Raw genomic sequence first — 288,358 nt, 5'->3', positions numbered from 1 at the left:
TTCCGTGCTCTTTCAATTCTCTCGCCGCTGCGTCGGCTGCTTCTGCGGTTTGCGCCAGTTTAATCACGGTTTGTAGGCTCGGCTCTTCTTCGATGAGGAGTTTATTTCTCACCGTGCTGCTTTTCATGCCGAAAACCAAGGCGTCGGTGAGGCGAGCTTCCGGGTCTTTAAACTTGCATTGAGCAAGTACCGTTCGAAGCCGCGTTGTAAACTGGCTGATCGACTCGGTTTCCCTCTGAGCCATCATGTGGAATTGATGCCGAAAAACCATGGCTGGTTTGGTCGGCTTGAAATGGCTCGCCAGTTTTTGTTGTAGGACGTCCCACGCTGTGGCTCTTGCTTGTTCCGGTTCGGTGAGAGTTTGGGCAAGTCTACGGATTTCTGCGCCGCAGTAGTTAAGGAAAATAGCCCGTCTGCGATCGGCTTCGGCGTCCTGCATTCCCGCCGCTTCGAGGAAGATCTCGAAGGTGGCCATGTACTCGTCCCATGTCGATTTCTCGGGATCGAAGAGTTCCGGAGCCTGGCCGATCTGGATTTTGTCCATGTTGCACGCGAAGTTTCTTCCGTCCGTTCGTCGCCAGTGAAGTAGACCCAGAGACAGGGTTTTGAGCAATCGGTACTTTTATTCAGCTCAGAGAACAAGTGACAGCTCAGCAAGGTAAAGTGACAATTCAGCGAGTACCGACTGACTCTGCCTGGAGAAACCGCTCCTTTTATATATTTGCGGTTCCCGCCAAAGCTAGAGCCGGCCGCGTCTGAGCCAATCAGGAGCGACTTCCTGCTTGGGCTCAGACAGCGCTGAAAGAGGAACAAACTATTTACAGAGTTACAAGGTAGCCATTACAGGATACAACAGGAGGTATAAAGAGTCTGGAAGTATAGCTGATAGAGAGGTGTATAAAATGAGACAGAAGGAGGCGAAACAGATAATATATGCTGCTAAAGCCTCAAAAGAGGAAGAAATAGCAAAATCTGTAAAGAAGGGGGATAAAACCTTCTTCAGATATATTAGTGATAGGAAGAAGAAAAACTGCAGCATCACAAAGCTTAGTACCGGGAATAATACATGCATTGATGGGAATAAGGAGATCGCTGACCATTTCAATAGCTACTTCTGTTCAGTTTTCTCAAAAGACACCTTACAAAATAATACTATAGAGGGATATAGCATTGCTTCCAGCTGTACGGATTCAGCTCCAGTGATCTTAGAAGCTGATGTCTTAGAAGAACTTGAAAGATTAAAGATAAATAAGGCAATGGGTCCAGATGGCATCCACCCCAGAGTTCTTAAAGAACTCAGATCTGTCATTGCTACCCCCCTGACTGATTTGTTTAACCAATCCCTGTTAACAGGAGATGTCCCTGAGGATTGGAGAATGGCCAGTGTTGTGCCTATCCACAAGAAGGGCAGTAGAGAAGAAGCTGGTAACTACAGGCCAGTTAGCTTGACATCAGTTGTAGTTAAAATGATGGAGACTCTACTCAAAAAGAGGATAAATCAGCATCTAAAAAACAATAACTTATTGGACCCAAATCAGCATGGCTTTACTGAAGGCAAATCGTGTCAGACTAATCTCATTGAGTTCTTTGACTATGTCACAAAGGTGTTGGATCAAGGTGGTGCCGTGGATATTGCCTATCTGGACTTCAGCAAAGCCTTTGATACGGTTCCACATAAAGAGCTGATAGATAAATTAGTGAAGATTGGACTTAATCCCTGGATAGTTCAGTGGATTTCAAGCTGGCTGAAGCATAGACATCAGAGAGTTATTGTTAATGGCGAGTATTCTGAGCAGAGACAGGTTACAAGCGGTGTGCCACAAGGGTCTGTTCTGGGTCCTATTCTTTTTAATATGTTTGTGAGTGACATAGGGGAAGGTTTGGTAGGGAAGGTTTGCCTATTTGCCGATGACTCTAAAGTGTGCAATAGGGTTGATATTCCTGGATGGGTCTGTAATATGGTAAATGATTTAGCGTTACTAGATAAATGGTCAAAGCAATGGAAACTGCAGTTTAATGTTTCCAAATGTAAAATAATGCACTTGGGGAAAAGGAATCCTCAATCTGAATATTGCATTGGCAGTTCTGTGTTAGCAAAAACTTCAGAAGAGAAGGATTTAGGGGTAGTGATTTCTGACAGTCTCAAAATGGGTGAGCAGTGTGGTCGGGCGGTAGGAAAGGCAAGTAGGATGCTTGGCTGCATAGCTAGAGGTATAACAAGCAGGAAGAGGGAGATTGTGATCCCCTTATATAGAGCGCTGGTGAGACCACATTTGGAGTACTTTGTTCAGTTCTGGAGACCTCACCTACAAAAAGATATTGACAAAATTGAACGGGTCCAAAGACGGGCTACAAGAATGGTGGAAGGTCTTAAGTATAAAACGTATCAGGAAAGACTTAATGAACTCAATCTGTATAGTCTGGAAGACAGAAGGAAAAGGGGGGACATGATCGAAACATTTAAATATGTTAAAGGGTTAAATAGGGTTCAGGAGGGAAGTGTTTTTAATAGGAAAGTGAACACAAGAACAAGGGGACACAATCTGAAGTTAGTTGGGGGAAAGATCAAAGGCAACATGAGAAAATATTATTTTACTGAAAGAGTAGTAGATCCTTGGAACAAACTTCCAGCAGACATGGTTGGTAAATCCACAGTAACCGAATTTAAACATGCCTGGGATAAACATATATCCATTGTAAGATAAAATACAGGAAATAGCATAAGGGCAGACTAGATGGACCATGAGGTCTTTTTCTGCCGTCAGTCTTCTATGTTTCTATGTTTCTAAATAAGTAAGTAAGTAAGTAAGTAAGTAAGTAAGTAAGTAAGTAAGTAAGTAAGTAAGTAAATAAATAAATAAATAAATACTAAAGCATAATTTCCTTGGCTCCAAAGCAAGTGTTGTGTGTGCCTGCCAACGAAACAGTATAAAATGTATATAATGCATTTCCTCTCTCCAACTAATTGGAGTGCTTCTTAGAGCTTATTGGTGGCTGTGGGCAACTAAGAGGAACAGTACCTCTCTCCCCAGAACAAATCATATGAATACATGGCATGTACTGTGGGAAGATTAAGTGGGCTAAATAAGCTTCTTCGTCACAAAAAAAAATTAAACCATCTTAAATATTGCTGCCCCAAAATTTCTCACTGCCAGATAAATGTTTTATTTCAATTTTTTTGATGAAAATGTAGTGATTAAATATTTTCTTTAACTTTGCTTCAGGCAGCAAAATTAAGGCTTGCCTTAAACGTTATTAACAATATTTTATCAACAATTTCAGTATTCACCATAGCATTAGCATTTTTGGTTGATTAAACCCAATTCAAATGATTCTGCATAGAGGCCCATTCATAAAATTAAATATCAGAACAAGCTTTGTTTGGGCTTGACATAGTGGACAAGGAAGGCAAAGAAACATGCAGCTTCATGAAGATTGCATGGAGCAAGAGTAATAATATATCAAATGATCAGAAAAGGGAAAAAGTAACTAAATGACCTGCCGTTCCTCCATATAAAGCTCTTCTTATCCCCTGGCTAAAAAGCAGTCAAGATTAAGTCAATTATATTGAGTCTTTCTAAGAATATTGGGACAATATGAGAATCCACATGCTTGTAAGTCTACATAATTGGTCAAGAAACTACAATTAATACTTGCCTCTCTGGACCTGGGTAGCAAAACTAAGGACGCAACAGTGGGGTAGCGAAAATGGAGCTCCACCCCAGAGCACCCAATTTTCACTGAAAGATTTTGAAAACAAATGCAGGGCATCCTCTTTGGGCAGCCTCTACGTTGCAGTGGACTCAGAGTAAGCACACGGACACAGAAAATGGGATATATGGGTCACATTTATTGATTGGTTATCAGGACCTGCAGAGGTAAAATGAAAGAGGGAGGAAATACCAATCCAAACATTCCTGAGCAACATTGGGTTAAAGCTCCCTGCAGAGCAAGGGAGAGTCCCCTTGAACTTGGCTTAAATTTGACCCTCCCTTGCTCACTGCCATGCCCATGCATGTGGGGAGTCTCACCCACCCAGGTTGTCGTCTCTGGGCATGCGGTGGGTGAGCCCCAGGGGCATCTCTCCTCCATAACTGGGCCGGACGAGCCTTGTAACCATGGTGGGGAACAGCCTGTCACCTTCCAAAAGGTGTCCAAAGGAGATCATACAGTTGCTGAACTACCAATTTTCCGCCCCATACTGCCTCCCTGTGACCAAAGGGATAAAGAAATAAATGCCAAATTGCAGGCCGAATTGACCTAATATTATTATTATTATTATTATTATTATTATTATTATTATTATTATTATTATTATTATTATTATTTATTTATTTATTAGATTTGTATGCCGCCCCTCTCCGTAGACTCGGGGCGGCTCACAGCAATAGTAAAAACAATGTAACAAATCTAATAATTTAAAAAAACACTAAAAACCCCATTATTAAAAGCAAACATACACACAAACATATCATGTATAAACTGTATAGGCTCAGGGGAGATGTCTCAGTTCCCCCATGCCTGACAGCAGAGGTGGGTTTTAAGAAGTTTACGAAAGGCAAGGAGGGTGGGGGCAGTTCTAATCTCCGGGAGGAGCTGCCACAGAGAAGGCTCTTCCCCTGGGTCCCACCAAACGACATTGTTTAGTCAACAGGACCCGGAGAAGGCCAACTCTGTGGGTCCTAACCAGTTGCTGGGATTCGTGCGGCAGAAGGCGGTCCCGGAGATATTCTGGTCCAATGCCATGAAGGGCTTTATAGGTCACAACCAACACTTTGAATTGTCACCGGAAACTGATTGACAACCAATGCAGACTGTGGAGTGTTGGTGTAACATGGGCATACCTGGGGAAGCCCATGATTGCTCTCTCAGCTGCATTCTGCATGATCTGAAGTTTCCGAACACTTTTCAAAGGTAGCCCCATGTAGAGAGCGTTACAGTAGTTGAACCTCGAGGTGATGAGGGCATGAGTGACTGTGAGCAGTGAGTCCCGGTCCAGATAGGGCCGCAACTGGTTCACCAGGCAAACGTCCCCCTTGCCACAGCTGAAAGATGTTTCTCTAATGTGAGCTGGGAACAAGGAGGACGCCCAAGTTGCAGACCCTCTCTGAGGGGGTCAATCATTCCCCCCCTAGGATTATGGACGGACTGATGGAATTGTCCTTGGGAGGCAGAACCCACAGCCACTCCGTCTTATCCGGGTTGAGCTTGAGTCTGTTGACACCCATCCAGACCCCAACAGCCTCCAGGCACCGGCACATCACTTTCACTGCTTCGCTGACTGGACTGATTATAGACTAGAAATGCTGGACACCCTGTAACTGACACCTCCCCATCTACCAGTGTGGAGTAGTCGAAAAAACGGTTGAAAACTAAAAGCGTTACGGCTGCCAAAAATTCCTACTTGGCCCCCGTAGGCGACCACCAGTCACACTGCAAAAAAGGGAGGGCGGGTGGGTGCCTGCAAGCCAGGCCGGCAGCAACAAAGAAGAGGAGGCAAGTGGCGTTTTGCCCCCTTTTATAGAGGGGATGCTGCTCACCTCTCGGAAACTCGTCATGCCCTGCAATGCGCGTGGGGCATGCTAGGAACATGGGGGGGGGTGCACGTCATACATGCATGCCTACCATCATCCCCCCCATCAGGGTACCTGCCGCTGTGCTCCGCTGTGCTCCCAGCACCCCCGCAAATGCCGCCGGCCTTCAGGTGGCCAACAGTCAATTCTTCCTGAAAATGTTTTAAAACCCCAAAGCTTGCGATTCTGTCTACAAACAGAAGTATCTAGAAAAAGTATAAAGAGATAAGATCTGGAATTCTGCCTCCCCCTCTTTTCTGAATGGCTATAGTATTCTCCAGAACAGAGGTCTTCATAGCTGGCTGGAGAATTCTGGGAGTTGAAATTCACACGTCTTAAAGTTGCCAAGTTTGGGGACCCCCTGCTCTAAAAAATAAAGTGAATAATGCTTGAAACCTAATGTTTTGCCAGAAAATTTGATTTTGTTTGGTAGTCTGCAAATAGGAGGGTTAAGACTCTTATGTGGAATGGAGCATTTTGGGATGTTCACTTGGGCTGTGAAAGTAGCAAGGAACACTTTAGATTGTTGCCTTTGAGTAAGTGATTATTTTGTGAGAGGCCATTTTAATCATGAAGGCGCCTTCATCACAATGCTCAAAATGTGTTTTCAAAATTCTAAGTGAGATGTTTTTGTCATTTCACTATTCTATAGCTGCTCACTTCTAGGATGTGGGTGAATTCAATGACCCGCTTGTTTTGAGTCCATTGATATGGGTATTGCTTTGAGATTCGTAGAAATCAAGTAACATGATCATCAAGCCACTCCCACCTGGTCACATGGTTGGCAAGCCACTCCTATCTGGTCACATAAGCCACGCCCACAATGTGGTAGTAAAAATTTTGGCAGCCCTTCACTGGACACAACCAAGCATACCTCCCACATTTGCTCAAAAATACCTTATGTCTTGAGAAGCTGGGAGGTTTTCACTCCAGTCCGATAAGGAAGTGGAACAGGCAAATTCTGATTGGCTCCTTCCCAAAAGGGCTCCCTATTTAAACCCCTGCCAAAAGCAGGCAGGGGCTGATGTTTGCTCACTAAACCAACAAAGAGCTGAAGTCTCACTGCCAGTCTCCTGCCTCTTCAGTCTCTGAACTCAACCCTAACCATTTTTGAAGGATGCATCATTTAACATTGTTCTCATGCCCCCCCCCCCCCCGACTAACCAGGTGTCCTTGTTTTCTATTTATCTGATCCAATGTCGAAAGCATGTTTTCCATCTTCTTCCAACTCAGGCTATGAAGTGCACATGATCGGGTCCCGTCGACTAAACAATGTCGTTTGGCGGGTCCCAAGGGAAGAGCCTTCTCTGTGGCGGCCCCAACCCTCTGGAACCAGCTCCCCCCGGAGATTAGAACTGCCCCCACCCTCCTGGCCTTTCGTAAACTCCTTAAAACCCACCTCTGCCGTCAGGCATGGGGGAACTGAGATAACTTCCCCAGGCCTCTATTGTTTATGTATGGTATGTTGTGTGCATGTTTTTTAAATTATGGGTTTTTAGTTTTAGTTGTGTTGTGGTTAGCTCTGGCCCAGCTCCTGCCCCAAGGACTGTGGATGTGGGGGAGACATCCACATGCTGCAGGCCTGTTTTTCCCCTGGTGGAATCTGATGATGAAGGCTCCTCTGACCAAGAAGACATAAGTGACAGGGAGGAGGAGAGTGGGGCAGACAGCTCAAAAGGAGATCAATTATCTAGAACAAGAGTTAATGATACAGCCATGCATGCGGAGAGTGATGCATAGGCAACAACAACTGAGAGATTATTATCAAAGAAAATGAGGCCACCTGTGGTTGGGTGGGGCTGTGGTAATTAGTGAGGCTCCTATAAAGAGCAGCCTGTGGGTTTGGCAATTGTGGAGGATTATCTGATCGTTGTGTTTCGTGACTGCTTTACTGACTTTGACCTTTTGTGTCCTGATTTTCCCCCGCTTTGAAACTAAACCAGAGTAAAGTGTGTTTCACTTTGTGAAAGAAGGACTGTGAATTACCTCACAGCTGCAAGCTAAGTATCACAGAACTAATAAGGGACTTGTACAAATTACCAGTTTGTTTGGAGAGGAGTGCTCTTTGCTATACCAAAAGAGGACTTGGTTTAAGTGAATTTTCATTATAAAGAACATTGTTTTGAATTTTCAAACGTGTGTGTCTGAAATTTGTACCTGTGAATTTTTGGGAAGAGTCTACCAGAGAGCCTGACAGAACAGATTTGTATTGTACATTGTTTTTTCTATTACTGTTGTGAGCCGCCCCAAGTCTACGGAGAGGGGCGGCATACCAATTTAATAAATACATAAATAAATGATATATGGCACTTTCACAGACATTGTGGTGAGAGTGAGGCATAGGCTGGGATCTGTACAGCTCTCATGGGCTGTTTTTTGCCCCCCTTTCTTTCAGGCACTGGTGACCTTCCACCATGGCCATTCAACTGCAATAGCAAGATAATAAACGACTAGACAAGATCAGGCATCTGCTCACATAATGCCTTTGCAAAGTTCCATTGTGAGCCATTGTGCGTTCCCTCCTTATCTAAACAGATCTATCAGCCTCATATGAGACCACACAAGACCTAATCCTACGTAGCTTCTGCTCTGGAAATCTCACACTACTTACCAGAGCTTACAAAACTTTTTCCAGACCCATCCTCGAATACAGCTCATCTGTTTGGAACCCATATCGCATCTCAGACATTAACACCCTTGAAAATGTCCAAAGATACTTCACCAGAAGAGTCCTTCACTCCTCCACTCAAAACAGAATACCCTATGAGACTAGACGCCTTAAACAAGATCTAATATTGCCCACAAGATCATATGCTGCAACGTCCTGCCTGTCGGTGACTACTTCAGCTTCAACCACAACAACACAAGAGCACACAACAGATTTAAACTTAATATTAACCACTCCAAACTTGACTGTAAAAAATATGACTTCAGTAACCGAGTTGTCGAAGCGTGGAACTCATTACCGGACTCCATAGTGTCATCCCCAAACCCCCAACACTTTACCCTTGGATTATCTATGGTTGACCTATCCAGATTCCTAAGAGGTCAGTAAGGGGTGAGTACAAGTGCACTAGAGTGCCTTCCGTCCCCTGTCCTATTGCTCTCCTATATCTCCTATACCTTTCTTCTATTCCTATATCTCTTCTTCTATTCTTTCATTGATAAGTTCTATTACTATATCTTCTTTTCTATTCTTTCTTAGATATATTTTACTATGAGTATCTCCTCTGTAACCTTCATCATGTATTTTACTATGCGTATATAGATATATATACCCACTAAATCCCTCATTGTGTATTGGACAAAATAAATAAATAAAATAAATAAAATAAAGACAAACGTAACCCTAAATGCTCTGACAGGTAACATTGACTGATGTGGTTGAAACCCACCTGCCAGCGTTTGCCACGAGACCCCTGTCAGTATTGGGTTAAACAGAGCAAGAGTGTGAACAATTGAGAGAACCTGAAAGAACACAAATGAGGGTGCAGAAAAAGAACGCACGACACACACATGAGTGAGCAAGACAAATAAGCAAAAGACGAGCTAATGAGAGAGATGAGTGAGATCAAGAAGGGAAGGACTGAATGAGCATTAGAGCAAAACAGACAAGCAAGAAAGAAGAGAGAGAATGAGTATGAGAAGGAGACAAGAGGGTGTGAAAGTAAGAAAGAACAGTGAGCTTAGATCATCCAAAAGTAGGTAGGAAATTTGTCCAAACTCGTTTTCTCCCTCCGTTCCATTCCCACCCCCTTACCCTCACTTCTGGGGGAGAATGATTGGTGGGTTGTTTTTTCACATGTCAGGAAATCCACCAATCATTGTCCTGTAACAAGGTTAATAGTAAAGCCCAACTCTGGCTGAGGCTAACTAGCAAACTATGCTGGCAAACTTTTTGTGCTGCTCCACAGATTGGAGGAAAGCACATTAAAGCAGATACCTGGATACTCCTAAACAACCAATCAGGGCTTGGTTGCCGGCCAGAAACAAGTTACTCTTCCTGCCAGCACAATTTTCTTTCAAACATTCTTCCCCTTCCTTTCAGAAAAGATCACCATTGTGGGTACTTGGTGTGATCACCATAGAAACAAGCTTCCTCATTGGGCTGACATTACTATAATACCGGGTGGTACCAGATCATCATAGAGCTGGAAGGTGAAATAAAGCCAAGCATCTCTTTCTCTCCACCCCACAGCTGTGTGAGTCCTAGGCTGAAGATGACATAATTAAAGATGAAGCAGGCACATAAACAGAGATAACAAAAAAAAGTCAGCAATTTTGTCTAACAGATCCTTTCAAGGAGGTAGGTAAAAAGGAAACGAATTGATAAGAAAACATAGGGGGGAAATGTCACCTGAACCAAATAAAAGAAACTGGGTCTAAGTACACGGAAACCCTCCCAAACCCATCAACGGATTTGTAAATAAACAAGGCAAGAGTAACTACCAGTCCTAGGAATCAAGCAAGAAAGAACTTTGGGGCATATTAAGGGGTCATGAAGCCCACCGACTCAAGCCAGGGTTGTGCAGCAGCTGGTGCACTCAGGTGCTCCGTCCCGGTAGGAAAATCTGGGATGCATGCATGTACTCCCGACATGCCTCCATACGAGATTTGGCTTCTGTACATGCGCAGCAAGTGGAATCTCATGTGAGGATGCTCGCGTGAGTGAGATTTCGGCGATTTTTGGTGAATTTTTTGCCTCTGCGCATGCACGGAAGCAAAAACATCGGTGAAAATTGCCAAAATCTTGCTCATGCGCATTCTTACACAAGATTTCGCTTGCTGCGCATGTGCAGAAGCCAAATCCCACGCCGATAGGCATGCGTGTGCCTGCGACAACCTCAAGAGGGCGCACCGGAAGGAGGTAAGACAAGCAGCCCGTCAGTGACTCAAGCCATCTTCAGACTTGGTGGCTTCTGTCCATCTAAGCCAGTGATGGCGAACCTTTTTTTACTCAGGGGACAAAAGAGCGTGCTTGTGCACTGTTGCGCATGCGCGAGTGTTCACACCTATAATTCAATGCCTGGGGAGGGCGAAAACAGCTTCCCCCGCCACCCGGAGGCCCTCTGGAGGCTGGAAAGGGCCTGTTTGTCAACTTTTGATGGGGCCAGTAGGCTCGGGTTTCACCCTCCCCAGGCTCCAAAGGCTTCCCTGGAGTTGGCGGAGGGTAAAATCCCCCCCAGGTACTATGGAAGCCCTAAACGCCCTCCCAGAGCCTCTGTGTGAGCCAAAAATCAGCTGGGCGGCACACACATGCACGTTGGAGCTGTGGTAGGGCAACAGCTCATGTGCCAGCAGATAGGGCTCCGCGTGCCACCTGTGGCACCCATGCCATGGGTTTGCCATCACTGATCTAAGCTCTTGCCTAGCTGCCTAGTTGAGGAGGACAAAAGTAAGTGTGGGTGAATGTATCAGTGTGAAAAAAAGTAAATGCACATTGCAACCTGGTAAAATTTTACTGTTACTTTAAATTCACTAAAACTGTGTATTCCAAAGAGCCGGGTTGTGGAGCCTTACAAGATCTAGATACCTCAACAGGCTGTGAGTGTGTGAGTGACATAAGCCGAACTTAGGTGTGCGTGTAACACAGCATAACCCAGATAGTCCTTAGCTCAGGAAAACATCTTATTCACTGCTATGAAACAAGAGTTTTCCATTTGTAAATGGATCAAGTCTATTTTATCCGCTGGGGAAAGCTCAAAGGTGGTTCAGTAATGGAATTGCACCCTTGCGTGGAAGAACCTTAATGGAGAACGTAACAATGGGGGGTTGTGTAACTATAAATGGTATAAAACTTAAGTAAAAATAAATGTTTCACTTTCATACAGCTAGAAGTCAGCATTATTCCCTGAAATGGATGGACAATAAATATTAACAGCAGGCATGGGCCTTCACCTTTATTCACAGTTTGAAGGCTCACTAGTGGCGTTTCTGTCCACTGTGGAGAAGGAATGCTGAACTTAATACATAGCTTCATAGGGTTGAACCAGTGGTGAAATCTAAAAGTTTTTCCTATCAGTTCTGTGGGCGTGGCTTGGTAGGTGTGGCTTGGTGGTCACATGACTGGGTGGACATGGCTAACATGTGAAATGTGGGTGAAACTCACTTAACAATGCTTTGCTTAGCAAACAAAATTTTGGGCTCAATTTTGGTCATACATTTTCTTTCTTTCTTTCTTTCTTTCTTTCTTTCTTTCTTTCTTTCCTTCCATCCTTCCATCCTTCCATCCTTCCTTCCTTCCTTCCTTCCTTCCCGAAGTGACAGGAAGGGGAGGCTGTCTTATGTGGAAATGTGACGCATAGGTACAGGGCTGCTTCACTCCTGTACTAAGGGTGCAGCTACTCTCCTTCCTCCTCCTCCTCTTGTGTGTGTGTGGGACATAGCAAGGCGATGGCTGGAGCGTTAGTACAGGTGTGAAGCCAGCCACTCACTTAAGGAAGGTTTTAACAGGATGCAAAAGGACGTGGCTTCTCACTTGCATTAAAGCTCTGGCGAACCTCTCATGTGTGTGAGGGGACACGGTAAGGCGATGGCAGGAGAGAAGCTGCATCCTTTCGCATCCTGTTAAAACCCTACTCAAGCCGCCTTGTACCTGCCTTCACTTTCTGTCACTTAGGGCTGGAGCTCACATCCTCTGGACTCTGCCGAAGAGCTACGGGGGAAGGAGACAACACGGCAAGGCGATGGTAGGAGAGAACCCGCATCCATTTGTGTCCTGTTAAAACCCTCCTTAATAATAATTAATAAATAATAATAATAATTTATTAGATTTGTATGCCGCCCCTCTCCGAAGACTCGGGGCGGCTCACAACAAGCGATAAAACAATATTGTACAGGCACAAATCTAATATTAAGAAAAAAAAACTAAAAACCCTATCAATTTAAAAAACCAAACAGCACATACATACCAAACATAAATTATAATAAGCCTGGGGGAAAGGTGTCTCAAATCCCCCATGCCTGGCGGTATAGATGGGTCTTAAGTAGTTTACGGAAGACAAGGAGGGTGGGAGCAGTTCTAATCTCCGGGGCGAGTTGATTCCAGAGGGCCGGGGCCGCCACAGAGAAGGCTCTTCCCCTGGGGCCCGCCAGACGACATTGTTTAGTCGACGGGACCCGGAGAAGGCCAACTCTGTGGGACCTTATCGGCCGCTGGGATTCGTGCGGTAGTAGGCGGTTCCGGAGGTATTCTGGTCCAATGCCATGTAGGGCTTTAAAGGTCATGACCAACACTTTGAATTGTGACCGGAAACTGATCGGCAGCCAGTGCAGGCCACGGAGTGTTGTAGAAACGTGGGCGAATCTGGGAAGCCCCACGATGGCTCTCGCGGCTGCGTTCTGCACGATCTGAAGTTTCCGAGTGGACGGATGCCTTGCAAGCGTATGCACTTTCCTTTCAGCCTGGGTGGCAGCACTTGTAGTTACGCAACCAGCCAGATCAGGACATGGTGCGGGCAGAGAGGACGATGCAAAACCCACAAAGTCAGCTGTGGCTGAGCAATTGCCATGCCTCTGCAACAACAGGCACACCAGGGCCACCTTGCCTGCTCCACCTCTGTGTGCTGTGCTTGGAAGGGGTAGCGAAAATGGAGCTCCACCCCAGAGCACCCAATTTGCACTGAAAGATGTTGAAAGAAAATGGCCGGTGTCCTGCATAAGCCACGGCCACAGTGTGGTACTAAAAATTTTGGTAGCCCTTCCTTGCTGTCCACCCACCCACTCGCCAGGCAGACCAGAAGTGGCATGTCTCCCATCACGAGCTGGACGCAGACTTTGAAAGGCAAGCGGGTGTTGGAGATTGCTGGGAAGGCCATGTGCAGGGCAGGGCTGCAGGGAAGAGAATAGGCTGTTAGCTCCCTTCCCCACAGTCCCAACATGCTCGACTGTCTTCCACGTGGTCTTCCACTTGCCTGCCTTCGCAAGATGGCCATGGGGACACCGGAAAGGCCGTGTGGAAGGCAGGCAAGCATGTCAGGGCTGAGGGCTGTGGGGAATGCAGTAGGGAAGGCAGGCTGGGAAAGTGAGGGTGGGCAGGGGCAGCTAGGTTAAGGTGACCAGATGTCCCACTTTCCACAGGACAGTCATGCTTTTTCCTAATCTGTCACGCATCCTGCGCCTTTTCAAAAATGTCCCAATCTCTCTCTCTCTCTCTTCTCTATGGTGACTTCCTGTGTCTCCCAGGTTGTACTTCCTGTGTCTCCCAGTACTTCCTGTGACTTCGCAGGACATTGCCTGTGCATTGCAGAGAGGTGAGGGCGTCCCCCGGAGAGAAAGGGATGGAGGATAAGAGAGAGGAAAAAATAAAGAGACATTTTTTTTAGTGCCACCCCTCTGCCAATGGTGTCCCTCTTCAGCAACTTAAAAGTCTGGTCACTTTAAGCTAGGTAGGCCGCAACTTTGCAGGCTTACCTGGCAAACAGATCAGGGCACAGCATTCCAGGCAAGCAAGCTGCAGAGCAGAGACTGGGCAGGGCAGAGCAGGGCGAGCGACCAGGGATTTGTTTGAGGGCATGGCCAGCCAGTCATCGCTACCGGTTCAGTGAACCAGGCCACGTATCTAAACTGACAGCATTTCACCCCTGAGTTGAAGGGACCTTAGAAGTCTTCTAGTCCAATCTATTGTGCAGAACAAGAATACTTAGATCACTCCAGCCAAGTACCGTGTTTCCCTGAAAATAAGACAGGGGTTTTAAGGGGCGTACATAAGTGCACTGGTGTGCCTTTCGTCCCCTGTCCAATTGTCTTTCCTTTCTGTCACTTATCATATATATTTTCTTTCTTTCATATATCCTCTCCTCGAAGTTCACTTTACCCTTATATATATTACTACATGTCTATTTTTCTTCCTATGTATTTATGTATTGGACGAATGAATAAATAAATAAATAAATAAAAGATTTTTGACACTTCCTCCCCCCCCCAAATGTCCCTGGCCTTATTATTGGGGTTGCTTATTATTTTGGGAATACAGGAAGTACCTCACCTGCCACCTCCAAATTGCGCACCACTGCGAGGCGTATCTCCTACCTGGGACTTTGTCTCCACTCCGTTGCGTTTCTACACATTGTGTCCAGGGAAGAAAGCCCATTGTACCAGTAAAAAAACTTCTCACAAGTTCAGCCAAAGGGGCAGCGGTAGGGCTGAGGGGGTGGTGGGAGGCAAGCGAGTGAGGGAGGTGTTGGCGGTGGGAGGCAGAGCCGAAGGGGCTTGCTCTCGCTCTGGGCTTTCTGCGGTGGGCACTCTTTTTGGCTGTTAGAGACATAGAGAAAGAGAGAGAGAAAAGGTAAGTGAGAGGTGGCTATGCAACTCCCCCCCCCCCCCCGGTCATAGGACTGGCTCGTCTGTTCTAAGCTGCCTCTGGCAGAGTTTTGAAACTCGTTCCCGCCCACAGCGATGCAAAGATAGATGCTCACCTCTTCTTCCTCACACATTTCAAATTTCCGTAGGCAGAGCTCAGAGGAGCCAAGCTAGTCCTGCGGTGTGTGTGCACACCCACCTTTTTTAAAATAAAATTTTAATTGATTTTAAAATATAGAATATAAAATATAGAATATAAAACACACACACAACATACAACAAGTGCTCAGTGATTGGTGCCCACCACCAGACAAACATTCACACCCCTCCACCAAATTGGGAGTACTGTATTTCTTATATATACCATTTTAACTCAAGAGCAATATATCTATTTACATATTATAAAGTGATTCCAATTTATTCCTTGTAGCTTGGTCTGGGATTCTACTAACCATATATCGTCTTGCCTTGTCCCATCGTCCCATCAGTTGTCGCAAATCAATTTCATTAACTGTACACACCCACCTCTCGCTTGCACTCTCTGTCTCTCTCTCTCTCCCAGCCAAAAGAATGGCCATTGCAAAAAATAGCGGCTCCCAGCATTTATTTATTTATTTTATTTATTTATTTATTCGATTTTTATGCCGCCCTTCTCCTTAGACTCAGGGCGGCTTACAACATGTTAGCAATAGCACTTTTTTAACAGAGCTAGGCTATTGCCCCCACAATCCAGGTCCTCATTTTACCCACCTCAGAAGGATGCAAGGCTGAGTCAACCTTGAGCCGGTGATGAGATTTGAACCGCTGACCTTCAGATCTACAAGTCAGCTTCAGTGGCCTGCAGTACAGCACTCTACCTGCTGCGCCACCCCGGCTCATGTCCCACCTTCCCCAGAAAATAGTTGGGGGTGCTTATTTTCAGGGGGAGCTTATTTCAACGCATGTCCCGAAAAGCCCTGTTCGGCTTATTATTGGGATATATCTTATTATAGGGGGGGAAAACTTCTACTGATGGAGCACCCACAACTCCAGGAGGCCGGCTCTCCCATCGCTTAAGAGCTCTCACAATCAGGAAATTCTTTCTTATTTTCAAGTTTTGATCTCTCGAAAGCTTCCATCCATTGGCTCTTGAGCACAATGAAAAATAAATCCACAACCTCTTCCCTGTTGGAGCCCTTCATGTCCCAGAATGACTCTGTGCTTAACTCTATTCTAATCAATGGGCACTCCATGGTGCATCCATGCACACAAATAGTAGATTTACCTCAACACCTTTGCATCTGTGGGCTTTGTTTGCAACAAAAATCTATTACCAAACTACCTTGTTATTTTTGAGATAGTGGTCAGAAAGTGAAAAGAAGGATTTTGACGGGGTGTATTCTCAGAAGCCAAGCTTGGAAATCAAGACAGAACCTTTCCCTGTCCACATAAGGCTGCCAGACATAAACCCGCGATTTTTCAAGCCCACTTTGTATCTCCTATGACAGTGTTTCCCAACCTTGGCAACTTGAAGATATCTGGACTTCAACTTCCAGAATTCCCCAGCCAGCATTCGCTGGCTGGGGATTTCTGGGAGTTGAAGTCCAAATATCTTCAAGTTGCCAAGGTGGGGAAACACTGTCCTATGAAATTGTAATTGGCTTTTAAACATTAAACCTATAAGGAAGTCATTTCACCAGATAATTCTCACAATTACATACAAACAAGTATAGTGTAATCCTTCAGTTTCAGGCATTAGACCAATCTCATCAAGTAATCAATCACTCGATCAATCAGCGCAATGACCTTAAGTTGATCAAAATAATAATGTCAAATGTTATTCTGCACACAAGTAGTCAGTTGTGCTATTTGGGGATACAGTGTTCCCTCGCCACATCGCGGTTTACCTTTCACGGACTCAGTGCATTGCGGGTTTTAATAAAATTTTAATGGAAAAAATATATCGCGGAATTTTGCTATTTCGCGGGTTTTCTGCAGAACTCAATCTGTGGAAAATATATATAAATTTGATGAATTTTTACATGAAAAAAATCCCAAAATATGTAAAAAATATACTAAAAATATTAATTCTAACAATAGAGGAATGTTATAAATTATAAAATATTACAAATTACAGTAAATAGTGCATATTTACTCTGTGGATGAATACAGTACACACCGGAAATGAGAAGCAGCATTGCCTGCCTAAGACACTACTTGCCTACATGAGATTGTAAACAACACACGATTGGTTGACTGATGAAGAAGTGACCAACCAGAGAGTGCTGCTTTGTATCCCAGAGCCTGATTGGCTCAGTACAGTAGTGCATTGTTTACTTTTCGTCTGTGTGCATCTCCATCTCTGAGTCTGCTCCTATACTCAGCCGTTTCACATGGCGCGTCATTTTATTGCATAGGTTTAGGAATTCAAAACATTTTAAAGTAAGTATAAAAGTACAATACATGCACAGAACAGTGTGGGAATGGTTATTAAGGGAATGGGAAAGGTTTATGTAGCATAAAGGTGTGTGGGAGGGTTTCTAAAGCCTTAAAATAGTGTATAAATACTTAAATAAATATAGTGTCCCTACTTCGCGGTTTTTCGTTTATCGCAGGTGGCCCTGGAACATAACACCCGCGATAAATAAGGCAACACTGTATATTTATTTTAAAGAATTATGCGAATAAAAAAACTATGCTAAAGGGAACCATTACGTTATACAGGATTATCATCAGAAGCAATTAACTTGTTACAGGTTTTCCCAATTATAAAGTTCTGCCCAGTTTGATGAATTTCCAGATGCAATCATATGCAGAACTCCCCCTGTATGCCAGGATGTAGGGGGGGGGGAAATCTAGTCCAATTTACTTGTTCTTGATGACAAGTACAAAGAACAAAATCACTACTGCTTTATAATGGGGTGGAATAATTAAATCACCATGAAAGGAAAAAGGGTTGGACTTTTCAAACTTACATGTGGATGGAATTAAAAATAGATTATATTGTGATGGAGTTTAAAATACACACCTCCATTCCTATAACTGGCCATAATTCTTTGCAGTGCTACTCTTTGTTGTGGTTGGCTCTGGCCCAGCTCCTGCCCCAAGGAATGTGGAGGTGGATGCAGGGGAAACATCAACATGTCATAGGCCTGTTTTATTGCCGACAGAGTCAGGTAGTGCAGTTTCCTCAGACGAAGAAGAAGGTGGGGGTGACTTGGAAGCGTGCTGGCTTGGTGGTTGTGGAAGATTATCTGATCGTTGTTCTTCAGGACCGTGCCTTGCTGTTTCCGGACTTTGTTTGTTGATTTTTCACAACTTTGAAACCAAAGCAGAGCAAAGTGTGTGTGTTTCACTTCGTGGAAGAAGGAGGGCTGTGACGTTCCTTCATAGCTGCTAGTTAAGTACTTAAGGACTGATTAAGGGGATTGTACAGACTACCAGGCTGTTTTGGGACGAGTGCTCTTTGCAATACAAAAAGGGTGCTTTGTTTCTTTTGAATTTTTGTGATAAAGAACATTGTTTTTGAACTTTCAGGTATGTGTGTGTCTGAAATTTATACCCTTGAATTTTCGGGAGGCTCATACCATAGAGCCCGGCAGAACACTCTTGAACAAATTAGTGCCCTCAGAAATACTGGACTCTTTCTATCTATTTAACTTTCTATCTTTCTCTGTATGAACTTTCTATCAACTCAACTAGCATCCTAAGGCAACCTGAGTGATGTAATCAGCACATCTGGAGACACTAGATTAAGAGAACTGCCCTGAAACAAACTGTTAAGCAGAAGATCTATAACATCACGCTACCAGGGGTGGGCAGCAGGCAGGATGGGGTTCCACCAGCAGAAATAAAGATGAGTGCGCAGCTCCAGCTGATCGGCGACTGTCACTTCCTGGATTACTGGTCTCAGATCAGCTCTCCTTTTTCCCCCGGCTGCTGCTGCTGTATCTCGGCTCCTTGCTTTTTCCCTCTTTCCTCCTTCCTGGCCTCGGACAAGCTTCCCTCTCCTGCCAGCCTCCCCTCGAGCCTCCTGCGGCCACCTCCTGCCTGAGGTGCAAGCAGAAGGCATGGGTGGAAGCGGCACTGGCAGCCTTTATGCTTCTGGCAGCACTCATTCGCCTAGCTACCCAGTCTGAGGCGGGGGGCCCACTCAGGAAGGAGAGCATGGGAAACGCGAAGCAAGTTGTCACCCCACCGAGCGACACTGATAAGGTTGTAAGTTGAGGATTTAACAGCTCACTTGAATGATGATAATCATTCAAGCCACTCCCACCTGGTCACATGGCCAGCAAGCCACTCCTACCCAGTCACATGACCATTAAGCCACACCCACAAAATAAGCCACACCCACAGTGTAGCAGTAAAAATTTTGGCTGCCCATTACTGCACGCTATCCTTTTTAGCAATGCACTGGCATTATTTTTCAAAGATATCATTTTAGAGCAAATGCACTAGAAAAAGATCAATGCTTTCTTACTATACGGCAAAACTGTTTGGTTTCCCCATTGACTTTGCTTTTGTAAGATCACAAAAGGGGATCACATGATCCAGGGACACTGCAACTGTCATAAATGTGAGTAAGTTATCAAGCATCTAAATGTCAATCATGCGACAATAGGAATGGTGAAACACGTGACAGGTGACCCTGAGGACACAGATAAACCTCCAAGAGCTTCGCGATCCTCTAAAACAAGGTTGTCAAACTTGTGGCCCGCGGGCCAGATGCGTCACATGCTGGCCATCCACACCTGGTTGAGCGCAGGGGGGGAAAGTCATATGTCACATGACGCTGCCGTGATGATGCAAATTTGACACCAAATGACCAGCTATCTGCAAGGAATACATTCCATTCCACACTATTCCAGCATTATTTATTTATTTATTTATTTATTAGATTTGTATGCCGCCCCTCTCCGAAGACTCGGGGCGGTTCACAACAATACAATAAACAGAGTAGAAATCCAATATAAATTAAAAACGACCCTACCTGACCCTACCCGTAGGAGCCCATCACTGATTCCGTGCATTGAATAAGTGCACCTTTGTGTCTACGGTTCCTGTCCTAATGTCTTTTTTATCTTTTCTATCTCTACTTTAAACTTATGTTATGTTAAACATACAATACTATATTTGTATGACAAAATAAATAAATAAATTGATCACTCTGTTGCTGAAGTCGTATTTTCTAGTCGAGTTTCGACATTGAGTTTGAATCTATTTTGTGCGCATGTGCTGTTGCCCTTGAAGTATTCATTTTATTTTTTATTTATTTTATTTATTTGTCAAACATGTTTTTCGACATTTTGCCCTCCAACCCTTCCGATTTAGTTCGCTCAGGGGTGTCTCTTGCAGCCCGCTTTATAATTGTTCCAGCTCGCTTTTTCCCCCTTTCAAAATACTTTTTCTGCCCCTTTGCAAAGAGCGCGCGCTTCCCCGGGCCCGCCTGGCCTCGGGCGGTGACATCACCACACTCGTTAAGGATCCAAAATAGCTCCTCGTGCCATGTTTCTCCTTGGAAACAAAAGACGCGATTGGTCAGCCTGACCGCCAGCCTTTTCCCTACCAACAGAGCTAAGCTCGAGCCGTCGGGCCAATCGCGACGGAGCTTGCGCCGTGGCTGGAAACCAATGAAACGCCTGTCACTAAGGGAGGGAAATACATAGAAGGCAATAAAAGGTCTGTCGGGCGTTCGGCTTGTTTTCATGGCATGGCGGTGCTTTTTTATTTTCCTTTCTGAGCGTCGCGTCTTTCGAAGCGCAGATTAAAGGCTTTTAAAAGAGATCCAGAAAAAAGAGTTTTTTTCTAGGGAGGCGAAGGTGTATTATTTTCGGGTTGTAAAGGGCGGGGAGGGTGGGTGGAGGAAAGTGGGCGGAAGTCAGCACGAGTGGGTTGTAAACAAGAGTTTTTCCTCGCGTGTGTTTTTCCAATGTTTTCCAAAGGGGCCTCGGGCTAAATGGTAGCGCGAAGTCGGGCGGGAACCGTATATTTGCACTGTGCTTTCCTTTTTTTCCTTCCATTTTAGTTTTCTTGGAGGGTTTAAAAAAAAAAAGGACCAAACAAAAACACAAAAACAACCCGGTGCTGACTTGTGCGGTTTGTAAACAAAACAGCTGGGTCTCTTAAAGTCCTACAGGGAATGTTATGCTAAGAAGACAGACAAAGGTAAATAACGTGTTTACATGGAAACGTGCGTTTGTCAAATGTGTGTGTGTGTGTGTGTGTGTGTTTTCTGTGTTTTTGGAAAAACGGAGGGAGAAGGAGTTCAGTCAGTATATACAGTACAAGTATTTCGGGTGGCGTGTTTTTAAGTAGTAGGAGGAAATGTGCACCGTCAAATTATATTAAGCAAAATTGAAATAAGAATTTGCATTACTTGAAAACATGAAGTATGGACAGACAGAAAGACACACACACACACACACACACACTAATGCATTCACTCATACTCAATTCATTTGCATTACTTGAAAACATGAGGTATGGACAGACAGACAGACACACACACACACACACACACACACTAATGCATTCACTCACTCATACTCATAATTCATTTGCATTACTTGAAAACATGAGGTATGGACCAACAAACAGACAGACACACTAAAACATGAGGCATGGACCGACAGACAGACACACTCAGTGCTGTTGTGAGCCTCTCGGAGTCTTTGTGGAGGAGCGGCATACAAATCTAATTAATAATAATAATACTAATACTAATAATAAATAATTCATTCATTCATACTCATAATTCATCCACACACACTAATCCATTCACTCTGAGTCCTCAGAAACGGGCAGCATATAAATCTAATTAGCCTGGATTTTTTGTTGTTATTATTATTAATAATAATAATAACAACAAAAAATCCAGGCTAATATTATTGATGCTAGCACAATACTTTTTTTTGTTTTATCTTGTTATCTTATTCTGCTCTGTGTGGTTAAATAGGTAGAATGTAGCAAGCAAGTAAGTGATATAGCATGTGAATGCAGGGCTCTATTTCATTTAGAATTTCTCTCATCAAGACAATGTTAAAAGGGGGGAGGCAGAATTGTTGGAAAGGATGCGTAATATATGCAACATTATCAAGGGTCTGGGTTAACGCAGATTTAATTCTGCCTACCTGTGTTTCAGACACGTGCAGTTTAATATGGATTAAACTTGTAAACGTGATGTTTGGTACACTGCACGTACCAAACGAAGTGGAGATGTCAGAGCTTTGGTACTTACTGTACAATCCCTAGAATTCTCAGGCAGAGTTGTGCACGGGAGTATTGCTGATAGATGATAAGGGAGATCTTGGATAAAGAGGGATGTGGGAATTGGGGCACTTCAGCTACACCATCTAAATGATTTTCGTGGTGTTTTTTCCCCCTAGACTATGTCCCTTTAATCCTTTTACTTTTTCGGGAAGGGTAAAGATAAAGGCCATAACAACAGCTTTCCATAAGCCTCACCTGTATAAAACAAACATTACTTTAAATAATGTTTTAAAAAACTGACCAATAATAATAATTCATAAATTCTACTTACACACATACTAATGAATTGTTAGGGGAACACCATGGCTAAATTAAAAATTTAGGTTTTTCTTCCATGACACGCTGGTCAGCTTCTTGAAAAAACAGGCCTCCGTGAGCAGAAATACATTCCATAACACACTGAAAGATCTGGGCTTGCCATGCCAGTCATATTTATGCAGTCTCCCTTACTTTGAAATGTGCTGCAAACATCAATTAGTTGGAAAAGTTGTTTGGAATGCTGAGCATTTATAGAGCAACAACTAGTTCTCTGCTTTTCTCTGTGTTCCCAAATGTGACATTTGAGAAAAGCAGAAACAGGACTACACCGAAGGACATATGTTTATTAGGGCATGTTTATGTTAAATGTATATTGAAACAGGTGGTACCAACCTCTAAATGAATAAAAATCTTTTTCATGAAACCTTTTAGCAGATTAATCTAATCTGGTGTTCTAAAAGGCAACTTGGGTCTTGTTCAATAACTTCACAGAATGTTATCTGCATGAACTTTAAGTTTGGGAAATAATAATGACATACAGTACACCAGAAGAGAGAAAACTTACATTGGGATGGAATGTGTGTAATGAAGAATTCATTGGACACAAAATGGGAAGGAGACCACAGGCAGCAGGCAGTCCTAATCTTTAAGCCTCCAATCTTAGAAATGTGTAAGGACAAATTTAAGCAGTACTACTTTGAGTATAGTAGTACTGATTGAGTGTAGTAGTAGTGATTTCTTATCTAGGCACTTTATGATTTCTGAAGTTACCTATTACTCTCAGCATGAGGCATGAAATTCAGTTGGTACCTGCATTTAAAAATATGCAATAATGCCAAAGGTTAGAAATAAATTGAGACTGGTGATAATAGATTATTCACAAGCTTTTTATGCGTTCCTAGTGATTAAAACAAAGAAAAATAAAATAAGCTTTTATATAAATGCATCTTATAGTCTTCTTCAAAAAAAACCACCAATGTACTTTGGCTATACAGTACTATTTTTTCTTTCAGTGGACTTGCAGTTTGTGGAAGTGCTTTTTTAGAAATGTGTGCCTACAGTAAGTAAACCAAATGTATAAACCAATATTAGGTTAGTTCCACTTTATGGAGAACGATTTAATATGAAACTATTCCACATACCCTACATTCATCATGAAAGGTTTAGAAGTATTGAAGGGCTATTTTAATCTTGAACATTTTCTCATATAATTTGGAAGACGAAAGTTATGCATTATCTTCTTCCAGTTTTCTAGTCGATGGAAATTTTAAAAGTAGGAAATTGTGTTTAGCAATGCTGATTGTTTTTTGCACATATACTATATAATAAATCTCTTTGATATGTAGATGTTGAGGCCAAATCACTTTTGGTGTTATTCAGCAATATTTGATTAAACCACTAGGGGACCTGGTGGCACTAAATATTAGCAGGCCGTGGGAAGGTTGGCATTGTTAATTTCTGTTGCTTACAACCTAACTTTATTCTTTTGGACTATGCTTTATACAGAAAGGTTTCTATAATAAAAGTTTTTTGGTAATTTATTCCTGCAATTTTGGGGAAGCATTGTGTTCTCCAAAGGAATTGCTTAGTGAGATTTGGATTTCACTGTGCCGTTTGATCCTCCTGTTCCCTTTAAAAAAAAAAATCCATTTTGAATTTGGATTAAAGTGTGTGGGGAAGGGTGTGCATTATAAATACCAAATTACATTGGATCCTCATATTTCCATGTAATTTCTTTCCGTGAGTTTTCTATAACACTTTTTCTTCCCTAAAGACTGTTCCAACATTTCTACTGCATTTTGAGCACTGGAAGAAATCCTAAATGTGATGAGGCCTTCTCATCACAACATTTTAAAAAATTATCTAACACAACTCTTAACTTTGTTTTGTATTTTTCTATAAAGCTTTCCTGCTCCAAAATAATAGATAGGTTTTGTTTTTTTAAATCACTAAATATACAGCTCATTTCATGACTACCTGGAAGTAAATCCCAATGAGGTTAAGAGAAGAATGTTAGGAAAAGTTGGATTACATGCTGAAAAAATAAGAATGCAATTTAAAGGCAATTTAAACATGGGTAAATGCCAACTAAGTTGATGGAAATCTTAAAGCTTGCCAAAAATAAAATATCCTGGACACTTGAAAAAGTGAGTGGTCCTTGGTGGTCTCTGAGCTTGCTTGTTTTATTGCAGACAATTCATTATTCCAACTAGGTAACCTCATCAGTACTAGTAAGGAGTGCTGCTTGCTGTCAGTTTATATTCTGGTCTCTGGCCTGTCTCTGTGAATGGGGGCAGTCTTAAAGATTCTTTGGTTGGGCTATTTACTGATGGTTCTTTGGCAGTTTCTTGATTGGGGTATTGCTTACTTCATTGTTGGCCTGAAACAGTTGCAGAGAGATGATTCGCAAACTGTAGTGCCACTATAAAAAAGGCCCTGTTCTAAAATTGTGAGGCACACACGTCATCTTCCATTTTGAAATCTCTCTAAAACAGGTACTGAAATAAGGAACAATTTATATGGTAAAGTGATAAGTACAATTTCTTCAGCCTCAATCCAGACTATACTGATGGTAGAGACTGGAATAGAATTAAAGGAGCTGTGCGCTTTGCACACTGGATGTTATGCAACGAGGACAGTTATATAAAGGGAAAAGATGTCAGCTTTTCCCAGGACACAAGGAAGACTTTTCAAATATAGGCCATAAATATAAGAAATTCCACACACCTTCAGCATCCATTTGGTCTCTTACAAGTTTCTTTTATTTCAGATTAACAAAATGCTGCAGGAAGGTTGGCAGTAAAACAGAAGATGTACACCAAGGCACAGATATTATTATTGTGAATCATTCCTACTATACAGGAAATACCCAGGTTAGACCACTGCAGAAGTTTCCCTTCGTTAAAAATGACAATAGACAATTTCAGATGGATTCAGATTTCTACAATAAAATTCTTCGCTTTACAGACATTTTTTAAAACATGCATCTGTCCCCTGTTTTATAGTTCTAAAAGGAGAAAAATGGGGATGGAGAAAATTTTTAACTGACATTTAACTTTATTACATTATTACACTATAAATATTAGACATATATATTCTAGAATATCGGTCAGTGCATGATTATATAATATACACGTTCTTTTTATGAAACTTACAAAAATGTTATGCAATTTGACTTTGCTAACATTGCATGTGTTGAGAAAGAATCTTGTTGCAAAGAGGTAAATTATTTCTTGTACCCTAATAAAATCAGATATAGTTGTATACCAATATCATTCACGTGCATTATCTTTTAAATCCATTCATTAGAAAATCTAATATACATTTGATATATTTAATAAAGTAATTATAAATTTTTACCTTTATCATATACAAAAGCTAGCAATTCCAGTACCATTAAATGAAAAGCAAACATTCTTTACTGATAGAATTGGAGGTCTGACTCATTATCCTCTTCTTCTATTAGAGGTGAAATAATAATTTTAGATATTTTTAGTAGACTTTGTATTGATTCAAAGGTACCAGATCAGCTTTCATTTACATGATACCCCTATAGTAACTATCACTGAATTCTTTGCTAAATTCCCAATAATTGTTTTATAACAATTACATAATTTTCAATAGTTGCTTTAACATATAGAGGGTTTCTGAAATTTTATGTTGTTTGAAATGTGAAGATATAGATGTTATCCTAACAAATTATGAGACTAATCTTGCCTTCCAAGAAAATGCCTTATCGCATATATGTTATGCTAGCAATTACATAATTATGCAGTATATAGAATCAGCTTACATGTTATGGAACAGATTTCATTAGATTAGAATTTCTTTGCATTTGAAAGTAACAGTCTGGTTAATCTAGAAGCTAGCTCTGCGGCAGTTGAAACATTGTCAGTGATGCAATTTGGGTGCCTTCATAGTTTGTAAGAAAGGAAGAGATCCCTTTTTCTCCTTAATTAAAATATGAACAACCCTGACCACAAAATACCTTCTAGCATTTATTTCTTCAATTTCTTCAAAATATTTCAATTTATTTTTAAATCTTGGATATAAAATGATTAATGAATTGGTTTTGTAATTACAGCGTCTCTCTTAATGTTTGTATCATACTTCAGATGGAATATCTAAGGTTGGAAATTATTTATATAAATTTTATGATGAAGCCAAATTGTTCTCATTCTTTTCTAAACCTCATTTCCTATATAATGCAGACACTTCATGTTTGTTTATTTCTGTTACTGTATTTTTAATTTTTACTTTACATATTATGCCCTTTTGGGGAAATTTCTAAAATGTTTCTTATTGTCCTTTCCAAAAATACTTCTCCCTATTGAAGATTCTGATCAGACACCCAGTAAATGGATTGTTCTGTGCTTTGCACAAGTATTGCCACAAAGTGCTGGTGACTAAGTGGGCATATGCTACATTGATATAACAATCATAGTGGATCCCATTCCCCCAGAATGTTTAATCATCTTTTGTAAAGCTGATAATTTACCAGATAAACAAAATATATAATATGAAGTGCAGAAGGCAGATCCAAACCTAAATATTAAAACGGAGAGAGATTGTCTCAGAATGCATCTAAATTATATGGTAGCTGAAAAATTTAGCTAAATTGAATACATGACTCTTGTGAGACTTAAATAAGAGAACTGAGTCAATAGGGATTGAAGGAGAAACTGATTAAAACCGTTTCTGTAACAATGTTCCTGTAGCCTATATTTTTCATCACAGATTTGGTAGTTGTAGTACTTGAAACTGGCTATAATACTGAATGGAATTCTTCATGACCCCAAAACATATAACATTATACTTAAAAATTGCTATAATTTTTCCATAATGTTCAATTAACAAGTTTAATTTATAAACAAGTTATTTTACAGATATTTTCATCATGTTATTTTTAAAATGTTCTCGTAGTGCAGACAGTTTACTGCAGTGCAGTTTTTTTTAAAATCCAGCTACATGTTATTGTTCTCAGATTATTTAGAAATCAATTGATTATCAAAGTATATCACAATCATCCTTAAAGTGGTGTAAAGCTAAAATTATATTTTATTTAACTAATTGTTGATTTTATTTTTGTTAACAGTGGTTATGTGACACTTTGTACAATTTGCTTTTTTGTGTGCCTCTTTTATCTTAATTTAGTTTTTGATTTTATATATGTAAAAACTCAAGATGAAAATAGTTCCTTTAATATACAAAGGCATACTCTATATTGCTGTTGGAATATAACAATAACATTGCTATATTTTGACAGGAATATTTCTGATGCATGGAAATATATCTGTTGCATAAATACAGTTATAGTTATGTAATGCTAACATATAAGTTATTCTTAATAAATATCCAATCTAACTTTTTGAATACTGTTGTCATCTATAACTTACTTACTTGGGGAAAACAAAATCTAAAAGTTCCTAGCACAATTTGGGGTTTATTATTTTCCAATTTCCGGCATGCAAGTGGAAATAATATACTAAATATTTGAATTTCTGTAGTTGATGAAGTAACCCAGCACATTTGATGCTGCTTATATCCAAATAAATTTGAAAATCAGGGCCTATTATAAATCCTCTAATTTGAATATGAAAAAAATGATCTTGTGGTGGGTTATTTGCTAATTTTTAACTTACACCCATAGGTGGCAGTCTGATTTCACTATAGAAAACTTGGACTCTTAGTTCAAAGTGTAAAAAAGGTATGAGGGAAAATTATGCTGATTTTCTATAGGGTGCATGTACCGTATATATTTAGACTGGAGGAGGATAAACAGGTTCTGTGTTTTATGAAATATACAAGAAGTTAAGTGACAGCTTATAATTATCTTCATTAATGAATGAGGATAAAATGCTCCGTCATAAAACTTACTATGGACTTCATTTTCCTTTAAATGTTTAGTAGGAAAGACTGAAATGCTGTGATGAAATTACAAGGTATATATTAAAAAGATAAATTACTAAAAATGAGGACTCCCAATTTTTATAGTGATACTACTTGCTTGCATAACCTAAATTTTTCATCATTTTATGTGATGTCCCAAAAATAAAAATATTGCAAAAGCACTCTTGTGCAAATGTTTTCCTATCTTTTCCTAAATATAACCTATCTATCTATCTATCTATCTATCTATCTATCTATCTATCTATCTATCTATCTATCTATCTATCTATCTATGTGTAAAAATATAAATATACTTGTTTATAAAAATATAAACAATAAAATACAAACATTAAAGAAAAGAGGGAAAGGGATAAAAGGATAACGTTAAAGAATGACCAAAAATACATTCATTAAAGCACTTGTATATTTAAAAAGTGACCTCTGGCTTTCTTCAATACAGAGACAGTAAGATACAACCAGCTCCTCTAAGTTTAAATGATTAACTTAAATATTTTAAAACCTTTAAAATACAAATAAGGTTAATAATAAAAATATTAATACACTTAATTAAAATTTCACCGAATGCATATATAAACTATATATGAATATATGATTTATCAACTCTATATAAATCATAACCATAGACTTATCAATTCACAATATTTCTTTAACCAAATCAGATCTAATTCTCAATCCCAGAGTCAAAAATTCATTTTGCTCCTTTTCTTGTAGGAAATCTAACAATGATTTTCCAATCCTCAAGAAATTTAGCCAAGTTACTATCTTTAATCAAAGGGATCACTTTGATAATCTTAGCCAGTTCCATTAGTTTCAAGATCCATTCTTCCACAGTTGATATTTCATTCATTTGTTCATTCTTTTGTTGGTTTGTTCATTCAGTTTCTATAGCCGTCCATCTCACTCAATGATTCTGGTTGGTTTACAATTCAAAAAAATACAATTGCAATTAAAATACTCAAAATATTTTAAAACAATAAAAGGACGTTCTTTTTTCTATCTTTGTACATATAATATTCTTGCAGCTGATGCCATGCATAAAAACAAAGTCCTTTCTTAATATATATTTTTATTTTTTCACTATTTTTTCACCCATACATATACCATAATATAAAAACATACATAATTATACATTTCTGTCAAAATGCCATAAACAAATATCCTAAATTTACACCTTTTGTACTTTTTTGTTTTTTCTATATTTCATACTACTCCCTTCCCTTTATCTCCCTCTCTTCTTTCCGCCTTCTTTCTCCCTCTCTTCCTCTTTCCTACTTCCCTCCTCCCTCTCTCCCCTTCTTCTTCCTCCCTCTTGTCTTCCCTGAGTACCTCAATCCATTTTATATTTAACAGACCAACAATACTGATGACAAGCAAAATCGAGACCTTGGACTCAGGCTGTTGCTGCTCAATGTCAGGTTGGTTGTAAACAAAGCTCCCCTCATCCAGGATTTACTCCAGGATAAGGAGGCTGACCTGGCATGTGTGACTGAGACCTGGCTGGGCCCACAGGAAGGAATTCCTCTCTCTGAAATGTGGCCAGTCAGGTTTCAGGTGTGGCATCAGCCGCGACCCCAGGGATGGGGGAGAGGAATGGCTATTATAGCCAAGAAGAACATCACCCTATGCAGGCTCGCTGCTCCTGAGATAGTGGGTTGTGAGTTGCTCCTTGTGAAGTTCAACCTAGGGGGTCAGGTGGGCTTGCTGCTCACATACCTGCCTCCCAGCTGCGTGTTAACAGCCCTGCCTATGCTACTCAAGGAGATAGCCGGGCTGGTGGTTGAGTTCCCCAGACTTATTGTCTTGGGGGACTTAAATATACCGTCGCTTGGTGAATCTTCTGGGTTGGGGCAATAGTTCATGGCCATCATGGCAACCATGGACCTGACCCAAGTAATTCAAGGTCGGACTGACGGGGGGAGGCACAATCCTGACTTGGTATTCCTCTCAGAACAGTTGAGTAATGATCTGAATTAAGGAGCTTAGATATCTTGCCTTTGTCATGGTAAGATCATTTTCTGCTATGGCTTGATCTTAAGGCTCCAATACTCCCCTGCAGGGAGGTGGAACCAATTAAGTGGTTCCGCCCCAGGCGTCTGATGGACCCAGAGGGCTTTCAGAGGACGCTTGGAGTTTTGCCGGATTTGCTTGTATACAGTTCGGTAGAGTCCCTTGCCTGGAATACAGCAGTGGCAGGGGCTCTAGACCGGATTTGGCCTTTGCGACCTCTCTGTATTTAATAACTATCATCCTGTCTCTAACCTTTATAGGGAAGGTTGTCCAGAAGGTGGTGTCACTCCAGCTTCAGCAGTCCTTGAATGAAGCCAATTATCTGGGTCCTCAACAGTCAGGATTCAGGCATGGCTACAGCATGGAAACTGCTTTGGTCGCACTACAGATGATCTCTGGTCGACCCGGGATAGGGGTTTATCCTCTATCCTGGTGCTACTTGACCTCTCAGCGGCTTTCGATACCATCGACCATGGTATCCTTCGGCACCAGCCGGAGGGGTTACAAGTGCGAGGCACCTTTTTCCGGTAGTTCGCCTCCTACCTCTCCGGTTGGTCACAGTCGGTGTTAGCAGGGGTTCCCAGGGGTTGGTCTTCTCCCTCTGCTGTTTAATATCTACATGAAACTGAGATCATCCAAGGGCACGGGGTAAGTTACCATTAGTATGCTGATGATACATTTCCACCCTGTGTCCACAGTGAAGGAGTGGAAGTAATGTGCCTGTGTCACATGTTAGGGTTTGGATGGGTGTTAACAGGCTCAGACTCAACCCTGACTAGACAGAGTGGCTGTGGGTTCTGTCTCTCAAGGACACTTCCATCTGTCCGTCCATCATTCTGTTGGGGAACTTTTGATCCCCCTCAGAGAGGGTCTGCAACTTGGCCGTCCTCTTTGACCCATAGCTGACTTTGGAACAGCATCTTTCGGCTTTGGCAAGCAGGGCATTTGCCCAGGTTCGTCTGGTGTACCAGTTGCAGCCCTACCTGGACAGGGAGTCCCTACTCACAGTCGCTCATGCCCTCATCACCTCGAGGTTCGACTACTGCAATGCTCTCTGCAAGGGGCTACCTTTGAAGAGTGTTCGGAAACTGCAGATCGTGCAAAATGCAACTGTGTGAGCGGTCATGAGCCTTTCTGCCTATATCTCTCCAACACTCCACAGGCTGCATTGGCTGCCGATTGGTTTCCGGATGCAATTCAAAGTGTTGGTTATGACCTACAAAGCCCTACATGGCATCGGACCAGATTACTTACGGGACCGCCTCCTGCTGCATGAGCCCCAGGGAACGGTCAGGTCCCACAGAGTCGGCCTTCTCTAGGTCCTGTCAACTAGACAATGTTGTTTGATGGGGACAATGTCTTTTGGAATGGGAATGATTGATTTTTAATGAAATTTGGGTTTTTAGATTAGCTAGTTTTTAAATTTAATTGTATTCAGGACACTTTGTATTGCTTTTTTTAATATATTATAAGCTGTCCTGAGTCCTTGGAGAGGGGCAGCATTTAAATCCAATAAATAAATAAATGCAAACCCCTAACTTCATATCAACATCGGTGCTACACTTAAACTTATATATTTCCCTTATCCCTTATATATACAAAATCTACGAAAACAAAAATCTACGAAAACATATGCATATTCATATACATGTACAGTGAACCCTCGAGTTTCGCGTCCTCGAGCATCGCGAAAGGGCTATTTCGCGAGTTTTCAACCCGGAAGTAAACTCCACCATCTGCGCATGCCTGCCTTTTTTCTATGGCCAGGCATGCGTAGATGGTGGAGTTCCCCAGCTGGGAAGCTGGGCGGCTTCCCTGGGTCTTCCCCCTCTTGCCCCGGTAAGACCCCAGCGGCGGCGCGAGCAACGGCGTGGGCGGGCGGCCCGCGCGGGGACACCCCAGCTCCGCTCCCCAGCTGGGGAGCGGAGCTGGGGTTTCCCCAAGCGCGCGCGCGTTGCTGGGGCCGCTCCGCAGCTGGGGAGCGGAGCTGGGGTTTCCCCAAGCGCGCGCGCGTTGCTGGGGCCGCTCCCCAGCTGGGGAGCGGAGCTGGGGTTTCCCCAAGCGCGCGCGCGTTGCTGGGGCCGCTTCCCAGCTGGGAAGCGGCCCCAGCAACGCGCGCGCGCTTGGGGAAACCCCAGCTCCGCTCCCCAGCTGGGGAGCGGCCCCAGCAACAGCGTGGGCGGGCGGGCGGCACGCGCGCGGGGAAACCCCAGGCGCGAGCAACGGGGTGGGCGGGCGAAGGGCGGGCTGCGGTGGAAGTAAAAACACCATCTGCGCATGCGCAGATGGTGTTTTTACTTCCGCACCGCTACTTCGTGAAAAATCGATCATCGCTTGGGGTCCTGGAACGGAACCCTCGCGATGATCGAGGGACCACTGTACATGTATATGTAGGTCTTGGTATATTCGGGTCTTTTCCCATCTAAGGTTGATAGAATCCTGGCAACGTTTCGACAAGGTCCCACTCATCATCTTCAGGCTGATGCTTTCGGCTTTGTGCTCAAGCAAATCTTTGTTCCTTTTCCAGTCTCTTTAACTTCCACCAAGTCCAATTATAAAGACATCCCCCAATTTGGGCTTTTAAACTTATTTATTTAATTCTCTCTCTGGTGTTTCCAATTGATAGATGGCCGCTAACTCTATTTTAGTCTCTTTTGTCCCGTTTTTTAATTTTAAATTTCATCTTTTGTCATTAAATTGGCCAAACACTGCCCCAGTTATAGCACTTCTTAACCTATCTCCAGCACAAGCACTTAGATCTTATCACCCAGGCAATCCACAATCTCTCCATTTCAATCGTTCTGATTGTGGCCATCCCAGCTAATGGCGACCAGTTGTCATCCATAGCTGCTGGCCAAGAGGATGGTGCTGGCTCTTTAAGAGGTTTGCAAGGCCCCCAAGACCACTGACTGGTCTCCAAATAGCTGGGATTCAAGATTTCCTGTGGAGCATGGGAGACACCCATAGCACTGCGACATTATCATTCCACAATATATACAGAGCTGCCCCTAATTCCCCCTCCCTCCCCGTTGAACTGTTAGCCACACAGTTCTTATATATATATACAGTGATCCCCCGGTTATTGCGTTCCCGACCATTGCGAACAGGCTAATTTGCGATTTTTCAACCCGGAAGTCAAAACACCATCTGCGCATGCGTGCCCTTTTTTTTTTCTATGGGCACGCATGCGTAGATGGCGCCGGGCAGATCAGCTGCTGGGCGGCTTCCCTGGGTCTTCCCCCTCTTGCTGGCGGGAGGGCGAAGCCCCCCCAGCACCCGCTCGCCTGCCGTTCGCCCGGCCATTCGGCGCTCGCCCGCCCTTCGCCCGGCCACTCGCCCGCCGTTTGCCACTCGCCCGCCCTTCGCCCTTCGCCCGGGAAGTTTGCCAGGAGTCAGCGGAGAAGCCACGCGCCTGTTTTAAAACGATCGGAGCCGGCCTGGGGGGGCTTTCCAGCAACCCCCGAGCCCCCAACCTGGGCTTGGGGGTTGCTGGAAAGCCCCCCCAGGCCGGCTCCGATCGTTTTAAAACAGGTGCGCCGCTTCTCCGCTGACTCCTAAAGCGGGGAAGTTCGCCAGGAGTCAGCGGAGAAGCGCGCGCCTGTTTTAAAACGATCGGAGCCGGCCTGGGGGGGCTTTCCAGCAACCCCCGAGCCCAGGTTGGGGGCTCGGGGGTTGCTGGAAAACCCCCCCAGGCCGGCTCCGATCGTTTTAAAACAGGCGCGCCGCTTCTCCGCTGACTCCTGGCGAACTTCCCCACTGTAGGAGTCAGCGGAGAAGCGGCGCACCTGTTTTAAAACGATCGGAGCCGGCCTGGGGGGGCTTTCCCTTTCAGGGCGGGCGAGCGGCGGGCGCGGCAGCAGCGAGGAGTTTGCGTGGGCGGCGGGGAAACCCCAATCTTTGGCTCCTCGCTGCTGCGGCGGAAGTAAAAACACCATCTGCACATGCGCAGATGGTGTTTTTACTTCCGCAGCGCTACTTCGCAAAAACCCGCTCATTGCGGGGGGTCCTGGAACGGAACCCTCGCAATGATCGGGGGATCAATGTATACATACACACACACATACACACACACAGCTTATGGCATCAGCGGTTGTCGAACATTTGTTCTATCATTCAATTAATCTAAAGTCAGATTGATTTGATCTTAATTTTGTGTCTCGGATTGATTTTAGGAACATCTGGTTTATTTACTACCATTTTTTTTCCGTGTATCGACCCAGTCATAGAATTTCTTCCAAATTTCATAGTATTTTGATTCTTCTTTGTTTTTAAGTTTTTGGGTTAATCTGTCCATTTCTGCACAGTCCTATTTTTTTTTTTAACATTTCTCTTTCTGATGGTGTTTCTTCTTTTTTCCAATTTTGCGCTATTGTAATTCTAATTGCAGTAATCAATTCTACCCACTTCTATGTGGTAACAATATCACTAGCACTTAGTTCTTTACAGCACTCTGAGGGGTTTACAAATGGCCCCACATTGTTCCCAGCCATTTGGGTCCTCATCCGGAAGGATGGAAGATTGAGTCAACCTTGAGCCCCGACGGCATCAAACTCCAGGATGTTAACAGAATGCTGCGTTCTAACCACTGCACCATCATGGCTCCATGCATCATGTTATCAGACACATCATGAATCGGACTAGATGTGTTTTGGAGAGATTGGTATATATTCAATAACTTGATTTATTATTATTTTTTCTCTCGCCCACACACATTAAAGCAGAAGAGCAGCATAAATAAGATACGTATTATGCAAGTCTCCTGCTTTACATACCCAGGACATGCAGGATTGAAGGAAGATGCTTGTACATCATCATCATCTGCTCTGATCAGCCTTTTAAGCCACATGACATGCAAACTATTATATTAGTTTGATTAATATACTACATGCTTGGCATTGGGTATCACATAAAATGTACAAATTCCATTGCCAATCAAAAATACCAATATAAGAGGAAATCCTTGACTTACGACCACAACTGAGGTCAACATTTCTGTTGCTAACCAAGGCAGTTGCAACACAGGGAGTCAACATTACGATGTTCACTGTTCCTGCCTGCTTCCTGCCCTTTCGCTTGAGTTTTGCTCCATTTTACAACAAGTTCTTGCCACAATTGTTAAGCAAATCACTGCAGATGCTAAGATAGTAACCTGGTTATTAACTGAATCTGCTTTCCCATTGACCTTGCATGTCAGAAAGTCAGAAAAAATGATCACAAGGCCCAGGGACATTGCAACCGTCATAAATATGAGCCAGTTGACAAGCATCTGAATTTTGATCAGATGACCATGGTGATGCTTCAACTGTCGTAAGTGTGAAAAACAGTCATAAGTCACTTCTTTCAGTGTCATTGTAACTTTGAATGATCACTAAACAAACTGTTGAGGACTATATAGAAAAGGGCAGAAGTGAGCAGAAAGGGCAGAAAGTAAGCAAGAATAGTGAGCATAGTAATGTTGAAATAAAGTTTTTTAAAAAGATACTTACATTGTGTGTTCATAAGACATATGCCAAAAATAAAAATAGGAAGCAGATGACTTGAAAGACAGTATTGGAGAAAAGGCTATTTTAGATTAGAGACATGACAACCTGAGGACAGAGAAAGAGTGAAAAACGTAAGAGGAAGACCGGAAAATATCCAATCAAATACGTAATTTTGTATTTAAAATTAGAGATTACACCCACTTAAATGAAAAGAATTTGAAGATGATTGACAGTGCCAATGAAAAGATTAACAAAAAGAGAGAGAAAATGATAGGAAAGATTACCGCTAGTGGTTGTCATCTTTCCTCATTGTTCTGAAAGCATTTGCTTTTGGCTTCCCTTTATTTTTATTTATTTTTATCTTCTCAAGTATGTATTTGTAATATACATATGTATAACATTGTTTACATACATAAGATGGATACTGATAAGAGGGAACAATTGGACAGGGACGGTAGACACAACACCGTGGCTACCATCCCTGTCCAATTGTTCCCTCTTATCAGTATCCATCTTATGTATGTAAACAATGTTATATATATATATGTATATTACAAATATGCCCGCTCCTTACTGACCTCTTAGGAATCAGGCAAGGTCAATAGTGGACCTTAAGGGTAAAGTTTGGGGGGTTTGGTGACAAGAGTGTTCAGTTCTGGAGACCTAACCTACAAAATGATATTGACAAAATTGAATGGGTCCAAAGACGGGCTACAAGAATGGTGGAAGATCTTAAGCATAAAACGTATCAGGAAAGACTTAATGAACTCAATCTGTATAGTCTGGAGGACAGAAGGAAAAGGGGGGACATGATCGAAACATTTAAATATGTTAAAGGGTTAAATAAGGTCCAGGAGGGAAGTGTTTTTAATAGGAAAGTGAACACAAGAACAAGGAGACACAATCTGAAGTTAGTTGGGGGAAAGATCAAAAGCAACATGAGAAAATATTATTTTACTGAAAGAGTAGTAGATCCTTGGAACAAACTTCCAGCAGACGTGGTAGATAAATCCACAGTAACTGAATTTAAACATGCCTGGGATAAACATATATCCATCCTAAAATAAAATAGAAAAAATAGTATAAGGGCAGACTAGATGGACCATGAGGTCTTTTTCTGCCGTCAGACTTCTGTTTCTATGAGTCAGTGAGTTCCATGCATTAACCACTCTTGCTAATGTTGTATTTTCTACAGTCAGGTTTGGGGTGGTTCACTTTGAGATTGTATCGTTGTGTGCTCGTGTATTGTTATGGTTGAAGCTAAAGTAGTCATTGACAAGTAGGACGTTGTAGCAGATAATTTTATGAGATATGTTTAGGTCGTGTCAAAGGCAATGTAGTTCTAAGCCCAGGATTTCAAATCTGGTTGTGTAAGAGGAGGGCTCTTTTAATGTATTTATGTCCAATATTCAGTGTGGGTTCAAGACAGAGGAGCTGTATTCAAGGATTGGCCTGGCAGAATGTTGGTCTTGCCATCTAGTCTTACTTTGTGAAAAGGTGTATTTCTACTTGAATGTTCCAAGAACATCAGTAAACAAATATTGCAGTTCATGATACCAAAACATTTCCATACATTTTATTAAAGATACCTAGAATTTGATTATAAGTACTGTGCTTTCTTATTTAGAAATTTTCATGAAAATGAAATTTTACAGCCCTTGGGTGAAGGTGTCTATTGCTTTATATGTTAGAAGCGCAGCCAACGAAAGAGAATAATAATAATTTTGAGGAAAATGTAAAAGACATGTATTTGTCTTAGTTTTCCTAGAGATTCTTTTGTAATGAAGTTTTCATCCAGATTTCCTTTTTGATATATAAATAAATACTAAAATTAGACACAGAAGTGAAACCTATTCATTTTCATATAATCAGAAGTGTTAGAATGTAGGATATTTTTTGAAGGCCCAAAAGACATTAGTGAGAAAATAAAATCTTAGAATTATTTAACTGCCCAAAATATATCCCTTTTGTGCTATTACAAGCAATAGAAACTAAGTATTGAGAACTAAGACCCAGAACCAAGTTGTTGTTTAAGTACAACTGAACCATGGATAAATTTGACCTGGTAATATGAGCTTTGCAGTTTTAAAAATGAAAGATAGATAGTTAATTATTTTATTCTTCACCAGCTTAATCCTAAAACTTTTTGTTATAGGAAGAATAACGAAGTCATTTATATACTTGATTTATAAATGACCCATTCTTCAAAAAATGTTATTTGATTCATTTGTAAAGCTCCATAAAAATAGAGATCTTTCTTTTAAATATTTGTGGCAACCATGTTCTATTAAATGCATGTGAATGTTAGTTTATAAATTACATTTATATCATTTATAATCTTGGATATATTAAGATACAGTCAAGGGATCTATACTTAATTTTAATTTAATTTATTTAACTTCTAAGCCGGCCAATTCCTAGTGGACTCTGGGCTGGGTACAGTCATAGATAATATAAAACAATAAAATATATAACATTAAGTAACACAAAAAATATAAACCCGTAAAAAACCCAAACAAACGTTCATTCAATAACATTCGTCTTATACTCAATACTTGCCATTATTTTGTTCATAAATACAATACTAAATACATTTGAAGGAACTTATACATTCAGCTAAGTACAATTAACATAAGCCGAATTGTTCTGTAAGGTAACAGTTGTTCTGTAAGGTAACAATAATGCATGTTACATAAAAATAGATTTTGTAACAGGAAATTCTGAATTAGCATGGGCCCAAATGTACTTTAATATCCTGGTATGACTACTTATTTATAAATTGTTGCAGAATTTTAAGATGTGTACATTTGTAGTTCTGATAGGCAATAGAAAGCTACTTAAACTTTGAAGGACATCAGTTTTGGGTGCTTACCATTTTATTTGCATCTTAAGCTGATGCTGAATATCTTGAAGCTTTTCAAGGTCCCTATTGCTGATATTGATGCAATGTATGAATTCTAAGTATTTTTATGAAAAAGCAAAGGCGACAGTAGGCTTTCTACTAAGATGCCTATGGCTTTATGCTTCTTGATGTAATTTTCCCGTCTTCGGAGAAAAAAATACATACTGTTATACAGTTGACATGTTCTGCAGGATCCAGTTGCACGATACAGAGTATCACAGTTGAAGGCATATTCCTGTCTAGCTAAAAAAAGACCTCATTTCACGTCCCCTGTTACATAATGAAATATAGATGATCGTGAAATAGCACAAATAGAAATCTTGTTTAAATGTAGCCATTTGTTTTACTTTCCAAATTGAAACCTTATTGCAGGGGGCTTTTTTGAAAAAAAAAAATAACAAAACAGATTTCAATTTAAAATAGGTAAAACTGCCTGTGTCTTTCTTATCCTACAAAAGCTATAAATTTCTTAATTTACACTGAGCTGAGTCTTGCTCCTTTGGATCAGAATATTCGGGAAATATCAGACACGGCTCAACAAATTTCCAGATTCACCGGGGTACATTTCTTCTTATTTATCATCTTTTTGATCCACATGTCCTATACAGAATTAATATCTAAATTTTTAGCTGCTGTTCATTGCAACATTGGAAATTGAATATGTGACATGTCCTAATTTTCCTTAAATTTTTCCTTTTTGGTCATGCATTTTTTTAAAAAAAATAATGTTCTTCAGTTACTGATAAATGAGACATTTCATTTTTGCAGTATATCCATACAATCAATATTTTTATAGTTGTGTTGCAACATATTAAATTCAGGTTTATAGTAAAAAAATAACACAACTGTATCTTATCTATATGCATCTATATGTCAATATTTGGTCTCAAAAATTGGTAACAGTTTAAATCCTTACATATTAGGTTTTTTCCTATTACAGTATGTACAATAGTGCCATGCTTTGAAAAACATTCTAAAAAAGTTAGTTGTACCTAATTTTTATGCATACTTTAGCTTAATCGAAACTCATTTTTAAAAAATATTTTAAAGTACAGTTGTTCTTAACATTAAATAAACTATTTTTTTCAAAAACATTTAAAACTATGGTATTTTAATATATTTGCTTGCGAATATTTACGGTAAATCAAAATAATAAGAAACCTGGAAATTGTGATAATAAATTTTAGTGCAGATTGCTATAGATTAAATATAGTTTAGATTAGAGTTGATAAGGAAACATAATTATGGAGGATAAAATATCTATTTGGGCTACATAGTGTTTAACAGTTAAAGCATTTTTAAAGGATAACAGCTTTGTATTTTAACAGGGAAAAATACTTATATATATTCTTTAAAACCATTTTTGTTATGTTATCAATCTCTGCAATAGTAAAAATTTTATTTTACATAAGGAAAATAGATCTTGCAACAATTTATAAATCTTATCTCTTTGAATTGTGTTTAAACAATTTTTTTCTTGAAATTTGCCAAAGCTGATTCATACATCATTGGATAAATATAGAAAAATCGTATTCTTTTCCATTATAAAGGTGAAACAAGGACAAGACCGTAAATATTTGTGCAATACGGGCTGTCAGATTTTTTAGGTTTTTTTTTTAAAAATTAGTCTTTATTTGTTTTTTTAAAAAACAACAAACAAAAACATACAACAAATATTGAAAAAGAAAACTAATCACTGTTACAGATTTTTCTTTAGTTTGACTATTATTTACAATTTTCCGTATTTCTACTAATGTCTTATACATATTCTCTATATTTCCTTGTCTCTATATAATGAATCTCCCATTTATTTTTCTAACTCCTATTTACTTCATGTATATTTATATACATCAAAGAGAAAAAAGAAAAAGAAAGGGCTCCTTTAAAATGCATACATTTTTCTCCTCTCATTTCTACTTTATAACAATATTTTAAACTCTTTATTTTGATCCACCTCCTTATACCATTTATCCCACATCTCATAAAACTCCATTTCCTCATTATCGTGTAGTTCCATCGTTAATTTACTCATTTCCGCACATTCTAATATTTTTCTCACTATCATCGCAATTTTTTAGTTTAAAGGGCTTTTTTTATTTTAAAGGTTTGTTTCCTATTCTAGAACGCTTTAGTTCTATTAATATAATTCTAATATCCATTTGAGTCATAAAAATTCAGACATTTCTCTTTAGAGGTCTGTTGTGCTTTTGAAATGTTGATCTGACAATTTAATTAAAATAAAACTTACAACAAATATATCCAGGATTGGGGAGGGCGGGGGGAAGCTACCAGCCTTTAGCTCCTTTTGCAACTGTACACTTATGCCTCACTTTTCTAGTTTAATTTTCCTTTCTGTTTTGAATAGTAATTACTGACACACACAAAAACCCAAAACAGTAGCAACAGAAATAATGCTAACATTCTTTTACACTTGCTGCTAGATCTGGAAAATCACTCTCAGGTGTTTTAGTTCATTATAAAAAGTCCTCACTTCATTCTTTTTATGTAGACACAGTGAGATTAAAGACATGTTGTCATGATGGGCAAACTTCAAGATATAATATTTTTGGCTATAATCTCTACAATCCTGTTTCAGCTTTGCTCATAATTTTAGATATGTCAGTCATAATTTTGATATCAAATGGATTGCCTTAATTGTATATCACAAACAATGTTTGACTCCTAGCTTCAAGCTAGGGGTAGTGTGTAGTAAGATTGCTCTCCAAAATCATCTTTGTCATATTGAAATAGTGCAAAATGGGTTTTGCATTTCTCATCACCATTGCATCTTTTTTCTTACACCAAAGTATCTTACTTTAAATGGCAGTTCTTTGGGAATCATAGCATTTTTTGAAATACAACAGTTATTGGATGGCTAAATTGATATATTTTTTTTTCTTCCACAGATTTTTTTTAAATTTGAGAATATCTTTGTGAGCTCAATTTTAGGAGTTTGAATTAAGGACAATTATATTCACTTTTAAATGAAGTTCCTATAAGGAATTGTAGTTTGAATATTAAACAAAGTATATAGATTTCTCCCAAAAATATTCCAGGTTGAAACCCCAAACCTCACTTCTAATGTTTCTTCTAATGCTTCCTTTCCAGCTTGCCAAATAATATAAACCTAGTGCTCATCATCCTTTTTAAAAATTTCAACAAGCTTATACTTTTTTAAAAATGAAGAATTAAATTGATGATAGAAAGTGAATAGTTTTAATCTGCCTATGTATACACAAATAAAATTGTTTTAATAGATTGTGGATACTACCTTAGAAGAAATAATCTTCGTAAGAGTGAAGAGCAGATTGAAATAAAATTATTTGATAGTTCTGCTACCCCTATTATTGAATGGCTTCAAGATTTCCAGGGTACTTTGAGAATAATCCTGGATTCCATTTTTCTTTTGGGTTTAGTCTGGAAAAAATGGTGTGCTTTGGTTCCTTGAAATTTATTTTAATGTAAAGCAAATATTATTGGGAATATAACATAAAGACTGCAGTTTTGATTAAATACTGCAACTCATTTGATTAAATTAGTTTATTTAAAACAGTGGTTCTCAACCTTGGGGTCGGGACCATAGTTCCCTCTAAGCTGAGCAGTGAGCAATCGCTCACTTAAAAATCATAATCAACTCAGAGTTTTCCAAACCTGTCCAGAAGCCGAGAGGGAAAGAGTGAGAGGGAAGGAGAGAGAAAGGAAAAGAGAGAAACAGATAGAAAAAAGAGAGGAAGGAAAAGAGAAAGAAAAAGAATAGGAGTAAGGAAGAGAGAAAGAAAATAAAAATCTAGTTTGAAACTAGCTCAACTATTTAAGTGGCATTTTGATATTGATAGAGTTGCCCTATTATGAGCTCACTGTTATGGACACACAGTACAGTATTTTATTTTGAAATTCTCTGAGGCAAAATAGGGTGGGTTTTTTATTTGTTTGTTTGTTTGTTTATTTATTTATTATTTCTGTGCCGCCCAGTCCCGAAGGGACTGCCGCTCAGACACTATACTTTTCCGCCCCCCCCCAAAAAAAAATTAGAGGGAACACTGGTCGGGACACCTTTGGGAGTCGAACGACCATTTCACAGGGGTCGCTTAAGACCATGGGAAAAGACAAATTTCCAATGATGTTAGCAACTAAAGCTTCTATTCTGGCATCTCGGAACATATTTTTACAATCCAACCAATCAGGTGTTTACAGGGGGGGCCCCTCTGACCTCTTGCCAATCAGCTTAAAGATCTGTTGGAAGAATTTGCTCTAAACTTATAGTTGGGGGTCACCACAAGATGAGGAACTGTATTAAGGGGTCGCGGCATTAGAAAGGTTGAGAACCACTGATTTAAAATATTGTTATTCTGAGATACATGAATAATTAGAATTTATAAAATTAACAAGAGAAGGAAAACCACATCATTTTAGAAGAGCGACATTTTCTGTTTCCTTTCTCATAGGTTTCTGCTGTGATCTGTTAGCTGAATGTTTTGTGTCTTCCATATCAGTCTGCTATGCAAATTTATATAGATTTGGTTCCCAAGTGAAATTAGTACCTAGGTTAAGTTTGTAACGAGAATTTAAATAATATTTTTATGAACTGCATGAAAGTGATATGAAATCATAATAAGATCAACTTTTAAAAACATTTTATTAGCAAATATAAAAACGTAGGTGGTTCAGAATTCCCAATTTTACAGTACAAATGTGTGCAATGCACAAAATAACATAGATGTTCTGTAGATTTTTGGTTTTACTGTAGGGTTCCTCTCCTTGCAGTCCTGAATTAAACTGTGTGTTGTAATCTTACTCCAATTTACTTAGAAGAAAGAGTCCCTGAATTCAATTGAAGTTACTTTTGAGTAAATATACTACCGGTATCTATTGAAATCAGTAGTGGTTCTAAAACCCTTTACTGCTGGTTTCTGTGCACCGCCGGCGCTACTGGTTCTGAGAACCAGGCTAAGCTGGGAGAAACCCACCGCTAATGGAAATGCACTTATAGTATAATACATATAACCTATCAACAAATAAAACTGCAGCACTTTTGAATCTATACAAATAATTCAGATATTAAATTGCATTTATTCAGTTTTATAATAGAAAACACCACATCTATATATGCACACACTATTAGCTGAGAGGGCCATCAGGTTCAGAATCATAGTAATTATTGTATAGGATAAACTATTATAAACGAATATTCATTTTTATCATTTGATCGGCTATTTTGAATATCATGCACAATATATACACTTTATTTATGCACTTAATGGAATTTGCTGTTTTCTGTCTCATACTCACCGATGGTGCGGTTTGGTTCAAAAAGCTTTGTTCTATTTAAAGACAGAGTGCAGCAGAAACCAGCCAGTTATGTAAGGCCATAAGAAAAACTAATTTTAATTAAGCTTTCCCCAAGCTTTCTTAATTTAGAAGAGATATTAATTTATGAGGGTTCTGAAGGGCATCAAACTGGAGAAGGTGGAACAAATAATTCAAGCAAATCCACATGATTTTGTCTTTCCTTGCGTTTCTTATCGAGGAATTCAATATCGTAAGTGATAAAAAACTTTGCCTGTTGCCTAGCCTCCCAAACAAGGCACAGGTCACTCTAAAGCAAGGCAGCTATCAGCAAATGCTGATCGTTGTCACAATGTTGGCCTGTGTTTAGCTGGATTCATTTTGTCTTTTTCCCAAATTACTAGAGAAATGCAGCACAGGAGCAATTTATTTATTTATTTATTAAATTTATATGCCGCCCCTCTCCGTAGACTCTGGTTCACGCTCTCAATCATCCACCTATTCCAGGCTGCAACCAAATCCTTATTTATTTATTATTTATTTATTAGATTTGTATGCCGCCCCTCTCCGCAGACTCGGGGTGGCTAACAACAACAAAAAGACAATGTAAACAAATCTAATATTAAAAATAATCTAAAAAACCCCAATTTAAAGAACCAATCATACATACAAACATACCATGTATAAATTCTATAAGCCTAGGGGGAAGGGAAAATTTCAAAAATCCTTGTCTGAAGGGCCCAACAGATTCTCAGGGAAAAACCTAAAGAGCACCATGAAGTCTCTTAGTCACCAAATGTGGCAAATCTAAAGAGCTCTATCTAATTTCATCACCATCAGAACAAGAAAGTAAATCTAAAAGGGGCTAAGCTATATTAATCATCGCAATATCCTGACTTTGGCATTGTGCAGCTTGATGCTTCCAAATAAACCAAGAGAAGAGCACAAGTAGATTAATCACATCAGTGTTGTGGGGTTTTTTTTGTCTTAACAATGCTCTGAGCTGTTTATATAAATTTAAAATGCAAACGTACACACGCAACCGGTACACCACAATTTGTGTATCTTAAAAAAACAAAGATGCAATCTAAGACTAATTTTGGAATTTTTTTTCCTCCCAAAGCTTAAGTTTAAAAAGATGTACAAGAAAACTTTGTTTGCTGCCCTTTTTCTCCCACAACACATCTCTAACGTACTAGTGCATAATCTTTTCTGCAGTTCACAGAATGTATTGTGAAAAACATGAGTGTATGACCAAAGTAACTGTCCAAAGATACTTCACCAGAAGAGCCCTTCACTCCTCCACTCGAAATAGAATACCTTACGAGACTAGACTTTCAATCCTGGGCCTAGAAAGCTTAGAACTAAGACGCCTTAAACAAGATCTAAGTATTGCCCACAAGATCATATGCTGCAACGTCCTGCCTGTCGGCAACTACTTCAGCTTCAAACACAACAACACAAGAGCACACAACAGATTTAAACTTAATATTAACCGCTCCAAACTTGACTGTAAAAAATATGACTTCAGTAACCGAGTTGAAGCGTGGAACTCATTACCGGACTCCATAGTGTCATCCCCAAACCCCCAACACTTTACCCTTAGATTATCTACGGTTGACCTATCCAGATTCCTAAGAGGTCAGTAAGGGGCGAGTACAAGTGCACTAGAGTGCCTTCCATCCCCTGTCCTATTGCTCTCCTATATCTTTCTTCTATTCCTATATCTCTTCTTCTATTCTTTCATTGATATGTTCTATTACTATATCTTCTTTTCTATTCTTTCTTAGATATATTTTACTATGAGTATCTCCTCTATAACCTTCATCATGTATTTTACTATGTGTATATAAATATATACCCACTAAAACCCTTATTGTGTATTGGACAAAAAAAAAAAAGATGTACCGGTAACTGGAATAAAAATCACATTTTTCTGTACCCGCATTTCCCCCCCTAAAGATGATTTCTTCCACATCGTTTATTCATCCTCTGGTCTGCAAATTTTTAAATTTAACTCAATCTTTTATTGAAAATCTATGGTGGAGACCATAGAAAAAGTGTAAGCGGACATGTGATCCCAGTTATTGCTACTGCATAATGTCGGTGGCAAATCGGGAGGCAGTCTGCCGAAAAATATGCAGAATGGCGTTCGTGTTACTGATGGTTAGCCTACTTGAGATCTATAATAAAGGAAACTTAGAAACGGGCAGCAATTTAGAAACTCACTTTGTCATTGAATCAGAGCTGCATGAATAAGAATTGTCTAATCTTTTATGCTCTAGAGCAGTGTTTCCCAAACTTGGCAACTTGAAGATATCTGGACTTCAACTTCCAGAATTCCCCAGCCAAGGTTGGGAAACACTGCTCTAGAGCAGTGATGGTGAACCTTTTCCCCCTTGGGTGCCGAAAGACCGTGGGTGGTCACTATTGTACATACGCGAGTGCCCATACCCATAATTCAATGCCTGGGGAGGACAAAATAGCTTCCCCCAATCCCCCGGAGGCCCTCTGGAGGCCAGAGCACATATCTGCTGGCACATGAGCTGTTGACCAAGCTCGGCTCCCAGTGTGCATGGCCAGCTGATTTTTGGCTTATGCAAAGGCTCTGGGAGGGTATTTTCCTCTTCTGGAGGGCCTCTGGGAGAAGCATGGGATGGCGTTTTCACTCTCCCCAGAATCCAGGGAAAGCCCTAGAATCTGGGGAGGGCGAAAAACGGCGGCCCCGACTCTCTGGAACCAGCTCCCCCCCAGAGATTAGAACTGCTCCTACCCTCCTTGCCTTTCATAAACTCCTCAAAACCCACCTTTGTAGTCAGGCATGGGGGAATTGAGATATCTCCCCCGAGCCTATACAATTTATGTATGGTATGTTTGTATGTATGTCTGCTTAATAATGGGTTTTTAAAAATATTTTAAATTGTACATTATTAGATTTGTTATAAACTGTTTTATTGTGTTGTGAGCCGTCCCGAGTCTACGGAGAGGGGCGGCATACAAATCTAATAAATAATAATAATAATAATACCAGACCCACTGGAAGTCAGGAAACAGGAGCAGGTTGGGGGTGTGGTGCACAGGGGGCTATTGAATTATGGGCTTGGGCATGCATGTGATATTTCGACACCCAAGGGAAAAAAAGGTTCGCCATCATTGTTGTAGTAGAGCAACTTGAGAGAACTTTCCCTAGAGAGCACAGGAGATGCCTTCATGCCCAGGAAACTGTCTTGAGGATCAGAGAAGAGGGGAAACGCAACATTCAGAAATCTCTAATTGTGCAGACGCCTGTCAAGTCTTCCATTTCCTTGGAGACAGATTTAGTTGACAAATGTTTGCACTTTTGCAGCCTTGAAAAAAAGAATAATGACCGCATCTCCGATTTTCTCAGATGAAGCTACACATAAAATATTGAACTGGCAATATTGGAAAGTGGCAAAGTTAGACAGGCTAGAGTGGCCTTCTTTTATTTATTTATTTATTTGTTTGTTTGTTTGTTTGTTTGTTTATTTATTTATTCTTTGTCCAATATACAATACATATGGAATGAAATAGACATTAAGTAGTATATATAGGGATAGTAAGTAAAAAAGAAGAAGAGTGGATGAGAGGGAGAGAATATATAGGATATAAGAGAAAAGGAAAGGTAATTGGACAGGGGACGTTAGGCACATCAGTACACTTATGTACGCCCCTTACTGGCCTCTTAGGAACCTGGAGAGGTCAATCGTGGAGAGCCTAAGGGAGAAATGTTGGGGGTTGGGAGTAGACACTATAGAGTCCGGTAATGAGTTCCACGCCTCGACGACTCGATTGTTAAAGTCATATTTTTTACAGTCAAGTTTGGAGCGGTTAATATTAAGTTTGAATCTGTTGCATGCTCTTGTGTTGTTGAGGTTGAAGGTGAAGTAGTCGTTGACCGGAAGGACATTTTAGCTGCAGTTTGGAAGACACACTCCGCCAGAGGAGCCAGTTTGCAAGGCTAAAAACGGAGCTGAACTGGAAATGCCAAGAAGCCGCGAAGGGTCCCTAGAAGGCATGAGTCTCTTTAAAACCCAAGGCACATTTTAAACTTTCCTTCAGGCAGCTCATAGTTGACTTTTAATTGTTCAACAGACCACCTAAACTGATAATAACTTTGGCACCAATACATGAGGAATAGTCACAAAAGGACAAAACTTGTATCTTTTAAAACCTTCTCTAATATACTGGATGCAGATGGGCTTTTCTTGATCAAAAAGGAGGCATGTCTTGAGGAGGCAGCAGGGTTGCTCTTGCACAAAGGTAGCCATTGTAGACCTAAGCGATAAATAAAGGAATGCTGCTCTCCATTTAAGCCTCTTGTTTTTCCCCTTTCTTACATTTAACGCGTCCCAGAACACTGGTGCCAAAGAGAAGAACCTTGTTTTGTATCGGGCCTCCGTTCTCTCCCCATGTGTACACACACACACACTTGCAGGCAGGCATTCTTTTTTGCCTTAATGCTTTCAGTGTTATAGCACACTGGAAGGTTTGTGAAGCCCTTGGTGCGTTTGAAACACTTTGTGCCTTCGCTGTTTTTCCCCCATAAAGTAAACAATGTTGTTTTGCTACCAAAGAGTAAACAATTTTTTTGGCAGCTTGAGATACAAGGCGGTAGAAGCTCCTCGGTGCTGGGGAAGTGGGTGCACCTGGTCCACGGCCTTGAATAGCTGCTGAGAATTTTCTCACACTCCACCACTGAACCCTCCACTTCATTTAGCAGACCCCTTGACAAGGCTGGCCTCTGTTCCCCAGGCAAAAGGGGCTGATGGGGGAATCTGAAAGAATCGGCCACTTGGATGAGTTCAGGACTGGTGGGAACAAGCAAAAGAATACAGTTTAAATGGCAAAGGGAAAAGCAGCCTTGTGCCAAGCGGCAGCAATCACTTCTGAAGCTCTTCAGAAAATCCATGACTCTTGATAAGGGATCGCTTGGTTTTTAACTGAAGGCATAGGTGCTTCCAAAATGAAACCTATCCCCCCCCCCAAAAAAAAATACTTCTCTAGGTAATACATAACACCCTAATCTTATGGAGGGATCTCAACTGCACTATGTCACAGTAGGCCAAAAGTGTAATTTCTGAATCTAGACAATTGGCAGTAGACAATTTTTAGAAGTGATGCTAATTTCCTTTTTACAGTAGGCAAGCACTGAAAGATGTGGAACAGATTGGGCCTGAAAAAGATGATTAGACAATTTATAAAATATCACCTATACTAAACAGCTAGATCAAATTCTGGGAATTGCAATTTGATGATAATTGCAGCTCTAAGTCAAAGCTGTTTTTGTATTCACTCTTTAAATTGTCAACAAGGGGGCACTCCCTAAGCTCATAGGTAAGAAAGCGAGGACAAATCAAGGGTTGTTGGTTTATGGAATTCACTTCCAGAAGAGGTCGCGACAGCTGTCCGCCTTGATAGCTTCAAGGCAGGGTTAAACAGATTCATGGATGCCAAGTGTATTGGTGGTTATTAAAATGGATGTCCATGTGCCGCCTCTATGTTGGTTGAGACAGGCAGGATTCCCTTGAGTACCATTTGTTGGGGGTCAGGGGAAAGGGAGGGTCTTGCCTTCTCTTTCTGCTCAAGATCCCCATGGACAATTGGTGGGCCACTGTGTGACACAGAATGCTGGACTCGCTGGGCTTTGGCCTGATTCAGCATGGCTCTTCTTATGTTCTTATGTAACAATTACCCACTGTTCTTTTAATATATATATATATATATTTGTAGAAGGTAAACTATATGCTCCAGCAAAACCATTATTTATTTCCTTATGATCATAGTATAGATTGAACAATCGGTGATACAAAGGCAAGATGGAAGCTGCTGAAGTAATAGTTAAAAATAAGCCATAAGGAAGCTCTCCCACACCCTAAAATTATTCTGTGCATTTAATTTTAGAAGGACTTGCTCATGATCAATTTTTTGTACTAGATAATCCAGTCTTACTGGGTTGGTCCCCCCCCCCCCCCCCCCGTTTATGAAACAATTGGAATTCAGAAGATTTCCAACAGCAACATTCACCAGTTCTTTCTTCAACCTGCAGTCCACAATATCATTGTCCCAATCCTCTAAAATAGTATTTAGTCCTCTGGAATCATGTAGCAGGAGTATTGGGGTCAATGGCTAAAGTATAACAGTGAGAAATTGCTGTTTTGCTTTCTTCCTCTAATGCCAAAGGATATACTGTTTAGATCAGTGGTCACCAGCTGGTGGTCCGAGAACTACTTATGGTCCACGAGAAAATTTTGGTGATCCGCAGAAAAATTATTTGCATTTTTATATTGCACTAAATACTATTTACCTTTTTAAAAATCTATATTAGCGGGATTTAAAATTATGAATTTTGTGGTCCCCGAGGTCCGAAAGGTTAGCAACCCCTGGTTTAGATCACGAATTGTTTTGATGGAATAAAGTTGCTGAGGAAGGGCTATAAAACAAGGTATACTGTATTCTAAAAGGAAATTGCTAAGTACATGCTAGGCTAGAAACCAGTAAGATTTACAGCATATCTATTAAGAGTATTAGATATCGGGTAAGCATCAGTAAATGTATGCACCTATAGTACTGTAGAGGCAGCGGAGGAAACTATCAAAAAGTTCTATATACAGTACAATTTTCTATAAAATTATATAAAAATACATAGAAGATACTGTAGATTAATAGAGATTTGAGAAGCAATTTTTTGTTGTTGTCATTAATGCTTATTTTGCTTTGAGGAATATAAACACGGCCTTTACATGCAAACTTTATTGGGTTGACAACAGTGGAACCAAATCAATTGCATAATAGGATACAAAAGATGAGGAAGTACAATCCAGTCAGCCAAACACTTTGGGGGAAGGTTATTGACAAGCCATTAATTATTGGTGTTGAGTATGTAGGTTAAACTTAGAGAATTATGGACAGCAGATGTGCCATTAATGCATGACCTAGAAAATACGCAATCAGAATATAAGATCAATGCTAGAAATAATGTCCCATATGGTTAACATAAGTGAAAAAGCAACTGAAAAGCTATGGGAAAAGATAAGAAATGCTGTACATACTACCAAACCAAACCAACATTTTTTATAAAAAAGAAATATCTTAGTGACTGGCAGAACAAGCCAGCATGACAGTGAGGGAACACAACAACAAAGCTCTGGACAATGACTGACTGACTGTAAACTCCCAATATCCAGCAAGAAAGGCTAAGAGATCTTCAGCAAGAATGTTAACATGCAGAGAAATGTAACAATAGAAAAAGTGAAAGATCTTTTTAAGAAGATCAGAAGAATCATAGGAAAACTTAACATCTATGTAAAAAATATTTTAAAATGTAATTATGGAAGAGATGCAATAGAGGCAAATTATTTTAAAAGGAAATGTAAAGAAACCCATTATGAACAGGATTATAAGATGAAGGAAAGATGAAAGATTTTGGAGCCATCCCTAATAAAAAGTGAGGAATAGAGTAGCTGTCAAATATGGAAGCATCCGGAATAGATGATATGAAAATATTTACATATTTAAACCTGTAGAGTGACATCAATAACTTTTGCAGAGAGCAGGCAACAGAATTTCATTTTTAATGTGTGCCAGTGTGCCCAAAGAAAAAAATTACAATAAAATCTTACAACAAATGTGAACAAAGTTATGTAATAATCTAGGTGGGTTTTCCCCCCCATAATTCCATTTATTTAATTTGGGTCATGCTTATAAGTAGGAATGTTGCTTAAGATTTACTAAGAAGAGTAGAACTATGCAGAAATAACACCCGGGGGGGAAAAATCAGGCTTTAAAAAGCCAGAGGGGCATGAGGTCAGAAATGAAGGCATTACAAAGGTGTGTGTGCGTGTTATCTTTGCTTTATTGAGAGGCTTTTGATACAAACAGCATTTGCAAGGATGGATCAAAGACAAGACAGTAGTTACAACATTACAGTTAAAGCCCCACCGCTATTGTAGGACAATAATGCTGCATGTCTCCAGAATAGTGAGGTTTTAACTTTGTTACTTTGACCATCGCCTTGTCTATTTTGACACACTTCCCCTGCCTGGATGTTGCGGCACTTGAACTGCTCGAATCACCCTAGCATGTAGGTTAAGGTTGGTGACTCTAACAGAACACCTGATTACTCTTCTAAGGAATCTTTCCAGTGAGCAAGAAACCGCCATAAAAATTTAATCTGGACAAAACCAGAATGCTTTAGAATATGAAAGGGAGCGAGACAAAGATGCTTATTGTCTTCGTAATCTGCTAAATCTACACAGTGAATATATGGCATGAGAACTAGTAGAGATGAGAGTTAGTAGGGGCTTCTGGATGAGTAAAGACTGGTTAGATGTCTCTACGAGCATCTGTGCAAGCAGAGACAGCCTGGCAGATAGTTCTGGTTGACAAATTTTTCCAGAGGAAAGAGAAATTAGGGGATCACCAACACAAGCTCTAGAAGAGCTGCGTCTCTCAAGGAGGCTGCAGGACATTAGTTTCTTCTGGTCAAGCGGCTTGGGAGTTAAGGGATTTACAATGTGCCCTAAATTGCCGTGCAGCCTTTATAGTCTTTTGACCTTGCAAAAGCCTTACCTTCTTAATCACTATACAATTTAATTGCTTTACAACATAAGAGAGATATTCCAAATAGCGTTGAAGATCAAAGACTCCGCGAATGCCTTCTTTTTGAAATTTTAAGCAGAGAAAAAAAACCCTGCTATCTTAGAGGATTTGAATTTAAAAAGCAAGATTCTGATATAAGAAAGTTTTACATGGACAAGGGGGACAATGTTTTTTTTAAATAAAAATAAAAACTATTTTTTTCTGTTGAAACTGCCTTTTAAAATAGAAACATTAATTAGACTAACAAATTAGATCTTTATGCAAATATTAATGGTTTATTTTTAAGGGCAGTAATAATGGATTATACAAAGCAAGAAGATAAGAGTAATAGGAACTGGACAGTATGACTGTATATGGATAGGCAATTGGGACTACAGTGTTAAGTGTGGGGAAAACAAAACAGAAAAAAAGAAAGCCTACCTTTTACTTTCTCTGTAGTAATTAACATACTTTTACTTTCTTACCATGGCAACCACAATGAAAACTCAAATTGGGAAAAGGACATGTGGGTTTGTTGGAACAACATACAGATAAGAGCATTTCATCAGATTTATTGCAGAAATTATTTGAACAATTTGTTAAAAAGGTAAAGGAAGAAAGATTTGCATGGATGAAAAAAGATCAGAAAGAAGTTTGAAAAATCTGTAGGGCCACTGGCTATAAATTCCAAACAAATTATTGACAAAGTGGACGTTGGATAGAAGTTATAAAGAGAGTTGGAGAAAGAATTTGGATAGTTTGGCATTTTTGAAACTTAGAGGGAAAAAATGCTTAAGATTTAGAACAATTCTTGAAGAACATGGAAGGAATATCCGATAAAAGACTGGCAAGTCTCTAGTTAGATTTCCTGAATTGTGATTGGGACCTTATACAATAGTCAAGAAATATTATTTTGCAGAATGGAAAGATTATAAAGTTACCTGATGAGTACAAGAAATTATCAACAAAGATCTTTATTGAATAATGATTACAAACTGTTTTGGCTGAAAGATAAAAAATAATTTTACAGGATTTTATTAAGGAAGATCAATGCAGCTTTTTACATAAAAGGCAATTACAAGGTTGATTGTAATTGATAAATGCAGAGAAGGCATTTGACAATTTGAATTGGATTTTGTGTGTGTGTTTAGAATTCTGGAACATATGAACCTTGGAAATAATATTAGGTAGGTAAGGTCAATTTATACTTCTCAAAAAGAGAAATAATTGTTAATAGAAAACTAATACAACAATGCTAGATTCACTGTCAGAACTTTTATTCATTTTGGTTTGTGAGCTATTGATAAGACAATGAATTATGGGAGTTAAAATAAAAAAAACATTTTTGTTGAAGACATTTGCAGATTATTTTTTATAAGATCCACTCAATGGACTGGCGATGGAAAAATTAAGGGGGGTTGGTACATTAGCAGGTTTCAAGATTATTAATCAGAAGACATGTTCACAAAAATATGAAATTAGAAGATCTAATAGAACTGATGGAGAAAATTGGTTTTTAAGATTTGAGAAAAAAGTAAAATACTTGGTTACTACTATGCTGAATATAAATTGTACGTTATTTCAAAATCATAGTGCTAAGACATTGTGTGAAAAAGATATATTAGGATAGAAATTAAAATTGTTACTGTTGGAAAGAATTTCTGTGATAAAAATGAATATTTTGCCTAGAATTTATTTCAGACCATACAAATTTTGGCAACTGATGCACCGTTTAAACAGTGGCAAAGAAAAAAATTCAAGTCAGAATATAAAGTGTTATAAGATGCAAAGGAAAGGAGGCTTGGCTTTCCTGGATTTGAAATAGTATTTCACTGATTGTTGTTTTGTCTCAATGAAAGAATGGATATTGCTGAGAAACAAGAGATTTTTACAGTTAAAAGATCACAGCCTAAAGTTTGGATGAAATGAGTATTTATGCTATGATAAAGTTAAAATTAATGTAGACATTAAAAATAATTTTATTAGACATGTCGTCTAGGTCATATGGAAGAGATATAAAATCAAGTTGTGTCTGAAAATACCTTTATGGATCGCGGTTCAAGAAGCATATAGTATAAAAGAAAGGGTTAATAAAAATAAATGGTTGAAGTATCAGAACTTATTTAAAAACAATCAAAGGGGGGATTTAAAATCAAATCAACTGAACAATTATCTGAAAGACTAAAAATGAATAAAAAGACTTATTGTATGGAGCAAAGTAAGAATTTGAAATACAATTGTGTACCTATGATAAACATTAATTGCTAAGACATACAAACTGGTGTTGAAATTTGAAACGGGAAAAACAAGATGGGGGAAAAAAAAAGGGGGTTAAGAATTTTGATTATAGTATATAGATGGGTCAATGGGAAAATATGGTTAAAAAGGGGTTGAAATTTATACCATATTATAATCTCAAAGAGATTTTTAATAAAATGATATAATGTTGATACATGATATAAGATAATTTTTTTAGAATGTGTAAAAGCGCTTCAAATATATGTTTGAAATGCGAAGAACATGAAGGGACATTTTATCATAGTTTGTTGTGATACAAAAAAGTTTTTGTAAAAATGGATTCAAATGCATACCTTGATACAGAGGATTTTAAAGATAAAGATTCAATTAGAACTAGAACTTTTTCCTTTAGGACTAGTGGATGAACAGATTAAAAAAAGCCATGGAAGATTATTTCAGTGTATGATTATGAAAGCAAGATTACCATATAATATAAAGATAGAAAGATTCGACACTACCCTAGAGAAAAGCTTTGTGGAATTGTCAGATTTTATTGAAATAGATGAATTGACTTCTTTGTTTATATAAAATATATTATCTATATTTGTTGTTGATTGGTAGCCTCTTACTGACAATAAATGAATTTGTGATCTGTGGTTTGATTACATAGGATATAAAAGGAAGAGTAATATCCAGGGGTAAAATGCTCCCGGTTCGGAACGATTCAGGTAGACCGATAACAATGGCTGCTCGTGCTTTGCCATCGTTATCGGTCTCCCCAAATCGTTCTGAACTGGGAGAATTTTAGAGTGAGCAAGCGGCAAGCGGTGGACCGGTACAGGAACGTGCCCATTCTTTGCTGGCGGGCATGTTCCTCTACTTGTCCACCGCTTGCCGCTTGCTCACGCTGCAAACAGATGTCCCGGCACTATGCATGTGGTAGGATGTGAGTCCACACTGGACCCTCTATTTTTCCACAGCCAGTAGGGAAAAATTTCACATTTCACCCCGATAATATGATGTAAATTTAGAGAGAGATTGTTTGTACTTAGAATTGCTGTGAAGAACATTGAACCACTTATTTTAAAAAAATCTTTCCTAGTATTCATTTTTCTTTTTTTGCACTACAGTATTTGCTTTTTCTTTCTTTCTTTCTTTCTTTCTTTTTCTTTTTTCTTTCTTATATTCATTTGCCTAACTTTTTTATCTTTTTATTTCAGTTTTAATAAAATATTATTATTATTATTATTATTATTATTATTATTATTATTTATTGGATTTGTATGCCGCCCCTCTCCGCAGATTCGGGGCGGCTAACAACAATGATAAAAACAGCATGTAACAATCCAATTAATAAAACAAGTAAAAAACCTTACTATAAAAACCAAACATACACACAAACATACCATGCAAACATACACACAAACATACCATAATTAGCAAATGATACAAAAAAGAGATGAGAGCTATTAGAAAAAATGGATATTGATTTAGTAACAGCTTGAGATACATAGACAATTCTACTTTAGTGGCCAATTACAAGGAAGACTGAAAAGAACTAATTATCAAAATAGAAATGTAAAGTCAACATCTGGGATAAGGTTAAATATTAAGAAGACCAAATAATTGTCAATTCGCATACAATATTTAATAAGTTTACAGTTTATGACAAAGAAGTGAAAGTAGTAGACAATTTTATTTTCTTGGGCTCAAAAGCTGAACAGTGCGTGAAAGTCAGAACAGTTGATGCAGTAGTCTTTTCAGCCATGAAAGGATGAAATATTAAAAAGTGAATATGTTTCCTAGATTAATTTATATTCTGAAAATTATTCTAGTTGATATATCTAGAAAATATTTTCAGAAAATACATTCTTTTTTTAGAAAATTTCTATGGGGTATTGAAAATTCTATTACCAATTAATAAGGGAGGATTCTGAATCTGGAGCTATATCATGAAGCTTACTAACCTACTATAAATGAATGCCATATATCATTATACAATGTTTACATCTATAGGCAATCCATTCATAAGTGGCAAGTGTAATCAGGTTTTCAATTCTTTGAGTCAATGGAATCATACATTCATGCTTTTAGTAGTGCGATAGTCACATTTTGGCCATAGAAAGGGCAGGGAAAATCCATTTACATTGTCCAGTTGTCAAATTCCGTACTTCAAGAGAATATTATATTCTGATTTTTATCACACACTGCCAGCAAAATTTTATGAGTAAGGTTTGAATCCTACCTGAATGACTTGACATCCAAGTTAAAGGCAGGTATACTGAACCTTTCTAATGAAATCTACAAAGATATGCCCAGTCTTTACAGTTTCATTGAACATTTTTGTTTTTTCTTCTTTGTGTTTGTGGACTGTGGTTTTCACATATCAAAACCATTCCACCCCCTTTCCATAGGTGAAAATTGATCATTAGTAATGCCTTGGGGGTTAAAACAAATATATGTCAAATTGGCAAAAAGGAAGGTGTATCTTTTCATACACATGTATCTTTTCACACACATGTAGTCCAGAGTTTGCTTGAGGGTTATGTTTTAATTTACAAGCTTTACAGAAAATGGGTTTTTTTAAAAAGGGAGCTATAGGCCAAACTTGGCAACTTTAAGAATTTTGGACTTTAACTCTCAGAATTCCTCCTCTAGTCATGCTAGTTCAGGAATGGGAGTTGAAATCCACAAGTCAAGCCAAGTTTGAAGACCCCTGCTATAGGCTGTATAGGCTCTTAAACTGCCATGTTCCTTAAGAAATCAGTATTCATGCTGTTAGCCAAATTAAAATTGCTTATTTCACAATAAGTCTTTCTTGCAGCTACCTCGGTCATTCTGACAAGAAAAACATCTATACAGATTGTACCATTTTGCGGAAATTTTATGCCATATGGAAGTGTATGCCAGGTTTCCCCAAGTTACATGATCTCACTTTCTAACCAAAATGTAATGAACAACCAACAAAGTACTTTCAAAACAAATGAACCAAAGAGCTGCTGTTTTACTCTATTGGACACCAAAATACTGCTACAAGTTGCGATCTGCTTGATCATTTGAATGAGACGAATACATACTAATTTGTTCAGAATTTACCCAACTTCTTAAGGCTGAATCCTGAAATGGAAAAGGGACTCCATAGAATCCAATCAACTGTGTCTTGCTGAACTTTAGACCAAAAGAAAACCTCATTATTTTATTTTTAAAATTATCAAATACAGCAGGTGTTCTCACACTGTTTTTTCACTAAGGTTTGTTCAGAATACAGGTAGTCAGGATTACAATTGAGGCCAAAATTTCTGTTGCTGAGACATTTGTTAGGTGAGTTTTGCAACATTGTACAACCTTCAACTCCTACCCTCAAAACGTCTCTGCAGAGCATTGCACACCAAGACAACTAGACACAAGAACAGGTTTTTTTCCGAACGCCATCACTCTACTAAATAAATAATTCCCTCAACACTGTCAGACTTTCTACTAAATCTGCACTTCTATTCTACTAGTTTTTCTCATCATTCCTATCATCCATTTCCTCCCATGTTGACTGTATGACTGTAACTTATTGCTTATATCCTAAGATTTTTATTAATATTGCTTCTTCATTGCTTATTTGATCCTTATGACAATCATTAAGTGTCGTACCACATGATTCTTGACAAATATATATTTTATTTTATGTATGCACCAAGACAAATTCCTTGTGTATCCAATCACACTTGGCCAATAAAAATTCTATTCTATTCTATTCTATTCTTTCTTCCCACAATTGTTAAGGTAATCCCTGTAGTTGTTAAGTGAATCTGGCTTCCCCACTGACATTGCTTGGAGAAGATCGCAAAAGGGACCCCGAGACACTGCAACCGTCATAAATATGAGTCGGTTGCCAAGTGTCTGAATTTTGATCATGTGACCATAAGGATGCTGCAAAGGACGCGCCGTTGTAATTTTGAATGGTCACTAAATGAACTGTTGTAAGACAAGGACTACCTGTGTATGGTAGCAAACAGATCTGGTACGATCAAAGAGAAAAAAGTTGGGACCATAATTTCTTTTCATTAATTTAGTAAGATAAGCCAAGTTAAAAATAATAAATTGAAGTATTCATATTCAAATGCCATCTACTCATATGGCTATGGGGCTAACCGTATTGGATTTGTTATATTGTGAGCTGCCCCGAGTCCTTGGAGAGGGGCGGCATACAAATCTAATAAATAAATAAATAAATAAATGATGATGATGATGATGATGATGATGATGATGATAATAATAATAATAAAATAATAATAAAAACCAGAAGTGGGTTCTTCCCAGTTCGCACTGGTTCTATAGAACCGGTAGTAAACCTATGGTGACATCACAGAGAAGGTTCTGTCAGTGCTGGTCCGTGGACACTCTATTTTTGAGATTTTTTTTAAAAAAATTGCTGGTTTTTGTTTGTGCACATGTGCAAAAGCTTAGTTTTCGTGCTGCACATGTGCCACCATCTTGTTTCGGCTTTTGCTTGTTTTTGCTTGTGCGCATGTGTAGAAACTGAGTTTTCAACACTGTGCATGTGAAGTGCACCTGCAGGGTGCAATGTGCGTGCTGGGTGCAATGTGCATGCTGCCACTTGGCGCAGTGCCGGAGTAAGCGAACTGGAGGCGAGGTAAGTTAGAACCCACCCCTGATTAAAACATCTATAAAAGCAATTCTGTGCCAAACTGTAAACACAAGGCCTTGTTACTGTTCTCATCTAAAAGGTCTCTCACTGAATGCTTTATGAAATAAGGATGGCTTTACCTGCTTCTATTGAGATAAAAGGATGTACTCTGAAACCGCCTTCTGCCGCATGAATCCCAGCAACCGGTTAGGTCCCACAGAGTTGGCCTTCTCCGGGTCCCGTCGACTAAACAATGTTGTTTGGCGGGACCCAGGGGAAGAGCCTTCTCTGTGGCGGTCACGACCCTCTGGAATCAGCTCCCCCCGGAGATTAGAACTGCCCCCACCCTCCTTGCCTTTCGTAAACTTCTTAAAACCCACCTCTGCCACCAGGCATGGGGGAACTGAGACATCTCCCCCGGGCCTATACAGTTTATGCATGGTATGTTTGTGTGTATGTTTCTTTTAAATAAGGGGTTTTTAGTGATTTTTAATTATTAGATTTGTTATATATTGTACTGTTACTGTTGTGAGCAGCCCCGAGTCTATGGAGAGGGGCGGCATACAAATCTAATAAATAATAATAATAATAAGTACGTTAACCTAACCTGAAGAGTCTGCCATTGAGAATATTATATACTGGGCTCCTGCCCCCTGATGTCTCTAAGAATGGGCATCCATATTCTATATTCTTGGCTAACGTATGTAGAGAAAGGCAGATTCTGGAGAAGATGGTCCCAAAGATAACAAGGGCCCAGGTCAGCAAGGACATTTTAGACTACAACCTCCTGCTTGAACTGAAGCCTTCTGGCAATTAATGCAGCTTCTCCAAAATAGATATTATTCTGCTGGACTGATCAGTGTTGGCGGGCAAGCAGACAGCTGCGTCCTATGCCAGCTGGTGCTTCCAAGTCATCTTCAAGGACAGACCCATACAAAATAAGTTACAGGCTTCTGTATCAGCTATACAAACATCATAAAATGACAATCAAGAGGAAATACCTTATTTTTCAAAGTATAAGACACACCTTTTTAGCCCCTAAAAGAGGGTGGAAATGTCGGTGCGTCTTATACACCGAATACAGCTATTTTTGCTGTACCCAAAGCTCCTGGGTGTTGAGGAATGGCAAACGTGGCCCCATTTTTCTCCCATTTTTTCACAAAAATTGAGGCATTTTTTGCCTTCCCCAGGCTCCAGGAACTCTCTGCAGATTCCCAGACCCTTTGTCCACCAAAGTTTTGCAAAAACAAAGGTGAACAATTGCCCTTTTAAAAAAAAACACGAGGCTGGTTTTGTCTTCTAATTACCCTATCTAGAGGAGGAATTCTGGGAATTGAAGTCCATTAGTCTTAAAACTGTTAGGTTTGAAGACCCCTGGGTTAGGGATTAGGGATGCAAGGGTCTTCAAATTTGGCAAGTTTAAGACTTGTGGATTTCAACTCCCACTCCTGAGCAATGTCCCCTCTAATTTTTTTCTAGTGTGGGCGGAAAAGTATAGTGTCTGAGCGGCAGTCCCTTCGGGACTGGGCGGCACTCTTTCCCTCTCACTTTTTCCCTCTCGGCTTCTGGGCAGGTTTGAAAAACTCTGAGTTGATGATGATTTTTAAGTGAGCGATTGCTCACTGCTCAGCTTAGAGGGAACTACTGTATGCTCCTGAGCTAGCATGACTGGAGGAGGAATTCTTGGAGTTAAAGTCCACAAGTCTTAAAGCTGTCAAGTTTGAAGTCTATAAAAAGTGTACACGTTGTAAAAAGTATTCTGCTGCACAGATATTTTATTAAATAACATATTACAACACCATTTGGTTCAGAATACTTTTTTCCTTGTTTTCCTCCTTTAAAATCTAGGTGCATCTTATACTCTGAAAAATGCAGTGAATGGAAAGAAAAGGAGGGTTCCTAGTGATGCTATCCTGGCAATTCATAAAAATGTAATAACATTTTAAAATGTAAAGGATGCCCAGGCCGCGCTATAGTTTCTCTTTATATAGAAAAGGGCCCAATGAGATCTAAACCAATTTAGTGAATTCATTCAAAACAAGGTAACAAAGATCTCAAACAATGTGCCTTGAATTTGTCATCATGGGAATCCATGAATGGCTGCATTTTTTTAAAATCAGAATTTGATAAAATTAACAGGCCACTTGCTGTCTTCCACAGATTATTACAGGAGTTTTTGCGTCAGCTTTTTAAAATAAAAAAAGTTTTAGTTTTCTATTGAATTCCATACCATTTGCAGTCATAGCTATTTATTATATCGGAATAAAGAAAGTTTTACATTTCAGACTAATATAAATTTGTTTGGTTTTTAAGCAAACGAATGATCAAAATGAAAATACCTTTCCAGTCATTCTCAGTTTTGTTTAACTGGAATATGATGAGGGGCCTTCATAGGATTTGATGAATGACATAGTAAAACATTAGCTTCCTTTGTTGTTTTTTTGAAGTTGTTTTTTCTCTATTAAGAAAAGCTAACAACATTAGTTTTGGTTCCTCCAGTGTAAGTTCTGCAAGCAGAATTTACTGTATAATGAGCTAATTGCATTCCAAAGTGTGTTTTTTCTTTTTTCCCTTACCACCCAATGCTGCCCTTGTTTGTCTTTTTCGATTGCCTCTCTACATCTGGATATCATAAGTTGTGATTTCTTTAACTGCATGTATGATTGCAAGCTTGTTGCTCCAATTTGCTTGTGCATATGGGCTATTTATAATTGCACTCCTCTCTATTTACATCCTACGTTAGAGATAAGGAAAGGGCTAAATATATGCCTGCCAGCCTTCTTTCTCCCCGAGACTGGCATATGCTCTGTTTTCAGCATTGACTGACAGAATGTTCTGGGATCCCTGAGATATCACCTTTATTGAGTGGGCAAAATCTTCTCCTAGGTCTCATCCAAATCTTCCCTTCAGCATAGTTCTCCAGATTATTTTTTTTGCTTGAATTAACAAGCCTTCCACATTTTAATGGAGACCAGTCCAATTTAGTCCCAGTAACCAATATTGCTTTTTACTGAAACCAGTAAGAAATCTGAGTGAGTGACATAGGGGAAGATTTGGTAGGGAAGGTTTGCCTATTTGCCGATGACTCTAAAGTGTGCAATAGGGTTGATATTCCTGGAGGCGTCTGTAATATGGTAAATGATTTAGTTTTACCAGATAAATGGTCAAAGCAATGGAAACTGCAGTTTAATGTTTCCAAATGTAAAATAATGCACTTGGGGAAAAGGAATCCTCAATCTGAGTATTGTATTGGCAGTTCTGTGTTAGCAAAAACTTCAGAAGAAAAGGATTTAGGGGTAGTGATTTCTGACAGTCTCAAAATGGGTGAACAGTGCAGTCAGGCGGTAGGGAAAGCAAGTAGGATGCTTGGCTGCATAGCTACAGGTATAACAAGCAGGAAGAGGGAGATTATGATCCCGCTATATAGAGTGCTGGTGAGACCACATTTGGAATACTGTGTTCAGTTCTGGAGACCTCACCTACAAAAAGATATTGACAAAATTGAACGGGTCCAAAGACGGGCTACAAGAATGGTGGAAGGTGTTAAGCATAAAACGTATCAGGAAAGACTTAATGAACTCAATCTGTATAGCCTGGAGGACAGAAGGAAAAGGGGGGACATAATCGAAACATTTAAATATGTTAAAGGGTTAAATAAGGTCCAGGAGGGAAGTGTTTTTAATAGGAAAGTGAACACAAGAACAAGGGGACACAATCTGAAGTTAGTTGGGGGAAAGATCAAAAGCAACATGAGAAAATATTATTTCACTGAAAGAGTAGTAGATCCTTGGAACAAACTTCCAGCAGACGTGGTTTCTATCTTTTAATATTGTAATATTGTCTAGATCCATTTTTCCTTGTGCCACCCGTAATGCATGGACACACTGCCCAAGTTCTCTTTCCATTTCCCCCACCCCACCGATTTCTGTCTGTTGTTTTTTTAAGAATCCACCTTTGAGCTCTCTCCTAACTTCCTTACCAGAAAGCGTTCTATTCTCTCTCTCTCTGTTTGTACTTATCTGCAAAGTGTTTCAGTGGATAGAGGAACAGTCAGAAGGAAGCAATAGCTGAATGCAGGCTGTCAAGGTTTAATTTCATGGCCTCTTACTATAGAACAACTCAGATTATTTTTTAAAAAATGATAATTCCTTCCACTTCTATTCAGTGAAATGTGTCCAGATTTACTTTGATACTGGAAGAGAATTTATATACCCTGTTTTGGGCAGAATTAAGTGCAGTCTTAGGACAGGCACTGTATGCCATTGTTGGGCAATTAAACAGGAAAGAACATGATAAATAGATGGAATGGAAGAATATTACAAAAACCTATTCACCTTGTGCGTATTCAAAAACAAATTTAAGTCCATAGAGACATTTTTTGAAGTTGTTTTGTTTAGAAATGAAAATGGGAATATCTCAAACCGATGAATCTACATATGACTGAAAACCATGAACAGCATTTCAAAGGCAATGAGAGTCTTTTCCCCCATATTATGATAAAAGAATTGGATGAAAAACATTAATATAATCCTATTTGCTGGCTTCTATACATTGGCAGTAGCATGATATTACTGGTACTGATTTTTATTGAGGTGATATAGAACCATTTGTAATAAATAAAATTCCTGGACAATTCAGGAATTAGTAGCATCCATATAGTCAACTGGCCACCATAATATTGCATTTTGGTAGCCTTTACAAAGAATTTTAGGCCACTTCTGACAAGATACGCTGAATTTCAGGTAAGCTTAAATATAGTTTTGTAACTGTACTTCAACTTGTTTTCTCCACCTAGTCCATGTGGATATAAAATGTGATTGAAGTTTTATTAAGCTGTATGCACTTACACGAATTATGCCTTATTTAATCAATCATGGTTGGTCAGTCATTGCTTAACATGATCCATAAATTCAGTCAAAGGAGATGGAAAACAGGAGCAGAAGAAAGAATTAAGCATCACGTCAGTGGCTGTGTTATTACTCAATTTTCTGAGTTTGCCGGTTACATGAGCAATAAAGTAACCATGTTGGCTGGATCCACACAACACACTGAGGCACAAGCTAGCTAATTGCATTTTAACCTAATATGTTCTGCAAGCTGAACCATTCACTAGATTAACCTGTATTTCCTTGTCCTGAGAATGATCAACTAAATAATGTTACCATTCTAAATCAGGAAATATCACAAAATGTCAACCAGGTCTAACTTGACAGGAAGAGAGAAAGAACAGGATATGAAATGTCAGTTTGTGTTACACAGGTTGATAAAACAGCCTAATTAACATTGATATTACGATCTTTGAAGACTGAAGGCAGCTGTAATTTAGCTCTTATTCACATTTTATTTGTTCTATTCCTGGGAATTAAGTGGAGAAAGAATTAGTAGAAATAATTTCTTCACACGTTTTAAATAGTAATGTAGATCACAGTGTATGATCTTTTAAACAGAGATAATGTAACTCACACGTGACTTCTAAAAATAAATGTACGTTATATTAATACTTAGGAGAAACTAGAACAGGGGTGTTAAACTCAAGGCCCAGGGTTGGATCCGGCCTGCAGGGTGCTTAGATCTGACCTGTAGGATCGCTCTGGAAACAGTGAAGGACTGGCCCGCAATGCCTCTGCAGGCATCCCTCCTGAGAAACATCTTTGCAGACAAGGTTATAGGCAATGAAGGGCTGCTCGTCTTGGGCCCTACTGGTGTGCTCTCTGAGATTTTGCCTATTTTCGGTGATTTTTTTGCTTCCGCGCATGCCCGGAAGCAACAAAATGCCAAAAATAGACAAAATCTCACGCATGAGAGAATTCTCACGTGTACAAGAATCCTCGTGCAAGAATTTGTTTGCAGCACATGTGCAGAAGCCGAATCTCGAGGGGGCGCGTGGACGTGCAAGCTGTGTGCACATCGCGATTTTCACTACAACACTACTGTGTGGCCCCCTACCAGGTGCAGCCCGCCACTGGTTATAGGAGGCTATCGCAGCTGAAAATGAAGCTCGCTAGGGCTGCGGCCAGCACTCCCAAGCTCTATTTTCATTGGCAGAGGATTGCAGGAGGTCGTCAAAGCTGAAAACTGAGCTCAGGAGCCGTTTTTCGCTCGCAGAGCGCTTGGGCCACCATAAGCACCCCCAACACGAGTGACTCAAGCTGGCAGTGCCCATCCTGCTCCCCCAAGGTCAAACATAATCCTGATGCAGTCCTCAATGAAATCGAGTTTGACACCTCTGAACTAGAAGGTCCTTTTTTTCTAATCTTTTTTTTAATAAATATACCTGAGATCTCTGGAAAACAAAGTATCCAATCTACAGTTTTCATTGTATGCTAATTCCCTACAAGCCCCATTCCTCACAACCTGAAAACAGATGAGCTCTTAATGGAATTAATTTCAAGAATCACTAACTACAGGAATAAAAATTACAGTTTGCGCTATCACTCCACAAGATCATGCTACCAGGTAGCACATTTGATAAGAAACAGAAGGGAAGTGAGTACAATGAAAAGCATGTTCTCTCAATTTGTATTAAACATTTCTGTTGCAACATAAGAAGAGTGCCAAGTTCAGAGATAACTGATACTCAGAAAAGCATGCTAAATGTGCAATAATTGGTAACAGAAATGTAGTTATTAAAGTCTTACAATGAATAATGCTCTTTTTAATTAATATTTCAGAAGGTTCTGGAAGGATTTACCATCGCAGACTGTATTTCCATTAAAAAACAATACCAAGGGGGATTAAATATTGAGAACCAAGAGGATGTAGCCTGACATGGCAAAACTGGCGTATAATGTAATAATTGCTGTAAAATACCTCTGATATTAGCGATCTCGGCAGCTGAGTTCTTAGAGTTTAGCATCAGGATTTCTAATTTTAATATCTTTGGTGGTGCAGTGGTTAGAGTGGAGTACTGCAAACTACTTCTGCTGATCACCGGCTGCCAGCAGTTTGGGAGTTCGAATCTCAGTAGCCTCAAGGTTGACTCAGAGGTGAATCAAATGAGGACTTATTGGGGGCAATATGCTTACTCTCTGTAAACCACTTAGAGAGGGCTGTGAACAGTGAAGGACTACCAAAATTTTTGCTACCACACTGTGGGTGTGGCTTTTGCAGGACACCCTGCATTTTCTTTCAACATCTTTCAGTGCAAATTGGGTGCTCTGGGGTGGAGCTCCATTTTTGCTATCCCACTGCGTCCCCCCCCCCGTCCAGGCAGTAGCCCACCACTGGCTGTAAAGCACTATGAAGCAGTATATAAAATGCTATTGCTAACTATTTCAGCCTCTTCTCTCAGAGATGGTGAAGTTAAAAAAAAATACAATTAACATCAACTGTGTCCAAATCACCATTCATGCCCTCCCATTTAATGAAGAAAAATTAACTATTCCACATAAAAGAATACAGGCTTATTGCATGGCATCCATAATAATAGCTACAATACAACCCATGGGGTTTTTTTGACCAATACTGTGAATAGTCCAAACCACTATTCCTCCAACATCTTATGCTATTATATGTGCTGTTCCCTTGTTTGCAAAGTCTTCACTGCTCAGCAAAGGGATTCCAACATCCTTTTCTTTGCTAAATAGTTGCAAAACTGCAATTCCACATGCATCTGAGAAAGCTTGGGAAAGCCTCCAGGGTACAAAGATTGAGGTCATAATCCTAAATTATAATTTCGTTACCCCAGACTTTTAAAACAAGCTTTGGTGGACTGGTTCAAAACATGACACATGGCCCAAAGTGTGAATAGCATCACTTAATGCTGGACGGAAAGGGAAATTTAATCTACACTGCTTTAAATTGTAAAACATCAGGTCTGGCAAGAGACACATGGGATCCTGTCTAGCAAGGGAATGTCCTCTGATGGGACCTAGGAGGAGAGCTGCAGCACCTGTCCTTTAGAACAGGGCTCTCCAGCCTTGGTAACTTTAAGACTTGTGGACTTCAACTCCCAGAATTCCTCAGCCAGCTTTGGAATTCTGGGAGTTGAAGTCTAGAAGTCTAAAAATTAACAAGGCTGGAGACCCTTGCTTTAGAACAGACCTGGGCAAGATGCGGCCCGAGGGCCAGATGCAGCCTGCCTACTGTCTGTGACCAGCCTGCGGAGGTCGCTCCAACTTTTCTAGATAAGAACCAGGTGTTCAAATTATAATATAATATATATATAATATATAATTATAATGTATAATTTATAATATAATTAACTCAGTTCTACCCAATAATATACAGTATTGGGTAGAACTGAGTTAATTATATTAGTCCAGCCCTCTAAGACCATCCCAATTTCTCATGCGGCCCTATGGCAAAATTAATTGCCCACCCCTGTTTTAGAACATCCTCCACCTCTTTCGCCATAGATGAGAGGGTGCCAGCTCTGCAGGCCTTCTAGAAAGCGCTTAAGATGTGGTTTTGTCCTCATGCCTGGTGGTCTGCTAGAGGTGGAGAGCCTGTTGATTAGATGCTTTTTTTTTAGCAATGTACTGTACTCTCCCACAAATTAGTCATCTTGTTTTAATTATTTTTTCATTATTTTAATGACTTTTATTGTGTTTGTATTTTAAATGATTTTTGAAAAAAATTATTGCATTAATTATTTAATTGAGCCACCCTGCATCATTCAGGTGAGATGGGCAGCAATATAAATGGAATCAAGAATTAAATAAAATAAGTAAATACAGTAGTACCTCTATTTAAGAACTTAATTCATTCTGTGACCAGGTTCTTAAGTAGAAAAGTTTGTAAGAAGAAGCATTTTTTCCCATAGGAATCAATGTAAAAGTAAATAATGCGTGCAAACCCATTAGGAAAGAAATAAAAGCTTAGAATTTGGGTGGGAGGAGGAGGAGGAAGAAGAGGAATAGGACAGTTGCTGCCGAAGGAAGAAGATGAGGGGAGGGGAATCAAAAAAATTCCAAAACTTTAAGGCTTAAAAAAAAAGAGTGACTCTGAGATGGTGAGGAGAAGCACACGCCTCCCATACACCCGGCACAAGTCTGCCTCCCATACACTGCACCAGAGAGAGAAACCCAGGCAGGCGAGAGGGGAGAATCTCCCGCTCCTTTGACTGAAAGGCGGCTGCGGCTGCCACCTGCTTCCTCTTCCTTCCCATGCTGAAGGGCTCCCCTCTTCTCTCGCTTCCTTGCTTTGTAGCCGGCACCTTTCCTTCACTGTGGTGACTCCTTGATTTGGCTAAAGCCGAGTTGATTCGGCTGGGGTGAAGCATCCCCTTTTGCTTTTCTGCTCTCAGACACTCCGGGAGGCAACCTCGTGCCGGGTGTGTGGGAGGCAGCGCGAGGGAGTCACCACAGCAAAGTTTTTTATTTCCTTTCCAAGCATCCAGTGAAAGGAAAATGCTTTGTTCACTCTGGACTGCCAAAGACACCTTCACCGCCACCGAAAGGTTCCTCTGGCAGCCCAGAAAAGCCCGAGATGGCCAAAATTAAAGGGCAAATGGGCCTCCGTGCCGCTCTCAAATTTCCTGGGAAATTTTTCCAGGCTTGGTTCTTAAGTAGAAAATGGTTCTTAAGAAGAGGCAGAAAAATCTTGAACACCCGGTTCTTATCTAGAACAGTTCTTAAGTAGAAGTACCACTGTATGTCGTTTCCATCCACCAAATCGTTTCTTTCATGATGAAGAACTGAGCACGGATCACCTGGTGGTCTATTTATTTCTTTTTTAATGAAATTTGCTTGCCGACCACTCTAGGGGCCGCAAAGACTGCCTGCCTCACACACTGCACCAGTTGAAGCTTCCAAATGCTCTTCAAGGGTAGCCCCATGTAGAGTGCATTGTAGTAGTCCAAGCGTGAGATAATCAAGGCTTCAATGGCTGAGTGCAGGGACTTCTGATCCAGCAAAGGCCACAACTGGCACGTGATCTGAAGGTCGTGCAAAGAATCTCCATCACTTGGGTCGCCAAGGGATATAATAGAGATAATTTCCATCTCTATTTGACGGTTGTTACATTATATTGTCATAAAACTGGAATAACCAAAAGTCATTGTCTTCAAAGCTGTTCATGCTACTTACCATAATATGATTTTCAGGGCGTCTGGAACTTTCTGCCCTTTTTTGATATTTAGATCTCGACATAGGTAATGCAAATCCTTGCTTCTCGTTCATATTTCTATTTCTCTGTGTTTTTGCCTGCTTTTTACCCTGTTTTTTCCCATTTAAAATGTTGACATTTGCTGATGCTTATTAAATAAACGTCAAGCTATATTTTTGCTAGCTGTATTGAATGCCCTATGTAATGATGGTGCCAGTCTAGATATGAGATACACCAGGAATGTACTGGGTACACTAAATGAATAAGTACCGAGTTTTCAGCAAAGTGCTAAAAATACTGATAGTGTAGTAGAGCTTGGCTGAGAAGAACCCTTGTCCGTGAAAATTGTTTGGAGAGTTAAGGAATTTTACTTCTAGCTCCGATGCTTCCTTTAAATACAATAACATCTCAGCTATCTGATAAAACTTACATTGTTTTAGTCTCAAAACAATTCTAACATGCAAGTAATGCAATTTTGTGTCTACTCAAAAGTAGTAAATCCCACTAAATTTAGTTACACCTACTCACCAAGATCTGCTTGAGGCAGGACAATTGGGGTAGACGAGTCTATTGGCTATTCGTGCAACACAGTCCACAGATCCTTCACACACAATTGACATTCCCCCCCTTGATTCTTAAACCATTTAAACACATAGAGTTTGTTTGTTTAAGGCTTTGCTTAATCGGTGACCGACGTGCTGTAGTCCACTCAACAAACCACAATTAAGAAATGGTGATTGAGCTCAATAGATCAACAAGATTGTTACCTTGGACAAGAGATTGATGTCTTCTGATGGAAAAGGAGAATAAATTGGTGAGTTTGTGAAGCCGGAGGGAGAAGAAACCAAGATCATATGCCGTTGTTTTCATGCCGCAATAAAAAGAGCAACGTGCCTAAAACATAAAACTGGTACAAAATCATGAAACAGTAAAGAGAGAAAGAATATAGGATCAAGTGGTGGAAATTGGGAAAAGCAACGTTTTCCTCTTTTAGTGTACCATAAATGAACAGGAATGAACCCATTCGTCACATTACACTATTGAACCAACTACAGAGATATCCTCATGTTCACAACAAGAAAAATGTACAGAAATGGCTAAAACTCCTCTGCTTTGGCCCAAATAAGTCGCGAAGCATGTTGTGGAACTATGTTATAAAAACTAGAACTGCCAAAAACTTAAATTGAAATACAATAATAATAATACTTTATATTCTTTTTATTTCATATGAAAAATTATAAAAGATCTATATACAATATTTTTTTTTAGGGAAGATTTGTATGAATTTAAATAAATTAAACATGAATGAAAGAGGGCGGTTAAGAAAATAAAAATGATTAAAGGAATATGGACAACCTAAAGGAGAAAATGGTAGATACCGATGTTATGAGATACTTCACCAGAAGATAATTTAAAATTATATGATGATTTATAACTTACCCTCTCAAGGGAATTTAAGTACAAATATTATAAATTATGTTATATGTTAATTGTTATTGTCATCATTGATTAGTGTACTTAAATAAGTAATTATATTATAAGAATTATTCTATTTTTGTTTGTTTGTCTGTCTGTTAGTATGTGTTAACTTGGCATTGTTTCAACTTATGATTTACACCATTTATTTTATTTGTGTAAATGTGTATACAGTAATAAAAATTATATATATATATATTAAAAAAAACTAGAACTGCTTGTGTTGTTTCCATGAATGTGTGTCTTGGGGTGGGTTCTAACTTACCACCAGTTCACTTCCATGCCGTGTGGCTGCGTGCGCATTGTGTGGCTGTAGAAGCCAAAAACAAATGGCACCCATGGACTAGCACCAACAGAACAGACTCTGTGATGTCATCACCGGTTTACTAACAGTTCTAAAGAACCTGTTAGGACTGGTAGGAACCCACCTCTGGTGTGTCTACACTGAAATGGCATACAATTCTGTCCTTACTTGCAGTAATTATGACTCCCAAAATCATCTTTCACTCTTCTTGCCCTAGAAAACTTTCCCCTTCAGAAATTGAAATAATTACTTGAACCTGTTCCCCTGTGATTGGCCAACAACGGGACCAATTCTAGGGAAGTCTAAAGTGTTGAGTCCTCACATTTACGACCGTGCTGGCTGCTGGTCAAGTCTAATTAGCTCAGATGCAAGCAGCTGACAAGTAGGAAAATAAAGCCCTGCTATTGGTTCAAAGTTTGGCAGCTCCGCGATAAAAGGAGCTGTCAAGCCACTTGCTCCCTGTTCTGTTCCTTGGTGATAAATAAAAGTTGCTATTGCTGTTACTCCTGAGTCTGCCTCATTTCTGTCAGCTACACTTCCCTACAGAGGTGGGCTACGAGCCAGAACGCTAAATTACGCTCGTTGCCACGGCTCATAGGTTCTTGAGGGACCAGCACAATTTTGCTGCTGCACCTGTGGAGGAACCGCAGGTGCGCCCGTGTTTCGGTGAGGATTTTTTTGCTTCCATGCATGCTGAAACACAGGTGCAGCTGCAGCTCCATATGTGATTTTGTTTCACAGGTGCAGCAGCAAAATCACGCTGGTCCCGCAAGAACGTATGAGCCACGATGGTTAGCGCAATTTAGCGTTCCGGCTCGTAGCCCACGGCTGCTTCCCTACACAAGGGACACTGCTGATGTATTTCATACTGGCCTGTATGGATTTTAGTTTAAATATTCCTTTATAGATACCTAAGAACAATTCAAAAACCACTTGGGCTAGAACATTTTAATCCCTCTCCCTCCGCACCAATCCCCAATACAGTGTATTCTTACTAAGGTAACCTGTAAACTCTACTTTGTTCAATGGGATGTACCAGGGAATAAACCACAGCAGCGCTGCTGTTTCCTTTCATTATTCTACAAGCACAATTTGTATGATTGCACAATAATGTCAGGCATGTCTCCTATGTACCGGTAATCAATTTTAGTGTCTCTTTTTCTGGCTTTCTGCAGCTTCTGTTAACATGAGACAACCTTAATTTTACTGCTAAACTGCAGGAATGTATTTTTATTTGGGGGATTGAATATTATCCATTTCTTTTGAAGCAACAACCGCAGCAACAATGCCTCATTTTAAAATAAATAAGGTCCTTGCATAGATTTTGCTTTCTCTTTATTAAAAACAGAGCTGGAATATAACTGCAGCTGTTAGGTTCAGGATAAATCAATTAATATGTTAATTTTAAATAAGCGTAGTGTGAACAAATTTTTAAGCTATGTTATTTCATCATTATTTTAACATCATATATTAAAATTATAATGTTTTATGATGTATTTGGATTGTTTCAGTATTTCAGTTGGTGATTTAAATGTGTTGCCAGCTATTCTTGGAGAACTTAGTTTTAAAAAGCAGCGTGCCCTTTTAAAATTACATAAAATGGAATAACACTATAAATAATCATATTTCTGATCATGTGTAAAATGTGTTATTATGTAAAATGTCTCATGAAGGAAATACGTGCTTAAGGAATCATTACCATAATTGTTATTACATTTGATTATTTTGCATCTTGTTATATTGCTAAGCCTCCCCAAACCCCCCAAAATATTTATACTATGACATACAATAGGTAATTCCTTATAAACCATAATGTCCTGCATTTTCATTCTTCCTGGAAACAGCAAATGACATTTTTAAGATAGGAATATATGGCCTGCCAGAGACAAAGAGAAGAGCAACATCTAAATGAGAAAATGGCTTGCAAAACGCATTTCCCTGGTTTTCCCATTTAGTGAACTTTTGATAATCATTGCATCAATTAGGCCTAATCAAATATTATTGGCATAAGCACTGCTGTCTCCTAAAGCTATTTCACTTCTGTGCCTCCAATAGTAGGAAACATTATCCTTTAAAATGGCATGAAATTGTAGGCTCTTTCAGCTCAGTAAGAAGGGCAAGGATGAGATAAAAGATAATTACAGCTGCTAAATCCAGAAAATACATTTGAAGTCATCTGGTGTTTATTGGCGGCCAAAGGTACAGGTTAATAAAGTCTCCAGGAACCCTAAGAAATGCAGTTTTATCCTTTTCCCTCCTTCTCTTACACTGCATTTTCTTAGCATTTTCTTTCCATTTGAAGAAAATTATGATTTATGAAATGGATCCATTTGTCAGGGTATTTGAGGAAAATCCTGTACCAGAATTAGAAGATTATTACAGAGAGATAGTGGGGGGGAGGGATCACACTCATTGAATGCGTTACAAAATTCTGGTTTGGCCTCTGCAAATTTTAGATATACAGTCTAGGGTGGGTTTTTTGTTTTTTGTTTTGGCTGATTTTTCACAGATCCAAGCCAGAATACAACTATGCCATCCTTAAGTTGATAGCATTGACTATGATCATCAATCAGTAGAGGGATTCCAAATCTTTTCTTACTAGTTCTATGAGAGCATGTTTTGCACATGTGCAGAGCACTCAAAGACCGCCCTCGGTGTTAGCACTGGTGAACTATTGTTTAGCTCAGCTGAGGCGCGGCAATCCATTTTGCCACATAAATCAACTGAGGTAAAAAAACCAAGAGAATAAAGGAAAGGGAACAGCTGGGGCAGGAGGGCAGGGCCAGCCTGAGATAGATAGATAGATAGATAGATAGATAGATAGATAGATAGATAGATAGATAGATAGATAGATAGATAGATAGATAGATGATAGATAGATGATAGATGATAGATAGATAGATAGATTTATAGATAGATAGACAGATAGATAAATCGATAGATAGATAGATAGATAGATGATAGATAGATAGATGATAGATAGATAGATAGATAGATGATAGATAGATAGATAGATAGATAGATGATAGATAGATAGATAGATGATAGATAGATAGATGATAGATAGATAGATAGACAGACAGACAGACAGACAGACAGACAGATAGATAGATAGATGATAGATGATAAATAGATGATAGATAGATAGGATAGATAGATAGATAGATAGATAGATGATAGATAGATGATAGATAGATAGATAGATAGATAGATTTATAGATAGATAGATAGATAGATAGATAGATAGATAGATAGATAGATAGATAGATAGATACTTTTTTCCACGGGTGCCGAAAGTGCACTTCCATGTGCTATCGCACATATATACATAGCCACACCCTTTTCGTCCTCCGAAGCTTCCCTGAAGCCCCAAAGCAAAATAATTGCCCAACGGACAAGCCAGAAGTTCAGAAAAACACACTTCTGGATTGCCATTGTGCTGTTTTTTGCACTCTGAAGGGTTCAGGGAAGCTTCCTGAAGCCCTGGAGTGGAAAAAACAGCACAATGGGCAAACCGGAAGTACGTTTTCTGAACTTCCGGTTTGCCTGTTTGGGCATTTTTCCCACTTGCCAGGCCTCAAAAGGGCCTATGCACATGCGCAGGGTTGCACATGCATGGGGGGGGGAGGAAGGGCATGGACATGCTAGCACATGAACCAAAAAAGGTTTGCCATCACTATAATAGAAACACTTTATAGAAGAAATTGGCCAAACTAAATATAGAACCCACTCCTGGTAAACACCCTCTATTGCAGCAATTCTCAACCTAGCAAACTTTAAGATAGGTAGACTTCAACTCATCTTGGGCTCAATGTTGTTTAACCTTTATGGCAATGACGTCTCTATTGATGTTCACGTGCCAAAGTGCCTAACAGACATAGACAAATTGCATGGTTCTGATGGCGCATTTACATCTGAGAAGATTGGTGGGGAAATTCAGTGCTTTTTTCACTTCTCATTCTTTGAAAATGAATAAAACTAATTCCAAAGCGATGGTTTTTGGAAAACGGTGAGTCAAATACATCTGGTACTTGAAAGGGAAGCCTGTAGAACAGTGCCTTTTTCATATTTAGGAGTCATTTTTTACAAACACAAGGCCTGGGGCTAACCACTTCAAATGGAATTCAATAAAGACCACAGAAAGATCTAAAATGCTAACTAAATTACCCAAGCACTTGCAGGGGGGGGGGCATTATAAAGGTCCACAAGACAAAAATCATATAATTGCTAATTTATGGTGCACAATTGTGGGACCTATCCAAGGCTTGGCTACTTGAACAAACTCAAACACATTTTAAAAGTTTTGTTCCGGAGATCAACAGGAAGTACACTGAAATAGGCTACCATTCCATTTATTGTCTAACAATAACCTGAGGTTAGTTGGGGGAAAGATCAGAAGCAACATGAGAAAATATTATTTTACTGAAAGAGTAGAAGATGCTTGGAACAACCTTCCAGCAGACATGGTTGGTAAATCCACAGTAACTGAATTTAAACATGCCTGGGATAAACATATATCCATCCTAAAATAAAGTACAGGAAATAGTATAAGGGCAGACTAAATGGACCATGAGGTCTTTCTGTCAATCTTCTCTGTTTCTCTGTTTCTAATAACCAAAATCTTTAACTACTGATGGATGATTCTCCAATAGAACCTGACAAACTCCCCAAAATTAGCTTTGAAGAACAGATGGGGATGCGTCAACACACCACTTGGATGCATCAAAATCTCCAAATCATCTCACAGCTTCTCAAGGCAGCTTGGCTTCTCAATCTACTCTCCGCTGGACATCAGGCCAAGGCAGTATTCAAATAAAGAGTTTTGAACATTAACATCCAAACCCATATTGAGTCACTTGCAAACATCAGAGTGTTGAAATAGTTAACCAAGAATAAAATGTCTTCAAACAGAAGAATACCTGGCAATGTAGGTTACCATAATTTCCCATTAGATAGCCTTTACCAAAGCCAGACTTGAGAAGCTAGATTCTATTTTTAAAAATAGACAATTCCATGAATTGCCATATTATGAGAGAATGTGTGTTTATGGACCACCAGGAACAAAAATAACTGAATTACATGCTCTAGAAAGAAATCTGTCTTTACCAACAGTATTTGACAGAACCATATATTGAGACCATAACAACAAATTGTCTTATTCCCATCATCATAAATATTTTACATCTGATTTTTACTGCCCATCTTTTAGAAGAAACAAATATTAGCATTCTTTGTATGTAGTATCTGGGAGATTTTTTTTTAAAGTAACTAGTGGGATCTACACTTCTGAATCGATTTGTCAGTACTGAATGAATCAGTTTTTCAGTATTAAAAGAAAGAAAAACTAAATGTTCTATTATAAAACTCCAGAGGTTAAGAAAGGAACAGGGCAAAGAATGCATATGGACTATTTTATCTTACACTATGTTATCTCATTCCTTTACCTTTATTTTATTTGATCTTGCCTTGTTTTATTTTATCTTCTTTTACCATATCTTACCTTATTTTATTGTTGCTTATTGTCGTTGACATCCATTGTTTTGATGTGGTCAATTGACTAATAAATGAGGTTTACAACAACTCCTACAATCATTTTTCACCCAAGAAAAGATTACCTGATTCCAGTTCTAAAAGTCTGTGCTTTTTAGGGAATTTGCTTTTATTATTGGCTGGCTCTGGTGCAATGAATAATTTCATTTCTTTCTTTTTTTATTTTATAACTCACTTGCTACTTTAATTTTGTTTATATATTACTTTTATTGAAACTTTTCTACCAGAAGATAAAAGTGACAAACTAATATATAAAATAAGGAACAAAAAAGAAAAAGGAGGACATGAAAGGAAAGAATGCAAGGAAAGTTGAAGAAAACTAGAAAAGAAAGGAAAAAAATATAAAGTAGTGCCTTCATAGCAGTTCTGAATATAAATGCATTTTGTATTTATACTATATTACTCTTCTTTCTATGATCCTATCAAATCCTATCAAAAAACCAAAAATCACAAATTTGTTTTCCCCACTTTTTTAATCTGTATACAAAAAAGTCCATTTTGGCCTTGTTCAAAATAGAATGGTTAATCTGTCAATATAAAGTGACAGGTTATAGATAGTGTTGGGTGAACTGAACTTGCGGAGTTTGGGTCTGTGCCGAACTTTGCAGGCTTCGGCATACCGAACCCGAACCCGGTATTTTCCAGAAGTCCATGTTTAGGTTCGGCATTCGTTCGAACACCTCGGTGGGAGGGAGGGGGAGGCAGGGAGGGCTCTGAGGCTCAAGCCGCCAACTCAGCTTGGGGGGGCAGGAAGGGCAACTCCAGACCTGGAGCCTGACCTCCCCTCCAGCGCTTTGCCTCACACCAGGCTAGAGGGGTCGGGAGGTAGGTTCTCCCGCCCCCCCTCCCACCCACCGCCCACTTGAAGCTGCCAGCCGGGATCTTGAAGCGCTGGGGGGGAAGGTGTCAGGTTCCATCAAATGGGCGATGGCCAGGAGCTGCCGAAATGAGAGAGAACTAGGGGCAGGGATTTTCGGCAGCTCCCAGCCATCGCCCATTTGATGGAACCTGACACCCCCTCCCTCCAGGGCTTCGCCTACCACTGGGACAGAGGGATTGGGGTTCGGCGAACTCCAACACCAAGTTTGTCCGAACCCGCCGAACCCGAACTTCAACAGGTTCACCCAACACTAGTTATAGACAATTTTACAGTCAACAGTAATGCTCACTTTGATTTCTAGTTAAAAGCCAGCAATGGGAACTATGGGAACAGCTCCAGATATTGAATGCAGCCAATAGTGCTAACCACTTATTCAGATAATTTCTTCCGATACCAATAAACAGTAATCCCTGACTTTGATTCAACAGATTTCTGTGATAAGGGAAATGGGTGGCTTTTCCACCACCCTTTCCAGGGATCCCAATCTTCTACTCAGGACACATGCTTCCAAGGTTGAAAAGACATGGAATGGGATAACTTACAGGGCCAACTCACCACAGGATAATTCAGCAATTCAATTTAATTATTTTTTAAAATTCACAAATTATTTTAATTTTTTTGTCTTTCGCATTTTATTTTGTCCCTCCTTTTGCATCTTTTCTTTAACGATTCTATTCCACCATTTCTTCAATATTATGTAACTTTTGCCCTGCAGCGAGTTGGTAGCAAGTTTGCCATGGCAAGTTGACCATGGTGAGTTTGCCATGGCAAATTGACTGAAGAGTTTGCCATGGCAAGTTGACCATGGTGAGTTTGCCATGGCAAATTGACTGAAGAGTTTGCCATGGCAAGTTGGCCACACCAGGATAACTGTGAAGAGTTGTCTATGGCAAATTGTTCTAGACCCAAAACCCCAGATCTGTTAGGTGGGTCTTCCTCTTGTCCATCTTGAGGAGGAAAAAAAAAGATTCAAAGCTGTGGGGGAAAAACCTGAATGGGAGGAACTCAGCTATGGATTTATCATGACTTAATTGGGAGGATGAGATGTAGGTTGGATTGTTGTCCAAAATCAGTCATTAATTTGAGCAAACAAAGGCGAAGCTGATTCTGAAGGCATCTTTCCCTGCTTGTATGCGGAATGAAGATGGGCATGCCATTGTCTGTGATCCAAGCACTTGCCTCTTTTTCCTTCCTGGATTTGTGGGCTAGTTGGAAAGTCGGGGTAAGGTGGCTGGAAAGGATGGCAAAAAGAGTGATTTTGTGAGGTAGCAGGAAGAAACTGATACCATCTGTGGTCAACACGTCTTAGTTGGAAATAAGTACGTCAGAGGCAGATAGCAAACACGCCCAAAGGATGGGATGGGCTGCTTTGTGACAGGCACCACACATACACCCATGCCACCTTTTGCATTAATCTTCTGGAATGTGGTCCTGGTCTGATCACACACCAGCCTCTTTATTCCTCACCAGTATTGCTAGGACCCGATACATGAGCATTATTTACCAGACCTGTCAAAAAGCTGTCGGATATCTTCTTTGTTGTTTTCAATCCCACTGAAGTGATTTCTTAAAGAAATTCCAGATTCATGGCAATGTACAAAGAGCCAGGCCTTTCCATTTCTTCTGCCAACCCTCAAGGATGGACCGAAGAGCATGTCTAGACAGCCATTCATATTATTCCTCAGATGTTTGCCAAACGTTTTGTGTTACTATGTGAGTATTTTCACTGCTATTTCCCTGCCAACTGACCAATGCAAAATTGGGGGGGGGGGAATTGACCCTCACCAAACACTTTTATTCATCTTTTCCCATGTGGTTTTTTCTTTCTATTTTAAATGAAGCACAAAGGAAGGGAACTTGAGCTATGTAGAAGTGAGTATACACCAAATTTGTCCATTAATATGTCCCTTAATATTAAATATGTCCCTTAATATGAAGGATGGAAGCACTGAAGAGCTGAATTTTTTTTACTACCAGACTGTGGGCATGGCTTATTTTGTGGGTGTGGCTTGCCAGACATGTGATTAGGTGGGAGTAGCTTGACGATCATGTGACCAGGGGTGGCTCAAGGACAGTGAAGGGCTACCAAAATTTTTACTACCACACTGTTGGCATGGTTTATGTAGGACGCCCTGCATTTTCGTTCAATATCTTTCAGTACAAATTGGCTGCTCTGGGGTGGAGCTCCATTTTCACTACCCCACTGCGTTCCTCCCTTTCCGGGCAGCAGCCCACCCCTGCTTAAAGGTCATGTGACTGGCTTAAAGGTGACCAACTTGACGACACTCACATCAAGGGTTTGGGTTAGGGTGCCTGGCCTCTCCTTGCCTCAAAGAGATACAATTTCCCTCTGTATTTACTATTACTGAACATCCAAAATATACGATTTAATTCTATGTATATATGCCATGTTTATATATATACATACATATTACACAAAGGCGCACAAAAATATACATTATCTACTGTTCTGTCTGGGTCCCCCCAGACGCCAACACCAACCAAAAAGAGTAGCCAGACACACTGGTAAAAAGCAAAGGCAGTTTATATAATTCAAAGCAAACACAGGTAACAAAAACTGTTCTTACAGACAGGAACACTATGAAGCTTCACAGAGGTTTCACGAAGGCCAGGCAATAAAACAGGATTCTTGCTGGCAAAAACAACGCTGGAGATAATAAAACCCACGCCTCCCCCAAGTCTTCCAGACTTCTAGGCCACAAGCCAAGATCAGAGACGCCGAGAATCGAAGCAAGGTCACAGGACTCCCAGTTGATAACTCTCCACAAGATTGTAAGGGCGGGCCTGCCTTTTCAACCCTGCTGAGGAGAACCACACCCAAACCCAGCTGTTGCCAATTCAGGGATGGAAATACCTTTCTAATTGGCCCCGTCTTTGAGCTGCACGTCGCTGCCTCATGTCTATTATAGCCTGTGCGTCTTCATCCAATGAATCCAGGCTACTAGCTGGGGAGAGCCCCCCCCCGGGGGTCTCAGGCTGCTCTCCCTCCTCCTCTTCCTGATGTTCCTCTCCCCCGTCTGCCTGGTCCTCCCCCTCCTGTTCACTGTTTTCCTCCTCTGGGCATGGATCCGGCAGAGATCCAGCCGGTCCCTGAGGAGCCTCAGGCTGAATCACAACATCTACTATATAAATTGTATGTGTATGTACATACACACACGCATGCAAAGCTCTTCTAAAATTATACACATTCAACCTCATTTACTACGATAGGAAAAACATACCCAGAGTCCAGAAGGGAAAAAAATGGGGGGGGGGGGAATCAAAAATTTTCTACCGGTTCTGCGTACCTGACCCTATCCATAGGAGCCCATCATGGATGGAAGGATGATGGCTAGGTGCCACATTGCCTTGACTATAAGAGGGAGGAAGAAAATCCCAGGAGCTGGATGAAAAGATGTGGAAAGACTTCCCTCTAATTAAAAGGCTGGGCTCTACAACTACCTTTGCAGAACTGTCTTTGCAGCATTCAGTTGGAGCAGGAGCTGAGCCAATAGTTAAATTAATTGGCTCAGTTTCTTAAGCCTTGGTAAGCCTGATGGTACAGTTGGGACAGAAGGACACAGCTCCAAGGAGTCTTTCCTACAAATATAGATCTTGTTCGTGCTTTCTGCGAATTACCTTAAGTCTTGCACAGAACTGGATAGAATGGATGACCACCTTTCCAAACCTTGCGTAGTCCATTTGCAGGCTTCAGTTCAAAAATCAGGTTATTGGGTTCCTCCTGCCTTTCACCACTTTCATTAAATGAAAAGCAAAGAAGTTGCAAACAGCAAGAGGCAGGAAGAAAAAAAAAATCTCATCTAAGTACAAGATAATTGCTTCCATATGCTTACTCACACGTGTATACACGCATGTCTACACACCAGTGGTGTGATTCAATGTTTTTTACTACCGTTTTTTAAACAAGAGGGCATGGCTTGGTGGGTGTGACTTGATGGGCACGGCAGGGGAAGGATACTACAAAATCTCTATTCCCTCCCCACTTCAGGGGAAGGATACTACAAAATCTCCATTCCCTCCCCACTTCAGGGGAAGGATACTACAAAATCTCCATTCCCTCCCCACTCCACGGGAGGGATACTACAAAATCTCTATTCCCTCCCCACTTCAGGGGAAGGATACTACAAAATCTCCATTGTCTCCCCACTCCAGGGGAAGGATATTACAAAATCTCTATTCCCTCCCCACTTCAGGGGAAGGATACTACAAAATCTCCATTGTCTCCCCACTCCAGGGGAAGGATATTACAAAATCTCTATTCCCTCCCCACTTCAGGGGAAGGATACTACAAAATCTCCATTCCCTCCCCACTTCAGGGGAAGGATACTACAAAATCTCCATTGTCTCCCCACTCCAGGGGAAGGATATTACAAAATCTCTATTCCCTCCCCACTTCAGGGGAAGGATACTACAAAATCTCTATTCTCTCCCCACTCCACGGGAAGGATACTACAAAATCTCTATTCCCTCCCCACTCCAGGAGAAGGATATTACAAAATCTCCATTCCCTCCCTACTTCAGGGGAAGGATACTACAAAATCTCTATTCTCTCCCCACTCCATGGGAAGGATACTACAAAATCTCTATTCCCTCCCCACTCCAGGGGAAGGATATTACAAAATCTCCATTCCCTCCCCACTTCAGGGGAAGGATACTACAAAATCTCTATTCTCTCCCCACTCCACGGGAAGGATACTACAAAATCTCTATCCCCTCCCCACTTCAGGGAAAGGATACTACAAAATCTCCATTCTCTCCCCACTCCAGGGGAAGGATATTACAAAATCTCTATTCCCTCCCCACTTCAGGGGAAGGATACTACAAAATCTCCATTCCCTCCCCACTCCAGGGGAAGGATACTACAAAATCTCCATTCCCTCCCCATTCCAGGGGAAAGATACTACAAAATCTCCATTCCCTCCCCACTCCAGGGGAAGGATACTACAAAATCTCCATTCCCTCCCCACTCCAGGGGAAAGATACTACAAAATCTCCATTCCCTCCCCACTCCAGGGGAAGGATACTACAAAAATCTCCATTCCCTCCCCACTCCAGGGGAAGGATACTACAAAATCTCCATTCCCTCCCCACTCCAGGGGAAGGATACTACAAAATCTCCATTCCCTCCCCACTTCAGGGGAAGGATACTACAAAATCTCTATTCTCTCCCCACTCCACGGGAAGGATACTACAAAATCTCTATTCCCTCCCCACTCCAGGAGAAGGATATTACAAAATCTCCATTCCCTCCCACTTCAGGGGAAGGATACTACAAAATCTCTATTCTCTCCCCACTCCACGGGAAGGATACTACAAAATCTCTATTCCCTCCCCACTTCAGGGGAAGGATACTACAAAATCTCCATTCTCTCCCCACTCCAGGGGAAGGATATTACAAAATCTCTATTCCCTCCCCACTTCAGGGGAAGGATACTACAAAATCTCTATTCCCTCCCCACTCCAGGGGAAGGATACTACAAAATCTCCATTCCCTCCCCACTTCAGGGGAAGGATACTACAAAATCTCTATTCTCTCCCCACTCCACGGGAAGGATACTACAAAATCTCTATTCCCTCCCCACTTCAGGGGAAGGATACTACAAAATCTCCATTCCCTCCCCACTTCAGGGGAAGGATACTACAAAATCTCTATTCTCTCCCCACTCCACGGGAAGGATACTACAAAATCTCTATTCCCTCCCCACTTCAGGGGAAGGATACTACAAAATCTCCATTTTCTCCCCACTCCAGGGGAAGGATATTACAAAATCTCAATTCCCTCCCCACTTCAGGGGAAGGATACTACAAAATCTCTATTCCCTCCCCACTCCAGGGGAAGCATACTACAAAATCTCCATTCCCTCCCCACTCCACGGGAAGGATACTACAAAATCTTCATTCCCTCCTCACTCCAGGGAAAGGATACTACAAAATCTTCATTTTCTCCCCACTCCAGGGGAAGGAGACTACAAAATCTCCATTCCCTCCCTACTCCAGGGGAAGGATACTACAAAATCTCCATTCCCTCTCCACTCCAGGGGAAAGATACTACAAAATCTCCATTCCCTCCCCACTCCAGGGGAAGGATACTACAAAATCTCCATTCCCTCCCCACTCCAGGGGAAAGATACTACAAAATCTCCATTCCCTCTCCACTCCAGGGGAAAGATACTACAAAATCTCCATTCCCTCCCCACTCCAGGGGAAGGATACTACAAAATCTCCATTCCCTCCCCACTCCAGGGGAAAGATACTACAAAATCTCCATTCCCTCCCCACTCCAGGGGAAGGATACTACAAAATCTCCATTCCCTCCCCACTCCAGGGGAAAGATACTACAAAATCTCCATTCCCTCCCCACTCCAGGGGAAAGATACTACAAAATCTCCATTCCCTCCCCACTCCAGGGGAAGGATACTACAAAATCTCCATTCCCTCCCCACTCCAGGGGAAAGATACTACAAAATCTCCATTCCCTCCCCACTCCAGGGGAAAGATACTACAAAATCTCCATTCCCTCCCCACTCCAGGGGAAAGATACTACAAAATCTCCATTCCCTCCCCACTCCAGGGGAAAGATACTACAAAATCTCCATTCCCTCCCCACTCCAGGGGAAGGATACTACAAAATCTCCATTCCCTCCCTACTCCAGGGGAAAGATACTACAAAATCTCCATTCCCTCCCCACTCCAGGGGAAAGATACTACAAAATCTCCATTCCCTCCCCACTCCAGGGGAAAGATACTACAAAATCTCCATTCCCTCCCCACTCCAGGGGAAAGATACTACAAAATCTCCATTCCCTCCCCACTCCAGGGGAAAGATACTACAAAATCTCCATTCCCTCCCCACTCCAGGGGAAGGATACTACAAAATCTCCATTCCCTCCCCACTCCAGGGGAAAGATACTACAAAATCTCCATTCCCTCCCCACTCCAGGGGAAAGATACTACAAAATCTCCATTCCCTCCCCACTCCAGGGGAAAGATACTACAAAATCTCCATTCCCTCCCCACTCCAGGGGAAGGATACTACAAAATCTCCATTCCCTCCCCACTCCAGGGGAAAGATACTACAAAATCTCTATTCCCTCCCCACTCCAGGGGAAGGATACTACAAAATCTCCATTCCCTCCCCACTCCAGGGGAAAGATACTACAAAATCTCCATTCCCTCCCCACTCCAGGGGAAGGATACTACAAAATCTCCATTCCCTCCCTACTCCAGGGGAAAGATACTACAAAATCTCCATTCCCTCCCTACTCCAGGGGAAAGATACTACAAAATCTCTATTCCCTCCCCACTCCAGGGGAAAGATACTACAAAATCTCCATTCCCTCCCCACTCCAGGGGAAAGATACTACAAAATCTCCATTCCCTCCCCACTCCAGGGGAAAGATACTACAAAATCTCCATTCCCTCCCCACTCCAGGGGAAGGATACTACAAAATCTCCATTCCCTCCCTACTCCAGGGGAAAGATACTACAAAATCTCCATTCCCTCCCCACTCCAGGGGAAAGATACTACAAAATCTCCATTCCCTCCCCACTCCAGGGGAAAGATACTACAAAATCTCCATTCCCTCCCCACTCCAGGGGAAGGATACTACAAAATCTCCATTCCCTCCCCACTCCAGGGGAAAGATACTACAAAATCTCTATTCCCTCCCCACTTCAGGGGAAGGATACTACAAAATATCTATTCCCTCCCCACTCCAGGGGAAGGATACTACAAAATCTCCATTCCCTCCCCACTTCAGGGGAAGGATACTACAAAATCTCTATTCTCTCCCCACTCCACGGGAAGGATACTACAAAATCTCTATTCCCTCCCCACTTCAGGGGAAGGATACTACAAAATCTCCATTCTCTCCCCACTCCAGGGGAAGGATATTACAAAATCTCTATTCCCTCCCCACTTCAGGGGAAGGATACTATAAAATCTCTATTCCCTCCCCACTCCAGGGGAAGCATACTACAAAATCTCCATTCCCTCCCCACTCCAGGGGAAGGATACTACAAAATCTCCATTCCCTCCCCACTCCAGGGGAAGGATACTACAAAATCTCCATTCCCTCCCCACTCCAGGGGAAGGATACTACAAAATCTCCATTCCCTCTCCACTCCAGGGGAAGGATACTACAAAATCTCCGTTCTCTCCCCACTCCAGGGGAAGGATACTACAAAATCTCCATTCCCTCTCCACTCCAGGGGAAGGATACTACAAAATCTCCGTTCTCTCCCCACTCCAGGGGAAGGATACTACAAAATCTCCATTCCCTCCCCACTCCAGGGGAAGGATACTACAAAATCTCCATTCCCTCTCCACTCCAGGGGAAGGATAGTACAAAATCTCCATTCCCTCTCCACTCCAGGGGAAGGATACTACAAAATCTCCGTTCTCTCCCCACTCCAGGGAAGGTTACTGAAAAGTCTCCATTCCCTCCCCACTCCAGGGGAAGGATACTACAAAATCTCCATTCCCTCCCAACTCCAGGGGAAGGATACTACAAAATCTCAATTCTCTCCCCACTCCCAGGGAAGGTTACTGAAAAGTCTCCCTTCCTCCTGATCAGCTGGGTCTTGGAATGGATGGGGGCGGGGTCCGCCAGAAGGGTATTTACCAGTTCTCCAAACTACTCCAAATTTCTGCTACAGGTTCTCCAAAACTGGTCAGAACCTGCTGAAACCCACCTCTGCTACACGCACTCTTACGTTTATATCAGTAGTGAGTTCCTACTGGAGCGGTAAAGGATGCCGCACTGGTAGCAAACGTTGAGCTGACTGCACAGCTTTGTGTGTCTTGCCTGTGCGCATGTGCGTCCCAACAATGGGAAGAGCCGGGGTGGCGCAGCAGGTAGAGTGCTGTACTGCAGGCCACTGAAGCTGACTGTAGATCTGAAGGTCAGCGGTTCAAATCTCATCACCGGCTCAAGGTTGACTCAGCCTTCCATCCTTCCGAGGTGGCTAAAATGAGGACCCGGATTGTGGGGGCAATATGCTGACTCTTTAAAAAAAAAGTGCTATTGCTAACATGTTGTAAGCCACCCCGAGTCTAAGGAGTAGGGCGGCATAAAAATCGAATAAATAAAATAAAATAAAAATAAACATGTTTTTGCTTCTGCACATGCACAGGAAGCAAAATCGCACCAAGGGGACCTGAGCCCAAGAGAGATTTCCGCAATTTTTTTTTTGCTTCCGTGTATGCGTGGAAGCAAAAAATTTGCCAAACTCTCATACGTACGCCCATCCCCTCACAAGATTTTGTTTCCTGTGCATGCGCTGAAGCAAAACCACGCTGGGACGCACATGCGCACACGCAAGACACATGAAGCTGTGCACAAGCACACCGTTAGCAGTGGTAGGAGCAAGCCACCCCTGATTTATACAATACCCAAATAATTGGAGAAAAAAAACAAGGCAGATAGATCACTTCATGAATAACTAGGCGGAAAAAAACAACCACCACCATTGTAATAGGTTCTTTGTGCAAGAGAAAAACATGTTTATTCAAACAGGTGTGTCACCAAACGAAAACGAAGCACGTAAGCTAAAATTGGACAGGTGACACAGAGCCCTCACTTTTCTTTCATTCTCTCCTTGAACAGCTCGCTGTCATAATCCCAAAGACGCAGAGATAGGGGGCAGCAGGTCATCTCTTTTGTACCGGCTTCTAAGGTCCTGTAAGGACAGGAACAGGGAAGGCTGTGGAAAGAAAAGAGAAAAAAAATCAATTAGTCTCGAGGGTTTGAGGAAGGTATGTCCAGTGATAGATACCTGATGAGATTGCATGATGTGTTTGGGTACGTTGTGTGTCTAGTGATGTTCTTTGACGCCAAACCTTCAGAAGGTAGAAATACTGCAAGATGAAGAGATAATTAAGAAGATATTAGATTATTCAGAAATGGAGAGACTTGCATTGAAAATCCCAAAAAAAAGAAGACGCAGGATATTTACCATTTATCATTTCTGGGTTAGCAAAAGCTTCGGAAGAGAAGGATTTAGGGGTAGTGATTTCTGACAGTTTCAAAATGGGTGAACAGTGGTAGGGAAAGCGAGTGGAATACTTGGCTGCATAGCTAGAAGTATAACAACCAGGAAGAGGGAGATTGTGATCCCCTTATATAGAGCGCTGGTGAGACCACATTTGGAATACTGTGTTCAGTTCTGGAGACCTCACCTACAAAAAGATATTGACAAAATTGAACGGGTCCAAAGACGGGCTACAAAAATAGTGGAAGGTCTTAAGCATAAAACGTATCAGGAAAGACTTAATGAACTCAATCTGTATAGTCTGGAGGACAGAAGGAAAAGGGGGGACGTGATCGAAACATTTAAATATGTCAAAGGGTTAAATAAGGTTCAGGAGGGAAATGTTTTTAATAGGAAAGTGAACCCAAGAACAAGGGGGCACAATCTGAGGTTAGTTGGGGGAAAGATCAGAAGCAACGTGAGAAAATATTGAAAGAGTAGTAGATGCTTGGAACGAACTTCCAGCCGACGTGGTTGGTAAATCCACAGTAACTGAATTTAAAACACGCCTGGGATAAACATATATCCAGTGTAAGATAAAATACAGGAAATAGTATAAGGGCAGACCAGATGGACCATGAGGTCTTTTTCTGTCGTCAATCTTCTATGTTTCTATGTTTCTATCAAACAGGGAACTTATTTACCAGCGGTTGGGGAAAGGAGGTGGAGAGTAAGAAGAGAATTGGTACTGTTAAGCAATCTAAATACCCAGACAACATGACGTTTATTAAGCACTAAGAAATGTAATAAATAGAAAATTAATGACATTGATTTAAAAAGAAGGTCATACTGGCGGGATTGGCCTGGAGAGGAGGAATCCCTGTGGGCCCCGTGCAACGAGTCCTTGTTCGCCCAGAGTCTCCAAACACAAGCGGCGTCTTGGCAAGGCAGCTTTGGAACAGCAGATTTGCTGATGAGGCTCTATTTAAAAGATTACGGTGAAAAGGGAGCGAGAGCAAGGGAGGAGGAGAACAAGAGGAGGGAAAATGAGGTTAAGAGCTTGGAGGATAATGTGAGAAATCTGGAATGAAGAGAAGGAAGACTTTTTTGAGCCCAAGTTTGTCCTAACATCCACTGTGTGAAATAGTCACTAATTGGTGTAAGAATAGCCTTGGTTTATTTTTCTTTCCTTTTCTGTATATATATATATACACTGCTCTGTGTGTGTGTGTGTGTGTGTATATATATATATATAATATATATATATATATATATATATATATATATATATATATTTACTGCTCAAAAAAAATAAAGGGAACACTTAAACAACACAATATAACTCCAAGTAAATCAAACTCCTGTGAAATCAAACTGTCCACTTAGGAAGCAACACTGATTGACAATCAATTTCATTTTGTTGTCAGCACATTCAACTTTGTACAGAACAAAGTATTCAATGGGAATATTTCATTCATTCAGATCTAGGATGTGTTATTTCTATATCCCTAGACATTTTCTATGGATTGCTGGATAATTATGCTTTGTTCACATGGTCCTCTTTCACTGGAAAAGCTCGTTTCCCTTGCCATAGGTATTGAAACAAACCTAGTTGCTTTGCACAAAAATAAGTTTATATGGGCTGGAGCACAAGCACCAGAGCCTAACAACTACTCATCTTTTATACAACCACAACACTTTTACGCTGGATTTTCAGGACTTACTAAACCACCAACTAGACAACCACACTTTTAGGTTAATGTGTTTTCCAACTGCACTCCATATACCTCGTCTTACAAACGCCTTGTCATACAAACTTTTTGAGATACAAACTGGGGTTTAAGATTTTTTTGCCTCTTCTTCCAAACTATTTTCACCTTACAAACCCACCGCCGCCACTGGGATGCCCCGCCTCCAGACTTCCGTTGCCAGCGAAGCACCCGTTTTTGCGCTGCTGGGATTCCCCTGAGGCTCCCCTCCATGGGAAACCCCACCTCTGGACTTCTGTGTTTTTGTGATGCTGCAGGGGAATCCCAGCAGGGGATTCCCAGCAGCGCAAAAACGGGTGCTTTGCTGGCAACAGAAGTCCAGAGGTGGGATTTCCCAGCAAGGGGAGCCTCAGTGAAATTGCAGCATTGCAAAAACACAGAGGTCCAGAGGTGGGGTTTTGAGGACTTCGGTGTTTTTGTGATGCTGCGATTTCACTGATGCTCCCTTTGCTGGGAAACCCCACCTCCAGACTTCCGTTGCCAGCGAAGCGCTCATTTTTGCGATGCTGGGATTCCTCTGCTGGGATTAACCTGCAGCATTGCAAAAACACAGAAGTCCGGAGGTGGAGTTTCCTATGGAGAGAAACCTCAGGAGAATCCCAGCAGCGCAAAAACGGGTGCTTCGGCTGGCAAAAGGGGTGAAGTTTGGGGGCTTGCACGCATTAATCGCTTTTCCATTGATTTCTATGGGAAACATTGTTTCGTCTTACAAACTTTTAACCTTAAGAACCTCGTCCCGGAACCAATTAAGTTTGTAACACAAGGTATCACTGTAGTTTCTCTTCAGTGTGTTGTATAAAAACTGCCACCCCCTCCGATAGAGCTCTTCCAAGCATGGCTCCATTAACATGGGTAAACTCAATGTATCCATAAGTGAACACAAGAAAAAGGGGGCACAATCTTGGGGGAAAGATCAGAAGCAACGTGAGAAAATATTTTACTGAAAGAGTAGTAGATCCTTGGAACGAACTTCCAGCAGATGTGGTGGGTAAATCCACAGTAACTGAATTTAAACATGCCTGGGATAAACATATATCCACCCTAAGATAAAATACAGGAAATAGTATAAAGGCAGGCTAAGGATGGACCATGAGGTCTTTTTCTGCCGTCAGTCTTCTATGTTTCTATGTTTCTAACACAGCCTCCTTCCCTTTCCACTATCAGAATCAGATCAATGTATGAGTATACGGGAGAGGGGTCATAGGCATTTGTAGGAAGAAATTGGTTATACCCATGACATGTCACCCTTGCACAATCATGAAGTCTCATATGACACAACTCAGAGAAACTAGATGAACATATATGATACCATGATATACATATCATCACTTTGATGTCATGATGATGATGTCATCTCATGGATGTGCATGGAAAGGAGCTCTTGGCCAATCTTGCTGGGAATGATGGGAATTCAAGACAACATATGAAGAAGAGAGTAGGTTGAGACATGTACATTAATCACTACTCCGTTTTGATAAAAAGAAATCAAGCACTTACCTGAATGAAGTCAGTGATTCTGATTTTATTATTTAGTTAGCAGAAGCCACACTAGCTTAAAGACTTCTATATTCTTTCTTACTGGCAGGTTATGTTTAAGACTCATACCTGAGATTCAGTGTTGCTTCATTCAGCCTCAAGCATCGTTTGGAGCACTTTCCATTTGATCTTTAGAGTTAAGCTGAGCTCACAAAGCCATAGCACTTACAAACTTATAGAGCTATGGCCATAGTGGCTTGACAGAACTCTCTGAGCAATTTACAAACACAGCCCGTTGCTCCCAACAACCTGGGTCCTCATTTTTGCCAGACCCATCCTCGAATACAGCTCATCTGTTTGGAACCCATATCGCATCTCAGACATTAACACCTTTGAAAATGTCCAAAGATACTTCACCAGAAGAGCCCTTCACTCCTCCACTTGAAACAGAATACCCTATGAGACTAGACTTTCAATCCTGGACCTAGAAAGCCTAGAACTAAGACGCCTTAAACATGATCTAAGTATTGCCCACAAGATCATATGCTGCAACGTCCTGCCTGTCGGCGACTACTTCACCTTCAGCCACAGCAACACAAGAGCACACAACAGATTTAAACTTAATATTAACCACTCCAAACTTGACTGTAAAAAATATGACTTCAGTAACCGAGTTGTCGAAGTGTGGAACTCATTACCGGACTCCATAGTGTCATCCCCAAACCCCCAACACTTTACCCTTAGATTATCTACAGTTGACCTATCCAGATTCCTAAAAGGTCAGTAAGGGGCGAGTACAAGTGCACTAGAGTGCCTTCCGTCCCCTGTCCTATTGCTCTCCTATATCTCCTATATCTTTCTTCTATTCCTATATCTTTTCTTCTATTCTTTTGATATGTTCTATTACTATACCTTCTTTTCTATTATTTCTTAGATATATTTTACTATGAGTATCTCCTCTATAACCTTCATCATGTATTTTACTATGTGTATATAGATATATACCCACTAAAACCCTCATTGTGTATTGGACAAAATAAATAAATAAAAATAAATAAAATTTTACTGACTTCGGAAGGATGGCAGGATCAGTCAACCTTGGACCCCGTCAGGATCGAGCTTCAGGCTGTGGGCAAAGTTTGCTGCAATACTGCATTCTAACCACTGTGCCACCATGGCTCCTTAAGATTAGTTGTATGGTTCTTGTCTACTTTATGGGTTTTTTTCATTGAAAATACTACTGTCCCTTCCATAGAAGCCAAAATCAGGCTCTGGCAAAAAGAGCGGCTGTTCACAAGCCAACTCAGAGAGCTTGAAATCATTGATTTCTGTTTGTAGGCTTCTCTGGATAGACATGTCAGTTTAGTCAGCAAACAAAAATCACCCAGCTTCAAGACAAAATAGCTATTCAATACAGAAAGGGCAAGAAAAGAAACACTAACATAATCACCACAAGTATACAGAGGGTTTGTATCTTCATGTTGAAAAAAGAGCAATCCAACCATTTGCAGAGGTCTTTGTTATCTATGTATGTTGTGCCTTGGATGAGCGTGCAAGCAGAATTGAATTACAAGAGACTTACCAAGCTATGGTTGAGTGTCTGTTGACTTTCTTGTGAATGGGGCAGACCAGGGATGAAACCCAGCAGGTTCTGGAGAACTGGTAGCAGAAAGTTTGAGTAGTTTGGATAACCAGCAAATACCACCTCTGGTTGGCCCCAGGTGGGCTGGGAATGGAGATTTTGTAGTATCCTACCCCTGGAGTGGGCTGGGAATGGGGATTTTGCAGTATTCTTCCCCTGGAGTGGGGAGGGAATGGAGATTTTGCAGTATTCTTCCCCTGGAGTGGGGAGGGAATGGAGATTTTGCAGTATCCTTCCTCTGCCACACCCACCAAGCCACACCCAAAGAAGCAGTAATTAAAAAAATGGATTTTGCCACTGGGGCAGACATTAATGCTGTTGTCAGGGTTCCAAATAGCATTGAGAACTAAATCAGAGTCCAGAGCAAAGTATTCCTCAAAGTTCCAATTTATTAGCAGAGCCATGTTGGCACATCTGGGAGAAACCTGAATCGGAACTCCCAGGGGTTTCTCCACCCAGTTGAAAGTTCAAGCCCTTGTCCCCACACCCCCAACTCCATCATGTTGACCAATCTTCAACTGCCAACTTGGCAGATCCATCATCTCCTTTACTATCTAGAAATAATTTCTTATGGCTGCATACAGACAGCCCTCATGCAATTCCCCGTCCCAAATGCCCACAGTAAGGAATACATATGAAAGTAGTATGAATTGCAGCAGGCCAAAGCTCCAACTAAAATGGCTTTGGCCTGACAGCTGTTATCATACTCCTGAATGTGTCCTACTAAGAGACAGTTCACCAATGACTACCATGTTTCCCACTTATCCGCAAAGGTAAGAGCGTCAATCGCCAAGCCATTTTCTAACCCTTACCAGAAAATAGGCACAAATTATTGTCCAATCTGAAATCAATGAAGCCCAAAGTATGTTAAACATAAAATGGGTGATTACAAAGGAGATGGCAGTATTAGTAATTGTTCTGTCTGGGTGCCCCCAGACTTCAGCACCAACTGAAAAAAGCAGCCAGACACGCTGGTAAAACGCAAAGTCACTTTATATTTTTGAACATAAACACAGAGAAAAAACTGTTCTTACACACTGGGATGCTATGAGGCTTCACAGAAGAGTCACGACGGCCAGACAATACAACAGGCTTCTTGCTGGCACACCCACCACTGTAGAGAATAAGACCCACGCCTCCCACAAGGTTTCAGCCTTCAAGGCCACAAGCCAGAATCAGAGACGCCAAGGATTGCAGCAAGGTCACAGGACTCCCAAAAGATAATTCTCCACAATACAGGAAGGGCGGGCCTGCCTTTTCAGCCTTTCTGGGGAGAACCACACCCAAACCCAGCTGTTGCCTATTAGGGATGGTAATACCTGACTAATTGTCCCCTTCGTTGTGCTGCTCTTCTCTGCCTGAGATCGATGATGGCTTGTGCGTTCTCATCTAAGGACTCCAGGCTACTCGCTGGGGAGAGCTCCACCCCGGGGGTCTCAGGCTGTTCTGCCTCTTCCTCGGCCTGCAATTCCTCCTCCCCGTCTGCCTGGTCCTCCTCCTCCTCCTCCTGTTCCTCGTCCTCCCCCTCTGAGCATGGAGCCGGCAGAATGCCAGCCGTTCCCTGAGGAGCCTCAGACTGAATCACAACAGTAATAAGGAGTGATATGGGTGAATTCAGAGAAATTAAAGAAGCAGCTATAGAAAGTGCCCAAGCGGTAATAATTTTAGGGTTTGAAGGATGCAACAAAATGGACAATACAAAATTGGTACAGGTACATCGTGGAACACATTCAGTTTGAAATTATGGATATGAAGATGAATGTGATTAATGAAAATAAAGTGAAAGAACTGATGTGAAGATGGGACAGGCTTAGAGGTTATATGGTGAGTAGAATTCGAGATCAAGGTATAAAGAATAAACTGGAATCACTCTATAATTTGTAAATATTGTAATGTTCTTGGTTTAAAATAATATTAAAAGGTACACTCTCATTTTGGTGTAGGGGTCTGAATGAATGATGTTGGGAGGTGGGAGCACACATCACTATGCACTGTGTTTTATATAGTGTGTATCGGTTATTAGTAAAAATTAATAAAGTTTATTTTTCTAAAAATGAAGCCCAAAGTCTCTGCCTAAAATATCTTAAGTGTTTCTTGCTGACCATTTTTTTGTGAAAGGATAAGCAATTCTTTATTTCATCAATTCTCACACCATTGCCAATTACCAGGTATTCCTCTGGCTAGCGTCCTTAGTCTGGTCAGCTTCAGCACATTATTTTATCCCCTGGTTAAGGGCTTAATTTTTTTTTATTCTGAGAGAGTAGCAATGAAAGAGCTGGCAAGCCAGTAAAAGTAAAAAAAAATAGTCTGAGCAAGTAGAGCAATGGAAAAAACCCTGCTTGGAAAACATTCTTCTTTGCGGAGAGTAACAGTGAAAGAGCTTACAAGCCGGTAAGAGCTGGGAACATTGTTAGCACCTGGTTAGGGCTAGATAGAAAGAAACTTACTCAGAGCAAGTTAGAGTAATGAAAGAAAACTCTGCAAAGACTTAGGGTTTGAAAAACATACTTCGCAGAGAGAAACAGTGAAAGAGCCTGCAAGGTAAGAGCTGGGAAGATGGTTAGCAGCTAGTTAGGGCTGAAAAAAAATAATTACATTTAGAGTGTAAGATGCACCCTAATTATCAGCCTACTTTAGGGAGGAAAAATGTGCATCTTATACTCTGAAAAATACAGTAAATGTGTAATTGTTTTGCCCACTGTGTCTTAAGCTCTGTGCTCTGGCTTCCTTGATGACATGAAACACTTGAAGATGATGTCTAGATTATGGTGCTCTCTCACATCTGCATGAACTTTGTCAGTTCACAGGGTAGACAGCTGAAGCTACACGTTGTGGAAGAACTTGTCAGGGCGGTTACATTTTCTCTTTACTGGGGTTAATCCATTTTCCTGCTGACGTTGCCTGGGCTTGGTTTGATCAATATAAAACATGCAGAAGTGTGCTGTAGTGTTTCCTGTCTTCACATGCCCATCAAGGTGAGTTATTAATGACAAAATTAATAAGCAAATGGAAGAAGGTCAAACCGAACTATTTTGGAAGGAATTAATCTTGATCCTCTGCAATTAGAATGACCTGGCTACATTTTTTTTCTAAAGTGATGCAGCCAACTCACTCCATGTACATGGAGGTTTTTATGCACGGTGTCGAAGACAAGAAAGTTTTGGATTATTTCCCTGGTTTTGCCTGAAACAATAAACAACAAAATTTTAAGCTTGGACAATTGAGTTAATGAACTGTCTGAGTTAAAATATTTGGGCTGAGATATTTTTTGTCATTGACATCTCTGCGTAACAACCTGATTCACAAACCTAATTATACTGGAATGTCTAGATTTAAATCACATTAGTTCCATTGACGTAAATGGGTGTAAAACTGGCTTCGGTCCAAGCATTGTGGTATAACTAGTTTTTGTATTATAACCGGGATAATCTGAAATCAAAATATACAGGCTTAAATTGCTTGTGGATTTAACTCTGGCCCTTACCCAAAATATACGTAATGAAATCATTTTTCAGAAATTTGCAGGCGGTTCTGAAGATTAAATCAGCCCCGAGACCCACATACTCCGTGTCACGGCCTCCTTCTTCAAACATTACATGGCAATGAGGAAACACAGGGGGCTAATAATGCACAAAAGATTAGCATTGTCACTTGCAGACAGCACAAGTCCTCAAGTGAACTCATGAATCACCAAACCACAAGTTTGTAGTTGACGGAGTTCATCTTCAGAAATCTGAGGGGCCAACTTGCCATGAATGCTGATCTCAAAGGCAGACACATGTGATATTATTGTCTATCACTCACGGACAATTCAAAGGTTAAGTGTGAAACTATGGAGGAAATGTTTATTATTTGGACTTATATGTCGCCCCTCTCCGAAGACTAAATGGTTAAGGAACTTTGGCCCATGTTTGAAAGATGAGCTACACAGAATTATATAAAGGTTTAGGAAGGCTGAATGGAAATTTAATTCCCTTTACAGAGTTGAAACAGAATATTCCTTGAACTGCAAAAAATAAAACAAAACCCCAAAGACACTGGGAGTGAGGCGAAAAATATGATTAAATTACTAACTTCTCAGCTGAAACAATTGCAAATTATGACCAAGTAAAATACACTGCTCAAAAAAATAAAGGGAACGCTTAAACAACAGAATATAACTCCAAGTAAGTCAAACTTCTGTGAAATCAAACTGTCCACTTAGAAAGCAACACTGATTGACAGTCAAGTTCACATGCTGTTGTGCAAATGGAATAGTTGTGCAAATGAAATATTCAATGAGAATATTTCATTCATTCAGATCTAGGATGTGTTATCTGAGTGTTCCCTTTATATTTTTGAGCAGTGCATGTAGCGATTCTGATGCAATAAATGTATATGCTTAACAATGTAACACTAAGTCAAAGGTAACTGGGGAAGAATTAAGACAATATAATCTTGCTGTTCCTAAAATCAGGCATGATCAAGCTCTAGTGTAGATGTATGTTCACGTTTTTGAATTAAAATATAATGTAATATCTATGAAAACAGGAGATGCTCACAGTCTGGATGGTTATGCCACTGAGTATGATGTGACATGTTGAATGTGACATATGTTGAACTGATGGTTATATCACATTATATTGGAAGAGTTTGTGTTGTGACTTTCTTCTTCCAATATTATGAAACTGATTTAATATTCACAACTGCTAGCAAATTTCTGGAAAAAAATATTTTGTTGCATGCAATTTGGATAAGGACCAGATTTAAATTATTTTATTTATTGGATTTGTATGCCGCCCCTCTCCGCAGACTCGATGTTTAATAGGTTGAATATTATATTGGAGGTTTAGAATTGTCATCTTCATAATACTTTTCCAACCTCCTTCGATGATGCTTATATAATTGTGATTTTGAAGACTGGTAATAACCCTGCTGACTATGCAAGCTATCATTCAATTTCTTTATTATATGTACATTGGTGCAACGTAATTGATGGTCCCTGTTATGTAGATTACAGATATTATCCATTCTGCATAATCTCATTCTATAAAAGGTTAAAAGCGTCTGTTATTGTTAGATTACAAAGTGACAATCTACACATACATGTTGAAAAATAGGAATTCAGTAGTGATTTTGGATGCACAAAACCCCTGTGATATAATATATTTGATATAAATATGGATTTCTTCCTTTTTATTAATTGGCGGCACTCTACTCCTTTTGCTATAATAATTATAATTATCTTTCCTTCCCTCAAGATATTTTATGGAACTAGTCAAGGATATCCTGCTATCTTTTATTATTTATTTGATATGGAAAACATTCGTTTACATTTCAAATGTTAGAAAATATTTCAGAAATATAAATCTGGAATTTATAAATATTTAAAAAATATTATTTGTTGAACACAGACTATGTTTTTTGATAATTATGTATTGATATTATACAACAGTTCCATAATTTATTAGGTTGTTATAGTAACTGGGGTAGGCCAAATTATAAACTCAAGCCTGTGGTCTTAAATATTGCTATTAAATTTGTAGTAATTAGAAATTCAGTTGTTGCTTGGATTATTTTAATTATCTGAGAAAAGTAATTCCAGGGCATTTTTCATCATTTTTAATAATAATAATAATAATAATAATTTATTAGATTTGTATGCCGCCCCTCTCCGAAGACTCAGGGCGGCTCACAATAATAATGAAAACAATGTTACAGTGGAACAAATCTAATATTAAAAAGGAAAAAAAACATATAAAACCCCATCATTTAAAACCAAACAACACATACATACCAAACATAAAAAATAATCATAAAATATCTGCTTGATCCCATGACTTTGTCTCGATTAACAATTCTTGTTCAGAGACAGTACAACTGAACAAAGACACTTACAGATGGTCCTCAAAATTGTGTCCTTGCAATTTTTTTAAATTTCAGATTAAAATGGACATAAATAGATGGTTAAAAATCCCATTGAGTTTATAGGGAACCATAAATGTTATAAATATGAATAACTGTAGTATTACAGGGTTGGTATACCAACCATTAGTTAGGTTAGGCCAGGGATAGGCAAAGTTGGCTCTTTTGTGGACTTCAACTCCCAGAATTCCTGAGCCAATCATGCTAGCTCGGAAATTCTGGGAGTTGAAGTCCACATGTCATAGAAAAGCCAACTTTGCCTACCCCTGGGTTAGACTAATACCATTAACTAATTTTATGCAGATTGGTAAAATATTAGGATTTTTCAGGAAGTCTATAGTAGCAAATTATTTGCAGAATTGTTGACTGAATGTTATCCGTCTAAGAGAAACTTTTACATTCAACTTAAAAACTGCAGGTGGGTCTTTTTATTAATTAGAAAAATCAAGTAGAGATACAGTGGTACCTCGTGATATGAACCCCCCGTGATACGAACATTTCGAGATACAAACCTGGGGTTCGAAATTTTTTTGCCTCTTCTTATGAACATTTTTCGACTTACGAACCCACCGCAGATCGCGAAATGGCGCTCCGCTGGGTGCTGCCGCCTGGCTATCACCTTTTTAAACAGCCGGGGGGCTTCTTGGCGTTCTCCCGAACCCAAACCCGAACGTTTGCTGAACTTTTCAGGTTCAGGTTCGGGTTCGGGAGGCCGCCGAGAAGCACCGCCGCCCGCCTGTCACCTTCTGAAACAGCCGGGGGGCTTCTCGGCGTTCTCCCGAACTCCGAACCCATAAGTTCAGCAAAAGTTCGGGTTCGGGTTCCGGAGGCCGCTGAGAAGTGCCCGGCTGTTTCAGAAGGTTACAGCTGGGGGGCGGCGCCCGGCGGAGCACCATTTTTCCAATCAGCGGCGGCGTTTTCGGCCGATCTGGAGGCTGAAACGGAGGTGGGGAATCCCAATAGGGAATTCCATGGGCGGAGCTTTGATGTCACGAAGACGTCCTTCCTGGAGGCTACATTTCGGCCGACCAGGAAGGATGTCTTCGTGACGTCAAACTCCGCCCATGGAATTCCCTATTGGGATTCCCCACCTCCGTTTCAGCCTCCAGATCAGCCGAAAACGCCACTGCAGATTGAAAAAAACGGCACTCCACCAGGCAGCGCCACCCGGCTGTAACATTCTGAAACAGCTGGGCGCTTCTCACCGCCCTCCAGAACCCAAACCCGAACCCGAACTTTTGCCGAACTTCCGGGTTCGGTGTTCAGGAGAACGCTGAGAAGCCCCCCGGCTGTTTCAGAAGGTGACAGGTGGGCGGCGGTGCTTCTCGGTGGCCTCCTGAACCCGAACCTGAAAAGTTCGGCAAAAGTTTGGGTTCAGGTTTGGGAGAACACCGAGAAGCCCCCCAGCTGTTTTAAAAGGTGACAGCCAGGTGGGGGCGCCCAGCAGAGCGTCATTTTGCGATTTCTTTTCCCCTTGCACGCATTAATCGCTTTTACATTGTTTCCTATGGGAAACATTGTTTCGTGTTACGAACTTTTCGCCTTACGAACCTCCTTCCGGAACCAATTAAGTTTGTAAGACGAGGTATTACTGGATTAATACTTTAGTCATCTTATTCTCAATCAAATTTTTTATTCCATCTGAGTTATTGCAGGAGGAACTTGGATTTCATAAAATAGCAAAATAAATATGCAGGATATTTAATTACAGTATTTCTTCCTTTCACAATTTGATAAAATGCAGCAGCCATCTTTGGAACTCCTGAATCATTGTCAACCTTAAAATGTGTTTTGAATTATTCTAAACATTTCAAAACAAACCATAAAGGGTATTGCTAAGGTAAATATTTGTTATTTGCAAGAATTTTGGAATATAGAATGATGCTTTCCCATACAGTGGTACCTCTACCTAAGAACACCTCTACTTATGAACTTTTCTAGATAAGAACAGGGTGTTCAATATTTTTTTTGCCTCTTCTCAAGAACTATTTTCCACTTACAAACGCGAGCTCCCAAAACTGTAACCAGAAAAGGCAGGGAGAGGCCTCTGTGGGGCTTCTCTAGGAATCTCCTGGGAGGAAACAGGGCCGGAAAAGGCAGGAAGAAGCCTCCGTGGGGCCTCTCTAGGAATCTCCTGGGAGGAAACAGGGCCTGAAAAGATAGAGAGAAGCCTCTGTGGGGCCTCTCTAGGAATCTCCTGGGAGGAAACAGGGTCTGAAAAGATGGGAGAAGCCTCTGTGGGGCCTCTCTAGGAATCTCCTGGGAGGAAATGGGCAGAAAAGGCAGGGAGAAGCCTCTGTGGGGACTCTCTAGGAATCTCCTGGGAGGAAATGGGCAGAAAAGGCAGGGAGAAGCCTCCATGGGACCTCTCTAGGAATCTCCTGGGAGGAAACATGGCCAGAAAAGGTGAGGAGAAGCCTCTGTGGGGCCACTCTAGGAATCCCCTGGGAAGAAACAGGCAGAAAAGGCAGGGAGAAGCCTCTGTGGGGCCTCTCTAGGAATCTCCTGGGAGGAAACAGGGCCTCCACCCTCCCTGTGGTTCCCCAATCGCACACGTTATTTGCTTTTACATTGATTTCTATGGGAAAAATTGCTTCTTACAAACTTTTCTACTTAAGAACCGGGTTACGGAATGAATTAAGTTCGTAAGTAGAGGTACCACTGAATTAACAAATCAATGGTGAAAGGTTTTAATATTTCCTTATTGTAGCTGTGCCTTACACTTTTAAGATGGGATTGACTCAATAAAAGAGGATTTCTCATGTTTTCTAGATATCTCACGAAATGTTTGAAAGGCGTGGCTGTCAACTTTATTCTCTGGAAGGGAATACAAATTTTGAATGGGCTGCTCTCACTATTTCCTCATTGTAATGTAATATTCACTTATTTAATACAATGTTTCAAAGATAAACACTGCTAAAAATTGTAAATGTATTTTTGAATTAGACAACCAGCATTAACAATATGTAGAATGAAGGATTTATCCAGCAGGAGGGGCAGAAAGAAAGGTTTATCTGCATTGGAAAGATACTACAACCCAAAATTTATCAATTTGAATGTTTGTTCTTGGCTTATTAATGGGCTTTCTATTGATGACATTGAAAGATGGCACATTATTTTGTGTGTTCAAGATTTAGTGATTGTTAAAAATTGCCCAAATGATTTCCTTTGTGTAATTTGTTGGGTATTTTTGTCTTCCTTCCTTCCTTTCTGCCGGCGTGTTTCAACCACCCGTAATTACAGGGTAATTAGTCCAGGAAGACACACATCACACGATAAAAAGGAAACCCAGAAGTTTTTATAAACAGAAAAACAGAAACAGCTCCCTTTTTTAAATGTCAAAGGGATTTTCTGGTACACACAAGGCACAGATTAAATGCAATCCAATTGCTCACCCAATAACTGGGAAATTGAGTCCAATTCTAAAGTCCAGAGAGTCCACACACAATCCTGAACAGCACCAAAACCACGATCTTGACGAAACAATGAATCAGATAAACTGCCATGAGGCTAAAACACCAGGCTGCACTTTTATCTGTAGCACTAATTACAGCAGCCCCACCCAACCACAGGTGGCCTCATTTTCTCTTGTAATAATCCTTCAGTTATTGTCTCCTATGCATCACTCTACGCATGGGTAGATGTGTCATTAATTCTTGTTCAGAATCCAGGGATGATACAGATGATTGATTTCCTCCTGGGCTGTCTGCCAAACTCCTCTCTTCCCTATCACTCACACTTCCTTGGTCAGAGGAGGCTTCGTCGGCAGATTCCATCGGCAGCAAAACAGGCCTGCGGCATGTGGATGTTTCCCCCACATCCACCTGCACATTCCTTGGGGCAGGAGCTGGGCCAGAGCTAACCACAACACCTTCCTTCCTTCCTTCCTTCCTTCCTTCCTTCCTTCATTCATTCATTCATTCATTCATTCCCTCCAATATAAAAGCAATAAAACAAAATATTTTATATGTATAAATTGAAGAGCAAACTTTATTATTGATACTACTCAAATACATTTGTTAAATGGCAAGTTAGGTCCAATACACTTTTATTACATCAACAGGAAGAATTCTGCATGGATAGAGGTGACTTGTGTGACAGACATGTGCTTATTATGTGATTCAGAAATGTTCTGGTAGGCAAACAAACCCGGGAAGAAATGAAAGTTATTTTTTTTACTATCAAAGATGGTATGCTATTGGGTTCACCATCATAGCAGACAAGAAGACCTTACCCCACTTTGTACATCTTTCCAGGGGATGTTTAAGGAGCAGTATTTGCAATGGCAAGTGCTAACTTGGCTGAATCCACATTGTAGTTGACAGCGGTTATTTCAACTAGAATGGAGAATTTGTGTCACACGATATTACCTTCGATGTCATGTGAGGATTTCCCTTGGTAGAGAAGCAAAACATCCATTGTGGTCTGTGGTATTCCTTATGCAGATTGACTGCTAGTCTGTACAAGGGTCATCTTGAATTAAGCATCGGTTTTTGCCACTGGAACAAGCCACAGAAGCATATGCTTTCAACGAAGCAGAACAATATTTGGATCCTATCAGCTGGCCAAGGATGTCATAATGTGGCAGAATATATTCCTATGTGAGTCTGTGGCTCTGATGTTACCCTGACTGGATTCTGACATTTCTAGTTCAATCATGACGTGTTGAATAACCCACAATTGGGTGATTTCTGCATGAAATCATCAGTTATGATTTACAGATCACAATTGGGTTCAAACAATTCATTGAGCTAAACCGAGCCAACTATATTACCACACAAATGTGTGACTGTTGCAAATAGGAATATTTTAAATCACACGTTTAACTTGTCTGTGCTTCGTTTTATCCGTCTGGAAAAAGCTCGGATACTTGTAGGCTTCATCTTGGTGGCTTCCTGGAGATTTGATTAAATCCTGCTTATTACTACTATAAGATATTTTTCCAGACCAAATTTAATTGCTATAAGGTAAAGGTAAAGGTTCCCCTCACACATACATGCTACTTTGTTCCCGACTCTAGGGGGCAGTGGTCATCTCCGCTTCTAAGCCAAGAGCCAGCACTGTCCGAAGACATCTCTGTGGTCATGTGGCCAGTATGACTAAAGGCACACAGAATGCTGTTACCTTCTGTTGTGGTTAGCTCTGGCCCAGCTCCTGCCCCAAGGACTGTGGATGTGGGGGAGACATCCACATGCCGCATGTGGGGGAGACATCCACATACTCAGGAATATTCCCAGTGGAATCTGCTGATGAAGGCTCTTCTGACCAAGAAGACATGAGTGACAGGGAGGAGGACAGTGTGGCAGACAGCTCAGAAGGAGATCAATTATTTAGCTCCTCCTTGGATTCGGAACAAGAGTTAATGATACAGCCACGCATGCGGAGAGCGATGCATAGGCAGCAACAACTGGGAGATTATTATCAAAGAAAATGAGGCCACCTGTGGTTGGATGGGGCTATAAATAGCGGCCTGGGGGTTTGGCCATTGTGGAGGATTATCTGATCATTGTGTTTCGTGGCTGCCTTGCTGACTTCGACCTTGGTGTGTTGCTTTTTCCCCGCTTTGAAACTAAACCAGAGCAAAGTGTGTTTCACTTTGTGAAAGAAGGACTGTGAATTGCCTCACAGCTGCAAGCTAAGTACCTCAGAACTGATAAGGGACTTATACCAATTACCAGTTTGTTTGGAGACGAGTGCTCTTTGCTATACAAAAAGAGTGCTTAGTTTATTTGCATTTTCGGTATAAAGAACAGTGTTTTGAATTTTCAAATGTGTGTGTGTCTGAAATTTGTATCTGTGAATTTTCGGGAGGATTCTACCAGAGAGCTTGACAGAACACCTTCCCACCAAAATGATCCCTATTTTTCTACTTTCATTTTTGACTTGCTTTCATACTGCTAGGTTGGAAGAAGCTGGGGCAAGTAAGGAGAGCTCACTTCATTATGCACTGCTAGGTATACATTGCCATATCTGTGCTAAAAATTCTTACAGTAACTGGGTTTTGATTTTTTTACTTTCTATATAGCTTGAGATCATCCATTTAAAGCAAATAAGATATTTTGTTCTTTGGAAGCTTTGGAAGATGTTTTCTTCAAAATCATTGAAAGTGGGATCACAGTAATGACAAATGGTAAGGTAGATAATGAGCCAAACTGGAAGATGACATTTTTGCTTTTGGAGGGCACTACTTTTAATATTGGCAGTTCTCTTTCTACTGTTAATCCTACATATGTTGTAATTTTCTCTTTTACTTTTTTCTGTCAGTAATTGTCTTTGGCATACAGTACTCAGGAATATCTTAGTCTGGAACAGTCAATAAGGTTGTACACAATTCCTCGTCAGGGGCTCCGTCACAGGTTGTTTCAATGCTGGCATGTACTGGCATGTACTGACTGTTATTACTTGTTCTAAATTATAATTTCTGTCGTTCATATCAGCTTTTTCCTTTATATTTGCAATTGTTATTATCTGGTTTTTTTCTACGATTGTTGCAGGCTCTTCCATTTCCACAATTTTTCACTATCGTTTGGCTAATCTCACTATTTTTCTGAATGTCTTCCAATTAATTCTGCATCCCTGAATATTTTATTTCTGAGAATGAATTTGAGCCTGGATAAATTCTTTTCCAACGCTCAAACAGTCACTTCAAGCATCCCTGCTTTGTTGGTTCCTATATATTACAGCAGGCGATAATGGTGCAATTTTTAAACACAACATATTTCCGTCTGGTCTGTGGTTGTTGTTCTTCTAGTGATCCTATAAGGCTAGTCTCCAATTGCCCAGCCATAGCTCCTGGATCCCACTGCCCATTTGACTGAATATGCTCAATAACATCTGACATGACCCTTGTTGACCTGGGTGACCAGCAAAACAGTATAGGTTTCTTTTTCTCTTTTCTCATCATATCAAATGGCTACTCTTAGTCTGGCTCTTCTGCTAAGATCTGTCTGTTGTTTGGGTGACCCTTGTGGTAGAATACACTACTACCAAGAGTTCTCAACTTTTTTATTTATTTATTATTAGGGTTGAAAGGGATCTTGCAAGTCATCAAGTCCAACCCCCTGCTCAAGCAGGAAACCCTACAGCACCCCAACCAGATGGTAGTCCAATTTCCTTTTGAATGTGTCAAGTGATGGGGCGTTTACAACCTCCGTTGGTAGGCTGTTCCACTAGATGATCGCTCTCACTGTCAGAAAGTTCTTCCTTATTTCCAGGTTGAATCTCTTCTTGGTCAATTTCCATCCATTGCTTCTGGTTGGCCCTCTGGTGCCCTGAAAAATAGAGTGACCCCCTACTCTCTATGGCAACCCCTCAATTATCTGTGTACTGCTATCATGTCCCCTCTGGCCCCCCTTTTCTCTAGGCTATCCATGCCCAGTTCCAGCAACCTCTCTTCTTTCAGTGTCCTTTTTGTAGTGGGGTGACCAAAATTGAATGCAATACTCTAGGTGTGGTCTGACTAGTGCATTATAGAGTGGTATTAATACTTCAGCAGAGCACCACAACCTTTCCTCTCCCTAGGACAGTGATGGCGTATCTTTGTGGCACTGAGTATCGAAAAGGTCTCAGGAAAACATTGCACATGGCTGTGGTGCACACATGCATTTATCGGGGCCATGCTCTGGAAAAGCCAAACTTCCGGGTTCTGGCATGCATGAGCACCTGACAATCGCCATGCATGCGAAGGACAGCTGATTGACGTGCGCACATGCTCGCCAGAAACCCGGAAGACAAATAGGCAAGGCTGCTCATGCCGAGAGACTGGCTTTGCATACCACTTTGGTCAAGCGGGCCATAGGTTCACCATCATGGCTCTAGAGCTATTGTCACAATCACTATTAATGCACAAGTGCAAATAGCTACCAATCTATAAGTTGAAATTTACAGAAGGTTCAGGCTAGCTGATTTTTTTCCTCTCCCTCCTTGGTTGGACCTGCAGGCAGAGGGAGGAGAGGACAAGGAGGTCCCCCTGCTTATTTGAAAATATATGGACAACACAACACTTCGTGTGTTTCCTGGTTGCATTAGCATTTTCAGAACACTTTATACCTTTATTTAAACCCTTGAGTAACAGCTTTTAAAGTTGAAACAGCAATGTGGAACAATAAAGCTGAAAATTGTAGAGAAAGATGAAGTAAGATTTGGATGGGGTCTCCCACTTCATGTTCTTAAATATTTATGGCACATTATTCAAATATGAACATGTTTGCCTAGCAACACAGGGTACTGCTCCCACCCTCCTCGCCTTTCATAAGAGTCTGAAGACTCATCTATGCCACCAGGGTTGGGGTCATTAGACACTGTATGGTGAGTTTGTGATTGAATGGATATGAGTATATTTAATTGGTTTAGGCTTTTAGATTTTAACTTTAATTAATTGGATTTCATTGTACATTGTTTTTCTATATGTTGTAAGCCGCCCTGAGTCTTCGGAGGGTGGGGGGGCATATAAATCAAATCAAATCAAATCAAATCAAATAAATAAATAAATATTTGAGCTCAGTGACTTTTTCCAACTTTTCATTAACCCTAATTTAGCATTATTATTATTATTTTTTTACAATTCCTTCAGCATATTTGCCTTCAGTTACACAACCTCCCATCCCTGAGGTCTCATCCAAAGCATCTTGAGAGGAGGTTGCTAAAAAAAACCCACAACCCCACATTTTTGTGTTTTGAGCCACCTGGGTGTGGAGTTAAGTCAATGTCAATCATGCCTCAAGGCCAGAAGTTATATGAGGACACAGCTTGGTGGAAGGAGACTACTAAAGCCATTTGGAGCCTGTGACAAACTGACATGTGTGTAAAGTCTTGATGTGGCAAGGCTAAATATTTTACTTACATGATTTCAATCTTTGAACTAAACATTTTGAACTGTATAAACATAGCAAATATCTACTTTCTACCTCCTAGAAAAGAAGCTGAACCATTTTGATACTTGTAAACATGAAAGGAAACATCTTCGGGACTTTTACTCAATGCTCCAATTCCATCAGATGAGATTCAGTACATTTTTCCTAATTTCATTCATCCAAGTCTTCTAAGGAGTTTTGTGATTTTTTTACTTTATTCAAAGGCAATGAGTCTATAAAATGGGAGCGTTTTATAGGTTATCGTGGTACTTCAGCAAACCAAAGTGGGTTTGGAATCCAAGTCTAAATGAGTTCGGCTAAAAAGAAAAAAATAAGCATATAAATGGAAAACAGTAGGTCCTCCTCCTGCTTTCAACATGCAGGAAGTGTAAAATTGGAAGTAGTGAAAAGGTTAGTTCCCAGTATCAGTCAGCGTGTTTATTTTTCACTACACAGCTTAAGCAATCTACAACAACAAATAATGCATTCTTCCCAGGAATTATTATTTCTCTCTCTCTCTCTCTCTCTCTTAAGAGATCTGATTTCCACAAACACAAAGTAAATAAAAGACAAATGAGTCTATATTTTCAGCATAGAGATCCATTATGCTTTATTTACATGCATCACACTTTTTATTTTACAAACTAGATTACTGTTGAGAATGGGAGTACACAAGGCAATTATCTACTAACATCAAGTGGAGTTAAGCTCTGCACCACTATTTTCATTTGCAAAAGGGACAGATTTCCAAATCAAACTGACATCCAATTGTTATGTAGTAAGGTAGTATATTCACCTATGTCAGCATTTGGTTTCAGAAAAGCCTCCGCTAAGTTTATGACAGTGCCAGCTTTCAAATGAAAGTAGCTCATACAAAAAGTAAAAATTGTATATCCCTGTAAAAGATGGCCATGTACTAAGGCAGTGATAGAATATATTCTTCAAAAGTATGTGGCTCAACAGTGAAAGAAATAATCCAGACAAGACAGTTTACAGATACTGTATACATGTTTTGTCCACTCATACAACTTTTTTTTTTCAATTAAAAAAAGTTTCATACATGAAGCCAAAATGTACAATATATCCCGCACCCCTCTTGATAGCAAGTATCTGGTCCCCTTCCTTATCAGCTGGTATTTCTGATGTACATCATGCAAAGAATGTAACGAACGGAGATTGATTGCCAAGAAGTTACGTCGTTTTTCAAAAGCAACCTATTGCATTTTTTTTCTTAAGATAGCTATAATGGGCAGCAGATTGGTTAACTTACAATTTAGGAAAAACAATATTCCTGCAACTATAAAAACAGAGAAGATGCAATCTAAAAAGAGAATGGTATGAGCTAAAGAGAAATTGCTTGTGTATCTGTGCCAAACCCTTATCAATTTTTAACGGGTTCATAATTCAAAAATTAGGGTGATGGGAGTTATTTGATTCTATTTTACAAGGATAGTCCCACTAACAGAATAATGGAATCTAATTTATCCACATAAAAAGGGAACTCCTCAAGAATGTGATAACCTTACGTGTTAACTGATGGATAGTTGGGATGATAGATGGCGGTAATGGAGAACCTATGGCATGTGTGCCGGAAGTGGTGTGCAGAGCCATCTCTCCAGGCAGGTGAACTGTCACCCGTTGCTCTTCCGGATTTCTGTGAACTGGCCAACTGGTCTTCACCCGTGTGGGAATGCCAGAAACCGGAATATGCACAGGAAAATGATCGGGAAGATTCACTAGGAAACCGGAAGATGCACCAGGAAGATGATCTTCTAGGATCCGGTGAGCACGTGTGCTGAAAGCTAACCAGTTGATTAGGACACTTTTTACAATTAGGTTCCATCTTTTGAAAGGCAAACGTCAACCCCTAATCTTGTAGTGCAGTAGTCCCAAAGCTCCACATAAATGATTTGAATTTGCAAACCGTATATCAATGTTGGTGAACCTTTTCAGCACCAAGTGCTGAAATTGGAGCGCACACCTGCGCTCACCGGAATCTGGAAGATCATCTTCCTGGTTCATCTTCTGGTTTCCTAGTGAACCTTCCCTATCATTTTCCCGCACATCTTCTGGTTTCCGGCATTCCCGCATGCCGATATATGCTTTGCAAATTCAAATCATTTTATGTGGAGCTTTGGGACTACTACATTACAAGGTTAGGGGTTGACATTTGCCTTTCAAAAGAGGATGCCTCATTGTCAAAAGGGTCCCAATCAACTGATTAGCTTTCAATGAACATGAAATAATTTGGTTTGATGGCTGAATTTAAAATTTTGGGGTTTGAAAACTCATTGGTTGGCCATTCTGATTTGTACTGTACAAATCAGCACAGTGCAAATCAGTGTTTATTGGCTGATTGGGGAATTCTGGAAGTTGTTGTTCTCCATACATCTAGAAAGTATCAGGTAGGGGAACATAATAATAATAATTATTATTATTATTTATTAGATTTGTATGCCGCCCCGAGTCTACGGAGAGGGGCGGCATACAAATCTAATAAATAATAACAATAATAATTTTCGTTTATTTATTCATTACATTTCTATGCCGCCCTATTCCTCGGACTCAACTCCCCAGTTATTATTATTATTATTATTTATTAGATTTGTATGCCGCCCCTCTCCGTAGACTCGGTTGCTCCTTGAACCTGGACTCCTCCCTTGCTTATCTTCCCTGTGCAAAGTCAAGGAGTGGAGCAGCTTTTACCTCATTGTTTGCAATAGGTTTTTATCCATTAGCGATTTTCAATTTGGTGTGAAAAAGTGACGCAGGTGTAAATGAATAAATGGGGACGTTCTACCTGATCCCACCTTAAAAATTGAATTATTCCCACCATGCTTATACAAAACCTACCCAGGCCTCATGCTCTGGGAAATCCAGAGCATGATACCATGGTCTTTCGAGACTGAAGGATGCCAATGCTTATGAAAACAAGGACCAAATTATGCAGACTTCTTGGGCTTACAAATGTGACGGTAAGCCATGATGTATTCCACACTGAATGTGAAAGTATCTGTCTCCTAAACTGCTGGTCGAGAGGAAGAAATGTTCACAACAGCCCATTCCCATAACACTAAGCCACAATTTAATGCAGGGGCTGCCTGATGACTTTCTTTCTCTAATAAAAGCCTCATAATATCTGACATATTGCCATTTGACCTGTGGGCCATACACAGCCTCGAATCCTTGGTTTAGTGTTATACCTGAACTAGACCAGTATCTGAGGATTTATTGGTTGCTTGCTTATGCCTAGCACCTGACTCCTTTAAGCCAATAGAAACAGCATGCTTATAACCAGGGAAGAAAATTGGGTTAAGCCACTGTATATTTTGTAGCCATCCTACTGGCAAAAGATAATACAGGAAGCTTAAGGCTATAAGCAGCAGTCTATTGGCTAGCAAGTATCCTTGAGAGCAAAAGTTTACCATTGGGTTCCCAGTTGGGGACAGTACCTCAAATGTGGAATTATTTATAATGTGAGAGGCAGAGGCACAAACAATAGTTTTTTAAAAAGTGACATAGAGCAAATGGATGGATTTCCATGCAATTGTTTTACATTAAAGGTTCCTGTGATTGGGGAAATAGTGCAGCATACCGTGTTCCCTAGCTTGATCGTCAACTCTAGGAAAAAAAATAATACTTGCCAATCAGCCTAGTCAAGAGCTTGTTAGTTTCAATGCTGTGACTCTAATTCAGAGGGAGGAGGCTGATTTGGGAAACATTTCTATAACCTCTGAGACACTTGTGGATAAACCTGGATAGAATGAGGCTTACATTTGCCGGTATTGACTCTAATAGCATCTGAATTTCAAATGACTGTGTGTGGTTTTTCCTCCCCCCAAAAAGTGCAGTTTTATTGCCATTGTCATCCACTGGGATCCTAGGATCTGAATTTATCCTGTTGAAGCCAATGTTATCAAAGTGCCTGTAGTACCACTAACTTGGCTTGAATAAGTTTGTAATTTTTGCCTCCCCAGCCCCAGAAGGATTCTTTGTTACCACTATTATTACTTTTAATATGTGCCTGGGATGCCCTGATTGTTCCCCAATCTCTCAGGGAACTATAAAAAATCAGGTCACAGCTGCCTTACATTGCATTAAGCCAAGGATTTATATAGGTCAATATTATTTGCCATTGATGAGCAGCATATTCCCAAAGATGCTTTAGGGCAGAACCTGGAAATGTTACATAAATGCCCGTGCACTATCACTTTGCTCAGGTTCTTTCCCCCCCTCCCCAATTTGCTTTTTATGATTGAAATAAAAGCACAGATGCTAACTGAGCAGATGGAGCTTTTCCTATGGAAATCTATAGCCGAGCACCCGCCAATACAACAGCACCATTAACTGCTTACTACTTCAAACATGCAATCTGATTAATGCATGCTTACTATAATGTCATTGAGGTTGATAGGACTTTAGTCTCAGGACTTTAGTCTCAAAGCCTTACTGGTATTTATGGTGAGTACTAAATTGGATTGAAATCAATGGGATTTAAAACCTGCAATAAGTTATGGCCGAGTTAAAAATATGGTACTTTATTTCATGCCCATTAATCACTGGAGTTGGGGGTGAGGCAAATGATAAAGTAGCTGTGACAATATCACAGAAAGATTGCATCTTATGTACTTGCGTTAGATGTTGAAATGCAAGTACATAATTACGCCATTTTGTGTGATGATGTCACTGCGTACTGGCTGCCATTTTGGTGTCGTTGCATGCTGGTCACCTGATTAAAATTAGAGCTGAGAAATGAAGAATCTATTCCTTTTTCTGCATCAGCTTCCTGATATAATATTGCATTTTCAAGTATCGAAAGGAAACCCAGTCAAAGTAGAGGAAACCATAAACTTTGTACAGTACCGGATATTTTTTTTTTATGCACAGAGTTTTTCTGTTGAGAAGACAAAGACAGAATTTTGCAAATAAATCGTCCATCACCAAATACATTTTTTTTTCCATTTCAAAGAACAAAATAACAACAAGCATCCCAAAATATCATCATTGGCTTAATTCACATAGAACGATGTGCCAGATACTCATATTTAGTAAAGGCGTGTGAGCAACATTCTTAACTAGCTTTGGTAGTAGGTACCTGTAACTGAGTCTCTCAAGATAAGTCAATACTTTTCTTAAGCTCCTGGAACAGATGACATTTTTATAATAAGGTATTCCTTTCAGGGAAGCCCTTTCCAATGTGAACAACAAGCACGCACATTGGTTCTATATAATTAAAAGAAACGTGATTAAAAACTATGCCCTGCCATAGGCAAATATACCACCTTAATTGTTAAAAAAATAGTCTGTATTTATTTGGAAAATGATAAAAATCATTTCACTAGTCTGAGAGTGTATATTCTATGAGCTATTTAGAACCACAACAGCACAGAATTCGTCATTGTTTGAAGTTATGAACTGCACGGTGGATTTCATGTGTTGGATCTAGAGAATAGCGCAACACGAGGAGGAAGCAGCTACAGGACGAAACAAAACTTCCATCACACAAGGAGCTGTTATTTCACCAATATTACTTCAGGAGTTGAAAAAGAAGAGCAATACGGGGCCCACCGATGTATGTGTGAGTGTGTGTGTGTGAATGTGCTTGAATGCTTTCATGTGCACACGCAGAGAAAGGTGGCAGCTGGGAGGAATTGCACCCACTCAGATAAGATGATGCACTTGCTGGTAGAAACTCATGCACTGACACTTTGGGTTAAAATGCTAGTCTGTTCTCTTAACAATCATGCATAATGATCTGTTTTCTGTACATAATAAAATATATTTATATATTTATACGCATTCTGCTTTTATGCCAAAAAAAGGTTCTTCATATATCACTTTGGAGAAATATGTATATGTTTGTCCTAAGCCAAAGTGTCTTCACACCATTAAAAAATAAAAAATAAAATCAAAACGTACCATCAAGGTTTCTCCCCTATTTCTTTCTTCCCTTCTCTGTCCCACCTTCACATGAAAAAAGACCAATAAAAAGTAATTAAACAGGACTTGCACAGCACCATAACTTTCAGTCATTATTACTATATAAATTTACAAAAAGAAATCCCTATAAGCAAAATATATAAAAACTACTTTGTTTTTTCAATGGAATTTATCCAGTTACAATCTACGCTCCTGTGAAAAGCTCTTGGTATGGATTTTCCCTCTCTTGGTCTCCTTCCTAACCACCTTTTCTTTTTTTTCCAGTTTCCACCGTGTATCCCAAGAGGAAAAGAATAAGGAAGAGAAAGATGAATAAATGATTATGAATGAAATAAATCATCCAAGCCTTGGATATTACAGATACATAAAACTCCGTTCTCATGCAATATACTCGTTTTTTTTTCTTTTAGGTTTTGTGTTGTTATTATTAATAAGAGTAATAATTTGAAAGCAAGCCGTTGCCTTCTATGTGGTTATATTTGGCAAGTGGTAAACAATGCACCTCCGATTGGCCAATTGCTAAAGCTAGAGGGACAAACAGAAAAGCAAAAATTTACTGCGGCGTTTGGATTTAGATAAGAGTCACTGGTTCTCCCCACAATGAAATGCCCTTTTCCTCTCACACCAACTGAGCCTCGGTTAGGATGCAACATTAGTGGTGGCTAATTTTGTGAGGTAAAATCCACCCTCTTCTTGGTACCAAAAGAAAAAGAAACACGTACAAGATTAGGAAAATATTTGGTTGGAGAGTTGTAGGGACCGGTTGAGAAGCAATGAGTTAGCTAGCCAATCCCCACATAAAAACACCAAAGCAAATACAGACATTATCTTTCAAACTAACTCTTGAACTCAACTGGTTGGTTGTACTCTTGACGATTGCAGGAGTCCACAACGAGTTCAGTGGCACCTTAAAGAACAAAGTTTCATGATACCCTCCATCTGGAATGCTATCTTGAAGATGGAAACAAAATGCAGAGGGCATTTCTCTCTCTCTCTCTCACACTTCATTTCTCTCTCCCCTTACTGTTGTTCCTTACCATCTGATCTTAGAACCTGATCTATGTCATACGCCCAATTTGCTAAGTCTTTAAAGTGCCACCATACTCGTCACTTGTATTGCTGCAAGAGTTTAACACAGCTGGAAAGTGTATTGGTATTTCAAGTGCTGTTGATATTTCAAGCCTATTGTTGTATATTTAATTTTCATTAGGAATTGGCACATTTAAAAAGGGGCAAGTAAAGGATTACACAGAGAGGAGGGGGAGAAAGCATCCCTCACACCTTCAGAAGGGTGGGAACCCTCAGGAACAAAAGCCAACCTAAAAGCATCCTGCAACCCATCGCCATTTTGGAACGCCATCTGTTGATTGACAAGCACACTACGGTAACGGCTACACAGTTTTCTGAAACAGAATGGTGGCTGAACCAACGTATCCTCAAGTTGGTGGTGGATCACCCTACAGTAAGAAAAATTTGCATACTTCAAAATGAGTTCAGTTCCAGATAAAGCAGTTTCTTTCCTCAAGTTCTGGGGCTCGCTAACAGTCTCTCGTTTCGTTAGGAAAAGAATGCAGGGTTCACAAATGCTGTAAACGATATCCCTGTCTTTGCTGACAGTTGATTTTGGCAAGGATTTTTTTTTCTTTAAGATCCATGTTGGATGAAGGGCCTGGAAGAGGGGGAAAAAATAATATAACATTTAGTTAGTCATTACACACAAACGGTTGAGGAAAACAAATAATCTTAAGCACGCACTTCCAGAAATTTTCAAATCACTTTGGGGAAACCCAGATTTGTGATTTTGCAGGTATCCTTGATACTCTACTAAACAAATAATTCCCTCAACACTGTCAGTCTTTCTACTAAATCTGCACTTCTATTCTACTAGTTTTTCTCATCATTCCTTTCACCCATTTCCTCCCATGTTGACTGTATGACTGTAACTTATTGCTTATATCCTAAGATTTTTATTAATATTGCTTCTTCATTGCTTATTTGACCCCTATGACAATCATTAAGTGTTGTACCACATGATTCTTGACAAATGTATATTTTATTTTATGTACGCTGAGAGCATGTGCACCAAGACAAATTCCTTGTGTGTCCAATCACACTTGGCCAATAAAATTTTTATTCTATTCTATTCTATACTGGTGTAAAAGCAGTGACAATATATCAGCACAACCCTAGACTGATTATTGTGTCCTAGCTCTGGGATTGTTTTTGTTGTTTTTAATTAGGAAATCATGGAAGAGTTCTACTAATAAATACGTAACAATGTTTTGGTTTGAGGGTTCCTAGTAAATGAACAGAGTTATGCAAACCGTAATACGTAATATTCGTTACAAGCTATGCTTCTGGGAGCATAAGCATTTAATAAATAGCCTCAGACATTACACAATTATGCGCAGTTCTATTTTTCACCCTTCAACTGCCTTGGCTACATCTTAAATACAAAGGGAACACCTTCAGGTATGACAACTACTTTCAAATGCATCCTGTAAGAATTCTGACAGGCAAGATTGAAGAATAATAACAAACATTGCACATTGGTGTAGTCAAACTTCATTCTTGCTTTTAAAAACAATTTGTTATAAGACCAAATGTAAGCATCAGGGAGTTGGGTTGGTTAACAAGAATTCTGTTTAGTATATGATTAATATTTGTTGACCCATGTAAATCGGGACGAGGATACATCTGTCAATTCTTGTGTACCTTGACTTATCCTAAAGCTCCCTTCCAACTCTGCTAATCTGTTAAATCTTTTTTTGGTTTTTACCAAAAAAGAGACCCTAAATACAAGAGTCCCTAAATACAATCTCAAAAGTGGGGCTGGTTTACAGGATCATTTCACAAAAGGTGACTTGATCAGAGTTCATATGAACTGGACAGATTCAGATAGATAGATAGATAGATAGATAGATAGATAGATAGATAGATAGATGGATGGATGGATGGATGGATGGATGGATGGATGGATGGATGGACGGACGGACGGACGGACGGACGGACGGACGGACGGACGGACGGACGGACGGACGGACGGACGGACGGACGGACGGACAGACAGACAGACAGACAGACAGACAGATGACAGACAGACAGACATATAGATGAGTTTGTAAAACAAACGTGAGAAATAGCTTGTATTTACAATATACTTGTGGAAGTGGCTATAAACTGTGGCTCCCCATCATGCTTAATTCTATCCTATCCAGTGGAGTAAAACAATATTCTGGCTAGCCTATATTTATGCTGCTTGACCTCAAAAGCTATAAGTGATCATCTAAATTCATTCCACAATGTTCACTTGAAATTAAATGTCTGAGGTTCTGATCTCAATAAAAGTGGCAAAGAAAGAGTCCTTAAAATACTAATGATGTAGATTAGCACCCCATTTAGTTCCTGCAGTCTTTAATTATGATGTATTTGAAATTACAATAGTTAAAAAAGGAAAGATGATCCCCTAATGTACTCCAAAGTGAAAGAAATAGTAAATGTACTGCAAGTAAAACTGAGTTTCATCCCACCAATAGGAATTTATGCTACATAAATTCTTTTATGTGCATAGTGAGATCATAGCGTATGACAGAAAACATAGGAAGAATTAATGAACAACAGTTGTTTTTTTCTCACCATTTTCAGGGATAAAGCAAGTTATATATTAATACATTGTGTTCAATCCACAAATTATTTCTATTGATTTATATGCTAGTGTGTCTGATTTATGGCTCTCACTAAATGGTTGTATTAATAACAATTACTTTAGAGCAGTTCAATTGTTTAGTTTATTCAGTACTATTGTCTAAAGTTTACTGGTTCAGTTGAACGATATAGATTCCATCAGCTGATAGGATATATGAACAATAATTCAGAGGAATTAGAGGATTTATAGTTCCACAGTTTATAAATCTTAGTATGAACATAGATATATGTCAATTTCCTATACAGTATAAGGAATTAGTTTTCCACTAATATTTCATACCCTAAGTCTTTTTCCCAATGAGCCATTTAAAGGGCATGATAATGATTTAAGAATAGTTTAATTTCCTGCTGTAGTATTATAAAATTATAAACTAATTGCTTTCATGCTAACCATGAAACTCTCTGAATGTCTTAGCCATGCTAGTCTCTTTCACTTGCATTAAAAAATTGCAAGGAAAAATTAATTTATAAGGATATGTTGAATAAGAGCAACTGCAAAATACCCTTTGTCTACCATTCATAATATATAGAAAAGTGGACCATTGAAAAGGAGACAGAAGGAAAAATCCTAGTGGCCACAGTTCAAAAATTCCAAGTTAATCTATAAAGGTACTACAGATTTCAACAATGATTGTATGAAGGTGACACTGCTTGGCTCCATTATGTCCTCTAAATCAGTGTTTCCCAACCTTTGCCACTTGAAGATATCTGGACTTCAACTCCCAGAATTCCCCAGCCAGCATTCGCTGGCTGGGGAATTCTGGGAGTTGAAGTCCAAATATCTTCAAGTGGCTAAGGTTGGGAAACACTGCTCTAAATAAGAGAGTTTTTCATTTGACACAAACCATTCAAAATGCACAAATATTAATGAAAACAGGCTACAGAATTGGCCTTTATATATCCAATTTGTTATTCCAGAGAATAATCAGGCACTCCTTTTTTTTGCTATAGGCATTTCTAGCATTGTTTTTCTTCCTCTGTTGTCTGGGGAAGCATACATCTTTATTATGGTTATCATGAAAGCAATTCTTCCTGTCATGAAGGACTCTCATTTGCTAATGTTGTTAAATGAATTTGACAGGTCAGAAAGCCAAGACAAATCATTTAAAAGGAGCCAACGCTGTTGTGATGTGTCATAGGACATACAAAGCCCCCAAGATGCTTAATAATAGACAGCTCAAGAGGAAAAGTGTAATAAAAGATTATCCCATAAATCAAACCCCTTCAGTCCTCCTCAAATTCAATTACTTCTTCAGGAAAATTAGAAAAACATTATTTTAAATGAAGAGTAGACAAAAAATTAAAAAGACTGGAAGATGCCAAATAAAAAAAGAGGAAAGATTATGGACACTAAGCATAAATACTGTGTTATCCTTGCTTAGTAAAGGTCAGTACATATAACGGAGGCTATTTGTAAAATATATATTAGTGTAGGTCTGCAGTAATGATAGTGTATTAATTACAATCTGTATTCAATAGCAAGCAATACAGGGGTGAATTTTCAAATGCTATATTGAGCTCCTAAAACCAAACAAATACAGTACTGACTAAATTCATACATGCTGCTGAGCCACAAGCAAATTACTATATGGCTTGATTTATATGTGAACACAGGCAATTTTGGCAAAGATCATACAGCTGTCAATTCTTTTATTCTTTTTTCAATATCTAAGGGTAAAAAGTTCAAAAGCAAATTAAAAATGAAAGCACGGGTCATGACCATTTTTAACAGATGAGTCAAAAGCTATATAATATTTCTCCAGGAACTCTCAAGGAGACATAAGGTAGAAGGTTTGAGAGCATATATAATAATTAATTTGTGATATATATCAATTCAACTATTCTAAATTATAAAATCAAATGTATTTCAATTCATTCTTAAAGAATTCTCGGTACTTTGTTACTCCATTATATGTTGCAAAAAGGCAACACGTTTTCTGCTTATGCAATTCTTTATAAACACAGTGATCCGGTCATTTCCGCTCAGTGCTTCTACTCGTACAATTGGGAAAAGCATAATGTTTCAATTTCTAGCCTCTTTAAAATAATGTTTTTCTAATCTTCCTGGAGAAGTAATTGAATTTGAGGAGGACTGAAGGGGTTTGATTTATGGGATAATATTTTATTACACTTTTCCTCTTGAGCTGTCTATTATTAAACATCTTGGGGCTTTGTATGTCCTATGACACATCACAACAGTGTTGGCTCCTTTTTAAATGATTTGTCTTGGCTTTCTGACCTGTCAAATTCATCTACTATGGCTGCATCATCCATGAACTTTTGGGTTATCATCAGCCAGGACATTGGACTGTTCCAAATTCCTGATTCAGAAGTAACAACTCTCAGAGAGTTGGATGGCTACTCCTACTCATAGAATGAATTGGTGAGAATGATGTGAGAAAAGCATGCAGCTGTTGGGTCTTTAATAACAAATTGCCACACAAAAGTAGCCAATGCCTTTCAATCAACCTGAACTTAAAATTAAACGATTTGGAGTAAAATTGTTATAGCCACCTCCGGAAGACATTTATGACATGCAAGGATTTAGTCACTGCTCTTCCTACCTCCTCTAGCACATCATAAATTACCATAAATAGAATCCTGCATGGAAGAATGAAGCGCAGGGCATTTGTTCTTTAGTAGCTGAGTTAATTAAAATCATGGCAATCGTTTCCAGGAAAGTCTAGCGTTAGCCCTTGTTTTGCTGAACTTTGCTAGCTTGGAAAAGAGCAGTCTTAAAGGCTTTGATTTTTCCAAGGGGGGGGGGCATTATTCTTGAAAAACCTTAGCAATTCAAAATGGAGAAGGAAAACAACTTTGAAATCCTGCGACAAATATTAACAGAAAAATTCAATCGTATTTTTACAATATGATCCTAAGTCACAGTGATACAAAAGTGGATGCATTATGAACTCCACCCAATGTTGCTCTGCTTGCTCTAAAAATATCAAGCGATGTTCTCATACTATGCTATCCCGTAATTTTGGCAACAGTAGGAACAGGCAGTTTCCAATTATCTTTCTTGAATCTTATGAACATAATGGCCTTCAGAAAAGCACAGAGAAAGCCTCCAATAACTGAAAGGCTATAGTGCATTATGCCCACAAAGTAATTTACCAACTTATCCCTGGGCCCTGATGAGTGGTTTTTTCAGGACCATGTACTATATAATCCCATCCCTGAAGTTCTCATTGCTTCTCTGCAATGAAAAGTGGGGGGAAAGAGAAAGAAATTGGAATTTCTGCAAAGCAGTAAAAGAGACTGATGACTTTATCTTTACACATAAGGACTGTAAGACCAATCAGAGAAGAAAAAATAGCAAATCTGTATATTTCAATGAGAAGGTTTGGGGAAAGCATAAATAATGGCCATCTAATGAAGCCACTCACACTTATAAAATATAATATAAAATATTATATTGGTTCACCCACTTCTGTGTTTTTTTGTAGCACTAATATGTATGCTTTTGAATGAATGCTGCCAGCAAATAATGCTACAATTGATGCTTCAATACGGGCTAATCAACATTATTGTGGTTTTCCTAAGTGGCTTTGAATTACAACCACAATATTTTTGTTTTACTCTTTGCTTTACTGTAAATATACAGATTTAAGACAAATTATAAATATGTATTATATATTAATGTTCATGTATACTGAACATTTTAGTTTTGAAGAATAAATAATGGCTCCATTTGTTTATTCTGCTAAAAATCCTGTTGGGTTGAATGGAACTTATTCATTTGTGGGAGGGAGGGAGGGAGGGAGGGAGGGAGGAAGGAAGCAAGGAAGGAAGGAAGGAAGGAAGGAAGGAAGGAAGGGAAGGCTTGCTAACTCTATGCCAAGAGATGATATACTTTCACTTTTTCTTTTCTGGGACCTCATTCTACTTTCATTGTGTGAAAAATGAAGTGACTAAAGTATTTTTGCCAATAATGGAAGAAACAAGATGGCAGGACTTTTTGCCAATCAAAATACTACTTAAATCTAAGCAGCAGAAATCAATATAATGCTTAGTCTTCTTGAAAAACTACTTGAGCATTCTTTGATAGGAATTTGATAATCCTGGCGGCATTCTCCCTTAGCATTTTTAGCTAAGGATTACAGTATTAAACTGTATACCACAAGGAATTTATAGTCCCTTTAAAAATCATACTATATATGATCAAGTACTACACTACTTACAACATTTCAGTCATTTTTTTGTCAAACCCAATTGGTTCCCAAACCTGTTTATCTTAAAATGCCAGCATGTTTTTATTTGAAATAATAATAACATTTTCAGAGTACCCCTAACATTGGCAAAGGGAATCCCCAAGATTTTATTAAGGACTCTACAAATGCTTTTTCTTTTTTTTCAAAATCACAGAAATCAGTTTCCTCTACCAATATCCTGATATGAAGGCTTAATTTCTTTTTTTTCTCAAAGCGAGTCTTCGGAGAGGGGCGGCATACAAATCTAAGTAATAAATAAATAAATAAATAATTATTATTATTATAAGACGGAGTGGCTGTGGGTTTTGCCTCCCAGGGACAATTCCATTTGTCCGTCCATAACCCGGGGGGGGGGAGAATTATTGACCCCCTCAGAGAAGGTCCGCAACTTGGGCCTCCTCCTCGATCCACAGCGTTTGCCCAGGTTCGCCTGGTGCACAAGTTGCGGCCCTATCTGGACTGGGACTCACTGCTCAGTCACTCATGCCCTCATCACCTCGAGGTTTGACTACTGTAACGCTCTCTACATGGGACTACCTTTGAAGAGTGTTCGGAAACTTCAGATCGTGCAGAATGCAGCTGTGAGAGCAATCATGGGCTTCCCTAGGTATGCCCATGTTACACCAACACTCCGCAGTCTGCATTGGTTGCCGATCAGTTTCCGGTCACAATTCAAAGTGTTGGTTATGACCTATAAAGCCCTTCATGGCATCAGACCAGAATATCTCCGGGAGCGCCTTCTGCCACACGAAACCCAGCGACCGGTTAGGTCCCACAGAGTGGGTCTTCTCCGGGTCCCGTCAACTAAACAATGTCGGCTGGCGGGACCCAGGGGAAGAGCCTTCTCTGTGGCGGCCCCGGCCCTCTGGAACCAGCTCCCTCCGGAGATTAGAATTGCCCCACCCTCCTTGCCTTTCATAAACTCCTTAAAACTCACCTCTGCCGTCAGTCATGGGGGAATTGAGACATCTCCCCCGGGCCTATACAGTTTATGCATGGTATGTTTGTATGTATGTTCTTGCTTTTTAATAAGGGTTTTTTAGTGAATTTTAAATTATTAGATTTATTGTTGTTGTGAGCCACCCCGAGTCTGCAGAAAGGGGCGGCATGCAAATCTAATTAATAATAATAATAATAATAATAATAATAATAATAATAATAATAATAATATTGCAAAGTAAAAGAGTCACATAATCTTGTCACAGTTCTCATCTGTCTCTTCTGACAGGAGAAAATAAATGAATGATAACATGTGTGGCAACAGCTTCATCCAAAGAAGCTAGGATGCAATCGCCTGCATACCAGATTGGAAAATTGTAAGACTTTCTGGGAATTTATTTCAGAAACTACTTTGATCATAAGAGCTATATCCATAATTTTATTCGCTTCTTCCTTCACTTTTCCCTTAAGGCCTTTCCCCACTTGTACCTAACAGTGATACAACCATGCCTTGGCAACATCTGTTTTCTACTGTCTCCTGATGATGATGTTGCTTTTCTCTCATTGGCAGCCTAGGAGTGAGGCAGATTTAAGGCCTTCCTTAGCTGAAGTGTTAAAGTAATGTTTTTCCTCTTTAGCCAAGAGCATCCAGAAGCCGCCGCAATGTGTCTATAACACTTGTCATGCAGGATTAATAATAATAATAATAATAATAATAATAATAATAATAATAATGTATTAGATTTGTATGCCGCCCCTCTCCGAAGACTCGGGGCGGTTCACAACAACGATAAAAACAATATTATAATGGCACAAATCTAATATTAAAAAACTAAAAACCCTATCATAATTAAAAACCAAACAGCACATACATACCAAACATAAATTATAATAAGCCTGGGGGAAAGGTGTCTCAAATCCCCCATGCCTGGCGGTATAGGTGGGTCTTAAGTAGTTTATGGAAGACAAGGAGGGTGGGAGCAGTTCTAATCTCCGGGGGGAGTTGATTCCAGAGTTCCGGGGCCGCCACAGAGAAGGCTCTTCCCCTGGGGCCCGCCAGATGACATTGTTTAGTCGACGGGACCCAGAGAAGGCCAACTCTGTGGGACCTTATCGGCCGCTGTGATTCGTGCGGTAGTCAGATGAAGTCAGATGACCAGTAGAAGGTGTGGTTAGACAAGCTCTCATTGACTGTTTCAGGTTAATATGGGCACACTCCTCCTCGCTCCATCCCTGGTCAACCATTTAAAAATTTATTTTAAATAAAAATTTTATTTTATAATAAAACAGTAGGGCGGGGACAGTAGGCACAATGGTGCGCTTATGCACGCCCCTTACAGACCTCTTACAAAAGGTGAGAGGTCAACTGTAGATAATTTAAGGTTGAGGATTTTGGGGGTTGGGGAAGAAACAACAGAGTCAGGTAGTGAATTCCAGGCATTGATCATTCTATTGCTGAAGTCGTATTTTCTGCAGTCTAGTTTGAGGCGATTTACATTTAGTTTGTATCTATTATGTGCCCTTGTGTTGTTATTGTTGAAGGTGAAGTAGTCACTAACAGGAAGGACATTGTGGTGTATGATTTTATGAACTACAGTTAAACCTTGCCTGCCATCACTCTGCTTTGTCTCCCTAAAGGAGAGCATTGTGCTGCGAGTATATTGCAGAGTTTGTAAAAGCAGCACTCTTCAGCCAGTACTGTTAGTACTTTAACTCCATGACCTTTACCAGTTTAGCACAAGACTGAGATATGAAAACAGTGGAATGAGTGATCAGCCCTTCCTCCTTGCCTCCCTAACCGAGCACGAAGTCTTTACAATTATGATGCTTTTTAGAAAAAATCACTTATTCGGCTTAATTTGCAACAGAATGAGGTTTTTAAGAGGAAGGAGCCTAAAAATGGGCTGAGTTCTGTAGGTGGACCTGCCCATTTCTGCTTGGTGCCGTGACTGTCAGGTAGCACCCCCGATGGATACACAGAAGAGAAAGGATAGCAAAGCCAGATCCTCCCTTGCTTATCATGCACCTCACATGGATAATCCTAACCTATAATCAATCCTAGGTCTAGAAAGCTTAGACCTACGTCGCCTAAACCACGATCTAAGTATTGCCCACAAGATCATATGCTGCAACGTTCTACCTGTCAATGACTACTTCAGCTTCAATCGCAACAACACAAGAGCACGCAACAGATTCAAACGTAATATTAACCGCTCCAAACTTGACTGTAAAAAATATGACTTCAGTAACTGAGTTGTCGAAGCGTGGAACTCATTACCTGACTCAGTAGTGTCAACCCCTAACCCCAAACATTTCTCCCTTAGACTATCCATGATTGACCTCTCCAGGTTTCTTAGAGGTCAGTAAGGGGTGTGCATAAGTGCACCAGTGTGCCTTCTGTCCCCTGTCCAATTGTCTCTCCTTATCTCATTTATCTTTTCTTCCTTTCAAATATGTTCACCTATACTTTTATATCTTTTCTTCTATTCTTTTCTTTACTTATATTACCCCATGTCCAGTCAACGAAGCAGTGGAAGTGATGTGCCGGTGCCTGGAGGCTGTTGGGGCCTGGATGGGTGTCAACAAACTCAAACTCAACCCAGACAAGACGGAGTGGCTGTGGGTTTTGCCTCCCAAGGACAATTCTATCTGTCCGTCCATTACCCTGGGGGGGGGAATTATTGACCCCCTCAGAGAGGGTCCGCAACTTGGGCGTCCTCCTCGATCCACAGCTCACATTAGAAAAACACCTTTCAGCTGTGGCGAGGGGGGCGTTTGCCCAGGTTCGCCTGGTGCGCCAGTTGCGGCCCTATTTGGACCGGGAGTCATTGCTCACAGTCACTCATGCCCTCATCACCTCGAGGCTCGACTACTGTAACGCTCTCTACATGGGGCTACCTTTGAAAAGTGTTCGGAAACTTCAGATCGTGCAGAATGCAGCTGCGAGAGCAATTATGGGCTTCTCCAAGTATGCCCATATCACTCCAACACTCCGCAGTCTGCATTGGCTGCCGATCAGTTTCCGGTCACAATTCAAAGTGTTGGTTATGACCTATAAAGCCCTTCATGGCACCGGACCAGAATATCTTCGGGACCGCCTCCTGCCGCACGAATCCCAGCGACCGGTTAGGTCCCACAAAGTTGGCCTTCTCCGGGTCCCGTCGACTAAACAATGTCGTCTGGCGGGACCCAGGGGAAGAGCCTTCTCTGTGGGGGTCCCGACCCTCTGGAACCAGCTCCCCCCTGAGATTAGGATTGCCCCCACCCTCCCTGCCTTTCGTAAACTCCTTAAGACCCAACTTTGCCGTCAGGCATGGGGGAACTAAAACACCTCCCCCTTGCCCATGTTGTTTTGTTGATTGATTGACTGTGTGCCTGTTTTTTATATATACTGTTTTTATGAGATTATTAATTTAAATCGCAACTAGATGGGTGGGCATTGAATTTGGTATTATGTACTGTACTGTTTTTTTATTATTGTTGTGAGCCGCCCCGAGTTTGCGGAGAGGGGCGGCATATAAATCCAATAAACCTAAACCTATTACATATTTTTCTCTTCAATGTGTATTATGTATTGGACAAAATAAATAAATAAATAAATAAATAAATAAATAAATAATCAAGCCCCTGCCATCCAGTAATGCATCAAGGGACAGGGGAGGGGCAGAAGAAAGGTTGGCAATGCTGATATCAAATGTTGTTCTAGAATAGTGATTTTGTTTGTTTTTCAACTTAAGGATGGGTAGATAACACTGTAGCTCAATGATTTATCCCATATAATGATGCAAGTTGGAACTAACATCACACTAGCAAAACAGTGATTTTTTTTTGGAGTGGGGGGTGTTATAAAACAATCACCAAGTGGGAAGAGCCACCAAACCCCCCCACCATTTTCCTGAAAAGTTTCAACATAGAAACATAGAAGTCTGACGGCAGAAAAAGACCTCATGGTCCATCTGGTCTGCCCTTATACTATTTCCTGTATTTTATCTTAGGATGGATATATGTTTATCCCAGGCATGTTTAAATTCAGTTACTGTGGATTTACCAACCACGTCTGCTGGAAGTTTGTTCCAAGGATCTACTACTCTTTCAGTAAAATAATATTTTCTCATGTTGCTTTTGATCTTTCCCCCAACTAACTTCAGATTGTGTCCCCTTGTTCTTGTGTTCACTTTCCTATTAAAAACACTTCCCTCCTGAACCTTATTTAACCCTTTAACATATTTAAATGTTTCGATCATGTCCCCCCTTTTCCTTCTGTCCTCCAGATTATACAGATTGAGTTCATTAAGTCTTTCCTGATACGTTTTATGCTTAAGACCTTCCACCATTCTTGTAGCCCACCTTTGGACCCGTTCAATTTTGTCAATATCTTTTTGTAGGTGAGGTCTCCAGAACTGAACACAGTATTCCAAATGTGGTCTCACCAGCACTCTATATAGCGGGATCATAATCTCCCTCTTCCTGCTTGTTATACCTCTAGCTATGCAGCCAAGCATCCTACTTGTTTTCCCTACCGCCTGACTGCACTGTTCACCCATTTTGAGACTGTCAGACTCCACTGTTTTCCCTACCGCCTGACTCCACTGTTCACCCATTTTGAGACTGTCAGAAATCACTACCCTTAAATCCTTTTCTTCTGAAGTTTTTGCTAATACAGAACTGCCAATACAACATGCATCAGAAGCTGATGGCGGCTAGAGTTTGGGAATGAATTACATCTCTCAATATAGAATGCCCATAGAACGCAATGGAGAAGACTGAAATTAAATCAGCCTTTAGTTACTCTTACCATAGCTGTAATCTAACCCTGAGTTAGGTCTGGGTGTTTGCTGTAAAAGCTGTACTTGTCCTCTTTAAAAGCTATATTTACACATTGTCAAGTACAGTACCGAACGCAACAGACTAAACATTGCTAACCTGCTTTGCCCATTCTCCCCTCTTTGCATAAATCCTTCAGCCTGGAACCCAACTCTGTGACGAAGCTTGCTTAGCACCAGTGAAGTTTCCCACATTCAGTGTAACAACATTCTGGGCTGAGATGAGGGAATCAAAATTAAAATCCAATCCATCTGCATCCATGAGTTCACTGCGGATAATGGACTCCATGTCGCATTCCAAGCTCCCGTTGAAAATATCCAGGTCCAAATCGCTGGGGAATTTATCGTGCCCCATGACCGGAAGGCTCACGCTGTTGGCATACAAAGAAGAGCCTGAGAGGGAGTCAGAAAGTGATTGCATAGACTGGTTGGCAGGGGGCTGTTGCTGGTGTTTTGCTGATCCAAGGTTGGTGTCACTTAAGCCCATAGTACCGGTAGAATTTGACAAGGCACGGCTGCCACTGAGAGAGGAATTCTGGGATTGATGCTGGTGGTGGAGCAGGTTCTGGTTGGTCAAAGAGCTCTGACTTGGCTGAGCAGCAAAGGACATCATTGGATCATTCCGAAGCATAATATTCCGACGGGCGTTCTGGGCAGACACAGCGGTGCTAGCTTGCGACATGAGCGGATCAGACTGAGTCATCATGACATCACTGTGGCCGTGTGAATCCGATGCCAGCAGATCCTGCAGAGTTTGGTTGTTGTAGTGCGAAATGGAAGAAAACGTAGCTTGCTTGTTCTCTTGGATGGTTTGCATGGGAGACTGGCGGAGAGAATTTAGAGACGACGGTCCAAACACAGCGTTGTTGAAACTGCTGGATGGAGAACCAAGCCCTGGACTCTTGGAGCCATATGGGAAGCTTGAACTTCTCTGCATGAGTCCTCCCGTGGGTGACTGCTGGGAAGAGGGAAGGGTTATATTGTCCAGGAGGTCATCCATCAGATTGTCTGTCAAGCCATCGTTCAAGTTCATCGTACCTGCCATGTCAGTCAACCTAGGCAGCTCAACGTTACAGGGCTTGGCCACGGATGGGGACATGCTGGGTGAGCTACTGTACAGCATGGGAGAAAGGGGAGCCTCATCATCCTGCACCTCGTCTAGCTCAGTGCTTGCCAATATTGGGGACAAGCGGCCACTTGTTGTACTGGCATTCGAGTTGGTACGAGACCGGAAGTCTGTCCACGCATCCAGTTCGTCACTGCTACGGGAGGTCGGGCTACCAGGCCACTTGGATAGCTGGGTGGGGCTGTCGTCACTGGTCTCCTGGGCAACTTGAAGGGCTGCTTTTTTCTTAGCTGCTCGTCCTCGGCTCTTTGTGTATTTGTTGCTGTTGTCCATCGACACAGCCCGTCTGCGTGGCGCTTTCCCTCCTTTCCCACCGTCGGGGTTGATCATCCACCACGAGCTTTTCCCGGTTCCTTCGTTCTGTACCCTGATGAATCGACTGTGAAGGGACAAGTTGTGTCTGATTGAGTTCTGCAAAAGACAACACACAAAAAGCCCCCAAATTTAGAATATGTCACGTAAATGCTATTATTCAACATAACACTTAAGACATAAAAAACATAAAGGAAATAAATTCATTGCTAAAAGTCTGCCGAGGTTCTCAGTCATGCAAGTTATGTTGTTTCCAGACAGTGATGGCGAACCTTTTTTTTCCTTGGGTGCCAAAACACTGTGGGTGTGCACTATCGTGCATACGTGAGTACCCACACCCATAATTCAATGCCTCGGGAGGGCGGAAACAGCTTCTCCAACTCCCAAAGGCCTTCTGGAGGCCACAAACGGCCTGTTTCACAACTTCTGGTGGGCCCAGTAGGCTCATATTTTGCCCACCCAAGGCTCCAAAGAGCCTGAAGAGGGCAACTTCCCTGGAGCTGGGGGAGGGTAAAAACACCCTCCTCCACCCCCCCCCGGAGGCTCTCTGGAAGCCAAAAACGCCCTCCCAGAGCCTCTGTGTGAGTAAAAAATCAGCTGGCTGGCACACACATGCACACTGGAGCTTAGCTAGGGCAACGGCTCGCGTGCCAGCAGATATAACTCCGCGTGCCACCTGTGGTACCCGTGCCATAGGTTTGCCATCACTGTCTCCAGAGGTGGGTTCCTGCTGGTTCACACCGGTTCTATAGAACCGGTAGCGGGAATTTCTCCCCATTTGCTAAGCCAGCAGCAATGGTTGACTGGCCACGTCCCCAAACCCGCTTTCGTGGCGGTAGCGATGACATTTTGATTTTTTTGGGTTTGTAACACTGTATATGCGTGTACCCACACAGTGCAGGAGGAAGCGAACCAGCAGCGAGGTAAGTTAGAACCCACCCCTGGTTGTCCCAAAGATGCCTTTTCAGGAGGCAGCTGGACTTTCTGTGTGTTTTTTTTCTTTGAATACATTTTGCTTCTCATCCAAGAAGCTTCTTCAACTCACCTGTCAGAGCGGAAGAAGCTTCTTGGATGAGAAGCGAAACATCTTCATAGAAAAAAACAAAAAAGTCCAGTTGCCTCCTGAAAAAAAATGCTATTACTTCTCTAGCTTTTAACACGTTGTTCAGACACTAGAATAAACAAGGAATTTAGTACAGGAATCATGATAAAATTCAAGGTATTTCTGCATGGCATGAATTGAATGAATGTACGGATAAGACCTTTCCTGAGAAAGAGCACTTAAGTACTGAGGTTACTGTTGTAAGCACATTGCTTTGGTGATTTAGTGCAGTTTTCTAAACAAATTCTCTTAAATTATGTTCATTAGCTTAAAGACAATCTCTATCTTTTATTTTAAAAACCTCCCATTAAAATAGTTTCCAAAGTAATCAGATGCATAAAAAATCAGGATAATTAATATAGATATCCTATGCTCCTAAGCACTTACTTTCAAGAACCAGTTCTGCAACTCACGTATTTCTAAATCATAGTGTTCAAACTGAAAACGCAAAGTAAAACCTGTCTGGCATGTTGTAACCTAATGATCTTCTGTAAATAGCAACAACCATGTTTATTAGGGGTTTTTTTTCTCATCTTCCCTTTTCCTTTAGTGGTGTCTGAGCAAACCAACTTGGTTAATATTCTACCATGAGCCATTGCTGTAAATTTCCAAAGAGAAAAGCAATTTTATATATAGCACAGTCACAGAGTGTTTTTTTTAAAAAAACTAGTGGATATGAAAGAGTTGAGCACACCAAATTCTAATCAATTGCCATAAGAAACGCAACAGGTTGAAACACCACTGACATGAGAAATCCCATTGCCCCAAAAATCAGCATGCCATTTAGAGCCCTACTAGAATGAACTGATGGTTACAAGAGGCATGTATTGCTAGACTAAAAGCTATTTCCCGCTATTCCATTGAGATGTACTTTAGCTCAGTGATGGCGAACCGTTTTTGGTTCATGTGCCAAAAGGGGCTAAGTGGGTGTGCTAGCATATGTGTACGTGCCCACAACCCTTCCCTCCTCCCCATGCACACACATATATGCTGCCTCTGTGCGTGCACAAAATCCCCCCATCCCTGCGCACAGGCTTTACCGAAGCCCGGGACGGTGAAAAACCAGGCAAAACGGAAGTTCAGGAAATGCACTTCTGGTTTGCCCACTGTGCTGATTTTTTGCACTCCAGAGGGTTCAGGGAAGCTTTCCTGAAGGGTGCGGAGAGGGGCGGCATACAAATCTAATAAATAAATAAATAAAACTGTCTAACCCAAGGTCGAAAATCAGCTGACGAGTGCGCACACACGTATGGAAGACATAGAGCGATGTTGCCTTAGAATTTTATGCAAACATAGTCAAGGCATAATGACAGATAAAATAAATGTTACTGTGAATATCAATATATTATTTATGTGAAAGACGACTCGTTCAAAGACTGGATGATGGTGTGAGGCTATGATCAAAAATTGTGCTCACTTTATCAATTGTTTACTGCTAAAGAACTTCATTTAGTGAGGTCCCACAGAGTTGTTCTCCTTAGGGTCCCGTCGACCAAACAATGTCAGCTAGTGGGACCTAAGGGAAGAGCCTTCTCTGTGGGAGCCCCGACCCTCTGGAATCAGCTCCCCCCGGAGATTCGCACTGCCCCCACCCTCCTCGCCTTCCGAAAGAGTTTAAAAACTCATCTTTGCTGCCAGGCTTGGGGCTTTTAGATCTTTCCCCGACCAACGAATGTTTTAAGTATGATTGTTGAATGATTGGTTTGATAGGTTTTCTTTTTAATTGAATTTAATGGTTGTTTTTTAAGGCACTATTAATTGGATTCATATTATTGTTCTGTTTTTTTGTATATGCTATGAGCCGCCCTGAGTCCTCGGAGAGGGGCGGCATACAAATCCAATTAAATAAATAAATAAATAAAATAAAATTTATTGCTTGGATTCAAAATATTATGTACATTTTCTAAAATGCAGAAGTCTACTTGCAAGCAGTAGTTCCCAGACAGATTAAGATTTAGAAAGCTTGTCACACTGGGCCCATAATGCCCTCCGATATGACTTCATGTGGCACGCGTGCCATCAGTTCGCCAGTCTGTTGTAAAAAGGCTCGCCAGTTCATAGTTGTAAAAAAAAAAATGGCATGGGGAGGTCTTCCAGATAAGACTTATATTGTCAAAATATCAAACCACACTCTCAGAATTTTTCAGAGAACGACTGAAAGATTCCTTCCAATTATAAAGCCCCTGCACATTCCCACAATTTCTTCTTGCTATTTTAATTTCCGTATCGGAAAAAAATAAATAAAGGGAAAGGCAGAACAAGCCTGGAAAGGTGGCAGAGGCAGAAACATCTTGTGATTGTTACTGCTGCCACCCTCTGTCTGGACACACCCAAAAGAAGACGGGACTGGTAGGATTATAGCCTATATAGTCCAAATATAGTCCAATTGTGCAAAGCAAAGCTAGTTCTTTTTTTTGTTACAAAGCACAGAGAGGCCTAGGCGAAGCCGCCCTTTTCAGATTGCTAAAGCAGCCATGTCATTTGCAAGTCCTGGATGGCTGCTTCCGAAGTTGGTCCTTGTTACTTTAACAATTAAAATGAGCAGCTTTGTACTGTGCGTGTCAAAACTTTGAAGTATTTTGGAGATAAGAATCTTAAAGAAACCACAGTAGGACCGGGTCTCTTTAAATCTGAGGAGTTACTTAAAAAAAAACCATTGGCAGATGTGGATCATATCCAGGAGGAAAAGTGAAATGCTTTTGAAAACATGTTTTGAAAACAGGATAGTAGGAATTCACAAATTGCTGATTTTTTTAAATAAAAAACAAACTATTATGTACAGCAGGGATTGTCATTCAAGCTCGATGATTCACATTGGCATTGCTAGGTCTGACATAAAGAAGCAGGATGACATTAAGTTAATGAAAAACATCTGGGGTGTGCAAAGACATGCAGTCTACGTGCTTTTTATTCAACGTTTAAGTACATTAAAATGTTTTGTCTAAGGCCAGGTCCAGTAAAGGGGAAAAAATGTAATAAAATTCAAAGCCAGGGTTTTTCTCTCTTGATCAGAGCAGATACTATACTGTTGTCGGCTGCATAGAATCGCTTTTTCATAAGATGGGCAGCCACATAAACATGACAAACAAATAAATAAAATAAACCATCACTTCAAGCAAATGTAAATACAGTACATACCAAATGCCACTCTCCCTTTGTAAGTATCAATGCATTTCTTCCATAAAGTAAAAGCTCTGGAGTGTTCCCCCCACCCAACTTTGCAAGTTTATGGCTTTGATTCCAAGCTCTGCAACTACTTTAATGAGTGCATACACATTTTCTATGAATGAGATTTCTTTTTTAACCAGAAGGATTATAGCCTTTCTGTGTACCTCCATCTATGTGTAAACTCTCAAAACCTTTCAGTTGTCTGTAGTAGATTATAATAATAATAAAAACAATGAAAGTAATGATCATTATCATCTGTGCATTGGATCAGAGTGATTTACACTGTGGCACAGAGTTTGATGAAAATTTTATACAATTTACTGAATTTTGGAGCATTAATGCAACTGTGTGTCAAAGTGACAGGCTTTTACCCAACAAATATTCAGATTAAGACACAGTTCAAATGCGTTTAGCTTGAGTGACAAAAAGCAAGCTATTACAACTGTAAGACTTCAGCTTTACCTAAAGCCAGTGGTCCCCAAACTACGGCCCATGGGCCGGATGCGGCCCGCTGAGGGCTTTTAACCAGCCCGCGGCAGCACACGAGATTTTACCGATTGATATAATAAGAGGGAGAAATAGAGCGGGAGAGAGAAATGAAGAGGAGAGATAGAAAGGGAGAGAGAGAAAGAAAGAAAGAAAGAAAGGGAGAAATAGAGAGAGGGGGAGAGAGAGAAAGTGTGAGAGATACAAAGAGGGAGAGTTAGAAAGAGAGTGAGTGAGAGAGAGAAGAGAGAGAGAAAGAAAGAGAAAGAGGGAGAGATAGAAGAAGAGAGAAAGGAAGAGGGAGAGATGGAAAGAGAGAGAGAGAGAGAAAGAGAAAAATGAGAAAATGATGGAGGGAAAGAATGAGGGAGAGGAAAATGAAACAAATGAGAGAAAAGGAAGAGGGAAGAGAGAAGTGGAGAGGAAGGAGGGAGGGAAGGAAGGAGAAATGGAGTTTGTTGATTTAAGTTTAAATTTACTTGTTAATAAAGAAGTATTAATTACTTCTTTAATTACTTCTTCTTTATTTTAAATATTGTATTTGTTCCCATTATGTTTTTTACTTTAAATAAGGTATGTGCAGTGTGCATAGGAATTTGTTCATAGGGCTTTTTTTATAGTCCGGCCCTCCAACAGTCTGAGGGACAGTGAACTGACCCCCTGTGTAAAAGGTTTGGAGACCCCTGCCTAAAGCCAACCCCCTATCTATCAAATCCTGTGTTTTGGTTACGGGTGGAGAACTACTTTTTCTCAGTGTGAAAAGAAACTAACACCTTATTGTAATAGACCAGTGCAATTTTAGTAGCTTTGGTTATAGCTTTGTTCAATTTCTTCTTCACACAAAAGTAGCTAGTGATTAAAAAAAAAACCCACGTCATATTACTTCACAGTAATTGTTAGTCATATTGTTTCTTGCTGATGGGCAATACTAGTTGATTGCTGAATGAATTAAAACTAATGTACACTGCCTTGCATTTATAACTACTGAAAACCAATCTGAGTCAATCTCAATGAACACAAGTAGTTCCCTTTCAAGCTAAAAATCACCTCCACTATCTCATATAAGCTTCTAGCAGTTCAACATTCAAGTGCAACATTCCTTCCGGGATAAAAACTGTCCCAAATATCATCTTGTATGATATGCGGAGCTGGCAGCAAAGTCGGACAGCAAGGAGGCTGGGAAGGAACAGCTACAGAGGAGAAAGACTACTCGGGAGTAAGGCTTGCAGATAATTGGCCCCTCCCATAGGAACACAAGGGAGGGCTCATCACAGGAAGCAACTTCGTTCAACTCATGTCATTCTAGCTCCGACTCTCTGTTTGGCCTTATCACACTGCAACAATATCGCCAAAAAGGCCTCTAGAGTTGTTAACTTGATCCTACATAGCTTCTGCTCCAGCAATCTCACACTACTCACAAGAGCCTACAAAACTTTTGCCAGACCCACCCTTAACTACTGCTCATCTGTCTGGAACCCATACCACATCTCAGACATCAACACCCTTGAAAACGTCCAAAGATATTTCACCAGAAGAGCCCTTCACTCTTCCACTCGAAACAGAATATCCTACGAAAATAGACTAACAATCCTGGGTCTAGAAAGCCTAGAACTACGGGGCCTAAAACACGATTTAAGTATTGCCCACAAGATCATATGCTGCAACGTCCTACCGGTCAATGACTACTTCAGCTTCAACTGCAACAACACAAGAGCACGTAACAGATTCAAACTTAATACGAACCACTTCAAACTTGACTGTAAAAAAATATGACTTTAACAATCGAGTTGTAGAAGCGTGGAACTCATTACTGGACTCAATAGTGTCAAACCCTAACCCCCAACATTTCTCCCTTAGACTATCCATGATTGACCTCTCCAGGTTCCTAAGAGGCCAGTAAGGGGCGTACATAAGTGCACTAGCCTGCCTTTCGTCCCCTCATCAGGCTAAAGTTCCAATCTTTGTGTTGTTGTAAAATTTCCATTTTACAACAACACAAAGATTGGAACTTTAGCCTGATGATGGTGAATGTGAGTTCACCGAAACGTCGCATAGACATGCAAAATATTACACAGGGCAAAACCCGAACTCAGAACAATCTACATATATATACCCGTGAAAATTTACGAAAACAAATATATATATATATATATGTATGTATGTATGTATGTATGTATGTATATGTATATGTATATGTATATGTATATGTATATGTATAGTGTATTGGACAAATGAATAAATAAATAAATAAATAAAAACAAGGTTCGACAAACCCAGGCGCCTGGTCGCCAGTGGCGCCTAGAAAATGTTGTCTGGCGCCTAGAAAATGTTGCCTGCTGTACTGTATGTCAGCGTTTCCCAACCGGTGTGCCGCCTGGGCAGGGCGCTGCGGTGCCTCTGACCTCTCCGCTCCTGCCCGATGCCGCGGTTTCTGGCGCTCTCCTGCTGGGTCCCAAAGAAGGCAGGCAGGAAGGAGAGCTCCATTCTTCGCGCCTTTTTCCCGCCTTCCTTCTTTGGGGCCCAGCAGGAGAGCGCCAGAAACCGCGGCATCGAGCAGGAACCGGGAGGTCGGAGGCACCGGCACGGCAGCGCCCGCCCAGCTGAAGGTTCCCTGTCGTCATCGGCAAGTGTCCTTTGGGGCCCGGCGGGAGGGCACTGGCGGTGGGAGCGGGGGGGGCCGCGGCTGCAGCGGCACAGGCAGTCGCGGGGAGATGGCGGGGGGAGCGGGGGGGCGGCTAAAGCGGCCCCGGGCACCGTTCCCTGTACGCTTTTCCAGGGGCGCGCAGGGAGCCGCGGCCACCCGCCCGCCTACCGGATTTCCCTCCGCGCGGCTGGGGAGGTGGATTCGCCGCCCCCGCCAGCCCGATCTCCCTCCAGTGGCTGGTGACGTAGTTCTACCGCCCTCGCCAGCCTGATCTCCCTCCGTGGGGGGGGGTGGGGGGCGACGAACCGACGACCGGGGGCTGTCCGTCCGTGTTGGGTGGTGCAGGGCAGGCACAGGCAGCCCCAGGGGAGAACAAGGGAGGGAGAGAAAGGAAAGAGAGAGTAAGGGAGGGAGAGAAAATTGAATGAAGGAGGGAGAGAAAGAAAGAGTAAGAAGCAGAAAGGATAGAGAAAAAGGAAGAGAAAGGGAGGGGGAGAAAGGAAAGAGGGAGGAAGGGGGGGAGAGAAAATTGAATGCAGGAGGGAGAGAAAGAAAGAGTAAGAAGTAGAAAGGATAGAGATAAAGGAAGAGAAAGAGGGGGAGAAAGGAAAGAGGGAGGGAGGCGGGAGAGAAAATTGAATGAAGGAGGGAGAGAAAGAAAGAGTAAGAAGTAGAAAGGATAGAAAAAAAGGAAGAGAAAGGGAGGGAGAGAAAGGAAAGAGGGAGGAAGGGGGGGAGAGAAAATTGAATGAAGGAGGGAGAGAAAGAAAGAGTAAGAAGTAGAAAGGATAGAGAAAAAGGAAGAGAAAGGGAGGGAGAGAAAGGAAAGAGAGAGAAAGGGAGAGAAAGGGAGGGAGAGAAAATTGAATGAAGGAGGGAGAGAAAGAAAGAGTAAGAAGCAGAAAGGATAGAGAAAAAGGAAGAGAAAGGGAGGGGGAGAAAGGAAAGAGGGAGGAAGGGGGGGAGAGAAAATTGAATGAAGGAGGGAGAGAAAGAAAGAGTAAGAAGTAGAAAGGATAGAGAAAAAGGAAGAGAAAGGGAGGGAGAGAAAGGAAAGAGAGAGAAAGGGAGAGAAAGGGAGGGAGAGAAAATTGAATGAAGGAGTGAGAGAAAGAAAGAGTAAGAAGTAGAAAGGATAGAGAAAAAGGAAGAGAAAGGGAGGGGGAGAAAGGAAAGAGGGAGGAAGGGGGAGAGAAAGAAGATATGAAGGAGGGAGAAAAAGAAAGAGAGATAGGAAGGAAAGAGGGAGAGAAAGGAATGAGAGAGAAAGGGAGGGAGAGAAAGGGAATGAAAGAGGGAGAAGGGGTGAGAGATAGAAAGGATAGACAGAAAGGGAGAGAAAGGAAAGAGAGAAAGGGAGGGAGAGGAAGGAAAGAGATGAGAGAGGAAGGAGGAGACAGAAAGAGAGGAAGGAAGGAAGAGAGAAAGAAAGAGGGATGGAGAGAGAAAGGAAGGAAGAGAGAGAAAGAGGGAGGGAGAGAGAAATAGAGCGAAAGGGAGGAAGAGAGATTTTTTTGTCCAAACTTTTTTTAGCGCCCCCCCCCCCCCATGTTCCCCAGGATTTTGAAAATATGAAAAATGTGCCGCGGCTCCAAAAAGGTTGGGAAACACTGCTGTATGTGTATACAGTATATTTTTCCCGCCTTGTGTTTACGCCCAGAAATGGTTTCCGTAGCTCCGCCCATCAACCTCAGAGCGAGCTGCTTTCCCAGCGTCCCCTGCGCTTGCGTGCGTCTCTCCCTCCCCCCCTTGCCTCCATTCCGCCTCCTACTCGAACCCCTTCACTCCCCCCCACCGCACACAGACGCTCCGATCTTGGCCGCTCACCCGCCTTCGGAGAGAAGCGGAAGCCCCTCCCCTCCCGGCGTGAGGTTTTGTTCATTCCTCCTCCGGCCGCGTGCGCGGTGACTTCCGACCAGTAACCCCTCCTCCCCCCTCCCCCCCTCCCCCGCGTCCCCGGCCCGGTCTCCCTTTCCTTCTTCTCTGTTTCGGTTTCTGACTAACGGTCTCCCCTCGGATCCCGACGGGAGTACAGCAGAGCCGGCTCGGCGGAGCCAGGCCTGCGCCGGGGGGGAGGGGGTGAAAGCGATGTCAGGTGGAGACTCGGCAAAAAACCAAGTTTGCTTAAAAAAAATTCTGGCTCCTAAATTTTTTGGCTGGCTCCTAGATTCTGAACAACTTTGTCGACCCCTGAATAAAAACATTTCTTGCTTATTGGTCTTTGGCAGTTTGTCAAGGAAGATCAAGGTTTGCGTGTTTATCTGCTTTCCCCCCTGAAAGACTGTTGTCAGATTTGTTATCATTGTTTGGGACTTATTATGGCTGGGAATGAAAATAATTACCAGCCTATGAAATAAAAGAGGGGGGGGGGGGTTGGCACGCAGTTTGTGTTATATTATTGATCAGGAAGCCTAGATCAGAACAGATTAGAAGCACCAGGGATCGCTCTCCACCATGCTTCCAGGCATGGTGCGCAGTGGTTAGACTGCAGTATTGTAGGCTAATTCTGCTGACTGCCAGCAGTTTGATTCTGACCAGCTCAAGGTTGACGCAAAGCTGGCTGAGGAATTCTGGGAGTTGAAGTCCACAAGTCTTAAAGTTGCTAAGGTTGGAGAGCCCTGCCTTAGAGAGGGCTGAAGCACTGTGAAGCTGTATAAATGCTATTGCTAATTACATTCCCACAGAAAACATGTGTCCCAATCATAAGCAACACTTCTTAGTGGAATTAGCTAGCCTGTTACTAATAATGAAATGTATGCAACTGCATATTATTATTATTATTATTATTATTATTATTATTATTATTATTATTTATTGGATTTGTATGCCGCCCCTCTCCGTAGACTCGGGGCGGCTAACAACAGTGATAAAAAACAGCGTGTAACAATCCAATATTAAAACAACTAAAAAACCCTTATTATAAAACCAAACATACAGACAAACAAACCATGCATAAATTGTAAAGGCCTAGGGAGAAGGAATATCTCAGTTCCCCCATGCCTGACAGCAAAGGTGGGTTTTAAGAAGCTTACGAAAGGCGAGGAGGGTGGGGCCAATTCTAATCTCTGGGGGGAGTTGGTTCCAGAGGGTCGGGGCTGCCACAGAGAAGGCTCTTCCCCTGGATCCCGCCAAACGACATTGTTTAGTCGACGGGCATATGTTTTGTTCGTTTGTACATTTTATAAGGACTGTGGCAGACTGTTTACAGTTTTGCTGACTCGATCAGAACCGTCGTTTCTCATATTTCAGAATTATATTTGCAAGTGTTTCACTTGCGTGTTCTTTATTTCTTTAGTTTAGGAACATTGGCAGACCCTTCCCTGCAAAACTTTCCCCACTCAGTTTCTGTTTCAGTCTCTTCCATGCTGTGTTTACCTTATGGGACTTGCCCATTAATTCAGACACCAGCTGCATGTACCTCGCCTGGAGTACAGAGGCTTTTTTGTCTGGAAGGGACATGTGGTATCAATTTATCACTCTCCACAACACAACAAGGAATCCATTTGCTGGGGTGGGGTGGGGGGGAGGGAAGAACTGTGTGACTTCTCTAAAAAGCACCCCCACCCAATATTTTTAAAAATAAACCTACAGATTAGCAAAATGAGATACAGCTGGTGGATATGGAATCCTTGTTATATGATTGACTCTGCAAATTTAATATCCCAGTCCATTTGCAATGCAAAATAAAGAGTTCCAGTGTGCCGTGTATTCTTCAACTACTAGATGCTAACAATTAAAATAAGACTTGCAATATATCCTTTTCACAATACATGATTTGGAAGTGATTAACAGTTAGCAGCAGCTTCTGATTAGTTACTCTAAGTGCTTTCTGAGCAGGGTAAGCAAGAGTAAAAATAACCTAGAAGAACTGGAAAAATTCTCTAGTGGGGTTGTATTCTAAATGCATTGTGCAACAGTGTGCGTCTTTATCATGGAAAATATGTTACCCTTATATTTATATATTTTTATTTTTATTTTTTATTTTTTATTTATTTATTTATTTATTTGATTTGATTTGATTTGATTTGTATGCCGCCCCTCTCCATAGATTCGGGGCGGCTAACAACAATAATAAAAACAGCATATAACAAATCTAATATTTAAAATAACTAAAAAATCCCTTATTAAAAACCAAACAAGCACACACACAAAACATACCATGTATAAATTGTATAGGCCTAGGGGGAAAGAATATCTCAGTTCCCCCATGCCTGAAGACAGAGATGGGTTTCAAGGAGCTTACGAAAGGCGAGGAGGGTGCGGGCAATTCTGATCTCTGGGGGGAGCTGGTTCCAGAGGGCCGGGACCACCACAGAGAAGGCTTTTCCCCTGGGTCCTGCCAATCGACATTGTTTTGTCGATGGGACCCAGAGAAGGACAATTCTGTGGGACCTAACTGGTCGCTGGGATTCGTGCGGCAGAAGGTGGTCCCGGAGATATTCTGGTCCGATGCCCTGAAGGGTTTTATAGGTCATAACCAACTCTTTGTTCTTAAATATTTCTTATTTATTTTATTTATTTATTATTTTGTATTTATACGCTGCCCACTCCAACAGGACTCAGGGTGGCTAATAGTAATTATAAATACTAAAAGCAATAAAAATACAACAATGATAAAATAGCAATATTATAAAATACACAAAAGCCTAAACAAACCATACATACACACAGTCAAATAACATTTCTAGACATCTCCTTTTCGGGTCACTGGTATGAACTTGGGTTTTTACTACAGTATTAAATCATTTCAACTGAGGAAGGAAGGAAAGTAAGAGAGGGAGGGATGAAGGAAAGAACGAAAGAAGAAAGAAGGGAGGAATGGTAGAAGGGAGGGAAAGAAGGAAGGAAGGAAGGAAGGAAGGAAGGAAGGAAGGAAGGAAGGAAGGAAGGAAGAGCCCCACAGGTGTGAATTTTTAATGTGAGCTGAATGAGGAGAAGAAATGGACAAAACTCTTAAAATTTAACATTTTTAAAAAATGGCCACTTAACCATTCCATTCCTGAACATGTCTGTCCAATGAAACAAAAGTTTGGGGAAGAAAGGCGAAAACAGTATATGTCCCCAGTATATGTGGTAGACAGGCAGGCCAAAAGCCCAGGATATGGTGGTCAGTCCAGCACAGAGTCTGAAAGGGAGGCAGCATTCCTGTCACACCACCCTCAAGCCAATAGGGCCACAGGCAAGCCTGCAGTGGATAATAATAATTAATAATAATAATTTATTAGATTTGTATGCCGCCCCTCTCCGAAGACTTGGGGTGGCTCACAACAACAATAATAACAATGTTACAATGGAAACAAATCTAATATTAAAAAACATCTAAAAACCCCATCATTTAAAAACCATGCAACACACGCGTACCATACATAAAATATAAAAGCCTGGGGGAGGTGTCTCAATTCCCCCATGCCTGGCGATACAGGTGGGTCTTAAGTAATTTGCGAAAGACAAGGAGGGTGGAAGTGTGACAGGTGTCCTCCTTACCTGGCTTGCATTGTCAGAAAAATACCATTTTTAATGCGGAGCAACAAAAAACGGGCATTGGAGGGGTGGGAGGTTATGATTAAGTTTGGCACTCCTGTCTTCAAGAAATGACCAGTGGGCAAAAGAAAGAAATTTATTTCAGCTCTGAAGAGAAATAAAGTTCCTTAAGGTCTAAAACATAAGGGAAAAGGCATTATTTTCAAGTTTTATTCTAAAGCTTTGAGAACACAGAGACAATATTAAATATTTATTACACTTATATCATATCTTGTTTGCAAATCAACTCAGGGTGGAATTTATTCCTGTGAAATAAATTGGCTGGGAGACAGCAATTGAACAAGGGCCATCTAGGGATGAGCGATTTGAACTCCAAGTTCCATAGAATGATCTGAGTTGCTCTTGCAATATTCACACAACATACATACACCTTTTTAATTTAGCCATGGCTTACTCAGTTAACTAAAATTTCTGGATGTACACAATTTAGTGACCTGTAAACAAATTTGATAAATCTGTTATCTTTGCAGAATCTGTTATCTTTATCCTTAGCTAAAATGTGACTGTTCAATTTGTAGATCAGTATATTTATGGCTCAGTAAATATAAATGTTGCTTCTATTTGTCTTTAAGAATAAAGATGAAAAGGGAGATACTTAGTTTCTCCATGGTCTAATGCAGAGTTCTTCAAACTTGGCAACTTTAAGACTTGTGGACGTTAACTCCCAGGATTCTCAAAGAAGCATAGCCAGCGTAAAGAATTCTGGGAGTTGAAGTCCCCAAGACTGAAAGTTGCCAGGTTTGGGGACCCCTGTTCTAATGCAACTTAATTTTCCCCAGGTTTAAATGAAGTGTATCAACCCTGATGCCCACTGAAGGGCACTAATTTGCCTTCCCCTAGCCCGACTGACCTTAGAGCTAGGGTCCCCAACCCCTGGACCACAGCCCACTACCAGGCCTTAAGCTGTTCAGTACTGGGTAGGTTTATTACAGGTTAAGGTCAAAATTGAAACCAGGAGCACAGATAGATAGCAACAAGAAAGGGGGGGGGGGGAATAAGGAAGTAAGAAATTCTTATAAGAAGTTCTGATAAGTATTGTCATCTTAGTAGAGAGAAGTGTTGTAAGGCAAGTCCAGCAAATAATTTATCCTTTCTAATAATGCTACTAAACTTGAAGGGATCCAGGGGATCGGAGATTGAACATGACAGGTTAAAGCACATTTCTGTAGTTTATTGAGCACTACAGCTTTGTTTCTGAAAAGTACCACTGTCTTACCTTTTTACAACAATTAAATCAAAATCAGTATTTGCTCTATATCATGGTGTTTTTCTTGCAGATCTTTCAGAAATGAATCAACAAATGGATGGAGGTATAAATGAATGAAGGGAATACACTGGTGTTTTTCCTGTCAACATTTCCCCCTCCCCTAGCTCATTTTATAATAAAGCATGAGAGGCTGGCTGTGGAAGAAGAGTTATAGCTTGCTCTGTGAGGAAAGGTACACTGCATGGGCTTAGTGGCCTTTTATCAATTTTTCAATTCAGCCCAGCCACTTATTATCTGTTCTACAGAGACACCCTGAAGAGTTATGGTTCTAATTTAGCTCAATTTACAACTGGGTACCTCTTTCAGCTCTACCTTAATTCCTTTAATTGCTAACATTATCAGACAAACCTATTAATTTATAATTTTTGTTGGTATAAACGCTTGCATTCTTGAGAAATGCAGATGCTAAAATTATCTTAAACTGCTGAAAAGGGACAGTGGGTGGTTGTGAAACACGCCACAAGAAAACATACAAGGCATTTCAGTTTTCCCCTTACCATAATGACTGTTAAAACCTTTTGACTTCAGAGCAGTGGTTCTCCATCTTTATAATGCTGTTACCCCTTAATATTGTTGTGGTGGCCCCCAACCATAAGTCTAGCGCTAATTCTCCCAACAGAACTTTAAACTGATTGGCAGGGAGGTCAGAGGGATCCCCGCACTGTAAACGCCTGATTGGTCAGATTGTAAAAATATGTTCCAAGGCGCCAGAATAGAAGCTTTAGTTCCTAACACTATGGGAAATTTGTCTTTTCCCATGGTCTTAGGTGATTCCCTATGAAATGGTCATTTGACCCCTAAAGGGGTCCCGACCCCCAGGGTGAGAACCACTGCTTTAGAGGATTATACCTGAATCCATGTCAGTGTTGGTACCTGAAGACTGCCTGAGCAATCCCTGAATTTTTCTTAGCAAGATTTTAAAAATGGTTTGTCATTGCTGTCTCCTTTGAGTTGAGGGCCCAAGTCACCCAGCTGCCTTTATGTCTGTCTAATTCAGAATTGCTATTTCTACCTGATCTCTTAAATTTAGAGGATTATATTGAGCTATTTTTCACTTAATATTTCAATCTTTTCACCAAACAAAGTTATCTGTAACCCAGATGAGTGGGTTGTATAGAACATGAACAAACAAACAAACAAACCAAAAAGAATAGTTTGTCACTGGTGTCTTTGTTTTACTTTAGTATTAGTCTCTCCCCATGTCTTCCCTTTTTCCTTTCTTCACATAAATCACAATTTTTAAAACTGCCTAACATGTGCTGTCGGGTTTATAAATTATAATCCCAACAGCACATGTTCGGCAGTTTTACGAAGTGGCAATTTTCGTCTGTTCTCCACATGGCCACAATGATAGACATTGAACACCTATTAAAAGGAGAACAGGAAAGGCTGCTTTCTTCTATCTCTTAATCCTCAGGGTACTCCTCTTTAACCCACAGCTGGCCTGTGTCCCGGGGGAGCCGGGCAGATGACATCCTTTCGAAGTATCAGGCTGTAGCCACTCACCATTTTTATTTTCTAAGAATGCCTACAGAGAAGGATGGGTTTCTCCCGATTCGGACAGGATCTCCTGAACTGGTAGCGATCCACTGGTGATTTCATGGATCTGATTTGGTTGGTGCTGGTGGGTACTGGCTTTTTTTTTTTGCATATTTTTTGGGTGATTTCCCCCCCCAGTTTGGATGGCTTCTCCTCTTTTGCTGCTTGAAAAAGGAGCCTCCTGCCCATCCTGGGTTAATACAAAGCTGTATTTCTTCGCTCGAAGCACAGCTGATCAGCTCTTCAGCTGTGCTTGGGGCCGATTCCAGCTACTGAGCATGCGCGGAAGCAAAATTGCATGAGGGGATGTGCACGCACACAAGTGGAGCATGCACACCAGCGAAGGGCTGCCGTCATCGGCGTTATCAGTGCGCCCTCCAAGGCCGTCGTTAGCATCACATGCCCGTCAGCACGAGATTTGGCTTGTACACATGTGCAGTAAGCGAACGAGATTTTCACCGATACGTTTGCTTCCAAAGTAAAAAGTCTGCAAAAATCGCAAAAATCTCCCTTGCACAAACGTCTTCACACAAGATTTCACTTGCTCACATGCATAGAAGCCAAATCTCACATGGGGGCAGGCAGGCACGCATCATGAATGCACAACTGTGTGCGCATCCCAAAAATCGTTACTGGAACCTAGCAACTGACCGTTCCTGTAGCGGCCCATCATTGGTGCACACACAAAATATCGTGATGCCAACCGGTGGCGAAGGAAAGTGGAATCCTGCTATAGAGCCAGTTCTATGAGATAATAAAATAACTCCTTGCCTTCCGTAAGAGTCTTAAGACCCACCCATGTTGCCAGGCTTGGGGCAATTAGGTCTCAGCCCCCTGGCCAATGAAATGAGATACAGTAATCCCTCGCTACTTCACGGTTCATCTTTCGCGGACTTGCTATTTCAGGGGTTTTCAAAGGGGGCTTAAATCCATTAAAATTTTTAAATCCATTAAAAATTCATAAAATTCTTCTACAGTACTACTGTACTCTATTAAAGAAACTGGTAGGATATCACATGTAGTTCCAGCTGAGAAACATTATAGAATAACTGTTTAATGCAAAGGGTGGGTTTTAAAAGTCCAAATACTTGTTAAATACATTTTTAAAAAGTTTCCTCTACTTCACGGAAATTCATTTTTCATGGTTGGTCTTGGAACGCATCTCCCACGAAAAACAAGGGATCACTGTATATGTTGTATGATTGAACCAGTTTGATTGTTTTTAAATATTCGATTTTTAGATTGTAATTTTAAATTTATTAGATTTGCCATTGTACTGTATTGTTATATTATATGCTGTGAGCCGCCCCGAGTCCTCGGAGAAGGGTAGCATTCAAATCAAATCAAATCAAATCAAATCAAATCAAATCAAATCAAATCAAATCAAATCAAATCAAAAAAATAAAATAAATCCTGGGTAAAAAAATTTAAAAAAAATTCTTCTCTAATTACGTGTACAGAAAAAAAGATACCATTATTTTTAAATTACATTACAATATATCATTTTTGCAATTTCGGTATACATAGATTAACCAATGCCAGCTCCTTACCATTTAACATCTGAACCAAAAAATAATTACAATTCCTTATATGATAAGAAATTTTAAAAAACTGTTTTGTAATACTAGAGTCACAACTTGGGATGTCTGAAAACTACAGCTGACATCTTTTTTCTTCCCTTCAGGGCCCGTATGTAGCATTAGCCAGTGGATTTGAGGAAACACTAAAACACACATATAAAACTTATCCTTGCTGAAGGAAAGGTACACATAACCTACCTGACCTCAGCTGCAAAAACAAAACAAAAACCCTGCCCTCTTTCTACCCCGCACACTCAACAAGACCTTTGGAGACAATTGGAGATAAAACTCAACAGACTGGAAAAATACTGAGCTATTTGGATTATGGGGCTGTCTTAAGGCATCTTTACAGTCTGATTTTCACATATTGCTATTATCTTAAAGTATCTCTGTTGTTAAGAGATGTAAAGCAGATTTTAAATTGAGGTTCCTCTGATTGCAGAACCTGCTTATGGAATTCCCTGAATATGGAGCGTCACCCAAGTGTCTCCCTCTTCACACAAATACTATACACACCAAGTGAAGACCTCTTTTTCAGAGTGCCCTTAAAATGTCAAGTCCAATTTAACTTTATTTAAATTGTACTGGACTTTATAGTTGCTGCCTTGGATTTTACCAATGCCTGTTTATGTTATTGCGTTCCTTTTAATGTCACCATTTTAATCGCATTAGCTTAATTATTACTATTGATTCATTGCTTGCTTGATTATGTGCCATCAAGTCATTTCAACTCCTGGCAACAACAGAGATAGATTTTCTTCATGATGTTTTATCCCTAACCTGTTCTTTCAAGCCTCAACTTCCACCTTGATGGTGGCTGTCCTTTTCCTTTCTTCCACCTTTCCTTGAATGAGAGCCTTTTCCGTAGAGTTTCTTTCTTTCTTTAATTTAATTTATATGCTATCCAACTCCCAAAGGACTCTGGGCTTACATTTTTTTTAAAAAAAAGGTGGTTTTTCAGATGATATACCATATTTTTTCGGAGTATAAGACGCATCTTTTTCCTCTCTAAAACAGACTAAAAATATGGGTGCATCTTATATGTATACTTTGAATGTAGCTTTTTTCCCCCCAGCTCTAACGATCTTCCCAGCTCTTACCTTGCAGGCTCTTTCATTGTTTCTCTCCGAAAAGAATGTTTTCCAAGCCCTCTTTGCAGGGTTTTTTTTTTTTCATTGTTCTAACTCAGTGTTTCCCAACCTTGGCCACTCCCAACCTTGGAAGATATCTGGACTTCAACTCCCAGAATTCCCCAGCCAGCATTCGCTGGCTGGGAAATTCTGGGAGTTGAAGTCCAAATATATTCAAGTGGCCAAGGTTGGGAAACACTGCTCTAATTTGCTCAGAATGTTTCTCTCCAGACCTAACCAGGTGCTAATGATGTTCCCAGATCTTATCGTTACTCTCTCTCAATAAGATTTTTTTTTAAGCCCTAACCAGGGGATAAAATAATGTGCTGCAGTTGACCAGTCTAAGAATGCTAGCCAGATTAATATCTGATTGCCAGATTTCCCCCACCCTCCTATTTTCCTCCCCCAAAACTAAGGTACGTCTTATTCTTTAGTGCATCTTATACTTCAGAAAATATGGTATCTAAAAATTATCACAGTATATAGTATTTTTGTTTTATTATTGTTTTATTATTGTTGTGAGCAGCCCCGAGTCTTCGGAGAGAGGTGGCATACAAATCTAATAAATTATTATCATTATCATTATCATCATCATCATCATTTTTGTTATTATTATTGGCAAGTAGGAGTTGTCTAAATTTAATTTTTCAATTCCTTGGAAGCAGCTGAATGTGTCTTCTGAAATACACAAGGCAACTCATTGTAACCAAATGTGTACAACCAGAATCATGGTCAGAATATCTAAATCAATCTGCCCCCCCCTCTCTTTAATGATATTATTCTAAATTATTACAATAAATAACACTCCCATCCTCCGCTGAAAATATAACATCTGGGAATTGGCTGCACACATCAGACTTTCAGTTAAACGCCGCACCACTTCCAGTTACCCTATAGACAGCCATCCACTGACCGCAGGAGACTCTTAATAAGTAATATTTGTTTTGCTTAGTGAGAACGATGCTAATGCCACTTACTTCTTTTTCCACTTGGAAACGCAGGTGTGGGGGCAGGAGAGGTGGGGGATGATTTATTTTTATTTTTTTAAATTTATTTTTATTTAATTTATTATTTAATTTATTATTTTATTTTTTATTTTACTTTTATTTATTATTTTATTTATTTTGTCAAACAATTATAAGGTGGTAATTTGTACAAATAAAACATTAGATAAGTAATGATAAAAAGTGACAAAAGAAGGCAATAGGACAGGGACGGTAGGCACAGTGGTGCACTTATTACAGACCTCTTAGAAAGAGGGAGAGGTCAATTGTAGATAGTCTAAGGTTAAAGGTTTTGGGGTTAGGAGTAGAAACCACAGAATCAGGTAGTGCATTCCAGGCGTTGATTACTCTGTTGCCGAAGTCGTATTTTTTGCAGTCAAGTTTGGAGCAGTTGACATTTAGTTTAAATCGATTTTGTGCTCCTGTGTTGTTGCGGTTGAAGGTGAACTAGTCGTTAACAGGCAGGACATTTTGGTATATGGCTTTATGAATTATAAGTCGGAACGGAGACAATGGAGTTGTAAGTTGTCTAAACCAAGAATTTCAAGCCTGGTGGAGTAAGGTATTTTGTTGTGAGAAGAGGAGTGAAGGACTCTTCTTGTGAAATATTTCTGGACTCTCTCAATTGTGTTGATATCAGATATGCAATGTGGGTTCCATACAGGTGAGCTGTATTCTAGGATTGGTCTGACAAATGTTTTGTAAGCTCTTGTTAGCAGTTCAAAATTACCAGAGAAGAAGCTGAGAAGGATTAGGTTAACAACTCTTAAAGTCTTTTTGGCAATGCTGTTGCAGTGGAGAAAGAAAACACGAGCAAAACAAACTTGGTAAAAAAAATATCCAAATGCTGAATTTTTCAAAAGGCTGATAAAAAATGAGTGGAGGAGCACAAAGATGAAAGAAGGCTGCGGAAGAGAAATAAGACACAAAGAACTGTTTCTTCTCGTCCAAAGAAACATTCCAAATAGAGCTTTATGAGAAGAGATGGCAATGGTTAAACAGTTGTGTGGCGTTTATTTTTTCAAAGTTAGCTTCTTGCCCAGCTGTTTTTGTTCTTGGAAAACTATAGAGAACATTCCATTCCATTCCATTCTACTCCACCAAACCTGCACTTCCGGCACACGCTTGGACGCTGGAACCAACTCTTGCAGATTCATGCACCCCCCCTTCACCAGAGTTACAACCGCCTTTGGACCAAGCACTCCAGCAAGACCTGACAATACAGGCTGTAAACGTTGCCTTTGCAATTTCTGCAGGATGGGATTCTTGCAAAATATTCCAGTGCAGGCACTGAGCACTTCCAATACCCAGTGTTTCCCAACCTTGGCAACTTGAAGATATTGGGACTTCAACTCCCAGAATTCCCCAGCCCGCTAATGCTGGCTGGGGAATTCTGGGAGTTGAAGTCCCGATATCTTCAAGTTGCCAAGGTTGGGAAACACTGCGATACCTATGGTATCATCAGAGGGTTCTCTCTGCATAACAAAGAAGCTTTAAGAAAAATAATTTGGAAAATTGAAGGAAGGCTGGTGGTTGCTGGATTCAAAGGGACAGGCCAGGGTCATTCCCCAGAAGCAAACAGATGAAGAAGCAGCTGGAGGAAGGTCTGTTTCAGAGCAACTCTTAAGACTGGAGGCGATTCAAGGCCTCGATCAAGTTCCAACTGAGGACCTTCGTGGGAATTACACTGTGAGGCCGTCTAGGCCAGTGTTTCCCAACCTTGGCAACTTGGAGGTATTTGGACTTCAACTCCCAGAATCCCCCAGCCAGTGAATGCTGGCTGGGGAATTCTGGGAGTTGAAGACCAAATATCTTCAAGTCAGGACCTCTTTCCACTGTTAAAAATTATGGAGGACTTCAAAAGAGTTTCTATTTTTCTATGGATTATATTTATTGATATTGACCATATTAAAAATTAAGATTGACAGAGTCTCTGTCCCCACCTCTTCTTGTTCGATGGGATTTTAATATTGTATTGTTTTTCAGCATAGGGTGGCAACTCATTTTGATTTCAAGGACCCCTTGGGTGTCCTCAAACTAGAAACATAGAAGACTGATGGCAGAAAAAGACCTCATGGCCCATCTAGTCTGCCCTTATACTACTTCCTGTATTTTATCTTAGGATGGATATATGTTTATCCCAGGCATGTTTAAATGCAGTTACTGTGGATTTACCAACCTGGTGGAAGTTTGTTCCAAGCATCTACTACTCTTTCAGTAAAATAATATTTTCTCATGTTGCTTCTGATCTTTCCCCCAACTAACCTCAGATTGTGTCCCCTTGTTCTTGTGTTCAGTTTCCTACTAAAAACACTTCCCTCCTAAACCTTACTTAACCCCTTTACATATTTAAATGTTTCGATGATGTCCCTAACTTTCCCTTCTATCCTCCAGACTATACAGATTGAGTTCATGAAGTCTTTCCTGATAAGTTTTCATTTTTGTAGACCGTCTTTGGACCTGTTCAATTTTCTCACTATCTTTTTGTAGGTGAAGTCTCCGGAACCGAACACAGTATTCCAAATGTGTTTCCAAAGTATAGTTTTTCAAACTATATTTTGAAAAACACTTCAGTAAGGTATGGGCAGAGATGTTACTTGGCTATTTCAATCCAGCTAATGGCGACTGGTTCATTCTTTCAAAATTGTATCTTTTGTGTTTTGTGATAAATATTTTTTTAAAACCCACGTTATTTTTATAACCTGCAGTGAAACACAATTGAATATATATGGCCATGCTCGCAGAAGACTGTAGGAAGATACAGGGAGGAGAGGCAACAGGAAGATGCTAAGAAGTTAATACTCCAGTTGTGTGGTGCTTACAGTGTGATCCTGTCATCTTCATACTAAACCTCCTCAGGAACATTGAGTAAGGAAAGTGCGTTTCTAAGGCTGACACATGTGAACAATACCTGCCATGCCTAAATACTGGTTGGGCAAACAAAGATCATAGAGGGTAAAATTACACAAACACTTCCTATACCACATTTGGTTTACAGACTGGCCAAAGTGTACGGTGCTAAGATTAAAGGACACCCCAGATTCCACTCTTATTTATTTCTAGGTACTCCTACCTATCTTTCCACAGTACCTCCGGAACCACCTGCTACCGCACGAATCCCAGCTACCGATAAGGTCCCACAGAGTTGGCCTTCTCCGGGTCCCGTCGACTAAACAATGTCGTTTGGTGGGCCCCAGGGGAAGAGCCTTCTCTGTGGGGGCCCCGGCCCTCTGGAATCAACTCCCCCGGAGATTAGAACTGCCCCCACCCTCCTCGTCTTTCGTAAATTACTCAAGACCCACCTATATTGCCAGGCTTGGGGGAAATGAGACACCTCCACCAGGCTTTTATATTTTATGTTTGGTATGTATGTGTTGTTTGGTTTTAAATGATGGGGTTTTATATGTTTTTTTCTCTTTTAATATTAGATTTGTTCCACTGTAACATTGTTTTTATTATTGTTGTGAGCCGCCTCGAGTCTTCGGAGAGGGGCGGCATACAAATCTAATAAATAATAATAATAATAATAATAATAATAATTATTATTATTATTATTATTATTATTTTCTTTTTCTTCCGCATCTCCTATCTGAGATGTGTTTAAATAGCTTGCGTAGTAGAATCAATAGCAGTGTAGTAGAGCACAAAGACCTCCAGACTGCAAAATAAAGAGGAGACGGGAGCGCCTTTGTAAATTACAACTGATTTTTTTTAAAATAAAAAAATTGGAGTGCATATGGTGTGCAACAATTACTCATTTGTGAGCCCTCTCAGTATTTCCTACTATCCTATGCCTTTGAATATCTAATTTGCTGGACTGCAGATTTTCCCAATCAGCTCAGATTAACCTACTACAGGCATGATCTTGACATCCGCTGCATTATTCCCTGCCCCCAAGTCCTTTTTGTTGCTTCTGAATATTTAAGCATCTTACCCAATGAAGATCTTGTTTAAAACTCAGAAACCCACCCCTTAATCTTAAATTTTCAATTGTCCTAATCCGAATATTGCCTCAAAATGGTTTTGGGTCATTTATTAGCGTAATGGTCATACGGCTTTTCCTTTTTATAATAAATGCTTGTAGCATCTGAAAATAATGAATTTATAGAATATAATAATACCAGAGCAACATAAATGTTCGGAAACTTCAGATCGTGCAGAATGCAGCTGCGAGAGCAATCATGGGCTTTCCCAAATATGCCCATGTTACACCAACACTCCGCAGTCTGCATTGGTTGCCGAACAGTTTCCGATCACAATTCAAAGTGTTGGTTATGATCTATAAAGCCCTTCATGGCACCAGACCAGATTATCTCAGGGACCGCCTTCTGCTGCACGAATCCCAGCGACCAGTTAGGTCCCACAGAGTGGATCTTCTCTGGGTCCCGTCAACTAAAGAATGTCGCTTGGCGGGACTCAGGGGAAGAGCCTTCTCTGTGGCGGCCCCGGCCCTCTGGAACCAACTCCCCCCAAAGATTAGAATTGCCCCGACCCTCCTTGCCTTTCATAAGCTGCTTAAAACCCACCTCTGCTGTCAGAATTGAGACCCTCTTCCCCCTAGGCCTTTACAATTCTATGCATGGTATGTATGTATGTATATATGTTTGGTTTTTTATATTAATGGGCTTTTAATTATTTCTAACATCAGACTACTATTGTACACTGCTTTATTGTTGCTGTTAGCCGCCCCGAATCTCCGGAGAGGAACGGCATACAAATCCAATAAATAAATAAATAAATAAATAAATAAATATTAACTGGATATTGAAAGAGGCTGATATATGTCCACAGCAAAGGTTGTGTGTTGAAAATGAAAACCTAAGCGCAATTTAAATTTAAATTGCTCTTAAATGTCAGAGATAGGTACACTCTTTCAGAGCTGAATTAAATTTTTGTTTGTGTACATTGTCCACACAAGCTTTATATACATATTCAATTATTTCCCTATTCAGATTGTCTCTTTTCAGGAAAGGAACATAAGAAGGACTCACATTAGTGTAAATGCCCCTCCAGTTTCTTTCAAGACCTCAATGTTACTTTTAATGCGAAAGATTACAGAGATGAGTCAGAATTAGCTTTCCTGTTATGAAATCTACCTACTTTTGGAAATTGTGACTAAACTAGCTACTCTCTGACAGGAAATGCTGTATATTCATGGGAAAGGAGCAAATACTAAAACTAATCAAACCAGTGTGTCAGAAAGTCTGAAAGAGCTTGATCCTAAAATATACTTCTTGGGTGATGTCCATTTGCTACTTCAAGCAGTCCAATCAAGTTATACATCACACATAAGTTTTATAACATGACTTAATGGACTTGTTTGCCTAGACAGCAGCTGGAAATAACATTTATCTGTAATCATGTACTGCTTTATACATAAAATGCCATATTACATTGTATTGCTTTGCATACTTACATGATTTAGAACTATCCCAAAGAGAGGGTAAGAGAATTTTTAAGGAGACACTATCAGATTTTTACCCTGCAGGTTAGTTCTAAGGGGAGTTGGCAATGATGGGGATTATGGAGCACATAAAGGAAGCACCAGAGGAAAGAAAGCAGGTAAAAGAATGGGTGGGTGAACAGTGCAGTCAGGCTGTAGGGAAAGCAAGTAGGATGCTTGGCTGCATAGCTAGAGGTATAACAAGCAGGAAGAGGGAGATTATGATCCCGCTATATAGAGCGCTGGGGAGACCACATTTGGAATACTGTGTTCAGTTCTGGAGACCTCACCTACAAAAAGATATTGACAAAACTGAACGGGTCCAAAGACGGGCTACAAGAATGGTGGAAGGTCTTAAGCATAAAACATATCAGGAAAGACTTAATTAACTCAATCTGGATAGTCTGGAGGACAGAAGGAAAAGGGGGGACATGATCGAAACATTTAAATATGTTAAAGGGTTAAACAAGGTTCAGGAGGGAAGTGTTTTTAATAGGAAAGAACATAAGAACAAGGGGACACAATCTGAAGTTAGTTGGGGGAAAGATGAAAAGCAACATGAGAAAATATTATTTTACTGAAAGAGTAGTAGATCCTTGGAACAAACTTCCAGCAGACGTGGTTGGTAAATCCACAGTAACTGAAGTTAAACATGCCTGGGATAAACATATATCCATCCTAAGATAAAATACAGAAAATAGTATAAGGGCAGACTAGATGGATCATGAGGTCTTTTTCTGCCGTCAGTCTTCTATGTTTCTATGTTAAAGAATGACACATTGAGTAAATGCAAGGGTGTATTTCTCCCTCATTGTTTGACATAACTTTAGCATTTTCACACATGTCCAGCGTGCATAGATCAACAAGACTGCTTCCATGTAAGCCTTATGAGTCATAATTTAATTCACTTTGACTGATGAATTTATAGTTTTCTGCTGAGTGTTCATCTGCTATGCCACAATGTGGTGGGTTTTGATTTTGGCTTTATTCGGTATCTTGAATTATGATTACAATTAAATCCAAAATTTATGTTGCTAAGTGAAAAATTTGTTAAGTGAGTCTTGTCCCATTTTATGATCTTTTTGCCACGATTATTAAGTGAATCTCTGCAATTGCATATAAAACTGATAGATAGATAGATAAATAAATAGTTAAGTTAGTCGCACGATTGTTAAGTGAATCCATCTTCCCCGTTGACTTGGCGTATCAGAAAGTCGCAAAAGGTGATCACATGACCCCAGGACATTGTAACAGTCATAAAGATGAGTCAGTTCTCCAGCATCCGAATGTAAATCACATGACTATAGGGGTTCTGCAATGGTCATAAGTGTGGAAAACTGGTCATAAGTCACTTTGAACCAAATGAACTGTTGTATATCAGTGATGGTAAACCTTTTTTTCCTCGGGTTTCGGAAAAGCGTGCGCATGCACTATCATGCATGCACAAATGCCCACACCCATAATTCAATGCCTGGGGAGGGCGAAAACAGCTTCCCCTGCCTCTGGAGGCACTCTAGAGGCTGGGGTACGTTTCACCATCCCCAGGCTCCAAAGGCTTCCTGGAACCGGAGGAGGATAAAAATGTCCTCCCCACCATCTCCCTGGAGACTCTCTGAAAGCCAAAAACATCCAAAAATCAGCTGGCCAGCACACACTTGCAGATTGGAGCTGAGCTAGAGCAACTGCTCGCGTGACAGTAGATATGGCTCCGCGTGCCACCAGTGTCACCCGTGCCATAGGTTTGCCATCACTGATATATATGATCCCCAGTTACTGGGAACTATGATTTATAGTTTGGATATTATCTGAAACCATCAACAAATCAAAGTTACCATCAACCCTAGAAACATATAGAAAATAATATACAAAAAGAATTTGAAACAAAAACAGTAGAATCAAACATACCAATTAACTATAATATCAAAACAAGAATCCAATAAAATATAATAAATGAAAGGGAAAAACATCTCCAAAAAACACATTAAACTGCCTAAGTGTGTATCTTTTAATGCTTATATGATGCTTAGCAATCATATAAGCAAACTGTTATATGAGTAAAGTTTTCAGAATTCAAAGTCTGTACTGCTACTTTGTCCTAAGTAATATTCTCCCACCTCTACTGTATTAGTGGTGCTTGATATGCCAGCTGATCAAAGAAATTGAGATTCTGTTCTACTTTGAAAAATGGATGTTTAGGAGTATGGCTATAACTGGCCATGCATAACTTATGCAAGGGAGAAGTGGCTTTTAGGTCAGGGAAGCAAATAGATTGGAAACAAACTCAAAATGGCAAGGGTAGACTTCCTTGAAGAAGTATAAGTTAATGTTAAAATGATTAATTCCACATGTTTGAAAGAAGGAAAATATTTGTACTGGTGTTCGGCTCTTGCAGAAAGTACTACTATTGGCCATTAAACATGATGCTCTGTAATGATGAATTTATATACACAGATCCTATTAATTTTAATGAGCTAGATGTAATTTGTTCTTCACTGACTGAAGCCCCACATTTTGAAGATTATTTCAACAATCTTAGTTATGAAAGGCTAGTTCAGCAAGATTGTATTAATTAGCTTCCTTGAGTTGAACATAATATCTTTGGCATTTGGAGATTGGATTTAGTAAGCATGTGACTCATTAGATCTAGTGTATATAGTATAAAGCAACCATGTTTTAGCAGGTCTGTGCAAGTCCATCAACAATTTGCTTGGCATGATTGTTCTTTTACTAGAGGTTTTAAGTCTCCCGAATTTCCTTAGATACGGTATTTCTTTTATGAATAGTAATCTGAAACAGAAACTCTTCTTCCGTGCAATTTCAAGCATGCAATTAATATATCACTGAACAAGCAGATAATCTGATTTTTTTTAAAAACGCTCTGGAATTTAAAATATGATATGTTGCCAACAGACAAAAACTTTTGAGTTATATTTATATCCCTTTGGAAAGGAAAAGAACAGCCAGTATTTAAATGTTGTTTTTTACTATGCTTTTCTTAAAATTCAATATGCTTTCCTTAAAACTATTAATTTTAAAGTTTTAAATTTTAAACTAATTTAGATGGAAAAGAATCTAAAATATAAGGTTTATTTTTTAAAAAATCAAAATCAATGCTGTTTTTTAAAAAAATTCTATCGTACCAAATTCTTCTGAAAACGGTATATTAGGTAGAAGTTTACAGATTATATGGAATCCTGATTAACTATGATTTATGAAATCAACTTCAGGTTTGCGCAAAAGCTAAGGAATAAACACTAAATTACAAAGAGTAAATCTATCTAACATACTAATCCAGTGCTTCTCAAATAATGGGGCGGGGCCCCCTTGGGTGGCACGGAGCAATGCCAGTGGATTGCATGATCCTGGGGAATTGGGGTTTTTTGCCGTAGGGAGTAGGAGTTTTTTGAACCGAACAATACCACACAACACAGAGCAGGAGATACGAAGTGCATATCACAAACTCTTAAGAGATGCCATGGAAAAATATCTAATGGGAATGAAAAGAAAGGAGGAGAGAGACGGAGATAATGAGACAAACGTAAGTCTCCCAAAAGCTAAGACGAGGACATATGCCAAAGCGTATGTAGTGCTTGGCTTCACTGTGACTACGTAGGATTATACAGAAAAATTCTCAAGAGAAGCCAAACAGGATTGCTTCAATACTTGACTGGCAGAATTGGCACAGTGGAGGAGGCAAAGACCTGCTCTTTACTGGTTAATTGTAGGAAACTTATTAACAATAATTTCACAATTAATCTAATCCTCTAAGAAGATAATCAGCTCTTCCTTGCGGAAGGTTTTGAAACAGAGGGTGAATGCAACAGCGTCCAGTGAATTTCTTGCACTGTGCAGGGCTGGGAGGCTAATGGCCAGCCAGACTGGATTCTATAATTTCAAACACAACAGTAGTGGAATACAGGTGTGGAATAAAGCAACCTCATATCCAATGAGATTTACCACCAAAATGATAATAAAGACAATGAAATTGGGAAAGACAATATGTCTGAAATATTCTGAAGGATACTATGGCCTTTGGTTGCTGCAAGTGTATGTATGTATGTATGTATGTATGTATGTGTGTGTGTGTGTGTGTGTGTGTGTGTGTGTGTGTGTGTGTGTGTGTATGTATGTATGTATGTATAAAAGTAAGAACTCCCAAAAAGTAATAACAGGGCAGCAATGTTTGCAATTTAAAAAATGGAACAATTTTACAATTCTGGAGCAATGGAATTCCCAGATGGTCTCCAATATGGAGTCTAATTTTGAAATGGGATTTGAGATATCTTGTTTAACCACAAAGGATAAACTGTTTTCAAACAGTTATTGCAAGAAAAGCAAAACTTACCAAATCTCATATAAATTATATCTCCTAATAAAATAAGGAGGACGGTTTTGTAATATCCTTTAGATAACATTCATAGCCAAGAAACAAAACACAGATAAGAATAATGGGAGAACGTTAATGCTGAATATGTGAGAAAACAATGGCACAGACGATCAACGTAAGGCAGAAGGTTAGAGGTTTTGTATCTCTCTGCTGCTATCTAGTCATTTTCTGAATTTGTGCAAGTAAGATCTGGGAGTCAAATGTTGAAGACAGCTAGTTTCCCTCTTTCTTAGCAAACATTACCTGATGTACACAGAGATAAATACGGTAATTTTCACAACATCACAAAAAAACTTTCAAAAGTCAGACCAAAGAAGTAAACAGGAGGAAATTTTATTAATATGTTGTTCAGTTGTAACATGGCTATTAAACGAATCTGGCTTTTCCAATTGACTCTGCTCATCAGAAGGTCGCAAAAGGGGATCACATGACCCCAGGACACTTTAACCGTCATAAATATGAGTCAGCTGCCAAGTGCCTGCATTTTGGTTGCGTGACCATGGGGTTTCTACAACGGCTGTAAGTGTGAAAAATGGTCATAAGTCATTTTTTTCTAGTACTGTTGCAACTTCAAATGGTCACTAAACAAACTGTTGTAAGTCAAGAACTACCTGTAATGCTTTTTCTCCTCAAGAGTCCAAGCTGTATTAAATCTTGCAATATTACAAACAAGTAAGATCTGTGAATGAATGTACCCAATCTTGAGCAACAAGATACAATTGTCAAGATTTCAGAATATACCTACTACTGTATAGAGAGGTGTAACAGGTCTCAAGGCCTAGGGTTGAAATAAGGACTAAATTTTCCAAAACAAAAGTGAGTTGTAACCATACTTCAAAGGCAGACACAAATATTTTAATGCATACACATTTGCAGAAGTATCAGTGGTACCTAGTCTTACGAACGCCTCATCTAACGAACTTTTCGCGATATGAACTGGTGTTTAAGATTTTTTTGCCTCTTCTTTCGAACTATTTTCACCTTATGAACCCAAGCCGCCGCCGCTGGGATGCCCCGCCTCCGGACTTCCGTTGCCATCCAAAGGCTCCCCTTGCTGGGAAACTCCACCTCCGGACTTCAGTTGCCAGTGAAGCACCCATTTTTGCATTGCTGGGATTCCCCTGAGGCTCCCCTCGCTGGGAAACCCCCCCTCTCGACTTCCATGTTTTTGCGATGCTGCAATTTCCCTGAGGCATAAGGCAAAAGGGGTGAGTTTTGGGCTTGCAGGCATTATTCGTTTTTACATTGATTCCTATGGGAAACATTGTTTCATCTTACGAAATTTTCACCTTACGAACCTCGTCACGGAATGAATTAAGTTCGTAATCCGAGGTACCACTGTATTAGATATGTAGAACTCTAGCATAGTAGATACTACACATTTTGAAGGAAATGCCACTTTCATTTTTCAGAATCTAATTTATAGTAGGAAAAACTAACTATAGATAACACATTTTTCTTATCCTTGATCTGAAACTACCTAAATGGCGTACTTGGCTATAAAGGGATCATATAATTAGTATTTTTCCATTAAATAAGCATGTGCACCTACTACAATGGTAGAAAAGACAAAGGAAATATTTGGCAAATGATGGTAATCATTAAATGGAACATTAAGAAAGGAAACCATGTTACTCCATGTTGCAGGAATGCAAAAGACTGATAAATCTGGATTACAGGAATGATTTGAATTGTGTAAGAAGATAAACGTAATACTGAGCTATTTGATGTCGTCTGGTTTAAGTAACATAATGTAGATTCTATATACTGATGTGACTGCATGAACAATATAATGTATATTAAACTACATAATAGAAAATGAAGAAGACTAAGGGACAGGCTGTGAATTAAGACATATGGTGTTTACCCGAAAATAAGACACTGTCTTATATTAATTTTTGCTCCAAAAGTTGTGCTACGTCTTATTTTCGGGGGGTGCCTTATATTTCTCAAACAGGACAAATTCACAGGCAGAAAAGCTGACACCCCCAAAGAAAGTGTACCGTACGGTACACTGATTATGGTATGGTACCTGTCAGTATGGCACCCCCACACACAAACGACGGCACTTATATGGTACAACAGTATACTCCCGCTATTGCAGCTTCCGGCCACCAGAGGAACTACAGTCTACGCACTGTAATGGAGACTGTAATGGCGGTGAGAGAGCAGCAGACTGTGTCTGCTGTACTGGACGGTACAAAGCGATGGAAGGGGCCAGCAGGGGACGCCACATTATTACGGCACCGCTATGAACAGCTTTGAATGGTACTGTATGTTTTTCCACCGTATCGTATGTAAACTTGACTACGCCTTATTTTCGGGGGGTGCCTTATATTAGCAAATTCTGCAAAACCTCTGACATGCCTTACTTTCGGGGTACGTCTTATTTTCGGGGAAACAGGGTAGGTTAAATATTTTTTTTAAGTGCATCGGCTAAATTCATCTGTGAGAATATACAGTCCAAATATAAGACCAATGAAATAAACAGATTTCATATGCTTACCTTAGATGAAAAAGAACCTGTGGAACTATGGAAGAGATAAGAGACACACTGAAAACCAAAGCAGAAAAACGAAATCCCAAATTTTCAAAGAGGAAAAGATCAAAAGCGTCTTTGAATACAAAGCTATCATGATATCCAAAGAAAGATGAGAAAGCCTTGAGCACCATAAATGATGTACAACATCTGAACATTAACTCTCCACATCAAGAACAAAAAAAGAGGCAAGTATATGAACAAATCAAGCAGAATAACAAGGAAAGACAAATGAGATACGGTTTTTAAGAAGTTCAGTGAAACCACAAGAAAACTTATAGCTACAATAGGAATACTTCAGAGAAATCATGAAGATCTGATAAAGGCAAATCAGGCTAAATGAAGATGTTAAGACTATATAGTACTGATCTGCTTTACAAGCAGGATGACATAATAATATAAACCTTTGAAGAAAGAGATCTATTGTAGAACTTACTCTTATTACACACCAAAATAAGAGAGGCAATAGATCAGTTGCCACATAGAAAACAAAGGACATGGATGGATATAAAGCTACTGAACTCTTTAAAGCTGTAGGAGAAGCAGCAATTAAGTGACAAAAGCTGTTGTCATTGAACATGGAAGACTGTTTAACTTAGAGCTGGGAAAATATCAGTGTATATTCCTTTATTTTAGAAAAAGGGAGATGCAGAACAATAGACATTGCTTTACATGACAAGTTTTGCTTCATATCTTATTAAAAAAAATAGTGATACATAGGAAGGCCAATGAACAGGCAAGACTCAAAGTTGAGCACAGTGGCAATGAAAGCAGGCAGCTAAATCAAGATGGTTAATGAAGAGAGCAACCGAATATGAAAAAGGAGGTTTATACTTGGTTTATTGTTTGTAGCAAGACGTTATGAGGAACCCTCATATAGAACAAGAAACTAATGGATCTTTGTTTTAAAAAATTGATGTACAAAGAGAATGAAAGAAGGATACAAGCTGTTCCCTATGTTTGTTTGCCTTATCCTGTAATTTGTGTGTTTGTGTGTGTGTTGTCACAATTAGAAACCTGGAAGCAAAACTGAACTCTCAACACTGATAGTTTGAGATAGTTTGAGAACAAGACCGACACAGACTTCAGAGAACTGCAGAAAAAACAATTGCTGCCAACCTGCCTTCCATTGAGAACCTGTATACTGCACGAGTCAAAAAGAGGGCGGTGAAAATATTTACTGACCCCTCGCATCCTGGACACAAACTGTTTCAACTCCTACCTTCAAAACGCCGCTACAGAGCACTGCACACCAAGACAACTAGACACAAGAACAGTTTTCCCCCGAACATCCTCACTCTACTAAACAAATAACTCCCTCAACACTGTCAAACTTTTTACTAAGTCTGAACTTCTATTTCTACTAGTTTCTTCTCATCATTCCTATCATCCTTTTCCTCCCACTTAGGACTGTATGACTGTAACTTGTTGCTTGTATCCTAAGATTTTTATTAATATTGATTGTTTCTTCATTGCTTATTTGACCTCTATGATAATCATTAAATGTCGTACCACATGATTCTTGACAAATGTATATTTTCTTTTATGTACATTGAGAGCATATGCACCAAGACAAATTCCTTGCGTATCCAATCACACTTGGCCAGTAAAAAATTCTATTACATTCTATGTTAAACTAGTTTGAGATAAGCAGACACCATCTTTTATTGTCATTATTAAAATGTCATTGTAAAAGTGAAAATTGAAATGTGAAAAACATGGGGTTAATATTAATATGACAAAGTTATGTTAAGTGCCTGCTGAGTAAACTTATAGATCAGTGGTTCTCAACCTGGGGGTCGGGACCCCTTTGGGGGTCGAATGACCGTATCACCTAAGACCATGGGTAAAGACAAATTTCCCCTGGTGTTAGGAATTAAAGCTTCTATTCTGGCGCCTTGGAACATATTTTTACAATCCGACCAATCAGGCGTTTACAGTGGGGGTGTCCCTCTGACCTTCCTGCCAATCAGCTTAAAGCTCTGTTCGGAGAATTGGCGCTAGACTTATGGATGGGGGTCACCACAACGTGAGGAACTGTATTAAGGGGCTGCGGCATTAGAAAGGTTGAGAACCACTGTTATAGATAATGGCAAAAGATGGCAGGTAATTTTGCTTTCCTGGCTTAAGTATAAAGTTGTACAACGTTTGAGCAGAAACAAAGAGAAAATTAATTTTGTCCTAATTTAGGACAAAATTAGAAAAAATAAATAAATATATTTATATGAAAATGAAGATCAACATAATTTTAAAAATTAATATAGCAGTGGTAATGTATATCTATAAATTCTGTACATTAAGAAAAATAACAAATGCCTTTCAAATATGGATCTGGGGACTGTTATTAAGCACCGCCATCTGCAAAAATAGTTAACAAGTCCTGGACTAAATAAAGATGAACTGTTTCCTTCAACAGTCAGCTAATAAAAACTCAGATACTTTAAAGATATGAAAGGAGAAAATGATGAACTGGAAAAAAAATATGCTTGGCAAATAGTAAAGCAAACAATGCTAAGACACTGGATTAGTGGCCAGATAGGTTCAAAGAAATAACATAATAGTCCTTGGAAGAAATAGAAGTTCTATCTAAGAATAAGGTGAGACACCAAATATTTACCTGTGTAATCACCAAAATAAATCAACTTCATTCCATGCCACATATATGTAGTTTTGCCTTACGCCACCATTACTTATAATTTATATCAGGGCTTAACAATCTTTTTCACCTTAGGGCTATATCTGCTATTGGGTAATGAACCACAAATAGATGCATCCAGATAAACAAGCTATATATACTTTCAGTATAGCTCAGCAGTATTGCTCAAAAAAAGGAAGTAAGCAGCAGTGAGAATTCAGCCCTTTTAAGCAGATTTCCTGGGATTTGTGTTTGTGGGTGTGTCCTGTTGCAGACTGCTGCTTTCCCTCTCCCAAAGGCAATAGGAAGACCAGTAAGTCTTTAGCAAAGTTATTGAAAGAGTGGAGGAACTAATAAAGCTTCTTCCTGGTTGCAATTTTATTCTCATAAACTTTGGAAATCAAAGATACAGTATTTTCTTTGGTGAATAGCTAATTAGGGTGATTACCTGGGATGGGCAGGAAAGTTGGGTGGATCTCCAAATTATTATTATTATTATTATTATTATTATTAATTAAATTTGTATGCCGCCCCTCTCCACAGACTCGGGGCGGCTCACAGCAGCAATAGAAAACAATATACAATACAAATCTAATATTACAAAGTTAAAAACCCATAATTTAAAAAACATGCACACAACATACCATACATAAACTATATAGGCCTGGGGAAGATGTCTCAGTTCCCCCATACCTGACAGCAGAGGTGGGTTTTAAGACGTTTACGAAAGGCAAGGAAGGTGGGGGCAATCCTAATATCTGGGGAGAGCTGGTTCCAGAGGGTCAGGGCCGCCACAGAGAAGGCTCTTCCCCTGGGTCCCGCCAGACGACATTGTTTAGTCGACGGGACCCGGAGAAGGCCAACTTTGTGGGACCTGACTGGTCACTGGGATTTGTGCGGCAGAAATGGCTTCATAAAAGTATGACTAAGGGCTACAATCAGCCTAGATTTGACCCATCTAGGATTTACGTAGTTCTACTGATTTCATTTGCTTTCTGACACCTGCTTCCCCCATTAAATTAGCACATACCACATTTTTAGAGTATAAGATGCACCTTTCCCCCCCTAAAAGTGAGTGAAAATTTAGACGTATCTTACAGACCAAATATGGATGTTTTGGGCCTCCCAAACCCTCCGTGTATTGCATTTTTGCTCTCCCTGCCCCTGAAAGGTACTCTGCTCTGCTCTGCTTGGCCTGTTTTAGTCAAAAACGGATACGTTTTTGGGCTCCCAAGCCCTCCGCTTGTTGCATTTTTGCCCTCTCTGGCCCCAGAAGCACTCTGGAGGCTGTGCAGAGCATGGGCTGTGCGGAGCACCGCGGATGCTTCTGGGAGCCAGGGAGGGCAAAACACAATGCACAAATTTCTTATTTTCCTCCTGCAAATTTAGGTGCGTCTTATAGTCTGGTGCGTTTTATGGTCCGTTTCAGTTTACGCATGGAATGGTGAATTAAGAAATTGCATTTAATCCTGGTTTTAGCAGCACGTTAAGAAGCAAACCAGAATTTAACTACAGTGGTACCTCTACCTAAGAACGCCTCTACTTACGAACTTTTCTAGATAAGAACCGGGTGTTCAAGATTTTTTTGCCTCTTCTCAAGAACCATTTTCCACTTACCCAAGCCTCTGAAACTGTAACCGTAAAAGGCAGGGAGAAGCCTCTGTGGGGCCTCTCTAGGAATCTCCTGGGAGGAAACAGGGCCGGAAAGGGTGGGGAGAAGCCTCCATGGGGCCTCGCTAGGAATCTCCTGGGAGGAAACAGGGCCGGAAAGGGTGGGGAGAAGCCTCCATGGGGCCTCGCTAGGAATCTCCTGGGAGGAAACAGGGCCTCCACCCTCCCTGTGGTTTCCCAATTGCATGCATTATTTGCTTTTACATTGATTCCTATGGGAAAAATTGCTTCTTTTTACAAACGTTTCTACTTAAGAACCTTGTCACAGAACAAATTAAGTTCGTAAGTAGAGGTACCACTGTATATTGCTTCCTATTTTGGAGACACATTTTAAAAAATCTTTAGAAATGCCAGATCCTTTGACAGACTGGGAAATGTTAAATGCTGGCTCTTTAAAGTGCTATTGCTAACATGTTGTAAGCCGCCCTGAGTCTAAGGAGAAGGGTGGCATAAAAATTAAATAAATGAATGAATGAATGAATGAATGAATGAATCAATCAATCAATCAATCAATCATAAACTCTTTTAATTCTCCATAAAACTGTTAAAACTAAATTCTTTTATTTCTTCTATTTAGAGCAAGGAATTACATTTCTCTCTATATATATATTGCACTGTAGTAAGATTAACATGTTGGTGGCTTCAAGTTATGAGTCAAAATTACAAAAAATTACAACCCAGGTACTAACTAGCTATTTTTTTTCTTATGCCAAATCTTCAGAAGTAGAAGCAGACCAGACCAGAATCCTTACTAACGTGGTCATTTGAGGCAATTGTTAACGGGAATAAAAGCTTGTAAGCTGTTCTTAAGAGGGAAAAAAAAGATCCATGTATATTAAATGGTGGAGGCTGGGAGAAAAGATTTAGACTGGTGGTCTTATGCACATTTAATTTTTTGTCTAGCGGAACAGCCAATCACACATACTCTTACTCTTAAATCAGTAATGAAATCCATGTCTTTTTCCTACCAGTTTTGTGGCTTGGTGGGCATGGCAGGGGGAGAATACTGCAAAATCTCTATTTCTTCCCCACTCCTGGGGGAAGGATATTACAAAATCTCCATTCTCACACTCCTCTGGGACCAGCTGGGTCTCCAAACTACTCAATATTTCCACTACCAGTTCTCCAGAAACTGGAGGGCAAACACCAACAGAGCAGGAAAGACAGAAGTTCCCTCCTTGCTTTATTCCAGGGGTCATCAAACTTGGCAAATTTAAGATTTGTGGACTTAAACTCCCAGAATTCTCCAGCCAGCATAATTGGCTGGAAAATTCTGGGAGTTGAAGTCCACAAGCCTTAAAGTTGCCAAGTTTGAAGACCTCTGCTCTATTCCAATGCTTGGGGGAAATTTAAAAAAAAAAAAGTCATGATATTTGTTTTCTGCAGCAATTCCAGAAACAGGAAAGAGCCCTCTAAATTCAAGAGCTGAACACTTCAGAAACAATTTAAGGGAAAACATTTTGTGTTATTCGTCTATAAAGAATTGCTTTCAAAGCGTAACATTCCCTCTTTTCATCTCAGAATTTGGTCCAAAGTCTACTTCCCATGTATTCGCTTGATGAGTTTCTACTTATTCAATTTACTGAGGCATTGGCCATAAAAAAAAAATATTGACGGGATTCTTAAAAGACATTTTCATGGACTTCCAAATTACTCTTGAATAATTTTAAGGACAATGCCTTTTAATTCAGGGTGGGGTTTGCTCCTCCCCGCTCCTAACTCTCTTCTGAGCATTCGAGTGGTTCTCCTTATTTACAACTTGGAAAGAAAAAGAACTGTAAATGGTTATGATTAAGGAAGGAAGGAAGAAAAAGCAACAGCCATTACTCATATCTGTGTAAATGGGAGTAGTCTATGCATGCCAAGCAGGGTTTGTGATTGCAAATCTACAGAGCTCATAAAAAAAGATCGTCTCTTATACAACCTAATTTCAAATGGATCCATTTTGGAATTATGCTGATGGCTTCACAAATACGCATACATCCCATATGCACATCGTTATGGTAATATTTGCATTTCAAATAGTTTTAAATCCTGAGCTGCTCACTATGTGCCAAAGTAATCTATACTTGCAAGAAAGAATCACTGACAATTACAAGGCAGTAAAGTAGCTCTTCCTTCTCTTTATGTGGCAGCTGATCTGTGAGCACAAATGCTTTTCCTTTGCTCCCCGCTCTGCTCTCAGAATAAGGACGTTTTAATTTGATATGATGCTGGTTGTGGCAATATGTGACAAGAAACAGAGCTACCACAGGCCAATGAGATCATTTCTCAGACTCCCTGCGATAAAGCACAGCGACTCTGCTTAAGAGAAATAGCCGAAAGGAAAGCACTTGGCTTGGATTTTTGGATTACAGCAAATGTATTGATATTATTATTTATTATTATTATTTATTAGATTTGTATGCCGTCCCTCTCCGAAGACTCGGGGCGGCTCACAACAATAATCAAAAACAATATAACATTGCAACAAATCTAATATTAAAAGAGAACGATATATAAAACCCCGACAATTTAAAACCCATGCATCACATAAATACCAAAAACATAAAATATAAAAGCCTAGGGGAGATGTCTCAATTCCCCCATGCCTAGCGATATAGGTGGGTCTTGAGTAATTTGCGAAAGACAAGGAGGCTGGGAGCCGTTCTAATCTCCGGGGGGAGTTGATTCCAGAGGGCCGAGGCTGCCACAGAGAAGGCTCTTGCCCTGGGGCCCGCCAAACGATACTGTTTGGTTGACAGGACCCGGAGAAGGCCAACTCTGTGGGACCTTATCAGCCGCTGGGATTCGTGCGGTAGAAGGCGGTTCCGGAGGTTTTCTGGTCCACTGCCACGTAGGGCTTTGAAGGTCATTACCAACACTTTGAATTGTGACCGGAAACTGATCGGCAGCCAGTGCAGGCCATGGAGTGTTGTAGAAAAGTGGGCGAATCTGGGAAGCCCCACGATAGCTCTCGCGGCTGCATGTGATACAGTATCTGAAATAAACAAGCAGGGAACATGGCAAAAATGATATGTAATCTAACATTTTCTTTCCAATGCACATAGACCGGCTAACCTGCCAAAAGACTAAAACTGTTTTGATTTATGCACTTCTCCAAGCATAAGTGGTTACTAAAAAGCTAAAGTAAAATAAAACAAAATATTTTAAAAAATCATTGATTGGAATTTACTTCCAGGTCCTATCTAGCACTGGACTTTGGCAAACTTCTGATATTTGGCAGGTCTTTCCCAAGTTAAAACTGAATGCAGATCTCTTTGACACTGTAAAAGATTTTCTTTTCTAATTTTTTACCCTAGAAGAATTTAGGTCTTTATAATGTGTGTGGCATCTTTAAAGTAAAAAGTAACTACAACCATAGGAAGTTTCCTTAGATTGGTCTGGTTCATTATCTTTATGGCCAGAAATATTTTTTAAAGAGAGAGATTTGGAGAACATCTTTATTTTTTAACTATGATGTTCCATTTTTAGGACTTACATTTCTTATCTGTATCTTACCACAACATCCTTGGAACAAACTTCCAGCAGACATGGCTGGTAAATCCATAGTAACTGAATTTAAACATGCCTGGGATAAACATATATCCATCCTAAGATAAAATACAGGAAATTGTATAAGGGCAGACTAGATGGACCATGAGGTCTTTTTCTGCCGTCAGTCTTCTATGTTTCTATGGTAAAAAAACCATATCATCATTTTTTAGTAGTCATTATCAGCATCCACTGAAGGCAGGCCCAGCACAGCCACAGAATGTATAGCTACTAATGATGTAATAGCATGATTCCCTCTCTGCCAATCAAAGGATTTCAGACTCAGGAGTTTAAAAACAACCCATTCTGTCTAATGTGACTTCTTAGCTGTAATATAGCATAATTTATTCTGTTTTTCCAATAATACTGTTCAAAAACTGGAGTTCCCACCTTTTCCTGCAGCAAATTTGTGAGAATAATTTGGTGAAATTACACACCATACTTACTATACGTATAGGAACTTATATCCTATACAGCTATATATATATGGAAGGTCTTTCTTTTGATTATGAAAGTTTTGCTTAGTACTTCATTGTTTCTAAGCTACAGCTGATTGCTTGCACTTAGGGTGAGTAGTAACTGTGTAAATATCAATGCGGGGGGGAGGGGGGGGTCAGGCTTTTAGCCTACACCTAAAATCAAAAGCAATTCTTTTTGATATCAGGATTCTCATGTCTCTTTAGCAAGATTTATTAAGGGGGGAAAAAGAGATGATTACAAGAAGTCAAGCAATAAAACTATTTCCCTCTATGATGGACATATACCCAAAATACATATGGACAGTTTTCCTCAGTTTCTTTTTATTGCCTTTCCTGTCTCCTGGATCCTTATCTGTCTGCGAACTGGCCATTACATAAGTTGTTGTCACCAGACAATTACAAATTAATTGGAAGACGTGTTCTACATGAGCTGAGATGAATAGTGAGAGATCCAAACACAGCTACAGATAACTAGATGTCTTTGAATGTTGCTAGCTGCTTGTCTGCCTAGCAAAATGTATTCTTTTTTTAATGCCCAAGCAGAGTCTTGTGTCTCTTTTTTTACCCCTTTGTTTGCTAATTTTTTCCCCTCACATAATTCCATCCCGTTTTGTTTCCCACTTCTCTTCCCAATGCAGCTAGCCAATCTTCTCTTCCTTCCTTCAGTGTTCCAGGATCTCAGGGGTTGCCACAAAGAAGAAGGAGTCAACCTATTCTCCAAAGCACCTGAGGGTAGAACAAGAAGCAATGGGTGGACACTACACAAGGAGAGAAGTAACTTAAAACTAAGGAGAAATTTCCTGACAGTCAGAATGGTTGATCAGTGGAACAACTTGTGAATACCCCAACACTGGAAGCTTTTAAGCAGATGTTGGATAACCATCTGTCTGAAGTAGTGTAGGGTTTCCTGCCCAAGCAGGGGGTTGGAGTAGAAGACCTCCAAAGTCCCTTCTAACTCTGTTGTTGTTGTTGTTGTTGTTGTTGTTGTCGTCGTTGTCAGATCTTTTCTGGAAGGATGGAAGACTCAAACTCAACCCTGATAAGATGGTGTGGCTGTGGGTTTTGCCTCCCAAGGACAATCCCATCTGTCCGTCCATCACCCTGGGGGGAGATTCACTGACCCCCTCAGAGAGGGTCCGCAACTTAGGCGTCCTCCATCCACAGCTCACATTAGAGAAACATCTTTCACCTGTGGCAAGGGGGGCGTATGCCCAGGTTCGCCTGGTGCACCAGTTGTGGCCCTATTTGGACCGGGAGTCACTGCTCACAGTCACTCATGCCCTCATCACCTCGAGGCTTGACTACTGTAACGCTCTCTACATGGGGCTACCTTTGAAAAGTGTTCGGGAACTTCAGATCGTGCAGAATGCAGCTGAGAGAGCAATCATGGGCTTCCCTAAATATGCCCATGTCACACCAACACTCCGCAGTCTGCATTGGTTGCCGATCAGTTTCCGGTCACAATTCAAAGTGTTGGTTATGACCTATAAAGCCCTTCATGTCACCGGACCAGATTATCTCAGGGACCGCCTTCTGCTGCACGAATCCCAGCGACCAGTTAGGTCCCACAGAGTAGATCTTCTCCGGGTCCCGTCAACTAAAGAATGTCGGTTGGCAGGGCCCAGGGGAAGAGCCTTCTCTGTGGCGGCCCCGGCCCTCTGGAACCAACCCCCCCAGAGATTAGAATAGCCCCCACCCTCCTTGCCTTTCGTAAGCTCCTCAAAACCCACCTCTGCCGTCAGGCATGGGGGAACTGAGATATTCTTTCCCCCTAGGCCTTTACAATTTATGCATGGTATGTTTGTATGTATGATTGGTTTTAAAATAAGGGTTTTTAGCTGTTTTAGTATTGGATTCTTACATTCTGTTTTTATCACTGTTGTTAGCCGCCCCGAGTCCACGGAGAGGGGCGGCATACAAATCAAATCAAATCAAATCAAAAAATAAACAAACAAACAAACAAACAAATAAATAAACATACACAGGTAGCCATCAACGTACGACCCCAATATTTCTGATGCCAAGCACAACAGTTTTTAAGTGAGTGTTCCCCCATTTCACAACCTTCCTCACAACAGTTGTTAAGTGAATCACTGCAGGTGTTAAGTTAGTAACATGGTTGCAGATTGAATCTGTCTTCCCCATGGACTTTGCTTGTCAGAAGGTCGCAAAGGGTGTAATCACATGAATCTGGGACACGGTAATTGTCATAAATATGAGTCAGCTCTCAAGTATACAAATTTTGATCACGTTACCCTGCAATGGTCATAAGTGTGAAAAATGGTTATAAATGACTTTTTTCAGTGCCGTTGTAAATTTGAACAATCATTAAATGAACTGTTGTAAGTCAAGGACTACTTCTTTGTGCATATGTTTTTTTTACTGAGTAATAAACAGATGATCAATTGAGTTTATAAAAATATAATATACAGGTATTAATCTTAATTAGTAATTGGTAAGTCCTGGGTGATCTTTTTTTAAAAAACTATGGCTTTTGGCAAGTATATTATAAACAGGTGTGTGTGTGTGTTTGTGTGTCCCTACTACTAAAGGTCAAAGAGCACTTAATGGAACTAAAAATTAAATATAAAGACCAAAACAATGACAACAGATAGAACAAGCAGTCTGAACAAGCAAGCATTACCTGAAACAAAACGGGAAAGATATTAAACTGATGGATAGCTACTACATTTTAGGATCAACCATCAATAGTAAAGGAGCAAGCAGTGAATAATAAATATACCCAAGACTAGCACTTGGTAAAGCAGCCATGACGGCTTTGGAAAAGATGATCAGAAAAAAGATGAAGGCAGGTACAGTGACGATGAATGCCAATTTTGGGAGATTTGCGAGAACAGTTCAGGAATAGATTGTTGTGGAAAAAAATCTATCAACATGGTCACTAGGAATCAAACTTGATGGTCACCATGACAAATATGAATTGTATAGTATATTATTCTCCGTACTGAAGGAGTGGGTCCAGCAGTCACATGGGTTTGCTCTGTCCAATCCGGTGGAACTGAGCCTAGTATTAAAAAAGACTGCTGGATCCGCCCCTTCCCTAGAATTCGCTCAGTTCGCATTCCTTCGGATGTGTGTGAATGCTCGTTCCTCCCAAAACACCTTCCCTTCGATCTTTCTTCAAAACCAGTAAGAATTTTCCATTACTGTATTAAGCTTGCCGGCAGGGGATTCCACTCAGCCCTCCTGGGCTTTGAGTTGGGGGAGAAGTTAGCGGCTCAGCCCTCGCGGTTTTTTCCTCCGTGCTGCTGCCGCGGCCGTTATTTTACTATTACGGTCTGGAGGTCCCGCCGAGAGCAAGCCTTCTTTAACTAAAATAAACAAACTATTAAGGGCTAATTACCTCCCGCGGTGTGGGACTTGAATTGTCTCCCGGGCTTAGTGTCTCCGATCATAAATTAACGGAGCGTTTGTTTTTGGCGCCAAAGGCCCTCGCGCCCAGTAATTGCACTTTCGGTTCTGCCCTAAGAGGTCGGCCATTAGTGCTTCCAGCCCGCCGCTTGACCCTTGGAGTCGTCGTTTCGAGTTCCCTCAAACCTATTCTCCACGGAAGTGGCCTCCAACCAGTTGTGCCTTGGTTTTTCTTTAAGTTTAGTTTGTGAGGCCTGCCACGCTGCACTTAGGGACACGAACTCTCTGGTACCGTCCAGGATTGCCCCTTAAGGCGCAGCAGCTCCTGGGCCTGGCAGCAGGGTCACCTCTCCTCTTGGGAAAGCTCACAAAAAATTTTCTTCTCCCCCCTATTTTATTGGCTCAAGCCTTGTCCTCTGTAATTTGTTTCAGACTATGGCTTCTTTTCCCAAGAGAGGCACTACTAAGGGTCCCAAAGAGGTTAGGCCTACTGATAATTCTACTGAAGTTCCCCAGGCCTCTTCCTCCTCTTCCTCAGGCGCCCATTCCTTAGCCGGGCCCACCAGGGCTGAGAAGAGAAGGGACCCAGCCCTACAAAAATTACATGATAAATCAGCCAAACGTTTTAAAGTGCAGGCCCAAGTGCATACCAATACACCCCTCCCGGAGGCCTCTAACCTGCCTCCCTCTGGGGTTCCTGTGATATCTCTGGATGAGCCAAACCTAAATCCACCCCAACTTAACCTATGGGGTTTAGGTCCAGAGGAGCCAGATATTACTGAGGATCCTTCCCAGCCTGAATCGGCTCAGGCCTTCAGGGATCCTCCTTCCTTCCCGGCTGATGTTTCTTCCTTGCCTCCGGAGTTTCAGTCTATCTTGACTATTTTGACTAACACCATGGACGCTAAACTCTTATCTTTCAATGTGTCTTCTTTGTCTCACCCCCTCCCACGCTCCTCCCGTCCCGTGAGTTCTGCTCCTTCTTACAGAGCCCCAATCATGGAGGTCTCTGACTCCTCTCAGGAAGAGGATGAGGACGTGGATGCAGCAGAGGATGATGACCCCTTTCAAGGGCTGTCGGAAGACGAGGAATCCCAGATCAAGATTCCAGCCCCAGCTGCTATCTTCCCTTCTCAGCTTTTCAAATCTCTCCTGCTTAAAGCAAGAGTATCCACGGGGCTAGCCGGACAGGAAAAACAGGCTACTACTCCTTCAGACCCTCCGGAGGAAAATCTTCCTTACTTCATGGAAGAACAGGAAGACAATGAGGTAATTCCTATGCCCAAATTATTTAAGGATGCCTTGCTCAAACAGTGGGACCACCCAACTGCTCGCCTCACTCCCACTTCCAAGGACAAGAAGCTTTACAAGCTTTCTCCCTCCTATGAGGAGCTCCTAACATGTCCTAGGCCAGATGAGCCAGTGAAAACACTCCACTCAACGGCCGCCATGCCTGGCGAAGCAGAGGAGGTCCTCCGGCCGGAGGACAAACGCCTTGAGCAGATGCTCAAAAGAAGCCTCTTCGCAGATTCATGGGCCATTAAGAGTGCTGCAGCGGCATCCTTCTTCTCTAGAGCTATGCTCTTGTGGCTCCGTCAGCTCCAATCTCACCTGCCTCCAGATGATCTAAGGGGCCAACAGGATTTCAACAAAGTCTTCGCAGCTGCCCAATACGTAGCAGATGCTACCTTCCAATCTTCAAGATTTGCAGCCAGGTCAGTAGCAGCCTCAACAACGGCCAGAAGACTTCTGTGGCTCCGCCCTTGGCAGGCGGGAGTAAGACAAAAGTGGCAGCTAGCCATGGGTCCGCTGAAACGCAACTTGCTCTTCGGAGACCTCCTGGATCCTCTCCTTACAGAGACCACAGACAAGAAAAAGGTCTTAGGACCCACCACCAAGAAGGCTCCTAAGCCGCAGCCTTTTCGGCGCACAGGACGGCAACAGGATCAAGGCTTCACCCTTCAAAGGAGTCCAGGTCAGTATTCCCCTCGGTTTCGATCCCAATCTAGAACCACCAGGGGCAAAGGTTCCCGTTATCAGAGAGGATCCTCCTCTACCAGGGCTTCCAGAAGAGCCAGATGGTAAGTCCTCCTTTTTCCCCATAGGCGGTCGCCTAGCCTGGTTCTCTTCCGCCTGGCACCGTTCTTGTAAGGACCCCTGGGTCATTGACCCTGTGAACAGGGGCCTAAGATTAGAGTTCATTTCTTCTCCCCCTAACCGCTTGTTTCTTGTTCTTCTCCCAGCCTCCCTTCAGATCGTTTCCGAATGGAGGAGGCTATTTCCCACTTGTTGGCTATTAGAGCCATTCAACCGGTCCCCTCTCTCCAGAGAGTTTCTGGCTTCTTTTCCATCCTCCTCATGGTCCCTAAGGCCTCTGGAGGCCGGAGAGCCTTTTTGGACCTAAAGAAATTGAACCGGTTCATAAAATATAGGAAATTCAAAGGCATTCCTTATCTTCCATCCTAGCAGCCCTTCATCGGGGAGACTTTATGGTGTCTCTGGATATCACGGAGGCCTACCTCCATATTCCCATTGCCAAGGCCCATAGGAAATTTTTTGCGCTTCGCCCTTCAAGGCAGGCACTTCCAGTATAGGGCTATGCCATTTGGACTCTCCTCAGCTCCCAGAGTCCTCACTAAACTCTTGGGATCCTTGACGGCTCATTTCCGAGCCTTTCCCATTCATATCTTAGGTTATTTAGATGACATTTTAATTCATGGGAATTCCAGAACTGGAGTGGCTGCAGACCTCTCCCTTACCATGTCGGTTCTACAGAATCATGGTTCCTCTGTAAACTTCAAAAAGAGCCTCCTGGTTCCTTCCACTTCTATTCTGCATCTGGGAACTATCATTAATTCCGAGATAGCCCAGGTTTTCCTCTCCACTGAGAGAAAACGTAGTTTTTTGGATCTCATTGCTCGCATTATGCCCCAACAATCTGCCTCCAGTACCACCCTATCTTCCCTTTTGGGTAAAATGGTGTCATGTATTGGTATTGTCCCCTGGGCCCGCCTTCACGCCAGGGAACTACAGTGGCTTCTGTTACCGTTTCAGAGATCGGGCCACAGCAACTCAAATCGCCGCATTTCCATTCCTCTGCGGTTCGCAGATCCCTCAAGGGGTGGTCGTCTCCAGCCCTAGCAAAGGGATCTCTCTTCCGGTGCCCCGACCAGTTTGTAGTCACCACAGATGCCAGCCTCTCGGGCTGGGGAGCCCACGCCCAAGGTCTTTTAGCTCAGGGCACATGGTCACCGGAGGAGGTTTCCAGGCCCATCAATTGACTAGAATTAAGAGCCGTGTCTCTAGCTCTAAAACAATTCCAATCTCACATCTCCAATCAGCATGTGTTGGTCCTCACGGACAATATAGCCACCAAAAGCCATATTTGCAGACAGGGAGGCACAAGTTCCAAGGCCCTCATGAGGGGGCCCTGAAGTTAGGTCTCTGGGCAGAGAAACATCTCCAGTCGCTTCTAGCCGATCACATCTCGGGGAGCCTCAACGTCCAAGCGGACTGGCTCTCGAGAGCGACTATAGACCCAGGCGAGTGGAATCTCCATCAGTCACGGTTCCACCAAATCTGCCTCAGGTTCGGCCACCCAGGGTTAGATCTGTTTGCGACCAAAGCCAATGCCCAGCTCCCTCGCTTCACCTCCAGGTTCCCGTCTCCGGGAGCAGAGGCAATAAATGCTCTCAGGAGTCCTTGGCCTCCGGGTCTACTGTATGCCTTCCCTCCATTTTCATTCTGTCAGACGTGATCCACAAAATTCTTCTGGAAAAAGCCGGGTAATCCTGATAGCCCCTCACTGGCCTCGCAGGCCATGGTTCGCAGACCTCCAACAACTGTCCATCCAGGACCCCTGGCGACTCCCCGTTTCGGAGGAGATGTTGCGGCAAGGGGCCTCCTTCCATCCGGACCCGGAGTGGTTCCACCTCACCGCCTGGCTATTATCCGGAGGGACCTAGACCTGCGAGGGTATGACCCGGACACAGTGGGAATCATCCTGTAGTCCAGAAGGGGGTCTACCAATCGGATCTACGACCATACTTGGTCCAAATTCCATCAATGGTGCTCACAGGAGGGCTTATCTCCCCTGGGTCTTCCCATACACAGGATAATCGCCTTCCTCATGAAGGGTTTCCACCAAGGCCTCTCTACCGGCACCATCCGGCGTCACCTGGCAGCCAGTTCTTCCGCCCTGGCGGGGCCTCGCAGGCAGCCCCTCCGCTCCTTCCCGAAAATCCAAGAATTCCTAAGAGGAGTGGCCAACCTCAGGCCTTCCAAGATCCACAGATATCCTACCTGGGACTTGCCACGGGTTCTCCCCTCCCTTACTCAGGCACCTTACGAACCCCTGAAGTCTGCGTCCCTCAGGTACCTACCCTTCAAGGTAGCATTCCTGGTGGCGATTACATCCGCCCGACGCATATCTGAGTTGGCAGCCCTTTCTACCAGACAGGACTTCTGTCAGTTCCACCAGGACAAGGTGGTTCTGCGACTGGACCCCACCTTTCTCCCAAAGGTCAGTTCCATGTTCCAGAGATCTCAGGATATCGCCTTACCTTCCTTCTGTCTCCAACGAGAGCATCCCCTGGCAATTAGTTGGCACACTCTGGATTTCACTAGGGCACTAAAGTTCTATATCCAACGCACAGGACCCATAGGAAGGTCAGAAGCACTCTTCGTGGCTTACCACCCCAGATCCCGGGGATCTAGAGTGTCTTCCACAGTAATAGGCCGTTGGATTAGAGGGACCATCTCTAAGGCCTACGAGACAGCTTCCCTTTCCATTCCAAGGAACATTACAGCGCACTCCACCAGAAGTGCTGCCACTTCTGCCGCTTGGGCAACTCAGGCTCCGTTGGAAGAAGTCTGCAAAGCAGCCACTTGGGCCTCACCAAATTCCTTCATAAAGCACTACAAAATTGATTCATACGCATCAGCGGACGCTGCCTTCGGCAGAAGAGTACTCCAATCCGTTATCTTTCACGATAGCCATGTACTCCCACCCTAGGGACCTATCTATTGGGTATGTCCCATGTGACTGCTGGACCCACTCCTTCAGTACGGAGAATAGGCGTTGATATGCTTACCTGAACGCCTCTTCTCGTACGGTGAGTGGGTACAGCAGTCACTTCCCTCCCTTTGTGTGGTCTTCTTCACTTTCTATTCTAACTTCTTTTAACACGGGAGTTGAACTTTAAAGAGCTTCACTACTGAGCCTAGTCTACGGATTCGCGAATTCTGGGGAAGGGGCGGATCCAGCAGTCTTTTTTAATACTAGGCTCAGTTCCACCGGATTGGACAGAGCAAACCCATGTGACTGCTGTACCCACTCACCGTACGAGAAGAGGCGTTCAGGTAAGCATATCAACGCCTATTTCAAAATAAATATGTTAAGACATGGAATTAAAAATAAGTGTTGGTTATGACCTATAAAGCCCTTCATGGCACCGGACCAGATTACCTCAGGGACCGCCTTCTGCCGCACGAATCCCAGCGACCAGTTAGGTCCCACAGGTCTTCTCCAGGTCCCGTCAACTAAACAATGCCGCTTGGCGGGACCTAGAGGAAGAGCCTTCTCTGTGGCGGCCCCGGCCCTCTGGAACCAACTCCCCCCCAGAGATTAGAATTGCCCCCACTTTCCTTGCCTTTCGTAAGCTACTTAAAACCCACCTCTGCCACGAGGCATGGGGGAATTAAGATTCCTTCTCCCCCTAGGCCTTTACAATTGTATGCATGGTATGTTAGTATGTATGCTTGGTTTTTTATATTAAGGGGTTTTAATTCGCTTTTAGTATTGGATTATTATCGTATACTGTTTATGATTGCTGTTAGCCGCCCCGAGATTTTACATGTAGATTTTAAAAATAACTATATTAGACATGCCGCATTGTGAATACAGAGTAGACACAAATCCAGGTTGTGGCCAAAAACACGTTTGTGGTTCTCAGCATAAGAAGCTTTTATAGATGAGAAAACACAAATGGTTAACCATAATACTCTAGAAATTTGTCAAGGGCAATACAAAAGAGAAATCAAGAGAACTGATGGCAGAGTGACATAACTGTCAATAGCTCTCTTATTAAGAACTCTCAGAAAGAATCAAAGCAAATAAAATAATTTATAAACTAAATATTCTAAAACTGACTTTAAAATGAAATTGTGTACTGACGGTGAACATTTGATTCCTAAGATGTGTACACTTCTATTGAAATTTGAGGCAGAAGAAGAACAAGTGAAAAAATATATGATAAAATGGGATAAAGCTTTGGTTATGATATACAGATGAAACTATAGGAAAATATGTGATTGCAAGGATTGAAATTTACATTATGCTATCATTCAAACAGAATTTTTATAAAATGATGTACTCTTGGTATACAAAATCAGAAAAATTATCTACAATATATAAAGATACTGCAAATTCAGGTTGGGACTGCGACCAACAAGAAAAAGTCATTTCACTATGTTCGGCAGATATGCGAAGAAGCTAGAAAATGTTGGGTCCAAACACTGATTTCAAAGGATTTAAAAGATCAATATACAATTGAAATGTAAACTTTTCCTCTTGGGACTTGGGTCTTCGGAGAGCGGCGGCATACAAATCTAATAAATAATAATAATAATAATAATAATAATAATAATATAAAACGCTTAGAAAAATGCCATGGAATTTTGTTTTTATATATGATAACAGTATGCACCAATATGGAAAGATTTGGATATTGCTTGTTCTTTATAAGACAACATTGCAGCTCTTTTTTTGAAGAAGAAGAAGAAGAAGAAGAAAGACAATATTTACCTAAATGACAGGACATGCAGACTTGAAAAGAACAAAAGTGCACAACATAAATTAAGGCAATTCGCTACCCTTCATTAGAAACAGGCCTCATCATCTATCCTAACAAGAAGCCCTGCATCTTAAACACAGCCTGTTATTATGCATATTATTGTAAGAGTAATAACCGTGACTGACATATGCAACTGAAGCTTGCTGAGGCACTGCCTTCTCCAGCTCCTTTCTAGATGACAAATTACAGGTGATGACCTACTGCAGCCGGTACTGATGATACTAACAGCTTGGAGGGGGCAAGGCCTACAGTGTTTTGATGGATAACATCTAAACATTTTCAATAAATACTGTACATATAAACAGGAATCGGGCCACGATAAAATTCAGAAATTAGTTATCTACTGAGCTGGGTATATAGAATTAATTATAATGTTTATATAGTTAACCATGTAAAGGAAGAGGGAAGGAACAACATTCAAACAGTCAAGTAATAAGTAATGGAGGGTCAATTCTGTATAAGGCACAATCGGTCTGTTTCTTTATCAATAAAACAAAAGAGTACAAAGTTAGAAAGTGATGCAGGCTGCATAGCTAGAGGTATAACAAGCAGGAAGAGGGAGATTATGATCCTACTATATAGAATGCTGGTGAGACCACATTTGGAATACAGTACTGTGTTCAGTTCTGGAGACCTCACCTACAAAAAGATATTGACAAAATTGAACGGGTCCAAAGACGGGCTACAAGAATGGTGGAAGGTCTTAAGCATAAAACGTATCAGGAAAGACTTAATGAACTCAATCTGTATAGTCTGGAGGACAGAAGGAAAGGGGGGGACATGATCGAAACATTTAAATATGTTAAAGGGTTAAATAAGGTCCAGGAGGGAAGTGTTTTTAATAGGAAAGTGAACACAAGAACAAGGGGACACAATCTGAAGTTAGTTGGGGGAAAGATCAAAAGCAACATGAGAAAATATTATTTTACTGAAAGAGTAGTAGATCCTTGGAACAAACTTCCAGCAGACATGGTAGATAAATCCACAGTAACTGAATTTAAACATGCCTGGGATAAACATATATCCATCCTAAGGTAAAATACAGAAAATAGTATAAGGGCAGACTAGATGGACCATGAGGTCTTTTTCTGCCGTCAGACTTCTATGTTTCTATGTTTCTAGGCAGTCCTCAACTTACAACAGTTCATTTAGTGGCTATTCAAAATTACAACAGCCCTAAAAAAAGTGGCTTACAACCATTTTTCACGCTTACGACTTTTGAAGCATCCCAATGATCGTGGAAGCAACATTCAGATGCCTGTCAACTGATCCACATGTATGACCCTCGCGGTGTTCAAAGTCATGGGACCACCTTTTGCAACCTTTTCATAAGCAAAATCAACAGGGAAGCCAGATTCATTTAACAACTGCGTTACTAATTTATCGACTGCGGTGATTCACTTAACAACTGTGGTAAGAAACATTGTAGAATGGGACGAAACTCACTTAACAACTGTTTTTATTTATTTATTTATTTATTTAATTCATTCATCATCCATCCATCTATCCATCCATCCATTAAATTTCTATGCCGCCCCTCTCTGTTGTTTTGCTTAGCAACAGAAGTGATGGGGTCAACTTCGGACCTCCACCCCTTTATTTCACCCCCTACATTCTCTACCTGGATCTCTTTCCACTTCTTATTTATGAAGTAAGTAATGACAACAACCAGAACTACCTGAATTGCCATCACTTAAGTTTATTGAAATTACGGATTCAAAATATCCTTTAAAACAAAGGAAGTGAAAATTATGCACCTGTGAGGAATGCCAAGGAGGCTCAGAACAAGCATTGAGCTACTTATATGGTTCCTTCCATACTGCACTCCTGAACATTCACATCTTAAAGCAGCCACCATTCCTAGTGTAAGGACAAAGCACAACAGCTATTCTGGTTTTAACCTATTTAGCTAGCTCAATAAAATAGAGAGTATGGGAAGAAACACCACAACATGATAGGAGTGGAGTGGAGTGGAGTGGAGTAGAGTAGAGTAGGGAAGAGTAGAACAGAACAGAATAGAACAGAACAGAATTCTTTATTGGCCAAGTGTGTTTGGAGACACAAGGAATTTGTCTTGGTGCATATTCTCTTAGTGTATGATTCTTGACAAAGATACATTTGTCAAGAATCATAAGATACAACAATGATAATCTGGATACAAATAAGCACTCTAATAATATTAGGAATCAGTCAGTATAAATTGTAAGGTTAGGAATACTTTGGCTGGATGGAAAAACTGATTACTTTAATTATAAAAGGTGTGTTTCCAAAAATAATTGATAAATAAAATAAAAATAAAAAATGCTGGAAACTTTAAAAAAATCATGAATCGTAGTCACATGATCATCAAATAATATGACTGATTGCAAAACTGACCCAGCCAACATGCTATTATGGCATCATGGTGTATGTTTGTATGTTTGTGTGTGTGTGTGTGTGTGTGAGAGAGAGAGAGAGAGAGAAAGAATGAAAGAGAGAGAATTTACAACAATTCACCCATTTCATGGCCGTCATAACATTGGTTGTAAAACAATCAGTCTTTAAACAAGGACTACCTGTATGTTGCTTGTCATTCTGGAGGTGATGCACAGACCTTAAGACTAGATAGCCTTACTCCCCTCGAATCTGCTTGGTTCCTTTTTAAAAATCATCTAAATTGATGGCCATCACATCTGAAAGCAATAGATGCCACATTTCAACTATGTGTTTTGCAATGAAGTGCTTCCTTTTATCACTCCTGAATCTCTCTCTGCATTTATTATTAATGAATGACTTCACTTTTTAAAATGTATGCGGCAGAAAATTTTCTCTGCTTGCATACTCCATATCATTCATAATTTTATATCGTCCCTTATCTGCCTTCTGTCAAAGCAAATTGTCCCTGTGTGGTTTTGATTTTCCTTATAGGAGCTACTCTAGCCTTTAATAGTTCTCCTCCCCCTCCACCATTTTCTGCAACTTCACAACTTCCTTTTTCATGTGCATTTATGTACACGATTTCAAACCCAGTCTCACTATAGATATTATATCACAATTACAATTTTGGTTTTCAATCTCTTCCTAATATTTCCAAAGCATTTGTCTTTTTTAAAAATTAACCTACATACATTTTATTTGAGAGTTCAGTCATGACCCCAAATCCCTTTCAACAATCGCGCTTTGAATCTTGTTCAATTTGAAAGTATTTCTATTTAGAAATAGAAAATATCTATTTCTACCACCTCCTGCTCTTTAGCAAATTAACAGTTCCTGAGTGCACCTGTCTTCTTATAACTTGGGTGCAGAGTTTACTCAAGAGCCTTTGATGGTATTTTTAAAAAAATAAATAAATCAGTATTCTTATTTATGTGAAAATTTGTGGTTTTAAAAAAATGAATATGTAATAATATACACACATCCAGCAGCAATAAGGATCTGATTTTCACCCTTGATTGTCCTTCATAGTTTTCTCTGACATTTCAAATCTTTTTTAAATGTTACATAAAAGGGAGGAAGACCTATAGATGTTAGAACATGGGAGAGCCATAATTATTTCTCATTATATTTGAGTTATAGAAGTCATTTTTTAAACATTTAACATAGTTTTAGATACCACATCTAACAGAATAAGATATACAGGGTGAGAATGAGGTCACAGGCGCCAAAAGTAAAATGAAAAGAAGACTCAACTTGTTCTAATTTCCTGGAAGTGAATGGTCATTTTTAAAAATATGGCTTTATGGATGTTCAAACAAGATGTCTAAGGCAGGGGTATCTAACATTGGCAACTTTAAGACTTGTGAACTTCAACTAGAAGTAGAAATAGGAACTTATTATCATACTTGGTGGCCATGCTCAAAAGCAAAAGAATATTGGAACCTAATAGAAAAACAGTTAAGAGAAATAACACAGCAAGATATCAAGAAAACACCAGAATTTTTTTTACTAGGTATATCAAATAACAAATATAAAAAAGATATATATTATTTAATGGTTCATATATTAGTAGCAGCTAGGATAGCCTTTGCGCAAAAATGGAAAGATACTGAGATTCCAAATGAAACAGATATTCTCAAGAAAGTAGTTAAATTGTATTAGATGGTGATTACTTACAATATAAATGTAAATTCTTCCTTCTTCTCTTAAAATTTCTATACATATTTTCATAAACTTTTATATAGGTTTATATTTACTATTTTAAAATTGATACTTTCACATATTTCGTAGACGATGTTAAATAACAAAATGACGTTTTCTTTCTTCTTTCTTTTTTATTATAATGATGACTTCTACTCTGAGCAGAGCGACTGTAGCTCCACTAAATGTTGTATGTCATGTTTGTTATGTTTGTTTTTGAAAACTAATAAAATATTATTTTTTTAAAAAAAAAGACTTGTGAACTTCAAAGCAAAGCTAACTGAGGAACTCTGGAAGTTGATGTCTACAAGTCTAAAAGTTGCCAAGGTTGGAGACCCCGATCTAATCCATTTTATTTCTGAGTGAGAATTTGTTTTTGCAGTTATTTGTAAGCGTGGACCAAATGTAAATAAACTGTTCAAAAGAATCCAGTATGCCATTATCTCCATAGACAATATTTCTTGAAAGTTCAGATTCAGATCCTTAAGTCAAATTTACTCAAGATGAAGTTATCTATTTATCGATGGTTGGGAGAAATGAATTCCCGAATTTTTCTTAGCTAACTCGATAAATACATAAACAAAAAAAAAGCTATTGTGTAGATGTAGTGAGCCTGAAAAAAGGGATTAATATATTGTAAACACTGGAAACCCTTCAGTAACATTAAGGAATTATTTGGCAAAATTCTTGAGAGGAAAAATGTGGATGCTTAATTTTATGCAGATGGCTCCCAGTTCTAGGGGTAAATTCCTTAATCTAGTTTATCCCTATCAATTTGCTTCCCAACTTTCAGTTATGCCCAACTATCCAGCAAATGAAAGGTTCAGAAAGTAAATAAAACAGTTCCAGTCAATAGTAAGTTGTTCTCCATGTAGCCTGATCCACCAGAATTATACTCACTCCAGCCTTAATGTTTCCTCACTCAAATTTGCATCAATCCTTGATCTTCAAACCATATATCGGTCTAGATTATAGCCTATAATTGTCAGATTTTCAACAGCTGAAAAATGCTGCCAGAATTGGTCTATAAGTTGCTCCACCTCTGCTGAAACCCTTAATTGTGCTGTAATTACTGTACTTCCCCTTTATAGACCTTCAATTTGTTTTTACAATCTGCCTAAATCTCTCTACCAATCTGAACCACTCCCAAATTGAAAGGTGGGATACTTAAAGGCTGTCTATTCACTTGCAACATTACATATTAAAACATCTGTTTTTCAAGTTGTGTTTATTCCTTGTGTGAAATCTGGGACTGTGACTGAAAATTCTTGCAATGACGTTATAGCACTCAACGTTTTATTAATTCTGTTTTCCTTTCCCTTTGTTCTATACTCCTGCAGGTACTGGCTGAATTCACAAACAGTAAGCCGTGGTTTATTCAATAATCAACTACTATTAGCTGGATTCATAAACTAAGCCAAAACTAAAGAAACCATACTATGATTCAGTGAGGTGTGTGGCACCAGTCACTGAACAGATTTATGACCTGCAGTACCCAGAAATCTCCCTTTGTCCTGTCCAGACACTCTCTCTTGCCATTGCTGATTTTCCTAATTCAGGAAAATCTTTCCTAGTGAAAACTGTTCTCTTGCACAATTGTGGATTAACACCGATCCTTTTTTGCCTACAGATCTATTGCCTATACAGTGGTGGATGATGGTACTTCTAACTCCATGACAGTAGACAAGAGCAATAGAGTTAAAAGGGAAAATGTGTATACAGTATTTTTAATTCAATTTCAACATGGAACTCAAGTTAATTATTTGATTATACACTCATGGAGTAACTGTACTTGCCATTATGTCGGAGAAACTGAGTTTAATGTATTTAGAATATCTTCACTTGTGCACTTTAAGGCTAATTACTGTACAAGAAAATACTTTGGATCCATATATTGGCTCATGTAGGTCTACGAAAGCATGTTAAACAAATAATATTACCCTCCCAATTTTGATCTTTTCCCTGTTTTAGAAAAGGTTGAAATGGGCTTGAAGCAAACATCCAATCAATTCATGCAATTTTCATACGATAACTTACCATACGACCCCAAATATTTACACTTTTAGAATGTAACTAAAAACTTGTGTGAAATGGAAAAAATATTTTATTTATTGATAATTTTACCCTTTGATCAAAAGTATATTTTTCATATCATATTTGTTTCTTCCAGTGTTATTTCTTGGTTACTGAACAGCAGTATGCTTTACATTTATGTAAAACAAGGAGTACCTGTATACTCTTTATTCTTATTATATTTTATTCTACTGCAAAGCTTTTCAAAATAATAAGAATTGTAAGAATTATACCATGTAGTTATTAGAATCTCAAATAACTCCTAATGCACATTCAATCAGGCACTGAAGCTCTGCCATAAACATAAATTTAGGCACAACTAACCAGAATTTATTTACTCTGTATGTTCCATCTTTTATTGCTTATTTTTTCCTGTTTTTATTCTTAAGTTCTTGTTAAACTGCTTAAAGAAAGCTAATTGCATGCAAATCTGTGTATGGTGTATGTGTGTGTGGGGGTTTCTCTGGAGAGAGAGAGAGAGAGAGAGAAAGAGAAAGAAAGAAAGAAAGAAAGAAAGAGAAAGAAAGAAAGATACGTATATCTTTTTTATTGCAATCTTTGACCAAAGCCAGACAAACAGAAGTGCTCAAGCTGGCATATTTGCTGGACTGATAAAGTAATTTTAAGAAAACCATTAATATAACTACCTATGAGGAATAATTGAAGCAAAATAAGTTTTAGACTTCTGTGCTATAATACAAGCTATAACAATAATAAAAAGATCCTTGGCACTGCCACTTCAGCTGTTTTTACATCACAAAATATGAGGGCCTCAGAGGAAGTCATAAATATGAGAAAGGTCACATACTAATGAAGACAAAACAAGTATCTAAGTAAATGTTCCGTGTTTATGATTCAGAGAAAATAATCTGAAAAAATGTGACCTACACAAAAAAGTTAACAGAGATGGAGCTGAGGTAGGGTTGTTGATATCGCTTTTTAAATCTAGTCAGCAAGATTTCCCAAAAATCTCTCAGCTCCAAGTTTTAGCAGATAGTCAAGATATTGGCCTTGTGCAATTGCAATTTAGGCCAGAGGTCTTTTATAACTAAAAATTGAGAGAGTGGAAGAGAAGCAGAAGGACCAAGAAAAACTGCTGATTCCAGTTCATTCCTTTTTCTTGTTAAGAGAAGTTTAAAAACACCACCAGAACAACAATAAACTGAATAAGTGGTTTCCCACCATCACTGGTTGCTGGGAAAGATGGAAGATGTAGATCAACATATTAGATGGGCACCAAATATGGGGAAGACTCATTCAGCCTCTGATTTACAGTTGCTACAACAAGAAGGCAACAGTAAAACATTGTTTCCAACTAAAAGAAGTGAAGAGTTTATAAATAGCTGTCCTGGTTTGTGGTGATGTAGGAATTGGTTTGGTTAATCACAGCTCCGTGCTCTTCGCTGGCATGAAGACCTCACAAAGGTACTTTAGGGTTCTGGAAATTCCCATATTTGAATTTATATTGGTGTGATTAACTGCAGTTGAAGCCTGGGTGAAGGTAGCTATGGACAGAATGGTGATGGGTAGAAATATGTCATACAGATGGGATGGGGAGGTATTCTTTGTTTAAATATGGGATTATATGTTATTTTTTTGGAAACCTACAGAAAGGCCTGTTTAAGGTCTATACAGCTTTTGTATATTTCCTGCCTCAATTCCTTTAAAAAAAAATAATAATCAAAATTTAACAATGCAGCCAGAAGTTCCGGTGGCATGCATAAGAGAGACATGTGAGGTGTTTTTCTGGCCTACTTCAATTAAATAGTTTTCAAGTCTGGATCTAACTCTGTTTATATTGGTAACTGCAAGGAAATATGTACTTTATCTGTTGCAAAAATAGTAGTTGGTAAAAAAAAAAAAAATCCAACCAGATGCCAGAAAAGACAGAGTTTGTTTTTGTAACCATAAAATAAGAGGTCATTTTGTATTTGTAATTATATTCTCTGTAAAGGAAATTGAAAACAACTTCTTTTTTTTCTATTTTTACTTTTGCACTTTTGATTTTTTTTCTTTGTTCTTTCTCTACTCTTTTTATCCCGTGTTAGTTCTTGCTAGTTTTTATCTTTTGTTTAAAATTCTTAATAAAAATTATAAAGTACAGTAGTTGATTATATGTAAAAATACCCAATTATACTGGAAAATGTTTATCACATCACACTTTTTACGTACCATATTTTTGGAGTATAAGACACACCTTTTTCCTCTCTAAAAGAGGCTGAAAATTTGGGTGTGTCTTATACTCAAAATGTAGCTTTTTCTAAGCTTCCCCCCCACCCCAGCCCTAACTACTGTAGGTGCTAATGATCTTCCCGGCTTCCTACTACAACACTCCTACTACAACACCTTTCTACAACACTCCGTGGCCTGCACTGGCTGCCAATCGGTTTCGGGTCACAATTCAAAGTGTTGGTAATGACCTTTAAAGTCCTTCATGGCATTGGACCAGAATACCTCCAAAACCGCCTTCTACCGCACGAATCCCAGCGGCCGATAAGGTCCCACAGAGTTGACCTTCTCCGGGTCCCGTCGACCAAACAATGTTGTTTGGCAGGCCCCAGGGGAAGAGCCTTCTCTGTGGCAGCCCCGGCCCTCTGGAATCAACTTCCCCTGGAGATTAGAACGGCCCCCACCCTCCTTGTCTTTCGCAAGTTACTCAAGACCCACCTATATCACCAGGCATGGGGGAACTAAGACATCTCCCCCAGGCTTTCTTATATTTTATGTTTGGTATGTATATGTTGTATGGTTTTTAATTGTTGGGGTTTTTATATAATTTTTATTATTAGATTTGTTCCATTGTCATACTGTTTTTTATTACTGTTGTGAGCTGCCCTGAGTCTTCGGAGAGGGGCGGCATACAAATCTAATAAATCTAATATAATATAATATAATACTCCCTCCAAAGAAGGTTTTTTTCCTGCCCTAAGTCTTTTCAGGCTTGTTTTCATTCCTACTCCCTCTGAAAAAGGCTTTTTCAGCCCTAACCAGGGGATAAAATAATGTGCTGAAACTGAACAGACTAAGGACGCTACCCAGATCAATACCTAGTAGGTAGATTTTTCCCTATTTTCTTCCCCTAAAACTAAGGTGCACCTTATACTTTGGTGCGTCTTATACTCCAAAAAATATGGTACATCCTAAGTGCTGATAATACATAACCATTGATATGTATTTCATTATTTCTAAATATTTTTTTCTTATCATAAGGCTATCCCTGTGGAAAACCAAAGACAAAAACAAAATTCAAGTGTTGAGAAAGAAAAAGAAAGGGGACGGGGAAGAGAAGGCCATACCCCTATTTTATTTCTGCACATAGTTTGCTCTTTGGGAGGGAGGCGGAAGGACCTAAAGAATTGTGTAATATCAAATCTAGGTATCAAACAGAGTGAGATCAGATTTCACTAATCCCATTTTGAGAACAAAGATTATCTGTTTGTTGTCATTCAACTTCATTCAAACTTCCCTTTTTCCCTTTTTGTCACTATGGTGGCAAAACAAAAATAGTGCAAGCAATTACCATTAAAAAAAAGAAGAAGCAGACACTGTCATAGAATATCCACTGAACACATTTAAAAACCACAGTGCAAATTATGAAGCAAACCAAAGAGAATATGGGTTTCTTTTTCATCCCAAACCACAAACTTGTTCTTTCTTTTCCTCTTATAAAGACATACAGTCAAATGCTTGCTACTGTTTTTGTGGGAGCGGGGAGAAACCTAATGTATTTTCATTTCTATTTTAACACTTTGCTAAGAGAGCAAGCTCTGATTATAAACCTTACTTGTGAACACATCTTCTTTAACAATATTGTTAAATATTGTTTCATCATTGGACGTCTTTAGTCTTTAAGGGTTGGTTTACATGGAAGGACTATTTTTTTAAATGAACTTTTAAAATATTTCAGTATGGCATTTACTTTTTCAACATAATAGAACAAATTTATAATATGACCAATGACCCCATAAGGATGAATTTGATTCTAAACAATTCCTAGTCTCAAGGACTAGCATTAGGTATCTTATTATTTAACAGCATCATAGAAACATTGAGAGACATGTAGTGCAGTGCTTAGAATGAGGTATTGCAGGCTATTTCTGCTGCCAGACGGCTGCCAGCAGTTTGACAGTTCGAATCTCACCGGTTCAAGGTTGACTCAGCCTTCCATCCTCCTGAGATGGGTAAAGTGAGAACCCAGCTTTTGGGGGGCAATATGCTGACTCTGTAAATCACTTAGAGAGGACTGTAAAGTACTGTGAAACGGTATATAAGTCTAAGTGCTATTGCTATTATGAGTAAGGGTTCATAGCAATAAGGAACTTAAAGGATAAAAGAAGGAGATAGACATTATCTATTAAATTTATTTGTGGATGATGTTATGTTGACTTACAAATTCTGGTGGAAAATATATTAAAATGGCTTGGGAAGGATGTGCAGAAGTACGTCCTGCAGAATTAATAGTACATTTTCAAAAGTCACAAGAATATTCTTCTATAACTCCCCTAAACTACAAAGAAAGACAGCTAGTATTTTTTTTTAAAAAAAACATGGAAACGAAACCCTTCAAATATCCAGGAATTAACTTCCCAAATAAATTAATAAAATGTTTGATAATAATTTTACACCAATGTAGAAAAATAAAATAAAAAAACGAATGAAAATCTTGGGGAAAAAATATTTAATCTGTGTCAAATTGCAACAGCTAAAATGATGGCTCTTTCAAAATTAATGGGTTTTTTTTATTTCAATCTCTTCCAGTAGAAAATGCTATATAAAATATTAACATTATGGCAAAGAAGAATTGGTCTCTTTATTACAACATTAAAAAATAAGAATTAATATAGACATTATATATAGACCTCCGGAAAAAAATGGATAGGGAATTTCTTCTAAAAAATTATACTATCAAACAGAACAAAATAACAGAGATGGAAGTGACCTTGGAGGTCTTCTAATCCAGTGTTTCCCAACCTTGGCAACTTGAAGATATCTGGACTTCAACTACCAGAATTCCCCAGCCAGCATTCGCTTGCTCGGGAATTGTGGGAGTTGAAGTCCAAATATCTTCAAGTTGCCAAGGTTGGGAAACACTGTTCTAATCCAACACCTTGCTCAGACACCCTATACTAGTGATGGCGAACATTTTTTTTCCTCGGGTGCCAAAAGAGCATGGGCACGTGCTATCGTGCATGCCTGGGTATCCGCACCCATAATTCAATGCCAGGGGAGGGCTAGAACAGCTTCCCCCACTGGAAACTGTTCTGTCAGGCTCTCTGGTAGATTCCTCTGGTAGACTCCTCCCAAAAATTCACAGGTACAAATTTCAGACACACACAAGTTTGAAAATTCAAAACAATGTTCTTTATACCGAAAATGCAAATAAACTAAGCCCTCTTTTGGTATAGCAAAGAGCACTCGTCTCCAAACAAACTGGTAATTTGTACAAGTCCCTTATCAGTTCGTGATACTTAGCTTGCAGCTGTGAGGCAATTCACAGTCCTTCTTCTTTCACAAAGTGAAACACACTTTGCTCTGGTTTAGTTCAGCACACAAAGGTCAAAGTCAGTAAAGCAGTCACAAAACACAATGATCAGATAATCCTCCACAATGGCCATACCCACAGGCTGCTATTTATAGCAGCCTCACTAATTACCACAGCCCCACCCAACCACAGGTGGCCTCATTTTGTTTGATAATAATCTCTCAGTTGTTGTTGCCTATGCATCGCTCTCCTCATGCGTGGCTGTATCATTAACTCTTGTTCTGAATCCAAGGAAGAGCTAGATAATTGATCTCCTTCTGAACTGTCTGCCACACTCTCCTCCCTGTCACTCATGTCTTCTTGGTCAGAGGAGCCTTCATCAGCAGATTCCACCGGGGGCAAAACAGGCCTGCAGCATGTAGATGTCTCCCCCACATCCACAGTCCTTGGGGCAGGAGCTGGGCCAGAGCTAACCATAACAGAAACTGACTGTTTCCCAACTTCTGGTGGGCCCAGTAGGCTCATGTTTCACGTTCCCTAGGGTCCAAAGGCTTCCTTGGAATTGGGGGAGGGTAAAAACGCGCTTTCCCATCCTCCCAGAGGCTCTCTGGAAGCCAAAAATGCCCTCCAGAGCTTCTATGTGAGCTGAAAATCAGCTGGCTGGCACACACAGGCCTGTTGGAACTGAGCTAGGGCAAGAGCTTGCGTGCCAGCAGATATGGCTTTGCGTGCCACCTGTGGTGCCCGTGCCATAGGTTCACCATTAGTGCCCTATACCATTTCAGACATATGGTTGTCCAATCTCTTCTTAAAAACCGTCAGTGTTGAAGCACCCACAACTTCTAGAAACAAGTCAATCTAGTGATTAATTGTTCGGTCAGGAAATTTCTCCTTAGTTCTAGGTTGATTCTCTCCTTGATTAGTTTCCATCCATTGCTTCTTGTCCTGTCTTCAGGTGTTTTGGAGAATAGGTCTTCTTTGTGGCAACCCTTTAAATATTGAAACACTGCTATCATGTCACCCCCTAATAGTCCTTCTTTTCATTAAACTAGACATACTCAATTCCCGCAGTCAGTGTTCCCTCTAATTTTTGGGGTGGGTGGGTGGGCGGAAAAGTATAGTGTCTGAGCGGCAGTCCCTTCGGGACTGGGCGGCACAGAAATAATAAACAAACAAACAAACAAACAAATAAAAAACCCACCCTGTTTTGCCTCAGAGAATTTCAAAATAAAATACTGTACTGTGTGTCTATAACAGTGAGCTCATAATAGGGCAACTCTATCAATATCAAAATGCCACTTAAATAGTTGAGCTGGTTTCAAACTAGATTTTGATTTTCTTTCTCTCTTCCTTACTCCCATTCTTTTTCTTTTTCTTTTCCGTCCTCTCTTTTTTCTATCTGTTTCTCTCTCTTCCTCTCTCTCTCCTTCCCTCTCACTCTTTCCCTCTCGGCTTCTGGGCAGGTTTGGAAAACTCTGAGTTGATGATGATTTTTAAGTGAGCGATTGCTCACTGCTCAGCTTAGAGGGAACTATGCCCGCAGTCGTTCTTCATATGTTGTAGCCTCCATTCCCCTAATCATCTTTGTTGCTCTTCTCTTTCTAGAGACTCTTTCTAGAGTCTCAACATCTTTTTGTGATGATCAAAACTGGATGCAGTATTCCAAGCGTGATCTTACCAAGGCATTATAAAGTGGTATTAACACTTCAACTTACTTATAAAGAATTAACATGACACATTTGGTCATATTATGCCTCCATACTGGAAGATCCAACTAGACAATGTATACAACTAAAAAAATATACAGGCAGGACATAGTCAGATGTTTTTCCTTCAAAACACTTCATAAAAATTGACTTTGAGTCTTTTGAGTCATTTTTAACTCCTAGCAACCAATAGAAAATATGATATTAAAGAAATAAAAAAGTATCGGTATTATGTTCACAAAAGCAACATTTTAGGATTGGTTAAAAAAAAGATATTCAGCTTTGATAACATCTTTCCTCTAACACCTTTAATGGGATTGCCAGGATTCTCTCATCAGGACAGGTGAACACAACTGAAGCCTAAGAGAGATTTCAGCAGCAGTAGAATCGGAGATTTCTACAATAATAATAAAGTCCAATGCTGTAAAGAAGAGATTTAGCTACGAATACATTCCCCATCTATCTTTGCTAACATACTCCAACTTAAATCCTTTTTGAATAAGAAAAATACAAAAGAGTCAGCATCTCATTGTTCAACTACTTTTGAAAAATTATTAATCACCCTTCTCAATACAAAGGAACTATCTCAAAAATGTTGGATTTATTAGAACTGGAGGAGAGCTGTTAAGTTTCAAAGAAGCCTGGGATACAGATTTAGAATAACAAATAGAAGAAACACAGTGGCAAACACTTTGAAATTCAGGTGGTTTTCTATCATCTTTTTTATAGGAGACGCAGTAGAATACATCAATCATATTTAATTCCAACTATATTATTTATTTGTTTGTTTGTTTGTTTGTTTGCTTGCTTGTTTAATTCGACTTCTATGCCACCCAATACCAAAGAACTCAAGGCAGCTTACAATAACATAAAAATACAAATAAAATAAAAAAGGAAATCAAATATAAAAGTCCAACATTATAAAACTACAAAACCCCAGTTAAAACCCACAGTTCAACTATCCAATCATCATGCATGGATACCATTCAACACAATTTGGCCATGACAGATTGCGGAAGGCCAGTAGTCCTATTAGCACAAATATGTCATAAAGGTATTTCAAAATGTTAGTGGGTTGCAATCAGAGTGGAACCTTTTTTTACATCACCTTTTATGAAAAGATGGTACCTTATTGAAAGATAATATTCAAAGAAATCAGATTTATATTTCATGTTATACCATATGGCTACCCTCTCTAATTCTTGAGTCTGGGTGGATAACAGTTCACAACTATACAAAAACATAGAAGGGGGTGGGGGTGGAAGTCACAAATACAAACAGCAGCCAAAATAAAAGAAACACCACCAACAGAACTACGCAACTAGAACTACAGCGCCTAAAACACGATTTGAGTATTGCCCACAAGATCATATGCTGCAATGTCCTACCGGTCAATGACTACTTCAGCTTCAACCGCAACAACACAAGAGCACGCAACAGATTCAAACTTAATACGAACCGCTCCAAACTTGACTGTAAAAAATATGATTTCAACAATCGAGTTATCGAAGCGTGGAACTTATTACCGGACTCAATAGTATCAACCCCTAACCCCCAACATTTCTCCCTTAGACTCTTCACGATTGACCTCTCCAGGTTTCTAAGAGGCCAGTAAGGGGCGTACATAAGTGCACTGGTGTGCCTTTCGTCCCCTGTCCAATTGTCTTTCCTCTCTTTCACCTATCATATATATTCTCTTCCTTTCATATATCCTCTCCTCTAAATTCACTTTTACCCTTATATATATTACCACATGTCTATTTTTCTTCCTATGTATTTGTGTATTGGACAAATGAATAAAATAAAAATAAAAAAATAATAAATTAACACAACCACTCCAGAGGCTGTGTCATACATCCAGATGCCTGATGACAAAACTGCATCTGTAAGGCCTTTCACAAAGCCAACAGGGTTGGTTGGGGCTGAGCTCATATCTGATGGATGATCTTCCTGGGCATTGCCAGATGACCTTCTGTAATAAATGGGACCCAGAGCATGTTCTTCCAGGCAAATCAGACAAGAAACATGACAAGATGAAGTAATTCTACTTTATTAGAAGACTATGTTAACAGAATCTTGCAAGTCTCAAGGCACAAACTTCCCATCTCCACTTTTAACTACTTGTCCATCAGACTGAGTCTCTCCTAAATTTCATTCTCTAACCCTTAAGCAATTGATGGCTCCTGCTTTTTTTTTTTATCTGATTGTTTCTTAGGTAGAATTTCTTCCTTCCTTCCTTCCCTCAAGACCATTCATACATTCCATTTAAATTATATTTGTTTATCCCAATTATTTAGTAGTCCTTCATTGCTGCCCAGAACCAAAGTTTTACAAAACAGTCTGGAGAACAAAAGAAATGGAATATAATCCTAAATTAAATCTGCATAAAACTAAGGCAGGAGGATACTAGAGTAAATTGTTTAATTAAAAATCTACAATACTTCCATTGTTCAGTCTTTGCCAAAGGCCATCCCAAACTTTACATAATAATAGTTACAAATATCCATTTCTACTCAAAACACTATGAGTTAGGAGAATATTACATTGCTTAATATCACACACAAAAAAAGGAAAACTGGAATTAAGCTAAGAATACCAACATACCAACATAACATATTTAATCGAGCAAACCGATTAGTAGAATGACATTTTTACTGTACTCTATTCTCCAGAGCACCAGAGGGCCGGACGAGGAACAATGGCTGGAAGCTGACCAAGGAGAAATTCAACCTAGAAGTAAGGAAGAACTTCCTGATGGCCAGAGCGATCAACCAGTGGAACAACCTGCCTGCAGAGGTTGTGAATTCCCCAACTCTGGATACTTTCAAGAGGAGATTGGACTGCCATTTGGCTGGGGTGCTTTAGGATTCCTGCTCAGGCAGGGGTCGGACTTGATGACCTGCATGGTCCCTTTCAACTCTAACAATAAATAAATAAAAATATTTTAATTCTAAATAAGGTACAATTCCTTGAAGCCTCAGAGGTGCAGTGGTTAAAGTGCAGTACTGCAAGCTACTTCTGCTGACCACCGGCCGCCAGCAGTTTGGCAGATTGAATCTCAGTAGGCTCAAGGTTGACTCAGCCTTCCATCCTTCCAAGGTGGGTAAAATGAGGTCCCAGATTATTTGGGACAACATGCTTACTTTCTGTAAACCACTTAGAGAGGGCTGTAAAGCACTGTGAAGTGGTATATAAGTCTAAATGCTAGTGCACTAGAGTGCCTTCTGTCCCCTGTCTATTGCTCTCCTATATCTCCTATACCTTTCTTCTGTTCCTATATCTCTTCTTCTATTCTTTCATTGATATGTTCTGTTACTATATCTTCTTTTCTATTCTTTCATAGATGTATTTTACTATATATCTATGACCTTCATCATGTATTTTACTATGTGTATATATATGTACCCACTAAAACTCTCATTGTGTATTGGACAAAATAAATAAATAATAAATTAAATTAAATAAATAAATAAATAAATAATAGGAAACAGCAAACCTAGTCTAGACATGAAATGGTTCCGTTTGTAACTCACCTGTATTTTCTTACTGCCTATTTTCAAAATTAGAAAAAAGAAATTGCTAAGTTGTGAAGACAACATAGTTTGACTGGAAGAACAAGACGGAAGAGCTCTTCACAAAAATGCTTCAGTCAACAGGCAAAGGGAAGCCACAGTCAAAACTTAAATGTGTTCTCTGAAAGTACTCCCGAAACATTTTAGTCTTAAAAAAAAATGCAGAACTGAATAGGACAACAGATGGAGAAGTCTCAAACCCTGAACTTTTCTTTTTATTGTTGATGTAAGTATCTTTTTCACCTACTCAGCATGGTTTGGATTTATTTGCTACATCCAAGTTGAATGACCTGACCGACATGAATTATGTGTACAGTACTTATTTCTGAAAGAGAGTTTGTTCTCAGCCAGACTATTTCTTGGTGCTCTTTAGTTATGTCAAAGTACAACTCCCATAATAATCCAGGCAGCATTGGGGGGCGGGGGGGGGAATAAATTCCAGATGACCACTAGATGACAGAAAAGAGACACAAGCAATTGTAACTCTTAGATATCAAGTAGTTGCCTGGAGCTTTGAATCCCAGATAAGGGAGCCCTGAAAAGAAAGAACAGGTTCTCCCATGTTTTCTCAGTAGCTATTCGGGCTAGAGAATAATGGAAGTTGTTATTTATAATTTATTTATTTATTTATTTATTATTTGGATTTGTATGCCGCCCCTCTCCGAAAACTCGGGGCGGCTCACAACAAGTGAAAAGACAATCCAATACATAATCCAATTTAATTAAAATATTATAAATTTAAGAAAAACCCCTATACTAACATACACACACACAAGCATACCATATATAAATTCAACGTGCCCAGGGGAAGATGTTTAGTTTCCCCATGCCTGACGGCAAAGGTGGGTTTTGAGGAGTTTACGGAAGGCAGGAAGAGTAGGGGCAGTTCTGATCTCCGGGGGGAGTTGGTTCCAGAGAGTCGGTGCCGCCACAGAGAAGGCTCTCCCCCTGGGGCCCGCCAACCGACATTGTTTAGTTGACGGGACCCGGAGGAGGCCCACTCTGTGGGACCTAATCGGTCGCTGGGATTCGTGCGACAGAAGGCGGTCTCGGAGATATTCTGGTCCAGTGCCATGAAGGGCTTTAAAGGTCATAACCAACACTTTGAATTGTGACCGGAAACTGATCGGCAGCCAATGCAGACTGCGGAGTGATGGTGAATAGGCGTTGATTGCTTACCTGAACGCCTCTTCTCGTACGGTGAGCGGGTACAGCAGTCACATGGGTTGCTCATGTCCAATCCGGTGGAACTGAGCCTAGTGTTAAAAAAGCTTGCCGGATCCGCCCCTTCCCCAGAATTCGCGAATCCATAGACTAGGCTCAGCTGTGAAGCTCTGTAGTGTTCAACTCTTATTGTTAGAGGAAGAAAGGTTATAGGAAGGTAAAGAAGACACATACAAGGGCGGGAAGTGACTGCTGTACCCGCTCACCGTACGAGAAGAGGCGTTCAGGTAAGCAATCAACGCCTATTCTCCGTACTGAAGGAGCGGGTCCAGCAGTCACATGGGACATACCCAATAGATGGTCCCTAGGGTGGGATTAGATTGCTATCGTGTGAGATAACGGATTGGAGTACCCTTCTGCCGAAGGCAGCGTCCGCTGAAGCGTAGGAATCAATCTTGTAGTGCCTGATGAAGGAATTTGGCGAGGCCCAAGTGGCTGCTTTGCAGACCTCCTCCAACGGGGCTTGAGTCGCCCAAGCGGCCGAGGTGGCTGCGCTCCTGGTGGAATGCGCTGTGATGTTCCTTGGAACTGAGAGGGAGGCCGACTCATAGGCCTTAGATATAGTCCCTCTGATCCAACGGCCTATTACTGTTGAAGACACTTTGGCACCCATGACTCTGGGGTGATAGGCTATAAAAAGTGCTTCTGACCTCCGAAAAGGTCCTGTGCGTTGGATATAGATTCTCAGCGCTCTAATGAGATCCAGGGTGTGCCATCTAATTGCCAAGGGATGGTCTCGTTGGAGGCAGAAGGAAGGTAGGACAATATCCTGAGTTCTGTGGAACATGGAACTGACCTTGGGTAAGAAGGTGGGGTCCAGTCGCAAGACTACCTTGTCCTGATGAAATTGACAAAGGTCCTGCCTGATTGAGAGGGCAGCCAGCTCCGAAATGCGTCGGGCAGAGGTAATAGCCACCAGGAATGCTACTTTAAAGGATAGGTACCTGAGGGACGCCGATTTTAGGGGTTCGTATGGTGCCTGCGTGAGGGAATGGAGAACCCGTGGCAAATCCCAGGATGGATACCTGTGGACCTTGGAAGGTCTGAGGTTGGCTATGCCCTTGAGGAATTCCTGAACTTCTGGGAAGGATCGGAGAGGCTGTCTGCGGGGGCCCCCTAGGACAGATGAAATGGCTGCCAGATGACGCCGGAGGGTGCTGGTGGAAAGTCCTTTATGGAAACCTTGCATAAGGAAGGAAATGATTCTGTGTATGGGAATGCACAGGGGAGAGAGGCCTTCCTGTAGACACCACTGGTGAAACTTGGACCACGTGTGGTCGTAGATTCGATTGGTCGAACCCCTTCTGGCCTTTAAAATGACCTCCACTGTATCGGGGTCGTGACCACGCAGTTCTAAGTCTCTCCTGATAACAGCCAGGCGGTGAGGTGGAACCACTCCGGGTCTGGATGGAATGAGGCCCCCTGCCGCAGCATATCCCCCGAAACGGGGAGTCGCCAAGGGTCCTGGACGGACAACTGTTGGAGATCCGCGAACCAGGGCCGGCGGGGCCAATGAGGGGCGATTAAGATTACTCGGGCCCTCTCGGTGAGGACCTTGTGAATCACGTCCGGGAGAATTGGAATTGGAGGGAATGCGTAAAGTAGGCCTGGAGGCCATGGGCTCCGGAGGGCATTGATTGCTTCCGCTCCCGGGGATGGAAATCTGGAAAAGAAGCGAGGGAGTTGGGCGTTCGCATTGGTCGCGAAGAGATCCAGAATTGGTAGGCCGAATCTGAGGCTGATTTGATGGAACAGGTCTTGATGGAGGTTCCACTCTCCTGGGTCTATCGTTGCTCGAGATAGCCAATCCGCCTGGACGTTGAGGCTCCCCGAGATGTGGTCGGCTAGGAGCGACCGAAGATGTTTTTCCGCCCAAAGGCCTAACTTGAGGGCCTCCCTCATGAGGGCCTTGGATCTCGTGCCCCCCTGTCTGCAGATATGGCTTTTTGTGGCAATGTTGTCGGTGAGAATGAGAACATGCCGGTTGGGAATGCGAGGAGAGAAATGCTTCAGAGCCAGGGAAACGGCTCTTAACTCTAGCCAATTGATTGGCTTGGAAGCTTCCTCCGGGGACCACGTGCCCTGGGCTATCATCCCCTGGGCGTGGGCGCCCCAACCCGATAGACTGGCATCTGTGGTGATGACAAATTGATCCGGGCACCTGAACGGGGATCCTTTGTCCATGGCCGGAGACTTCCACCACTTGAAGGATCTGCGAACAATTGGTGGGATGACAATGCGACGATTTGAGTTGCTGTGCCCCGATCTCTGAAAGGGTAATAGGAGCCACTGAAGTTCCCTAGCATGAAGGCGAGCCCAGGGAATGATGCCTATGCATGACACCATCTTCCCCAAAAGGGAAGACAGGGTTACTATGGATACTGAAGGTTTAGATAAAATGCAAGAAATTAACTCCCCTATACTGAATTTTCTCTCGGGAGAGAGAAAAACCTGGGAGGATTCCGAATTAATAATGGATCCCAGGTGTAAGATGGATGTGGAAGGTTGGAGATGACTTTTATCAAAGTTGATGGAAAATCCATGGTCCTGAAGGACTGACATGGTGATAGAAAGGTCTGTTTTCACTTTCTCTAGGGAGTTCCCATGAATCAAAATATCATCAAGATAACATAAAATGTGAATGGGAGACGCCCGGATATAGGCCGCCAGGGACCCCAAGAGCTTTGTAAAGACCCGAGGGGCCGAGGAAAGGCCAAAAGGCATCGCCCTATACTGGAAATGCCTGCCTTGAAAGGAGAAACGTAAAAATTTTCTGTGGCATTTGGCTATAGGAATGTGGAGGTAGGCCTCAGTGAGGTCTAAAGAGACCATGAAATCTCCCGTGTGGATGGCGGCCAAAATAGATGATAAGGAGTGCATCTTAAACTTCCTATATTTGATGAATAGGTTCAGCTTCTTTAAATCCAAAATAGCTCTCCAACCTCCGGAGGATTTTGGAACCATAAATAGGATGGAATAAAAACCTAGACCCTTCTGACCGGAGGGAACCGGTTGAATGGCTCTGATGGACAATAAGTGGGAAATGGCCTCCTCCATACGGTTACAATCTGAGGAGGACCTGGGAGAAGGGCAGGAAATAAAACGTTTCGGGGGGGGGAGAAATAAATTCTAAAAGAAGGCCTGTTTGAACAGTGTCAATGACCCAGGGGTCCTTGGAGGTGAGACGCCAATTAGAGGCGAAATGGGCTAGGCGACCACCTATGGGAATTGAAGAAAAATTACCATCTAGGTTTCTTTGAAGCCCTGTTAGAGGACGCTCCCCTTTGGAAGCGAAAACCTCTGCCCCTGGAGTTCCTACCTTGGGAACGAAAGCGGGGGGAATACTGACCTGGAGATCTCTGATAGGAAGCCGCTTGATCTTGCTGACGCCCTGGGCGACGAAAGGACTGCGTTTTGGTAGCCTTTTTGGTGGTTGGACCCAAAACTTTCTTCTTGTCCGTGGTTTCCGTGAGGAGTGGATCCAGCAGATCACCGAAAAGAAGGTCGCGCTTTAAGGGTCCCAGGGATAACTGCCATTTCTGGCGTACTCCCGCTTGCCAAGGGCGAATCCATAGGAGTCTTCTTGCCGTTGTAGAAGCTGCAATAGACTTAGCAGAAAATCTAGTAGATTGTAAAGTGGCATCAGCCACGTACTGGGCAGCTGCAAAGACCTTGTTGAAGTCTTGTTGACCTCTCAAGTCATCGGGAGGAATATGCTGTTGAAGTTGGCGAAGCCACAGAAGCATGGCTCTGGAGAAAAAGGAAGCCGCTGCAGAACTTTTAATGGCCCAGGAATCTGCGGTGAATCCTCTTTTGAGCATTTGTTCAATCCGCTTGTCCTCTGGGCGGAGGACTTCCTCTGCTTCGCCTGGCACAGCAGCCGCCGAGTGAAGGATCTTGACAGGTTCATCCGGTTTAGGAAAGGATAGGAGCTCCTCATAGGAAGAGGAAAGTTTGTACAATTTTCTGTCCTTGGTTGAGGGATTAAGCCCAGAGGCTGGGAAATCCCACTGCTTAAGTAAGGCATCTTTAAACAATTTAGGCATAGGAATTACCTCGTTATCCTCCTGTTCCTCTGTGAAGTAAGGTAAATTCTCCTCCGGGGGATCAGTGGATGTGGAGGCCTGTTTCTCCTGGGCCGCCAATCCCGTAGAAATTCTAGCTTTGAGGAGGAGAGATTTGAACAATTGAGAAGGAAAAATAGTAATTGGAGAAGGAACCTTTATTTGGGATTCCTCATCATCTGAGAGGCCTTGAAAGGGATCCTCATCCTCCTCCATATCCTCATATTCGTCCTGAGAGGAATCTGAATCATCCTGAATAGGAGCTCTAACCGCTGGGGAAGAACCCAAGGGGCGGGAGGGACGAGGAGGTGGAGGAGGTAAGGGGAGCTCATTGATGGTAGAGAATTTAGCATCAATGGCCTTGGACAACACAGAAAAAATAGATTGGAATTCAGGAGGTAAACTAGAAATATCAGCAGGAATGGCAGAAGAATCCCTGAAGGCCTGGGAGGATCCTGGCTGGGGGGAATCTTCAATAATATCTGGTTCCTCTGGACCTATTCCCCATAGGTTAGGTTGGGGTCTGTCTAGGTTTGGCTCATCCAGAGATAACACAGGAACCCCAGAAGGAGGCAGACTAGAAGCCTCTGGGGGGTCTTGACTACTGAGTACTTGGGCCTGTACTTTCAAACGCTTTGCTGATTTGTCATGGATTCTTTGTAGGGCTAGGTCCCTTCTCTTCTCAGCCCTGGTGACCTTGGTCGAGGGGCGGGCCCCTGAAGAAGAGGAGGTCGAGGCCTGGGGGATACTGGTAATCTCATCGCCTGTAGGCCTGGCCTCTCTGGGACCTTTAGTTGTGCCTCTCTTGGGAAAAGTAGCCATAGTCTGATAATTAACAGAAGACCAGGCTGAGCCAAATAACTGAATAATTAGGGAGAAGAATTTCAAAGCCTTCCCAAGAGGAATGGATCCTGCTCCGAGGCCTCGGAGCTGCTGAGACTTGAGGGCAATCTGGGCAAACCCAGAGTTCGTGTCCCCAAATACAGCGTGGCCAGCCTCCCTAAACTTTAATTAAAGTAAACCAAGGCACTCTGGTTGGAGGCTTAGCCGGTGGAGAATTAAGCCTGAGCGTCCCAAAGCCCACTCCGGGATCCACGCGGTGGACTGAGGCCTACGCGGCTGGCAGGAGGCCAACACGAGAGGCCTAAATTTAAAAAGGGCGCGAAGGCCTTCGCGCCGAAAAATCGCTCCGTAATAGAATTCTTAAAGGGGAAGCGATCGACTAAGTCCAGGAGACTAGAAAAGCGTCTCACTCCGCAGGAGGTATTTCTTAAGCCCTTTAACAATAATACAATAATGAATCAATGAATCAATACTTGCACCAAGACCTCCAGGCCAAAGGATTAAAGGAATCCACAAGCGGCAGCGGGGATCGTAAACGGCAAAACAGCCGGGGGAAAACGAAACCGCAACTTCTCCCAAGGAAAAAAGCCGAGCCACAAACGGCTGGCGCTATTAGTGCAAGTAAATAAATAAGGATAAACAATTCTTACTACTTTTGAAGGAAAAGATCGAAGGGAAGGTGTTAGAATGTTGAACGAGCTATCACAATACAACCGCAGGATATGCGAACTGAGCGAATTCTGGGGAAGGGGCGGATCCGGCAAGCTTTTTTAACACTAGGCTCAGTTCCACCGGATTGGACATGAGCAACCCATGTGACTGCTGGACCCGCTCCTTCAGTACGGAGAAACATGGGCATACCTGGGTAGGCCCATGACTGCTCTCGCAGCTGCATTCTGCACGATCTGAAGTTTCCGAACACTTTTCAAAGGTAGCCCCATGTAGAGAGCATTACAGTAGTCGAACCTCGAGGTGATGAGGGCATGAGTGACTGTGAGCAATGAGTCCCGGTCCAGATAGGGCCGCAACTGGTGCACCAGGCGGACCTGGGCAAACGCCCCCCTCGCCACAGCTGAAAGATGGTTCTCTAATGTGAGCTGTGGATCGAGGAGGACGCCCAAGTTGCGGACCCTCTCTGAGGGGGTCAGTAATTCCCCCCCCAGGGTAATGGACGGACAGATGGGATTGTCCTTGGGAGGCAAAACCCACAGCCACTCCGTCTTATCCGGGTTGAGCTTGAGTCTGTTGACACCCATCCAGGCCCCAACAGCCTCCAGGCACCGGCACATCACTTCCACCGCTTCGTTGACTGGGCATGGGGTGGAGATGTAAAGCTGGGTATCATCGGCATATTGATGATACCTCACCCCATGTCCTTGGATGATCTCACCCAGCGGTTTCATGTAGATGTTAAATAGCAAGGGGGAGAGGACCGACCCCTGAGGCACCCCACAAGGGAGAGACCTCGGAGTCGACCTCTGACCCCCCACTAACACCGACTGCGACCGGCCAGAGAGGTAGGAGGAGAACCACTGAAGCACAGTGCCTCCCACCCCCAACCCCTCCAACCGGTGCAGAAGGATACCATGGTCGATGGTATCGAAAGCCGCTGAGAGATCGAGGAGCACCAGGACAGAGGATAAACCCCTGTCCCGGGCCCGCCAGAGATCATCCATCAACGCGACCAAAGCGGTTTCCGTGCTGTAACCGGGCCTGAAGCCCGACTGCTGGGGACCTAGATAATCGGCTTCTTCCAAGGACCGCTGGAGCTGGAGTGCCACCACCTTCTCGACAACCTTCCCCATGAAGGGAAGGTTGGAGACTGGACGATAGTTGTTGAGTACGGCTGGGTCCAGGGAAGGCTTCTTGAGGAGGGGGCGCACAAGCGCTTCTTTATAGAGTGATGGAAAAACTCCCCTCCCCAAGGAAGCGTTGGTAATCTCCTGGGCCCAGCTCCGTGTCACCTCCCTGCTGGCCGAGACCAACCAGGAGGGACACGGATCCAGTAAACAGGTGGCGGAACTCACAGCTCCAATGGCCTTGTCCACTTCATCAGGTGTCACCAGATCAAACTCTTCCCAGACAGGTGGACAAGTACGTGCCCCAGTCACCTCGACAGACTCATTGTCAGTCGACTCTGTTTTACAATTGGAGTCGAGGTCGGCCCGGATCTGAGCGACTTTATCAGCGAAAAACGTGTTAAACTCCTCGGCACTACTCTGCAAGGGCTCCCCAACTCCCCCCTGGTTAAGAAGGGAGCGGGTCACCCTAAACAGAGCGGCCGGGCGGGATTCCGCTGATGCAATCAAGGCGGCATGGTACGCGCATCTTGCCGCATTGAGCGCCACTTTGTAAGTCTTAATAAAAGCTCTTACAAGTGTTCGATCAGATTCAGACCTGCTCTACCTCCAACTGTAGTAAATAAATAAATAAATCCCACTTCTTCCAAACTTATTTTTTACACAAACCTACTCTTTACAACAACACAGTGGTTCTCAACATTTCTAATGCCGTGACCCCATAATACAGTTCCTCATTTTGTGGTGATCCCCAACCATAAGTCTAGCACCAATTCTCCCAACCGAGCTTTAAAATGACTGGCAGGAAGGTCAGAGGGACATCCCCACTGTAAACACCTGATTGGTCGGATTGTAAAGATATATTCCAAGGGGCCAGAATAGAAGCTCTATAGGAAATTTGTCTTTTTCCATGGTCTTAGGCAACTCCTATGAAATGGTCGTTTGATCCCCAAAGGAGTCCTGACTCCCAGGCTGAGAACCACTGCACTAACATATGAGTTCGATATTTCAGCAGTAAAAATGAGGAAAGAACATTACAGTCAATATTGATTGACTGCAAGTATGTATGTTTTAATTGCAGAGGGCGACAGCTCCGGAATTCCCGAACTGAGGCAGCTTTGCTCATAGCGCCTTTGCCAACCGCTGCGCCCTCCCAAAGGCGCCCCCGAAGGCAGGAGATTGGGGTGGGGCCTGATGGAGCGCTGTCCCACCGGATGATCGAAGCTGCCCCGTGGGCTCCTCCATTAGCTGGATGCATTGAGGGGATGCCCGCCTGCTTCTCCGAAGCGCCCCACTCATCCCGGGACCAAGCTGCCGGCCTCCATCTCAGGGACAGCCGCTGCCGCCACTGGCCATGGCCCAACATTCATTGTATAACATGCACCCATTTTTGACGCATCTTTTTGAAGTAAAAAGGAGCGTCTTATACACCGAAAAATACAGTAGTTGTTTTAGTCAGGCAAGATTCTGTCTACAGGAAAACAGCAACAAAGAAAATTACTGTAAAGTAACTCAGTCGTTCTTGGGATATGACAGGAATAATATATTACCAACCTGCTGAAGTCTAGTTTTCTTTATTATATAATTCAAAAAACATTATGGAGGTGCTATACTGAGCTGGTCTCTGGACTTTATTACACACTAAATAAAATACAGTGAATGCATCCTTGATGAAGATGGGCAGAATTTGTTGTATACAAGCACACAAATTCTAGGAAACAAGCCAGGCTTCTCAGCTTAGAAAGCCGCATAGAAAGAGGAAAAAATGTTTCTCCTTGCAATGTCAACATAGAAAATATTTCCTTAAGAATAGGCAATGACACAAATAGGAAAGGTCAATTACAGGAAATAGCTCATTGTGCTTTTGAACTACAACTGTAAATTCTTATATATGGCACTATATTAGAACAGGCCAGTAAGTGGATAAAACTCAGGAGTGAAATTCAGCAGGTTCTGGCAGGTTCTGGAGAACCAGTAGCAGAAATTTTGAGTAGTTTGGAGAACCGGCAAATGCCACCTCTGACTAGCTCCAGAGTGGGGAGGGAATGGAGATTTTGCAATATCCTTCTCCCATCATACCCACAGAACTGGTAGGGGAAAAATTTGAATTTCACCTCTGATAAAACTAGAATGTTAAACAGAAAAAAGGGGCAATTCCAGGAGTAGTAATGCTAGATATTTGGATGGTCCCTTATGTCTATATCCCATTTTACAAAATTGAACTACAGCAATATTAACAGTCGTTTTCAGATACGCTTTTTTCTTTTCCATTCTCCATGCTATACTACAATAACAAACTGCATTTCTGTTTGACCAATATAATACCTTGTCTTACAAACTTAATTGGTTCTGAGACGAGGTTCTTAAGGTGAAAAGTTTGTAAGATGAAACAATGTTTCCCATAGGAATCAATTTAAAAGCGATTAATGGGTGCAAGCCCAAAATTTACCCCTTTTGCCAGCCGAAGCACCCGTTTTTGTGCTGCTGGGATTTCCCTGAGGCTCCCCTCCATGGGAAACCCCACCTCCGGACTTCTGTGTTTTTGCGATGCTGCAGGGGAATCCCAGCATCCCAAAAACAAGCACATCGCTGGCAACAGAAGTCCGGAGGCGGGGCATCCCAGCGGCGGCAGTGGGTTTGTAAGGTGAAAAGAGGCAAAAAAAATCTTAAACCCCGGGTTTGTATCTCAAAAAATTTGCATGACAAGGCATTTGTAAGACGAGGTATCATTGTATCTGAAAATAGCATGTGCATTTATAGAGAAAACCATCATCAAAATGCAAGTATTTTGGATACAGATTTGCTTATGAAAGTATAGAACTGGTTAGTACAGAAGTAAGTACAGAATATGGATCTACTTTCAAACTGGAGCATCCAGCAGTTAAAATCCTGCTCTTCATAGAAATCCTTTTGACCTTAATGATAGATGTGGAAGAAATTGGGTTGTAGTTATATCTTTATTCATTAAAGTTTGCATTAGGGAATATGACTCCGGATCAATCGCTGTTCTTAAAAATGCATACTTTGGAATCTATCAAACATTTAAAAATGGATTTTCTGGGTTAAAATATTTATTATATAATACCAGAAGGAGGAATCTTTTGGTATGCATTCAATTGATTATTGATAGGTACTGTTTGCTATTAAAAAGAACTAATTTAAATATTAAAAGGCGTGGAAGAAGAACTTTTAAGCAATATGGTCTGTTTTTTGGACTTCTGTTGTTTATTACTTTTCCAGACTTTTTCTTTTTATCCCATCACTATTATTTATTTTGATGTTACTTTATATTCCACATACATGCATACATACATATCTTTTGTTAAGCAATTTAAAGTGTAATGAAGAAAATTTGGCTCTTGGACTCTCCTGTACTTGCCCAAGGTCTGATCTTGCCTTTTTGACAAGTCTTTGTCCTAGATGCCAACAACAGCTCTTATTTTGGCCCACATATGTTTCTGATGCTAAGTGAAGTCCTTTTTGAGAGACAAAACAAAACAAAAAATACAACTTCATCCAGAAAAATAAAGACATAAACCTAATTTGATTCAGTGCATCATACGAAAAAATCATTTTTTAAAAATGACTCATGTTTTCCTGGGTTAATTTAGGCTTTTTTTCCCCCTTAAAAAAAAGCTAGCATGAAGCTCTAATGTATTCTCTTACAAAATGCAAAACAAAATGCATCAGATTCTAATTAGAAAGTTTATTTTAAAAATTGAAGATCTCATCCACTTGGACAAGTGCCTGTATCCTAAACCACTCATTTTAGATACCTTTAATCTGCGCCTTGAAATAAACCAAAGCAACGACAACGAGAGCTTTGCACAACATGCCTGCTGGGAGAGGAACTCTCAACAAATTCCTTTTCCCCAAGCAATTCCTGGAACTCAATTGAGCAGGGAATGGACTCTCCTGAATGGAGCAACATTTATTACACTAGAGCCAGGTGATTCACCAAGCACAGGATGAGCCCAATTACTGTATATTTTCTCAATCCTATTTCATCCATTCCAGTTACTCAAGTCAGGAAGGGTACAGCGTTTATCCTTTCTCATCTGTTCATGAATGCTGGCTCCATGCCAAGTCATCCAATTTGTCTACTGGAAGAAGCACAAGCTGATTGTACCTATATTGCTGTTAGGCAGGAACCAAGGAAAAGAACCAAGAACATCCAGAAGAAAAACAGTTCTGAGTTTTTACTTTAGAGAAAATGTGCTACTCTCTGTCCCTTCTAGTTAGTTCCAGTTTTACAGAAGCCCAGATTGTGAGCATGAGTCTGTCTGTCTGTCTGTCTGTCTGTCTGTCTGTCTGTCTGTCTGTCTGTCTGTCTGTCTGTCTGTCTGTCTGTCTGTCTATCTAATCTATCTATCTATCTATCTATCTATCTATCTATCTATCTATCTATCTATCTATCTATCTATCTATCTATCTATCTATCTAATCTATCTATCTATCTATCTATCTATCTATCTATCTATCTATCTATCTATCTATCTATCTATCTATTTATTGGATTTGTATGCCGCCCCTCTCCGTAGACTCGGGGCGGCTAACAACAGTAATAAAAAACATAATGTAAATCCAATACTAAAAACAACTAAAAACTAAACATCCATACAAACAAACATACCATGCATAAATTGTAAAGGCCTAGGGGGAAAGAATATCTCAATTCCCCCATGCCTGGCGGCAGAGGTGGGTTTTAAGGAGCTTACAAAAGGCAAGGAGGGTGGGGGCAATTCTAATCTCTGGGGGGAGTTGGTTCCAGAGGGCCGGGGCCGCCACAGAGAAGGCTTTTCCCCTGGGCTTCGCCAAGCGACATTGTTTTGTTGACGGGACCCGGAGAAGGCCCACTCTGTGGGACCTAACCAGTCGCTAGGATTCGTGCGGCAGAAGGTGGTCTCGTAGATACCCTGGTCCGGTGCCATGAAGGGCTTTATAGGTGATGACCAACACTTTGAATTGTGACCGGAAACTGATCAGCAACCAATGCAGACTGCAGAGTGTTGGTGTTACATGGGCATTTTTGGGAAAGCCCATGATAGCTCTCGCAGCTGCATTCTGCATGATCTGAAGTTTTCGAACACTTTTCAAAGGCAGCCCCATGTAGAGAGCATTACAGTAGTCGAGCCTTGAGGTGTCTAAGGGGTAGCGAGAGGCCTGGAGCGGCTCGATTATTTTTGTTGCTTTTCTTTTTAATTGTGTCTCGAAGTCTCCCTACGCTCCCACCATTCCCCCTTCGGTGCAGCATCTTGGCTTTGACTGGGGGCAGCTTTCCTGAGATTAGAACTGCCCCCACCCTCCTTGCCTTTCGTAAACTTCTTAAAACCCACCTATGCCGTCAGGTATGGGGGAATTGCGACATCTCCCCCGGGCCTATACAATTCATGTATAGTATGTTTGTGTGTATGTCTGCTTTAATAACGGTTTTTTTAAAAAATGTTTTTAAATTATTATATTTGTCCTGAATTGTTTTATTGTTGTTGTGAGCCGCCCCGAGTCTACGGAGAGGGGCGGCATACAAATCTAGTAAAAAAATAAAAAAATAAAAACATGATGGAAGACAACGGATAGCCCTGTGAGAGGGATGGGGAAATGGGTGGGACGCTGGGTAGGTGGGTCAAGGAGCGATGACTGCAGGGAGGAATTCTCTAAAGGCACGTTTGGAGGGAGAAGGATGAAGAAAGCGGGATGCAGGGTGTGGAGGGGACTCGCGGCACGAGAAGGAAATGTATACCCCTCGCCTCAGTTTACAGGAAGACACAGGTGACAGAGGAGTGGGAGGTTCCCCCCAAAAAAAATACTAGAAAAAGAGAAAATATTATTTTACTGAAAGAGTAGTAGATCCTTGGAACAAACTTCCAGCAGACGTGGTTGGTAAATCCACAGTAACTGAATTTAAACATGCCTGGGATAAACATATATCCATCCTAAGATAAAATACAGGAAATAGTATAAGGGCAGACTAGATGGACCATGAGGTCTTTTTCTGCCATCAATCTTCTTCTATGTTTCTATGTATTGTTTTATCAACATGTAAAATACAAAGAAAAAGAAAAATAGGAAATAAAAGGAAGAAAAAAGAAAGGGGTGTAGGAAGTAATATTCTTCTGGGTTCAGTTCCAGACGGAGATTGCTTGGAAAGAAGTTTTAATGGTGGACGTGGCATGGCTCCAAACAGAAAAGGTGGACCACATGCTTCCAGATGTTGGATCAGGAGGGAAAGAGATCGCTGTTGAGTGTCCCTGAGTTTTTATGACTTTTTTTGTTCCCCATCTCAGGGTTTCCTCTTCCTGTTTAAGAAATGCACTGATTGGTTCTCAGATTCCCAGGTGCCATGCAGAAGCAATTTTGTAACCTGTGGTTTTGAGTTCAAGTTTGGCTGACCTTTTGCTGGTGGTGGTGGAATGAAAGGGCTTTGGGCAATTCCTAATATGGCTGTTATTTGTTATGTAGAATAGTTCAAATTATTAACAAAAGGTGGTGATGAGTGAGCTTGGCCATTTCTTGATGGCACATTGACAAAGGTGGGGGCTATTAGGAGTGGGTCTTTTCCTTGCCTAAAAGCATTTTTCTGTGGATATTCTATATAATCTTCCTTTTTAATGTTTTTTTAGGATATTTCATTTTTTCCTAAGAGACGGGTGGGTGCTAACTGCCTACAGGGGGGAAAGAAAATATGAGTTACATATTTTGGAAGGTTTATGCTCAATTTTCTAATTAATTGGTAAAACAACCAAAAATGAGATGAATGGATCATTCCCTCCCCCAAACTAATTTCTCACATCCTACTATGCTTTAACGTTTATCAGATGAACAAATCTCATTGCCAGGAATTGATTATATGCAAAGCTTTTAGTTGCGCTTTTCATGAAAATAATTCTAAAGGTGAGAGTAAAGGAGAAGCTAGTTTTGCTGTTTATTGAGAAACTTAAAAATACTTTATTTTGTTTGTTTGTTTATTTGTTTATTTATTTATTTATCTATTTATTTATTTAGACATTCATTCATTCATTCATTCATTCATTCATTCATTCATTCATTCATTCATTCAATTTTTGTGCCGCCCTTCTCCTTAGACTCAGGGCGGCTTATAAAACGTTAGCAATAGCACTTTTTAACAGAGCCGGCATATTACCCCACAATCCGGGTCCTCATTTTACCCAGCTCGGAAGGATGGAAGGCTGAGTCAACCTTGAGCCGGTGATGAGATTTGAACCGCTGACCTACAGATCTACAGTCAGCTTCCGTGGCCTGCAGTACAGCACTCTACCTGCTGCGCCACCACGGCTTACAGCCATGATGGCGAACTTATGGCATACGTGCCACAGTTGGCATGCAGAGCCATACCTGTGGGCATGTGAGGCATTGCCCTACATCAGCTCCAACACGCATGATTTTTGCAGGGGGGGTTATGCGCACACAGGCACAGAGGGAGGACACTGCATTATGGGTGTGGGCACACGCATACACTCTTTTGGCACCCAAGGAAAGAAAGATTCACCATCCTTAGTACAGAGACACAACTCCTCTACAAAGCAACTGTAGTAAAAAATAAAATACCATGCAAACATCCTTTTCCCCCCTTTACTGTCATTCTAGATTTTGCCTTGTCAAACATTATATTGCAGGGATAACATCATTATTATTATTATTATTATTATTATTATTATTATTATTATTATTATCTTCATCATCATCATCATTATTATCATTATTCATTTGACTTCTATGCCACCCGAAGGACTCAGGGTGACTTACAACAATATAAAAATACATTTTACAATTTAAAAAAGTCAAATATAAGTTAAAACAATAACCTCAACAATCCAATCAACACATACATATCATTCAGTACGGCAGTGTTTCCCAACCTTGGCAACTTGAAGATATTTGGACTTCAACTTCCAGAATTCCCCAGCCAGCAATGCTGGCTGGGGAATTCTGGAAGTTGAAGTCCAAATATCTTCAAGTTGCCAAGGTTGGGAAACACTGCAATACGGTTTGGCCATGAAAGGTGTAAAGTTCATGGCCCCCTTATTAGTCTTTCTAAACGTGTGTATGCATAATGTTTGGTTATGATTAAGCAAATACCTAAGCTTCTAAACTGTATATTACACACTAATATTTCGGTGCTTGGAGTTGGGTCTAAGTAATTTTCAAGACACAGCACAATTGCATGATGAATAAAAGAGAGTTGAATATTATGTCTGCATTAAGCAACCCAAGACTGAGACAGATTTTCTGCCATTCCAAGATGACCAGCAAATGTCTTAGGATACCTGTGAATATGGCTAAGACAGCTAACTTAATATAGCTGCATAATAACCATGTATATGCTTGCTTTCTTCTTTCAAAACTAATTCATCCTGATTTTTTAAAGTCTTGATTCTACCAAATATTCAAATATGATTCTACAAAATAATCAAATATTTCACCTGATCTTATACTGAAAAGGCAATGTTGTCACAGGGTATCTGCAAAGAATGGAAGAAATGTTACCATTTAAATCTTAAATTCACTCTTGGTGGTCTGTGGGCACAAAAAGTATTTAAAAGGGTGAAGAAAAGGTGAAAACCATTTGGTCTAAGTCACCTAGTGATTTGAAACCGTCTCTTTTGGGTCCTAGGCAAGGCTCCAATCGTACAATCTGTTGTTAAATCAACAGAATAATGGACTATTTTCAAGAACTGGTATCACCACCAGTCTTTACAAGTGCATCCGAACTCGTGAATTGGGTTCTCGAACCTCAGAAAGACACTTATAATGGTTAACCACACCAGATTAAAATGTGAAAGCCATTAATCACTCTCTCCTGGCTGTATGCTTGTGTAGACTCTTGCCTTTAGCTGTAATCAAATGATATTAACATCTCGATAAAAAAGAGCTGCATAAGGTGCTGTAGATATGACAGAACCAAAGTGGGATTGGCAAAGGTCAAATGCACTCGCTCTGTATTAAATGACAGTTGTGCAAGAAATAACCTAATGTCTGAACACAAATGGTCTGATTAACATTCATGAAATAAGACTCATCAATCCTCTCCATAAAAGCAAAGCAAAAATTTATGTCATAATTTCTTATTCAATGCACAGCAGAAGTCCAAATGGGTCTTTACCGAGGCATCATGTTCTGCAGTCAAGGAGCAAAATTATCTGATAAAGGCACTTTCATTTGATTCATAGATAAATGATGAGAGTGTTAAGAGAATGTTACATATCAGCACAATTTGCATCATAAAGCAATACTGGAATTGTCTAGGTTACTGTTCAGAAAGGCATTTCATTAACTCACGTCTTAATATCATGTAGTAATTTTGTCTATTCACTGTATGATGATTTATTCCTGTGGTAGAAAAAAAAAACCCTCCTTTGAAAGAAGACCAACAATATAGAATTCGAAACAGGATTACCTAAGATTAAAAAAAAGTATGTGGAGCCTGTGGTAAAATTTATTATATCTGGACTGCAGAAATATGGACAATTAGAAGTTAGCAAAGCAATATAGAAAATTAGCTCTTTTTTACCATTTTTCTGCTTAAAGGCATAACAGATTGGATGGTCTATAAATCAAATGAATGAGGTTTTGGGAAAGGAAGGAAGGAAGGAAGGAAGGAAGGAAGGAAGGAAGGAGGGAGGGAGGGAGGGAGGGAGGGAGGGAGGGAGGGAGGGAGGGAGGGGAGGGAGGGGGAAGGGAGGGGGGAGGGAGGAATTGCTGCCCATATTTTTTGCAGCCCTAGCATTTGGGGTTATACGCAGGGGTGGATCCCAACTTACCTCACTGCTGCTTCACTTCCTCCCATACCACATGACTGCGCCTCGTGGCCACGCGCGCTTACACAGTGCAAAAGACTCAAAAAAATATTTTTTTAAAAATAAAAACACTGAAAACAAGGTGGGGACTGCATGCACAATGCTGAAAACGTAGCTTCTGTACATGGGCAGAAGAAAAAATATTTTTAAAAAAATAAAAACAATTTTTAAAAAAAAAAAGATGGTGGCTCCTACGGACCAGCCCCAACCGAACTTGGTTGGTGACATCATCGTGACATCACCAGTGGGTCGCTACCTGTTTGGGAAAACTGGTCTGAACCAGGATGAATCCACCCCTGGTTATACAAAACCAAATCACTTTAGGCGTGTTTTAACAGTTAACAACTAATTTAGTTCAAGTTACCATTATATTGAGGGATATTTCTTTTTCGTGTAATAATAATAATAATTTATTAGATTTGTATGCCGCCCCTCTCCGAAGACTCGGAGCGGCTCACAACAGTAGTCTGCGGAGAGGGGTGGCATACAAATCCAATAAATAATAATAATAATAATAATAATAATAATAATAATAATAATAATAATAATAACAGTAGGTGTAGGATGTGGCATATTAAATAACCTAAGTTCTCAGAACTGAATTTTTGATCCAAAAATGAAGTCGGGAGCACTGTCGATGTATATTTTTTCTATTTCTCTATTTATGGTTTAGTGTTGATTTCAGAAACAGTTGTTTACAAATAATTATTAAAACCAAAGAAAAGCTTTTTTTGTATTCCTGAATATATAACCTTTAAGCAGGTAAATAGTCTTTTATTTTAGAGCAGGCTAGCAGAGATTTGTCATGTTTCCTTTCTAAAGGTGATTGGAATGAAGTTTCTATAAATTGAAAAAACTTACACAGCATTTTTCTATGGTTCATGTTTTAAAAAAATTATCGTGTACATTTCCATTTAATAATGGTGGTGTTGAAACAGTAGTTTATATGCAACAAATTTCACAAATTCCCTTCTGTGATATAGATTTAGTAAGCTACCCCGTGTTGCAGCTTCAATTCCTGAAGGCACATTACTTAGGCCTCAGTCATTCTTCAATAATCATGTCCATTTATGTTATGAACTATAGGACAAATCTTTTAAGTAAGTCTAAGAAGCTTACTTTCAACCCATATCAAACTATATCCCAGACAAGCTGTTGCTTCCTATCCTCGAAGAGGACAAAAAAGGTGAAGATCCTTTCATAGACTACATGTCTGTCTGTATTCTTAAGTCCGATGAAAAAAATAATAAATTATGACATTTATTCCTTTTGGAAATACCCTAAGTGGCCTCAAATCATTTCGGACAATGGCATCAATGTACCCACAAATTCCCTCCACAACCTGCACCTGTATAAGCTATCTGTATGTACTGTATCTCTGCTAGGAAAATATTAAAAGCTTTCCTAGTTTACGCTATCTCTGCTAATGTGATCCTACTTTATAAACAATATCAGTGTTTTCTTGAGAAAAGAAGAGATGATCTTGCCCCAAAGGACAAGTCATTCCCCTAAATGACCTTCTGTTGTGGTTGGCTCTGGCCCAGCTCCTGCCCCAAGGAATGTGGAGGTGGATGTGGGGGAAACATCCACATGCCACAGGCCTGTTTTGCTCCCGGTAGAATCTGCAGACGAAGTCTCCTCTGACCAAGGAAGCATGAGCGGCAGGGAAGAGGGGAGTTTGGCAGACAGCCCAAGAGGAGATCAATCATCCTTATCATCCCTGGATTCTGAACAAGAACTTATGACGGACCCACGCATGCGTAGAGTGATGCATAGGAGAGAACAACTGAAGGATTATTACAGGAGACAAGTGAGGCCACCTGTGGTTGGGTGGGGCTGCTGTAATTAGTGCTACAGATAAAAAGAGCAGCGTGCTTGTTTAGCCTTGTGGAAGTTTATCTGATTCATAGTTCGTAAAGATCGTAGTTTGTTGTTTCCCTGTTCAAGTCTGTGTGGAATTTCTGGACTTTTGGAATTGGACTCAATTTTCCCAGTTACTGGGTGAGAAATTGGATTGCATTTAACCTGTGCCTTGTGTGTACCAGAAAATCCCTTTGAGTTTTTTCTGCTTTTCTGTAGATAAAGACTTTTGGTTTTCCTTCTATCGTGTGGTGTGTGTCTTTTTGGATTAATTACCCTGTAATTACGGGTGGTTGGGACACGCCGGCAGAACACCTTCTTCCCAAGCTGCCTCTCAAGCCAAGAGTATATTCTGCACATTATGTAGTACAGAGGTTCCTAAATGAGAATGGTTGCACCAGATGCCCAGAAGGAATCATTTGTCTGCAATATCTCAAAAGCATTCAGTCCAATCAACAAAGATACCCTTGTTCTAATGCTTCTCACTCCTATTTCTTGGAACTGATAAAATCGCCTGAACATTCTGCCCCGAGTGCCCATAACTATTAAGGATTTGGCATGTGGTCCCCTCCAAGAATCACTAAAATAATTATTTTTAGTCAGCTCATGTTTCAGCAAAAAGTGAAGAGAGAAATACTGCAAGAAACAACTGTTTTGTGTATTCCATTTTCAGGCGAATGCAACAGCACCCTTTGTTAAGTAGCTCTCTTTCCCGGGTTTTTTTTAAAGGCATCTAAAAATTCTGAGTATAAAGGCAGTGAATCACATATAATGCTGTCATTGTTTCTTAAACCATGATTTGTTGAAAAACTGACAGCAGCTTAGTTTACATATACTTCTAATCTATAATGGGATGCTTGTCTATCATGCTTAATACAATAAGTGTGCTATGTTTATGCCAAACCAAGGAATCCACATTGCATTTTACAAATAAATCAGCCACGCATTAACTTTTGATTGGTTGTTGGGTTGAGCGGGAAATTCGTTTGAGTGTCAGTTTGTTCAAGCGGGAAGAAAGTAACAGTATAAAAGAGGAGACGCGGAGCCATTTTATTCATTCCGCACTCTCGAGTACTTGACTACTGATGCAGCAATACTTTGTTAAGACAATAAACGTCTACTAAGCTTTGAGCGTTTCAACTCAATTTATTTCACCCAGGCTTTAGGAGGCTTTCCTAAAGCCTGGAATGAGTGAAAATGGCCCAAAGGGCCAAAAATCAGCTGGCCAGCATGTACATTTACACTGGAGCTGACACAGGGCAATGCTTCACATGCCCTCAGATATGGCTTCGTGTGCCTCCTGTGGCACTCGTGCCATAGGTTCGCCATCACTGTCTTATACTCTTAAGCAGTGATGGGCTACCCAAATTTTTACTGCCACACTGTGGACGTGGCTTATGCAGGACGCCCTGCATTTTCTTTCAACACCTTTAAGTGCAAATTGGGTGATCTGGGGTGGAGCTCCATTTTTGCTACCCCACTGCATCCCGTCCCTCCCGCGGTCTGAGCAGTAGCCCACCCCTGCTCTTAAGTGTATTTTGAAAGTATTATAAATTTTGCTCATATGGATCAACCTTCAGATTTAGAAACTTCAATTCCCAGAATTAAGAGCCAGGGTGGCGCAGCAGGTAGAGTGCTGTACTGCAGGCCCCTGAAACTGACTGTAGATCTAAAGGTCAGTGGTTCAAATCTCATCACCGGCTCAAGGTTGACTCAGCTTTCCATCCTTCTGAGGTGGGTAAAATGAGGACCCGGATTGTGGGGGCAATAGCCTGGCTCTGTTAAGAAGTGCTATTGCTAACATGTTGTAAGCCGCCCTGAGTCTAAGGAGAAGGGCGGCATAAAAATGGAATAAATAAATAAACTAAATAAATTATCACAAATGCCGTTCTAGATAAAGCAAATTTTTCTTATCAAATAGATTGACTTCATGTTTGGTACTTTAGAAATGCGTGTTGATGAAAATGTCTTAGTTCAGCCACCTTTTGTAGTGTGTTCTCTTTGTGATTTATCCTGCCAAAGCAAAGTATCAAATGTGTTGAGTTGGAAGAACAAAATGTTTTCCAGTATTAAATTAGAAAGGTACTTGACATATTTAGTTCCTTTTGAATAATGCGTTCACACCCATTTTAAACACAGTAGCTAGGTTTACAAATGCATTAATTCATAATGAATGGGTTCCTACATGATACAAAGCCAAACGTAAACCACATTACAACTTAATTTTATGCATGAGGCAGTAGTTTCAAACCATAATATATGAAAACACTTTTGCATAAAATACAACTCCAAAGTATCTGTGAAAAGTTATTGTCGTTTTTTAAAAAAAAAAATCAAGAAAATGATAGATGTATTTAAAATGTATTTAAACCTCTTTTTAAGAGGGGTTAAATTCCAAAATGTGACATGAGAAACGCTGTGGTTGTTCACAAAGTTTACTGATCTTTGAGATAAGCTTTATATAAGCTGAACCTCTAAATGTGGTTTTAAAACACAGGCAGATTCATTTGAATGTAGGCAAACTTTTAAATAACTTGGACCCAAAATATTAATGGTTATAAAGGACAGAACTAGACATTTATGCCTCGACCAACATAACCATTGCAAGATTAGTGTAATGTTTGTTTTCTGGGGGCTGCATTCTAAACCAAATGAAGTTTCCAAATTGACTTCAAAAATAGCCCAACATTACAGAATACACTACAGAAGTTAAACAGAGGAAGTTAGAACTGAATGATTGAAATTAAGTGTATTTTATGCTTCCAGAAATGAGTTAAGAAAGAACCTCAGGCTATAAACCTGGTTTTTCAGAGTAAGGTTTATTATCATTAGAAACCCTTTATCTAAGCGAGCATGTAAAAATTGTTAAACCCAAAATAAAGAAATATCTACATGCACAAATTATATCTGGTATATAATTGTGTGTAATTTTAAAAAATAGAGAAGACAAGAGAAACAAACTGATAAAAAATGTGCACCATTTGAATGGGGGAATCGTAAAGGGAAGAGGATGCTTAACTTTTGTCCACAACTATTTTCTCCCAAAAAACACTATTTTTTTCTAAGTAAAACCAATGTGAAAAAGCACCTGGTACAAGTGACAAGCAGTCAATTATCCACAGTTGCTTTTTCATATCAAGACAAAATAACTCTAGCCCTCAGTTGTCTCCAATATAACAAAATCTCAAAACAATACTAATTTTCTACATGAATGAGTGCCAAGCTACAAATTCATATATATGTATATAAAAGAAAGACTTAAAAGTAGTTTAGTGATATTGATCATCAAATTATGCAACATGATGGGAGGCAGATGTTCATCAAGCCCAGAACCGAAAGTTTCTCTCAAAGATTTTCAGTGGTATTTCTGACACCAGCATCAGCTATGATGCTTTACAGAATTGTCATTGTTTTGTTTTAAAACTGCAAGCAAAGCTTCAGGGGAACAGGAAGAGATAGGCTGTGAAGTGACTCTTACAAGCACTAGCTACCAGCTTCAATAATCTGGATAGACAAATACATTGCACCCATGGGTGGGTACCACTTACCTTTGCCACCGGTTCGCATTGCAACATTTCACACTCATTTGCGCCCCTGCACACCCCTAGCGCAATTTCACTTCTATGCATGCTCAGTTAGGAATTAGCCCGAAATGCAGCTGATGAACTGATCAGCTGTGCTTCGGGTGAAGAAATAAAGGTTAGTATTAACTTGGAACCATGCAGGAGGGCTCTTTTTCAAGCAGCAGAAGAGGAAACATGTTCGGAAACTTCAGATCGTGCAGAATGCGGCCGCGCGAGCTATCATGGGCCTCTCTAGGTACGCCCCTGTTTCATCAACACTCCGCAGCTTGCAATGGCTGCCGATCAGTTTCCGGTCACAATTCAAATCCCTACATGGCATCGGACCAGAATACCTCCGGGACCGCCTTCTGCCGCACGAGTCCCAGCAGCCGATTAGGTTCCACAGAGTTGGCCTTCTCCGGGTCCTGTCGACTAAACAATGCCATCTGGCGGAACCCAGGGGAAGAGCCTTCTCTGTGGCGGCCTCAGCCCTCCGGAGATTCGAATTGCTCCTATCCTCCCCATCTTCCGCAAGATGTTAAAGACCCACTTATGTTGCCAGGCATGGGGAGACTGATTCCCCCCCCCCCTTGCTGATTATAGCACTTGAGAATGGTATGATTGTGTAGTATTGATTGTTTTTTAATATTAAGGGGTTTTAACTTTAGTTTTTACTAATATTAGATTTGTACCACTGTTTATTGTATTTTATTATTTTTGTGAGCTGCCCTGAGTCCTCGGAAAGGGGCGGCATACAAAGCTAATAAATTATTATTATATTATTAAAAGCCATCCAAACCCAGAGAAATTCAGTGAAAATTCACAAAAAAAGCTGGTGGCACCCATGGACCAGCATTACCCAACCGGATCCATTGCCATCATTGCATCATCAGCGGGTCGCTAACAGTTCGGGCGATTCGGTCCGAACCAGGAGGAACCCACCTCTAATTGCACCACTAACTGATAGACAAGTCATAGATATAAACTACTCCCTATCCTGTTGTCATCTTTTATTGTTACTTTTTACTTATATTATGTTTATACAAACTATTACTATCCTATACATGTTTGACAAACAAACAAATAAATAAATAAAACATTCTTTTGCAGGAAAAACAACCCGTCTTCTTGCATCGTGTTTCATTTGATAGTAGTAGCTTAATTGATATATTTTGCTAAAATAGAATCACGGTTGATACAGGTAGTGCTTTTGTTAACCACGTTAAAGAAACTTCGAGTTAGCATAACGTATATTAAGGGAACTAAAATTATCTCATGAGATCATCCCAAAAGTGCTTTTTCAAGAGGACACTGAACTTTCTTGTTTTTCTTTAAAGCTATTTCACTTCTCATCCAAGGAGCTTCTTCAGCTCTTGGAGAAGCACTTTTGGGACAACTATGACCTGGTAGACTGAGAATCTCCATTGCCATGATAAGATCTAATCACCATATGTACAGAGACACCTCTACTAATTACACTTTTTGATAACATAGAAACATAACAAGGTTTGTTTTATTTTGGTTGCATAAACCTACCCAATATAATTTATAAACCATAGTTTATGATTTAGCATAATTTGTTAGCTTAGTCTTCAGGCCTTGATGAACATATCTTGGTAAAACAAACTATGGATTAATATAATGTTTGTGTGCAATGTACACAATTAGCATCTTATAAAACAAGGACTAACTGTAACTATTTGTGTAGCATGACAAAAGGGGAGAGATGTATGACTCCCACATTTCGAAACACAACTTACATATTGAACATGTTTATTTTCGTTTGAGGTGTTCCTCTGGGGACCATTGCAATCTACTTACAAAATGCCTTCATGCAGAAGCCTGGAGAGAACACTTGGTTCTCAATATTCAAATCAACCACAAAAGGAAAAAAAAAAGAGTCAGTAAAAATTTCATAGCCAGAAAATTGCCGTATAGTCTAGATTAGCATCAACATATTCATAATGTACTCAATGATCAAACCTAATTTTAAACCTCACAGCTACATAGTACATACAATGAGCATTCAAGTGATTTTTTTCCCACTAAGTCGGGGATGGGATGAGCTGAAGAAAGAAAGAAAGAAAAAAAAAACCTCTTTTTGAGAAAAGGCTGATTGTAAGTAATAAAAGAGATCGTGCGACAATAGTACTGCTGTCTATCCTGCAAGCTCCTTTGGAGCCAGTCCAACTTCTGTGGAAGTATTGCCATTTTTACAACAAAGCAGCCTTATTGAAACAGGCAAGCTTCGTCTTAATTCTGGCACCACTGAATGTATACACATTGACTAGGGAACAATGAACCAAAAAAAAGAAAAAAAGAAGTTACAAATCTCTAGTGACAACTGCATGCAAAGAAAAGAGAAGATTCATTATGATGGAATTGTTTATTACACTCCTTCCAAAGGACAAACAGTTGCTTCTTGCCTAAAAAGTAAAAGGAGATTTTGGCTGTATTTTTTCACACATATACTGTATTTTACTCCTTGTCCAGCTCTCATTTCTCAGAGAATTCAAAACTATGGTACTTCACATCATTTCTGAAGGCTCAGTGGAAAGAAAAACAATCTTATATACTGCCGTTTTTTCTTTTTCCTGTCCTCCTTGGACCCTAACCCTGTTCATTCCCCCCCCCCCAAAAAAACCCCTCCTTGCATTTTCAGTTACCTAAGATTTCAAGACCATCTATATCAGGGGTCTCCAACTTTGGCCACTTGAAGACTTGTGGACTTCAACTCCCAGAATTCCTCAGTCAGCAAAGCTGGCTGAGGAATTCTGGGAGTTGAAGTCCACAAGTGTTCAAGTGGCCAAGGATGGAGACCCCTGATCTATATTACTGCAGGGACAAAGAAATTAAGGGTGTAATTAATTTACAACTAATTTGCCTTAATTATATTTTCTCTGAAATTCCATGCAGCTTTGTTGGCACCAAAACATACTCAATGGAGGAATTTAAAGCACAGAAACCCAAGCATAATTAGTTTGAAAACTATAGAACAGAGGGTCTTTTTATTTCTGCTTTCCATCCTTGCCCTGAACGTTCAATTCTGCCTGGTCAGCAGAAAGCATAATTATTTATACATATATTTGCGCGCACACACACACAGACAGCATACATCGAATACATCAATATAATTATACTGTTATTTAAAACAATTCAGAGATAGAACTTCACCCTGCTCACTAAAGACTGCACATGTTTTAAAGCAGTGTTTCCCAACCTTGGCAACTTGAAGATATGTGGACTTCAACTCCCAGAATTCCCCAGCCAGCAATTGCTGGCTGGGGAATTCTGGGAGTTGAAGTCCAAATATCTTCAAGTTGCCAAGGTTGGGAAACACTGTTTTAAAGCATAGAATAGATTACTTAAAAGTTTGAAAATCTTTTTTTTAACGGTTCAGCAGCAGCAGCAGAAGATTGTTTGGGATAGCACTTATGGAAAGATACCTTATACCTATGATGGCGAACCTAAGGCACACGTGTCACAGGTGACAGGCGGAGCCATATTGGAGGGCGTGCAAGGCGTTGCTCTATGTCAGCTCCAGCGTGTATACGCGCATTGGCCGGCTGATTTTCAGCCTTGAAGAAGGCCGTTTCGTCTCCTAGAGGCTTCAGAGAACATTCCCTGAAGCTCCGGAGTGTGAAAAACCACCTAACGGGCAAGCCAGGAATTTGGAAAGAGGGACTTCCGGTTTGCCCATTGTGCTATTTTTTGCACTTTTGAGAGTTTAGGGAAGCTTTCTGAAGCCTCGGAGTGCTAAAAAAACAGTCCAATGGGCAAATAAGAAGTCTGTTTTTTTCAAATTTCTGGTTTGCCCATTGCGTGGTTTTTTTGCACTCCAGGGCTTTTCCACTCCTGGGAATGGAAAAAAACAGCACAACGGGCGAACCAGAAGTTCATTTTCTGACTTTCTGGTTTGCCAGCACAATGCGTTTCTGTGCTTTTTTTTTGCACTCAGAGCTTCAGGAAGCTTCCCTGAAGCCTCTGGAGTGCAAAAAACCAGCACAACAGGCAAACAGGAAGTCCATTTTTCTGAACTTTCCGTTTACCGTTTTTTCACCGTCCCAGGCTTCAGTGAGGCCTGTGCACATGAGTCGGGATGGGGGGAATTCTGTGCATGCGCAAGGGCAGCGTAGGGGGTTGCTGCCTATGCATCGCTCTCATTATATGGTCATTATATTATATTGCATTCATTCACAGTTCATCAAGCTTTTCCGATGATGGAAATTACTTGAATTATCTGTAGAATGTATATAATGTATTATAATGGATAATACAATGTATTATAATATATAATACAATGTATTATAATATAATTCATTATAATGTATAGTATTATAATTATTACATTTTATATTAATTTTATCTATTTTATTTTATTTTAAGAAAGAGCCAACCTTAGCCTACAGGGACAAAATATCACAAACATGACCCCCCCAAAATGCAAAGAATAATTAATAATAACCAAAGGTAGGGGATGAATTTATAAAAGATACGTACTTTTAAACCTTACTTGGTCGACAGCCTTAAAAAGCATGCTCACTTTACCAAAATGCTCAATGGATCTAGAAATGGATTTAATACATGTAAAAATGTCATCAGCTTATAACTGTACCAGTTTTTTAAAAGATAGAAATAGAAACACACTTTGTTCCTTGTGTCAGAATACCAATGAGCAAAAAATATAACTCTGGTCAATTTAAGGTTTGAGTAGCTTGGGACTCACAGACAGCATCCGGCCACTAAGTTCCTATTTTTTTTTTTACAGTTCCTGTACAAAATTGGTCTAATTTCTCGTCTCTCTGAGTGTAGAAAATAGACAAAACTACCCAGGCTTAATGCAAATGTTTTGCTTTGAGTCCTCAACAATTGTTCGCAACTGAAATGAAACTATAGCCTCTGCCCATACTTGTCGCACAGTCTTGAGGCCTGTAGCCTATTTCTTCAAACCAAGGGTAAGCACACAACTGCTTTCATAGCGTTTTATTATCCGCAGCACAGACCACGTGCGCTTTGCTTCTTGCAACAACCACAGTAAATGTGCGGCTGTCCACAAAAGTGGGCAGAGATGGTGGGGACTCTTTTGAGTAGAGTTCCTGACTGCAGTGACACTGTGCCATTTCAGAATAAATCAAGGAAACATAAAACCACAGAGCACGTTCAACTATCCAGCTGGTCTATGTGTTCCGGATTGTTTTATCTAAGGGCAGCTCATCGTACACAGACTAATAACCGAGCGCTTTTGAAACAGGAAAAACTACATGATTCTTCATTATAGGAAAGGAAAGGAAATTAAGACGTATAAAGAAAAACCTACACTGAGGAAGAGATGTTTTAAATATTTTAGAACAAAATTTACATTTATTTATTGATTTGATTTGATTTGTATGCCGCCCCTCTCTGAGGACTCAGGGCAGCTCACAACATGTGTATAAAAACATACCGTGTTTCCCCGATAGTAAGACAGTGTCTTACTATCTTTTTACCCGCAAAAGCCCCACTAGGTCTTACTTTCGGGGTATGTCTTACATACCCCCCCCCCTGCCGTTTCCCGCCTCCACTAACCAAATTGACAGGGTGAAGTCGGGAAGACCCAGGGAGGCCGCCCAGCAGCTGATCTGCTCGGTTCTCTCCGCTTTGACGGCGCTGGTCCGCTCGCTCGTTCCCGCAACCGACCCGCTTCCCCGACACGCGTCTGGAGGGGAGGAGCCACTCTGCGCAGTTGGGCAGCCCCACCTGCCTGCCGGAAAGGAGGCGGGCGAAGGAGGGTGCAGCTCCGGCTGCCCGCTCGGCTCGCTTCTACAACTTCGGACCAGCGCCGTCCTTCGCCTCGCATTTCCGGGTTGGCGAGCCTGGATTGTTTTTCCTGCGAGCGCTGGTCCCCGCTAAGCGAAGGCTTAGCGGGGACCAGCGTTCGCAGGAAAAACAATCCAGGCTCGCCAACCCGGAAATGTGAGGCGAAGGACGGCGCTGGTCCGAAGCCTCACTCAGCCTGGATTGTTTTTCCTGCGAGCGCTGGTCCCCGCTAAGCGAAGGCTTAGCGGGGACCAGCGCTCGCAGGAAAAACAATCCAGGCTCGCCAACCCGGAAATGTGAGGCGAAGGACGGCGCTGGTCCGAAGCCTCACTCAGCCTGGATTGTTTTTCCTGCGAGCGCTGGTCCCCGCTAAGCGAAGGCTTAGCGGGGACCAGCGCTCGCAGGAAAAACAATCCAGGCTCGCCAACCCGGAAATGTGAGGCGAAGGACGGCGCTGGTCCGAAGCCTCACTCAGCCTGGATTGTTTTTCCTGCGAGCGCTGGTCCCCGCTAAGCGAAGGCTTAGCGGGGACCAGCGCTCGCAGGAAAAACAATCCAGGCTCGCCAACCCGGAAATGTGGGTCGGTTGCGGGGACGAGCGAGCGGACCAGCGCCGTCAAAGCGAAGGGAACCGCCGCCAGGGCGCTGCGAACTGCTCCCTCGCTTTTAGTACCGTGTTTCCCCGAAAGTAAGACATATGTCTTACTTTAGGGGTATGGCTTATATAAGCCGACCCCCCTGAAACCCCCCATATGTCTTACAATCGGGGGGGTCTTACTATCGGGGAAACACGGTAGTATAACATCTGATCCAGCTAATATAATTAAAAATCTTTAAAAATCCTAAAACACTTAAAAACATTCATTATCATTCACTCAATAAGTCACACTAAAAACAGTACATGGAATTCTTCTTGCAAATCTACCACCATACTTTGATTAAGACAGTCATGTTTTGCAAATATAGATTTATTATTATTCACAGATAAGGAAGCCACAAAACAACCAGAGAAATTTCTGCATGTAAATCTATATTTATATTGTCTTTATATTGATATTTATAGTGCGTTCTGCATTAATGATATTATCTAGGCCCTCAGCAGTCAAGATTCAGGCCCGGCTACAGCATGGAAACTGTTTTGGTTGCGTGTTTATCCTCTATCCTGGTGCTCCTTGACCTCCCTGACCTCTCAGCGGCTTTTGATATCATCAATCATGGTATCCTTCTGGGCTGGCTGGAGGGGTTGGGAATGGGAGGCACCGTCTTACGGTGGTTCTCCTCCTAACTCTCCGGTCGCAGTCGGTTAGTGGGGGGGTGTCAGAGGTCGACTCCTGGGTTCCTCAGGGGTCGGTCCTCTTCCCACTACTGTTTAATATCTACATGAAACCACTGAGTGAGATCATCCAAGGGCATGGGGTGAGCTGTCATCAATATGCTGATGACACTCAGTTATACATCTCCACCCCGTGTCCACTCAGTGAAGCAGTGGAAGTGATGTGCCGGTGTCGGGAGGCTGTTAGGGTCTGGATGGGTGCTAACAGGCTCAAACTCAACTCCGACAAGATGGAGTGGCTATAAAACCCTACATGGCATTGGGCCAGAATACTTATGGGACTGCCTTCTGCTGCATGAATCCCAGCGACCAGTCAGGACCCACAGAGTCGGCCTTCTCCAGGTCCCATCAACTAGACAATGTCATTTGGTGGGGCCTAGGAGAAGAGCCTTCTCTGTGTGGGCCCCAGCCCTCTGGAATCAACTCACCCCGGAGATTCATACTGCCCCCACCCTCCTCGCCTTCCGTAAGAATCTTAAGACTCATTTATGCCGCCAGGCTTGGGACCATAAGATTCTTGCCCCCTGGCTAATGAATATGTTGAGAGAAAGTTGATTGAATGAAACAACTGTTTTTATGGTTTTGGGGTTTTAGATATTATATTCAATTAATTGGATTAAGATGTTTCATATTGTTTTATTATATTGTTTTTATTGTTGTAAGCCGCCACGAGTCCTTGGAAAGGGTCGGCATGAGAAAGAAAGAAAGAAAGAAAGAAAGAAAGAAAGAAAGAAAGAAAGAAAGAAAGAAAGAAAGAAAGTCACATTCTTGCCAATACAATTCCCATTCATTCTCTCTCCCTCTTTCTCTCTCTCTTCCCCATGCCCCAGAACCACCAGGAAGCCAAGGTGAGGCATTTTCATTTCACAATGAAATACAATAACTTCTCACACTTTTTATTTGATACTGAGCACATGCTGAAATGTACACTTTCTAAAGGTAATTTTATAAATGGCCTTCTTAGCTGCAATATAAACAAACCAAGAAATATAGTTTCTGTATATATCATTCCCATACATTTTCCAGGATATTTTTTTCTCTAAAATAGAAATCCTCAATTTACTTTACTCAATAATTGCTTTGAGTCCTTATTAGACACCTTGGACCTTGTGATAGAAAGAGGATGGGGAATAAATAAATAAAACATATACGAAGTTTTATGATGGACTTGCACAAGATTCAGCAATAAATCAGACCCACAACATTTTAAAAGTTAAATTAAATCTTTTATCTTTCAGCATTTTGGTTTTAAATCAGAATTAGCCATGACCTTTGGTTGCAAAATATTCCAGAATATTAAAATATCAGTGTTTTATCCATTGGCCCAGTCCTCAAGGGAGCAAACCTGATTTTATGACCATTTTTATGGCAGTCATTAAATGAATCATGTAGTTGTTAAGCAAATCCAATTTCCGTCATTGCTTTTTTTTTTGTCAGAAATCAGCTGGGAATGTCACAAATCACAATCATGTGCCCGCAAGATGCTGCAACCCACCATAAAGTTGCCAAGCAATCCCTTATTGTTTGGGTTAGTACAATGGTCATAATTGCAAAGACAGGTCCTAAATTATCTTTCCAAGGCTGTCGTAACTTTGCACCATCACTTAAACAGTCAAAAGTCAAGGACTAGCAGTATGTACATACAGTACATAAATGTTGTTGGGCCACTTGTGTTTTAAACTATACTCACGACTCCAATTTATATGTAAACTTTATAGGTAAGTTTAAGTTGGTCCTCTTAGAATTGTTACAAATCTGAGTTAGAAATACAATTTATAAAGATGTGTCTGTCAAGTTATATTAATTGCTCCTTCCACAATTGCTTCTTCCAGAAGGTTGGGACAGCTTCCATAGCCACATGAGGGATACAAAAGGCTGAAGGAAAGAAAAACTCCCTCTGCAAGTAAAAATATTTTTAATAAAACACATAAAATATTTGCTGGTTCTAACGGCAGTTGCATCATGCTTGCCATCTACTTTAAATCACAGTGTTTCCATATTTGGGGATCTTATTATAGCCTAGCCAAACATGCTTAAAACCAACTCCAGTAAGTTAACTGATGTTCTCATTCAATTAACAGTAAACAAAACAAAAGCCAACAGAAAATAAATTCTGGGCAATGCTCCCTTGCATATGCCCACTGTTAAAATATATGTAAGTTCACTGCAATCATCTGACAGCCACACTGAAGCTGACATTTAAAAACAACATCGTTCTTAGCTGAGAAGATAAAATTTCCAAGCCCAAATATTTATCAGCTCTGCTTCTACAGTAATACGGAATTATTTTGGAGACCAGATTTCCAGATTGAAGGTTCTGTTATCTGCATCTGGAATATACTCAATGAACTATTAGGGAGGGTCTCTCTTCACCATCTTTCTTTCACACACGACCTCTGTACTAAGTTGCTTCTTGCTCCTCTAGAACAGTGTTTCCCAACCTTGGCAACTTGGAGAGATCTGGACTTCAACTCCCAGAATTCCCCAGCCAGCATTTGTTGGGAAACACTGCTCTAGATGGCACCCCCTTCCCTCCTAGGGAATCCACCTTGTCACTAATTCACAACAAAATGAATGTTAGGCAGTCTCAATCTTATGACCCCAATCGAACCAGAATCTCAGGTGTTTAGCAAAATGGTCATTAAGCAAGATACAAGCCTTTCAAACAATCATGGGAACAATTTCAAGAATACAATAATATTTCAAGAATACAGAAATATTTCTAAGCTTCCGAATGGTATTAGCCAGCTTTCCAATCTTCCTAGAACTAGAAAGCTAGCAAGCGTTTTAGGGTCAATGGCTGGAAGAGGTTGCTGGAAACCCTAACTTCTCTGGATAAGGAGAAGACAGGAGACAGGTGCTCCAGAAAGTTTGCTCCTTACAAAAAGACTGCAAGAGAACAGTTTTACATGGGCCTGAGCATCAGGACACAATATAACTAGCCATCTTTTTCACAACTGCAGCAGAAACTTTCAAAGAACAGTCTTTTAAAGTTTACAAACCTCATTTTCTATTCAATTTTGAAAATTGCTCATTAACTACTTCTAAGTTATTAAAACCCTTCAGAGAGAGAGGTTTGAAAATATCTTCAGTTCTGAACACCAATAAAAATCCTGAACAAAAAGGGTCACCTTGTAGGGGAGATAGGTGGCATAAACAAACAAACAAACAAACAAATAAAGTCTTAATCATTAGACTATTTTTTTAAAAAAATACACAGAAAAAAGCTAAATTAGATTTTGATATTAGACGGTTATAGTGGTAAATAAATAAAATTGGAATGCTAACATTTTTACAATTAGATTTTGAACTTAATTATAAAGAACAAACAGCTTCTTGTAAGAAATATATTCTGTTCTTTTTACAAGACAAAACAAAGAGAAACAATTTCTCTGATGATTTCAAAAACTGGACCCCAGAAGGGACTAAAGTTTTTAGGTAGAAGAAAGATTTACAAGCCTGTAAAATGTTGCAAAATGAAATGAAAATACTGAAAAAGCTGTTTGAAGAATAGAAGTAAAAATATCACAATATCAACAATGTCAGTAATGATGTCTTCTTCTATGGATAGACTACTGTACAGTATATCAAAAAGATATTATTGAAGAAATTACAGATATAGAACAAATTTAACCAACAAGATATACACAGTATTGGAAGTGGATTTATAACTGACAAGCTAAGAGAATAACTTAGAAATTTATGTTTCATGGGATATGCAAAAGAAACTGGCTGAGATTTTAAAATTTATAGGAGGAAATCAAATGACAAACCAAGGGGGTAAGCCTGGACAATTTTTTCCCTACTAGATTTACAAAAGAGGGTTGTTAATGCCTTGAAGAACTTTATGCAATGGGATAAAAACAAATGAACAGAAATAAAATTTTCTGACATTAGAGGTATATGATAAACTAAAATTAATGGCTGTTAGCAGTACCAGGAAGGAGTATAAAGTTGGTTTACTTAATCAAGATTAAAACAAGATAAACTGTTACTTCTAATAACCATTTATGGCTTCTCCACTGACACCAGGAGTGAAAAGATTATGGTATGAAGAGATAAATGTCTGTGACCTTTGACAGGTGAAGTCATTAAATTTGTTTATACTTTTTGTGATAAAGATAACTTCTTGATATATTTCTTCTCTCTTTATTATATTCTTAATTTTTCTTCTCTTTTCTGCTTTTTTGCTTGCACTTTCCCCCCTTTCTTTCTTTGTTCTTTTTAAAAATTTTGGGTGATCAAATTCTTCATAAAATTATATCCGCAAAGGACAGATGCTTGGGTTTTGGTGAAGGAAATTCTATAATTGGGAGGTATCAATGAATTGTAAGAAATTCCAATTACAGGGGTCCTCAAACTTGGCAACTTTAAGACTTGTGGACTTCAACTCCCAGTATTCTCAGGCCAGCTATCCACAAGTCTTAAAGTTACTAAATTTGAAGACTTCTGGATTATAAGAACATTACTTTGTCCTTTATCCTGTTTTCAATTTGTTTATTAAATATGATGATTCCTGCACTGAGAACACTATTCCTTCAATTATCCAGCAATCAGCACTGATAAACATACTGCCCCTGATCCTGAAGGTAGCAAGTAGGCATCTTGTTTAAATAACCATTCATAAGCCTTTTGTCCTTATATCTGTGTATTTCCTTTTAAAGCCCTCTCTCCAGCCTGTAGTAGTACAGTACTTCCTTTTTTCAGTCCTGACTCATAATTCACTGGAAGAAAACAGATCAAAAGATGGCAACTTATCAATTTATTTAGTGACTGAAATGTAAGATGCATGGAGAAAATAGTCTTTCAGACATGTAGGAACTAGCACCTTGGATTGCACTTCAAAGATAAATATTTACAAACCATTTCCACAGTTTATCTGTGTCCAAATCAGCTCTCCTCAACTTATGTCCTACTGGTCAACAAGGTTAAAGGATAAGGGCCCTATTAATGGAATGATCAAAGTCCAACTAATCTGGATGTCATCAAGTAGAGAAGCTTATCTAGAGAAAGAGCCTAATTTCTGCACAGTAAACATAATCTAATCCATTTAAAAATTATAAGAAAAAAGTTCACCTAACCATGTTATGCCATAGTTCACACATGTTTAAAAATAGTTCAGCTAACCATGTTAAAATCATTATATTTAGTTATGGTTTATTGAATAAAATTGGCTATATTCACATAAACACAAGTGAAAACCAAATTATATTACTGCTTAATAAATTAGAATTTATTGGGGAAAAAATACATATTTGTCACTCACTCACCAGTATAAGTTCTTCCAACAAGGTTTCTGGCTTCACAAATATTCTAAAGCATTGAAAAAAGTATTAACTTCTTCTACAGTTGTACTATGTAGCTGTGTAGTTGGGGGTCCAAGGAAATTTGACTTTTATAATTCTAGAAGTAAATTCTAGATTATGCTAAATTACATTATTTGCACATTTAGCCTGTAGTATTTTCTGCTGTCTAAGGACTCAGACAAAGAAAATATGCAGTCTGTTTGAGGATTAAATCTGGAACTTTATCATCTTAAACCACAAACTCTCACTAAAATAACTAATAAATATAAAATCTTTGAAGTTGAGCTGGCTGCTTTATAACTCCAGGGACATAACCATGCAGTTTTTCTGGGAACAATACAGAAATGGTTTGCCCTTAGCTCTGAAATACTTTTCAACTGCCAGTTTTGCCAGTAGCTCTGACGTTTTCTGCAGTTCTCTCAGGCAAGTTATGATCAAGGCTAAATCTACTTTGCTTCCAATCCTAGACAAAGTCAGTCAGATATTGCCATGTGCTGTTTCACTGTTTTTAACAGGTTAATGTGTAACATGTAGCATTTACCTGATTGTTTCCTAGCATGCATGAAATGAGATTCTTGGGTTATAGCAGCATACACTGTACTTTAAGATGTGAATGACGGTGATTCCCATGCAGTTTCTATCATGTTTCTGGAAGTAGCATGGATTGGACTGGGATTAATAATTTCAAGTTTAATGAAGGATGCTCATGGTTAATTACTTACAGCTAAACCTTGACTTACTACCACAATTGAGCCCAAAATTTCTTAATTAAGACATTTCTTAAATGAATTTTGCTCCATTTTATCACTTTTCTTGCCACTATTATTAAGTGAAACACTGCAGTGGATACGTTAGTAACCTGGTTGTTAAGTGACCTTGGGACACAACAACAGTCGTAAAATATGAACCAGTTGCTAAGCATCCAAATTTTGATCACATATCAAACCCACCTCTGCCATCAGGCATGGGGGAACTGAGATACTCTTTCCCCCTAGGCCTTTACAATTTATGCATGGTATGTTTGTTTGTAGGTATGATTGGTTTTAAAATAAGGGTTTTTTAGTTGTTGTTGTAGTATTGGATTTACATGCTGTTTTTATTATTGTTGTTAGCTGCCCCGAGTCTACGGGGAGGGGCGGCATACAAATACAATAAATAAATAAATAAATAAATAAAATAAATAAATATCATGGGGTGCTGCAAAGGTCATAACTTTGAAAAACGGTCATAAATAGATCACATTTTTCAGTGCCACTGTAACTTTGCGTGGTCACTAAACGAACTGTTGCAAATTAAGGACTATGGGTACGCTGAAACAAGATGAACTATATCAATATGTAGAAATGAACACACACACCCAAAGAGTAAACCTCCTCCTAACTCGTTGTCACATGGAATGTCTTTTACAGCTGTCAGCTGTACCAGCTTTTCCACAAGATAAAGGCCTGGCCTTTGTCATTTACATCTTGGTCAACTCTAGATTAGATTAGTCTAAATACATGCAGTAAAATGCTTTGAATAATGTTTAAAAATTACAGTTGATACATATTACAGCACCCAGACTTTAAGGCTGGGGATTTCATGGATAAGTATGGAGTTAAAACCTAGCCATTGAGTTCCAAAACACTTTTTTTGTCTGCTGGACTGTGGTTATTAACTTATTTAGCCTGTTAATGCTTAACACTTATTTAAACATATAGGCTTTTTTAAATTCACAGAAAAGTTCAACTAAATGAAGAAACTGTTGGAGACAGTTGGAAACTCTCAGAGACAACACAACTTCCAGGGAAAAACCCTAATTCATTAATATGATTGGTTGCATAGTCAGCCAGATGTTTGGACTGGATTTGGCATCTTTATCCACCTACTGAGTCCCTCCCAATAACTTGCCATAGGCAGATGTTGTTGTTTGATAGTGTTAAAGGTGTCTTCACAGGATGTAAGCTATTGAAAGTAAAGCTGCCTTTTGCAATTCAGCAATGATTTGGTCAATACCGGTGATGTTCAAATGGTGATTAGGATTGTGCCTATCAACTATTGCTTTCTTTTGTCACAATCATTCTACAGTGGCACCTCTACTTAAGAACGCCTCTACTTAAGAACTTTTCTAGATAAGAACCGGGTGTTCAAGATTTTTTTGCCTCTTCTTAAGAACCATTTTCTACTTAAGAACCCAAGCCCGGAAAAGTTACCCAGGAAATTTGAGAGTGGCACAAAGGCCCGGCCAGTTTCCTGCCATTCCCCCTTTAATCCCTGCCAGAGGAGCCTTTCGGTGGCGCTTAAGGAGGTTTTGGCAGCCCAGAGCGAACGAAGCATTTTCCTTTCTCTGGGCGCTTGGAGAGGGAATAAACCACTTTGCTGTGGTGATTCCCTCACGCTGCCTCCCATACACCCGGCGTGAGGTTGCCTCCCGGAGAGTCTGCGCACGGAAAGGCAAAAGGGGGCGCTTCGCCCCGGCCAGATCAACTCTGCTTCAGCCAAACCGAGGAGTCACCACAGTGAAGGAAAGGCGCTGGCTACAAAGCAAGCGAGTGAGAGAAGAGGGGAGCCGTTCAGCATGGGAAGGAAGAGGAAGCAGGTGGCAGCAGCAGCAGCAGCAGCAGCCTTTCAGTCAAAGGAGCAGGAGGTTCCCCCCTCTCACCTGCCTGGGTTTCACGCCGGGTGTATGGGAGGCATGTGCTCCTCCTCGCTGCCTCAGAGTCCCTCTTTTTTTTTTTTAAGCCTTAATGTTTTGGATTTTTTTGATTCCCCTCATTTCACCTTCTTCCTTCGGCAGCAACTGTCTTCTTCCTCTTCTTCCTCCTCCTCCTCCCACTCAAATTCTGAGCTTTTATTTCTTTCCTAATGGGTTTGCGCGCATTATTTGCTTTCACATTGACTCCTATGGGAAAAATTGTTTCTACTTACGAACTTTTCTACTTAAGAACCTGGTCACGGAACGAATTAAGTTCTTAAGTAGAGGTACCACTGTATTCTTTATTTAGGTTCTTCTCCACACACTATTAGTAATCACCTCCCCAAACCTGGGCACAAAAAGTACTTATCCCTGAGAATATACACATCCCATAAAGAGTCATAAGGTAGCACATATATTTAATAAACCAAACTAATACCGCCTTTCCCTTCAAACTGACATCTCAAATGCAGAATGAATTTACCAGAAGCAGCAGCATCTCTAAGAAAAAATAAAAGGCAAATAGTACTATACTGACTTTAGAGGCTCTTTTGGACACACACTCAGTGGATAAAATCAATATTCCAGAGGCCCAGCTAGAAGATATTTATATCCAGTCCATAGAATTGACTGTGCCTATAATGGAAGCAATAAAATCTTCACCTGTTTAAACGAGGGCCGACTCTTAAACTGCAAGGCATGTGCTGACAGTAAACAGAAGGATCAAAGCTTTCTTTTCTCACTGCACCAAAATGAACTTTTGAGCTAGTGACCTGATTTTGGTTTCAGATATATTTGGGGTGGAGGGAGGAGCAAGCAGCTTAAGCTCCTAAAGCTGGTTGAATTGCCCAAAATGTCAAACATTTATGCCAATTCTTTTAAATTTTTCCTTGATCTTATTTAGAAAGAATTCTAACCCAGTCCTTGCATTTTTGCTACATGAACAAACAACCTAAAAATATACGTGTAAATTTTAAGTTGTTTTTTTTTAACTCTTCATTTCTAGAAATGGCTAAATTTCCTCTCTCCAACATATTAAGGAATTATTAGTTAAATGCTGCCTATCTCTAAAGCTTTGTTCTCTGGTTGCATAGGAGCGAAGGGTAGAGGCTTTATAGAGCTGGACAGATGCCAGATTAAACAAAGCCGAATTCTGGAATGAGAGAACAAGTCAATTCCACACTGCTATACTGACCTATATCAACTCCCTGTCAGCTGAGCTGAGCTAAAAGCTCTTGGCCAATGGGGCAAAGGGGAGGGGACCAATAAAAGCTTGTGGGAAAACAGCCAACAAAGCATCACCAGGTCTACTTTCCGTGCTGCAAGAGCTAATGGAAGAGGCAGATAGAGGAACAAAAGCAGCAGTGTGGGTGAAATCTTCAGGAAGACCTAAATAAGACATTAACTCTCAGCGTAGAAGACTCGAGTGCCAAGCCAGACCGCATAGCCATCCAAAGTAATGTTTATTAACAGGAAATAAATAGCAACAGTAGAAAAAGCACCAAAGCAAGAAAGACAACCAGAAAATCCGAGGGTTTTATTTTTCCTTAGCTCATTTAATCAATCTATGGACATGCATGACAGTATTGGTATTAATCACATTGGCATTATTTTAAAATTTCTATTAAAAATATAAAAAATGGGTCTCACCCAATCTTTTCCTTTAGGTTAGCATATATCTGAGAGTTGTTTAACTATCTGCACTCAAAGATGGCTACACATTAATTCAGTCGTTAAGATTATATAAAGAGTTGAGTGACCCCGCAGCAATGCAAGACAGAATATTCACAAAGTATCACAATGTCAACCACAAGTGTATATCCTTGCCAAATGTCAAAAGGAAATCTTTTTTAAAAAAATCTGCCTCTTTCACATTCTTTCATGGTCACTACTGTCTTTCTTTTGTACTTACTACAGCTTTGGTTCCACTAAAACAGTTGTAATCTTTGGCTTGTTTTCAAGGCAACCTCACATTGAGAACATTCAAATGAGAAGTTAACACCACATGCAGTTTTGAGGCCAAACTATTTTTAAAAAAAACTTTCAAAAAGACTTTTAAAAATTTATTTTACACAATTTAAAAACGAAACAACATTTCATTTCAACAAGCATACACTCTGCTTTGGGTTTTTTAAAAAAAAAACTATTTGAAGATTTGAACTGAAACAATGGACTCTAATCACATGATACACAGATTAAGATGTTAATCGGGTGTAAATCCTAAACCCTACAGTTTGGTATTACACATCAAGATGTCACTTTGTATTCACTGACCGTCAGCCGTCCACTTCTATAAATCTATCAAAAGATTTTCGGCAAACAATGTGGAGTTTTAGTTTTGCTACAATTGCTTTCTGTACTTCCTCTTCAACAGACTATTCAAAGCATAGATAGGAAATAAAATAGTGATGAGGAAAGTGCCATAAGAATCAATCTTCATTATGATGTCAGGAAGGACATAACTCAATTGGGACTGACAGGCACAGCTGACATCTTTTGGTAACAGTTGCCTACCTAAAATAATCACTGTAACAGTAGCCATGTCTCATGTCAGTTTAGCCTTGCTCTTCCTAAAGCTGAACAAAAGGCAACATAATCATGCTCTGATATTATTTTCTCATAAGAAAACCTAAGGCAGGTTTAAATACAAGTTTCTTTCTTTAGCATAACCACTATCAGTCCTCTCTTTTCTGTAGACCACTACAACATTATCAAAAGGACCAATATTTAGGGGTAGTGATTTCTGACAGTCTCAAAATGGGTGAGCAGTGTGGTCGGGCAGTAGGAAAAGCAAGTAGGATGTTTGGCTGCATAGCTAGAGGTATAACAAGCAGGAAGTGGGAGATTGTGATCCCCTTATATAGAGCCCTGGTGAGGCCACATTTGGAATACTGTGTTCAGTTCTGGAGACCTCACCTACAAAAAGATATTGACAAAATTGAACGGGTCCAAAGACGGGCTACAAGAATGGCGGAAGGTCTTAAGCATAAAACGTATCAGGAAAGACTTAATGATAGTATAGTCTGGAGGACAGAAGGAAAAGGGGGGACTTGATCAAAACATTTAAATATGTTAAAGGGTTAAATAAGGTTCAGGAGGGAAGTGTTTTTAATAGGAAAGTGAACACAAGAACAAGGGGACACAATCTGAAGTTAGTTGGGGGAAAGATCAAAAGCAATGTGAGAAAATATTATTTCACCGAAAGAGTAGTAGATCCTTGGAACAAACTTCCAGCAGACGTGGTAGATAAATCCACAGTAACTGAATTTAAACATGCCTGGGATAAACATATATCCATCCTAAGATAAAATACAGAAAATAGTATAAGGGCAGACTAGATGGACCATGAGGTCTTTTTCTGCCGTCAGTCTTCTATGTTCCTATGCTTCTAATATATAAAGCCAAAGTTCTGTGGTATCTGAAAGACTCAAGAATTAAAGAATACCACACTGGCTGAAATTTTGTTTTGTTTTGTTTTTGCCTGATAACTTGTAATCCGAGTAAAAAAATGTACTGTGAGGAAAGAAGAGAAAGATGAAAATCTTGTGCCATGTGCACACAATTTCTGCTCTAATTCTAGCCATATGTGCTGCAGCCCTAATGCAAAGTTGGCACGTATTGTGGCCTACATACCACTGGTATAATATAATAACTATATCATACATAAATACTGGTGCTCACAATATCTTCATGGCCATAAATTAGAAATCACTGCTTTAGCATATAACTAGAGAATGACAAGCCATCGCAGAAAATCTATGCAGGTCACTCATGTAAATGCCATAGGTGTGTCTGGGCTGTGGCCCCTTCAGATTCACATGGCTACGTGACCTATGATTAATATACATATTTCATAACACAGCAAACTAAATGTCAGAAACAGAGAACTTAATTCAGTTTTCTCCCTAACAAACCAGTTTGCTACATTAGGATTGTTGCTGCTATTTAAATTGTAGATCAGTGGTGTCAAACTCACATCGTCACGGCAGCATCACCTGACATATCAGGACTTCCCCCTTTTGCTAAATTGGGCATGGCTAGCATGTGACGTATCCGGCCCGTGGGCAGGGAGTTTGACAGCCCTGTTGTAGATGAATGTATTATTTTATAAGCTTCAGCTTGATTGTCATGCCAGGCAGAATTTGGAAAGTCTAAAACCAGTTAGTGTAGGTAAATAATAAATTAGCTGGAACATAGATTTGCCACATTTACTACTTAATTTGCAAGAGAGAATAAAGTTAATATTTCTATGTCTAGTCTAGTGAAAAGAAGGATTAGGGGTGAGATGACAGCAGTGTTCTAATATTTAACAGGCACAAGAGCGGGTCAACTTATTTTCCAATGCAGCTGAAGGCAGGACAAGAATCAATGGATAGAAACTGATAAAGGAGAAAACCAACCTAGAATCAAGGAGAACTTTTCTGAGAGTTAGAAAAATGAATTGGTAGTATGACTTGATTCCAGAAGCTGTGGGTACTCCAAAACCTGGAGGTTTTTAAGAAGCGATTGGGCAACCACTTGTCTAAAATGGTATACAGTGTTCCCTCGATTTTCGCAAGTTCGAACTTCGCGGAACGTCTATACCACATTTTTTCAAAAAGATTAATTAAAAAATACTTCACGGTTTCCCCCCCTATACCACAGTTTTTCCCGTCCGATGACGTCATATGTCTTTGTCAAACTTTCGTCCGCCTTTAAAAACATTTTTTTAAAATAAACTTTAATAAATAAACATGGTGAGTAATAATCTAAATGGTTGCTAAGGGATTGGGGAATTGTAATTTAGGGGTTTAAAGTGTTAAGGGAAGGCTTGGGATACTGTTCATAGCCAAAAATACTACTTCCTACTTCGCGGAAATTCGACTTTCGCGGGCAGTGTCGGAACGCATCCCCCACGAAAATCGAGGGAACAGGGTACAGGGTTTCTTGCCTGAGCAAGGGTTTGGACTAGAAAACCTCCAAGATCCTTTTCAATTCTGTTATTCTCTTATTCTTACTGATAATATATCCCAAGCCAATAGTTTGCCTACTTTCATGATGGATTTTGTAAACTCTTTCTGGTCTCAGGACTACAATCAGAGGCTAAGTAGAATAACAATTATAAGTTCTTATTATAAAATTACTAAATTCACAAACACTTGTACACCCTTAACTCTCTTTTACTTCTTGAAAACGTTCCTCTCCGCATAACCTGCTAGCTAATTACGGAAAGTCCTTGAAATGCCATACAGAATAGCTGGGTAGATTTAACAACAGAAGTGTGCATGGTTAACTGAAAGCAATTCTCCTAGAGCGATAATGGCGACCCTTTTTTGCCTTGTATGAAATTTCCGTAACAACGAATTGTGGGTTATACAACAGAAAGGAAGTAGAATAAATTATGCCCACTTTGCGAATATGTAGCACATATATTATAGATTGATTTGTTTATATTATTTAAATTTATATGACTCTGAGTAGCTAACAAAATTAAATACATCATATATGGAAAACAAGAAACAAAATTAAAAAAACAAACACCAAATTTAATTCAATCGTCAACAGGGGTGGATTCGAACTCACCTCACTGCTGCTTTGCTTCTTCCCCTGCCATGTGGGCATGCCTGGGGACTGCGCACGCACTTTGCGTGCATGCATATTGCCAAAAAATCCAAAAAAACTCCCTCCCTCCAAAAAAGCCCAAAACAAGATGGCTACTCATGCACAGTATACGCAGAAGAAAAGAAATCCGGAAAAAAATCCAAAAAAAAGACAATAGGAAAAGTTTATAAATACTTGATTGCCCATAAAAACATAGACTTGACCTTAAAGGATAATATTATAAGTTGGTGAAAAATACTGGAAAAGAAATAGATATAGATACATGGGAGAAAGTCTGGATCTCAAACTGGAAAATGACAAAATCAGTGTCTCTAAAAGAAAATCAAATCAAAATGTCTTATAGGTGGCATCTCCCACCAAATAAGATAGCCAAAATGTTCCCCAAAACTTCCCCGTTATGTTGGAAATGTAAGAAGGAAATAGGGTCCTATTACCATCAATGGTGGATGTGCAGTAAAGGTAGACTCTATTGGAAAATGATAGAAAAAATAATAAAAGGAATAGTAAAGCAAGACATAGAAATAACCCCGGAATTTTATTTATTAGGAATTACTAACCAGACTTATAAGAAAGAAATTCTATATTTAGTTATACATATTTTAATTGCGGCTAGGATAATATATGCGCAAAACTGGAAAGGGGAGGATATCCCCAAAGAAGAAGAAGTTATTACATAAATATTAGATTGCGCTGAAATGGATATGATGACAAGACGCTTAAAAGATCAAGAAGATACGGAATTTTATGAAACATGGAACAAAGTTTATATATGGATAAATAAGAAGAAACAGTAGAAGGTTAAGATAAATAAATAAACAAATGAGTAAATTGTTTCGGCTAAGACAAGATTTTTGTGTTATAATAGAATTAGCTAGAATATGTTTGTTTTAGAAGTACAGTGATACCTTGTCTTACAAACTTAATTGGTTCCAGGATGAGGTTCTTAAGGTGAAAAGTTTGTAAGACGAAACAATGTTTCCCATAGGAATCAATGGAAAAGCGATTAATGCGTGCAAGCCCCAAATTCACCCCTTTTGCCAGCCGAAGCGCCCGTTTTTGCGCTTCTGGGATTCCCCTGAGGCTCCCTTCCATGGGAAATCCCACCTCCGGACTGCTGTGTTTTTGCGATGCTGCAATTTCATTGAGGCTCCTCTCGCTGGGAAACTCCACCTCCGGACTTCCGTTGCCAGCGAAGCGCCCGTTTTTGCACTACTGGGATTTCCCTGCTGGGATTCCCCTGCAGCATCACAAAAACACGGAAGTCCGGAGGTGGGGTTTCCCATGGAGGGGAGCCTCAGGGGAATCCCAGCAGCGCAAAAACGGGTGCTTCGCTGGCAACGGAAGTCTGGAGGCGGGGCATCCCAGCGGCAACGGTGGGTTTGTAAGGTGAAAATAGTTTGTAAGAAGAGGCAAAAAAATCTTAAACCCCGGGTTTGTATCTCGAAAAGTTTGTATGACGATGCGTTTGTAAGATGAAGTATCACTGTATATTAGAATTAGTTTATATATGAAGAATTATTACGAGAAGAATTTTAAATTTATATTAGAATTAGTTTAAATATGAAAAACTATTATGAGAAGTTTAACAAATTATTTCTTAACATTTACAATAATGAATTGAATTTAAATATGTATTCTTTTTTCTGTATTCAAATTTATACTTTTGAGATAAGCGGGGAAAATACAACCCCACTTTTATGTTAAATGTATATGTGTCTGTTTGTCTATTTTATGAAAATCAATAAAATTTATTTTTTAAAAAATCCAAAAAAGAGAGAGATGATGTAATCCACGGACCAGCACCGACAGAACCAGTTCCATGACATCACCAACTGGTTGCTACGGGTTTTGGCGGATCAGTCCAAACTAGGAGGAACCCACCTCTGACTGTCAAGGTACAAAATCCACCATTTACTACAACCACGGAATGGGCTCTATCACACAAGCAGATACACAAACCAGGTGACAAAACTATATCTTTAAGACTTTATGATAGTATTGCCATATTTTTCACCCAATAATATAATAAATATGCAAAATTAATATACAATATACAAATAAACTAGACCATGCCTAATAATATGATAAATAATGCTGTGCTATTCCCTTATAAAAGGAAACAGTCATAGACATTAATGGTGTGTTACAGATTGGAGAGAAAGGAAACAAGTATACTTAGATGCATGTATCATACCTTTCAGGAATTCCCAGAAAGTCTCTAGGACAAGGAATTATAAATTGTGCAATCATACAAAATGTTAAATACTAACATAATGTGGATACTTACAGGACAGTCTCCTGCCTCATGAATCCAAGTGACCGGACAGGTCCCACAGAGTTGGCCTTCTCCAGGTCCCGTCAGCTAAGCAATGCTGTCTGGAGGGACCTAGGGGAAGAGCCTTCTCTGTGGCAGCTCCAGCCCTTTGGAATCAGATCCCCCCAGAGATTCATACCGCCCTCACCCTCCTGGCCTTTCACAAGGTTTTGAAAACTCATCTCTGCCAGCAGGCTTGGGCCGTTGAGGAGTAGTATTCTGCTCTGGTCACGCATATAATAATAATAATAATAATTGTTGTTGTTGTTGTTGTTGTTGTTGTTATTATTATTATTATTATTATTATTATTATTATTAATTAGACTTGTATACCGCCCCTCTCCTCTATTCGATGGCTACAATCGAATAGATGTGGATGATTGTTTTAAAACTATTGAGGTTTTATATTAGAGTTTGGACTAGTTTTAACTGTTGGATTCCTTATGTTTCGTTTTGGATTTATCCCTGCTTTATAAGCTGCCCTGAATCTATGGAGAAGGGTATTATAATAATAATAATAATAATAATAATAATAATAATAATAATAACAACAACAACAACAACAACAACAACAACAACAACAATTTATTAGATTTGTATGCCGCCCCTCTCCGAAGACTCAGGGCGACTCACAATAGTAATAAAGGGCAATATAACAATAGAACAAATCTAATAATAAAAAAGATATATAAAACCCCAACAATTAAAACCATACAGCACATACATACCAAACATAAAATATAAAAGCCTGGGGGAGATGTCTTAGTTCCCCCATGCCTGGCGATAAAGGTAGGTCTTCTGTAATTTGTGAAAGACAAGGAGGGTGGGTGCTGTTCTAATCTCCGGGGGGAGTTGATTCCAGAGGGCCGGGGCCGCCACAGAGAAGGCTCTTCCCGTATTGTTTATTATCCAGATAATAAACAATAAATAAATAATAATAAATGTCAGCTTTTTTTTAGACTTCAGTTTTCAAAAAATTGTGCAATTTCTGAGTAAAAGAAATTGAGAGGAAATCAAATGATGAGTCTGGAAACAGATGAGGACAAATATCAAAAACAAAACTTTCTAACAGTGGGATTGAAGCTTTTCTCCCAAATGCAACATTTAAGAAGAGATCAAGGTTCTCCTCTGTCCTCTTTGACCAGCACAGAAACTTTCTGTCAATTATAATGAGGGGTGGGTGGGGAAGGAGACAATAATATGGTGCAATCTAAGAACAAAATGTGTGGTTGCAGATTAATCACTTTCCAAGACTGGAAAGCAAAGATAAGAGAGAGAGATAAATCTGTCCTATGTTTATGCAAGCGTATCATGCTTCATAGTACTGAATGTCCCAGGACTTACAGAGGAAGTAAACAATGTTCTCCTTGTTTATATGTATACACCCATCACTAAATATGATCGCTTGTTAAAAAAAAATAACCCTCACTTATGAAGAACAGGCCACAAATGTGTCTAACTTTTTAACTGCCCCATTATTTCCTGGCTATAGGGAAAGAGGGGCTAGAAAGCTGGGGGGGGGACTTTAAAAGGAAAAAGGAATTCTATATTCAGTGATACCTTGTCTTACAAACTTAATTGGTTCCAGGATGAGGTTTTTAAGGTGAAAAGTTTGTAAGACGAAACAATGTTTCCCATAGGAATCAATGGAAAAGCAATTAATGCGTGCAAGCCCCAAATTCACCCCTTTTGCCAGCCGAAGCGCCCGTTTTTGTGCTTCTGGGATTCCCCTGAGGCTCCCTTCCATGGGAAATCCCACCTCCAGACTTCTGTGTTTTTGCGATGCTGCGATTTCATTGAGGTTCCTCTCGCTGGGAAACTCCATCTCCGGACTTCCGTTGCCAGCGAAGCGCCCGTTTTTGCACTACTGGGATTTCCCTGGTGGGATTCCCCTGCAGCATCACAAAAACACGGAAGTCCGGAGGTGGGGTTTCCCATGGAGGGCAGCCTCAGGGGAATCCCAGCAGCGCAAAAACGGGTGCTTCGCTGGCAACGGAAGTCTGGAGGCGGGGCATCCCAGCGGCAACGGTGGGTTTGTAAGGTGAAAATAGTTTGTAAGAAGAGGCAAAAAAATCTTAAACCCTGGGTTTGTATCTCGAAAAGTTTGTATGACGATACGTTTGTAAGATGAAGTATCACTGTAGGTAGTCCTTCTGGGTATAATTTTTTCCCCCTCCACCATGAGATAACACATATGTAAATAACAAAACACAATACCAATACCCAACCATATACCTATGCCACATTTCCATATCATTAATGTGCTTTAAGGAGTTTCTTTACTTTCTACCTTCCCCCCTCCCCTCCCATAACTCCATCTCTCCAACATTAAAAGTAGTACTAAACTTTAAAATCAAGAACAAAGAAAAAGAGAGAGAGAGAAAAAGTAAAGAACAAAAACAAAACCTCAATATCTAACATTCTATAAATCCCATATTCATCATTATTTACGGAGAAAGGGAGAGAGAAAAGGGGAAAAAAGGAATAGAATAGAAAAATCTCCCTCCAACATTTAGTTAATTCCCTAATAAAAATAGTTGGAACAATATAAAATATAAAATATCTTAAAAAATTTTTTTGCTGCCACTATTTATTTATTTATTTTCATCTGGGTGTCTACCTGCTATTTTTTCAATCTTTTACGTCATTGTTAAAAAATTATTCATATACTTTAATTATTTTTAACTTCTGTACGAGGAGGGGGAGTTTAAAGGGAAAAAGGCATTCTATACAAGTATTCCTTGACTAACAACAGTTCATCTGGTGACTATTCAAAGCTACATGTGGCTGAAAATAGGCGTTGATTGCTTACCTGAACGCCTCTTCTCGTACGGTGAGTGGGTACAGCAGTCACATGGGTTGCTCCTGTCCAATCCGTTGGAACTGAGCCTAGTATTAAAAAAGAGTGCTGGATCCGCCCCTTCCCCAGAATTCGCGAATCCATAGACTAGGCTCAGTAGTGAAGCTCTTTAATGTTCAACTCTCATGTGTTATAAGAAAATAGAATAGAAGGTAAAGAAGACCACACAAAGGGAGGGAAGTGACTGCTGTACCCACTCACCGTACGAGAAGAGGCGTTCAGGTAAGCAATCAACGCCTATTCTCCGTACTGAAGGAGTGGGTCCAGCAGTCACATGGGACATACCCAAGAGATAGGTCCCTAGGGTGGGAGTACATAGCTATCGTGAGAGATAACGGATTGGAGTACTCTTCTGCCGAAGGCAGCGTCCGCTGATGTGTACGAATCGTTGATGAAGGAATTTGGCGAGGCCCAAGTGGCTGCTTTGCAGACTTCTTCCAACGGAGCCTGAGTCGCCCAAGCGGCAGATGTGGCAGCACTTCTGGTGGAATGCGCTGTAATATTCCTTGGAATGGAAAGGGAAGCTGTCTCGTAGGCCTTAGAGATGGTCCCTCTGATCCAACGACCTATTACTGTAGAAGACACTCTGGATCCCAAGGATCTGGGATGGTAGGCTATGAAGAGTGCTTCAGACCTCCGGATGGATCTTGTGCGTTGGATATAAACCTTTAGCGCTCTAGTGAGATCCAGAGTGTGCCATCTAGTTGCCAGGGGATGCTCTCGTTGGAGGCAGAAGGAAGGTAATATGATATCCTGAGATCTGTGGGACATGGAACTGACCTTTGGTAGAAAGGTGGGGTCCAGTCGCAGAACCACCTTGTCCTGGTGAAACTGACAAAGGTCCTGTCTGATAGAAAGGGCTGCCAACTCAGATATGCGTCGGGCGGATGTAATCGCCACCAGGAATGCTACCTTGAAGGATAGGTACCTGAGGGACGCAGAGTTCAGGGGTTCGTAAGGTGCCTGAGTAAGAGAGTGGAGAACCCGTGGCAAGTCCCAGGTGAGATATCTGTGGATCTTAGAAGGCCTGAAGTTGGCCACTCCTCTTAGAAATTCTTGGATTTCTGGAAGGGAGCGGAGGGGCTGCCTGCGAGGCCCCGCCAAGACGGAAGAGATGGCGGCCAGGTGTCGGCGGATGGTGCTGGTAGAGAGGCCTTGGTGGGAGCCTTTCATGAGGAAGGTGATTATCCTGTGGGTGGGAAGACACAGGGGAGATAAGCCCTTCTGCAAGCACCACTGATGGAATTTGGACCAAGTATGGTCGTAGATCCGGTTGGTAGACCCTCTTCTAGACTTCAGGATGATTTCCACTGTGTCCGGGTCATACCCTCGCAGGTCTAAGTCCCTCCGGATAATAACCAGGCGGTGAGGTGGAACCACTCTGGGTCTGGATGGAAGGAGGCCCCCTGTCGCAACATATCCTCCGAAAACGGGGAGTCGCCAGGGGTCCTGGACGGACCTTGTTGGAGGTCCGCGAACCAGGGCCTGCGAGGCCAGTGAGGGGCAATCAGAATTACTCGGGCCTTCTCCAGGAGGATTTTGTTGATCACGTCTGGCAGAATTGGAATTGGAGGAAAGGCATACAATAGACCCGGAGGCCAAGGACTCCTGAGGGCAGTGATTGCCTCTGCTCCCGGAGACGGGAACCTGGAGATGAAGTGAGGGAGCTGGGCATTGGCTTTGGTCGCCAATAGATCCAACACTGGATGGCCGAACCTGAGGCAGACTTGGTGGAACAGTGACTGATGGAGATTCCACTCGCCTGGATCTATGGTCGCTCGCGAGAGCCAGTCCGCTTGGACGTTGAGGCTCCCCGAGATGTGGTCGGCTAGAAGCGACTGGAGATTCTTCTCTGCCCAAAAGCCTAACTTCAGGGCCTCCCTCCTGAGGGCCTAGGCTCTTGTGCCTCCCTGTCTGCAAATATGGCTTTTGGTGGCTATATTGTCGGTAAAAATCAGCACATGCTGGTTGGAGATGTGAGATTGGAATTGTTTTAGAGCTAGAGACACGGCTCTTAATTCTAATCAATTGATGGGCCTGGAAGCCTCCTCCAGTGCCCATGTGCCCTGAGCTAAAAGACCCTGGGCGTGGGCTCCCCAGCCCGAGAGGCTGGCATCTGTGGTGACTACAACTGGTCGGGGCACTGGAAGGGAGATCCCTTGTCTAGGGCTGGAGAAGTCCACCACTTGAGGGATCTGCGAACCGTCGGTGGAATGGCGACGATTTGAGTTGCTGTGGCCCGATCTCTGGGAGGTAATAGAAGCCACTGTAGTTCCCTGGCGTGAAGACAGGCCCAGGGGACAATACCAATAGATGACACCATTTTACCCAAAGGGAAGATAGGGTGGCAATGGAGGTAGATTGCTGGGGCAGGATGCGAGCAATGAGATCCAAAAGGCTGCGTTTTCTCTCAGTGGAGAGGAAAACCTGGGATAACTCAGAATTAATGATAGTTCCCAGATGCAGAATGGAAGTGGATGGATCAAGGTGGCTCCTTTTAAGATTTATGGAGAAACCATGATTCTGTAGAACCGACATGGTAAAAGAGAGGTCTGCCGCCACCCAGTTCTGGAATTTCCATGAATTAAAATGTCATCTAAATAACATAAAATATGAATGGGAGAAGCCCGGATATGAGCCGCCAAGGATCCCAAGAGTTTAGTGAAGACTCTGGGAACTGAGTAGAGCCCAAATGGCATGGCCCTACACTGAAAATGCCTGCCTTGAAAGGCAAAGCGCAGAAATTTCCTATGGACCTTGACAATGGGGATATGGAGGAAGGCCTCCGTGAGATCCAGAGACACCATAAAGTCTCCCCGATGTAGAGCTGCTAAAAATGGAAGATAAGGAATGAATTTTGAAATCCTATATTTTATGAACCGGTTCAAATTTTTTTTAGATCTAAGATGGCTCTCCAGCCTCCAGAGGTCTTAGGGACCATGAAGAGGATGGGAGAAAGCCTAAACCTCTCTGGAGAGAGGGGACCGGTTGAAAAGCTCTAATAGTCAACAAATGAGAAATAGCCTCCTCCATTCGGATACGAGATGGAGGGGAACTGGGAGAAGGACAAGAAATAAAACGGTTAGGGGGAGGTGAAATGAACTCTAACCTTAGGCTCCTTTCCACAGTGTCAATAACCCAGGGGTCCTTACAAGAACGGTGCCAGGCGGAAGAGAACCAGGCTAGGCGACCGCCTATGGGAAAGGAGGAAAACTTACCATCTGGCTCTTTTGGAAGCCCTGGTAGAAGAGGATCCTCTCTGATAACGGGAACCTCTGCCCCTGGTGGTTCTAGATTGGGATCGAAACCGAGGGGAAAACTGACCTGGACTCCTTTGAAATGCGAAGCCCTGATTCTGTAGACGCCCTGTGCGCCGAAAGGGCTACGGTTTAGGGGCCTTCTTGGTGGTAGGTCCCAAGACCTTTTTCTTGTCTGTGGTCTCTGTAAGGAGAGGGTCCAGAAGGTCTCCGAAGAGGAGGTCACGTTTCAGCGGACCCATGGCTAACTGCCACTTCTGTCTTACTCCCGCCTGCCAAGGGCGGAGCCATAGAAGTCTTCTGGCCGTTGTGGAGGCTGCTACTGACCTGGCTGCAAATCTGGAAGATTGGAGGGTAGCATCTGCTACATATTGGGCAGCTGCGAAGATTTTGTTGAAATCCTGTTGGCCCCGTAAGTCATCTGGAGGCAGGTGTGGTTGGAGCTGACGAAGCCACAAGAGCATAGCTCTGGAAAAGAAGGATGCCGCTGCAGCACTCTTAAAGGCCCATGAGTCTGCAAGAAGACTCCTTTTGAGCATTGCTCAAGTCGTTTGTCCTCTGGCCGGAGGACCTCCTCTGCTTCGCCAGGCATGGCGGCAGTCGAGTGGAGAGTCTTCACTGGTTCATCTGGCTTGGGACATGTTAGGAGTTCCTCATAGACGGAGGAGAGCTTGTAGAGCTTCTAGTCCTTGGGAGTGGGAGTAAAGCCAGCAGTTGGGTGGTCCCACTGTTTAAGCAAGGCATCCTTAAACAACTTGGGCATAGGAATTACCTCATTGTCTTCCTGTTCTTTCATGAAAAAAAGGAAGATTATCCTCCGGAGGATCTGAGGAAGAAGTAGCCTGTTTTTCTTGCCCGGCTAGCCCCGTGGATACTCTAGCTTTAAGCAGGAGAGATTTGAAAAGCTGCGAAGGAAAGATAGCAGCTGGGGCTGGAATCTTAATCTGAGATTCCTCATCTTCCGACAGACGCTGAAATGGGTCATCATCCTCTTCTGCATCCACGTCCTCATCCTCTTCCTGAGAGGAGTCAGAGACCTCCATGGCTGGGGCTCTGTAGGAAGGAGAAGAACTCACGGGACGGGAGGAGCGTGGAGAGGGATGAGACAGAGAAGGCACATTGAAAGATGAGAGTTTAGCGTCAATGGTGTTAGTCAGAATAGTCAAGATAGACTGAAACTCTGGTGGCAAGGAAGAAATATCAGCCGGAAAAGCCGGAGGATCCCTGAGGGCCTGAGCAGATTCTGGCTGGGAGGAATCCTCGGTAATATCTGGCTCCTCTGGACCTAAACCCCATAGGTTAGGTTGGGGTGGATTTAGGTTTGGCTCATCCAGGGATAGCACAGGAACCCCAGAAAGAGGCAGGTTAGAGGCCTCCGGGGGGGTTGGATTGATATGCACTTGGGCCTGCACCTTAAAAGTTTGGCTGGTTTATCATGTAGTTTTTGTAGGGCTGGGTCCCTTCTCTTCTCAGCCCTGGTGGGCTTGGCTAAGGAATGGGTGCCTGAGAAAGAGGAGGAAGAGGCCTGGGGAACTTCAGTAGAATTACCAGTAGGCCTAACCTCTTTGGGACCTTTGGTAGTGCCTCTCTTGGGAAAAGAAGCCATAGTCTGACAATTAACAGAAGACAAGGCTGAGCCAATAACTGAATAATAAGGAGAAGAATTTCAAGGACTTCCCAAGAGGAATGGATCCTGCTTCGAGGCCTCGAAGCTGCTGAAACTTGAGGACAATCTGGGCAAACCCAGAGTTCGTGCCCCCAAACCCAGCGGGGCCAGCCTCCCTAAACTTTATAATTAAGTAAACCAAGGCACTCTGGTTGGAGGCTTAGCCGGTGGAGAATTTAGCCTGGGACCCCCAAGGCCCGCTCCGGGATCCACGCGGTGGACTGAGGCCTACACGGCTGGCAGGGGGCCAACACGAGAGGCCTAGATTTAAAAAGGGCGCGAAGGCCTTCGCGCCTAAAAAGATCGCTGCGTAAAATTTCTTAAAGGGGAAGCGATCGACTAAGTCCGGGAGACTAGAAGGCGTCTCACTCCGCAGGAGGTATTTCTTAAGCCCTTAAATATTTTTGTATACAATAAATAATCAATAATTCAATAGGTAAATACTTGCACCAGGACCTCCAGGCCAAAGGATTAGAAGAATCCACAAGCGGCCGCAGGAATCGTAACCGGCAAAACCGCCGGGGGAAAACGAAACCGCAACTTCTCCCAAGGAAAAAAACCTAGCCGCTTTTTTTCTTTTTTTCTTTTAAACGGCTGGCGCAATTAGTGCAAGTAAATAATTAAAGACAATAAATCTTACTACTTTTTGAAGGAAAAGATCGAAGGGAAGGTGTTAGAATGTTGAACGAGCTATCACAATACAACCGCAGGATATGCGAACTGAGCGAATTCTGGGGAAGGGGCGGATCCAGCACTCTTTTTTAATACTAGGCTCAGTTCCAACGGATTGGACAGGAGCAACCCATGTGACTGCTGGACCCACTCCTTCAGTACGGAGAAAGTGATTTATGACCATTTTTCAGCATTATGACCTTTGCTGCATCCCCATGATCATGTGATCAGCATTCACATGCTTAGTAACTGGTTCGTATCTATGACCCTTGCTGGGTACCAAGGTCATGGGATCCCCTTTTGCGATCTTCGGACAAGCAAAGTCAATGGGGAAACCAGATTCACTTAACAACCCAGGCTACGTACTGATCAACTGCAGCAATTCACTTAATAACTGAAGCTAAGAAGGTCATAAAATGAGGCAAAACTCACTTAACAATTGTCTCACTTAACAACAGAAATTTTGGGATCAATTGTGGTTGTATATCGAGGACTACCTGTATTTAACAGCTGAGATGGCGCAGTGGTTAGAGTGAAGTACTGCAGGCTAGACTAGATGCAGTTCAAGAGTTCAAATCTCACCGGTTCAAGATTGACTCAGCCTTCCATCCTTCCAAGATGGGTAAAATGAGGATCCAGATTGTTCGGGGCAATATGCTGACTCTGTAAACCACTTAGAGAGAGCTATAAAAGCGGTATATAAGTATATAAGTTAAGCGCTATTGCTATTTAAGGGTAATGTAATTCAACCCTCCTCTACAGCTGAGTATCAACCATAAGGAACTGCACATCTTTTTCCTGTCTTTTCTTCTTTATTCCAAAAGAGAAGCTATGGAAGCTTCAGCAGATAATACAAAAAAGACCAGAACATCCAAACCAATCTCTAAAATTCCATCAATGAGACATGGTGATTGCATATTAAAACCTGGTTTGGAGGCACCCTTCCTCCAAAGGAAATGCAAGTGTACCTGCTCTGAAGTAAATCTCTTTAGGAATGGAATCTACATACAGCTTACACAGCATATTATGTCCCATTACTATAACACATTTAATTCTCCAAATCCAGAAGTATACCTATCTTTCTTCTAGTCAAGCATTTCCCATGACATGAATTATTTCAAATAAAGTACACATAGAAGACACACACGAAAAACACATCGTTGGGATATCTACATCCCAATTTCTATCAGAAGCTCAAACGGGGATATATACTGTACATTTTTACATGCATGCATGTTTTTGTTTACATTTCATAAAAAGAAACCAAGAAAGAAAAAATTAAAAATCCATTATTAATCTTTTTGAGCTTTCTGTTTTACTTCTCCTCCTTTGACATTCTCTTTTTAAACTAATTATAGAATTTATCCCATACCCTATAATAATCTGAGTCCTCTTTCCCTTCTAATTTGTTGGTCAACATGTCCAGTTTGGCACATTCCACGATTTTTTAATCATTTTTTCTTTTGGTGTGTCTTCACTTTTCCATAACTGGGCATAGGTTATCCTAGTCGCTGTTAAAATGTGGGTAATCAAATATTTAATTTCTTTTTTATATGTTTTAATGAAAATCCCTAACAGAAAGAGTTCTGGCTTTTTCTCAATTTCCTCCTTCATAATTTCTTTCAACCACTTCCAGTAGGTTCTTGTTTTTGGACATGTCCACCAGCATTTTGAATTGAACTCGGGATGAAATCAACGCTGCAGCACTCACAGCAGTGATGTCATCATACTAAAATGCCTTTTGCCAAGCTGCAAGTGGGCTGTTGAATTTTGCACCACCTGAAGTTCTTAAGTCATCTTCACAGACATTCTCAACTGCAGCATATTTCAATAATTTGATAATAAGGACCTTATTCTGTTGCCAGGACCATCTGCTTGCTTCAAAAAGAGTTTCAACGGGTACGCCAGCCAAAAGCCAGGCAAATACTCAGCTGGCCACTGGTTCCACTTGTTACGCAAGCACAAGTTCCAAATCCAGGAGACACTGCAATTCACATAGCTGATCTTTCAAGGGCAATGTGACCCCATCCTCAGCCAACTTGGAGATGAGAGTGATCCACATAGTTTCTGGACAAATAGCACCCTGCAGGGATTCAATCTAAGCTACGAAATACCCTACGAAAGCAGACTATCAATCCTAGGTCTAGAAAGCTTAGAACTACATCACCTAAACACGATCTAAGTATTGCCCACAAGATCATATGCTGCAACGTTCTACCTGTCAATGACTATTTCAGCTTCAATCGCAACAACACAAGAGCACGCAACAGATTCAAACTTAATATTGACCGCTCCAAACTTGACTAAAAAATATGACTTCAGCAACGGAGTTGTCGAAGCGTGGAACTCATTACCTGACTCAGTAGTGTCAACCCCTAACCCCAAACATTTTTCCCTTAGACTATCCACAATTGACCTCTCAAGGTTCCTTAGAGGTCAGTAAGGGGCTTGCATAAGTGCACCAGTGTGCCTTCCTTCTCCTGTCCAATTGTCTCTCCTTTATCTCCTTTATCTTTTCTTCCTTTCAAATATGTTCACCTATACTTTTATATCTTTTCTTCTATTCTTTTCTTTACTTATATTATTATATATCTTTTTCTTTAATGTGTATTATGTATTGGGCAAAATAAATAAATAAGCTTGAATATTCCCATCCAATGCCTTATATCCCCCAGATAGACTATGGGCTTGGATATATTTAATTGGGTATTTATTAGAATTCTATTTCGCCACAATTATGAGAGATATTCCATTGGATCTCACCAGCAACTTGATATCTTAGCCTGGATGAATGGTGTAATTTCAGTGGACGTATATTCAATTAGCCTTCTGATAGAACTCACCTCAATGACTTAAACCATACTAATAAGACATATATCATAAAAGAAAATAAGACTATGAGGTCTGTGTTTATTGCTTGCTAGTGAAAACTTACAAAAACATGTTTTTGCAAAATTGCTTTGGGTTTGACATATGTGTAGAGGAGCACGGACATATATTACAAATACATATATTACATTCCTATGAAATACTCTTGACTTCACCCTAAAAGAAAACAAACAAAACAGTGGCCATATTTAGTCCACATAATTAAAGGGTCTGCAGTGAAAAACTATGTATTTTCATATTTTAATTACGGTAGCTCTTTTATTAAGAAACGCAAGATACCATGAATACAAGCAAACACTACCCAATGAAGGTATTTTGTGCAACACAAACATCTAGGCATACCTTGTACATCTTTGCCATGTGTGCCATTATCCGTAAAACAATTTTGTTTGAATGTGGCTTTTAAAAAAGCATAAAAACTTAGCTATATAGTCAAAGCAGTAGTTTTACAGTAAAAATGATAAACGGGAGGGATGAATACTACTTAAAATGACATATTAGTTATTTATATGAATATGCTCCCATCATTCATTGGTTGCATCAATCCACATTCTTAGCTTCAGTCAATAATTGCAGCCTCCAGACATCTGTCAGAAAAACCCGAGGAATCTTTTCTCTTAGCCAAATCAATGTTCTTTTCACTATTTATATTTCTGAATTGCCCAGCTATGACCGATACTCTAGGTCATGGTGTTCCAAACCTACAAAGAATGTGATGATGTTGTCAAATCTTACGAACTTGTTTTTAATTGTCCTGCTTCTTAATCTTAACTAGATATAATTAATAACCTGCTGACCTCTAATAATGAGATCACCAGGGACAGCACTTATCTGCGGTTAATCATTTAAAGAGTTTTCCCCCTAAATTTCATAGAAAAGTAACTTATTAATAAACACTTTTTCTTTGACAAGTGTCTAATTTTCTCTTATCACATTGTCATACGATATTGTCACCTTTTCGTCATCTTTTTATAGGACAGGACAGGGAAAGACAGGAGAATAGGATAGGATAGGATAGGATAGGATAGGATAGGATAGGATAGGAGAAGAGAAGAGAAGAGAAGAGAGAAGAGAATTCTTTATTGGCCAAGTGTTATTGGACACACAAAGAATTTGTCTTTGTTGCATATGCTTTCAGTGTATATAAAAGAAAAAAACCCACATTTGTCAAGAATCATGAGGTACAACACTTAATGATTGCCACAGGTACAAATAAGCAATCAGGAAACTATAAAATTACATCATTATTACAGCAACCATTACAACAGAATAGGTGTTCCAATGGGAAGGCTTCAGCACCAAATGACTTGCCCCTCCCCTTTTTAAACGTGTGAAATGTATCTGACACACATTAAAAAGAGCTGAGTGTCAACCACCCGGTTGTGCCAATCGTTTTGACATTGTTGAACTCCCTGTTCCCTATGACCCAAATTGGTACAAGAACATCTTACCAGAGAAGGTCAACCTGATACAACTGTTAACCTTTACCTACCGTATCTCTTTTCATCCTTTTAAAACCATGCCTTCAGTCTTGGCTGTAGCTAACTATGGTATCAGAGGAATAAACGGGAATAAAATCTTTTTGACACCAGTAACTGAAGAAAATGAGAACAGGATACTATTTTGTGGGCTCCCCAAAAGCAGTTGGCTGCAGACAGAAGCTTGAACCAAGTAACATTCTCGTCTAAACCATGCATTCTAAAACTTTCACAATTTTAACTGCTAAGACACTTTATTCATAATGCCATAATGCAAGACAAACCATAATGTGATTTATGGGTCAGTGTGTGATATAAATGAAGCCAGTTATGGTTTATCCAATAAACCATATCAAGCAAGCCATGTCTTGGTATGATATGAATTTAGTCTCTTCCCAAAGATTAAACAAGACAATGGTGGATTAACTATCACCGACATTTTTCAAGCACTTTTTTCTCTTTCCAAGTTTCCCTCACCTGGATCAGCATGGAGCTACGCCCATAAGTTGCCCCGGAAGTTTTTCTGATGTCATTTTCTGCCCCGGAAGCAATTGTTTGACCCTGCGGGTCCTTGTTAGGGTTATAGTTAATTATGCTAATTTATGCTAATTTATTTAAATTATGCAAATTTAATTAATAAAAATGACCCAGTTTTAAATCCAGCTCTTGTGTCCGTGTCGTTACTCCACCTCTTCTGCAATACTGTATTACATTTGAAGCTATTCCTCCCTATTTGCATACTTTTGATGTATCTATTACTGACCAACTTAAAGCACAGAATGAGACTTACACTATTAAACTATTCATCTGGGTATCATCTTGATACAAAATGTGTACAGCTTAAAAACTTAATGTTCCTGATAGCATAAAATATGGCTAGGGCTTTAGATTTGATAATAAAACTTACCTGGTAAAAGCCAAGGGCTATTTCATACTTTGCCCATTCTTAAATATTCTCATAGGTATGAAATCTACATAATTTTTATTAAACGGTCAATCATGACTCATCCTCCTATTTCCCAAACATATTTTTATTATATTATTAGGGTTGAAAGGGACCTTGCAGGTTATCAAGTCCCAGACCCTGCTCAAATAGGAAACCCTACACCACCCCAGCCAAAGGGCAGTCCAATTTCCTGTTGAATGTGTCAAGTGATGGGGTGTTCACAACCTCTGCTGGCAGGCTGTTCCACTGGTTGATTGCTCTCACCGTCAGAAAGTTCTTCCTTATTTCCAGGTTGAATCTCTCCTTGGTCAGTTTTCATCTGTTGCTCTTGGTCTGGCCTTCTGGTGCATGGAGCTATGCCCATAAGTTCCCCTGGAAGTTTTTCTGACGTCATTTTCCGCCCCGGAAGTAATTGTTTGACCCTGCGGGTCCTTGTTAGGTTTTAGTTAAATTTATGCTAATTTAATGAATAAATTATGCAAATTTAATTAATAAAAATGACCCAGTTTAAATCCAGCTCTCTGTGTCCGTGTCGTTACTCCGCCTCTGCTGCAAAATAGTGTGACCCCCTCCTCTCTATGGCAACCCCTCAAATATCTGTATACTGCTATAATGTCCCCTCTGGCCCTCCTTTTTGCTAAACTATTCATGCAACCTTTCTTCATATCTCTTGGTTTCCAGTCCCATTATCATTCTGGCTGCTCTTTTCTGTACTTTCTCTAGAGTTTCAATGCCCTTTTTGTAGTGGGGTAACCAAAATATGCATGAATATATCTTAGAAACAGTCTTTTATTAGCCCAACATCCTCCGCTGTGCAGGTGATTTACTAAGGAGAGGTGCGCCTGGTTTACACAATTTTCTAGAACTTCTCAGGTAGGTTACTGTGGGACATAGTTGAGGGGCAAAAGAATACAAGATCTATTTTAGAAATAGTCTAAGACAGGGGTCCCTAATGCCCTGAACTGTGGACCGGCACTGGGCCACAGTACACCAAAAAACTGGGTCATACAAACAAGCCCCCACAGATGGGGATCTGTGGGTTTCAGGTAGCTGTGGGATACAGGTAGCCCCTCCAGTCCATGGAAAGATCTCTTTCCACGGAACTAATTCATGATGCCCAAAAGGCTGGGAGCCTAAGTGGGTTGCAAGTAAGTGGAACACTCTGCCAACATGAATTGCTGTGCCCTGACTGCCAAGCTTTTCCTGGTTCAGAAGAAGCCAATGATACTCTCTTCACCGTTTTAATGCAGGAAAAGTTAAGGAAAACCATGCCTGTAACCTGTCACTTGAGCAAATATTTAAAGGGTGCTAAATCCGCATCCTAAGGATCCCAAAACTAGCACTGATGATGTTACCTTATTTGGCTTAGGATCAGATTTACCTTACATGGCTTAGGTCCTATAAGTAATCCCAGATTACTTGGCCTCCTCCAAGTCCCGTCAGCCAAACAATGTTGGCCAGCAGGGCCACGGAGGAGGGCCTTCTCTGTGGTGGCTCTGGCACTCTGGAACCAGCTTCACCGTGAGATTCGCACCGCCCCCCACTCTCCCAGCTTTTTCGAAAAGCCCTAAAAACACAGCTTTGCCAGCAGGCCAGGGAAGACCACTGAATACCAACATCTTGTTCCGGCCTATGGATGAATGAATGATGGATGAATATTTTTATTGTGAGACTTTTAACTTGGTATCCATTTTACTGTTGTTTGCCACCCTGAGTCCACGAGGAGAAGGGCGGCATACAAACGTGATAAATGAATGAATGAATTAATTAATTAATTGATTGATTGATTAATTAATTAATTTGGATAATGAAGTGTTTGTAAGAAAATACCCAAGTTCAGAGAGCACTCAGCACCTCTCATTTCAACCCTGAGCTACAAATATTCTCCTTTACTGGCATGTATCCCACCTCATATTATGGAGAGCTATTGATGTTGTCTTTCTCACCAGCAGCAAAGCCAAGTGAATCCACCGGTTGCTTTCCTTAACTTTTCGTAAGTTAAAACTGTGAGGACACCACCAATAGCTTCTTCTGAATCAGAACAGGCTTGGCAGTCAAGGCAGTGCAATTTATGTTGGCACAGTTTTCTGCTGACTCAGGGACCAGAGGTGTAACATATGAATACAGTTGTCTGGCTACACTCTGGGAGAGTAATGCCTCTTTTGTGTTGTTTCAACAAATGCCATTTTGCTATCCATGATAGTTATTGCAAGAAAGGACTAAATATTTTTGAGCCCCTGAAGAAATGAAGCTGTTAAGATTTATATTGTGTTATCTTTTGTGATGTCCATTATTTTTTTTAAAAAAACCTGCAAGTAGTGAAATTTTGCACGCTATCTGAATACAGAATGGCCTTCTTCGTGGTTTAGTTTAGATGGATCTCTTAATCTTAACACAATCTACTGAAAGTTTGTGGTAGTTGGAAATAATAATGTGCATTCTGTATTCATATAGCATAACATTGCCAAACCATAGATATGTAGTATGAAAACCATTTACATTTAGGAGGAGTCAAAAGCCTAATGTAGAACATTAATGCAATATATTACTTGCAGCCAGCCATTATGGTTGACTCTGACATGCAAATCCAATTCAAACATGGAAAACTGATTTTTAAAAATTTAATATAAAGTTAATGGTTTTTTTTATTGATGAAACTTGAATTTTGTGTTCCTGGGTTTTACTGCAAACTTTACTAGTATTAGGGTCTGTGGTCCAAACAAATCTACACAGATCTGACACAAGATGGAGAAAAAAGGGGAGAATTATGATACATACTTTGTAAATGATGTACAGATGTTTATACCATATGTCCATGGATATAAATCCAGATATTTTTTGCTGATTAAAAAGTACAGACAGAAATGAAGTGAAAGGAACTGGATTCTTTCCTGACTACCACAGATATTTCTATTTATGTATTTGTAGAAGTGCAAATGGGAGTTCACAGTTTATGTGTGTGATATCATTAGGAGTGGGTTCACACATGTTTATTCTAAAGTGCAAAATACACCAGTCCTTAGAAATACATTTCTAAATCGTTGATAGCTTGCAGTTTTACTAGTAGAAAATTAAAATAAAATACGTGAAATCCTTAAAATCCTTCAATAGAATTAATAACCCAAAAAGGCTATTTTTAGGGGTAAATTCCCTAAATGAACAAGTTGCTTTCAAGTCCTTAAAAAACTCTTTAAAAAATAAAAAGTTTTCTTGGAAACTTTGACAACCCCCAATTAGATCAAAATATAGTTTAGCACACTGTGTGAACAGAGACATAAAATTCTGTGAGAACTCTGCATTCTTAGCCCATTTCTGGCTTTTGAGATTGAGCCAAATGTAGGACACTCAATATGTACGATAGCATGATTTCCTTGCAGGCTAACCAACATATGCTGATATTTTACTGTTTGCTCTAATTACTCTAATCCAGAAATACTAAAGTCAGTAAACAGGCACAAATGCTTGCCATTTTAAATACCAGTTTCTCTAAGATATCATTTTTAAGTACAGTAAATAAAATTTAATTGGATTTGCAAAAAAGGGAAAACACATATAATTGTGCATTCAGTCTATGAATACCTGAAATTAGAATTTCAATAGCTGGGTGGGGGGAAAAACAAGGTTCCTTACACCAATGCAGCCCTAGGATTGTGAAAGTAATTCAAAATAGTGATGAAAAGAGGCACCCAACATAGCTAAGTCAAAAGTAGAATTTGCAGTTAGGAGGTGGAATCCACAGAAACTAATTTTTAAAAGCTTTCTTGTGCAGAATTGTATATAATTAAAATATATATTTCTACAAAGAAAACAGCTAATTATCGTTGGAAGGAATCTTCTAGAACAAGAATGCAAAAATTGAGGCTTGCATGTCTTATGCAAAGCTTATGCAGCTTTCCAAATGGTGGGGGTTTGGCATATGCATAATATGGCTATATAAAAAAGATTTTAAGGGGGGGGAATATAATGCCAATTGCCTCTAAATAACAAAGTGATAACTGATAAGTGATAACATTTAACCTTTTGCAAAAGTGTTGTTAAGTTTTTTTTTAAAAAAAAACTGGAATATTTTAGCAAATATTTATTTCTAATGAACTTTTTACCCATTTAAGATGGGAGATTCACTAATATCTGATGCATATAATGCCAACCAAGAAATAAAGTTTAGAACACTGTGAAAGATGTGTAATAGTTGACATGCTGTATGAAGTTATGCCTTCTTTAAGGAGGCATAGTTGGCTAGGTGTGTATTGACACAACAAGCAACCTAGATTAAACTGCAAACTATAATGGATTGGTTTATACAACTCAAATCAAACAAATCTTTTTATAGATTTATCGGCAATATGAATTAAATTTAAATAAATTTAAATAACCTGATTCTCCTTTTAAGTTAAGAAACTACAAAATACTCTTTTGTATGCATTCCAGTACAAATACAACATAAATACAAATTAAACACAAATCCCACTGAACTCAATACATATTTCTTCTCTGTTAAAAAAACTGCAAAACACATCAAATTGTAACCAAAACACGCTATAGTTAACTCTTGGAGAAATCTGGGAATTTATTTGTTTATTAATTGGATTTCTATGCTGCCACTCTCTGAGGACTCGACTTTGGAATAAAACCAAAGCTCTTTTATATAAAATTTTATCAGCAAAATGCTGATCAATAACTAGGAATCAAAGAGTTTACAGTACTGTATATTTTTTTACTGTCAATCAAGTTTATATCTTGTAGCCCTCCTTTTAAAGAAACTCAGAAGACATTTTTTTAAAATGCAAGACAGAATTATATTGTCTCTATTGCCAATCTCTACTGCCATTACATCAGTAATAATCAGAACACCTTAATTTTAAAAAACTGAATCCCTTTAAAATGTGCGATTTTCTTTGCAATTTTTCCTTGTGCTTTTCTAAAAGAAAGTCTTCTTTAAAATTTAAAGAAAATGATTAGTTGCCATTTGTTAAAATCAGCTTCTCAACCTTGGCAGATTGAAGTCCAAACATTTCTCAAGTGGTTGTTTTAAACTGCTCTTCACCTGACAATCCAATTATAAACTTTAAACATAAATTAAAGAAAAATTCTGAAGTGATCAGGCAGTGCAGGGATCATGGGGCAAAAATTAAACTGTATCAAAGAAACCCAGACTGGCAAAGTTCTGTTTATCAGAAAAGCCACTCAATGTGTTCAGTACTTATCAAAATCTTGACATGTGCCTCCTGCCAACAAATGCAAAGAGGATAACTGCTATCTTAAGGTCCTGTTCGCATTACGCTGCCCAAGTGTCATCTTTATTCAAACATGATTAACACTTTAAGAGCCTTCAGAAGTATGAGTGCCTACTATATAAGACCATTTTATCTTTTAACTGCACCTATTGGGAGGGGAGGGGAGGGGAGAGAGAGAGAACACAGACACCTGTATTTAAGATTGCACTCATACAAATTAGCAATGAATAAAGGAAAGCTTTACACCAGTACAATGTTAAGAGTGCATTTTAAATATTATATTAATATACTGCTTCCACCAAGCCTTTATATAAAGTTTAGTATCTAATTAACTTCACTGTTTGAATACATTGTTCCCAATAATAATCATTTCTATTTTCAAAGCCTAACATTGTGTTTGTATGGTATACTGTATCCCTTTTAGCTTAAACATCATAAAGTTAAAGTATAAAGATTACTCTGTCTTGTTATAACAATCCAAGGAAATTATTTTACAAGTTTCTCCCCCCACCCTCCCAAAAGTAGGATTTTATATTGGAAAAGAATGCTTATGAGTATCTTATGAGCAACCATAGCAAATTCCAACATGGTTTAAGTGAGAAAGTGGCCTAAACATGAGTTTAGGTGAAGAGACTTTCCACAGCTCAGCTCATTCATGTGGCTTTATATTACAGAGGTCTTCAAACTTGGGAACACTTGTAGATTTCAAGTCCAAGTTTGGGGGGGTCTGCTTTATAAGAACCAATGTGATGATTCAGACAACAGAAGTGAGGTGTCCTGTATATACTTTCCTATTAATTTGCGAAGCACCCCTACCCAGAACACTTATCCAGAATGTGGGAAAAGGCAACCTTAAAAGCAGTTTCCAAATTTCTGTCATTTAAGTGTCAGGTTTGAGCACAAGAGGGGTTTTGCCATTCATTTCTAAGGAAACAACAGATACATTTGAATTTAATGAGCTGAATGAGGAAATAAGCTTAACTTAAATCCAGACAAGAGAGGAGGCTGTTGGTAACGAGAAAAGTGGACTTGAGGATTGAGGTTCAGCCTGTTTTGGATACAGCTGCACCCTTCCTGTAAAAGCAGGTTTGCCACCTGGGAGTGATTCCAAGCCTCATGAAGTTATTCATGGTGACTGTGGTGAGAACTTCCTTTCCACCATTATGTTTCATGCTTGCTTATGCTAATTGGACTTTTTGGATTGGATTGGATTTTTTTTTGTTTTTAATAGGAAAGTCAACATAAGAACAAGGGGACACAATCTGAAGTTAGTTGGGGAAAGATAAAAAGCAACGTGAGAAAATATTATTTTACTGAAAGAGTAGTAGATACTTGGAACAAACTTCCAGCAGACGTGGTTGGTAAATCCACAGTACCTGACATTAAACATGCCTGGGATAAACATATATCACCAGAAGATATTTCACCAGAAGAGCCCTTCACTCCTCCACTCAAAACGGAATAACCTACGAAAATAGACTAACAATCCTGGGTCTAGAAAGCCTAGAACTACGGAGCCTAAAACACGATTTAAGTATTGCCCACAAGATCATATGCTGCAACGTCCTACCGGTCAACGACTACTTCAGCTTCAACCGCAACAACACAAGAGCACGCAACAGATTCAAACTTAATACGAACCGCTCCAAACTTGACTGTAAAAAATATGACTTTAACAATCGAGTTGTTGAATCGTGGAACTCATTACCAGACTCAATTGTGTCAACCCCTAACCCCCCAACATTTCTCCCTTAGACTATCCACGATTGATCTCTCTAGGTTCCTAAGAGGCCAGTAAGGGGCGTACATAAGTGCACTAGTGTGCCTTTCGTCCCCTGTCCAATTGTCTTTCCTTTATCTCATATATCATATACATTTTCTTCCTTTCACATATCTTCTCCTCTATGTTCACTTTAACCCTTATATATATTACTTCATGTCTATTCTCTTCCTATGTATTTTTGTATTGGACAAATGAATAAATAAAATAAATAAATAAAATAAATAAATATCCATCCTAAGATAAAATACAGGAAATAGTATAAGGGCAGACTAGATGGACCATGAGGTCTCTTTCTGCCATCAGTCTTCTATATTTCTATGTTTCTATGCCCATGCTCTGGGTTAGAAGCCCAGAGTGGCTTCTAACCTATCTCACTGCTGGTTTGCTTCCTCCCATGCCATCTGGGCACACCCCATGGGCGCTCGTGTGCATGCGCAGTGCCAAAAAATCTGAGTGTGGGAGGGGATGAAAACCAGATGGCAACCACATGCACAGTGCTGGAAGCTTGGTTTCTGTGCATGCTCAGAAGAAGAATTTTTTTAAAAAATTTAAAGCTGAAAACAAGATGGCAACTGCATGCCCAATATTGGAAACTCAGCTTCTGTGCATGCTCAGAAGAATTTTTTTTAAAAAAAAATTAAGTCATAAACAAGATGGCGACCGAATGCATAGTGTCGGAAACTTGTCTTCTGTGCATGCTCAGAATAATTTTTTTTCAATTAAAAAAATTAAAAAAGATGGCGGCTCCCATGGATCGGCACTGATCAAACTGGGCCGGTGATGTCATCACCATATCTGAAGATTTTTGAGACCTTCCAAAAAGAAAAAGAAAAAAAAAAGATATGGCGGGGTGCACAGATCCAGTTCAGTGGTGTCACCAGCAGGTTGCTACCAGTTCAGGCGAACCGGGGGGGGAACTCATCCCTGCTACAACCCATCGTATGCCTTAATGTGCTATCAGCTGGGATTTATCCTTGAACAACAGCTGAAAGTTGGAACAAAATGGGGCTCCTAATCGGTACAAAGTACATGGTTCATATGATCCCTGCACTGAAAGATTTGCCCTTTGCCAATTACATATCAGGGACAACTGTTCGTGCTGACCATCAGAGTATTATGTAAGGGAGAAACGAAGAACTGCTTCTGCCATTGCCAACCTTGATAGCTGTTAGGAACCACAAATGCAATTCCTGCAGGCATGTGCTAAACAGCCTTGGAGCAACCTAAGAAAGGTCCACCTTTGTGGCATGAAGGACAGAGCCTTCTCCTCAGCTGGGACTGCAATACATTCTAAAGGGGTTGCTTTTCAGCCTCCCTCTCCCAGCCTTTGAGAAAAGTCTATAACAGGGGTCTCCAACCTTAGCAACTTTAAGAGTTCAACTCCCAGAGTTCCATCAGTCAGCTTTGAAGTCCACAAGTCTTAAAGTTGCTAAGGTTGGAGACTTGTGGACTTCAAAGCTGACTGATGGAATTCTGGGAGTTGAAGTCCACAAGTCTTGAAGTTGCTAAGGTTGGAGACTTGTGGACTTCAAAGCTGACTGATGGAATTCTGGGAGTTGAAGTCCACAAGTCTTGAAGTTGCTCAGGTTGGAGACCTTGGCCTATACAACCATCTCAAGCTTTTGTTAAATAATTTCAGTATAGGTGGTCCTCCCTTAACTGTCACAATTGGGACCAGTAATTTTGTCACTAAGGAGTATAATTATTACTCCATAGCAGAATTAGGGCAACACTTCCCATTTGGTTGTTAAACAAGTCACTGTGGTCATTAAGCAAAACATCACATGATAACCACCACTTACAATTATACTTCCACATTCTCTCTTTTTATTGCAAGCTGGCTGGGAAGCAAGCAAATGGCTATCACATGACCAAGCAATGCTGAGATACTTATAAAAGCGAAGATTGGTTGCACAGCTGTCTATTAAATACTGTACTATCATAACTTTGAACTAAACAAATTGGTTGGTAAATTAGAATCAATTTCATTTTAATCTATTTTAATATTAACTTCTTAATATTGTTTTGTAACAGAATAAAGAAGAAAATATAAATCAAATTTTAGATAGATAGATCTTAAATCACCTATGTGTGATGTGTACTTTGCAAACACATTTACACAGGTTACTATCTACCAGGTTGAAATGCTCTAATTCGCTCGTGCCTATCAGTCGTGGGAGAGCAGGTCGTGAAGAGAGCATGAGGCTCCACCTACCCGACCGGATGCCGCCATTTGGGTTCTTTTACCCTCTGCACACCACGGAATACTTTACAGAGTGTAAAATAACCCAAATGGCGGTGTCCAGGTGGGTGGGCGGAGCCTCGTGCTCCCTTTGTGACTGGCTCTCCAGCGGCTGACAGGCATGAACCAACCAGGATCATCACCCCTGCTACATACCCTCCGAGACCGCCTTCTGCCGCACGAATCCCAGCGGCCGAAACAATGTCGACTGGTGGGACCCAGGTGGGACCCAGGGGGAGAGCCTTCTCTGTGGCAGCCCCGGCCCTCTGGAACCAACTCCCCCCAGAGATTAGAACTGCCCCCACCCTCCTTGCCTTTCATAAATTATTAAAAACTCATCTTTGCCGCCAGGCATGGGGAAACTAACACACACCCCAATTGTCAAGGCTGGTGTATGGTTTGATTGGTTGTGTGATTATTTTATTTTATTATAAGGGTTTTAAATTGCATTTTAAAATTAGATTTGTACACTGTTTATGTTGTTGTGAGCCGCCCCGAGTGCTCAGAGAGGGGCGGCATACAAATCTAATATATTATTATTATTATTATTATTATTATTATTATTATTATTACCCAAACATACATGTATACTTAACCTAAATGCTATATGTTCCATGTCTACTGAAGAGCACAAACATTTGGAAGAATTTTCCATTATTAGCCCAAAAGCAATTCTTCATTACAGAGGATAAATAATTACATGTTTGTGTGTGTACTACAAAATGTTTTTCTGGATTTCCTTTATGCTTAACATCTATATTTTTTCTGAAACATAGAGGAACACCCAAAGCCACCCATCTTACTCATTCCAGTGAATCAAATGAGAACTGAAACACAAGATGCCCTTGGCATGATATCCTTTAAAACCAATGAAAGTTTTATTTTAAAAAACAATTATCAGCAGTTAGTCTTTATGCCTTATAATAAAGATAACAGTATCTGGGGTAGGATAGTTAAGTTTATGATACAAAAATGAAATATGTAGCAAGTAATTTGCTTCTAAGTTCTGAAACAATGAATTATTTTTTCTCATACAGCTAATTAAATATAGAACCCTGTTCATGCAGCAAATGTGACACTTCATCAAATGAGAAATGGCACTGTTACCCAGGTGATGTCCATTAATGGGCAATTCAAACAAAAACCAAATGGTTCTGGAGAACTTTTAAGCATCTGACTCTTATTCTGATTTTGTCTGGTGTATGGATTTGCCTACAGAAGAACGAGCAGTATATGTACATTCCAATAATAAAACAACAGCTGAAGATGTTTCTTCAATCTACTAATTTGAATCTGCCTGTGAAAAGATGACCATCTTTATTGCTACTACTGGGTTCTCCTTAAAGTAGAATATGATCAACTTTTTAATAATTTAGTTTATCTCTCTTTTTTTCATTTTTAGGCAAGATTGATCATGGGCATTTTTAATTTTTTTAAAAATAATTTGTAAAATATTCTAAGAAGAGTATTGTTTTCCTCATTATAAAATCTCACTCTGAATAATGGTATCAGCAAAACCACAGTGAATAAAATAGCACTGACAACACCCCAAAAAATGTGTGCAAATAAAGTTCAACAACAACAATCCAACCAAATTAACCAAAAATGAAAACATGGCCAACATATGCAGTTTTTAGGAAAGAAGAAACACTCTCCTTTTACACTCATCAGCTATTCAGAGGAGTGTGCAGATACCGAGTCATATAAATAAATCACTGTGGGAGATTTGGAAATCTGTAGGTGAGTGTTAAAATAGCTTGCACATATGTTTAGTATAATGTAGATGGCAGGAGGGATTTACTGGGTAGCTTTGCTGTGCACAGCCATCAAGCCAATATTAGTTATCTAAAGTTCTACAGGGCACAGAAGGATTGGCTTGTTGGTGAATAAGCTGGACATTTGCAGGAGAAGTAATGTCTTCCAACCTACTATGAATAATTACTGCTCTCTTATTACAAAGCCAACACGCCAATTAGGTAAGTGCCAACATGTTTCTAATGCACATTAAAAAAAAGTTAACATGCTACACCCATTTTAATTATGTCCACATGCCAACTAAATTTATCTGGTATAAATAAAGAATACTGTATAAGCAACAAATCTATCAGGCTTTGAAATAATCCAGAAGTGCTTTGGACCACCCTCAAGCACTGTTCCTCTCTTCTTTAAAGTTATGATAACTCTTAAAATAATAGCTCTGTTTTTCAAGGTTTATACAGAACCTGGAAACTGAATAGCCCATTGTGTTGTGCTTGGTAGTCCTGAATCTCTGATAGAATAATGGTACCAATAATATCAATATTACATCCCTAGATTCATGGGTGAATTCAGGATCAGGATATCGAATGAAGATACCATCACAAACAATCTACAAGTTGCAAAGAATATGGGGAAAATATTTTACATCATGATAGCTCTATTTGAAATAGACAAGCTTTTTGCCCGATATGTGTTTTTCACTCCCCTGTTTCTGACTAAGATGGGGTTCTTGGGGTATTAACACACAAAACATTAATCTTAAGAAAATTTCAAATTCTAGCATGGCATCAGACAGGCACTCCAGACCTGAAAAGACAAGGGTAAGCAATTAGCATAAATACAGTGATACCTTGTCTTACAAACTTAATTGGATCCGGGACGAGGTTCTTAAGGTGAAAAGTTTGTAAGACGAAACAATGTTTCCCATAGGAATCAATGGAAAAGCGATTAATGTGTGCAAGTCCAAAATTCACCCCTTTTGCCAGCCAAAGCGCCCGTTTTTGCACTGCTGGGATTCCCCTGAGGTTCCCCTCCATAGGAAACCCCACCTCTGGACTTCTGTGTTTTTGCAATGCTGCAGGGGAATCCCAGAATCGCAAAAACAAGTGCTTCGCTGGCAACGGAAGTCCAGAGGTGGGGTTTCCCATGGAGAGGAGCCTCAGGGGAATCCCAGCAGCGCAAAAATGGGTGCTTCTCTGGCAACGGAAGTCCGGAGGCGGCGCATCCCAGCGGCGACGGTGAGTTTGTAAGGTGAAAATAGTTTGTAAGAAGAGGCAAAAAAATCTTAAACCCCGGGTTTGTATCTCGAAAAGTTTGTATGACGAGGCGTTTGTAAGATGAGGTATCACTGTAATAATAAAATTTTGGAATGTTTACTTGGAGCATGATGCCATATTTGAAAAGACTGCAGGAACAAATTAGCATTATATGTCTTATTGTAAATAACTCTTTTTCAAGCAAAAGAGATACTACAGGTCTACCAGTTATGTAAGAAGGCATCAATTAAGAATGCCTGGTGCATAGGATATCTAGTATTATATAGGGAGAACAATGGATTAGATTACTCACTAAGAAAACAATGAGTCAGTTAAATAAAGTTTCATACAATTTCATGTATTGAACCAGCTCACCCTTCTCTGTGGCGGCCCCGACCCTATGGAACCAACTCCCCCCCAGATATCAGAGTTGCCCCCACCCTCCTTGCCTTTCGTAAGCTCCTCAAAACCCACCTCTGTCATCAGGCATGGGGGAATTTAAATATTCCCATAGGCTTATAAAATTTATGTATGGTATGACTGTATGTATGACTGATCTCTTAAATTGGGGTTTTTAGATTTTTTAATATTAGATTTGTTTACGTTGTCTTTTTATTGTTGTTAGCCGCCCCGAGTCTGCAGAGAGGGGCGACATACAAATCTAATAAACAAATAAATAAATTCTAAAGGTGTTCTTTCTCTATTAACATACTTCAAGTAAAACATCCATGTATTTTGGAATATACTCATGCATTACTATTAAGAATAGCATGTGTGTTCCAACACCTACCTTCAATTACTTTCATTTGGTTCTTTGCATTATTCACTTATTTCTTTATTCACCTCTTAAACTGCAGAATAGATAAAAGTACAAATGACAGCAGCCCCCACACACATATTCCCTCATGCCTTTATCTACTTATCAGTCCAATTCTGAAGCTGCCCAATTCATCGATGATTTTAAGTAGCTGACAGATAAAAAGAAAAACCATATGAAAAACCAAGGCTAACCAAAAGAACATGATATATGGAAGAATAACAAGACTTCCTTGGACCTGAGCTTGACCCTAGTGCTTTTAAGTAGACTTCTGTTATTGTTGTCTGCTCAGAAATCACAGGGAATTGGTTTGCCATTGCCTTCTTGTGTAATTTTTTTTTAACTAAATCTCACAATAATAGGATTTTCTACAAGTATCCCGCCCAGTTTGGCCCGGATCACCCGAATCTGTAGCAACCCAATTGTGATGTCACGAACTTGATCAGCCGATGTAGTCCACCATCTTTTTTCATTTTGAATTTTTTGTGATTTTTTTTTTCTTGTTTGGAAGGTTTCTCCTGTTCAGCTGCTTGCCTGCCCCCAGATTAATACTGATATTTATTCCTTTGCCCAAAGCACAGCTAATCCGCTCCTCAGCTGATCCCACCCAATACTAACTAAGCTTCACTCCGCTTAGTTTTCAAGCCCAGATAAGCCCAGTCAGATGCTGTCAAAAACCCTCTACATCAGAGGTCTTCAAACTTGGCAACTTTAAAACTTGTAGACTTCAACTCTCAGAATTCTCCAACCAACATAGAATTCTGGGAGTTGAAGTCCACAAGTCTTAAAGTTGCCACGTTTGGGGACCCTTGCTCTACATAGAGCTGTTTAATAGATGGATGGAAATTAATTTTAGGAGGCAATCAATACAGCAAACTATTAAACATCATTTTTTCCCTTGTGATTACAAATGGCTTTCCAGTATAGTAACAATGATAGTCCTAAAACAATTCACCTTCAATATTGAAACCAGTTACTCACACATTCTTAATAAAGATTATTAGCAATTATTCTATATAGCAATAACTTCCTCACTAAAAAAAATGTTATGAAAATATAAACATTTAATTTTTATAAAGCCAACCTAGAATGGGTAGGAACTACAGACACTTTCAGATAAAATGATTATAAATTAACCATTATACAAAACTCAAATGCAAGAACCCTTTCAAAATAGTCCATGAGATTTATTAGTTCAATGTTACTATTTAATTATTTCCTATGTGTTAAAAAATAGTCAACAGATGAACATAGCGTGCTAGGAGCTACTGCAGCTCAATTACTGAGTAGTTTCCTTTATCCTAAAATATAAACCTATTCCATTTGCATCCTTCTATATGGGGTATGAGAGAGATGTTTGCGAATATGAGTGTACATTTGTATGTGTGTTAGAAAGGCTTGTTATGATAGCAGAAGAATCAAGATTGTTTCTGCTGACTTACTGCTAACACTTACATATGAATCTAGTAAATTGCTTTAAATATGATTTTGATTGTCCAGCCATTTGTTTCTCCCAAAAGCAATGGAGATAGACAAATAGATGCAAGATCTAGCTAGCTTTTGCTGATCTTAAAAGAAACTACAGTAAGTAGGGTTAGACATGGTTAGTACTTGGATGGGAAACATAAAATTACAGGGTTGCAGCTAGAAAATTGAAAAAGAAAAAGAATAGTAAATTTGTGTTGTTGTTGCCAAGAAAAGCACATGGACAAGTCCATTAAAATTACCAGGAGTTGAATGCAATTCAAATTAGTTTTTATCTTGATTTTAGCCCAAACGAGTTTGCATTCATTTTCATTGCTTAGAAAAAGCTGGTTTTGCAAAACGGATTAAATTCAGTTTGCGACTACCAAAACACATAAAAACTGGAACAGGGTGAAAGGGGGAAGAGTTGTTTGCATTTATACCTTGATTTCATCTTCAAATATGAGCATACGTGAAGTCACTGAAAAATTTCGGAATTAACATGAGTTTAAAGGTTGGACTTCGAGACATTTTAATTAATCCGGACACTCATTGATGAAATCAATATCACTTTAAAACTTTAAATTGACTGTTATTTTTCAGTTACATTTAATTATCTAATTAATGTTAGTATTTTGAGCCCTTGTGTTTTCTAGATATATTGGGATTAATTCCCAGGATTTTTAAACAGAAATTTAAGGCTAAGGTTCTTATTACAGATAAGGTTCCAACCCAGCAGTGGGTGGTTCCCTCTTCGGACCAGTTCTTAGAAGCGGTAGTGCTGGCAGCTCCGCCCATTTGCCTGGGGTGCTTCTGGGCATGCACAGAAGGTTCTGGGCATGTGCAGAAATGCTGCAAGTGTGAACCGGTGGTAAAAAAAATTACAACACACCACTGCTCCAACCTATGACATTTTTAGAATAATACCAACTAGAAAAGCATTTTTCCCCAACCTGAACCTAAACTCTAAGAGGATTTGGGGGTCATGTTTATGATTCTTATTACCTGCACAAGCCACTCTTTTAGATGGCAATAAGTATAAAAATACAAAAACAGAAACATATATTTTGTGATATAGCTTTCCAAAGTTTTTTTTAAAACTTTTGTTCTTTTGGTTTTTTTAACATGTTCCCACTGAATGAAAATGATACAGTGAATTATGCACACCTCTCTGACTACAGAAATTATGCACATTTTTGGCACTGGAGACATTTTTCATTGACACTTACATTTCTTTTCTTTTTTGGGTGACCAATTAAAAAATTGAGACTCATGTAGATTAGTAATAGAAATATAATCTGTAGCAAATTTCCAAATTACTTGTTTCCACTGTGTAAAGTCTTCTTTAGTCCCATAAAGTGAAGATCCTCAAAAGGAACACACAGCCTATGCAACAGACATGTGGTTTCATTACATTTTTAATAGTAGGTGCTACGTGTGTCCCAATATTTAGCTGTTTCCATTTTTGGAACAGAAGATCTCTATCGGGCCAGTAAAATCATGACTGAGTAGTGAGACATTATTCTTCATTTAATATTGCAGCAAAATTTATCTTATAGCATTATTATGTTTTCCTTCCAAGTTTCTACATGCAAACTCTTTTTAAAATAAAGCATTCTCAAATATCACAAATGTGAAGATATAAAGCACAAATCAAAACAATGTCCTTGCTTCTTTTTTTTTAAATGAATGTTACAGAAAAGCAGACAATTTCACCATGCAATACAAAATCTTCAAGGCTTATCAAGACAAGAATATACCAACATACTCATTTCTAAAATGCCATGCCCCCCCCCCCCATAGACTAAGACCAATGGCAAAGATGATATATTTGGCTTTTCTACTTGAGGCATATTACAGCACAATGTCCATGCAAGCAAGTTCTGTGCATGGAGATTCAAGTAAACCACAACTTTTATCTGTATTACAACGAAAGCCAGTGCCTAAATAACAAAAAGAAGAAGTATAGTTAGACAGAGGAGCACAGAGAATTTATTACAGCATTATGACTTCATTCTGTACTTCTTCAAAAAGTGGAATTACAGTGATCCCCCGATCATTGCGAGGGTTCCGTTCCAGGACCCCCCGCAACGAGCGGGTTTTCGCGAAGTAGCGCTGCGGAAGTAAAAACACCATCTGCGCATGCGCAGATGGTGTTTTTACTTCCCAGCAGCGAGGAGCCAAAGATTGGGGTTTCCCCGCCGCCAACGCCCACGTTCACCTTTGACTTCGGGACTCAGTTGGTAAACCGCGCGGCTGTTTTAAAACGTCGCCGCCGGCATGTCCCGAAGCCAAACGAACCCGGGTGGCCGGGCGAGCAGCGAGCGAACGGCGGGTGGCCGGGCGAAGGGCGGGCTCGCTGCTTGCCTGGCAACCCGGGTTCGTTTGGCTTCGGGACATGCCGGCGGCGACGTTTTAAAACAGCCGCGCGGCTTCCCAACTGAGTCCCGAAGTTCGCCTTTGACTTCGGGACTCAGTTGGTAAACCGCGCGGCTGTTTTAAAACGTCGCCGCCGGCATGTCCCGAAGCCAAACGAACCCGGGTGGGCGGGCGGGCGAGCGGCGAATGGCGGGCGAGCCGGGCGAACGGCGGGCGAACGGCGGGTGGGCGGGCGAAGGGCGGGCGGCCAGGCGAAGGGCGGACGAGCCGGGCGAAGGGCGGGCGAACGGCGGGTGGCCGGGCGAAGGGCGGGCGAGCGGCGAACGGGGGAAGACCCAGGGAAGCCGCCCAGCAGCTGATCTGCCCGGCGCCATCTATGCATGCGTGCCCATAGAAAAAAAGGGTGCGCATGCGCAGATGGTGTTTTTACTTCCGGGTTAAAAAATCGCCATATAGCCGTTTCGCAATCATCGGGAGCGCAATACCCAGGGGATCACTGTACATCATTTCTAATCCATGAAAATAATGGCTGACTGGTATGAAGTGGAATAGGCCATAAGAACCTTGAAACACACTTCTGCTACTCTATGCCAGGGGTAGGCAAAGTTGGCTCTTCTATGACTTGTGGACTTCAAGTCCCAGAATTCCTGATCCAATCATGCTAGCTCAGGAATTCTGGGAGTTGAAGTCCACAAGTCGTAGAAGAGACAACTTTGCCTACCACTGCTCTGTGCAGTTTAACTTCACAACAAACCTGTGAGGTGAGGCCAAAAAAAAAAGGAAGAAAAGATCACACAGAAAGTTTTGTGACTATGTGAGATTTGAACATAAATCTCATCAGACTTCTTGCTATCCCACAATATCGTTCCTCTTTGACAAAGGTGCAGATCTAATGGGATATTGGTGAAGAACAGCTCTCTGCAGTCCTAGCAATTACAAGTGAAACACGAAAAATTAGAATATTGGGCAAAAGTTCATTTATTTCAGTAATGTAACTTAAAAGGTGATACGTAATATATGAGAGACATGCAAGGCAAGATAGTTCAAGCCATGATTGGTCATTATTGTGATGCTTATGGGGTACAGCTCATGAAAACCCCAAATCCACCAACTCAGAAAATTAGAATAATTACTTACTTACTTACTTATTTACTTAATTGGATTTGTATGCCACTCCTCTCCAAGGATTGTACATAGAACAATATCAGACCTCTGAAAAGTATAAGCATACATAGGTACTCGGTACTTGGTTTGGACCCCTTTTGCAGCAATTACTGCCTCAATGCAGCATGGCATGGAAGCTATCAGCCTGTGGCACTGCTGAGCTGTTATGAAAGACCAGGATGCTTCAATAGCAGTCTTCAGCTCTTCTGCATTGTTCGGTCTCATGTCTCTCATCTTTCTCTTGGCAATGCCCCATAGATTCTCTGTGGGGTTCAGGTCAGGCATGTTTGCTGGCCAATCAAGCACAGTAATCCCATGGTCATTGAGCCAGTTTTTGGTGCTTTTGGCAGTGTGGGCAGGTGCTGGAAAATCGAAGTCAGCATCCCCATAAAGCTCGTCTGCAGAAGGAAGCATGAATTAAGTGCTCCAAAATCTGCTGGTAGACGGTTGTGTTGACCCTGGACTTAATGCAGCACAGTGGACCAACACCAGCAGATGACATGGCTCCCCAAATCAACACAGACTGTGGAAACTTTGCATCTCATTTGGAAACCAAGGACCCAGAGTACGGAAGTAAGAATGGAGAAGCACATATAGCAAGATGCTTGAAGTCCAGTGTAAAGTTTCCACTGGAAAACTTTACACTGGACTGAAACATGATTATGACAAATCACGGCTTGAACTATCTTGCCTTGGATGTAATGAGTTTCTCTCATATATTACGTTTCACTTTTTAAGTTGCATTACTGAAATAAATGAACTTTTCCCCGATATTCCAATTTTTTGAGTTTCACTTGTACATTCAAAGGGAAAAAATATGGGATATTGTTGTTCAGCAGTATCTCTAAAACTGCAAATTCCCCAGTATGTGCCCCAGAATGATTGGATTGATGTAAGAGTGGGATATGAGCTGTAGGAGGAGAGGGATGTATTAGATGAGTGCATTTAAGATTTATTTTAACACAGAACCACATATAGACATGCCTTAAAGGGGCAAACACTGTAATACATAAACACTTGAATAAAACAGTGCGCTATTTCACCACCTACTTTAGAAAAACCACTTTAAAAGTTGTAATCTTGAGCACAGGAATGGCACAAAAAATAGGGCACCTAATAACCCTAGGTTTCTTCTTGAAATCAGCAGCATTTTAGCTATAGTACTTATAACAAACATTTGAACTTTTAAAAAGACCATGGATCTTTCAAAAAGAGAAGTGGCAGGCAAGGGCTCAGTTGTACCTGGCTGTGTCTAAAACAATTTTTCTTTAAAAAAAACAAATTGTGATAGGAATTAAGAACTCAATTTGTTCATGTGAAGGATATGATCAAGCAGCAAATACACGCACACTTTTCAACTATGGCCTGACCTATGCATTATAAAGCTATTCTATATAAGTCAGAGAAACATATAATTTATCATGTCTCATAAGGCCTTCCCGAAAATGAATTTGTTTCCAAAGCAGCATGGTTCAAATCAGAATCCCATTCAATGCCATTTTGGGCTAAGTGGAATTAAACTATCTTTGGCACAAACAACAAACTGCATTCCACTTATGTAAAAGAGCATGCTCTGCAAGACTGGTGCATGGATTTAAAAATTTAAAAAATGAAATCATGCCAATGATCCATTCCCAACAATAATTCACCAGTAAACTGTTACCATAAAAAGATGTGTGTACCAATTATTTGATACAAAGTTATGTTGCGAGCTCAACTTTTTTGCATTCTTTTAAAAAAGTTAGTAAATTCCTTTCTCTGACAGAAACAAAGACAGAAGGGAAAGGGGGGGACATGATCGAAACATTTAAATATGCTAAAGTTCAGGAGGGAAGTATTTTTAATAGGAAAGTGAAGAACAAGGGGGCAAATCTGAGATTAGTTGGGAGAAAGATCAGAAGCAACGTGGGAAAATATTATTTTACTGAAAGGGTAGTAGATGCTTGGAACAAACTTCCAGCAGACGTGGTTGGTAAATCCACAGTAACTGAATTTAAACATGTTGGGATAAACATACATCCATCCTAAGATAAAATACAGGAAGTAGTATAAGGGCAGGCTAGATGGACCATGAGGTCTTTTTCTACCGTCAATCTTCTATGTTTCTAAGTATTCAGTTTATACAAGAATATGGTGTGTGGTTTAATGGTTAAGGCACCAGGCTAGAAAGCAAGAGAATGTAAGTTTCTGGTCTGGGTCAGGAAAGCCAGCTGGGTGACTTTAGGCCAGTAGTTCTCTCTTTTCTCACCTCACTGGGTTGTTGCTCTGGGGAAAATAGGAAGGGGAAGCATACTGAGTACCTTTGCCGCCTTGAGTTATTTGTAAAAATAATAAAGGTGGGATATAAATCAATAAAATAAACAAAAATATCCAATGTATAACATGACCATATAAGATAAGCTTTCTTATTCTTAGATAGCTACCAATTTTTCCCTGTAATAACCAAGCAAAATACTTTGCTCTTAGATTTTTTTAATTGATTACTATTACAATTGGCAACACTGATGGCTGTATTTATCACTTTTTTTAAAAAAAGTATCTCTATTTTTATTATTACTATTTATTAATTCAATTTTTATGCCGCCCTTTTCCTTAGACTCGGGGCGACTTACAACATGTTAGCAATAGTGCTTTTTATTGCATATTGCACCCACAATCCGGGTCCTCATTTTACCCACCTCGGAAGGATGGAAGGATTTACAATTCTTATTCTTTGTTTTTTACCCAACAATGAATTTAAATATCGCCACTGAGCGATAACACTCTGCTCTGGCCAGTAGTGTACTAGTAGTATGGAAGAGCGGTGGATGGATGTTTTTAATAATTGGGGTTTTAAACTTTGTATTCTTGTTTTATTTCTGTACACCGCCTTGAGTCTATTAGCAGAAGGCCGGCCTATAAATTTAAATAATAAATAAATAAATAAATTCTGAAATAAACGGTGGATACAGCATACTAAATATCAAAAGATAATTGATCTTAGAAGTCATCCAATCCAACCCCTGCTTCAGAACAGGATATACTGGAGCAGTGGTTCTCAAACTTCCTAATGCTGTGACCCTTTAATAAGGTTCTTCATATTGTGGTGACCCCCACCCATAAAGAAATAAAATTATTAGGTTCTAACTTAGCTCACTGCCAGTTCGCTTTCTCTGCACTGCATGGCCGTATGCGCAATGCTCAACCTTTTTAAAAAATGCAAAAAAAAAAGAGAGCCAAAAACAAGATGGTGATGCATGCGCAATGCCGGAAATTTGGCTTCTACACATGTTTAAAGTTCAATTTTATTTTTTTTTGGAGTAGTCTATTTGCATGTGGGTGGACCCACCTGGAGACGGATAGAAGAGCCTTGTCTCGGTTCCTAAGACTATCAGAAATATGTGTTTTCTGATGGTTTTAGGTGACCCCTGTGAAACAACCCAAAGGTTGAGAACCGATGCACTAGAGCATCTCTGAAGATGACCACCTAGCCAATCTCAAAGATCCCAGTTAGGGAGAACTCACCACTTCATGTAACAGCCTGGTCTACTGGCTGATTGCTTGTAGTTATGAATATCCTCCTGATGTCTAAAATAAACCAACTCCTTTGTACAGGGAGTCCTTGAATGATGACAATTGAGACCCAAATTTCTGTTGTTAAGTGAGACATTTGTTAAGCGAGTTTTGCCTCATCAGAAAACTTTTATTTCCTCGATATTTAAGTGAATCACTGCAGTTGATAAATTAGTAACCTGGTCGTTAAGTGAATCTGGCTCCCCCATTGATTTTGCTTGCCAGAAGGTCGCAAAAGATAATCACATGACCTTGGGACACTGCAACCTTCATAAATATGAACCGGCTGGGAAGCGTCTGAATTTTGATCACATGTTCACGGGGATGCTGCAAAAATCATAGCTGTGAAAAATGGTCCCAAGTCACTTTTTTTCAGTCCCTTCGCAACTTTGAACTGTTACTAAACGAACTGTTGTTAAGTCAAAGAACATACCGGTTCTAATTTTGCACCTTGGCCAACAGAAAAATAAAACCCACTCCTATATTACAACCCTTCAGATACTGAACACTGCCATCATATCCCACTCAATCATATCCTCTACAGCAGTGTTTCCCAACCGTGGCAACTTGAAGATAACTGGACTTCAACTCCCAGAATTCACCAGCCAGCATTCGCTGGCTGGGGAATTCTGGGAGTTGAAGTCCAAATATCTTCAAGCTGCCAAGGTTGGGAAACATTGCTCTACAGGCAAAACATACATAGGACCTCTAAATGCGGTAAGAATGTCCAAGAAAATATCATCAAGTCCTTTTAACAAGAACAAGAAGAAAATATTTAAGATGTGAATAACTTCGGAACCTGAATGTGCATGTAATGACAAAGGAGTAGCTATCCTCATATAACAATTAAAATTGGGGGGGGGGAGAGGAAGAATCAATTCCCTATGTGTCTGAATAACTTACAAAATGTACATGCATGCATTCAGTACCATCTAAATTTGACAGATATATTCCTTCTATCCCTCTTTTTTCTTTCCTTTTTTCTTTTTAATGCAAAGCAACACCAGGAGCAAGCTTTCAAATTTCATCGAGAGACTACCTAACACGCTCATTGTTGATATAGTAAGTTAAGAGCTACCCACTTCACTGCTGACAGTTGCAGATTATATTCAGCTCAGCTAAGACTACGGAACAGCAGCTGAGACTGGAGAGCACATAGCCATGGAGAAGAGGGAATTACATCACACAATTATTCCTTTCACCATACCGCCAACTACACGGGGCGTTTTTTGGTCTTTACCAATGTCACTAACACTCAATCTCTGTCTGAGAAAATGCACCAGCCAGAATAAGATGAATTTGAGGTCATTCCTAGAAATTAGGAGCAAACCTAAGGCATTGTTTTAGAAGGCGCCTCTTTTGAAATATCCATGGAGGACCCCAACGCAACCCACTTTTGGGGAAGGACCTTAATCTTCCTTTTGGGCTGACAACAGAGCAGCAGTTGTGCGCTGTCTTCACTGGTCCTGCAGTGGTTGCGTGGCATAAGGCTGAACTAAATCCTTTGGGCAGGGCACGGGCAAAGCGCTACACTTACATGGGAGCTGCCTGATCATCGCCATGCGTCTTCCACGGAGTAATAAGCACTTTTTAAACTCACATTTTGACAACCAGCCTGAACTAATAATGGAAACAGTTTATTTGCTGCGCACCACAGCAGGAGGGGGAGGAGGAGGAGAGCGTCTCTTGTTATAGAAACATCCACTTAAAAAAGCTTTCTCGGTCTAATGGTGTGAAAAAGTGGCCTGAGTGATAATTACAACTCATCTTTCATTTATTCAAACCCGGCTTAGTGGTCAGTTGAATGGACCAAAATGGGATATTCTTAACAGACGCCTCTTGTTATGGGGGGGGGGAGCTTACTTAGTCTAATGGTGTGAAAAAGTGGCCTGAGTGACAACTACAACTCATTCTTTCATTTTTTCAAACTGGCCAGTGGTCAGTTGAATCAAAATGGGATATTCTTAACAGACGCCTCTTGTTATAAAAACATTCACTTTTTTAAAAAGCATTCTAGGTCTAAGATGTAAAAAAAGTGGCCAGAGTGACAACTACAACTCATCTTTCATTTATTCAAACCAGTTTTACTGGTCAGTTGAATGGACCAAAATGGGATGTTCTTGTTATAGAAACATCCACCTTAAAAAAAAAAGCACCTTCTTGGTCTAATAGTGTCAAAAAGTGACCTGAGTGAGTGATAATTACAACTCACCTTTCATTTATTCAAACCAGTCTTACCGGTCAGTTGAATAAAGCAAAAATGGGATACTGTATTAGTCTTGCAACATTTTATTCTCCATGAAAATTCTAGTTTTTAAAAAAAAATTGCAAAAGAGAGGGGAATTTTTCCCGCCCTTTGGAAAAAACCGCGACCAGAAATGCAATTCTTGAGGCTGCACCCAAAACCTCGGAGCAAAGCACCGGCGAAGGCCCGCCACGTACCGCAGTGTTTCCCAACCGTGGCAACTTGAAGTTATCTGGACCAACTCCCAGAATTCCCCAGCCAGGAATTCTGGGAGTTGAAGTCCAGATAACTTCAAGTTGCCAAGGTTGGGAAACACTGACGTACCGCAGGAAAGCGAGCCTTTATATTCATCCCGGCACTAACAGGAGAAGCGGGAAGAGTCCACGCGCGGCTTGGACCATCCACGAGCCCATTCGCTTCGCTTCCACTCCGGCCACCCTTTCATGCACCCCTCCACAAAACTTGGCGCGGGTCTCCGTGTGTGTGCGTGTGTGTCCCGCTTACCTTCCAGCCAGCCGAGCTGTTGCTGTCGCCCTTATCCTTGAAGTAGGGCACGCAGCGCACCATCCACTCGTAGATTTGGGACAGCGTGAGGCGCTTCTCCGGCGAGCTCTGAATGGCGCGAGTGATCAGGTCCGCGTACGACAAGTTCCCCCACGCGTTTCTCCGCGACGAACATTTGCGCGGCGTGGCCGCCGTCACCGGCTGAGGCTGCTGCCCGCCGCCGTTCAACGCTGAGGCGCCGGCTCCCTCAGTCAGTCCGGAGAAAGGAACCAGCAGCCGGGCCGCGTCCTCCGAAGCGGCGGAGACGGAGACGGCGGCTGAGGCGGCCCCTTGCTCCTCGTCGTCGGCGTCGTCGTCCTCCTCGGGAATCATGGAGGCGGCGTCGGCCGAGTCTCCCGAAGGCTTGGCCGGGCTGCTTTGGAGCTCGGGCCTCTGCAGGGGCCACGTACAGGAGCGAGGCCGGCTTTGGGGCTCGAACTCCGGGTCCAGCTCCACCTCCAGAGGGGACAAGGGCGCGGGGGGAGACGCTTCAGCCATCTTGGCCTCACCTCCCCCCGCACTCCCGCTTCGGAGGGTGATCCCTTCTGCCCTTCCGCGCCTGTCAGAGCGGGAACCCGATCCAACGCTCCGACCGGCTCCCTTCTCCTCCTCGCCCAGCCTCCCCTGCGAAGAGATTCTAGCGAGCTCCAGCAAACACGCCGCTCTCCATTCAAGGTCCGGCCGCTTCTCTCGCTCGGTCTCCCCCCCTCCCGCCGGAAAAAGTTCTAAAGGAACCCGGGACTCTCCCGGTTCCAGGTCAGCTCTCTTCGCGCCGCTTTTGGAAGCCGACTGATTGGGGAAGCATTCTCCGAAAAAAAGACGGTGGAGAGCCGGGACTCCAAATCGCGGCGCCCGCGCGTTTGTTTATCTTTCCCTACGCGCCCGAGTCCTCCAATAGCATCGCTCCGTAGCTATTTAAAGAGACCCTGCCATTCACACGACCCCCCGCATCATCATCATCCTTTCAAAAAGATGTTCGCGGGGGTCTCCGCTGCTGCTTTACGACGGACGCCTTCGGGCTTTCGCGAGTCCTTCTTTCTCACCGGCTTCCCGAAGCCTTCGCGGGCAGCGAGCGAAGCCTTAACACCCATCCGATCGGCGGCTGCCCCATGTGTGATCTTGTTTTTTCTCTCCCTCGAAAAAAATAAAAAAAAATCCAAAATCGGTGAAGAGTAGTAAAAAGAAGCCAGATTTTTCTTTCTTTTTTTTAACGAGAGGAAAACTTAAAAAAAAAAAACCACACACACACAAAACACGCCCGTCCTTCTTTCCCTCCCTCCTCCTTTCCGATCCCCTCCAAAGAAAGTGAAGGCGGAGGATTCAAACAAGTTCAAAATCTCCCGATCTTCCGCCACCAACAGGTCCAGGAACCCAAAGTCCTCCGAGCGGGCTTCTCCCGAGGTTTCGTCCGCGAAGCACCATCGGCGGCACCGCCGCGTTCAGATCCTCCTCGCTCCTATCGCCGCCGCCGCTGCCATCTTGACAGTTCTTTCCCCCCCTTCCCCCTCCACTGAAGTCATTTAAAAAAAAAGAGGGGGGGAGATAGTGCAAGAGGTCCAAAAAAAAAAAAGCTTGCAGGCGAAGGGAAAGGCGCAAAAGGCGAGGAGCGTCGGTCTCTCTTTAAAGCCGGGTCCGTCGGGCAGGCGGAAAATCCAGCTCCCGATGCACGGGAGGGAAAACGAGGCGCCGATTCCTCCACCGGTGGTGCTGCTGCTGCAGGATTCTTGATTTGGGAGCCGTCCCCGAGCCGTTCCCCTTGAGTAGCAGAAGGAGCATTAAAATGAAGGAGGGGGCAGAAACCCCACCGTCGGCGGCGCGCTCCCTTCCCCGGAGAGGAAGCCAGCGGCCGGCGAGAATCCGTGGAGCTTGTGCCGCCGCCGCCGCCGTTCCCTGAAGCAACCTGTCGCCCTCCCTTCCTCCGACTTCCACATTCCTTCTCCTAACAACCAGGAGCGGCAACACAAAGTTATAGACACACGCAGGGAGACGCAACCTAACCCCGTCGCGGCCCGTCCCCGCCCACAAAGGAGGCGGGCGGAGAGGGCCGAGAGAGAGCTCCGGCTCTCCTCAGGACTACATAATCATAACGCACCCGCCCCGGCTGAGCTGAGGGGTCCGTCAGCCAACTTGGCGCCCTTTCGCGGCGCATCTTCCTTTCATTTCTCCGCCGCCGCCGCCGCCAAATCGCTGTTAATATGGAACTAGCCGTGGAGAATGGATCTGCGAACAGAAACCTGGAACGCATTTATTTAGTCACATATCGAAATAGTCATATACAGTACTGTATATATATATATACACACAGAGAGAGCTCAAAAACATAAAGGGAACACATCCTAGATCTGAATGAATGAAATATTCTCATTGAATACTTTGTTCTGTACAAAGTTGGATGTGCACAACAGCATGTGACATTGATTGTCAATCGGTGCTGCTTCCTCAGTGGACAGTTTGATTTCCCATAAATTTGATTTACTTAGAGTTATATTGTGTTGTTGAAGTGTTCCCTTTATTCTTTTGAGCAGTGTATATACATATACATTGAGTCTTCCGAGAGGGGCGGCATAGAAATCCAATTAATAAATAAAGTAAATAAATTTTATTTATTTATAAATATATATAATTTTAAAATTCAGCAAAAACATAACATATATTCTAAAAATCAATTTTCTCCAATTGTGGTTTTTAAAAAAATGATGTCTAAAAATTGATTTATATATGTGTGTGTGTGTGTGTGTGTGTGTGTGTTTTCTGTTGGATCACCCTGGTATATTGAAGGAACATCATCATCATCTGCAGGTCCATGTCGATCCCTCTATTATATGATGACAGAGAGCAAAATTCTGCAGTTCTCTTGTTTTATACGAAGCATGGATGGGTTGGGAAAATATGCCTTTGCGTTTGAAAATTGGAAATTTCCACTGTGTATTCTATGGAGCCATTTCTAAAATGTGTTAAGGCAGTGGTTCTCAATCTTTCTAATGCCGCGACCCCTTAATACAGTTCCTCATCTTGTGGTGATCCCCAACCATAAGTCTACTGGTAATTCTCCCAACAGAGCTTTAAGCTGATTGGCAGAAAGGTTAGAGGGACAGCCCCACTGTAAATGCCTGATTGGTTGGATTGTAAAAATACGTTCCAAGGCGCCAGACTAGAAGCTTTAGTTCCTAACACTATGGGAAATATGTCTTTTCCCATGGTCTTAGGCAACCCCTGTGAAATGGTCGTTCGACCCACAAAGAGGTCCCGACCTCCAGGTTGAGAACCACTGTGTTAAGGCATATATGCAGCCAATTAGAAGGACTAGGCCCATTTTAACTTGGAAATTATAACATTGTCTTTGTTAATTGGTAAATACAATTGGCTAGCTGGGCAATTACACTTTGCCTAACCATGATGCATCATTACTTTTAGTGGGAAAATACTACACATGATCATATCCACAGAAATGTATGAACACACTTGATTTTGGCAATCACATCAGTTCAATCTTTCAGCCACTAAAAGCTGAACCTTAGATCTCATTAATATATTTCATCAGTTAAGAACACCACATCGCAATATTATTAATGTGTGTTCTGCTGAAGTTTCTAGATGAAAGTTTTTCACCATGTATTTTAGATCACCAAAAATCTAATATATTTTCAAGAACATGAACTCATATGTAATTCTTAGTAATAATTGAGACAAACTCTAGATTTTAGACATATTGGAGATGTTTACTGTACTTCTTATCTCTGAATAGATGCACCCAACTGAGCTGCACATCTCCAGTTTATATATCATTGGAAGATCCTATTGGAGACTACTCCAGTTGAAACACAGTTAATTTTGTCTGCTTCCTGATATTTTTTTAAATAGATGTTTCTTAAAATGTTTTAATTTGAATCTGACTTCCTTAAAACAATAAAAGGTTTTTCTTGTTTTGATTATTTTTAAAGATTAAACTCCCTTCCCAGGGGATTGTTTCTTTTAGAAAATTATCTTTTTAAAGTAGCTTTCCTCAACATAATACCTCCAGATGTGCTGGATTTCAGATGTTAGATAGGGATTATGGAAGATTTCAATGCATCTGGGGCATACTTGGCTATGAAAGGATAGTTTAAACCATACTTTGTGAATACGATAGCAAAACCCTAAAAAATATACTTTCCCTACTTTTTCTTATACCTATCTGCAGGGGAAAATGTCCTGGAAACTTTTTTAACTGTGTCCCCATGATAGAACCTCTGTCTCTTCCCTTTTTAATCTATGAGGCATTCTTATTGGTTTTGAGGCTAAAGTCATTTTTTCCCCTTTGCCCATCACTGTTGTTGTCAGAAGGCAGTTTCAATGCACACAGTATAAAAATTTAGCTTTGTCCCACATATTACTCTGGAGGAAATTCAGTGGCGTAAAAGAGAGACGATAGGCAAGACCCAGGGACTATTTCATGTTAGGAAATTGTTCTGACCACTCATGGATTGGTGGAGATCATTTCATAGAAGGGAAAAGTCCAAAGTTAGCTTTGTTTGTTAAAATACGCCAAGTATCCAGATGGCAGCAGGTACTACCTTTCATGGGATTGCATATACATGCCAACTTTTAATTGACATGTTGTATAGCTATTACTGTATTTAAGTTTTTAAAACTTGTTAAGATTTTAAATGGTTCCCATTAGACTTGTCGTTCTCAGAGTATTATGTACTAAAAAAAATCCCATAGTTATGCATCTTCAATCAAAATCCTCACCAACTGCTGGTAATTTACTTGTAAATTAATGTGTTCAGAGCTATCTTCTTTATTGACATAAAATGGGAGTTTAAGAGGGTGGTTAAATTTCATGTGTACAGGAAACAAATAATGGAGCTATCTTGAATAAGCACTGATTGCATCACAGTCCAAATAATTAATGCAAATAACAGAGAGAAGTGATGTTTGGTGTAGTGATTAAGATGTGTATTGGCAGAGGGGAGGCCCAGTTCAGGTCCACCCTTGGCCATAGAAGTTTCCTTTGGTCCAGCAGCGTTGTCCCAACCCAACCTATCCCACAGAGCTATTATACTAAGGAGGAAACAGTATTTTCGCTGCTTTCAGCTCTTGGATATATACTATAAACCTAAACAATGACCTGCATGAGCTTTCCACTATTCTACACTACTCTGTGTTCTTCAATCTCTTCATCTGTTGAAGGTAGAATTTGATACTTTTCTCTTCGCCCTTTATCTTTTAAAATTAGATCTACGGAGAGGGGCGGCATACAAATCTAATAAATAAATAAATAATCCGAGTCCTTTTAAAATTGTGAAAAAATATTATTTTACAATAATCTTATATTGGTTTTGTTCATTGTCTCCCACAGCATCTTCCAAAGAGTTGGCGGAAAAATTGGAACAATTCCAAAGGAAGTGGCAGCTGGGTGATGGGATTATGAATTTTCCAGCTATACAACACAGAACTATCTTATTTTAGGTCTTGGACAAGGTGTCTGTTCCACTGAAATAAAGTACCATATGTCATTGCTGTGATGCAGGGTTGGGTTCTACTTACCTTCCCCAACGGTTTGCATTGCGATGTAAGTACAGGTTTTGCTTGCATGCGTCACTTCCCAGAAGTCTTTGCACATGCGCAGAGGGTTTTTTAACAATTTTCAGTGGCTGGAGGATCGGTTCGGGAGTGTGGACCACCAGTCATTGTTGCTAATTCAGAGAGCGGCACCAAATTTCCACTACTTGTTCTATAGAACTGGTCCAAACCAGCAGCAACCCACAACTGCTGTGATGGGAGCATTAAACCAACTGGATAAATTTGGAGCCAGGGGCCACCTCTAATGCCTTCTTGAAGAACTGTTATACATTAGCCAAAACAAAGAACCAAAATATAATATTTGTTCTTGCACACCACACATGCACATATCCCTAATGGAACAAAGAGGGAGCTATAAAGAACTTCTGAACACACACGCCCCCCAAAAAATTACTTCAATAAGATTGTTCCACTAGAAAGGATTGAAAAGACTAGATTAGTGAACTTCAAACAGATCAATAACAGGATATATGACATAGATATACGAATAATAAAGGATCAGCAAGATAGGTAAGGAAACCTGTTCACAGTTCTGTGCTGCAAAGCAATGCCATGAACAATTAACCTAGATGAGTGCCAAATAAGAAAAAATAAAAATATACATCTTAAATCGCAGCACTCAATGCTCTTCAGATAAAACTGCTGCAGGGGTATTTGCAATCGAACACAATTCAATTACTAGACAAATTTTATCCAATACCAAAGAAATGTGCATTCAGTAAGGCAGCTATTGTATCTCTGCATAAGAGGGGAAGAGGCAATCTACAACTCTTTGAGAGAGGGGATGGAAACTGAAATATGGGATGGTTTTGCAATGTAACTATGAGGCCCTTATCAATCTGTTTTCCTGATTAATTACACTGTCCATTGACGTCTTCTCTAACAATATAGAAATAGCACTTCCCCTTCTAAGCCAACATTACTCCACCAAGCTTCAATATGTATAAAATTTCATCTGGAACCCATTTCCTTTGAAGTAACATCAGTTTAATTGTTATGGGCATGTTTGACAAGTGTCCTTTTTGGGAATATGCTTCTGGCCACTAGCCAATTTCCACCACAGTCCTTTCCCTTCTATTCTGTGACCACTTTCTTTCTGGGAATTTTTGAAATGCCATTTTTCAAATCAATTTCTCTCCAGCAGGAGCACGAGATCCATCCTTCTTTTGAGGTGGGGTAGGAGAGATGGCACATTCTAACAGTATTCTGAAATGGGCATTTGTGAGCCTTTTACTTTTTAATGAACTAGCCATCCCACTTTCCCTGACTTTATTGTCCAGAAACTGTGTGAAATTCTACTGAACTTTTTTTTTCTTATCTTCTAATTTCCATATTTTTGTTACATTCACATACTATCCTTCCTCCATTGTGTTTAATTACATTTTTCAACTTTGTGGGGTTCAGCTAGTTAAATAATGATGGCAGAGTCTGTCTCCTTCTTGTCTGGAGTTATTTCCGTTCTGCTACTTTTTGGTGTCTTTATTTCAAACCATTTTAACTATACAGTATCTCCCAAGTGGGTAGGGAATATTTATTAGATTTGTATGCCGCCCCTCTCCTCAGACTCGGGGCGAATAAAGGGAGACAAAAGGTAGTCTAGGGATTGGCAACAGGAACAGCAATTTTTATAATGGCATTGTTTTGTGGCAATTCAAGAATGGGTGAAGAGTACTACTAAGGCAATGATGGGATAGGCCCAGAAGAGATGGATTGTACCTACAGAAGCCTGAATCATCCAAGTCATAACGTGATTTGCTTGAATAACTAAATATAGTTTATTCAGTAAATGAGGACTAAACACCCTATGGCTAAATATAACATGTGGCAATCATTAAGTGACATAGAAATAAAAGCAGGAATGGCATGAAGGAGGGAAACAGGAAGGAAAACCCTAGTTCAGTACTTTCATCTCATGTCCTGAGGCCAATAGTGTTGGCTAATTGCCCTTCAGAAGTTTTCCTATTTTAAATCACTCAAATATTTGACAGCCTGGACTGACCCAGTTTTTTCTGATAAGCATTACGACTTTAGTTAGAAGATGGCTGGGAGAGGCTGAGTAGGTTTGCAATCTCCAAGAAAGTTGCACCAGTAAAATTCCCAAGTAATGATTTTTAAAAATTAGTCACAATAGTGCTGTTGGCCAATTACTTGAAAGGAATTTTTTTCCGTCACAACTTTACACACATTGTTTCTTATTGTAGCTCATTGATTACAGCTACAGGTATGATTAGATGCAATGTAGTCTAGATTACAGATGTCAAACGTGCTGTGCCACGTTGCTTGTCACGTGATGTTTCCCAACATTTTTCCCATTCGTGGAGCTGGGGTGGGCCTGCAGGTGACGCATTCGGCCCATGGGTCACCAGTTTGACATTGCTGGTCTAGATGATGAGGGATGGAATTGGGTTACAGAGATTTCCTTTCCCAATTCAAGATTTCAACATTTAATTTTAATCATTCAGATAAAAACACAGCAATAAGAGTAGTTAAACATTACATTTCACTTCTGCAATCCATAGAGATGTGACCACGTGTCCTAACTGTAGCCAGGACTGAGGCAAAAGTGGGCCTTGGTGAGGAGGCAGAAAACGTCACTAAAGCAGGCTCAGTCCTCATTGGTTGACAAGACAAGATCAACCCACACTGACTGAGATCTCCACCCACTATGGAGAACGCTTA

The 288,358-nt window shown here is 40.6% G+C and overlaps 1 protein-coding gene and 1 long non-coding RNA gene across 3 annotated transcripts; one reads left to right on the top strand and one right to left on the bottom strand.

Annotated features, from left to right (window-relative positions):
- Window positions 1-20,753: 20,753 nt before the first annotated feature.
- Window positions 20,754-25,391, top strand: LOC139157035 (uncharacterized). The gene is made up of 3 exons (XR_011557409.1): window positions 20,754-21,017; window positions 23,393-23,439; window positions 25,150-25,391. It is a non-coding gene; the product is annotated as an uncharacterized lncRNA (long non-coding RNA).
- Window positions 25,392-107,919: 82,528 nt separating this feature from the next.
- Window positions 107,920-282,213, bottom strand: FOXO3 (forkhead box O3). 2 transcript variants are annotated; one of them, XR_011557408.1, is made up of 4 exons: window positions 280,076-282,213; window positions 127,057-128,493; window positions 114,757-114,944; window positions 113,255-113,299 (listed from the first exon to the last, which is right to left on the bottom strand). XR_011557408.1 is itself a non-coding variant. In XM_070733361.1 (3 exons), the coding sequence occupies exons 1-2, from the start codon at window positions 280,610-280,612 to the stop codon at window positions 127,093-127,095; spliced, it is 1,938 nt and encodes a 645-aa protein (XP_070589462.1). In that variant the 5' UTR covers window positions 280,613-282,213; the 3' UTR covers window positions 107,920-114,944; window positions 127,057-127,092. The 2 variants fall into 2 exon arrangements, 1 of the variants encoding a protein (XP_070589462.1); XM_070733361.1 differs by having other exon boundaries at window positions 107,920-114,944.
- Window positions 282,214-288,358: the final 6,145 nt, after the last annotated feature.

This window comes from Erythrolamprus reginae, chromosome 1 (assembly GCF_031021105.1).
Source record: "Erythrolamprus reginae isolate rEryReg1 chromosome 1, rEryReg1.hap1, whole genome shotgun sequence".
NCBI classification, from domain to species: domain Eukaryota; kingdom Metazoa; phylum Chordata; class Lepidosauria; order Squamata; family Dipsadidae; genus Erythrolamprus; species Erythrolamprus reginae.
This window is presented reverse-complemented; position numbering and strand designations above follow the sequence as displayed.

Coding starts and splice junctions, on each gene's coding strand:
- FOXO3 (XM_070733361.1), bottom strand. CDS start 280,612: ATGGCTGAAGCGTCTCCCCCCGCGCCCTTGTCCCCTCTGGAGGTGGAG. Junction 128,494..280,075: donor ACAGCTCGGCTGGCTGGAAG/GTAAGCGGGACA, acceptor TGTCTTTTGCAG/AACTCAATCAGACACAACTT.